The 278474-nt window shown below is 43.8% G+C and overlaps 10 protein-coding genes across 17 annotated transcripts; 5 read left to right on the top strand and 5 right to left on the bottom strand.

The window, feature by feature from the left end:
• Positions 1 to 349: 349 nt before the first annotated feature.
• ADAP1 (ArfGAP with dual PH domains 1) lies at positions 350 to 58368 on the bottom strand. Of its 2 annotated transcripts, none has more exons than XM_035548764.2 (11): positions 58069 to 58368; positions 47936 to 48066; positions 46088 to 46179; positions 36509 to 36591; positions 11607 to 11719; positions 8854 to 9000; positions 4231 to 4314; positions 3703 to 3765; positions 3233 to 3304; positions 2700 to 2928; positions 350 to 2335 (listed from the first exon to the last, which is right to left on the bottom strand). In XM_035548764.2, the coding sequence occupies exons 1-11, from the start codon at positions 58151 to 58153 to the stop codon at positions 2307 to 2309; spliced, it is 1128 nt and encodes a 375-aa protein (XP_035404657.1). In that variant the 5' UTR covers positions 58154 to 58368; the 3' UTR covers positions 350 to 2306. The 2 variants fall into 2 exon arrangements, with proteins under 2 accessions (XP_035404657.1, XP_035404658.1); XM_035548765.2 differs by lacking the exon at positions 58069 to 58368 and adding an exon at positions 57846 to 57960.
• A 12891-nt stretch (positions 58369 to 71259) lies between these two features.
• LOC118249106 (cytochrome c oxidase assembly protein COX19) lies at positions 71260 to 72914 on the bottom strand. The gene is made up of 3 exons (XM_035548763.2): positions 72715 to 72914; positions 72469 to 72580; positions 71260 to 71798 (listed from the first exon to the last, which is right to left on the bottom strand). The coding sequence occupies exons 1-3, from the start codon at positions 72881 to 72883 to the stop codon at positions 71711 to 71713; spliced, it is 369 nt and encodes a 122-aa protein (XP_035404656.1). The 5' UTR covers positions 72884 to 72914; the 3' UTR covers positions 71260 to 71710.
• Positions 72915 to 79033: 6119 nt separating this feature from the next.
• On the top strand, positions 79034 to 85774 carry LOC118249122 (cytochrome P450 2K4-like). Its single transcript, XM_035548798.1, has 9 exons — positions 79034 to 79231; positions 81091 to 81253; positions 81451 to 81600; positions 82004 to 82164; positions 82970 to 83143; positions 83679 to 83820; positions 84389 to 84576; positions 85057 to 85198; positions 85587 to 85774. Exons 1-9 carry the CDS (start codon positions 79034 to 79036, stop codon positions 85772 to 85774), a joined length of 1506 nt encoding a protein of 501 aa, XP_035404691.1.
• Positions 85775 to 91282: 5508 nt separating this feature from the next.
• Positions 91283 to 100888, top strand: LOC118249358 (cytochrome P450 2W1-like). The gene is made up of 9 exons (XM_035549219.1): positions 91283 to 91480; positions 93527 to 93689; positions 95557 to 95706; positions 95806 to 95963; positions 96753 to 96926; positions 97927 to 98068; positions 98400 to 98584; positions 99112 to 99253; positions 100698 to 100888. Exons 1-9 carry the CDS (start codon positions 91283 to 91285, stop codon positions 100886 to 100888), a joined length of 1503 nt encoding a protein of 500 aa, XP_035405112.1.
• Positions 100889 to 104367: 3479 nt separating this feature from the next.
• On the bottom strand, positions 104368 to 113754 carry LOC118249357 (cytochrome P450 2W1). Its single transcript, XM_035549218.2, has 9 exons — positions 113572 to 113754; positions 111336 to 111498; positions 109912 to 110061; positions 109649 to 109806; positions 107972 to 108142; positions 106651 to 106789; positions 106114 to 106298; positions 105371 to 105512; positions 104368 to 104863 (listed from the first exon to the last, which is right to left on the bottom strand). The coding sequence occupies exons 1-9, from the start codon at positions 113752 to 113754 to the stop codon at positions 104676 to 104678; spliced, it is 1479 nt and encodes a 492-aa protein (XP_035405111.1). The 3' UTR covers positions 104368 to 104675.
• A 16454-nt stretch (positions 113755 to 130208) lies between these two features.
• On the bottom strand, positions 130209 to 255828 carry C15H7orf50 (chromosome 15 C7orf50 homolog). Its single transcript, XM_035549217.2, has 5 exons — positions 255730 to 255828; positions 255068 to 255197; positions 157314 to 157486; positions 135753 to 135834; positions 130209 to 131285 (listed from the first exon to the last, which is right to left on the bottom strand). Exons 1-5 carry the CDS (start codon positions 255771 to 255773, stop codon positions 131103 to 131105), a joined length of 612 nt encoding a protein of 203 aa, XP_035405110.2. The 5' UTR covers positions 255774 to 255828; the 3' UTR covers positions 130209 to 131102.
• On the top strand, positions 165301 to 214560 carry GPR146 (G protein-coupled receptor 146). The gene is made up of 3 exons (XM_035549215.2): positions 165301 to 165828; positions 188174 to 188215; positions 212614 to 214560. Exon 3 carries the CDS (start codon positions 212658 to 212660, stop codon positions 213657 to 213659), a length of 1002 nt encoding a protein of 333 aa, XP_035405108.1. The 5' UTR covers positions 165301 to 165828; positions 188174 to 188215; positions 212614 to 212657; the 3' UTR covers positions 213660 to 214560.
• LOC126913493 (uncharacterized) lies at positions 224938 to 235547 on the top strand. 3 transcript variants are annotated; one of them, XR_007708892.1, is made up of 3 exons: positions 224938 to 225198; positions 230211 to 233471; positions 233993 to 235547. XR_007708892.1 is itself a non-coding variant. In XM_050713925.1 (2 exons), the coding sequence occupies exon 2, from the start codon at positions 230256 to 230258 to the stop codon at positions 231273 to 231275; it is 1020 nt and encodes a 339-aa protein (XP_050569882.1). In that variant the 5' UTR covers positions 224938 to 225198; positions 230211 to 230255; the 3' UTR covers positions 231276 to 235547. The 3 variants fall into 3 exon arrangements, 1 of the variants encoding a protein (XP_050569882.1); XR_007708893.1 differs by having other exon boundaries at positions 235167 to 235434; XM_050713925.1 differs by having other exon boundaries at positions 230211 to 235547.
• GPER1 (G protein-coupled estrogen receptor 1) lies at positions 240688 to 242230 on the top strand. The gene has a single exon (XM_035549214.2). It carries the CDS (start codon positions 240688 to 240690, stop codon positions 241759 to 241761), a length of 1074 nt encoding a protein of 357 aa, XP_035405107.1. The 3' UTR covers positions 241762 to 242230.
• A 2717-nt stretch (positions 255829 to 258545) lies between the features above and the next one.
• ZFAND2A (zinc finger AN1-type containing 2A) lies at positions 258546 to 261616 on the bottom strand. 5 transcript variants are annotated; one of them, XM_035549210.2, is made up of 6 exons: positions 261495 to 261616; positions 260860 to 260954; positions 260098 to 260229; positions 259747 to 259898; positions 259124 to 259213; positions 258546 to 258699 (listed from the first exon to the last, which is right to left on the bottom strand). In XM_035549210.2, exons 1-6 carry the CDS (start codon positions 261547 to 261549, stop codon positions 258690 to 258692), a joined length of 534 nt encoding a protein of 177 aa, XP_035405103.1. In that variant the 5' UTR covers positions 261550 to 261616; the 3' UTR covers positions 258546 to 258689. The 5 variants fall into 5 exon arrangements, with proteins under 5 accessions (XP_035405103.1, XP_050569880.1, XP_035405102.1 ...); XM_050713923.1 differs by having other exon boundaries at positions 258546 to 259350; XM_035549209.2 differs by having other exon boundaries at positions 258546 to 259213.
• Positions 261617 to 278474: the final 16858 nt, after the last annotated feature.

Raw genomic sequence — 278474 nt, 5'->3', positions numbered from 1 at the left:
TTTTGCACACAGCATCCTATAACATGAAATGGGGTTTAGATTTGTGTGCCTGTGTGGGTTCTGTGAAATATATTTTATGTGTGTATGCATACATAAAAATGTATCATGGCTAACTATACAGTACAGCTCTGTACGCACACGGACGCTGTGTTACATAACACACTTATTTCACACATCCACCCACCCCCAGCCCACCCCTCGGGCAGCCCCAGGGGGCCGCGTGGTGCTGTGGGTGCCCAGCGCTCTACCAGCACCCTTCACACCTCGCCCCACTGGGGTTTTGGTTTGGTTTGGTTTTAAGCCCCCGTCTTACCTCTCCCGCAGAGCCAGCACGACACTGCCACCCATCTGACATCATAATTTATTGGTGCGAATGACATTTAGTACCACAGTTGTCTTACCAGTGACATAACAAACGTACACAGCCCATGAGATGGGTTCGGTTACAAACACCAACGTAAGGAACGCGTCGGACAGATCAGTGTCTCGGTCTGTTACTCAATGGATGCAGAAAAACATTTTTTCAGGTAAAAATTCAGCATGTTCTGTGCAGGTCCCAGCCCAACCGCCACAAACGCGTCGCCCCCCCGCCCGCATCAGTTACAGTGCTCAAAACATCGCTGAAATGTCACTTCAAGCAGCTTTTTTATCTTTCAGAAAAAAAAAAATTAACCAAAAAAAATATCAAGGGATGAACTGGGGGAAAAAAGTGCAACAACCAGTTTGCAGAAGCACCGTGTCAGCAGCCAGCAGGGCTGAAGGGAGGCACCTGCCCTTGCACTGGGCACAATCCAGCCTAAAGCTCAACCCCAACCAACCCGCCCCAAAAAGACAGCGACAGCCTGGCCAGGGGGCAAGAAGCCTCTGTTGGAAACTAGCACAGAGACAGCATCGCCACCACTTACGAGGCGTGACACACCCACACCCAATTTATTTATAGTTTACCTCTACGACAGCTGGAGGATCAGTCATTTAGCAACATTTACATGCCACAAGACCACGCAAGCCAAACCTGGGCTCCATTTCCACCCGAGCTGCCCAGGAGGCGCATGCCCAATGGCCCCCACAGCACCTCCAGCCTGGACCACACACAGCCATGGCCCCCGCTGCCTCTCTGCCGGGGCCAATGCCCACATGGACACCGTGAGGAAGCGGCCACGGTGATACCGGTGGTGGCTTCCAGAGGACAGGTGGGCTCAGCTGGGAAGGGCAGCACTCCCCTCTCCCTTTCGGGGAAGCAGGAGGAGTTTCACCTTGGCACAAACTGGGATGGAAGGGTGGAAGCGGCCAGGGCTCTGCACGGAAAGTACTGTCCATGGGGTGGAACGCGGGGACAAACTTACTACCAGGAGTTGATTTAAGATGCTCTGAGCTCTGGCACTTCTTTGTGTTTTAAGGGTCTGGAGGATGTGGGCGAGCAGGACACACAACGCTGCCTTCTCACACGGTTTGGTCACCTCCAAACTCCCCTGCCAATGAACGGCTGCAGCTTCCTACATTTAAAGACAATGTTTTCTCTCCTTCATGTCTTTAGGGTCATGCTTCGCATCCTCTTAGGACGTCAGCATCTCAGGGACTCACAGTCTCCCCTGGGAAATGGCTGGCAGGGAGCTGGGTCAACAGGAGGAGCGGGTGGACGCCTGTAGCAGCAGCGGGACCAAGGCTGACCCAGACGAAGCCCTCTGGTGAGGCTGGGCCTTGGCTGAGCTCTGCCACCAGAGCAGGCAGCTCGGCCCTGGGGCCGCATCTCCCGCAGAACTGAAGCAGCACTGAGCCACAGGGGAAGAAAAGCAGCTTACCACCAACCCTGCCACCCAGCAGCACCTCAGAGAGGGCGTCTGAGTGGGCAGGAGGGAAGGAGCACATCCTCTTGTCCTGCAAAAGTCACCACTTGCCACAAGGAACCCTTTCGGGTTTTTGCACTGGCCACGGACTACATTGTCCAGAGAAAGCCCCACACCCATGAGATGTGCCACCAAGACTCTTCGTCATCCCATGGTGGGGCACCCCTTCCAGCCAGTAAGGTGCTTGAGGCAGGTACCTACTGCAGGAGACACCCAAATCGGCTGCACGTGGACACGAGGTGCAAGGGGGAGCCATGGAAACAAATTTCAGGTTGAATCAGCATCTCTCACATTTCACTGCTGCCCTTCTTGGCTTCCAACATGATCAAGTGAATGATGAAGGGAAAGGGAAGTATTATTATTACTGTTATTATTATTAATAATTATTTTTAACATTTCAAATAAAACCATGTTGTGTTGTAAACAGAAGCTCATTCCTCAGGTCTGACCAGCCAGTCCCATCTAAGGTTTATGCTTGAAATGGGCTTCCACTGAAACAACAGCAAAAAAAACAAACAGAGAAAACAAAGTTAAAGCCAGGAGCACCATGAGCACAACAAGCCCAGCTCTGTGGGCAGACCTCGTGCTGCTGATGCTCTTCAGGTCTAATTATCCTCATAACTGCGTGACCAACTGTCCTTACAGTACTGTGGACATCACCACAGGGTGAGGAGGAGGGAAGCAGCAGGACACCATCCTCCTCCTCCAAAAGTGAGCCTCGCAGAGGCTGCTCAGACTACATGCAAGGGAGCCCCCACAGTCATTGCATCCCTGACCCCTCTCCATCCATCCCGTCCTCTAACAAATGGGAAATAAACAGGACGAGCCTGTTCTCCAGACCTCGTGAGCACACACCTGCGTATTCCTGAGGCAGCATCGGCCTGCTTATAACCTTCTGGAAGGTGGTGATCCACTCCAGCTGGTCGTCCTCTGTCTCACAGGCGAAGAGGAATTTCCTGTCCGGGGTGACAATGGTGATGCCGTGCTGCCAGTGATTTCCCTGCGTGGATGGCGGGAGCCCTTCCAGAACTTTGTAGCTGTTTTCCTTGCTCCCAATAAACACCTCCCCTCTTGCAAAGGCATCCTAGAAGACAGTGGAACAGTGAGGCAGGATGCAGATGAAAATCCATCTCATGGGCTTGCTCTGCACATGGCCAGAAGTGCAAAGTGCAGCAGCCAAGCACCAAAACACCGGTGGCCCCATGGAGCTTCCCACCAGCAGCACCCAGGACTTGGGACCTACGCCCCCAGCCCCCCCACCAGGAATGCATAATCCAGATGCAGAAAAATCTGCAGTTGGTGAGGGTTGCTCAAACATTTTGGTGAGTGTCAGCCTGGGCTTTACTGCAGATGATGCCCCGCAGACAGCCCAGGCTCCTTTGTCTTACCAGGGGATCTTTGAAATACATGAGCCTTCGGTCATCCATGGTGAACCACCGCTTCTTGAATCCTTCTGTTTGCTGAAGAGTCAAGAAGTGACAGATTACACACCAAAATAAGCAGCACCTTTCTCACTAGGCATGACCCAGGGCATTGGGGTTGTGTCAGGCAGCTTGGAGGACCCAGGAGGACTGGGGCAGTTTCAGGAAGGCAGTTTCTGGGGCCAGATGCACCAGGCGGGCTTGCAAAAACGGCCAGCAATCAGGGAAATGAGGTGGGTTGGTCTGTGGTACTTTTGGATTTTTTAACCTCTGCTTCCAAACCCAAAGTGTGGGGGTGAAATGTTTATTAACGTGATTACAGCGTTATGGCTTCACCTCTCCAGTGAGGGTGAGTCTGTCCCACCAGCAGACCTCTCTCCACCCGGTATAGAGAAAGCCTTGGTTTTGGGGGTATTGCAGAAACATTTATACCCTACCTTTGGCCCTGTTTTCTCCATGTATCCTTCCTTTAGGTAGTTTCTAGAAAGCTTTGGCACCAGCTGGAACAACCCAAACAGGAGAGAAAAAAGAACGTGGCATCAGCTGGGGGGGGAATCAGGCAGCCATGGGGGTTCCTGGATGGGGGCAAGCCCCCACCTAAGCCCACCCAACCTCTCTGCCACCAGATCCTACGGGAACCCAAACCTTCTCACTGACCACTAGACAAAACAGCAACTCTATTAAAGCTTCTGGAGAAGGGGGTGGGTTTATTTGTTGTTTTTTGTTGGCAATTCTATGCAAATGAGCCAGCCCCCTGTACCACAGCAGACCGGTAAGGCTCCCTCCTTTCAGTTTTTAGTATTTACCCCGTAGAACTTTTTGTCTGAAAATGGTCTGAAGTCTCTTGCACCAAAATAATGGTAATTGTACAGCACACATTGAAGGATGGAGCACTCCCAAGCTTTCCTGCTTTTTAACAAGATGATAAAAATGAGTAAGGAAAAAAAACATGCAGGAAAACTCACATCAGCATCGCTGGCTCCAGGGAACGCCACTTGTAAGTAATGAAAACGTGCTGCCCGGATGGCATTGAACCAATCCACGATTTCCTAATAACAAGAAAGGAAAAGAACAGCAAGTCATGTAGTCTGCACATAACGAAATAATGTGATCCTGCTTCATTTCAGCTCTCCCAGCACTTTGTCCCAAGTGACAAGAGTGGAGTTTAGTGGCAGCCCTCAAAAAAAAAAAAGAAAAAAAAAAGAAAAAAAACATAAAACATAAAAGAGGGGATAAAGCTGCAGTGAGAGGCTCATGGCAGCAATAACTCTGCTTCCAGCCACAGCAGCCTGGGCTCACCCAGCGGAGCAGGGGAGCTGCTTGCAGGGCAGCCTCACATAGAGGGGCTGCAGCAAACGGGCGAAGGCTGGGGAGCAGCTAGCTGCTCTCCTGGACTTCACAGCCTGCATGGGGCGCCCAGTGAGCACCCAGGGTTTTTCTGCAGAGGCTTGTGCCCCCTGACCCATGGACAGCACAGTGAGGTGCCCAGGCAGTACGCAGGATGAGCCATCACCTCTGAGCCATCACCTCTGAGCAAACTACCTCCATAACCTGCAATGGGCATCACCCTTTACGTGCCATAGCCACTGCCCAAGCATCATTTTTCTGTAAAGGATGCCTGCAGGGCTCAGAAAACTGGTAGCACTTCTCATCCTAGCTCCCCATCTGCTTAAGTAGTGCTTGTGGGAGGGGGAAGGTCAGCAGAGGAAAACCCAGCTGGCGGCTTGAAATGAGATTTCAGGTGAGTCAGGAGCCACCGCTTAGGATTAGTGGAGCCCAAAGCACCGGGGAGCTCCAGGACGAGGAGCAGGACATGCAGGGGATGCTTGGTGGCCCCAACCCCTCCTCCTGGTGCACAAAGAGCTGGTGAAGCCCATCGTGGATATGCTGAGCCCAGCAGCGAGCCTGATCCTGGGAACATGTTTTTTTACCCCCGTTGCACCCCTTTTGCTTGCAGGTCCAAAGCCAGCCTGACACCACCGCAGCCTGTTCCCCATCACTAGTCCCATCCTTCTCAATGCAGAGCATGTGAGGAAACTTTTAATGCCTGAATCCTCCCCAGATTTGGAGGCTGTAACAATATAGTTCTGTATTTTGCTAAAAGAGCGACCAAATATCTCCTTAACCTTGTACTTCAGACCACCGGTCATATCCTTGAGACCTCTATGGAAAAGCACAATGATATTGAAGTCCCAGCTCAATTCCCAGACGCTGTGGCACTTCTTCCTTTCCATGGAAAACATCTCCTTCCATTCTTTTCCCCTCCAAAATAGTTGTGGTTATGAAGGAGACGGATGCACTGGCTGTTATTAACACGCGTGAAGTGTTCTGTGAGCCAGACCTGATCCTAAGATAACCGACCTTCTAGGTGAGGTTGCTGTAGTGTAGGAAATACCGTAACCAAGTAGAAGTCAGCCTTTGGTAAGATTTAAATTTTTACATACTTTAAAATGATTGAGGGGGAAAAATAAGGCTCTTATTTGTAATTTTGAATATCTCAGTTTTAAGGAGTTGAACTTGAGGTATCTTAAAAATGATCTAATGTAGCAAATGGCTACATCCTCTAAAAGTTCTGATGTTCTGCTTTGGCTTGTTACCTATTTCAAGTTGAAAGGGGAAAAAACATAACAGGACATACACAAACAGCATTTTGGAAAACTCTGACCTACTTCTCTGAGGTTTTACTTACTTATCACTTGCTTTTCTACCTTAAGCAGCTAAGCAGACCCCAGATAGCAGCACAAAGAGGATCAGCAGAAGGAACTGGCTCCTCAAGTTAATGATGACCATAACAGGCTAGAGGTAATGAAAAATAAGCTGTAATTTTAAAACGGTGATATTTCATACAATCACCAGTTGCATGGCTACTGGATGTCCTGCCTGAGGGTCACCTCCTTGACTGGGATGTGAGGTAGGGTTTCACCCTGCAGAAAAGCAGAGGATGAAACTCTCATGGACTTCAGACAATCGATCGTTTCTTAGAGCATGAATCACCCATTGCTACACCACCTTTCTTTACACAAACCTCTACCTGTGTCTGCAAAGCCAGGAGGCTCACTTGCTAAAGGTTTTCTGCATTTATAATCATGAACAACACCACAGATTTGGTGAGGATATATCTGATGTACAAGAACAACTTTAAACTGCTCGGTGGTTTTGGACAGGAAAGTGTTGTCTCATGAGCTCATTAGTAGAGATTCCTTTAACTGATTTACGTCTCAGAGCAAGCACAGAAAACAAACTACTGGCAGTACCTTTGCAGATGGCTCTTGCAGGCTCTCAGCTTCTTCCTGATTTGCTGCCGGTGCCACCACAGACCCCACCTCACAGGCCTAATGGTGCCACCTGGGTGTCCCTCCAGTCTCTGTCCCGAACCTGAGTTACCTGCACTGCCAATGGGATCTCAGACTGGACAAAAATACAACTTCTCATTGTTCCTCCTGCTCATCAGTCACTGGAGCTCGAGCAACAAACTCCTGCTGTTGCTGACTGATCCCCCATGCTGTCTCTGCCCGTCCTGAAAGCCCCTGGTGTGGCTCAGCAGCATCGGGGAAGAGCACTCAGATGATTTGACCAGAGAAGATTCAAAGATACTGATCTGCACCCCGAAGGGTGCCCTTTCCTGGAGATCCAGCCCACCTCTGAGGATGCTAAGGATGACGACAACTTCAGGGATGTCAGCAGCACACAGCAGCTTTCTGAGCTGCTCCTGTGATGGCTTCCAGAAGTCCTGCAGAGGGAGCTTCAGCCCCAGACAGGAGCTCAGTGCGGTGGGAAATCAGCTTCTGCAGATCTCCTACGAGCCACAGTGTGCCTGGAGCCCTGCCAGCCTGCCTGCCTTCAACCATCAGAGCAGGTCCTGATGGTACGGTGTGCAAGAGCTGTAACTCAAACCCCACTGTTCTCCTCTCCTGCACCTCCCTGCCTCCAGCTCAGGCCATCGAAATGTCTAGTGGCCTTTAACAAACTAACCCTTCTCCTGGCAAAACAGGCAGAGTTCTACTAAGGCCTTGTTTGCACTGGAAAATGGTGCCAGGTAGAACCCCTGGATCATTTTTAGTTTAATGGACATGGGGTGTGATGCGTACAGCCTTCAGCTGTGGTGCTCTGGCCTAAAGCTTCAGCTGTTGTGTCCTAAAGTGAAAGAGCGAGCTCCTCAGCTCCTCCCGCTCACACACAAGGTGTGTTGCTCTTCATTTCATTTCCAGCAGACCCCGTGTCCATCTCTAGCAGGTGCCTCAGGCTCACCTCAGCTGGCTCGATCCATCTGGTGGTGGGTAGGTGCTAACGAAACCCCCAGCTGCACGGAGCTGCCCCAGCCCCTGGAGCTCTGGGGCAGCAGCAGGGTGACCCAGGCTGGCACTTCAGCCTTGATCCTCTTGGGTGCCTCACTCCAGTGAGTTTTTGGGGTTATTACCACAGGGTGTTTGACCTTCTTGCACTCCTCAATCAGCCAAAAGGGCAAAGAAATTTCAAGGAAGTCGAGAGGCATTCAGCTTAGGTGTTATCAGATGGTATCAGTGAGCTTCCTGCCCACACACCCTAATGGAGGCAGGAGCAACCGCGTTCAACCCGTGGGAGCAGAAATTCAGACCAGGCAGTCCTGCCTACAGCAATGGCCTGAACATCACAAAACGCTCCTTCCATGAGGGGCCTTGGCTGAAAAATCATCTTTTTAAATCTAAGCCAATTAACAGCAAAATCCCAACTCTGCTGAGCAGACTGCCAGCAAACCAAAGACAGCAGCACGATGGTGGGATTCAGCTTTCACAGGAAAGAGCTCCTTCCTTTTATTTCCCATGCTCGTCCTCAAATCAAGAGCACCTTGGTTTTTGGTGGCATGACTGGACTATGGTCTGGAGACAAGTGGCTCTGCTGTGAGCATGGACTGCTTATTGCTAGCAAGGCTGGCTGGCTCCCCACACCTGGGTGAACAGAGAACGGGCTGTGCATCCAGACAATTCCACAAATCCTGGGGGACCTGCCATGCTGGTCCACATGGGATTGCCCCAGAAAGCCTCACAGACAGACAGGGCCCTTAGCTAAATTGTAGCATCAAAGGATGTAAATGCAACGTGAGCATGACAGTTTTAGGTTTGGGTTTATTGGCCACTCCAGGGCTGCTATTTTATGGGGAACCCAAATATTTGGTGGAGGAAAGAGATGAAGATATGCCTGTGAGATGGCATCACTGCAGACTCAACCTGGTTCTGCTCTCTGCATGCACGCCAGTGCATGGAGACAAAACCCCAACCTGCAGCTGCTGAGTCCAATGGGGCAGTGTGATGACTCTCAGGGTTCTTTCATGGTGACCCCATGGACAGGTCCCCTCTGACACTCTCCAGGAGGACTGTGACCCTCCTCTCACTGCCCTGACCTCTGTGTCCCACTGTCCTCCTTGTGCAAAGAAATGCCCCAGGCCCCTGAGCCCTCTTCTCCACAGATTTCCATTTTAGAAAGCTCCACATCCCTCCCATATCCCCCAGCAAGTCCCAGCTGGGTTAGAGGCAGGTGTGACCCAGGCTGGCTCTGCACAGCACCAATCCCCCAGGACCTCAAACAAGCCCTTGTTACCTCCATGCTCTCACCTTGCCATCTTCGTGATAAACAAAGATGTTCCTTGTGCTATTGTCCTTCAAGTAAGTGATCTGTAGTCCGTGCGGGTTCCCAATTTTTGCAGGCTGGAAAGTTGCATTTAAATGTTCAATCTTCATAATTGCTTTGGGTTCTTTTGCCTGAAAAACACAGCTGAGTGAGCAAACACCTGAGAATTGGCTTTCAAACCAGAAAGCAGTTCACTGTGTCAGAAACAAACTCGTGATTGAGGCCATTAGCTACAACACGACGCCCAGCACACAAAACTGCCTGGTGATAATATATCTGAGGCTTTGCTCAGGCAGCGACGAGTGCTTTCTACCAGCTTGGGAAAATGCTCTGCTGTTCTGTGAAATTCAGCAAAGTTCAAGGGGAGATAGATTTCAGCCCAGAAGCAAGATATACAGGTCAGGTCTCAAGATAGGATATTGTGCTATGAAAGACAAGCAACTTCATGCCTCTTCTCCCTGCTTCTAATTCCATTGTCTCCTGACTCACAGATTTCCTCCAGCCTCTTTACATAATGATAAATGACCAGCATTTACACCTGGATGAGCACTATTAAAGAAGAAAGAAAACCAATCAGCCAGACAAAAAAAAAAAAAAAAAGCGCAGACTGCTAACTAACAGGCCAGAATGCTTTCTGCATCTCAAGCACCCACAGCCAGTTCACCCTTGCCCAAGAGGGATGGAGGATTGTCCCCTTGAAAACATCAGACCTGACTGCCAGGGACACCATGCCCATGTCCCCACCAGTCCCATCCTTCCACATGAGTCACTGGCTTCTGACTCTGCTCCTCAGTTTGCCCTCTACACTGGGTATTTGCTTTCCGGAGGAACAAATGTACACCTCACAACCACCTCTGGGGTAGATTAGCCTAGCAGTGAGTCTGGACCAGGCCCTTCCCAAGCACCAACCCCATCCTCACCCTCTGTGGCAAGTCACCTGTATTTTGCAGCACAATGTCTTCCTACAAACCAGGGCTAGAAGCTTACCGCCCTTTTAGGATGGAATGAACACAACAGAGAAATTAATCATTCTGAGAAATAAAGATTATGCTCTTTGTAACACTAGCTTTAGGCCGTGCTAAGTCTCCTGACTTACAGCTGCAATTAGCTAGAGGAGAACCCCCCCAGGGCCAATTCCCACTCCATGGGATGCGACTCAACCCAGGCATGAAGATGTGAGTGTCTCCAGACAGCAGCGCTGGGACACACAGACGAGAGAGGCTCCATCTCCCTGGAAGCTAGATGGCACTTGGCCAAGTTGGTATCGCTTTATTCTGCTGCAACGGGGACAAAACCAGAAGGATTTTTCAGAGGGAGCTGAACAGCTTTGTGGGTGGTGACTAATTTCAACCCAATGCTCCCACTGCCTGAAGCATCACGGTGTGACAGGACTTGAAATCTCAAGAAACAGAAGAAAACTCCTCAGTAGCTTTCTGCTGCTCGTTTCTGCACCCAGGATAAGAATGGTGGCTGACACGCGGCCTGGGACACAGCCAGGGGACAGTGCTTGGGGACAAAAGGCCACGCAGTGGAGCCATGGTCCCCCCCAGTGCCACAGGGAAGTCCCTGCATGGGAGGAGATGCCAGAGCTGCGTCGGGAACTTGGGGACTTAACGTGGAAGCCAACTCGCCGTGGGTGACCGCGGCGGGGAAATCCCGGCAGAGAGGATGCGCCGTGGCAGTGCAGTTCCCACCATGGCTATATGGTCACTAGTGAAGCCAAAAAAAAAAAAAAAAAAGCCTTAAGCCACACCATAGCAGTTAATAGCAACTGAATTGGGGCTGGATTTGGGACTTTCACTTCTCCCTCACTTATGACTGGCTGTCTCCTCTCAGGATGCATAATTGCACCACCCCACGCAAAGCTGAAAATGAAGACAGCACTATCTAAGCTGGTCACTGGGCATGGAGAAGAGTGGCTGGATGGTCCCCTCCTCTGCACGCATGGCCAGTGATGCCCCCATCACAACACAACGATTGCACCAGATATTTTTAGAGACTTGCTGATGGCTCTGTCTGGATGGCTGTCAGTGTTTTACTGGAGCTTGATGCACAGCTGTGATGGAAGCATTACCCTCTCTGAAGGTGATCAAGACACATTGAAGGTTTCAGGGGAGACTAAAAGATCAGAGGAGAACACCTCAGCTCCCTCCATTATGTGGTACAGAGTAGTAGAGTGTCTGTCCATTCATCACCCATCCAATTTTCATTGTAATAGCTCTGTATCTCACTTACAATAAATGAAATCTGCTCTGGGGAAAAAGACAAATGCTTCTACCGCTTGACACTGAAAGAGAAAAACCCGAGGACTTTCCCTCTGGATTGCTTGCCATGTCAGTTAAAGGAGGTTTCAGACCCCAGTGACCCCCATGAGGTGGCGTTACCTTTGCCATTAGCTAGCCACAGACACAAAATCCATCTCAACTGGATCATACACAGACAGAGCTGAGAAAAACTCCTTCATTGGTGGTTTAGGGAAAGCCTTATGGACTTTAAAACACAGCAGGAGGGCGTAAAATGGTCATTTAGGGTGTCTCACTGTGACTGTGGTGGTGGACCAAGAGCATACACTACAATGAGGCTGGCAAGCTGGTGCCTTTTCCTGAACCGATCGGTGACTCAATGCTATGAAAACTCTGTAACCCTATAAATTAAACAGTGGCCCAGAAATTACTTGTTCGCAGATGCTCTTACAGCTGTGACCCCCCATCCACACAGAGCAACCCCAGAAACTCACGTCATTTTTGTTGAAGTACTTCAGTGCACCTTCCCTCTCCGATAACACAAATTTTCGGCTTAGGAATTGCCCGTTGTCACGCCCTCTCTTCCACAGGAATCCTTCTCGGTACCCTGCAGCAGAAAGCAATTGCTGAGACCCAGGGATAAAACACTTCACTGAAAAAAGAGAGAGGGTAAAGAAAAGGAGAACTTTGACATCAACACCAAGTAGATCAAAGGTGTGGCTGGACTGCACGAGACAGAATAAACAGGCTTTTTCCTTCGGATTTGCCTTTCTCACTCTGATGCTCTTGCCCAAGCTCTCGTGCTTCAGAGATCTCCACGCTCTGATACAGCGACGTGACAGGTAAAGGGGGACTTGCACCATGCATCACATGCTGTGGTATGGGCAAAGACTTGAGCCCTTGTTCCCAAGGGACAACCCCACCACAGCTCCTGGCACCACCTCTCACAACTCATGGAAATAGCACTTCTGGAGCAAGAGGAGGGCAGGGCGGATGGGGCCTCCTGCACTGACGAAAAACAGGAACCCCCAAGAACTGTCCAATAAAAGCTTTATGAATATCAGCAGAGTGGTTGGATAGTCTTCTTCCAGCTGTTTAAGACACAATTATTAAAAAGTCCCACTGAAAAAAGTGTTCCCCTTTCTCTTAATTTCAATCCTTTCAGATTTCTGGTTTTGGCTCTCAGAAGGGAGGATTTTAAATTAAAAATTGCACGTTATAACAACTTGCAACTATTTTTCATTTGTTCTAGTAAGTGGAAGTGACTATGGAATCGTCAAGCAGCCTGTCCTTCATCTGAGCGTTATGAATGGTGGCGTACAGAAAATCCTCATTCAACCTGCTTTTCAGACAGTTGCTCATGTCACCCAGTGTCATGTAGGATTTATTTAAAACACAGATGAAAAGATGCACAAAAAACACTCAGCCGGCTCCTCAACACTCACTCTACAGGTACAAATGATATAAAATGGTTCCATGCCATAAGAAACCTAGAGAAAAAAAAATGTCCACACACACACAAGCACATTTAACAATCAGAAATGACAGAAAGAAAAGAGTGACACAGACAAGGGCTATAGATGCTAACTGAAGAGAAAGTGCCCATCTAGCTAAACGTGCCTTTGCTGATAAGCCAAGATACCAGTTTATTCTGCCTGGACTGCTGAAACCCCAAGCCAAATACTTTATCTAGCTCCTCAGAGAGACTTTTGCTGAATGCGAGGCAAAGCCGTCAACATCTGGTGTAAATAAGTGCAACGGCAAAGCCCGTGCTGTCGGTAATGCTGAATGCTAACCATAGAGCGTCATAAATCTGAGCTCACATCAACTGCTGGCGTGCAGGACTGCAAGTGGGCTGATAGCGTGATGCAGATGTAAGGGGTGGAAGTATTTAAAGCTGTCAGCGGCCTCTCCTTTGTTTCTGTATTTTATACGGGTCATGTGTTGCAGCAGGGCTTTCTTTTAAAACGTGATGTCAGGCTGCCCACCCGGTCCTTCCATCCCTGAGCCCTCCTGTCCCTCCGGCACTGGACAAATGCTCCTCATGGGCAGAGCACTGAGACCCACTCACAGCAGCACACATACGCCAGCCCGCGAACCCAAGCACCGACACCAGAGACATCAGGAGAATTAAAGGGGCAAAGCTCTTACTGTGGTCCAGCCGTCTGTCCCTCAGGCTTGGGGTGCATCTTCCCCAAAGCCACAAGTAAGGCTGGCGGATTCAGTCTAACAATTCAACCCCATTCCAACTCCAGCTGGGACTTTTCTACCAAAATGCCATGCCCAGGCCCTTGGGGGGCACTCGCAGTGTTAGAAAGAAGCACCCACTGACAGCGGAATTACCCAACGCCTAAGCAAGGCGAAGCCAGCCAAGAAAGCCACCAGAACAGCCCAGGGCAGCAGCATCCACGCAAGGCACAGGCTGAGCTGCTCTTATCACCGCCACGGCACAAATTAATTCCCAGCTTTGCAGGGAAGGCCACTACCTGCCAGGTTTGTATCAGCAAAACCGCTACGCGCCCGATAGCGCCTGAACAAGATGGAGCTCAACGGGGACAACAGCCCCCACACCGCGGGGCTGACAGGAGAGAGACAGGCAGCAGGTTCTGCCCGGCTGATAAGTTCATAAAACGTACGATTTGCTTAACACGAGGCAGAGATGCTGCCAGGGCTCTGACGGCTGGCGGCTGCCCTCCGGAATGGGAAATGGCTAAGTGGCAGGGATGGTTTCAGAGCCTCGCTGTGGCTGACACGTGGGAAACACCGCCAGCTCGTCGGGGGCTGGAGAGAGCTGGATCTGGAGGAAAGGACACCGGTGTCAAATAATAGAGAGGGAAGACAACACATGGAGGATGGTGACAAATGCAAAACACAAGTTGATGCAGGAGGAAACACAATCTTGTAGTTCAAACCCACCCGCCTGGGTTTGCCCAGCTCAGCAGCTCAGCCCTCAGCAGCACAACCTCAGAGCAGCTCCGCTCTGCAAGTTTTGGCTGCGGGTCATATTGCTTCACTCATCTGGAGTGTTCTGTTACAAATATCTGAATGGCACAGGGTGTAAGGATGCTGCAGGCATTCCCTGTTAAACTTGTTCCCCTCCACAATTTTTTTTTTTTGTGATTTCTCTTAACACTTAAGGAACAGGGAATAAAAACTTTCTGCATTCCCCCAAAGAGGATCTCAAATAATTGGAAATTTGTAAAGCCCACATAACACTTGCCCCAGCACACAGGCATCCTAATGGTTTTATACAAAGAGGTGGAAGCACACAGAGGTTTGGTGAGCTGCCCAGGATGATACTGTGAACCAGTGCCAAGGCCAGGCTGGAAGCCTAGGTTTTCATGCCCCTGTATGTATGGATATTTTCGTTGTTTTGATCTCCTTTTTCCAGACCTTTATGGCAAAACACAGTTATCTGAATTCCACTCCAAGGGAGAAAAAAAAAGTAGAAGAAATTAAATTAAAAAACAAACAATCAAACGAACAAAAAATCCCAACGCAATAGTAAATGTAATCCCTTCCCATAGTTCACATGCCAGCTCTTTCCAGAACCATCACCTCTGCAAAAGAGCTCCTGGCTGCTCTGACAAAGCCAGCTGCTAATTTTGCCGTACTTTGGCACAGATTTTCTTAAATCCTTTGTTTGCTTCTTTTCTTTCTTTCTTCCTCCAGGGCTGTGTCCTCGGGAGCTGCTCCTCTGCTCTGTCCAAACCTGCTGCTTGCACCCCTGTCAGCGCTGATTAAATGCAAAACACAACGAACTGGACGTGAACTGAACATGAACTCATCCAGCTTCCCCAGGCAAACAGTATGTCAGCAAGACGTGTCCTCAGCAGCCCGATCTAAAAGACTGCGAAAACAGCTGGAGAAAGTGTTGAGAAGCAGAACTGCAGGAGGCTGGAGAGGGGAGCAGATCTCAGAGCAGAGGTACCAGAGTCCCTCCTCGCCTCTGCACTACCTTACCAACAGCTTCCAGTGTAAAGGTATCTGGTCACATTCAGACCTTTGTGAGGGTTGTTCTGCTTATGCTGAAGCAAAACAATCACCAGCCCTGCCACACTTGCCAATTCGTAGCACCAGGGCACGCAGCACCCTGTTGTCAACACATTTATATCCTCTCCCAAAGGACGTGGCCGCCTGTTGACACCGCGCTTGATCACGAGCACCCAGCCGCGGCTGCAGGAAGAACTACCTGACGGAGACCTGCAGGCCAGCACCCTTTAGAAATAACACTCTCCCACTTTAACCACCTGCCAAGAAGAAAAACCAAACAGGCAGCTCTGCCACAAAACTGGGACACTTGTAAAAAAGCCGCCAAGCAGTTGTGACAAAGTTTGACAAAGTTGGCCAACAAACAGCATGTATATTACCTGAAATGGCATAGCCCTTGGGGTGCTCCAGCCCAACCCGGCTTTCTCACCATCCAAGGGGCCACACAGGAAGCAAGGGAGAGGATTTGCTCTCAAGACAGTCTAACACAGATACCATCTTTCCATCTGACTTCCTCCAGCAATTTGCCCAAGTTCCCTATTTTTAAGAAGAGGGATATTGCTACTTCCCCAGCGCAGAGCGCCGTTATGGTGTGTAGTTATTGATGGGGCTTTTGGTATGTCTGAGCATGCGGATTATAGGAAGTACCCAAAATGACTCTTTCAGTTTCAGCCTTTGTTCTCAGAGAACAAAAAAAAAATCATCTCAAAAGAAGGACAATCACATACACTGCCTTTGGAAAAAAAAAAAGAAAACCGCCACGCATGGACTTCGCTTTCCCTCATCCTATGTAAAGCACAATAAACTTGTACTTGAACCACATCTGCTCTTCAGTTTCTTTGGTGCTCTACTTTGCAGTTTCAGCTGGGAACAGAACCGCTTGTTTCCATGACATTTCTAGGTCAGTGGTAAAACCAGGTCTGGTGCGAGGCTTTTAGGAGAAACATGCTTATATATCCAAACCAAGCACAGTAATTTATTATTAGCCAACACCATCCCCAAGAACAAGTGCATTACTGCGTTGTTTTTTTCCTGGTCTCACTGCAAGACAAAGCATGGAAGGCTGAAAAAGAGGAAAAAATGTACTCGTGTGCAATCCAAGAACAACTGCATTTTCCTAGAGTTTGGGCAGTGCCCCTCCACCTATAGAAGTAGGTTTTCTTTTCTCTAGGCAGTCAGACAAGGTGCTCTGACCCCGATTCAGAGCTTTGCAGATGAAGAGGAAGATATAAACACAACTACATCACTTAGCTGCTAAAATTACCTGGTACACATCACCACTTCTTCTGTATGTCAGAAGCCGAGTAGCCTGCTATACTCACGCTGTAAGATGTTAATTAAACCAGAACAGTGGATGGGTACTCACTGGAGATGATGTGTCTGCGTTTTCTGCGAGGTTAAGGAATTGCACAATTACTTGGAGCAGCTGAGTGGAGAATCCCTACCATCCTTCACTACCACTGACACTGATGTCACAACCTCCTTTTAGCACAAAGAGTCTGAAGGGTATTTCTTCAAAAATAAACCATAAACAGAGAGATGGGTTGAGGTGGCGGCATATTCTAAGGTTTCCCAAGGGACTGGACTTCTAATAGTGTTGCAAAAAGAGCCGCACACCTCTTGTTTGGCTGCATCAGTGTAAACCGTTCAATTTGATTGCTGTAAGTTGTAATATTTCTTTGTTGTGTTTCAATTACTTCAATGTGAATTTTTTAAGCATTCCAATAAAAATAATTTTTTAAAAAGCCAAATTTTCTTGTGGAGTGAGAACAGCGCTCTTTGTTTGGAGACGAATTTGTCCTCCCCACACAGAAAGCAGTCCCCTGTAAGTGTTGTCAAGGGCAGTCAGCCAACTGAGAGCTTGCAGCCAAGGCTTCAACTGCTCCTCTGGTCCACCGCACAGCACCAGCAGCTTTTTTTCCCCGGCTGCAGCTGTGCTGAGTAGCTTATAACTTCCCTGAAAATAATTCTGCAGTCATCTCCAGATAAATACACTTCCTGCTGGTTACATGTTCAGCAGTGCAGATAGAGGCGTACTGGAGATGTCAGCAGCCACACGTGCAGGAGGCAGACGGGACCTCGGAGGCTGGGGAATGCGATGGCATTCCTCTCCCCCGGGCACTGCTGGCATGGGCCACGTGAGGAGCCACCCGGAGATGCCCCCATTCAAGCACAGTTCAGTACTTTGGAAATGAGAGCCTCAGCAAGGGGTGAATGCATGTTGAGTGGTCCTGCAGACCAAATAGTTTCCTCGCCCCTGGAAGGATGCCTGGGAGGTAAGCTCTGGGTGCACCTTGTGTGGGGATGGGTGCCTGGCACATCTCGTGTCATGCCAAGTGGGGCCCCTCATTTCATGGCACTAGACATGACCTCCTTCATCCCACCATCAAGACAACATCTCTTCAACCCACCCCCAGGACAACACGCCTTCACCACACCATGCTCAGACAAGCAAAGGAGCCTAGGATCTACCATCCACGACACCAGCCATTTTCTCATGCACACACATTTTAGAGGGGAGAATTTCCCAGCTCTTAATCAATCAGGCCTCTCCTAATGAACACTTAGCATGCAAATTACCTTTCCTAAAGGCCATTTTGCAGAGAAAGGTTTCCTGTTGCCATCCAGTCTGCCTCTGCTGCCTTCCAGGAGCTCATAAAACAATTATTGTCCTGCTGCATTGTAGCGCCTCAGTTATGGTTGCAAGCAGCTGATTAGATCGATTGCTTCCACAATACCCAATTAACCCACTCACTCTGCAAATGATTGACTTAATCAAAGGCAATTAGTGCTTGAATGGCTACATCACACACAAAACAAGGATTCAGTAGATGATTGAGATAAAGTGCTACAGATCTCCTTGGCCTTCTGGGGGAAAACATCATTATTAATGTTCAACTCTGCGCTGGAAGCACCCAAAACCTTAGGTTGGTGGTTTTAGGTGGCACAAAAAAAACCCCACAAGGAGCAGGAACACGTGTATTTCCCTTTACTGATAAGGGAAATAATGCCACATGCTACTCCTGAGGAGAACTTGACAAATGTCTATGTTCCCCTTTTCCCCCCTCTTCTTGTTCATGCCGGACTAAGAGCACCAACCAGCTGAAGAGACCTCAATGACCACCAGTCATGAACTGGGGACTTCTGTCCCTGACAGCTTTATACAGATTTGATCCACACGTGCCTGACATACAAGGTTGTCTCCCATTACCTTTTCTCCCAGCAAAGTCAAAAGCGTTTTACAAAACCCTCTTCAACGATGAGATCTTGCAGGGCATCTTTTCCCACAATGTAAAAAGTCACCCAGAGAAACTGGATTTGGAGGCAGTGACTGCTTTCCCTCCAGCCAAATCACCCAAAACCAGCACAGCTAGCCCACTCCCCCTAAAACAAAGGATAGAGACCGTTTTAGATCATGCCTACAAAAACTTTGAAGGTTGAAGCCAAGGATGGAAAACAAACTCTAGAGATCACTGCACAAAGAAATCGTCATCTTGCTTCATTGTGAGCAGCAAAGCCTTTGAAATGGAAAAAGTTCCTTGTTCAGCTACCCATCTGCTGGAGATCAGCACGTGAAACAGAGCCAAACACATCGTCCCTATGGAAACAACATGGGGCTGAGCTTAATAGAGCATTGAGGTCTTGAGTATGATGGAAAGAAGATGAGGTCTGTCCCCATACATGGGCACGTGGTATTTAAATGCAAGGTCAGTCCCTGGGTTTCCAGTCCCTTTTAATGTCACTCAGTACACTTACATTGCTGGCTCACAGCTGAAAATCCAAATTGCTTCTAAGCAAAGCCCCAGTAATAAAGCTGAAATCCATTAAGCTTGTGATGTTTGCCACCATTTAAAAACGATTAAAATTGCTCATGACACCACTAAGCCCAGCACTCAGAAAACGCTCTTGTTGATTCCGATGTCTCCCAGTGTAATCCAGACACCTTTCTTTCACTGGGCTGTCAGATAAAAGGTACCGTAGTAAGAGATCATGTACCTAATCCAGCTTCCTAAACTGTTTTTAACTGGCTTCTTTAATCACATATTATCATTCCCTATGAAGTAGCTCTCAGGTGACAAAGACATTAATACAGTCATTAATACTCCCAGAAGGTATCTTGGGTGGGATCTTATTGCCCCTTGTGCTGGCTGAACGTAGCAGAACTGAGACACGGGAGGTGCCTCCACGGAGCCATCCATGGGATGAAAGGTGGGGCACAAGGCAGCAGGATGTGGCAATCTCTGGGGGAGTACAACGTAAGGTGGTGCAAAGGACATTCACCAGAGGAAAACTTCAATTTTTAATAGATTCATTCCTGGAAAAGCTGATCTCCCAGCGAGCACTCACCTCCCCTGAAAATGCTATGCAAGAATGAATATCGGGAGAATACACTGAAACACAAAATTCCCAAGTCTTTACCTGACCATTATAGGCATATCAGGTTTGGTCTGCTCTGTAGAAAACACAGCCACAGCCTCCTTTTTATCAGTTTATCTTATAATTGGCCATCGATACGGTACAACTTCCATGGTAACTTAATTATTGAGCAAGTGTTTACATATTGAAGATAAGGCAATAGTTAGCTGCTGCAGTGCAATTAGATTGTATCTGCTGGGAGAGGTTAAAACCCTCTACTACAGAAAACATCTTTACTGGAAGTCTTGTGCTTGTGTTACTGAGAATTGAATGTGGAATCTAATTTTACTTGGAAATCAAATGCTTCCTCCTTGAGTGGCATCCCTGCATTGCCACCTGGGAGCTGCTGGCTGCTCGGAGAAAAATTCCAGTTACAGGTAAATAACCTTCAGGTTTTGATCTTGTGAATCTGGTCTTTCATTTTAAAAAGGCAGATGAAAGCTGAGAGGTTCGCAATGCGATGTTCATTCCCCTTACCAGCACCGAATGCATCTGAAGTCTGACCTAGCTGGGAAGCCGGGAGAGAAGACATCTAAGGACAGGCACGCAGTACTGAGTCACGGCAGTGTCTCTACAGCAGCAGCATTACCCTGCTGAAACCACTCCCAAACCAGAGACTGGGGCAAGACACGCACATCCCAAAAGTCCTCGCAGAAGCCACTTGTGCAGTTACGTGCACAGAAGCTGCACGTGAAGATGTGCTGCTGAGAAGGAAATGGGCACAGGGATTGCCGACCACCACCCTGCAGAAGGCTTTGTATGAAATTTTAAATGCTTGAAGCCCCAAGGAGCCAGCAGCACAGACGGATCCTAACCCTGCTCTGAAAGGATAAACCCCGTGCTCAAGGTTTGTGCTTGGCAGAGCTCAGTGCAAGTCTCCCACATGTTCCACCTCACCGCTCTCACCCAACACGACCATCAGCAGAGGCTTCGCGATGAAGACACGTAGGCCAAAATAGTGAGTTGTATGCAGCAGGCTCTCTTCCTGCAAAGGGGTGAGAACCTAAAAAAAAGGCTTGAAGATGAGGAGCCTTTCCGCCCTCAACATGCACCACAGATGGGCTATGCCAAGCCATGTGCTGCTGAGGCTTTGGCTCAAAATGACTGCAAAGCTCTGGGAAACACCTGAAGGTTTGGATTTCACGCAGGCATTGTGCAGCATCTCAAACCACAGCTATGGGCGCAGGCCAAAATATCCTCCAAGCCCTGAACAGTTTTAGATGGACTAACACCGCTAACAGTAAATAAAATCTCAGCCCGGGCAGCTGCTCCCATAGATCAATCCAAGCAAGGATTAAATGAACTTAACCATCGACCAGAGCTCTAGTGAAGTCAGCAGAGAAGTTCACCACTGACTTCAGACGGGTTTAGGACCCTCTCTCCAGGGCGTCTTGGAATAAAGCATTCCCCCCACGTAGGCAGCGCTGCTGTACGATCGTAAATCAGGGAAATCCATCCTCACACGCACACAACATTCCTCTTTGTTTGCTTTGAAGAGAAATCCAAATGGCTCTGAGCACATCTGCTGCGGTGCTAACGGCTCCTGATCATCTATTATTGAGGGTTCAACACATTTACAGGCGAAGCTATTGCTTTATGTGGGGAACGGAGAATTTTTTCATTTAGGACTTGTTCCTCTCCCAGCTGCCAGTTTTACAGCTGTCCCAGCAATCAGCTCGTTTCGGTGCTCCTGGAGCTGGGGGATCGAGGGAGGTGCACTCGGCGGTGCAGCCACAACCTCCCAGTTGCACGAGGATATTTGCACACGTTGGGATGTTTGCTTTTCTAAACCTATCACCCCCCCCCGTCCCTGGAGCAGGGCGATCCCACTTTATGAACTCCTGTAATTATATAAATCAGGGCTAAATCCTGGCCTAAATAAATCATTGGCCAAAACTCCCACTAACTTTACTATGCTAGAATTTCTTCTTCCAGCCTCTGCAATGCGTGCAAGTTTGAAATTCACTCCCTGCTGAGCAGCTTTCTTGCCTTTCAGATATTTTGGGGATATGCTGGTTGTTAGCCATGTGCCACATAATCACATCCCTCAAGGGCTGTTCTCACAGAGCTGGTTATGAAAATGAACCTGGCTCATCTCCGTAGCTGCTGTGTGTGCACCTCAACTGCAGTAATTTTTTTAAAAACAGTCATACTGAGACAGCTGGGGAGGCATCTTCAGTCCAATTTCTCTGCAAGCGTTCAAGAGGTAAGGGGTGGGGTGTGGACAACTCCTCTGCTGCAGGCTTATCTGCTGCATCCAAGGCATCAGGGTAAAATCTCAGGCAAGCTCACTACAGAACATGGTGTCATATTCTGCCCTTACCCCACCTGAGAGCTCAGTGGACATGGCCAGATAGCGCTCGCTGCTGGATCACTCATGTCTGCAACCGGAGCACTCGTGCAGAGCTTCCCTGCATCAGATGCCAAATCTTCCCCGTCCCTCCACAGCTTTACAGATTTGCAGCGTTTTATTTTTGGAGCACAGAATTATGAAATCAGTGATGGAGATGGGCTAGTGCCGAGCAGGAAGAGGCATCACCAAATGCTTACGCTTCTTGGTCAAGTTTGATCTAAGGCTCAGCAATGTCTTCGGCAAACTCCAGAACAAGAGACATGACCTCACTCTGGAAACATGTTCTTTACCTGGTGAGACAGAAACTGCCTGGCCCTGCACCGGTCTCCAATATAAAATGGATCGTTCTTTAATAGCAATTTAATTAAGCTAGAACAAGTTGCCATGAAATCAGCCTTTTCCATGTACTTGGTTACAGCATTACTTCCCAGTCACTCCCTCCCCATCATCAGAAGATGCTGCACCAGCCTTTTGGCCCTGTGTCACTACACCGTGAAAATACCGTAGAGATCAGGACACCAAGAACTACCTTCACAAACCATCAGAAATAGAAAGGGCTTGTTCCTTTATTCTTTCTCTAAGTGTTATCAAAAAACACGGAGAACCAGTCTGATTTCTTTCTTTAGCTCCCTTCCGTTCGAATGGATTCATTTATTGACTGCAGAAACACAAGGTTACAGGAACAAACAGCCCGAGCAATGCCAAATGCAGTATTTCGAGCTGATTGACCCTAGACGGGGAAAGCCATTGAGGACTGACTCCTGCCATTCACAATTGGGGTGTTTCAAACACCTATTGATCTTGCAGCCTACACTCACCTTGTGGACTGAGTGTCCCGGAGGCACAGCAGCTCGAGGGGCTGCCAGGAACCACCCAGAGCTCACCCCAAAACACAGGGGATGCCTTCAGCCGCTGAGTGTAAGGGCAGGAAGGTGCTGAGCGTCTCTCCCATGAGAACCCCGACTAGCTCAGCTCACGTACCTGACGCCGAGTTGACCACAAATGAAACTTTTTTTGACTTGAGTTTACAAATGTAAACATTTTCTGTTACGCACGATGCAAAATGAAACAGCGCTTCTTACTCGTTCTTTTTTGAGGGGAAAAAGCAAAAAACCTGACCAAACATTTTGCACAAAGCACTTAGATGGAGAGGAAAAAAAAAAAAAAAAGAGACCAAACCACAACTATTTAAAATTTTATCAGCCAGCCTTTTCCACTTGCAGTAAGGCTTGCTCCCTTGCCTTTCTGCTTCCCCTGCCACAAGCAACGCTGCTGCTTTAATTTTTGTGAGAAAGCTGCTGCTGCCGAGCTAATTATAGAAGCTTGGATCAGAACCGTGTTGAAGGCAGCTTGACAGAACCAGCTGTTAAAATTACAGCTGGATCCTAACCTAGCTCTGAACATCCAGCTTCAGCTGGTGGTGGTGCCACAGCCGGCAGTGCCAACACCTTGCTTGGCCGACTCCATCCCCACTCGGACCCACGCGTCCTTGCCTGCGATTCTGGCTGCCTACGTGCTTTAGGGGAGCTGAAGCCATCAGCACGTTGCTCGTTGCTCCTTGATTTTCCTTGCACACCATCTACCTGTAAGAGGAATATTGATTTCCCGCCACCCCCATGCACCAGCACTGGGTCACTGCAGCGCTCGCGGATTTCCTGGAGAGCGCAGCAGCAGTCCCTGGCATCTGACCATGACCCAGAGGGGGCTGTGTGCCTGTACAAAAGGCAGAAAAAGTAAAAATGCACTGAAGTTATTTCTAAAGGAAAAGCTTTTGCATTTGCTGCCTTGTCCACTGTTTTCTGGTGCTGGTACCGCATGCTTTCCTTTTAGCGACGGGGGGAAGCGGCACAGCACCTTTCTTGGATTGTAATGGAGCCTCATTAGGTGGCATCCCTTTCTCAGAGGGGTCACCCTGTGTGAGAATCAGCACTTAAAAACGTTACTGGAAAGCACCGAAAGGCTGCTTCAGTCCCTGGGTGCACGCCGCCACCCTGCCGAGGCCCAGCACATCCCACCTGCCACAGGGACACACAGCGTGGGCACGTCCCCGTCACCTGGGAAAAAAAACAAGATGACAACCGTGCTGTGATCTCCCCTTGCATCTTTCCTCCTGGTTTTGTTAGCTAAACAGCTCTTTGATGTGCCTTGTCTGTGCAGCAGCACAGTCCGTGCTTGATGCTTACACCACCTGTACTGCAAAGCAGGCTGCTCTCGGAGCCAGGGCCGCACGAGGCTCTCCAAAAGCACTGGGTTTGCCACTGCTGATGCCTGCAGTGGGTGTCGTTCGTCTGGCAGGGAATTACAGGGGAGGTTATTTTATTTAGTGTTTTTTTTTCCTGATGTACACCTTTCCTTACCTCTACCTCTGAGCACTGCTGTGGGGTTTTTGCTCTCGGCTCGGGATGAGGCTGCAGAGCCAGGCGAGGTGAGCTGTCCCGCAGCACGCCCCACGCCTGCCGAGGAAGAGGAAGCAGCAGCCCGTTGTTTGAAGGCGATGGCTGCATTTCCCTCAAACCACCAAGGAGATGATGGGGCAAGGTTTCCTGAACCGAGTCCTGCCGGGGAGTTGTGTAACATTAAATACGGGGTTAAACCAGGAAGACATAAAAAGGTGACTGAACATGGGCAAGTGGCGATGCAGATGCTTTTCTCCCAAACCACAAAACACTGGGTCTGGGCTGAAAAAAAAAAAAAAAAAACCCTATGGAAATCTCAGCTTGCCACCTACCAGCTCTGAGGGCTGCCAGGCCAGCAGGAGGAGCCTGGGGGGAAGGATGCTGACCAAAGCCGCTCACCAACGCTCCTTCCACCAACTTCTTGTGTGTGACCAACCTGCCTGACAGCCCGGACATGGTCCAGCCAGCCACAGAGGAGCATGAGGGCTTTGAGCGGGTGCTGTGCTTGGCGCTCAGTGCCACGTCCAGCACCTCTCTCCTGGGTGCTGCAGTGCCCGCGGAGCCTGGCTCCCGGCATGCGTCACCTCCCGGCCACCCGCGGGTGATGTCAGTGAAGAGAACAGAAGCCCTGTCTGTGCCTGCATGAGAAGGAGGTTTCACGCTGGAGGGATGCTTGTGCTTTAACCCCCTCCTGGCCACCAGACTGCAGTAACCTCGACATGCAGCTTTAAAAACTGATTACATCTCTGAAGTAGTGGCGTGTTGGCGGGCATTCAGGTTTTAGTGTCAGTACGGACACCCACACACCCGCCCCTGCTAAATGCTCTTTGATTATAATCTCGCTGGACCAGGGCTGCTTTTTGCATCTGCACACCAGGGCACATCCGTACGGCATCTGGAGCACAGACCCAACCCCTTCGTAATGCTCTCGTGTGCCCTTGAAACGCAACGAGTGGCATCATTTTGGTGAGGGCTTTGTCCCTTCACTTGCCCCCCAAGTTTGTGCATGCCACCACCCCCACTGCTCCAGACACACTTGCTACTCTTTTCCTGCCAGGCACCAGCCACAGCTCGTATGCTCAGTTCTGCCAAAGAGGTGCAGCATCGCTGCTGCCCATCTTCGGAGGGCAGCCCTCATCTCCCTCAGGGCACAAAACCAGGTTGCAAGGGTATAGCAATGCCAAACAGGAATCGCTCCTGGTTTCAGCTGGGGATGGTGAAAACGGAGCCAGAGCTAGGGACGGACTAGCCAAGATCTCACAGACAAGGGGAAGGCTGAGCACAGCTTTGTAACAACATTTTACAGAACTCAGTAAGAGCCAAACCCGGCACTTCAGTTCAGCCAGACGCCGGAAGCAGCTGCTGGGAATTTACTGGAAACCATGATTTAACAGAAGGCACCAGTGATGCAATCATGGTACACACACCGAGCACCAGCAGGCATCACACTGTCATGACTTCCTCCCACAAAGCATCTTTGCTGGTGTCTAAATCTCAGTCGTGCAGGACTCTGCATGAAGTTTCAGCAAAATATCAGGCTGCCCTTAGCTTCCCTGCTTTTTAAGCAGCACTCCTCTTTTACTTCAATCTCCAGGTCCATGAAAGCTCTGCTTGCAGGGATGGGAGAGAGAAGGGCCATACCAAAAGCACCAGACTGTGATGGATGCTCTGCAGGCCACTGAGCATGCCTCACCTTCCCGATGCACGCTGCAGCCCTGCCTCAGTCAGCACGACGAAAACAAGCGCTGCCCATCAAAGAGAGGCACCAGCGGAAAACGCCAGAGCTGCGCTCAAAGCCCAGCTCTAATTCTCAAGCCTTTCAAGCAAAAGAAGAGACTTTCATCCATTTTGCAGCTATCATCAGATAACAGTGGCATTAAAAATCACCCAGAGCAAAGCGGCACTCCTCTTTGAGGCTAGGCGGTAGAAATAAATTAACTGATTTCTTTGTATTGAAAATTCCTCTCTGTGGGCTAAGGTCAAGGCTTGCTAAAGCTTTTGACAACTCTGTTGGCCAATCAGTCATGGGTTCACTGAGGTTAAATAAAGATTTACATTCACAGAAACTGCTGAAAAAAATCAGATCTTTGGGTGGAGATTACAGATGAAACCAGTATCTTCAGCAGTTCAACTCACAAAATAGAAGAGCCCATTATAAACAGCCTTTTCCTAAATTTCTATATATGGTGTAAATCAAGAGTCAAGTCACTGGCATTATAGGAAACTTGCCAGCATAAAAACAGAAAGGGAGGAAAATAAACTCTCTATTTGCATGGTTCTATTCACTTTACAGACACAGGACGCAGGCTGCGCTTTAAAGACTACTTATAGCTCTGCATCATCCATGTGGATCTTAAGACCTTTGTGGTATTCAGAGTCTAATGTAACTCAATGTTTATAAAGTGACACTTCAGATCTCGCTGCTGTCAACAGAAATATCGCTAGGATTTGGGGAGGACTTGGGGTTTCATGAACACAAACCATTGCAACTGCTTCACAGCTATTTCTCTGCTGCTTGAAATACCAAATACCAAACAGGTAGCAGAGATTACAAACTCACTTTTACTGGTGCTTACAGCCTGATTAAGAACGGCTCCAAGTTGCAAAGCCAGTCCCGTCGATCACCAGATTAGCTGCAGAATTTAGCATCTGCGAGCTCCCTGTGCTCACGCTGCAGCCCTGCAAGAAGTGGGCAGGCAGAGCTGCCGCGGCCCCGCTCAGCCTGGCACAGCCGCCTGCTGGCACCGAGGGCTGCTTTGTCACAAGATGTTGTGAACTGGGGGGGGGCAGGAGAGAAGGAGCACTGGGAAAAAAGTGCTGAAGTATTTATATCCCTGGCCACGTCACACAGGAGAGGGGCAGCCCGCGTACAGCTGCAGCGTGGCCAGGCACACCTGCCCCGCACCAGAGCCACGCTGCTGACCAGGCAGCTCGCTGCAGACAGAGTGAAACCAAATCCTGCCCCAAAAGGATTTGCATCACAACACTCCCCTGCAGCAGGCACTGGTGTCTGCTCATCGAATTGGGTGAGCTACCGATGATAGGCTTGGAAATGCTTATCATTTTTATTATCAGTATACATAATTTTAATATAGTTATATAATTTTTGTTGTTACAAAAAATAAAAAATTTATCACGTGGCTTTTCTTATCTTTCTTGTAAGCTTGGTGTCCTAGGGAACCAAAGCTTATGCAAGCATTGCCCGCTCATCTTCCCCTCTGGCTTTTCAGTGTCTTGGACAATCCCAACCAGATGCAGCTGTGATTGCTAAATGCTCCACTTCTCCTTGCTTATAAAACAACAGGATAATTCACAAGCTTGCAAAAGAAACAATTAAACTGACTTTTTTAGAGCCACTCTTGCAGCGGGGCAATGCCTCTTTTTTCTGAGCAAATGTCGCCTGTCTGCTCTCACCTTACACCCAACTGCACTGCAGTCCTGCTCTGCACTTGTGCAGTGCTTGTCACCATATTGCCATTGTCACCTGGGGAAAGTGAGAAGAGCTTCACTAGACTTGGTGGAAACATAAACAGGAACGTCAGCCAAGGATTCGTCCACATCGCGTTGTATGTGGTTGCAAAAATACAACAATGAAATAAATAATCTTCTTGTCAGTCTGCACGAGAGAAGCTGAGATGGCATCAGGCTACCGTTCTGAGCGCATCAGCTGGCTCAAGCCTTCCCAGTGCTAAAAGCAGCTCCTCATTCAGCTGGTAACACCTTTGCAAGAACAGAGTTTCAATTAGACCCTTTTGCTTAATGTGCTCACCAGCATGTACAGGATGCTACAGGAATCACCTACGACACTGCTGCCTGCCTAGGAGGAGATGGTGTCACACGACAGATTTCCATCATCTGTTTCGGGTTGTTCCCACACTCCCATTTCGTCAGGTGTCAGGAGAGGATCTCATTACCCACGGCATCGTGATGCTCTGAACACAGACCGGGTCTGATGTCAAGGCATTCTGAGAACAGAACCCAACGCAAGCTTCAACAGAGCAACAACACACATTCACACCAGCCAAGGACGCAGCCCTCACCTGCGAGCAGATAGCCCTCAGAGAGGTAGGACAGGGCCGAGAGGCCGCACTCACCAACCCTGCTGATAAACATGACCAGCCACCAGCCTAAAACCTTGGCTGCAACCCAGGGAGCTTCACCTCGAGGCCATGAGCCCCTTTTCCGACCGGCATTGACCCCCAAAGCGAACAAGAGCAGGGGCTCCGTCCCCTGCCACGCAGCAGCATGCAGACCCCCAGGGCCCTCCATGCACCCACCTGTGAAATGGGGCTCGAAGGCAAACACCGCCCACCGATACACTTCGCTCCTTCACTGAAAGCATTTGCATCAGAAAAGCCATCTTTGCCCAAGAAGTCAACACTTCAACACACGTTGTTCAGACACAGCAGCAGCAGGAGGGTACAGAAACCAGAGTATGCATTCCCAGCAATACCTGGAGAATTCACTTTCTGCAATTTCATGCCATTCCCATAGCCCCCAGGCCATACGCTCCCCTGTCTGAAGGGGGAGTTACCAGAAATCAGAAAAGGACGGGGGGGGAAGAAAAAACAAAACAACGAAACCCAAAAAGCCACCCTTGCCTATCTCGGTGCACAACCCACTGCTGTGACCCTGACACTGCTACAGGGCCTCAACTGCGACGTTGCAGATGTCTCTTTCAGCAAGCCTTTGCAGTAGCATCAATTTCTTTTTTGCTCCAACTGCCCTTCCCTGCGAGGGAACTGCGGCCAAGCCCAGGAGGGCTCTGTTGCAGGGCAGCGAGTTACTGGTACAGCCACATACGTGGAGAAGGACGCTGGTGAAAACGCCTCTCCTTTGAGCAGCACCAGAGCACGCTGCAGCACAAACCAACCATCCCTGCCCTCCCTGGTTCCTCAGGACACAAACCTCCCCCCACAAAAGCCCTCTCCTCTCTCCAGCACTCCCAAGACCCTCAGGCTGTGCTCTGCCAACTAACCAGGAGGAGGGGGAAATACGTCAGCCTCCCAGAAGCTCTCAGCTTACCACGATTCAGAACTCATCCTATCAGACTGGATGCTTCTGGCAGCAGCGATTTGACCTTCTGAAATTGCCTGTGACCCTTTTTCTCCCGCACCCACAAGGGAAAGGTGGGCAAATGAGAAGTTTGATAATTCTCTAACTGCCTTTTGAAGCTGTGAATTCACCAAAGCTGGCCACTTCCTGCAAGCATCTGACGACGAAAGGCAAAAAGCGTTTCACAGGGAAAGTCCGACCACCTTTCCTTTGCTGCCCTTGTGAAAAGCTGCAACCCTGCCATCTCCCATCTCCTCCCTCCACTACGCACTTTCACCCTCTCTTCTCACAGTCAACCACAGCTCAGAGGGCACAGCCCTGTCCCTGACCAGCCAGTCCCGTCCCCATCACCTCCACCATCGGGTCCTACTGGGTGTGCTTGCCAAGCCAAGGGGATGGTGCTGATTCACACAGCACATCCAGCTCCCTCCTGCACAAGCATTTCCTTAAGGACTGCGCGCATTAACATCTTAACAAACGACAGCAGCAGCCCTCTAGCTGGTGCTTTATTTCTGTGCTCTGGTTGCTTCTGAGGCTGAGAAAAACACAGGGCTGAAGCACAGCATCGCTGTGTCACTGCAGGCTCACTCGCTGAAACAGGGAAGTGACAGCAGAGGATGAGGTCTGTCACTTAAAATACTTGGGTTTAAACTGCAACACTGCTCACCACTTTGTCTGATCACGCCCAAAATAAACCGCATTACATCACTGCAGGTCAGGCTGAACTAATACGGGTATCTTCCTCGCGGTGAGAAGGAACATATTCACATCCCGTGCGTTTGCTCTAGTCCTTTGCAGCCTTCCAACTGTGCAAGCGCCGGGAAAAATTAATTCAGGTTGTTTCCCAAGTTATGCAAGAGCCACATGGAATAGAAAGTGCACAGATTTTACTATTTCAGGGTGTTCTTTCATGTCTCATAATTTACTGTGCTATTATATTTGCAGACAAATACAAACTAACACATAAGCAAAGTCATCTCTGGGGTGTCGAGAGAACACAGGGCAAGTGAACGGACACCCTCAGCCAAATGCCCAGCCTTCAGAGCTACCTGGGTAGAGCTCACCCTTCTCAGACCTCCGTAATGACAATGAGATCTAGTCCACGCTACAGATACAAGGAATATAAACCAACAGAGGCTAAAGCCATCTAAGGCCGCAGCGCCACCGTATTATCTCACGCTGCGGAGCGATAGGCCGCCACCCTCAGACATACAACCACCAATCAAACAATCAAGGCCTTTTCCGACTTCCATCCCAAAGGGCAGGGTTTAAATCTTCAGCCTGTGTAAATCTCAATTCCTTCGCCGTTTTTACGGGACCTAGGACAATTTGCATCAGCTGAGGAGCTGCAGCCTCCCATGACTGAAGAACGGAAGCAATGATGCTTGCTGGCATTTACATCCTCCCTCCTTGCAAAGGATACATTCCCATCCCGAACGCCTTTGGGAAATGTCTCAACGTGAAAGACACGCAGCAGTGTGTGCTGTGAGGAAGGGAGAACTGCTGCTCCCCTGTCCTACTAAAATGGAATGGTATTGGCATGCAGATTTGGTAGCAGCACGTTTGATCTGCAAATCTTCTCCTGTTATTGACTGCTCTTCCACGACCCGATAAATTAACAGCGCTAGGACGTGCCAGCCTATTTATAGAAAATACAAGAAAGCAGCATTTGCAGCAAAGTTGCAGCAAGCTGCGTTTGGTGAAGCTGTTGCTTGCACGAAGTTCACCCCGTGCTCGCCATCTGTTCACACTGTGCTGGAAAGCACCTCCACCCTGGTCTGAGAGCCTGTAAATCACTGCTGAACCATCTCAGTGACCTTATTAAATAACAATACACGGCACAGATAATCTCTCAGCAGTACGTACGTCTTGTACGTCTGCACCTCACTGGTGAGGCTTTGCTCTCCTGGGCTTGGACTCTTTAAGAAGACCAGTGAGTCAGAATCTCTCTCTCCCCCCATAGAGATGACCCTGCCTTTGTTTTAGTGTAAATAACATCAAGTATTTGGTCAAATGATTATTCGTATGGCCTTGGCCACTACTACAGCTGGTAGCATTTAAGCCAGAACCCAATCCGCCGTTGTCCCTTGTATCCATGGTGCTCCTCTGGCTCCCTGAGAGCACCCCCATCACCGCATAGCAGTGAGTTTCACAACTGGCTTTGGAAGGAGGGAAGTGCTAACAGCATCCTTGCTGGAGACAAGGGGATCAGCTCAGGGAGCAGACCAGCAGAGAACAGTCTGCTCGGATGTGTGTGGCTTTAGCAAGGCCGGGGAAACACCACGTGTACGTTCAGAATTGCCTTGTTTGAACTTTGTACAATCAATCTGGTTTTAGGAAGCAGAATTCCTACTGCCTTCCGGTTTCCTATTAGATACCCTGCCTGAGAGACACTTGACACAAGCTGCTTGCTCTCTGCAGCTCAGTGTCTTCCACACAGCAGCACCCTGGGGAATCTGCAGCATCTCCCCCTCCCAGCAATGGTGAGGCAAAATGCACCCACCAAGCAGCAACCAGCTGGAGCTCAAAGAAAAGCTTTGGCACCGGACCAGCTCATTGCATCACGAGACAGGATTCGCCTCACCATCCAGCTGAGGGTCACTTCAAACCTTTAAATCTTCCAACAGCTACCGACTGCCAGTTCTCACATCCCCTCCAGCAGAACATCTCAGTGCTGGGTCCTGCATGGAAATCGCAGTTGGAAAGATGCCGTAGGAGGCAAAGAAAGAGGGGAAAAACATTCTGCCCAATGACAAGGAACAGTAAGGCAATGGCAGAAGGGAACTCAGTCGGTTTCACACTGATTTATTTGTAGAATACTTTTTCAGATGCATCTTATCTGCCTACCATCAATTGTGCAGATATTAGTCAAAAAAAGCCGGGACCTCTGTTCTGGTGAGCTTTGTCTGCATGGACTGCATGAGCACCCAGGGCTCACCCACAACGAGCACCCGACAACAGACCGACAGAGTCAGCGTTTCCAAGAAAAAGGTGCCAAATCCTCTTACACAGACTGACATCTCTGTTCGTCGCCCATTAGCTCTCTCTGACTGCCCTTCCCATGCTCAGCCCACGGGTAAGTGCTGTCACGACCCAAACTGTAAAGTTACGCCATTTTTTTTCCTGACAATCATTAAGAGATTTAACACCAGGTAAAGCAGTTTCATTTGCTAATGTTAAAGTGAAGATCCAAAGATCTCCCTGCACCTTGGTGGTAATGGGAAGGGTCCATCAGAAGCCAAAGGCAGGCTTACAGGAGCTGACGCCTCCCTTTTGCTTTCTTCTCTTGGCCACAGGCACATCCCCTTCTCATCTGTGGCCTGAGATACATTAAAGCAGCTGCATCTTTACCAATTTATCATAATGCTCCAGCTCTGAAAACACTGTTCTACTTCCTCCACACCTTCCTTGGTTAAAATAAATCTATTTGATAAAGAGTAATCAAAAGCAACCAAACGAACTAACTTTCAGCACAACATTTGGAAAGCATTGCTGTAACTGCTGCCAATCAACAGCAGGGGAAAACAGCCAAGCTCTTAAAGAACAATCACACAAACCTTTCAACTGCCTCGAGTTCCAGATCGGAACTTGACGGCAATTAATACCACCCTTCACTTCCAGAAGTCAGTGCCTGTGCCCCATTAAACTCCCCGAGAGGGGACAATTAGCTGGAGACTGACAGTAATTGAGTCAGTTCATTTATCAGAAGGGATAAAACCACCCTCAAACACATTAATGTGTGGGTCTTAAAATCAGTATTATTCTACGCCACTGCGCAACAAACGTATCAGTAGCATGAGGAACACAGCCACAGCATTAATCAGGATTACCGGGGTGTAAATAATGTTTTGCCTCGTGAAGTCTGTCTAGGACGATCAGATTATTTAGCTCTAATACTACAGTTGAATTAAGAGCTCAAACGTATAAAAGGGTGTATCTAAGAATCGATAGTGGATCACCGAAGCATTTAATCACTGTTTTACTAATCTTCTTGCACTACCTGAACTCAAACTGACTCCTTGCACTAAAATCAATGGTGCTAACATACTCATTAATGATGGCTCATTCAGAGGAATGAAACCATAAAAGTTTGAAAAACTAACCCACGGCACAGGAGCTGGAAGCTGCAGCTGTCAGTGGCGCATGGGCTAACACCCAAAGGCTTCCTGTGGGAGCAAGAAACTCCCTACAATTTCAGTGGAAGTTCTTATAAGGAATCTTGTACCAAGGGAAAATGGCCACGACTGCAGGTGTAACAGTGTGTCCCAGAGAGGGGACATCTGAAGCAGGGGCCGTGGATCTCCAGCCATTGCTCCTGTCTGGGGTGAGGCTTGAGAACCTGCTTGAACATTCAACATTGCCCACACCAGGGATTTCTGTTCACACAAGGTGTGTGTGTTTCCCAACTCCATTGTCTGCTGCCTTACATCACTTCCCACCACAGAGGGCAGTTTCCTGTTGGTCCAGGGGCTATACAAAGCCTTTTGGAGCTATGCATTGCCTCTGCATCCCGCACTCGTGTCTCTTGTTTATACTTCTCACCAGCAGCCAATGAGTCTGCCGCATCCCCCTGCCAGGCTCCCCTATGTGACTGTCTCAGCGCTGACCTGCACATCTGACACTCCTGTCCTGAGACTCATTTCTCCAAGGTCTGTCAGTTCGGCTGCGATAGCTTCTGCTTGGCATCTACAGGCTCCAGGCAGTCTCTCCCCAAAGGACTTTCTGAAGACGAGAACACTGAATTTCTGACTAGGGTTTCGTCAGGCTGCCTGGAAAAGGATGTTACTCAAAACTGCTCAAAGATAGCATTTTCTTATTTCTATGCAATTGTTGAGCAAATATCAGAATGCAAAACTGCCCTTGGGATTGTAAAATGGAATTAAATCTTCCAACAAACAACAGAAAATGGATACCGACATCTCTATTAGCAACAAAATGTTTCATGCTTAGAAATTGGTAATCTAACACCCCTCCAGGGAATTCAGAATGGTGAGAAAAAATGGTCTAAGGCAACACCGGAGAGAAAGCGAGATATACATAAATTTAAATGAGACACAAACTGGGTGTGGGGTGGGCAAGAGGGCATCCTTGTATCAGTCCCACCCCAGTGCATCCCCATTCAGGAGGTCATGAATGGAAAGCAATTGCCCAGATGCTCTGCAGCTCCCAGCAGCGCTGAACCCAGCACGAGCAGGCACATGAGGATCACTCCACACAGGGCGCATCCTCCAAGCTGCTAAGCTGGATCACTCCCTGCAAGCAGTGATAAGGGCAGAGCAGGGACGAGTGATGTGGCTGAGCTTCTTCTGCAAGTGCCAAACTCCAGCCTGCCTTGGATGGCATAGCTCAGACAAGCTCCTTGATAGCACTGGTTCACACCAGCTTGGCAACCTGGTGATCCGGCACCGTACACAACACAAGCCACGGCCCTGGGAAACAACTGATCTCAGTGCAAGAGCCAGAGAACTGAAAACAGTGTCCTCAACTGAGCTACGTCACGCTGTCCAGCAGAAGAAGCATGGTTTGGCACAGGCAGAAGCACGGGTATGCAAGCACACTTCAGGAGCTGTTATGGTGAACCAGAAAGGGTAAGTTGGCACTGGAAGTTTGGTCCCCACCTCCCTGCTTTGTCCAGAAGAATGAACAGATGACATCCTGGTTAGCATCGCCAAGGTAATTTACACAGCTCCCATGTTGGATTTTGATGATGATACAATTCTCAGAGAAAATACACAGAACTAAAAAAATGGTACACAACCTACAAGGTGCCCATCAGCCTGCCTTTCTTGCCTCTCCTTCTCCCGCAAGTGTTGTACATTTAAAATGGCTTGCCATGTTCTCTTTTATGTTCTGCAGTTAATGGTGTTTGAACTTCAAAGAGGAGAGAAAACCCTATCCCTTCACCATGCAGTCAAGTATTATGCAACAGCATTACTGAAAAAGCAGCTACAAAATACGATGCTAAAATAAACTCCTGTTTGAGCTCTTCCTATGGTATTTTTCAGGAAGTTCAGAACACACTGCCCTTCTGCCCAAACAACACTGAAACAAATACTTCTCTCTAACCAGGTACACCCTCTTCTTGGAGTCAAAAGGAGTAATTGTGCTTAAAACGATGCATTTGCCTGAAGTACCCAGTTGAAACTGGGCTTTTATATCTAAAAGTTGCACGGTATGAAATGGCAACGTATTCCTGGGTGAACGTTATACACATACTGGCAGATAAATTCCAAATCTGTCTAGGAAACCAACAATTTATCGTTAATACAACACGTCCGACTCCAGCAGACTGTTTGGAAAACCTAAAATGTGCAGCATACTATGCATGAATATGGATAACACACACACATGCACGCACATTATGTGCAGGTTTCATATATAGAAAAAAGCGGAGCAGAAAGACTCTAAACATAAATTGAGACTATATGAGATCAGATTTTAATTGAAGTTTTAATAGCAGCAAACTGCTGGAGCTACCTGCTTGTTATTAGTCTTGAAAAGCAGAATGAAAATAGAATTTTAACCTTTCATCTGTAACATGGTTCTTGGTAATAAAATTATCCCAGAGTCATGCATGCACATAGCTGGTGTCAACTCCTTAATATGCAGAATAAATTAAAGGCCACTTACATATAGCAAAAAAGTATCCAGTTAATTTCATGTGCTTTCGTGCCAGTCCTTATGCTGGTGCAGCTGCACAAGGAACCTGGCCAAGCCCTGCACCTCCTCCTTAAACTCTGCCCTTCTTTAAGAAAACTGACTCATTCTCTGAACCTGGCCCTCACTGACCATTACCCAGACTGTGTCATTAATCCTACTTCATCTTTCCACAGCAAAAGCCACCATGATGAGACAAACACCCTTACCTCCATTTTAATGTGCATTTACGTCTCCGGCTATCAGAAATAAAATCACTGGTACTTTACTGACTGTGGGTGAATAGCCCATTGAAGTCAACAGAAAGACTCCTGATAACTCATTTCTTTCCATCAGGCATTGACATTGCCAATATTCCCAATCAAATACATGGAACACCAGGCCAAATCTTGTCCAAAAAATCATACTGTCTCTTCCTCTTTAGTGCCGTACAAGCAATAATCAATATAAAGAAAATATAAACAGATACAAGAAAAATAGAAGGTGCTGGACATCAAAAAACTTATCTGCCAAAAGTTTCTTTCACTACCTGCAGAATAAGGCTCCTGCTTCTCACTGTGAATGAATTCTTTCCTTTCGTATTTGGCTCTGATCCACTGTTCCCGCAGCAGTCTGGAAAAAAAGAAAAAAAAGAAAAAAGTAGACACGGTCCAAGATAAACTAAGGAAGAATCCATAATCGTTAATTCTACAATCAAAATACAACTGTGATTTAAAAGTCTTCTGAAAATTAAATTGCACACTTTGGAGTCAAGGGCTTCTTCCACTGTGTTAGAGAGCAAATCAATTGTTTTATTTTATTGGAAATTTACTAAGACCTACAGATTTAGCAAAATAGCCCATTTCCTTCCACCCACCCAATCAGCCTCTGCACATAATTCCCTCAGTATAGGAACAATTTTAAACATAAGCTCCTCAGACTGGATTCTTTAGTAAATGGGATCATTGAACAACAACAAAAAACAACAACAAAAAAAAAACCAATAAACATAAAAGAGAAAAAAACTTTGCCTTAAAACTGTCAGTATGAAAACTGAAACTTGGTACATTCAAACTTAGAGCCTGGACTGCTTACCCTAAGAAAGAAATCTATGACACATGGTGGAAAACATGTCTATTATGAAGTCCTCTATTCTTCATGCTGAAAATGATACCAAGACTTCCAGAAAGGAATAAACAACCCAGACATTATAAATATATTTTTGTTATTTTATTTTAGCATGAGTACTGGAATTAATGAAGGACATAAGTAGTTTAAATCTAGAATAAGATAGCAATTGCTTCAAACAGCTCTAACTGTGCTTTGTTAATTGCACAGGAACCTTAAATAGCCCAGGCAGGCAGAAACACATGGAAATAACGGCATGTGTCATCCCAGCTTCACAGCAGACATTTAGAAGTGGCCTACACTGATGACAGTGAAAGATCCCCCAGCATCAGGCGTGTTCTGTAAAACCCATCACACTTCAACACATCAACACCCCGCTAACGAAAACTGTTGATATGCTTAAGAATCTCCGCTTTTTTTTTTTTGCTGACCGCACAGATTTAACACTAGCTTCCCAGCAAGACACATTCCAGAAATGTTCGAAGAAGATAAGCGTACTGGTATTGCTTGTGAAAATTCATCTGGGGGCTACAGCAAACAAATAGATCAAATTTGCAAGATATTATTCAAACAGAACCGTGGGTGTAATAGGTTTCCTGGAAGTAAAGAAGGAAATTATCACATGTATTTTATCCCACCCATTGTTTCATCTCCCCACCCTTCTCCCACAAGCCTCAGGGAGCAACACAGCTTCGCTGCATCCAAAACTCAACTGGGAGCTTCTGCTGTAACAGAAATAATGCACTGAATCTGCCTTTCCCACTTCTGTTCCTGTTTTCAGGACTGATCTTTAGTCGTTACACACATCTGCAAGTTTCACTGTGAACTCGGAAGGCAAACACCCATCCCTCTTCTGCTGCCACCCTGTGCCACGCTCTAGTCTGAGGATAACCCATCCTCAAACCTTCATGGGGGGGTTCAGATGGGCTTCGCAGAAGCGTGCAAGGGGGTCTTCTGGGCTAAGCAGGATCCTCTTTCTCGATCCGATACCTACAACACTGTAAATGTAGAATGTTGTTGACCCAGAAGGAAGAATTTAATGGCCTGTTTCTGTATTCTGCTGCTCATCAAGAAAGCTACAGAAACTTAACCAAACAAAATCAACATTAGTACTTAAATTTGTTTCTGTTCGTGCAATTTTCCAGCCTGGCTGCTGCAGACAGCTTGCTGTCACTGTAGCCAAACTTGGACCTTTTCAACAAGACAATTAGGAATTTAACGATAAGGAAGAGAATTCACACCACCCTCGGCTCCAGCTGACTTCAGTGGGTTCAGCAGGAGCTGCAGCTGTTCGGAGCCTCTGAAAGTCAGCCTTCCAATGCAAATGTTTAAATAAGGTTCATGCGCAGCAATGGGAAAACACTCTTGCTCTATAATGCAAATACTACAACAGATACACTCTGCTGGTCTTACGCCTTAGGGAACAGTGCTCTGCAATGACTTATTTCCCGTGACGCTGTCAGTGACAGTGGTTCAGTATCTCCACAGCTGTTGTGCAAGAGAGCACAGATTTATCAGTCGTGAGGCACCTAGCCCAAGTGTACGTCCTGAGAAGCTGCAAGAAGCTCTCGGTAACCTCTCCCAGCACTTGGGCCAGGCCACAAGTGGCTCCAGTGGCAAGTGCTATGGCAGATAAGACTATGGCCACGCTGCGTTCCCAGCTCACACAACTTCCCACCACCTCACACGTTCTTTCTTCCTTCTTCATCATCACAAACCCGGGTTCTTTCAGCAATAAATTTCCCAAAAATCAAGTTACACCAAGAGCAGCCCGCAGTTAGGACGACTCGGTGCAAGGCCGGCAGCTGCAGCTTCTGCTCCAGTTGTTATTTATAGAAAGCAGAACAGCTCTAGCAAAAGAAACTGAAACAAAGGCCCAAGGAGGACGGCGAGGAGTCCAGCATCTCCTTACAGGAGACTAAGAGGCTGAGCAGGGACTTGACCATACTCAGTACCATGGACCGGAGGCAATCCTGCCACAAAAAAAAAAAAAAAAAAAAGCTTTTGAGTCTGGAGTTAAACCCTAGTGTCACTGGCAATCCTTGCGTGAATCTAAACAGGAATTTGTCTCAGTATCTACGGGATCTGAAAGCAATCAGAGCTCAGGGCCAAGCCAAAGGTCCCTAAGCCATATAGTCCCTCTACTGTTTCCATTAGACTTCAGAACTGATCTCCATTTCATTTTAAGTATGCCTTCGGGGGGCTTTTAGACATTTGCTGCTGACAGAATTCTCTGTTTTAGTTGAAGTGTATTTTTCTTGAGGTTAATTTGTACGTAAATAACCCAGGTCAGATATCACATGCCTAATACAGGACGCTACATCCAAAGCCCCCTTTGATTTCAACGCTCGGTGAACAGAAATGATTGTAGCAGTAGCCTTATGGTATTTTATTGCATTTCTGGTGATGGGATGTGCAGCAAATAGGCAGTTTGTATTTGTTAGAAAAATATAACCATCATTCCTGAACTGCGGAGACGCACAGCTTTCAGGATCAAGTCCAAAAGCTTGAACAGCCCACCTAAAGTCTGGCAGGCTGCTGCTTACAGGGAATGTGTCATGGTTTTGGCAATTAAAACAAAGCTCTTTGTAATTACCAGGATGAAAACCTGGGAGCAAAGGAAAAAAAATAGGGAAAGATTACATTTCCAACAGAATAGTAGCTGCCCACCGAACGGAGCAGGACTGCGTGGCACCAAGGAGGCAGTGGATCCGGAGGCCAACAACACACTGCCAACACCAACACCTCCAAATCTCATCGTAGGTACTTGTTTGCTTGCCTGGCCACCCACACGAAAGTACGTGGCCCCTGCCAAAGGATCAGCAAGAAATGATTTAAAAGAAGTCAGTGGAACAGCTTTATCTTGGTCCCACATACTCAAAGCCTTTGTTGCAGAGCACAAAACAGCACAGGAAAGGCTGTTCTTGTGTTCCAACAGTTTGATATCAAACTGTAGCTGCATGGCCTCACTGTGCTCCACACAGGAGTGCTGGTCAGCCAAGTTTACAGTCTCCAATTTATTGTTAAACAAGACCTTCAGCAGGGCTGGCTTTCCTAGGATGCTCTATGGTGCACCCACCACAGGGGCTGCATAGCTGCTGCAGCTTTTTGGACACGTAGGCCAGTCAAGAAGCCCCAGCCAGAGCTGTAAGCGGCCCAAAAGCCATTGAAGAGCAACCATCAGTCTTCTGGTGATGTCCTTGTAAGCCACCAAACCAGACAAAGACTAAAGAACGTCATCCAGGAACGTCTTTTCCGAAACCCAAATCTGCAGCATCTGGAGCTTGTCAGAGGTTTGTCCAGGAAAAAATTAAAAATGCTTTTTCAAAGGCAATTCTGTGGACACGGCTATGCCAAGTTTCTGTCAAAACTCTGTTTTAATGAGATTTTAAGTCTGAGTCCAAATTTTTGCTCATACAGTGCAAGGGCAGCCATTGCAGCGTAGACTAAAAGCCCTTCCAGCTTCACATCCTGCTCCAGCACCTTTTCCTATGGGGGTAAGACAGCTTTCACTATTTCTGAGCCTTACCAGTGCAAGGGGAGTTGAGCGTGACTCAAGCCATCACAGGAGGCTCCAGCACTCGGGAACCAACGAGCAGCCAGTCTTTGAGAGGCTGTGCTGCAATACCCCGAGATCTTTATACCCAAGACATCAAGGCACTTTTGAAAGCCATGGATATAAGATCTGAAGAATCTGACCAATAAGTGGGAGCTGGAGCAAAATGCTCAACCTTAATCATTAAGCCTTACTGGGATACATCCTTTCTCTGACTGATGCCTCACCTCATTCCAGATGAGGCAACTACCCAGCACAACCCATACTGCCCCGTTTTTCCTACCAAGGCACTTAAGTGCACTGTACAGTCAGTATATTTAAGTGTTTTGCATGAAGACCAAATGTATGATGCTCTGTGTTACTGAATCAAGCAAGTAAGCAACATGAACCACTGTTAAGTATTGGGCAGGGACACGGACGTACTTCCAGCATCGCAAAAGCCCAGCAAGAGCTTGTCTCCATCTTCTAAGAGCTTTCTGTCAAGCATGTGGCTGAAGAAGGCCTTTTTCCTTCACTTTTACCCTGTGCTTGCACTGTATCCACCCCAGGAAACACTACTGGTACAGCTCTCAATCTGCTGCCAGCGCACAGAGCTGGAACAAGATCACTCATGACCATCCAAAGAGTGATTTTGTGGTTTAAGTTCCTCACCCAACACTCTTTGGGTCAGCGCTGTGCTGGTGCAGGAGCAGGGTCTGGTATTCTTTTCAGCCTCAGGGACTCCCCAGATGTACAAAACTTGGCTGCTCTGCTCACTGCTCCCGCTGCATGGGCCAAGCTGTTGGCAGATGGAAGATGAAAGGAGAGGGCAGAATGGATTTTTTTGTTGTTTGGTCTGTTTTTTGTTTTGTTTTGTTTTTTTTTTCTCCTGTGCACAGCTGGTAAAATTTCCCTGGGCAATTCTAGAGCACTCCTCCAACTTCTGTAACCACTGCCAAGTTTCTGACAGAGCCAGGAAGCCACAATGGGGTTTCTGGAGGATGCAGAAGCCAGATGCAGCAAGCAAACACCACATATTTTCCAAGGAACGAAGCAACATTACAGGCAAGTAGAAAAAAGGACAAGCTGGCTCCAGAGCACTTCTTCCCTCTCGTTCTGAACTTTGCAATTCTTCAAGCAACCAAGGCAGAGGGATTCCCAAAGAAAAGACTAAAATGAGTGAACAGCCTGTCCTTATGGCTCTTATGTCAGCATCCTGACGTGCTGAGCTTGAGAGCGGCTTCTACAAAGCATGCCCAGCCACTGCAGCCATCCAACACAGGGTGTTGTAATTAGAAGCATCAAAACCTCCAGATGCTGCAGAACGCAGGTTGGCACACAACAGCGTGGCGCTAGCGGTGGCTGGAGGTGTTAGCCATGGCCATGCTACCCAGGGCTGCGAGCTGGGAACAGCTCATGCTGCTGCAGTGATGTGGATGCAGCAAGGCAGGGAGATAGCTAAATATACACCCCTTTACAAGGCAGAGCTCCCCTGATCTTTGCTAGCATTTATCTACTGAAAGGCAGAGGGAGCCTCTGACCAGAGAAAGAAAAATACAACCTTGCACATCGCCCTCAAAACATCCCCAACACACGACATACCCACAGCTGTTTGTACAGCAGCACAGTGTGTGAACAAGACCTGCTGCTGCAAGGGATCACATCCACGTTGCTATTGCAGAGAGCACCTACACGAGCAGAACTTCAGGCTCAGCTCTGAAACTCGGGCATGCAGGCTGAAAATTGTCCCTGTGCAAAATATCCGCAAGTTACAAGCACAGAGCAGACAAACCGTCCCAGAAGCAGCAGCTTGCAGGAGGACTAGCATTGCCTCCTAATTAAGAACAAAATTAAAAGCCTTAAATAAAGAAACAACAACAACAACAACACCTTAGCCCCCCTTGTAACTTGCAGGTTATAAGCCTGGCCACGTACATCTCCACCAGGCATCCGGGAAGGGCTGCAGATTGAGCAGCCACCCCAGCAGGGTCAACGTGATCTCAGAGACTGCTTTTACGGGGCTGTGGTTGGAGCTCAGCCACTGCTCGGCAAAGCTCCCCGGAGCGCAACAGCACCACAGGATGAAAGAAAAATACAGCAGAAGCAAAGCCCATGCTGCATTATCAAAGGAAGCCAAACTAAGTGAGCTCAGAACGAGCCACAGTCATTTCTGCCAGCCCAGCAGCAGAAGGGATGAAAACGCTTGTGGTCTGAAAGCTGGCTGAGCAGCAGGGCCAGCTTCCGCGTGCTCGCAGCCTGACCGCTGCGAGGGGAGCTGGGCGCAGTTCACAGCCACCTCACAACATGCAGCACAGGTCGGATGGCCCCAAAAGGACACGACAGCAGCTAGGGCTGGCACGCCATCACCTAATTGAATTTAACCGAGACGTGAAATGGAACAAAAACCCTTCCGTATGGGTTGCATACACATTTCACTCCCATTATGCTCAATGCAATTATTTTGCAGCTTGTCAGTTGAAGGAGGTTAAAATCTGATCATACCCCTGAGTTTAGCATCAGGAGCTGCAGTCAGCGAGGATCAGTTGGGCAGGAGCCTCTGCCATTTCTGGCTCTTTTCTGTTCAGTAGCTGCCCTCCAGTGCAGGAGGGCACAGCTGCCTCAGAGGTGTGCTGACCTCCAGCACTGCCAAACGCCCACAGCGTCCAGTGAAGCCAGTGGGATGCATCTCCATCTAAATCTACAGCTTGCAGGTTGTTTTGAGACACAGGGAGACAAACTCCCCCAGTGCTGTCACTGCTAGAAGCACCACTAGGTGAAGACCATCCTTAATATCCCAAGTACAAGCAAGTCTGAAAACAGCACAACCAACTGCTGGGATTTTGGATCTCAGCGACACAAATGTGGTACTGGATCCTCTCAGGACCGCAGCAGTCCATGAGAGCTGTCTGGTTATCAAGGACAGCATCCACGTCACAGTTGCTGCTGGCATAGCTAGCAACTCCTCCTGACATTTGGGTAGCACGGCGAGCTTGCAGCACACTTTTTCTTCTTTACATCAAGGAGACGCTAAGGAGAAGACAAGGGAAACAAGCATGAGTAATGCTCTGCCAAAAGACTGTAGATTTTTGGTTTAAACCCAACTCCACGGAGAAGCAAAAGAGAAATAAGCAGCAATTTTCCTTCTGTAGATGCACCATCTTAGGAAGTGCAACCTATTTACTCAGCAGGATCCATGAAGCAGTGGATGCACAGGGATGACAAAGGATGCTAGAAGCATCTGCAAGGGGCACCACAGCCCTCATGGGGATGTTGAGACATGCATCATAAGAAACCTGAGGCCACCAGGCCCTGCAGCAATAGGATACATCTGCCCTGGGGAGACAGAGGCAGGCTTTTGTGCATGGAGCTGGGTGGGCTAATGGCATGCCAGGGCCCGTAGGAAAGCAGGCAGCCGGGTCAGGACAGGTCTTCTCATCCCTCCATCTGGGTGGGGAGGCCAGTGCTAGGCAGAAGAACAGCAATCCTGTCACCTGAGCACAGACAGGCAGAAGGCAGGTCTTGTCCTTGACTGTCACAAAGCAAGTCCCCTCCACCTCCTCCAGCTGCCCAGTTCGAGGCATCTTTTTTCCATCACGAGTCCTTACGAAGTCATAGCCCTGACCTTTCAGATCCTCACTCACACAAGCACTTCTGAGCCCCAAGAAACCCCACTTATTCTAGTGGTGAACCATCTTCCCCCACCTTCCTCTAGTCAGGACCCAGGAGCGTCCATTCAAGGTGGGAACAGAAAGGTCCCAACCTCCCCACATGGTCAAACAAACGTGGGCTCTTTCCTCTCTCCTTCTTGGGAGAGGCAGAGTTAAAAAGGAAAAAAAAGTCACTTTTGCTGAAGCTATTTTTTCCTCCAAAATAGAGAAAAAAAATAAACAATGGTGCTGCCACGTTGAGCTGAATTTGCATTGTCTGCTCCCCAGGATGAACACTACACACCACAGAGACTGCGGGACCGCTCTGGCTGGGAGCTCCTTCCTGGCAGCTCCTCCTTGGGCTCTCTCCCACAAAGCGCAGGTGTTGGAGCACGAGGAGAGGTAAGGCACTGAGACGTTTTTCTTGAGAAAAATAATCCTGGCAAGATAACCACGCCACACTCAGAGCATGCTTCTCCACAACACACAGTGGCTTGGCCAACCCTCAAATCACTCCTGCAGTTGCAGGCACTGCGGAAGTTGTTGCCAGAAGCCATTTTAAGACCAAAACCGAGATCTGCCAACTGTGCACAAATGAACGATTTCTGTTATTGTAAGGCCAGGCAGTGCTGTTCACACCTGGGCCTTCCCAGATTTAGCATTTGGGCACTGTTGAGTAGTGGGTAATGGATGCACCACCAATATACTTCACAGGGACAACGGGTGCCCTCTTCTTTCTTTTCTACAAGGGCTTTTTGCATGATATAGGAAGACAAATATAGGATTAAGAATACAAAGTCACCTTGAAAATGAGTGGAGACTCTTGTGAACCCTTTGGCTCACTTTTGGTGTGATTTCAGATTTGGGGAACACAGCAGAGCCTTCCTACTCAAAGGCTAGCATCTCACAGAGGGAGTCCTACAAATGCTTCCAATATTTCCATTTTAGGCACCTCTTAATGTCTGAATGCATTTCAGAGCCTCACATACAGACCAGGCATTTCCATAACACGGTGCTGAACAAAACCTCCTGTTCACTGGTGACAGCAGTTCAAGCAGCAATCTCAGGGCTACTACTCACCAGTTTGCTAATGCTAAAATACTGGCTCTGGAATTTATGCCCTCCAGAGAAGGTTCTGCAAAGACCGTTTCCACATACATTTAAAACTCCCTTGGTACACAGCAGGATCAGGCCCTAGAAAACAATCCTGCAGAACAAACACCACTTGTTCATCCTCTCCTTGCTCCCTGGCCAGTACAGCACGTTCTGTCTGCTCGGCTGCAGTGGTCTGTAAAGTCTGCCCCAGCTTACGATGGAGGTTTACGCTACACGGTAAGGGATACAATATCTTTTTGCTTGTCCCCATGGAGGAGATTATTTGTCATGTCAAGAGGGAAAAAAAAAAGAAGGGAAAAAAATCCACCATTTTGGCACTAAAACCCAGCATTTCTGTAAGTAACATAGCCTCTCATATATCAGATAAACGAGCTATGTTTTGATGCAGAAGGGCTATTTGAAAAGGCAGAAATCAATGGGTAGAAATTGGCATTTCTGTAGCCCTAGGAACCTGGAAGAGTCTGGGGAACAGACAAACTATTGACTTCTCTGCATCATCTCAACCGGACTTATTAAATAAGATCCCACGCGTGGTATAAACTCTACCATATGCGTTCAGAAGAACAAAGATTTTCAGGGCCTTCTATAAATGAAACTCCCCTCTGCAGCGGAAAAAAATGTATCATGCTAAAACTAAAACATTACAGAGGCTGCAGCTGCACAAACAAACAAATGTTGTTTACCAGCAAAGGTATTTACTTACTGACAGTCAAGAAATGTTGGCTTGTAATAAAACGGTGGCATTTTTGATTCATATTTTGCTTTTGCTACATTGTTTCCATTTGCAGCCATAAACTGTAAAAGAGAAGAGAAAAAAAAATAAGAAATTTTAATGCTATTTCCTCTTGTCCTCCTTTGTTTCTACAGAGTAATAAACTAAGTGGGATGGGACCTGTGTTCATTTATTAAAAGGTTTCTCTGTGTGCAGAAGGGATGCTGTAAAGGCTGTGCCTGCAAACCAAGCCTCAGAAATTAGCCCTGGAGACCCGTCAACACTCTGACTATACAGATATTACATCTCTGATCCAGCCTGGCATTTCAGAGACAGGGCACAGAGGTGAAAAAGGAGCTAAAACTGTCCGTGCTCAATATCCCACAGCAGTCTGCTTAATACTATCAGGGTGGGGTTTTTTTTGCTACAGATTTGCTGTAGGATAGGAAATCCCATCAGATCATTTCAGTCATTTGGGCTGCTGTCCCTCCTAGGAGCCAGGCCACCCTACTGGGCAGGGACTGCCCTGAAAATTATCACATCCCACTGCCTGAGAGAATCTGCTTAATGCAGTGCTGGGGATGGGTGCGCAACCCAGTCACACGTGCACAATTTCCACTGGTCCCCATGACAGCAGAAGGCAGCACACAGTGGCATGTCCCACCTGCAGGCATAGGAATGTGATGACTCCCAGACATGGCTCCAGCAAGGTAATAACCTGACAATATGACCTATGCTGTTTGCTTTGGTGGGGAACACATCGCTTGTAAAAGGATAATTTTATTTTTGCAAAGCCATGCCAACAACCTCAAAAAGGAGCTTGAAGTATATTAAAAAAATAAATAAAATTATCTGCCCTGACAGCCCTTCTTTCCTCCTGACCTCTTATAAAAATGGCTAGCTGAACACACTGCAAACAAAACCACATCTTTTCCTATTCATAGATGTTATTTTATTTAATGAAAGTCACTTTACAAGCCTAAGAAAAACATCTCCTCCCATACAGCCCATGCTAAATGTGTTTTGCCTTGTATCAAATGCCAAGCACACAAGCAGAACAAGCAGCTAAGCTTTTATTTTATTATTTCTAAGCACTTTTTTTTATTGCTTTCATGTTTTGAAGGTTCTTGAGTTTACATACAGAGTCTACTCAAAAAAAAAATCAGGGAAGGGAAAGCCCATGCAAAACAAAAGCCTATTTTCCTCATAAAACACATGACTGAGAGCTGTGGCTTTCAGAAAAACCTCAAATCTACAAAATAAGATAAAAATCAATGACTGTTAGCATTCTCAATGCCTTTAAAGATAACGACAGTCAAAGCATATAGGTTTCCTGGTTGGTTTTAGCAACATCATCCAAATCTATTCAGGTATGTTGTATAAATACAGAGAATTTACGTTGCAAGGGTTCAGTTCTTCAGGACACTAAGTTTAAAAGCTTTCAATGCTAAGTGGAAGAAAGTCAGAAATAGCTGAGCTGGGCAGGAATGGTAGACTACAGCTGGAGGTAATGTGAGAAAACGGAGACAGTCCATTTATAATTAATAATTTCTACACACTATTTTAATGATATTTTATAGGGGTAGGGGAAATCCTCCCAACTTCTTCATGAAATGGTTATTCCATTTTTCAACCAGATCTCATAAGTACAACACCACAAATCTCATTCCCGCATTGAGAAATTTAGTTTCCTGGGATCACATTTGCTGTAGTATCTTTAGAGAGGACTTGGTTTTACTGCTTTGCTGGTGAGGAAGCTGGAGGGTAGGTGGCATTTAGATCAGTGATGTAAAACAAAGACCCAAGCTCACTGGCATTTCAAGCCCGAGACGCATGTACCTCCACTTGAGCATCATCCCAGTCATCCAGACGGACAGACTTCACTTTGCTGACTTGTGGAATGTTGCGATGGATTCCTGAACAATTCAAACAGATGAAGATCCCTAGGCTATGGGACGCCCAGTCCGGATCTGAAAGAAAAACGGAAAGAAAATTGCACTTGGCTGGTCTATTAAATTCAGCATGGGAGGCAGGAGAGGTGGCCAGGACAGGGGATGGCAGGGGAGGTAAGGAGTCACCAGGGCTGAGTTCCCTGATTGTAAAGGCACCAAGTAAACATACAACAAAAAAGTTTATGTTAGTTTAAATTAACAGTTATGCCAGTTACACTAATAATTAACAGAACTGCAATCTCAGCTGCAGCAGTTATTCACAGAAACCCAATACACAGACAACTGCATGTGCCCAAGAACCCCAGAAGTCAATCCACACTCACATGAAGAACAAAATGTCTACCCTTCACCAGCAAATCCCACCCAACGAGCCCTGTTTGGAGCAAAACTTCCCTATAAATCAAGCAGCTCAGGGAAACCCTTATGCTGCTTCTCTGCTTTGACAGTTCTTACTTTATTTATTGTTTTTTACAGTGGAAATGCAGCACACAGACTTTCCTCCCACAGTCGTGGCTGCACAGCAGAAAAGGCCTCTGAGCCAGGAGGGTTTCCAGCCCTCGCCTTAATGGAAAAAGGCTGCTGGTGGCAGCTCTGTGCTTTCTCTGAGCAAAACCACACGCTGTTTACAGCCCTGAGCTGACGTCTCACACAAAGCACTTTAAACACACGTCCCTCATCTCCAAATTCCTCCTCAGGAGAGCTGCTGCCAGCCACCAGAGGCAGTGCCCAAAACACAGACACGAAGCAGCGGAGGGCAGGACGCATCCAGCGGCGTCTCTCATCACCAATAATGCCAATACAGGCCTCTTTGTTTGAACCCTGACCAGCAAATGTCAGCGCCTGCCATTCCAGCTGCACCCCAGAAGAAAGAGCTCCCTGACAAGTCGCCAAGCCAGCCACAAAACCATCACACAACTGATGGTGGCTCCTCCGCCTCCTCCCTGTGGAGAACTGCTCCCAGCATGGGCCGCTCGCCTCATCCTCCCCACACCAGCACAGGCCTGGGGGCCGCCCAGGCCTAGGCCGCCACCGAGCAATGAGGGCAGGCCTTGCTTCCTCACAAACCACCATCATTTGTTTATTTCCCCACAGTAATTTGCTGAACACTTGCTCCTCACGGAGCAGCAGTTATTTGTAACAGCAGGGGAATGCACGTTCTCCTCACACATGGGTACGGCCTGGCCGCGTCAGCGCAGCAGGGAGCAGGGTGGCGCGGGGCACCACAGCTCTTCTGGGTGGGCAGCCGAGGCCTGCTGCCAGCCCCTGCCCGTGGGGACGGCCACCAGACCCCAGCACACCACGGAGGGGACAAATCCAGTTCCCTGGTTGTGTTTAGCTATAAAATCATGAGCTAAGTGAGCAGCCCCATGGGACGCAGCTAGGTGTCCACCCTGGAGAGGAGACCGAATTCCCAAGTTGCTGCAAGTCCCACAGAGCCAGCAGCCACATCACAGGGGACTAGCGGCCAGACATAAAGGTGTTTTTTAGTATTTCATGTGGCCTCCCATCCTCACGCAGGACTCCAACCACTACAGTTCAAGCGTGGTAAATAAAAAAACGTGCAAGTCAACCTAAGCCTACTGCAGCAGGAACCAAGCGCCACCAGCATCCAGCAATACCAGTGAGGGCAGAGGGTGCTCTGTGCCATCGGCCCAGATCCCTGGATGCTCACCTGGGGCTGACTCTCCTTCACATCACAAAAGAAGCACTCAGCAGACAGGCACCCCAATTACAACAGCTGCTGCCAGGTACTGAATTATAGGCTTGCAACAAGAATCAAGAATTATATACACTGCAGCACCACTGTCCTATGGCAGTCCAGGAGCTGCTTTACAAACCCAAAAGCTGGTTCAGTTGTAAAAAGAAACAAAAAAATAGGCAAAAAGGAGCACATGGAGCTCATCACAATCCCCATCCTCATCTCTAGCTGTGAGTTATAGGTCTATCTTCAAGCATAGTTCAACACAAAGCCTGCTGAAGTCATGCTGCAGCAAGCAGAGGGTCAAAATGGCCATGGTAAAGGTCTGATGGCAGAGAGGGATCAGGCACGAGGGATGGTGAGAGGGTCTGTGGGATGGAGTGACCACAGAGCAGCAAATGACAGCAGCAGTGAGGAAGAGGAGGTGGCAGTAGCAAAGTCTGTGAGTCAGGAGCTAGTGCAGTCGGCAGCACCATGTGCTCAGCCACGCTGCTACACAATAATCACACTTCAAGCCTTCCCAGAGCACCGATATCTGATTGCAGCAGCACCTGTCTCAGGGAAACATGTATCAAAGCATGCATTGGCTTCTGTGGGATTTAATCAGGAGCTTCAACACTTGTTTTACGTTAACAGTTTTATCTTACGCACATAGGTAGATTTCTTTATACTGTCTGCAGCTTCATGTTTCCAAGTCCTTTCAAAGAAGTAAGCCCTTCACCACCTACACTGATGTGTGCTACGGGACTAGGAGACATCAGATATTCCTCAAGACAGGGGTGAAGATCTGTTTCGGTAACACCCTGTAAAAATATCCCTGGGCTCAGACAGAGGTGATGTCAGGTCTGAAGGACACTGAGCCAACTCATACCCAAGCCACATCTTTTCAACATGGGCTAACAGCACCTTAAGCAGTAAGCTTTATCCACAAAAGGGGCTTTACGACATTCTCCTAACACCAACAGTATTTTCTTTAGGCCAGAATCTTAAACTTATATCCCTCCCACTCCACACAATATCAAGCTGTGTTTAATTAAGAAAGCAAAAGTTGGGCTACACACAGGAGCCCATACGTGTGTTCAGAAAAGAGATGGAGACCGCAGGGCCAGTGGTGTCAAGACCCCTTCCCCAGAAGGGATAATCTCAGCTCATTCGATAAAACCACACCTGCCCCTTCCTCCTGGTCACCCTTCTTACAGCATTTCTTCTTTTACTCAGCTCTGAGCTCCGTTTCCACCAAACGGCAGCATCACACGCCGTGCACGTAGGGGAGCACCGCAGAAGAGCTGCACATTTAACTGCACTTACCGAACCTGACACCGGGCAGTTTGCGCTGCTACTGTACATTAATAGCAACTTCCTGTTTGTTGTTCTACGTGCTTTAACAATATATAACTCTTCAATCCAAAAATCACACAGCAAGGGGGATGTGGGGTGGGGGTGGGGAATGTAAGAGCTGTACATGCTTGGCTCTTTGTGGCCTGCTTCCCTGCGAGAGCTGCAGCCCAGAACTACACATATTTGCCAATGGTTTTTAGCGCCAAAGAGAACCTTATGGAGAAGAGATCGAAAAGCCTCAGGAGTTGAGTAAGACCCCTCCAAAAAAATCGTTAAGTAGTGAAATCCCCCAAACCAACTGACATACTGAGGGAAATCTCTCCGAAGTGTAACTGGTAAAATAATTTATTAGCAAATTTCTAATTTTGTGAACAAGCCCAGGGGTTATGGTCCATGCAAGCCCCCAGGCTGGTGCATCCCTGTGACTCTGCGTCACTGCGCTGCCCCTGGGCAGGAAGGAGGGCGGAGGATTCCCTTTTCTCCATCTTCCGGAGGTCTCTGCCAAGGCCACTTCCCCCTTGCACTCATGCCCCACAGCCTGCCCCGCGTGCTTGTGACACAGTTTTCAGAGAAATCCAGCTACAAAGCCACTGCACCCACAGATCCGCAGAAGCTGGTGGCAGATCCACAGGCAGCTGGCCAGGGGTGTGCACCCAGTTCTGCAGGGATGCTTTTTTAAAGTCCTTCATAAAGCACGCAGCAGCTACAGCCTTCCCCAAAGCACATCACTGCCCCTCTGTCTTTGTTTCTGCTCTCCAGCACAAAAGACATGAAAAATCCTCAGCTCATGGCAGATAATGACAGAGATCTTCAATTTTGGCATAATAGCAGGCTTCAACACTTCAAATGACTGCACTAACATAGACTCTGAGACAAGACAACATTTTATCAACCATCTGACTAAATCCATGTCTCTACACAACTGGGAAAGGAAGTTTGGGGAAGAACTGGTGGCACCTTTTAGGTTAAGGGAACTGACTTTCCCTACTGCACGGCCAGTGGAGAGATGCTTCTGCAGAGCAGTGATCATCAGCAGACGTAGCATGAGTAGCAGCCAACTGGAGTCTTTGCAGCCACCTGAAGATCACCTTGCTGCTAGATACCTCAATGGCTGGAGCGCCCTGGACTCCTGGGGATTTCAGTAACTTTATTTAAGCCACTTCATTTGTTTTGATCCAGCAAATGCAGTCACTGCCACGCACTCTTCACTCTTCCAGATTATGATATATTGCCATTTTGGTGCACTAGTCACCACTTGGGCCCTGCCCAAAAAAAGATGATTTTTTCTAAGCCTCCAGAGTGTCAAGCAAACAGCAGTGAAGCCTAATGAAAACTCTCTGCTGTTCCTAAGTTCCACACAAATGACTTTATTCCATTATGCCAAGCCAAAAGGAATAAAGACTAACAAGGAACAAAGGGAACATTAAACCAAATGAAGTCTTTTAAGTGCAGTAAGTCTCTTATCCTTCAGCATCACTGCTCCAGAATGCTTGCTCTAGAAAGCTTTCACTGCACAAAGCAGTAGAGATTTTTAGTCACTTGTAAATAGATTATAATGACTTTAAAAATAAAAACATGATGCAACTTCATTTAAAAACAATAAATAGATAAAGCTAAACTAAAGCCAAGATAAGGACATTGGGGTGACATTTTCATATCTTGTTCATCTGAAAGGGAAGGCACAGTCAGAGGTTAGAGAAGCATCCAAAGCAAAACTGAAACACTTGGGCAACACAGCTAAATTCAGAAATTAACTTCCCCGACCAGCCTCCTGGGGCCACCACAAGGCCCAGGAAAACCCAGCATACAGCAAATGAACTCTGCAGCTTCAACTCAACGTTACTAAGTGCAGGAATGGCCCACAGAGGAAAAAACTAGGGCTGAACCCCCAAAAATAATAAATGAGAACCAAGATAAGATAATTTATACAAACCAAAAGGAGAGTAGAGAAGATTGGAGGTGGGATGGCAGTGGCATATATTTTTTTCAACCAATCTTTCCAGTACCCTGGCTATAAAAACAAGGTTCCACTTTGAAAAGCCCTAAATGCCATCAACCTGAGTAAAACCCACATGAAGTAGAGAAGTAATAGGCTCAAAATAGCCACGAGACAAGAGCAAGAACTGAGTCACAAAATTCACCCACATGTCCCCCTCCACCTTTTGCCTTAAGCTAGTTATTGCACCAGTGCTGACCAAGACAAACATCCGCAAGAACGTGGCCAACGCATTGCAGCGCCCCAGAAACGCATCCGCCAGCTCACGCCACTGGCTCCAGCACGCGAACGATGGCCTGGGCCATAAGCTGTGGGGCTGCATCCCAGCTACACTGGCTGAGCTGGAGCCAGTCTTTTACTGGGATGGGGCTTCCACACGTATTTCTGACTTCCTTCCGCTGTTTGAGGTGATAAAGACTTATCAGAGGGGAGAAGAGAACCTCTGCAGGTAGGCAAAACCTCTTTTTACCCTGCACAAGAAAGGTAACTTGTGCCCTGTGATAGGAGATGTAATCACTGGTGTAAGTTTTAGTGCAGTCAACGCAAGCAAAGCCCGTTCTGCTTGCCACTCGGCTGCTGTTGATTTGCTAAATACCACAGTCAGGAGAAGCCCATGTTCAGCACTGAAGTTCTGTTGCTATTTACTTTGGGAAAGGATTAGGAGGTTAATAAACAGGCCCTGGCCATGCATGTTTAAAAATAACAATAAAAGACATTAAAACTGAAGCCAAACAGCCTCCCACCAACACTCCTCGTTAAGTAGGAACATTTTTCAGTGAAGGCACTAAAGTTGCCAAGGTCTTTTGATTCAGCTGTCAGGTCTCAGCAGCCCCCTCTGCTTGCTGCCTGCAACCCACAGCACTGCTGCAAGCCTGGGCATCGGGAAAGGACAGATAGCACCGTCACGTTACACATCCTTTGTCTGAAAACGTTCCCTTTCCCTGCAGAACGTGGCTAAATACAATGGCCACAGGACTTTTTTTCCCCCCTTCTTTCCCTCCACTCTGTTTATGCCAAGGGAGAAGAGCTGGCAAATTCCTGGGAAGAAAAAGAACTCTCTAAGTTGGAGGACAATGGAGGTGCGGGAACAAGTTTCCGCTTTTAGCTTGAAAATGAAAAGACCGTTTCACGCCATTAGAGCAGCAAAGCTCTGGAACAGCTTTCCAGTGGGAGGTGGTGGGGGCAAAAAGAGAGAACGAGCTCCACGGCAGAGCCCCATCGCTCCACGGAGGGGATGAGAAGATGTCACTGCGGATGACAGTACGAGACAGGACCCAATGACTCAGTCACCTGCCTTCCAAATCTGTGTTTTTAGGACTGGGGAGCGGACACGGGATGGAGAGGCTTGAGATCAGATCTTCTCAGTGCCCTCCTTAACCCAGGAGGAATCAAGCCATGCCTGGCACTTGTGTGTTTTCCTCGAATCACCGCCCTTATTTCATGAAAGCAAGGGATTGGAAAAGCTTCACCTGCTTTAGAAACAAGGTGATGCTGGGGCTGCAGGAAGGCGTTTATAACCCCCTCAGCTGAATGCCACCCACCCTCAGGCTTTTATATATACCGCTACACCAAAATACCAAATCCACTCAGTTTTGCAGCACAAAAGCCCTCTGATATAAGGCTCCCCTCTATCGCTCACCCTCTGTTCCTTCTCTGTTTCACCCCACCTGAGACCCATGCACAGGAAGGCCGATGTTTCCCTTACTCCTTCCAGGGTCCAGGTCCCCAGTAATCCAACCCAAATAAGAAAGATGAAAATAATAATTAAAAAAGAGAGAGGAAAAAAAAGCCACGTCAACTACTGTAGGGTTTAAACTGCAGGATACTTTGATGGGATTTCCACTTCTGTCATCAGAGCCTCACTGTCCCCCACAATGTAAAATGACTCTCGCTCTGCGGAAACACAACCGTAAGTTACAGAAAAATGGAGTAAAGGGAGAAATACTCAAGGTCTTGTTATGCCCTGAGATAACCATCGCTCTCCTGACGTGTGGAAAGATTGCCTGAGACAAAGAATCGTTTAGGGGGGAAAAAAAGCACTGAATTGCCACATTAGTCTTGAAGAAAAAAAGATTATTCTAATACATTGAGAGCTATTACACACCAGCAATTCAGAGCAATCGCTCAGTTTGCACTTAAGGCTGCATTTACCATGCTGTCTTCATTGTGAAAGCACATCTTTAAACCCACCAAAACAAACATGGCCCAAAATGACATCTGGGACCCTGACTTCAACACAGGTGAGCGTAAGGGCAGGGCACTCCACGTCCCATAACAACCCTACTGCTGCGGCTCCTACCCCACAGTTCAGTTTCAAAGATGTAGCTAATGCAATCTCACTATTCATTACGGATGGATGGCATTTCTGCAACTGATTTTTTTTTTTATTCAGAAACACCTTTCACTGAAAATTAAGGTTCTGCAAAGCAGCAATTAATAATAAAAAAAAAACTATGAACCTTAAAATAAAACAAGAACTGCAAGTGTGAAATGTAGCCACAGTGATTTTTTTTTTTTGGCCACGCTGTCTCTGCTTCAGCATCCTTTCTGCATTCCCAGCTGTCAGGGCCAGAGCACTGTAACCCTGTTCCCCCTACCTGAGACATGTCCTCAAAATCTCGTCTGGGACAACGCTACGGAAGCTCTGCTTTTGCGTAAGAGATTTTCCTGCCAGCCCACACGCTGGTCCTGGGGAAGATAGAGAGCATAGATCTGACCTTCCCGAGCATCAGATTCAATGCCCCTTGAGACTAACCCCGCAAGTAGCGTTGGTTCTAGGACTTGGCCACTTAAATTGTCCTCAGCTGGGCTGATCTAAGTGGCAAATGCTGGCCCAGAGCCAGGCAATCATGAGGTTTTGCCTGGAGCTCACCAGCGATCCAGCTAGGTGACGACCCTGCAGAGGACAAAGCTCCTTCCACAGCCTAGGAGAAAAGGTGCTGCCTCCCTGACGTTCCCTCTGTCCTGGGGATTGATTTTTTGCATGGTCACAGCTTAGTCACAACAGTGCCCAGCTGCAAGCAATTCTGCATCAGGAACTCGCGGTTTTGTTACGTGAGCCTGCAATGCCTGGGACAAGCCCTCACTCCAGGGCTGTGGCTACTGTTTTGGCACCTGGGTGAGGCTCAGGAACAAAAGACAAACCCTTTTTTTTAACAGCAGGGAGGGAAAAACTTCCACTGACTCGTAGATTTCTGAAACAAACATTTCCAAGAGCAAAAGAAAACCCAGCTAGTTTCCAAATACATGAATTAAACTGACTAACAAAGAATTTTCACCTGGTTTATTTCTAACCCATCCCATTCTTTGTTATCTGTATCCCTGAGCTAAATGGCTACCTCTCATCATGGCTCCTGAACCACCTCAGGATTTCAGGGAAGGAACACACCCACCTGGAAGCAATCATGATTAACCAGGGATCCTGACCTTTCGCTTCCCCGCAGGTGCACCAGATCGGCAGCATGACGACATGTAGGAGCACAGAAGTACTACGTGCTTTTGCATCTCCTGTTCGTTCTCCACCCTCCTCTTCTTTCATTCTCACTTTATTTTCTCTGCTTTGGTACTTTTCTGTCTCTAGCTGTCCACCCGGTACCAGCTCTCACCCTTCTCTCTCTGTGCGTCCCACTTCTCAGTGGAGACCACGCTTACACCCCATTCCGGAGGCTCTCCAGCCACCTGTCCCACATTACCTCCTACCCAGACTCAGAAAGGCCTGGCCTGCCTCACCTGCCCAGGACGAGCAACCGGACCCAGCCTGAATATTTCATATACTACCTACAGACACAAGTTACGCATCTTATATTAAATAACCCAGGGCACCTCATATTTATCGTCCCTTCTGAGCAGACAAGCACATTACAGCACCACTACTAGCTCTTATTTGCCAAAGGTACCGAAGCACAGCGATAATTAAAGAAATTGGGTTTCAGAACAGAGGTCCAGTCCCAGGGAAGTATTGCTGGGACAGTTCAAAGCGGCTGAATGATATTAATGTAGCACACGTCGTGTTACAAAAGACACTGGCCCACATTCGCCGCTCCAAGTTTCACCAAGATATCTCTGCATGCAAGTGTCACCAAAAGCAAAACACATCTTTGTTGTTTTACCAACCCATTTAGTCTTTAACAACAACCACACATCCCCAGCATGAGCTATTTCACTGACCTACAGCTTCACCCCTATTCTGCTGACACTGAGAAACTTCCCATTTTGCAGAGGGGCTTCATATCACACACAGGACAAGGAAGAATTATCCCATTAAGCCAAGCGTCCTCCGGGAAGGGACAATTTAGGGAGCCACTTATTTGGCGAGCCCGAGCTGTGCTCAGCACGACACCCAAGAGGGGGGCTGCTACAGCAGATGGGTGGGAGCAGAGCAGGCAGCGCGGCACGGCACAGCACTGCAAAGCAGTTCACACCATGCAGAAAGTTCTTTGTCCTCTCCAGCCACAACGCGTCTGAAAGTGTGCTGCAGCTTCCTGAGATGCAGGCTGGGGACCTGAAACCACTGGTGATGGTGGGAACTGGATGGTGGTATCCAAGAGAGCTTGGAATCCCATAGAAATCAGTATCAGTAATTTAGCTGAAGCAGGATTTATTTATTTATTTTTTGCCTATGGAGTGATGGAGGTTGAAAGGACATCCCATCCCTACACCTCTCTGAGCCACCCTGCCCAACCTAACGCACATTTAGCTGTTACCATGCAGCGACTAAAATACATAACGATTTAAAAAAAAAGAGGCCGGCAAAGGCGAATTCACCTGCTCCGCGATTTCCAAGCCCCTTCTCCCGGGCAGGTCCCGCAGCCCCCAGCTTTACCGAGCCCAGCGGAGGGGGGGGGGCACTGCGGGCAAAGGCTGCTGCTGTGCGGGAGCGGCGATGCCTCTGCTCCCCCCGCCACGGTTGCGTGTGTACGGCTGGGTGGGGGTCTGCAAGACCCCAAAGCAGGGGCTCGGAGCCCCCCCCGCCCCCCGGTGCCCTTACCGGGTGCGGTGCAGTCGGCGCACGCCGCGTTGCCCGGCCGCTGGAGCAGCTCGCCCAGCGCCTTCCTGCTCCTCTCCTTCGCCATGGGGGGGCTGCGGAGGTGGGGGGGGGGGAAGGCTCCACCGAGGCTTCTTTTAGGCGAGCTTCATGGCGAGGGGCTGCCGGGGCTGCTGCTGCTGCTGCTCCATGCGGCCCCGAGCGAGGGGCAGGCCGGCGGCTCCCAGCCCCCGGGAGGCTCCAGCCTCCGCGCCCCGCAGCCTCCTCGCCCGGGCACGGAGCCGGGTCCGCCTCCCGCCTCTCCCCCTTCGCCGAGCCGCTCGCCCGCGACCTCCAGCGGCCGCTCGCCGTCGGGGCTCCGCGCCCCAACCCCGCCCGCACCCCGCCGACCTCCCCCCCGGCTCCGCATCTCGGCCGCTCACCGGCTCCGGAGGAATTTGGGGGCGCCCCCCCCCCCCGCCACCTCCACCCCAGGGGGTTCCCGGAGTCCTGCCCTTCGCTGCTTGAGCGCAGCTGGGGTTCTCCTGGCTGTGCTGCTCTCCAAAAGGAGATCACCACCTTTTTCCTCTCCGTGTACCTCAGGACCATCCGCTGCATGTCCCCCCACACCTTCCACCCCAATCCTTGGTGCCCAGGGAGTGCTGGGGTGAGGGCATCCCAACGCCACCTGGGGCAGGGCCACCACGACTGTGCTGAGATCAAGGACTGCCACCTCTGCTGCATCTCACCTGGCCTCCGGGCTAACGCTCCTGGCCCCCATTTTGCCACTAAGGGTAACTGAAGGTGGTGATGGGGGAAATCTGCCAAGAGGAGGGGTTCAGGGCTGTGGCTGGAGAAAGACCCCTGCAGAATCCATCCTCTCAAACACAGGCAGCAGGCAGCTGTTATGCTGCTTTGACTTCTTTGTGGTAAATGCAGCTCTGGTTATAGAAAGGGTTTGGGTTTTGTGGAGCGAGCCCCCCATTCAAACTGTCCATCTCTGCTCCCTTAAGCAGAGCAGGGCACCTCCTGCACAGCCCCGCTCCTGCCATTTGTGCTGCCCGCAGGGCCGAAGGCAGCTCCTGGAACCCTTCCACCCCGAACCACCACCTCGATCCTGCCAACGTACGCGGATGTGAGCAGGGCTGCAGGTCCCAGAGAACACTTTGTGCAACGAAACCAGCATACACCCTCACATGCGGGCAAAACCACGGCCTGATACGTTTACAATGCCCCCGTTGTCTGGAATACATTTTCCTAACTGACCTTTGCATTCGTGCCATCAGGCGAGCGGCCGTAACCGAGTTAATTTCTGATTGTTCCGCGCTGACGTCAGGCTGCTCCTCGCTGGCTGTGCGGCGCTACGCGCTGCGCTGCCGCTTGCTGCCTGTACACGTGTAGGCTGATGACATCTGGAAACTCGTTCCCATGCTAACCAAAGGCGTAATCCCACACAGAGTCCTTTTGTTGAGGTTTTTCAGCCGCAGCAACCAGCTGGTGTGCCCAGAGGCGACCTTGCCTTCACCCTCCCAGCCCGTAATACTAACCTGGAGCAGCACTGCTGCTAACACCTGCCAGGGACTTACACCAGTCCAACTGGCTCCAGCACAGAATCACAGCCCTAATCCTCCAAAACCCTGTTATATTCCAATTTGTGGGACCACTGCTTGGTGTAAATGCTTACAGGAGCAGAACTCTACCTAAATCCAAGCCAGGAGGTGAGGTTTTCATTTGCACTTTAGCCCCAGTCCTCCGGCATTTCCAGCACAGGCAGTTGCTGAATCCCTCACGTGGCAGCCGGGATGCTGCAAGTCATTATGAACTTACCAGGGGCAGGGGCTGGGAGGGAGACTGGTTTTAAAGTCCCTGTTTAGCTTTCCATTAAGTCTTATTGATTCTCTTAATTTTTTGTTCTCTTGGTTGCTAGGCAATCCCTCTCTGCGTGCTGGAAACCAGGGCTGCAGACAGAAATTTATATCTTGTAATAAAATCAAATATAACAGAGCCTGTTGTCAGCGATGAGAAGGGAGCGGTTCATAAAGGACAGGCTGAGCAGTGGAGGTGCAGAGCAGGGCCGGCATGGACCAAGCCACGGCCATCTGCAGCATCCAAGGCCCCAAACAATTCCCAATTCCCCCAGCACAAACACAACGGTGTGAATCCTGTTTCGGACTTGCAGCTGGGAACCAAACAGCACAGGTGGGTAGAGGGGGCATGCAGAGGGAGAAAAGTTGGAACAGGACCAAACCAGCCAGGATGCAGGAGAAACTTTTGTTTAGTTGGAAATCAAGGGCTTGATTCAATCTCACATACCAGTGCGTTTCCAGCGGTCTGTGGTGGTGGTAGCAGGCTCCTGGGAGGCTGGTGGCATCTCAGCTCAGGCAGGTCCACGTCAGACTGCTCCCTGTAGGATCCAACAGCTCACCCGAGCTTTTCCCCATGCTCTCCCTGTGGATAGGACTTGTCAGGGAGTGCTTAATGAATTTGCTCCCAGTTCTTACACAGCCCCTGGCCATACCCTCCAGAGACCAATTGTCACTGCCAGTACATCGTCCTCGTTCAGGCGGTTTCTGGCTCTCCACTGCTGAGTGACTTCTTAAGTCTGATATCATTTTTATATCTATACACACATACACGTATATTTACACATAAATACACACACATTTGTGTGTAAAATGTCTGTTTATAAACACCCACACTTTTAGCTCGGCTTTTCTAAGTTGCAAGGTTGTTGTCTTAGAAACAGACGTTATTAATGGCATCTCTCAAGGTGCTGAGCATGGTGGCAGCCAGGGCAGCCTCTAGAAATGCTGAACTGTGAGGGCAGGGGAAAAGATGCTCAAGAATTCCCGGAAACCTTTTCATCATCTTTGTGGTGACACCCTGAAAATTCACTACCTATCCCCAAATTACCTTCTCCTTGCCCCCCTGTATCAGCTCCTTTCACCCTGGGATTGCTCTGTTTTGTTACCAGAGAGCTGTTTACACTGGCATTCCGATAATTTTGCAGCCCCAGCCCTGAAACTGTGAAATCAATGCCACAATCACGCGAACACAAGGATATTAAACTCAGTCCCTTACACGACCTGGGAGCGCATTCACAGTGCAACATGGGGAAACATTAAAAATTCTTGTGCGAACGGCAGACCCTAACAGGAATATCAATAATTCATGCCACTGCAACCGCATTCAAGCAGAACTCTGGAGCAGCAGATACACCAGCCCGTGTCCCTCACGCTTCCTCGACGCTACAGCAGAGGTTGTAGCAGTATCTGCTCTTGCAGCTGGAGGTTGTGTGAACAAGCCATAGCACTGACCACTCCCACGTTAAAGCAGCTAGTTTCAGTTGCACTATGGTTTCCTGTTCAAAAGAAAAAAGGAGAAAAAAAATCTAGATTTTTTTTAAAATAATATTGAGTTAAATCAAGAGTGGCTACACCTCGGGGGGAGGAATGCCATGCAACACTGAGCTCAGGCCAGGGCAATTAAAAATCCTTGAACTGAAAATCTGATAGCAACACCAACTTTCTCTGATTTTGACCAAATTGCTTTATGGTTCCTGTGGTCTTTTCTCCTTGTGTAAGACAGGGAAAAGCACGCTCCCTCTTTGAGATGTGTTGATCACGTGGAAGAGGAGAATGCAAAGGAAAATTACGTGAGGCTGCCCAAATACCAGACCTAAGCCCTACATCTGCAGAGCTGCTCTGCACCTGCTCCAGCCCCAAAGAGGAAAAGGCATCCCGCAGCTCTAAATGTGCCTCGCTGTGGAGTGATTTGCAGATCAGGGTTTCACCACATTTGCATAGTGGCCAACTCTGTTGCAAAGCCCAGCGGTACTGACATGAAAAGAAGCCTGCTACTCCCATCATTTACTGGCTGTGCACGCCAGACCACTGAGCTCGTCATCAAGGGAGAAAAATACGGGGAAAGAGGACAGGAAGGAGTTGCAGAGCACAATTTATCTGCTGATTTACTTAGACACCATTTTTCAGGCTTCTGTGAGAGCCACTGATCACAAACCAGCCAATTTGTTCCTGCCCTGCATCCATGACTACGCCCCAGAGCTGCGACCTGCTCTCGCAACCCTGCCGCCGCAGAAAGGAAAGTTACCCCAACCACTTTTCTCAGCCTGTCCGTCACGTGCTCGGGCCCTTTCTGTTTCTTCCCCCAGTGTGACAGTGCTCTTCGCTCTGCCTGGGCTCGCTGCAGAAATGGGCAGGTTTGCGAATCGTTATACAGAAGGGCAAGTTCCTCACCAGGGTCACACGGGCTGCTCCGTCCCGCTGACGGGTGGCTGGGAGCCAGGAGACACCCGTGAGAGCAGCTGGGTACTTGCTGCCTTCAGGACGTCAGGTGTTTGCATCTGTCTGCTGCACAGAGGGAAATCTGAACACAAGAAAAAATGCACTGCAAATATCCCTTTGCTCTTTCATACAACATAAAATAGGACACCAAGGGGCAGCTGGGGGAATGGGCTCCACAGCAGCTACCATGCACCTGACGGGAGCTGTGCTGCCTAACGATGCTCTCAGAGAAGATGAAATTAGATCAATGAAGTCAATAATTCACCTACACCCCTGTTACACCACTGCTTTTAGCGTGATTCCTGATTTACAGGAATTAGAAGACTTAGGTCTGGGGAACCAGATGGAGAAAGCCATCGCACACGTGAAGAGATTCGCACATCAGGGTACCAGCTCCTCCACGAAAAGCCCAGCGCGACCAGTCAGAGCTGGCCATCATCAATTCAATCTGTATCAGGGACAGGTTCGACGTGCAAACCGCAGGGCAAACACTCATCATGGAAATTGCTTTTGCTCAATTCCAATAACTTAATCTCTCCCTGGCTCGAATGGCTCATCCTTCCAGGAACAGCTCGGAGATGTTTAAGCAGGAGACTGCACTGCACGATGTCCCATCGCAGGGTGGAGACTGAAGCGGCCAAGGCAGCTCCTGTGTCCTCTGGGGGACTAGGAGGTGCCCCCACCAGGGACCCCGTGCAAAGAGGATGATGGAGAAGCTATCGGTAGGACTGTGGGACAGAGAGAGGAGCTGAAGCCCAGCACAGCACTTCTGGCCTGGAAGTCCCTGCAGCAGAGCCAGGGTCATCAGAAAGAAGCCAAGCCATCTCAGAAGGGCACAGAGGAAACTGGGCGCAGCTACAGCCCCCAGGAGCCCGTCTCGTATCACGGGCTGCTGCCTTCAGCTGCCCCTCCAGCTCAGACAGCTGAGACCACATCACTTTCTGTAATATTGTTCAGCTGTGATTTGAATAAAGCATTAGATGGAAACAAAGCTGTGGTTTTTCTCTAGAAAGAGATTAGAAATGATTGCCTGGAGGAAGTTGCCGAACAGCTGGAGCTGGTAATTGAGCCTCCCCCCAATTAACTTTGTCCATAGAAAGTTGAAGACCATGTCCTAACCTTCCTCTGGCTGCTGATGGGATCATTTGGATGTCACTGCATGCCTCGTAACAGCTCCCACAACATCAGGATACAGAGCATGCTGTTCACTTATTTGTTTATTTCAGCATGCTTTGCCAAGGAAAAATCAGCAAAGAATTAATTAACAGCAATTATTTCTAGCAACAACAGAGCAGCCCTGCTCCAGAAGCCATGAAAACAACATCATGAGACCCCTGTGGCTGAAAAGCCTTTATAAACAGGTGCAAAAATAAACAATTTTATAGCAGGCTATAAAAAGAGCCCAAGCCAGGTTGGGGAATGGGAGGGGAGAGAGTGACAGAACAGCCATTTCGGTGGCTGAGTCAAAGCAGCTGCCCAGGTGACTTCTGTGAAAGAGCTTTAATAACCAAGCCAGCCCTGAGCAGCAGCAGCAGCCTGATTCAAAGAACCAGCAGGGCCGGGTTATTGCTGCAGCAGAGGCTTTGCCATACCAGTCACTTCGTGCTATTAGCGCTGCTAACGTGATTTACAGTCTAAGCCAGTCCAACCCTTTAGAGCTGTGATCTCAAGTACTAGCCAGCTCCAGTTTCAGTGATAAACATCACCCCCCCCGCCCATTATTTGCTAAAGTAAGCCAAAATAAAGCCATCAATTCAGACATCTCTCTGTTCCAATGAGTCCTTCTACCTGGCACCACCACACCTGCAAGTCTCCTGGAGTGAATGCTGAAAGGGAAAGGAGGGAGATGTTCCAGACCCGCTCTCATTTTTCACCCACCTGGTTCTTTTTCAGCAGCCACTGAGCTCAGCGTTTGACCCTTTGACAGAGCTCACGCATCCTGTATCACCAAAGCTGTGCAGTGACCTGCTGCTGGTTACGTCTTTGTCCTGCACGCAGATGGCCCCACCGACCATCTCCCCACGTGAGGAGGCCAGGATGCATCTCTTCCCAGGAGTTCACCTCCAAGCAGGTGGCAGTGGACAGTCGCTTTTCCACTGGATCCTGCAACACCGTTTGGAGAGGTAGGAACCGAATGGAAACCCCAGTCTCACCTGTGCATTCACACCGCTACCTGCGCATGCAGAATATTAACGCCTGATCTACGCCATTGCTTGCACACTCTCACACAGATCCCAGTCTGGCACACAGCTACCTCTGAACTAGGCACAAATTTGAATGCACAGAGAGAAGGGGCAGACTTATGCTGCCAGGCTATGGGCACACATGGATGCTGCCTTTGCAAGCATTCTCAGTATGCACACACACGCGGGGGACACACCAAAGAGCAGGCAGAGCCCTGCCCGCCCAACAACACATGCTCTGGTACACATGGGTCACAGCACGGGTGGCAAGCACAAGGGGTTAAGGACAGCCTGCTAAATACTTGGTCAAAGTCCGCACAGCGTGAGCTCCCCATCCAAAATATGGGGCAAAAACATGGGGAGGCAACTGCAGCAACGCCAGCAGCCAACCTTATCCCCACCCTGAGATTCCCAATTTGGTACCTGGTCGCAGGGATATGAAAGCTCATTTAGCAATGTTTTGACTTTTTTTTTTTTCTCCTGCTTGGTTCAGCATCCTGTTACCAGCCAGTTTCTTGGCACTGATCTGATCTGCAGCTTCTGTGCAATTCCCGAGTAGCAGTAGCAGGACTTTTTCTCCATTTAGGTCTGTCTGCTTGAAAACAGCCTGCTTTCCTCCGTGCAGTGAAATGCTATTGACCATCTAGCAAGCCATGTTACCATGGGCTTGTCGTCAGAGCAACCCAGAGGGAAAAGCCCCCTGTAGATTGCCAGCAAATTGCTCCTCTAAGCTCACGGGAGATTTGCTGTTTCCTGCAAATGAAACCCTGGCTCTTCACCAGCAGGTTTGTGGGAGCAGGATCTCACCCCATAAACCAACAGCTCCACTACCACCTCTCTCAGAGAAGAAATGAAAGAATTTGAGAGTGCAGACTGGGCTAGAGAAGATAATCCATGCAGGAGGCTTAATTTTTGTGTGGTGTCCACAAATCTTGCCTCTCCTAAAGAAAGTCAGGGTTTGGCATTAGATTCTGCTGAGCACTCACAATATCTGAAGCAGGCTGCAGCCCACAGCATCACAACAAATCCTCAGCACAGTGCTGGTGTCCCAGATTCTGCGGGGCTACCAATCTGCTGCTTGTCTTGAGGAGAGATTCAGTGCCTCCTAAGCTTGCTGAAACCCAGAACACAGTTTGGTAACAGAGAAATGCAAATTGAGCAACCAAAACTGGGCCTGACTGCCTTGAGAGCACCTCTCCATGTGACTTGCTTCCCACGTGCCCTCCCTGATTAGCAGCTTTGCAAGCAAGATTAGAACCAGGTGCGTTAACAGGTTCTTGCTGGGCAGAGCTTGCTAGCATTGAGGACACCTGAAATCCTCCAGAAATTAGAGCTGTCAGTTCCTGGAAAATTACTAAAATAGACAAAGAGCTCACTCATCCAAAGGGGCTGCAGAAACAGCCCCCACTGCCTGCTTTTTAAAACCATTGAGATAAAGTTAAAAGTTTGAGCCGTTCTGGGCAATTCTCCTTTTCTTCACCACCCTGCTCTCTTTTTGCAAGGCTACTTTCCATCACTGCTCCTGGAAGAGTTTGTCGTAACCCATAAGGACCTGAGCAGAAGAGCATCTGCAGCAGTGGTTTAAGGCACCGCTCACTACCAGCCAGCAGAACACGCAGCCAGAAGGACCACCGCATCCCTCCCACGTCAGTGGGAACTTGCCTTACACTGCGTGGAAGCTGGGAAAGACTGCTCGTGCTGATAGCTACACATCCCACCAGAGCCAGGGAAGCGTGGAATGGCACAGGCTGGATTCAGCCCACCAAATTTTAGGCACCTGAGCTGTTTCATGCTCACAGAGGTAACTGGGAGCTTGCCTGGGCTGTATGGTGAATGCTGGGCTTGTCTGGGGTGTCTTCCATCCAGCCAAGCCCGGCAGGAATCAGCAAACATAAGAGACCGATGCACCTGCTAATGTAAATCCCAAAATCTCCTGGAATAAGGGGAATAATCTAGTGGTGAAACAGCCTGTGCAGTCCTAGAGAGTGAATACAAACATTAGAGTCTGTAGGAAGAGTCATAAAAAACCTGTATTATCATTGGTACCAGGAAATAAAAACTGCATCAAGGTCTATCAAGTCCTCTACAGACGCACACGTTGAACTTCTGGGTGACTTTCTATGAAGCTCCTATTTCTAGCAGTGATCACTTCTGTGTTTCAAGCCATACGGCACCATCATTCCAGAAGGAAAGCATTTTGTCTTGAAATCTGCTAGCTAGAAAATCTGCTGCATCCTGACAGAAGTGCAGCATTGCCAGCTATTCACAGGGAAAAAAGAAGTCATTAAAAGAAATAAAGAACCGGGTTAAGATTGATCAGACATTCAATTTTCACTGAAACACCCAGGAAGGGGAAAATGACCCTTGCATGTACCTTCCCCAAAGTGTTTTTGTTCTCTTAATCGATGAACTTCTATTTCTGTGGGAAACCTGATACAACATAGCCACATTCCCAAATTTAACAGGAGAATCTACTGCAGAAGGGATCTCCTCCAGGCAGAACAGTAACCAACACCCTTTGGGGTCACTGGTTGTGCTAGAAATTACTCTATTCCCACCTGCTGGCAGAATCATTCCATGCCCAGGAATCACCGAGAAGTCCACAGGCACACTGCTCTCCAGCGGAACTGGAACACCCAAGACACTTTTCAGAGCACACAGCATGAAGCAATGCCACAGATGCTTTTCATACAGGGAAAAAAAAATCCTTCTTTCATGGTCTGCCTACAGAATTTCCTCATCCTTAACTGCCGCCGTGCAATGCCCCAGCAGCTTAGCGCTGCCTCCCAGAGCTCTCTGGGCCTGCTTGGAGCAGAGTGAGATAACAGGGTGCAAATGTATGTGCTCCAACCTACCTCCCGCAGTTAGCACTGGTTAAGTGGAGCCTCCAAAAGCGGCAGTAAGTGAAAGGCTATTTTGATTGCTGCCACAAAAGGCGATTAGTCACCAGCAAAGGTCAGCAAATCTGTGGTCACCAAAGGAAACCAAGTGGGCAATCACTCCCTGCAAGCGTAATGCCCAGCTGCAAGGAATTTGTGGCCTTGGAGCAGGCAGCACAACCTGAGGAGAATGCTTTGGAAGGGGACTGGGGAGGACCAAAGGTGAAGGTCAGCCTGCTGCACCCACTGCCTGCCCACAGCTCCGTGCTGACAGGTGCAGCCCTTCTGCTACGCCTGGCGTCCCACTGCCAGGGGGCAGGTGCAGCAACAGCACGGTAACAACCCTTCCCTACCACAGCAGCACCGCCTCATCGTGCTTATACGCAGGACTTTGGACCATGGCTCGTTTCCAGCACAACCACAGGAGGCTCTCTTTGTATAGGCTTTTTTTTTTTTTAAAGGAACTCGCAGAGCCTTGGAAATGTTTATTAAACCCTTTCTTCCTTGTTCTGCAATTCATTGCCATTGTTTGGAGATACACGTAAAGCTCAAGGTCTCCCAGGAAGATGTAACGAGGGCTGGCTTGCAGCAATGTTCTCTTTCTGTAAATAACTGCAGCGATCAAGGTCAAACTCTGTGGTTGAATTGATTCTAATCTGAACAAAGAAAGGGGGTATGTGCTCTAAGTGCCAACACGTAAAGCTCTGCTGACCTGGAGCCCTCTGGGGATTCCCTGGGACACAATCCCAAGCAGCAGAGTGCCTCCTTATTGTGTGAGGTGGTTTGGCTGAAAAAGAGCTACAGGAAAGACTATTACAGCCCCCTCACTTATTGATTTCTATTGTTGTATTAGCAGCTCACACAGATCTTCATGGCAAGATAGTCAACGCCTCCTCCTGCTTTGGGCTCTCCCTTCCACACCTGTACAACTACAACCAGACCGGCAGTTTGTACATTCAGCCGAGCAGAATCTCGTTCTGCAGCTGTTTGCATTTCTCCAAGTCCCAGGGTCTGCCAGCAGGGGGTGCTTCACGGCAGCCTTTGGCAGGCAGCACTGGTGCAGGCAGGGACGTTCACCCACTTCTAGCGAAGACGAATGCACTTGTGTGGGCCTTACCTTGCTCCTGGTACCACACATAGCACAGCAGCTCGTTAACTCCGAACAGCTACATAAAGAAATCAGCTCCCCAACAACGCTGCCTACCCTGTACCACACATGCCTGAGCCTCAGCTCACCGTTTCCAGAACAAACTTACCCGGCCCGGTGTCAGCTTCTGGAGAGCTTCCTCCTTGGTACGGCAACAGGAAAGCTTACCTACAAACTTACAACTTTCCTTTGGCTTAAAACACTGCTGTCATTTGAAAGGAGAACAAACCTGGATCCCACAAGCAAAGCTAAAATAAACAGGTTTTAGAGAAAGGTTTTAATTAATGACCCGTGTGTTGGCAGGAATAAATTAAAGAGCATTCCGGGAACTTCTTCCAAATGACTCCGGTGTTGCAGGCACATGTCCCCAGAGCAAGTCGGAATTGTTTGACCCCAGGCTGTGCACTGATTAATGGCCTGTTTTTCCACCGCTTCTTAGTTGCATTAGATCTCAATCAAGACCAGCTGATAGCCCCCTCCTGCTTTGAACTTGTCATACAATTCCACTGAACACATTATCTTCTCCAGTTAATGCCCTACAGCTAGAAAATACGTGTCTCTGTCAGCTCCCTGAGTTTTCAGCTATCCGCTCACAGCCCTTGGTCTCGTCTTGGTGCAAAAGGGCCAGCGCCATGAAGCTGACTCACCGTGCTGGGAGGTGGGATGAAATCTACTCGTGGATCTGCACAGGGCAATGTTTTCTTCAGAGTGGTGAAAGGTGCAAGATTCCCACCCCGGCGTTCCCCGTCAGGATGGCAATTACTACTTCTGTAGTTATTTTGTGAAGGATGGAGCACGCTCTGCCCGTTTTGGTGGCTCAGCAGCAGTCAGCCCGTGCTACGTGGGGTCCTGCTGGCTACATCACCAGGACACTACGGGAAGGCTCCAGGCCTACAAGCAGCACCCAGCACTGTTTGGTTTGGCATGGCACGCAGTTTTGGGGAACTTCCTTTGTTCCCACCAGCCCTCCTGCAATGGGTCCAAAACTGAGGCCTTGGACACTATTAAAAAAAAAAAAAAGATGCTCCTCTCTCAGCACGTCATCTCAGTTCATTCAAACAGCAGCTATCACTCCAGCTCGGCAGCCGAAATTCAGTCAGACAAGACTTGAGAAACATTACCCCTCTTACTCTGCAGTAACCTGGATGACAGCATCAACTTTCCCAGGAAAAACCTGGGCTGAAATCGTGAAGTAACTGTTGGGTCACATCAGCGTGCGGAGTGACACAGAGAGATGTGACGACCACTGAGAACACCCCAAATTACTCCACCACCACTGGTGGGTTTTCAATCCCTTGTAGGTATAAACATCACTTCATAATAATTAAGGAGCATGGAAGCGTGAAGTTTGATTTCTTTCTTCTGAAGATGCAGGAGATTATTTTAATAATTCTTACTCAGTATCACCAACAGAAAGCTCTTGTTCAGTGGTTTAATATAAAGCTTTTTAATATCTGTTTCAGCAATAAAACCTCTGCTTTCTATAAATGTACTAATCTCACCAGAAGATACAATTTAAACAGTGGAATGAAGCAGAATAAAAATATGCAGCAGGGACCGAACATTCTTTTCAAATGGGGACCTGCTCTGAACTATCTGTAGTCTCTTCAATCAGATTAGACCCAAGCAACAATTTAAATCTCATCTCCACCCCTCAATATGAAGAGCAGAAAATATTCCTTCACCTTTTCCTGGATGTCTAGGAACACAGAGATGCAGAGAGAGGAGCAGAACCAAAAAGAGCAGGAACAGAGCGCAGGAACGGCAGGATGGATCAAACAGAGGACACCAAATAAAGGAGAGCGTAAAACTGCCTTGGCAAACCGTGTGCGCATCCCTATCTGCAGGCCCTGCCCCTAAACCTTGCTGTTGGAGAGCAAGATACAGAAAGAAATGATTTGATGGATTTAAAACAAACAAACAAAAAGGGCGTGGTCTGGAAAGACAGTGAAAATACATCCAGAAGATTTGTGAATCTATTGACTGCTTGAAACACATTTCCAGGGGGGCTAACAGGCCAAGTTATTTTGGCCTGAACTCAGGATCAATTAAGAAAGACTCATTTGCAATATTTGCAAAAAACAGTACTAGCTCTGATAATTTATGGTGAGTTGTACAAACACCTTCAAGGGATCTCAAAGCCATACTCAGATGTGATTTAAAATCTACCGTACAGGCTGGTGCATCACATTCTCAAAGTAAGGGCTGCACCTATGTGTTTTGGAATGAAATACTGTATTTCCTAGGTAAATAGCTTCAATCTATTTAAGACTTTTTGTTTGGTTTTGACATAACTCATGTTTTTAAAAGAAAAAATCCAGCCACGTTTATAAGTACAACTCACGTTTACTTCGAAGACTAATAAGTATCATTGCCATCTGCACTCCGATGACCGACGGATGTGAAAAAGCATACGGCAGCTCTGAGTGAAGAAATGAAGATGCACATAATGAACACCTGCTGGTTAAGCGATGAAGTAAAGTTAGGTGAACATCGTTGGCACAGCAAATAAAAGCAGAATCACTACTGGCGACCCAACTACAGACTCGTGTCTGGAATTACAAATAATCTGCCAACAGCAATGAAGGTATGAAGACTGGAAGAAAGACCCACAAAAAACAAACCCAAGTATTTTCTATAGCTGGGTGAGAAGGAGATCAGCCTAAAAGTAGGAATTAATTCCAGTATTTAATAAAAAGCAATTTGCAAGTACCACAACAGCTTTATTTCCACCTGACAAGTAATTGCTGTAAGCATACTAGTAACACCACATGTAAGACTACAGGTTCCAGATCTACACAATAAAGGTGGGGGGTTTTGTTTGTTTGCTTTTGTTTTTTAAAAACAAGAGTTTACTGTTTTTGAAGAGGCATGGAGAATACTTCAGGCAGCAGTTGTTTTCTCCCACGTAAAGTTCTCATGGATCTTCAAGAGTAGACTAGAGAATTTAAAAGAAAAAAGCTAAGAAATACTTCAGGAAAGTAAACAAAGGCAGTCCTTTCTGAAGTGAGGAAAGTGTTATTTTAGGAAAGAATATTTTGAAAGAAAGGTTCCGTCACGAAACACTTCCTACTGCAATACGCACAGGAGTACAATATGTACTACGTAAGAGTTGTGTTTTCCATACACGAAGAACAAAGTTGTCTTTCTTCATTATGACTTCTCAGGTTTTGCTTCTGATTTCTCATCTATCAGATCTTTAAATCCCAATTTTTCCAGTGGTTCGTTAGCCATAAGTTGCCTAAGTTAAAAACAACAGAACAAAAACGTTTTGCAGAACACAGTCTATAACCAAGAGAACAACAGCATTTTCTATTTCACTTCATGTTATTTCCTGTAAAGAAATCCAAGACATCTGTAGAGTGACTGTCAGTTGGCAAAGCCTCAGAAACCTCAGTCTGGGGAAAGCAACATTCACACACGCACACACACGTATATATGTATACATATACACATACACACACAATTGGAAAAGTGCTGTTAAAATGAATGTGTTGTTGTCTTCTGATATTAGATATTGAAAGAGTTTCCTCAGGAGCTGACCTTTTGGTTAACGTAATTAACAGACTGTGTAAGAGCTTACTAAGATTCTACTTGTGTCATCTACTGCATTTCTAAGTGAATGTGGTTTACAACATCGGTGGTGCTATTACACTTTACTGCTGTGCTTTTACCCCTGTTTGGGTTTGCAACCTCGCCACCCACCCATGCAATACCCGGGTATCTCAGTGCCCTTAATAACACCCCCATCCGTTTCCCGAAGGGCGCCCAGCCTCACCACCGAGCAGAACCCACTGCAAATCAAAGCCAGAACGGTGACACCCCTATAAAAACCAAAGGGCGCCACAGAGGGGCCGGGGGGAAGGGGCAGCCGCCCCCCCCCCTCCCCTCGGGAGCCCCCCGTTACTTGCCTCTCCATGCGGCACTGCAGGTAGGCCATGGAGAGCTCTCGGCAGGCGCCGCTCTGGAAGCCGCTGCGGCGGAGGCACTCCATGAAGCGCTCCTTGGAGGCGCTGCACTCCCCTGCAACACAGCCACGGCCGCGCTCACCGCGGGCCCGGGGCGGCGGGGCCAGGCTGAGGCCCGGCGCTAGGCCGCAGGGGTAGGCCTGAGGCCCGTGGCTAGGCCGCGGGGACGGCAGGCCCGCCGTAGCGCACCGAAATGGTCCAAGGGGAAGGCTCCTTTGTCCGGGGGGCGCGGCTTGAAGCTCTTGGCGCCGAAGTTCATGGCGGTGGACATGGTGCGAGCGGCACCGGACCGGGACCGGGACCGGGACCGCAACAAGGACCGGGCCGGGCCTGCGCCGCCGAGGAGCGCCGAGCGCATCGAGCGGGCCACGTGACCGCGGAGGGCGGGACCCCGCTGCTATGGAAACGGCATCGCCATGGCAACCGCGGCGCCAGCCGCGCGGGTCGTCATGGAGACCGTGCCGCCGGCCGCCATGTTGGCTGGGCCCCCCGAGGGGACGGGAAGGGAAGGCCGGTGGTGCTCCCTGCGGCCGGGGCCTGACGCGCCTCATTGAAATAAAGTGTTTTGTTCTCCGGAAGCTGTTGTTGTTGTCATAAATCGCCCCCCGATGGGTGGGAGCACTGGTCATGGGGAATCTGCCTACAGAAGGATGGGAGGAGGGTGGAGATGGTTTATTTTAAAATACGTTTGTTCATTTGTAAACAAATGGAAAAAGAACAAAACTCTGAGACCAGCATCGACAAACATGTTTATGGGAGAACCGGTACCCCTGCTCCTGCCTATGAGCCGCCTTGGCCAGGCCTGGCTGAGACAGGGCCCCAGGTGGGACGTGCCTCACACACCATGGCCATACAAAATTCACTTTTCAGGACCCCCTGTTGCTGGTGGGGTGAGCCCAGAGCCTGGGGATCCGTGCATTGGGCTGAGGCCGTGTAAACTTTTCTTCGGTTCAGCAGAATTTCAGAAGAGCCATCCCTGTCCCATTGCAGTGAGCTTATCCATCAGCCCCCCAGCAGCAATGGGCCTGCTGATCCCTCATTAATCCTCACAGTTAATGACCTGAGTGAGGGTAGCCCAGCACAAAGCACACGGACAGCACTACGTTATTTTATGCCTCCTTACAGGCAAGGGGCGAGCAGGCAGCTTACCATGACGAGGCCAGTAAAACCAGGAGGTCATTTGCAGACACAAACTTGCAGGTGTTCACAAGATAACCAAGGACAACACTGTTTTACTCACAGGTCTACAGCAAGCTCTCTGAAATCCTCAGATCTCATCCTGAAAGGAGAATGAGAAATGGTGTTAATTTAACCCACCTGAGTATTAACTGTGGATTATGCTGTTGCAATCTTTTTTCTTCTTTGCCCATAGCTGCAATTGGTTTAAGATGGTCTTTCATCATTTTAAAGTTGATTTTCTTTTAATTAAATGACTGAGATAAGTAGAAATAATGTGAAGCTGGGAAAAAAAAACAGAAACAGCTGCAATTGTAGGGGACAGGCATTATGGAAATACTACCTGCAGCACCATTTAAAGTGCTTTTTGTTTATGCTTTGATTGTTTTCTTATTACAGTATTTGAAATTGTAAATGGAAAATTACACCTTGTTCTATTACATAAGCAACTGGTTTACACAGCCTGAAATATGAGGTTTTATTTATTATCGGGTTTTCAGGCCTATGAACAATAGATGTTTTTTATTATATGGTAAATAGCACTTTTCCACTTGACTTCATTATAACAGTTAACAGTAAAAAGGAGATACTCCTCTTTCATAAAGACATGCAACAAACTCTCTCCCAGACCTCAGAGGGCTGAGCAGCAGAGAAGCACCTTTGGTTTATCTTAACAACTTCAGTGGAAGTGTCAAGGCACTCGATTTTAGCAAACTGCCCCAATTATGTTCCTGAGTTTCTGGCACAATATTTTACTGGTTGATTGCCTGTGTGATGGAGGAAGAAATCAAAGCAAAAGATATGCCGGGATCCCACAATGGAATTATTCCCTAACAGAGACAAATCTATGCAGAGGCTGTATCAGCTTGCTGTATTATATTACATCCAAATGTTTTGATCACCTATTAATTAACTCAGTGTCGTTCTTTGGAGTGTTAAGTTTTGTAGTTACCTAAATTCAGGTCACGTATAGCAGCAGGTATTTGGTTATGATTACTTAACGTTTTTACTGCAAATGTCAGTTGTATCTTCTAGAGTTTCCTTTAAAGGCACAGTGTGTCTTACAATCTAATACAAGTGTTTTAGCAGTTTAGCATGTATTTTTTTTCCCAAGGAGATCAAATAAAACCTCCATTAGATAATCCTTGTTAAGAAAAAAAAAATCTCATTTGCAGATTAAGCCAACCAGTTCCGGAAGAATTCAGTGCCAAGAAGAGCAGTGTCACTAACACAGAATTAAATGCTTTTCACACATTGTCTTTCAAAGAACTGAGAGACTTTCATGGTACTGGAGAAATCTGAAGTAGCTGGTCCAGTAAAAAGCTGCCCATTGTACAGGAGAGATCAGATAATTTGTAAAGCCTCAAGTATTTTACAGTATCTCTAGTCCTGAGCCTTTTCCAAAAAAAAATTAGAAGGTTCAGAATTTGTGACTCCCTGAACTAGGAAAAATCTTGGACTTCCCAGTTGCACAGCTTCATAGATATAAACCACATTGGTTTAAAAGCTTGATTTAAAAAAATCCTTTGCTTGAATCAGAGCTGTTAGTCATTAATTACGCACTAAAGCAACATTTAAAAAATCTTTGCTCTTTTACAATGTTGTCAGAACATACTGAAAACTTTTAGCACTATTGGTGCTTATCTGTCAGCTGTACAAATGCACCTTCAGATGGGCTTTTTACCCACTTCGCACTACTTTTGGAAGTACCACCTAGAAGTACTACGCCAGAGCAGAAACCAGAATCCCTTTTCCTTGTAGTGAGCATTGCTAAGTCTGGGTCTTCATTTGTTTTCTCCTCCTCACCTTGCTGCATCTCTTAAGAGCCTACAGAGCCAAATTAACACATAGTTAATTGGAAAATAATTTACCAACAAGCTGTGAAAGCCTCTGAGTAAAGCAGTAGGCAATTTTGTTGCTCGACTTGGGATAGCTGTAAGAAATGAATCAGTTGAACAAGACCAAGCACATTCAGGCGCTGGAATTTGTGCCCTTGAGACGGCTGTTCCCAGCCCCGGCACAGAACACACCTCAGAGAAACATCCTTCCAGGAGCACTCGCTGCTGTGCCTCACCCTCACGCCGTGAGCTCGCCGCCAGCTCTTACATAAAATCTCTTGCTACATCACTGCCACAGGCTGTTGTAAACCATTTTTCTCCCTTTTAATTCAGGTTCCTAGACAAGCAAAAATGCAGAATATTGCCAGAGTAGTCTGGGGAATGGAGATTTCTGTTATGGATGACTAATGAAACGTTATTGTTTTGCACTTAGAGGGAAATCGGTTTCATGCCAGTAAGGTCAGGGCCTTAATATGCTATGTGCTCTGCAAAGATGTACAGAATGATAGATCGTTTTCTGTAATGATTGAGCCAAAGCATAGAGGGGAACGTGGCAGAAACAGAAACATGGTGCTGAAAGCCAAAGCAAACTTCTTCTTATGTTGCTAGTTGCAATTCTGGTATATCTAAATCCACATCTCTATCTGCTTCAAGACAGAGGCCCCAAAAGTAAGACGCTGGGGCACTGGCTCTAGGAGAAATTAAAAGAAATCCAGTACAAGTGATTCGTATCAAAATAGCCACAGCAAACACGGATCACTATCCTGTTGTGATCCCACAGAAGTACTGATTTGCAGGATGGGAAGAAGCAGGTGGAATCCAATAAAATACTGCAATAATTATGAAAAAAATGAAGCAGGTCAAAGTCTATGGCTTTTGATTTTTTTTTGCACTGGCATTGTCAAGGTGAGTGAAATCCCTTGGCAAGGAGCAGCCTGAGTTTTAACACATCTGAGTCTTTAAAAATGTTAATGTTTAATAGGGTGTGCTCATGCTTTATATATCCCTGATAACAATGCACGGGCTGATAGGCATCTCTTGTGGTTGTAAATCCGTTGCAGAGACTTGCAAGGCATACAAGCCCTTGGTGTTCACTCTCATGGTTTATTATGTTATCAGAACTCATTGACTGAATTATGGCTTTATAATAGCTCTTTCTCTGCCTTTTATCCAACTGTTACTGTAGCATTGTTAACCTGTGTCCCATTAGAAGATTGTATCCAGATTGATTCCAGATGAACACACAGATGAGTGTGGCTGTTTAATGTACAGGCTACTTTTTCAGGAAGAACTGATTATTTCCCTGAGCTATGCCCACAAAGTCTGCTTACCTGAAGATTGTGCTAGTGGAAAGACAAAGACACAGGTGGTCAGGGAACAGAGTTTACTCCCCAGTCCTGCATGGGGTGCCTCACCCACAAACCAACTCAGTTGGCTGTACTCAGGATTGCATACTGGAAGCGAAGGTTTGTAAGAGAGATGGAGGTGAGGAAATGGCATTAGTGGTATTTTAAAACTGCCATGATTCCTCTCCACGGAGAACTCATCCATTATTTACCACAGTGCATGCATCAGTCCAGCAGGCTGCAAGTTCATGGGCTCATTGCTTGAGAAAGGATTTCACCGTCTCTTATCACCAGGTAAAACTTGAGCTTTAAGTGGTTTGAAAGCCCTTGAGAGGGTTCTCCTTTCAATGCCAGTAGCCACCTCTACTCCAGCAGAGCACTGGCAGCTGTATGTAAAGAGATGTATGTAAACGGGAAATGGTAAACTCCTTCCATTGGTACCCAACTGTGCCCATGAAGGATTTTTCCCTCACTCTTGTTGTATCTTACAAACTGTCAAGAGGCCCCCAGCGGTCACACCATCTGCTGAGAGGAGTCTGGCTGAACTGGAGATTCTTGGAAACACCTGGGAGAAGAGGGCATAGACCAAGACCTCTGTATTTGTGCAGCAGATTTTAGAAGGACGTGATCATCTCTTCTCCTTTCTTTGCCTGCCCTGCCAAGATCTCTTCTGCGCAGGGTAGGTCCCCCTGTGAGAAAGCCCCCCTCCACCCCGCTAACTGGCTGTGAAGAACAAGCAGACATGCAGGCACCTTTTTTCATGTAAATCTAGTTAGAGTTTACTGATTCTTCTTGCCTTCAGCTAATGTACTTTTATTATTATTAATAAATAATTACCATTTTTCCATCAGTGGAGCCTGCACCCAGGAGCCCTGGAAGATTCTAGCAAAAGTATTATTAAAACTAAAGGTTTCTAAAGGGTTGAGCAGCAGCACAGCCCAGTAATCCAACAGAATACACAACTGGGGAGCAGAATATCCCCACCAGAGAATATGTGATGGAGCATCAAATTGGCTCTTTCCCCCTGAGCCACCATTTAAAACTGTGGCCTCTTGTTCACCACCACCTCTGCTTTGCTGACATCCCCCAAGGATGCAAAGGGTGCGGGTGGCTCTCGGCGAGCTGTCTTGGCAAGCCAGGCACGCTTGCTCTTGCAGACCCTGCCCTGGCATCGAGGCTGAATGACTCAGTGCCCATGGAGTGCCAAAGCTGCTGCTTCGTGCTCCTCCCGGCTGGCACCCGCTCTGCAACAGCTGCCCAGGCAGCCTCCCTCTGCCCAGCCTGCTGCAGAGCCTCATCCTGGCTCCCCTCGGCTTAAGAAGGTTCAGGGTCTCTTTCCCAACCTAGCATTCTCTGGAGGGGATGGTCCCTCCTAAAGCATTGCATGTATCTGCTCAGAAAAAGGCAGGACAGCTGGGAAGGAGTCGTCACCAAACTAGACAAAGATGGGCATCCAAGCACACGAACTCAAAACAGTGACTGGAGTAGGTTCAGGGGCATTTTGGAATTGTCACCAGAGGACTTGCAGGACAATAACAATGTCTGCAATGAAAACATTGGGTTGTTCAAGGAGGTGATTTTACTGGAGTGGCAGAAAAGCAGAGAGAAGCAGAGCTGTCACCTGTAAGCTGGCCAAGCCTAGAATCAGTCCATCTTCATGTCAGCTTCATTCCATCTCCTCCTTGGTCAGTCTTGTCTTCTCCAGGGACTGCCTTGCCAGCAGCACCCCAAGCAATACTGAGGGATTTTCCTCCTGCGTCCTGCTTCTTCCAGTGCCTCACCAGTGCCCCAGCCAGGTCCTGTGACCTGGCACCATGGCAGCCATGGGGGAATCCAGCACAGGTCCCGTCCCTTCATTCTGCCCCAGAAGTCGCATTGACTACAACATGCCCGTAACACTGGAAACAAACACCTTGCCCTGGTGTTGTGGATGAAATAGGAGCTCCAGATTAAGATAATCCACACTTCTCAATAAAATTGGGCGCTTTTTTGGCAAGAAAAAAGTACATGTGGTCTGAATGGACGTAAACAAGACACGAGAGCCCTTTTCTCTGTGTAAAGCCACTTCCCCACGAGGTGTGTTCAGGCGATGACAGAAGGGCTATAAAGGAAGCCCCAAGATGCTCATACCTACATTTTGACCTAGACATGGCCATAATGAGTTTGCTGCAATGCGTGGGTGCTAGCTCGCTGCTCTATTTGGCAGCAGGGCTGGTCGCTCTCCTCTACTTTCTGACCAGCTTGAAGAAGACAGTTTGCAATTTGCCTCCTGGGCCGCGACCTCTTCCTCTGATTGGGAACTTGAATGTGGTGGACCTGAAAAAGCCGTTCCAGTCTCTGACAGAGGTAGGGTGTGAGCGAGCAGGCAGCAGGAAAATGTGCAATTCCCAAAGTGAGAAATGCAGCTGGGGAAATTGAGATGCGATCGTGTTTGCATTGTGTGGTGGGCAGAAATGAGATATTGGCGTGTTAGGCAGGCTGGCGGAATGACACGTTACCTACAGAAGTATACACACATGCAGGCATTTTTATACGTATATCTTAGACATGTTTCTTCCTATATGCACACACAAGAGTGGGCCTCACCCCTTGCCATCAGCTCTGTCTCGCTGTCTCTGCAGCCCTTCAGAGGCTGCAGGCAGAAGGCACGAGCTGGGCCAGCCCGCTGACAGATCAGGGCCACTTAATACCAGCACAGCTCCCCGCAGACAGACCTCTCCCTCCTCTCTTCAGGAAGGAAGGATATCATCCCTGCAGCAAAGGAAGCAGGGTCATGTGCACATTTATTTCCCAAGCCAGATACATCCCTGCAATGCAAAGCTCAGCTCTGCCTCCCAACCCCTCCCCTGCATACGCACTGGCCAGGGTTATTTAAGAGTCGATGTTTTTGTATGTCTAGGTGAACAGATTGCTTTTTCTTATACAGCTCCATGGATAATTTTATTTCTAAAGGAGAAAAAAATACCTACATATTTTAAAGCCATCTGCAGTGCTTGTTTCAGAAAGCATCTGCTGTGTTCCCACAGGGAGGCAGGGGCAATTCTGGGGCAATTCAAAAACCATAGGTGTGCTTGTGGGGGCCCCTAAGGAAAGTCAGCTATTTTTGGTGGCACTGGGGGATTTATGATACAAATGTCTCTTGAAGGCACCAGGTTCACTCCCCCTAAGCTGCCGGACAGCTTCCTTTAGGCTTCCAGGCGTGCCATATCCAATCCTTGTGCTGCTGAGAAGAACCAGGGCTGATGCCAGGAAGTACTAACGTAAAGAAATGACCAAAGGAAGGCCGGGAAGCGGCTGCGATGCCCTACCCCCGGACCTGCCGCACGCTCTGTTCGCTGCCAGGGAGGCAAGAACCAGCGCTAACGTTATCTCCCAAGCCGTCAAACGACCGCTTGATGAAAACAAATTCAATTTGTCTGGTGTAATAACAGGAGCTGCTTCTAATCTGAAATTCAATTTTCGGTAGGTATCTAATGCATAGCAAATGGTAACTCAGGCATGTCGGAAACACGAAGACATTTGGAGCGGACGGCTCTCAGTGTGTTCAAACCAAGTCTAAAATACCGAGTGAATTATTAGATTGCCAAAGCCACCCTTCTGTGTGACAGATGACTCATATTTAATTTCCTATAAAAGGCTAGTGCCTGTGACATTATCTACAAGAGTATGCTTCCTGGTTGTATTCAAGTTTCTGGTGGCCAGCAAATAATTTTGCCATGACTCCAACACTACCCACCTTGCAATAATTAGAAACAAGTGCTGTCCTGAAATAAAGACTTATTGTCTAGCTTTGTTTTTCTAGTGTTTGTGGCTTCAGCCCCAAAGCTGTGTGCATACCCTCTTGCCTCAGATCAGTGATATTAAAATAAACAGGCCTGCCTGCTGCAGCATTTGCTAACCAGCCTCTGAACAGTGGTATCACCATGCTGGCCTGTTCCTGCAGAACACCACAGGAATGCAATGGCATTTTATTGACTGCTCAACTGATAGGAGCAGCGATAGCAAACACCTTGTTGTGCAAACAGAGTGCAAGCAGAGATGCTGACAAGTGATAGTTGTTGTTCATTAGTTGCACTACGGCAGCACCTCGAGACTCGAGGCAGGGCTGGGAGGGTCTTTGCAGGCTGGAAACTAGCTAGGGTGGCTGGTGCTAGTGTTTGGGTCCAGGTCTGGTTCTGAATGAACATACTTATTCACCTTGTCAGCTCTCCAAGACATATGGCAATGTCTTCACTGTGCATTTCGGACCCAGGAAAGCTGTGGTACTGGCTGGATATGAAACCATCAAGGATGCCCTTTTAAATCATGCTGACGAATTTGGCGAGAGAGCAGAAATACCCATATTTAGGAAAATGACACAAGGAAATGGTAAGTGACCTTTCGGATGGTTAGTTTCGAAGCTTGACTATGTTCATTATATTCTCGCAGCAGAGAACATTATCTTCTGATGATTGCCTTTTGTCTATGTAACCATGTATTGAGCAGCTGTGGTACCAGCGTGTAATAAGGCCTTACAAACATTTACTAACCACAGATAGCCTAAGGATTTTACACCTTTATTTTAGGCATAGCATTTAGCCATGGAGAGCTGTGGAAAGCTATGAGAAGATTCACCTTGTCCACACTGCGAGATTTTGGGATGGGAAGGAGAACAATTGAGGTCCGAATCCTTGAGGAACTAAATTCTCTTGTTAAATACTTTGAATCATATCAAGGTGAGTGTCAAGAATTTCATCCAGAAACAGAAAACATGTCTAGCAGAACAATAAAGATTAATGAAAGTTTAACTTTGAGCAAATGGTATCTCATGGTTAAAGTTCAGCATACGCTTAAGTAGGTTATCGAACTGAGGCCTTAAAACATTGAAACTGAGTTCCCTGCCATGCATTCTGGGTGGTGAATGAGTTTTTTTGTGGAGCTTGGGACTACATTTCCGCAGAAACCCGACTGAGCCTCTGCTTCTCTTCCTATTCATTGAATGTGGTGTTTTACACTGCCATGTCCATGGACGGTCAGCTACTCCAGGGCAGAGCCTGTCCACCCCTACCCCAGCAGGATACTCCTGCCCTGCAATGGGCATAATCACATTGTCATTTGTTTGCACTACTTGAAATACAGGGAAACCATTTGACACAAAGATGATACTCAACAACGCTGTATCCAACGTCATCTGCTCTATATTGTTTGGAGAGAGGTTTGAGTATGATGATCCTGCATTTCTAACTTTGCTGAAGCTGTTAAATGAGAATACCAAGCTGTTGGGCTCCCCGATGGTGCTGGTAAGGGCTTGATTTTAAGTTTTAGCTTTTGAGGGGATATTCCATTGTGTTTGTACTCATGGCCTCCCATGTCTTGCTGATTGAGGAGAGAACAAGAACATTACCAGCCAGCCAGCCTGTACTGAACACATCTGTGGTTCTGTACCTCCAACACACGGGTTCCCAGGCTCCTGGGCTTTGTCTTTGCAGCTTATTAGTAAGAGAAATAAAAATAGTCTTTATCAAAGGAACTATTTTACCCTCTTTGAAGAGCAGAAGCACAATATGTCTCTCATATCAGAGATCGGACCTGAAATACCTTCTCAAGTCTGCCTCCAAAACTGAAACATTTGGACAAACTTCTTTCTCTTTTGTTTTGGCCACTGAAACTCAATCTTAGCAAGCTAACAGCTAATATAAGCTGCGAGTGGAGGGGATCTGTTGAATTGCTTGCTAGGTCAGCTAGTGGTCTCCTTGGAGAAGTGCACACCTCTCATGGGAGGATGGAGTTGAGACCCCCCCCTTCCTCCAGATAGCAAGTACATCCACATGGCATACTGCAATGCAGCCCCTAGGAATGGTGTAGCTGAGTTACAAGGTGCTGTGGCTAAGCTAAGTGCCAGAAGTCATGGCAAGGACTTATGCAGAGGTAGAACAGAGAGAGCACACTATTCCTGCAGCAATTTGTAGCTGCTTGGACTGTACAAGCTAAGGTGGAGGAATTATGGCATGAAATGTCAGGGCATGGGACAAGGAACCAGCAGTGCAATTTGAGATACCTGTATATGTTCAAAATGTCAATTAACAGATTTCTGTTGCTCCACAGTTATATAATTTCTACCCATCCCTTGGATTTCTCTTTGGAGCTTCCAAGACTGTGCTACAAAATATCAATGAGCTGAACGCTTTTCTCCAGAAGCTCTTCCAAGAGCACAAAGAAGAGTTTAATGAAAATAACTTAACAGGTTTTGTCGATGCCTTTCTGATGAAGCAACAACAGGTACTTTAAAGCTAAGTCTTGTTTTTTTGTGTGTGTTCTCACTTCTGACTCATTATTAGGACTGATCATTTGTCAGGGCCTGGGGGTGAGTAAAAACAACTGCAGCGAGCAGAACACATCAAAACTCATACTCACAGTGAGCAGTACTGTACTCGCTTCATTGCTCTGCTGAAACTGCTGGTTAAGGGGATCCAATTGTCAGGAGTGTCCCACGTGGTGAAGTAAGTTGCCACACAGCACACGCAAGGAGATCATCCCAAACCTTCCTGCAAGAACAGTATGGTGATAAACTGCATCGCAGTAATTGAGTCCTTACAGACCCAGTATCTGGACTTGGGGACTGTATATATATTCAGGACAGGGCAAATTCTATACAGTGTACATCCTAATGCTAAAATACTAAACATTAGTTTCCCAGAGCATACAAAATCACGGAAAGCTAAAATGCAGATAAAAATGGTGGCAAAACAGTCATGTACTGGTCTTGCTGTAGAACTTATGTAGAACTTATGGCTATTACCTGTATGTTTTGAAGGAGTCAAAGAAACCCCATACTATGTTCCACAATGAAAGCTTGTTGTTTTCAACCCTGGACCTGTTTGCTGCTGGGACTGAGACCACTTCTACAACTGTGCGCTGGGGTCTTCTTCTGATGATGAAATACCCAGAAATTCAGAGTAAGGCTGAGAAGTCCTCTTGTACAATATTCTGTTGCATGCTTAAGGCTTTGGTTATGGAAGGGAGTGGAACTCATTCAGTATTGTTTAGAGTAATTATTTATGAGTGCTCTGAGGGAGATAACAACCTCTGACTTTACAAAGGGATTTTACTCAGATGGATTGCAATAAAACAGCCCAGGCAAGTGGGAGAGGCTAAGGGCCAGCCTACAGTCACAGGAAAGCTCCCCCAGCATGACTGTCCTGCAGGCTATTGGCTTACGTCACTAAAGGTCTCCTGGCTCCTCAGGATCTGATCCTGATCTGGCTTGTGTTGAAGGCTATGGGGTAACAAAGGTATGCAATCAGAATCAGGCATGTAATGTCCTGTAGTGGCTCCATTCAAGCTCCCTTAGTTCAACAGCAAAGCTGAAAGAACCACAACATGCCCTGACTTACCTGCCCCACTTTTTGCTCTTCCTAAATGCCCCTCAAAGTTTTTCCTTTTCTTCATCTTGGCCAAACTGAAGACTATTCTAGTTGCAAGATAGGAGAAATATCAGCTTCTTACTCCTTTCCTTCCTCCAAGGAAAGATTCAGGAAGAAATGAACCGTGTCATCGAACCTGGAGAGATGCCTAAGTTGGAGGACAGGAAAAAAATGCCTTATACGGATGCAGTGATACATGAAATCCAACGATTTGCCAATATTGTCCCAATGGGTGTATCGCGAGCAACACCTACCGATGTGAATTTCCGAGGTTATGTGATTCCTAAGGTGAGCTTTGGGGCCAGCAGCTTATGCTACACAGGCTCCTTACAGTTTTGTTTAAAGCAGACAAGAAGAAGAATCTAAAGATGCCCTGATGCTTGGTTTAACCTATGAAGTAATCTTTTGCATTGGATCCAGGACAGCTGTTATAAACATGCACTGGACTGTGGTCTGTGATAGCTGTTTGAATCCAGAATAACCAGAGACTGTAATTAAGTCACACTGGTTGGAATATCTAATGCAAAATGTGGAACCTCTCTCTACTTCAGTATATTTCTTGAAAGATCTCTCTGAATCTGTAAGACAGAAATCTTTTGTGGTCCAAAAAGAGAGCAGCAACTACTGATAACAGGCAAAGCCACAGTGGGGCCAGGAAGCATCCTCTAGTTCTATTTGCCATGGCTCAGTCTTCTTCCCATGAGAAAGAAAAAAGACAGCTCACTTCTGCTTCAAACAGCTACCGAGAATCTCTTTGATCCTTTTTAGGGTACAGAGGTTATTCCGCTGCTGACCTCCGCCCTGAACGATGAGCTGCACTGGAAAACCCCGGATCAGTTCAACCCTTCCCACTTCCTGGATGCTGATGGGAACTTCATTAGGAGAGAGGCATTCATTCCATTCTCTATAGGTGAGAGGAGTAATTTGTGCCTCACCTGGGGCTAGGCACAGTTCCCACTGACCCCGGGAAAGTATGGAAGTCAGGGACATAGAACACAGGATAAGGGATTTATGGTCATTTGTTCTGTCCACCGTTTCTGTTAAGTAACCACCTCTTCCTTGAAAGATCTGGGAGACACCAATTTACCCCCAGTCACTGAGAGATCCCGTGTACCTACAGGCTTCTGTGTGGTTTGAGACCAGGTCAGTAGCACCTCAAATATACATAGAGAAGGAAGGAAAAACCTCCTACCTCAGCAGCCTGCTCTTACAGACTGTGCACCCAGTTTAGAAGGTCTCAGATGTCAACACTAGCAGTTACGGTGCTTATCATTTACTTCTCTCCTGGTTGTTTTCAGGACGAAGGGCTTGTGTTGGAGAAGGACTGGCCAAAATGGAGCTGTTCCTCTTCTTCGCAGGCTTGCTCCGCAAATTTGTCTTCCAAGCCCCTCCAGGAGTGAACAAGTCAGATCTAGATCTCACTGCTGATGTCGGCTTCACCCTGAACCCCATGCCTCACCTGGTTTGTGCTGTGCCCTCTGAATGAATGATCAAATGACAGGGAGTTAGTGTAGTGAACACTTCGAGCTTGAAAGCAAGCCTAGTTACAGGGAAAAAAAGCTGTCTGTACCTGAGTTTTAGGGAAAGGGCACTGGGCACTGCTATTGTCTCTCCTTCATATGAAAAGCTTTTCTCCTTCCAAAAGCTTTTGCGGTGTCTGCATAATGTAAACCCTTCAGACACCCCTGAGTACTGCTCTCAGAAACAGCATGATCCGTTCCTGGAACAGCACATCAGACATGCAGTTTTCAGGGCTGTTTGAAAGAATGAAATGGTTTTGAGCATCCTCTGTAGATGTAACCCATCAGAGGCTCTTGGCTGAGAGCCTCCACAGGGAATTCCTCAGCCCAAAGTCCACGCTATACAGCAGAGCTGATTATCAATGGCCCAGCTGGAGACAACAGACACTTAATGGATCTGGAAATCTCCCCGGGATGGTTATTGAGATTGGACTCAGACTGAGCTTCCATTGTGCAACGCAGCCTGCCTTATCTTTATCACAGCGTCCCAGACACTTGGGTGTAACATGGGCTGATGCCAAGGGCCAGGCATGGGACGGTTATCAGGAAACACCTAAGTGGTTTGGGAAGTGGGCTCATTCCACATCACACTAGGTGCTTTATACTGGAGAGCCTGTTTATGACGGGGTCAATCTAGCAGCTTGCTGTTTCTGCTAAGAATGGTATTTCTACCACTCCCTTGCCTCGTGCTGGCTCTGACACACGTCTGACCCCTTGCTGGGCCAGCTCAGACACCTAAATTGGCAGAAAACAAGCAGCCACAGAAAGTGAATAGTTTCTCAACCAGCACACCTAAGGCCAGACACAAGCCTGAGGCAGGGCGAGGGCTGTGCAGGGGCAGACAGGGAGCAGGACAGCCATGCTCCCATCGGAGGGCTGTCAGAGAGCCTCAGCCCTCCTCACCTGCACCTCAGGAGCTGTAGCTCCTCTCTGCATCCACGGAGAGAGAAAGGCTCCTTCAGCGGGTGGTTCAGCTGCCACAAGGTCTGAATCACTCCCTCTCCTCCGACTGCAGGGTGAAGCATCATCCCCTGGCTCCTGATTCAAACCTTGCAGTCTGATGCATCGGGTGTGGTGGGATGGATAGGGGCAAGACTGTTTTCCATCTGACTGAAAATTGGGCTTAAAATCTTTTGAAAACATTACCGTCTGTCTTCAGCTCTAGACAAGATACACATCCCCTGGCATTTCAAGCTGTCTTCCTCTCCAGACATTCCTTGTGCCAGGAATAGGCGGCCAGGTCTCCGGGCAGAGCAATGGACTCAGCCTGAAGCCTCAGCAGTGCTGAGCAAAAACCACTGCCATGGTCTTCCAGGAAGTTACCATGCTCAGTACTCAGCAAGATCAGGGCCATCACAACATGAACTGCAAGCAAAACTTTAGTGCTTGCAAAAAGTTCTAGGTAGGAACCAATGTCACAAAGAGCTGGTAAGGCTCATGCTCTGCCAGCAGAGATCCTACATCACTGACAAAGTTAATAGCATTTTGTATGTAGTCACTGAAAATTGATGTTGTAAAACTGGTAATACTGTGAAACTGGAAGGAGAAGCAGGTTAGACCTCATTACCCAGTCTCTCATCTGTACCATGAACTTGTTGTATGGGGTCTCTAGAAAGCTGGTGACATCCCGGGGGCCGCAGCCTTCCCAGAGCAGCTGCTTGATGAGCACAGTTAATGATTTATCTCATGTAGCAGCCATTATGTGTAGGAACAACAAGCTGTACCTGCAGGGAGGGAAGGTGTGAAATCTGAGTGATGGTGCACGTAAGAGAGGAGCTTCGTTTGTAAAACAGAGGCAGGAAACCAGATGTGGGCTAGGGAGCGGTGAGTCACTGGCCATGCTTTTGTGTTGCTCTGGAAGCAGGAAAGGCAAGTTAGGATGAAAAGAAAAAAGGCAGAAACTGACAGTTACAGAGACTGAGGGGGTGGTTGTGGCAAGTCTATAACAGAATGGCACTGTCATCTAAACCTGACCCATGCAGCAAATGGAAGGGAAAAAAGGAGGAACAGACTATGAAGGGATGACAAAGCAGGTGCTCTTTGTTCAGCCAAGACACTGACTCTTCACAGTAGCTTTAGTTGACAGCTAAAGACAGCACTCTAATAGTTGCACTGTGCCTTGTACCAGTACTGCACCGGTACCTGCACTGTACTTGTACTGGTGTTGCACTTGCATTGCACCTTGCAGCCAGCTCCAGCTTGCAGATACATCTCAAGTAGTCTGCTTAACAAGCTCTGTAACAAGAAAGCCTTTGCTGCTGTGCTTGCTTACATTCATTTTGCTGTTGCTTTATTTGCAGTCTAACTACTGCAAGCTTGACCTTAGCTCCTACTTAACAAATAAATATTTTGTTCTGTTGCTGTTGATTTATCTGGTGTTGCAGGATGAAGTAGATTTAGGGTCAAACTGATAAAGTTGGGCTGCAGCACCTTTAATACGCCCACGCTTGAGAGGTGAGTGCAGGGATCCCTGGGCAACACGCGGCCAGAACATGTTTAACAATGCAAAGGGTGAGCAATACTCCGAGCCACAGGCAGCTCATAGAAAATCAGGGAATTTCTAACTCTGTAAGGTCACAACAGAAAAGGTCTTTTCAATACGTTAACAATCATCCCCTTCAAAAGTATCCCCTATCAAAAACATATGCACAGTCCACATGTTGATGGAGGGTAACTACGTAAGAAGGCAGCAATTTTCAGAGCTCATTGTCAGGTGAATTAAAGAGTGAGTCGTCCCAGATTTCCAAAATGCTTAAGACGCCTTGCAAGGCTTTTTCTTGCATTGGTCTCAGGGAGACAGACAAGCAGTTGAGATGGTATTGTGTGAAGGGAAAACAATGACAGAGAAGGAAAACCCTTCACAAACACACTGCCTTGGAAGACGTGCTTGTTTGCCTTAACGAGGAGATGTAGAAGAGAGGCAGGAAGAGCAGGGCTACACAATGTCCCAGAAAGGACAAGCCATCTGCTTTCATTAGCCTTTTCTCATCTGCAGATGCAAAATGGAAAATTAAAGTAAATTGCAATAAATTTAAGCTAGTAGAAGGAAATAGTTTTTTCTGCCTGTTACAACTTCAACACTGGAGAAGGGATGCAACTCCACATTCTTCAAGGTAAAAGCCAGATCAGAAAAAAAACCTTTCTTGGCTGGGGAATACATTATCGTACAGTGCTCACTTGGAGCTCCCCCAATGCCTGGCTGCTGTCTGAGGCAGGACACTGCTCTAGATGGCTCTCTGATGTGGCCTCTTACGGTGAGTCCTGAAGCTCCTGCACTTGCTTAAAAGGAACTCATCGTGGTAAAAGCCAGCAAGGATTGTCTGAGCCTGCAGTCCTGGATGCACTGCTAGGAACAGGAAAAGTCTAGAGTGGGGCTGGCGGGGAGGGCACCGAGATCTTTGGGGATTTAAGTTAAATTAAGGGACGCAGGGCTGGTGCTTTCCTTGGCTTTACACACCATGGGCTGCCAAAATGTGATGGCTGCACACGGGGGCGATGGGCAATGCTGATCAGTGCCTGTGCTTGTGTCCTCGCCAGCGTGTTCGGCTCACATGCGGTGGCGGGGGGCCGCAGGGACCGAGGACAACCCGGCTGCGAGCACCCCGAGGGGCCCAGCTGCCCCAGGAATGCACCCAGAGCACTGTCAGAGCCTGGCAGGTGCTTTGTGCTGGGCTCTGTGTGCTCAGGCAGGGCAGCACGTAGCCCAGACGCATTATTGAGACAGGAATTTCTTGTCATCGCAAGAGCTTGACTTACCTTTGTCATTTTAATGCATTGCACTCAGAGGTTGGTTTGAAAAAAAACACAACACACTCCCCCCCTGGCTTTTCAGAGATAATTTAAGGCTGTTTCTCTGAAAGGCCTTTTTATGATTTCGGTGGCTCCAAGGGCAAGGATGAAATACCACAAGCGCGGCAGCAACATGTAGCTCTTGCACTGCTGGGTGCTCTGCTCCAGCAAAGCCCTGCAGGAGCAGACACCGTGCCCAGGGCATGGAGCTTGTGCCACTGCCAGCTGTCATCGCGGTGCCCATGTCCTGCGCCCTGTGCCAGCCCCGATCCTGCTCACCCGCCTTTACACCCCCCCACCTCTCTGCTCACTTGAGCAGGCAGGGTTGAGTCATCCCAGGCATGCTCTTCGGAAAACTGTTGCCTCCAGCCCATTTCTTGGAAACTAATAAAAAAAAATCCCAGAAATGTTGCGACACACTTACAGCTTCTGCTTCTGGGCACCACCGCGCTGTGACTTCTCCGCACCGTGCGGCAGCTCCGGCAGGCACCGAAGCAGCCGTTTGCCTCAGGACCGTGCTAACACAGCTATGTCCCCCTCACGTCAGGCCACTTCCTTCCCTACCCTCTTCGCACTCACAAGTCTGAGGACACGCTTGCTGAATAACATTCTTTATACTATCTAACCTTTGGATAAATGCACCTTTAGCCTAGTGCTTCCTTACAACGTAAGAGATCTTTCTTCCCCGAACAAACTTATTCCGTTGACTATTTATTACCAGCATCCTCCTGAAGGCCACTGTGCAGCCAGACAGATCTCAATTTCCTCTGGAGGAGATTTTAACCTTTAGGAGGAATGCAAGCTCCAGGTGTTTTGTGCCTTTGACTTAAACTAATTCCGTTCTCCATCTTGCTCACGGTCTGGAGCTGCCAGGGTAGCCACCCTCATTAACTTCATTTCCTTCCCTCTCCCCCTTAGAAGCTGCTCTCTCGAAATGAGGAATCCCCCTCAAAGTTTCAGATCTAATTTTGCCTTTCCATTTAATGTATGCTGAATCCACTCCTGATCATTTGATCCAAGCTAATTTTCTGTGGCTAGCTATTACATGTCTTCCACTTCAGACACGAAGTCTGCAATCACATCCCTTCTGGGCACCTCAGAGCCTACTTTATGAAGAAGTTTATGGGCTACAACACCGAGGCGTACAAGGGCTTTACCATCATCAACAACCTTTGATCTCTACTTGACATTGACAAAGTTAAAGCCTCCCTTAATTACACTATTTCTTTCTCTAGCAGCCCGGAGATCTCAAACCCTATCCAAACCCAAATTTGGAGGTTTCTAACAGGACTCAAAGAACCTTTTTATTTCCCTGTGTCAGCAGAGTGTTTGGAGGGTCATAGTACTGCTAGTAAAGGACTTTGAGGTCTCGGGGAGGAGGAGGCTATAGAGGAATGCCAAGCACCTTTTCCCATGTATATGTTCTTGCACACACATGCATAGGTTTGTAATTTGAAACTCTCTTTACTTCTGGACAGGCTTTGCAAACTGCTTAGACCACATTCTCTGAGGTGTTTAAAGAGGGTGGAGTAAGCAGTATTTATTTAGGTACTCTACAAACCTTAATAAGAATCGAGTGCTTGTAGCAATCGCAGAGAACAAACAGAAAGCCAGCTGGCAGAAACTGAACAGTGCCACTGCATTTTTATTGCTTCTAACACCAAAAAAAAAATTATTACAAAAAAATGTCTTTTTTAATTTCTTTTATCTCTGATCCTGTATTAGTTTGTCTGCTCTGTGCAGCAGTATTATTAGCTGTAATCTATTTTACAACCGGCTCTAAAAATTCATCTTTTAAATTGCCTCCTGGTCCAACTCCTCTTCCGATCATTGGTAACCTGCATTTGGTGGATATTAGAAGGCAAGATAAATCTCTAATGAAGGTAGGACAAAAAAACCCCAAACCCAGACCCTTGTGCATTTTAAACCTGCCTGGGCTATATCTGTGCGATTTTTTTGTCTTTTTAAATTTGAACTAAACTGTAAAGGTTTGAAAATTGCTATATAATATTTTCTCTGATCTTCTTCGAGCCAATGTCTGTGTTGATGCAATGTCATTTGTGAGCGATCAACCATTAAAAAAAGACCTCTGGGTAATATGTGATTTCTTCATGTAATTGTGATGATGTACATGAAGTATATAATGCTTGTGGGATTTTAAATATTAATTTGACAGCTCTGATGCCCAGAAAACTTGTATAGCATTAGGAAAGAACTAGCATGAAATGAATCTGCTTCCTTATCCCGCGCCCTAGAGAAGTGGTGGGGAAATTTCACGATGCAGTGACCCCCAGCACTGCTTCAGAGGGTGCCAAATCCAGACACCCTGTTGCAAAATCAACTTCCCTCTGGCTGAGTTGGATTTGCATTAAAATCTAGATAGCAGTACAATAGTGGGATGGAAAGTTTGAGCAGCCTGGAAGCTCTTCCATTAGCTTGCAATTAAAATGACTTACTTTGCTCATGCTGGTAAACCGCTCGTTGGCATCAGGTGAGGCTGGCACGGCCAGGGGGTTGCTGAGTGCTCCCTCCTTGCCCTGGCAGACGGCACCAAGGGATCGACCTGCTGGGGACACGGAGAGAATGAGCAAACAGCAGCGGCGGTGCCCAGGCTCCCTAACACCCTTGCCACACAAATGCTGGCGGCTCTCGGGGAGGATTTGTGGTGCTGGGGGGTGAGGCTGCAGCCCCTTGCTTATAGGCAACGGCAGGGTTGGGGGCAGTTTACCCAGGGGGGCTGGGCAGATGTTTGCCTCTGAACTGTGTTTTTGAATTACCTCTGCATGCTCTCATCACCCGCAAGGCTGTATTTGATATCACCTATGTTTGCCTTTAATTTGGGATGAATCCAGAGAGGTTATCCCTGCTTCTCACCCCACAGATAACAAAAATAAAGGTGACTGCATTGAGCAACATGCACCAGCATCTGCAGGCTGGGCACCCCGACAGGAGTGCTGCAGGCAGGGGGGGATGCACCCTTCTCCTCGGCAAAAGCTGCCGCTGCAGCAGCAGGGGCTGGGGCTGCACACACACAGCGTGTGCCTGCCTGGGAGGCAGAGCGGGGCTGCTGCTGCCCTTCTCTGCTGTCCCCAGGGGCTGCCAGGGAGCACGGTGCAGCTGCAGCAGCGGTGTTCAGCCTCATGGGAAGGCTGCTGGTGCAGCGATGTGGAGATACCCAGGGAAAAAAGAGGTGCTGAGGACACAGCAGGCACGTAGCACCAGGCACACATGCAATGGTCCTCACTGGGTGCACATTTCCCCACCCGCCTGCTGCTACACTCTGCAAAGAGCCTGGCTGTGCTGTGGCAAAGCTGAGTCCTTTTCGGTGCAAAACGAGCATCGCTGTGTGTACAAGCACAGGGACAGCCAGCAGTTTGGGCAGCCTCCTGCTCCTGACGCAGGTTTCCCTGCTGTGCCCAGCTAAGCTAGAGGTACCAAAGTCAGGTCTGAGCACAGGGGCACAGGATTGCAATTCGTGGGTCAAACCTGTCTCCTGATCTAGCAGCAGGGATGCGGGAGTGCTTTGGTACGAGATGGGTGTCATGAGTAAGAGCTTTCCCGAGTGACAGTGTCATTATTTGCACTGAACTGCCTGCTCCATTTTTGTCTTTCTCTGGTTTGTCAACTTGTGCTGCCATTTCAGGTCTGCTCTTTAGGTGCTTGGTTTTTGTTTTTCACTTTTTGACTTTCCCCTTAACACAGAAACCAGATTAGCAATGCCCTGACTGGGGGCGGGGGCTGCCGTGGGGCAACAAACCCCAACACCCAGCCTGGCATCCATGCAAACACCTGGTGCTTGACCACGACAAGCTTCGGCTGATGGATGCTACTCTGCAGGGGTTGTTTCTCCACCAGACATAGCAAGTCCTTTCTGAAAGAAAGGGGCATTTTCCTTCTTCGCTGACTGTCACAGCTTGCCTCTCTTTCAGCTTGCAGAAGAATATGGCCCGGTCTTCACCCTCCATTTTGGCTTCCAGAAAGTTGTGGTCCTGACTGGGTACGAAGTTGTGCGGGAGGCGCTTGTGAACTACACAGAGGAGTTTGTAGACAGACCATCCATCCCAATATTTGACCAAATTCAGAACGGAAACGGTACTAGAGAAATGAGGGGGGGCAGGCGGGAGGGATGGTACCGTCGCTCAGTGCTTCCCTACAGCCAGGCTTTTAAAAATCCCCCTTGGACCCTCCCAAAGCTAAGCCGATGGAAAAGGTTTGGTTTTTCTCACTTTCATGCATGCCTCCTTTTCACTGCCATTGTTTTTGGCAGTGCACCTGCAGACTGATCCCTATCCTAAGCATCAGAGGCCAAGGTGTGGGATTTTTAAAGGTGCAATGGTAATTCTGGGGTAATTTCCATAAATGCCCGTGAGAGCAGCTTGCTGCCACCACCATGTTTACAAAACTCCCTGGCGGGGTCATGGGTTTTTGGACTGGCTGGCTGGGCTGTTTGGAACTGAAGGGTTTGTCCTGTTCACCTGGTGCTAGGTACCTCAATTTTGGATGCAATTATTCCCCAGCATCTTGTCTCCACCAAGGCTGGAATGTGAAATGTATTCAGCAGTGGGCTGAGTCTGGAAATTCTTCCCACAAACATCCCATAGTTTTTCCAAGGTGGCTCTTCATCCCTGACTAGTTCAGAGGACATCTTGCCCTGTTCTTCCGCCCTCTGCTTCGGCTGGGGCTTTAGCTGTGAGCAGCCAAAAGGCAGCTTTATATGCTGGTCACAGGCTGGAGCTGGGATTACAATTAGAAATTAAATTACCCAGCCATAATATCAAGAGATGAATTTATCGCTACATAAGGAAAAGGAATCGATGGGGAGAAAAGCATCGTTCAGAGCTAATTTACATATAAAATATCCCTTTGGGAAACTGTCAGTATTGCACTATAAGTCCTTTCACACTTACCTTCCTAACCCAAGTCGGAGCTGCTCAGAGGTGACCCGAAGCTGTAAATTCACAGGGGCTGTTAAGTAGCAAGGGTCACAAATTCTCCAATGAAACATTTTTTCTCTCCAGCAAATGTCAATTTGTTGACTCTGAAGCTGTTTGCAGAAAATGAGTGGTCCAGATGAAATTGCCTAAATTAAAGAAAAATCAAGTTTAGAAATTTGCTTTGACATTTTTAAATTGAGAAGTTTTGCTTTCCAAATTAAAACTACCCTGCTTTAAAATTGTGTTTGTTCTAAAAAAGGCAAATACATGTAAAAACCTTGCAGCCAAGATGTGAAATACTATTATCCAGCTTTTTTAATTGACACTGTCTGAGACAGTCTCCATATTACTAACACCATTTTTTTCTTTCACTATCTCCAACCCTCTGATGGGATGAAATATGCATCCCTGCTCGTGGTGGCTGTGATCATCAAGGCACGAGCTCAGTGACAGCCACAAAATGATAGTATTTTTACCACTGCTGAAAATACATTGGGAATGTATTTTCACTGTTATTGGGAATCTCAAAAAACAGTTCAGCACTGACTAGGGTTGAGGAGACTGAATTATCCCATCCCACAGAGATAAAAGATCTTTATGATTGGAATAGAACAAAGGGAGAAGCTTCAAAGATACAACAAGGCTGTTGCTTGAGGCCCTAGACTTGCAACCAAACAGGGTCAGAATGGTTGCACGATTGACTAAGTCCAACCTCTCTCCCCAGCCCTACAGCCAAGCAGTGGTGGTCTGAAAGCCCTACCTGCTTATCTTGCAGCTGGGGCAGGCTGGGCTGGGTGGGAGCTGGTTTTTCATGAACTACAGGCTCGGTGAGACTGGGAAGACTGAGCTGAGAGGATACAGGGATGGGGCACAGAGAAATGGGAGATCCTTATTCCCCAAACCCATGAGAAACTGGGCAGCAGAAACACTTGTGGAAATCCCTCTTCATCCAGTCCTGTATCTTGTTTTGTGTGGTGGGGCTCCTCCGTGCACGGTCCCAGCGGTGATGTCTCATGCCCCCCCAGGTGTGTTCTTCTCCATCGGGGAGCTGTGGAGAACAACGCGGAGATTCACCGTGTCCAGCATGCGCAACCTCGGCATGGGCAAACAAATGATGGAAGGGAAAGTCTTCGAGGAGCTTCACTTCCTTATCGAGATGATCAAATCCTTCAAAGGTGAGCTAGGGACCATCACGGTGCTCCACAGCATCATTCATGTCACTGCTGCTGCTGCTACAACATCACACCAACATTTCCATCCTCCTCCCATTGCAGGGGAACCTTTCAGCCTGAGGTCCTTCAACATCGCTCCGATCAACATCACCTTCCTCATGCTCTTTGGGGACAGGTTTGACTACAAGGACCCAACATTTCTCACTCTCTTAAGGCTCATAGATGAAGTTATGATTCTTCTGGGATCTCCATATTTGAATGTAAGTAACCTGTCCCACAGGTTAACGTTTTTTTCCACTGGCACATTGCAGCGAGCCACACAGATCACAGGACACAGGTCAGCAGTTTCCGAATGTTCAGAACCTGCCGTTACACCTCAGATGTTCTCCACATAATACCTTGGTCACCACAGGTGTGCAGCCAGATTTCCCTGTGATATTCTGCTTTTGCACCATCCTGCATATCTGTGTAGAGCTAAAATGAGAACTGAGCTATGGTCATTTTAGCACCACAGGTATTTTTTGTCTCCTTCAACACAATCGCAATGTCTAGGCCTTCTTTGCCTTTGCTGTGTTTTCTAAAAAGACACATTCAGTGCTGATGTCCAGGTGAGGGAGACTTCACAGACTGCATTAAAAATGCTTTCTTAGAGAGTACCAGGAAAACTCTTTATATCTTCAAACTATCATAGCCAATCATTCGTAGCTGATGTTGAAAAAAACTAAGCAGCCACATAAACTGCCTGGCTGCCTGGCATGCTGGAGCCCCAGCTCTGCTGAGAGGGTGACCAGCCCATTACTGGTGGAGGGGCTGTTCCCACAGAACAGTGCAGATGCTTATAATTAGGTAGTACTGAATAAAGGCTCATAGGTTGCAAAGCCCACCCTCACGAAAATGTGCCCAGGAGCCCTCTGGGAGGTCCCCGGGATGCTAAAATTGTACTGCTAAAAGACAAAACTCACCTGATTTATCATGTCCTAGGAAGAAGCTATTTCAGCACGTTGATACTTCTACAGACCTAATGCTTCTCTTTTTTAATTCCTCGTTAGTATTTCAATTTCTACCCGTTCCTTGGATTTCTCTTCAAAACCCATAAGATTTTGCTTGAGAAAATAGAAGACGTGCGCGCCATTATAAGGCAATACATGAAGGCAAGCAGGGAAGATATCAATGAGAACAGTGTGAGGAGCTACACTGATGCACTGATATTCAAGCAACACGAGGTATTTCACTGCTTAGCTCTGTTGGCTGTTTGCAGCATCTCGTTTGGATTTTCTAGGTCAAACAGTTGCTGAGTCTTGATTTCAGTCATCTCATGTAAACCTATGGAAGGTAACTCTGTTATTCTTGTGGCATTGAAATCGGATTCCTGTCTCGTACACTTGGTGTAATTTACTGCAGGGATTTTTCTACCAAAATGAAGAAGTGAAAGTCACTCTCTCAGTCCAGTCCTCAAATAGCAGCACTAATAACGTGAGATGAACTCTTTGTTCGTAGTAGAAAATGCATGAATTCACATGAAAGCTGACTCTGCCTTTCTTTTTATGACAACAGATCAATTAATCATTGATACAGTTGCTCCAAGATGAATGATACACTTAAAGCACTTGAGTGATAAATTGTCAGTACGTTTGCTAGCCCTGCCCTGCACCTCACTTTAGCAGAGACTCTGCAATTTCACACATCAGTTGATTTCATTCCATACAAAATATTTGGGCTCTGAGTTTTTTCTTCTTTCCCACTGGAGCTGGGCCAATGTGAGGCGTTAGCTCTTCCACACACCTATATGGAGAAAGGTTCACTGCAGTCCTAAAGCCCAGGAGAAGCACTCTGAAATGTCATTTTGAACACTGGTGGGGATTCGGTCTTGCTGCTCCCTTCCTGGGCAGGAGGAGCCTGGGATTAGCTGAATCTCCCTCCGTACAGGGGAGAGACTGGGATCTTTCCAAACCTGTAAGGCTGAGACTATCAACAGCATCTGGCCCTGGGCCCCAGGCTGCTTCTGGGTGGGGACGAATGCCAAACCAACACTCCACTCCAAACCTCCCGCCTTTGGTGCTGTTTGCTGTGTGTGCAAGATGAGGCCATCCATCACCCAGCTCACAAACACAGGATCGTGCCCAGCAGTTTTGTGGGTTATGCGGTATTTCCCAAACCCGCTGAATGCTAACACTTACTATTTTAAGAGCTTTCTTACCACGCACTATGCTTGTGTCTCTCAAGGAGAAAAACAAGAAAGACAGCATCTTCCACGATGAAAACTTAATAGCATCCATACTGGACCTGGTCATGGCAGGAACAGAGACCACAGCCACGACACTCCAGTGGGCCATCCTACTGATGATGAAGTACCCAGAGATTCAGAGTGAGCTCCTTTCACCTACTCTTCTCCTGTGGTATGGGAGGGAGAGGCCTCCCACCTCTTTAATTTATGAATTCCCAATGTAATTAGATGCTGAATGAAGCAACAACAAAAGAGTCCCCGTGTCTTGCTGGGAGAAAGAGTGGAGACGAAAGCATGATGCTGGAAGATCAGCCCATGCATGTGCCTGAGCTAGAGACAGAGCTGGGGAAATCTGGGATGGTGTTTTAAGAATCCTCTCCCTCCAGACCCTGGAAAAGTATATTTTTACCAAAACTGAATCTGATGGTATTGGGTTCCTTGTGGACACATCCCCTTTCTTTGTTCCTTCCAGAAAAGGTGCAAGAGGAGATTGGAAGAACCATCAAAGTTGGAACATGGGCCACGTACGAGGACCGGAAGAACATGCCCTTTACCAACGCGGTGTTACACGAAGTGCAGAGGTTTATCACCCTCCTGCCCCACGTTCCCCGCTGCACTGCTGTTGACACCCACTTCAGGGGCTACTTCCTACCCAAGGTAGGTAACTGCTCCAACCCATTTTTGGGTTGCTCCTCCTCATTTCTGCTGGTAGCACTAGAGACCAGCTTCTTTAGAGGGAGCTACAGGACAGGAGCCCAAAGTAAGTGTCCAAAATTACCCACAAAAGGGTTTCTTTCTCTCCAGTGACTACGCTGAGTCCATGGAGAACAGTACTGTAGGACTCGATTCAGGCCCTCTCATGCTCAGCACTTCCTCACTCCAAGAGTGACCCTGGTTTACCTCTTTGATGCTATCTGCACAGTGAAGCATCTGCCAGGGAATTTACAGGATCTGCCTGAGGTTTTCACTGCACCACGTGGCATTTGGCTTCGATCCTTGGCACTGCTGGGAAAATCTCACTGACATCTCTCTCTGTTGATTGATGGGATAAAACCTTCAGGGTCAAATCTCCTGGGACAACAATGTCTGTGTCACAAAATAAAGCAAAACAGAGGAACAAATCCGTCACTCCTGCCCTACTAAGAATTTTACTGACAAAGCTACTTTCATGTATTTTCTTCCAGGGTATAATCGTAATCCCATCACTCACCTCTGTGCTGCTGGACAAGACGCAGTGGGAGACACCACACCAGTTCAACCCCAACCACTTCCTCGATGCTGAAGGGAATTTTGTGAAGAGGGAGGCTTTCCTGCCCTTCTCCACAGGTGACTAAAGCCCTGACCTGCAGAGATGAGGCTACAGCAGGATCATTTCATTGCAGTGCGCACTAATGGGGTCTTCTCAGCCAAGTGGTGCCTTTTTGGGGCTGCCAAGGATTCCAGCAAGACCATTTCTTTTAGAGGAAGAAGCCACCCTGTGGTTAGGGGGGTTATTGGGCACTTGGCATCCTGGGTTCTGTTCCTGACACTACCTTTGTCTGCCATTTTGGTCATCTCAAAATTTTTATTTTTTTTTTTAAATTTCACCTGTAATATACAATGAACATTCTCTCCCTGGCAGCTCATAAACCCAGCCCCCTTCGGACTCAAACTGAGCTAATGGCTGGAACAGTTGTTAGGTATCAGAAACTCTCCCCTGAGCCTTCCTAAAAGAAGAAATATCACTTAGTGCCTTCCTGACAGCCATAAATGCTTCCAAAGGCTGCTAATTTCCAGAAATGCCTGCCTCCCAGCCTGTGCTCTCCACGACTACAGCCGTGTGCATTACAAGAGGGCACAGCTGGATGGAGCAGTCTTGCTGGGATTTTAACAAATCTCAACACTGCAGGAGCCCATAAGTACTACAAAGGGAGACTTCCTGTAAAATCCTACAAATCCTCCTGTGTAACCTTACACTTCCCAGCTGTTCCTCTGCAACGATGGCTTGAAGGTGTTCCAGAACGTGCTACAACACCAGACCCTTCTGACATTAGGAAGCCAGTTCTTGCTGACCACCAAGTGCTTCACCCCTACAGGGACCGTCACACAAGGGCTGGGAATCTAGCACAAAGTGGGAGTAGGAAAGCAGAAACACAATCCTTTATTAAAGTGAGAAGTGAGTTTTTGACCATTCCACTTTGGGAAGAGGTGGCATTTTTCTATCAGGCTGCTTTTCAAGAGAAAGGGACTGGATAAAGATGCTGAGGGGGTTGGAAGACTCTTAAGTCCATGCATGTGATTTGGTGAAGGAAAGGATCTACTCCTTATCTAACACAAAAATTGCGACCCTAATCCACAGCCTTGCTGTGCTAAGCACCCTTATACACAGAACAGGAGCCTGTCTTTGCTCCACATATCTGAACAGGCAGTCTTGCAGGGAGGGGAACAGGGCAAAGGGAAGGGAAGGGATTTGCTTGGTCTCTTTGCATGTAAGTGACAGGCAGGATAACAATTCATTTCCTAATGAGGCAAGAGATCTTCCATTCATTAGACAAGATAACCTCCGAAGTAAGGAGAGGAGAGGGTACATCATAAATACAAAATAACCCTGCAGCTTGCCACATGGCTTCCACTTGGTGCCAGTGTGAGGGGTCAGCTACCTTTAGCAACTTGGGCTGCTCTGCTCCGAAATGCTCTGAAGCCACCTCAGAGGTTTCACTCCTGTTTCCATTATGTTTCCTGTTTCTAACTTGGTATTTCCATCAAGTAAACCCACTGCTTTCCTCTGCAGGGCGAAGGAACTGCATCGGAGAAAGCCTGGCCAAGATGGAGCTGTTTGTCTTCTTTGTAGGATTGCTGCAGACATTTACTTTCCAACCCCAGCCAGGAGTTTCAGAGTCTGACTTGGACCTCACTGTCCCCCAAACAACGTTCACGTTAAGGCCTCGGCCGCAGGCAACCTGTGCTATCCTACGTGAATAACCACTGCCTCGCTGAAGAGCCCCCCAGGCAAGTGGGGAAGCTGCTAAGGCCCAACTTAGCTAGGCTAGGACTCGCCACCCCCATCCTGACACATCACACTCGTATTTCCTTCTCGCTGTCTCCAACCACTCCCACTCCACTGCCCTCCATCTCTACATCTGCCCCACAGGTCACTGACCCGCTCGTTGGTCCCGAGCTGTGAGGGGGTGCAGACGATCGATGTCAAACCGTGATTCTGGTTCACCAACACACACTTCTCCAGAGAGGGCGGCTGTGCCTGGAGCAGCTGGAAGGACCACGGAGGATGTCTGGTGACATGCATGCAGTCCATGAGATGTAGGTGTGACACCCAGGCTCCCACAGCAAAGCAGCGAGGTTTGATAACGTTGCAGAAATCTGCCCCAAATCCCTAGGAAAGACACACTGACACTCACAGGGAGTCCCAGAAATATGCCGTGGGTCACACAGTTGAACCATCTGTAGGAACCTCCTGGACCAAGCTCTCCAACCATCCATAGCTTCTAGGCAAATAATATCGGGCTAGGCAGCCAGATCAAACACAGAGTGAAAATTAACAGACCAGTTCACGTGATTTGGGGATGAAGTTCTTTATGCCTTGGAACAGAGTCCTGAAAGACACCTCAAACTCTGCGAACCTGTTTAGAGAGCCAAGTGCTGCTACCACCAAGTTCAATACTGCTTCACAGCCTGAAAGAAAGAAGACCTACATTTCTGACAATGGTTAATATTTGTACCAGCAACTGATCGTAAAAGGCTAATGATACAGGAAAATAAACGAGACCAATTTCTAGTTTTGACTCTCTGTTTTTCCTGACCGTGTTGAATAGGAGCAAATGCTTTCCCTCTCTCAGGACCTCCTGGGGAATCAATCTGGTATTTGGGACACTTTGGCCATTGAAACCGATGGTGTAAATAGAGTCTAATTTCATGGTGCCTACATTGCATACATGTACTCAAGGAGACTTGGGATCAGGGATTAGAAGAGACCTGGTTTGGGTTATTTTCCTTTGCTCTGTAGCTTTATCTGGCTGTTGACCCTACCTGTAGCACTCTCGTCTTCCATCACACTCTGCAATCCTACTCCAGTTGATGTATAGCTCAGCCAATTTTCCATCCACATAACCACCTGTGAATTGCTACTTTTCCATATGCATTATCTATCATGTACTTTATCACACTGTTTGTCTCCCCCTTCATGGGAACGCAATAAAGTTTTAATTTTCCCATGTCTTCATTATATCTGATGTGCCTGCCACCCAACTTTGTGCTGCACAGAACATGAAGGTTAATCCTGAGCCCAAGAGTGACAATGAATATTGTCAGTTCAACTCATATCTCGGGGGTGAGAGGTTCTGCATGCCCTGGTCCTACTAACAAAGTGCTCAGTAGGAGACCCTCCATATCTGCAGAGTGGTTTCTCCAAAGCAAAGAGCTTTCCCTTTGAGCTCAGCTATGGCTACTGGTCAGTCCTGAGGATAGCCTTTGTTTTTTCCTTCTTTTTCCTTGCCTAACCTTCACATCTTGCTTGCAGGGGCAGAATGAAAGGTTCCCACCACACCTTCACTATGCTAGTGCTGTTCCTCTGCGTAGCACCTTGGACCTTGAGTCTCTCACCTCAGCTCTGGCCCTCCCAAAGCATCACTTGCAGACGCTGTTTCTCTTGGGGAGTGGTGGCAACAGGATGGGGTCTTCTTCAGGGGGGAGACAGGTACAGCAACTGAGCAACAAGCTACACATCAACTCAATGAAGGTAGTGAAGCCAAACAGACTTTTGCCTTTGGCTTCTGAGAGGCCAGGCCTGTTCCTGCTCTAGCCCCCTTCAAAAGTAATATAAACTCAGAAGAGAGATGCGGCAACCACCTAGTGCTTGGGGGAGAAAACTGGGCTGGGTTCAAATCTGCATTAACTCACTGGTGGAACCTCAGAGCTGACCCCTTGTCACTGGCTTTGGGTGTCCTGGCTTGGAAGGAGAGAGGTGGATCCCTTCCCAAAAGCACAGCAGCCTCCAGAGCCTGCTCTTCTCAGACATCACCTTCCCTGCTGGCTTTCTCTGTTAGGCAGAGCAGCAGAATTTGCAATATTCATGCCTCAAAGAGAGCCACTAGGCGCAAACATCCAAGGGAAACAGGTTCCCTTGACGCCTTCATAAGTGTATCTTACTTGTACCTGTATTAGCAGACAGATGGAAGTGATCGCTTGCTCTCCAGCACACTAAACTAGATAGCTGAATATATCTCCACAGAAGAAAGTGCTGTCTCTCATTTATTTCTTCACCCAAATGATGGCAGAACACTGATTATGACTCAGCTACAGATTTATCTAGCAGAAAACATTGGCTCCCGGGGCTCATAAGTGGGTGGAAATACCATTTCCACATTCCTTAGTGGCCCTGAGGGTCTTCCTGCTGGCTGCAAGACATGTTTGTGCCTTGCAACACACCATCCCGAACTGAAGGCAAACATCTTGGGGCAGGACAGGTAGCTGGGTATTGAAAATTAGATATGAACAACTCCACCTCACCCCGTGTCTGTGGCTCATGGCACATGCAGCAGGCTGGGCAGCGTGCCCCACATCCCTGCCTGCAATCACTGCCCACATACCTGCCTGCTGCTTGATGCTGGGACCAGGGGCTCCTGCTCTCGAAGGGGAAATGATCAGGTGTCAGGATTGCAGCAACTGTACAGATTTGTAAAATGAGGACCGCCTTCTATTTGCAGCCCCTTTATGCACTGGCCAGAGCAATAACCGCTGTGCAGAATATCATTTCTGTTTTCCTTTTGCCACGAGATGGCACCACGATTCCTCCAAGTCCCAGACAGCCCAGCCCTGCACTCCTTAATGGGCTAAAATGCTCTGCCAGCTACAAAACAGTGCTCTCTAAAGGGGGCAGAGCTAAGTTGTGAGGCTTTATGCATCCCTAGTCCAACTGTGTTCACCTGTGAGCAAGGCTGGGAGCAAAGATATACGCACTATTTATTTACTGTTATCCTGGGAGAATCAGATGGTTCACAGGGGATAGGAGTCTTCTTCTCATCCTACAGCAGACAAGGATCCCTCCCAGGGGTTAACCTGCTCAAACACTTTGTGGGACAATGACTCAATGGACCTCCCTCCAGTACTATCAAATCCTTCTGGCTTCCACTCAGCATTTCAGATCAAGGAAGAAGCGAGCTGCTGTAAATGAGAGTCCGATTGTCTTCGGTGATGAAGGGGTGGGATGAGGTCCCTCAGAGCACAGGGAACCTAAGAAGTGCAGGGTTTGCATCTGGTATTCAAACCCAGAAGAATGGAAAGTGTTGGAAGAACATGCCTCAGACAAGTGCAAGTATCGAGGACTAATTTATCACATGTACAGCAAGGAATAGGAAAACAGCAGGGATTCAAGGATGAGACAACACTGGTATCTAATGTTGCACTCCAGATGAAGAAATAACCCACAGTTGAGAAGCATTCTCTCTCAGAAGCTCAGAACAAGGATAACTTTCTTACATTGTGTATTTAATGTGTAAAGTAGTGACGGTTCTGTCATTTCCAGCCATGTATCTGGCTGGTATTTTCCAGGTAACCTTACCCACCAGCTCTCCTCTGCTTCTTAGAAAAATATTTGTTCAATAAACATTTTAAGCATTAAGCCAGTACTTGAAAGGCTCTGAGTAAGAAGACACTACTTGTATGTACTGCACAGGGATCTGGTTTCTCCTTTGTGCATCTCTTGGGCTCTGCACAAAACAATTACAAGGATTTTCCTCAGCTCCGAGCCTTGGGCTTATGGGCGTAGCACAGCGCAGGCACACTGTGGATGGGGTCTCATGGTGAATCCAGCCTCTGCAGTTGTGTCCAGCTCTGATTCTTTGACCCCAGGTGGAGGCTTAAAAGTAAATTTCTGGATCAAGCCAGTGAAGAAGACGAAGAGCTCCACCGTGGCAAGGCTTTCTCCAATGCAGTTTCTCCGCCCTGCAATGCCAAAAGCATCGTTGTCTGTAGAGCGGTGGCTCCCCAGACAACTCTTCCCTCCTGCTTGGTAGCAACAGTGTGAGGGACAGAACAGGCTGTAGGAATGCAAAACAGCATGGGGAGATATTCAGCAGCCACCACCACTGGTCTCCTACATCTATTTGAACATGGCTGTTTCCCTCTGAGCCTGCAAGAAATTGATTTGGGATAACCTAGAAACCGTCCTTCCCAAGGGAGAGGGAAGGTAGAACTCTTGCTTGAAGGTGTTGAGTCTTCTGTAGTTCCCAGTAGTGTCTTTGAACCAAAGGGCACAGTGTGCCTCCCAGTGTGAGGGACTGTTTGCAACTCATTGAGACACAGAGCAGATATTTCTACACCATTCCCACCAGTGATATCAGTGCTGTTCCTAACAGAGGCACTTTGTTAGAGGCAATCCTGACTCTTGACTGTTGTATGCTGTGGAGCACTGGGTGCTCAGAGCCCTGTGCAAGACCACACGTTTGTTACCTGTGGAGAAGGGCAGGAATGCTTTCTTCTTTACGAAGTTACCTTCTGAATCAAGGAAATGGTTTGGGTTGAATTCATCTGGAGTCTCCCACTGTGTTTTATCCAGCAGCACAGAGGTGAGCAGAGGAATCACTGTAGTTCCCTGCAGCACAATCATGTTCTGCTTAAGGGCTTTGCCCATCCAGCCACGTAACCACACCTCCCCCTCTGGGCTCTCTGCAAGCAAAATTCCAAAGAACTAGTTTCTACATTTGTGCATGACCAGATGATACGAGTTAGTGGAGATACCCTGTTCACTGGAATTACTGAGTAGTATATGATTAAGTAACAGTGGTTGTGTGCTGTTACTGAACAACGTTAGCCAGGCTTCCTTCCTGGCCAGATGACCTCTGCTTGCCTCAATTAGGCAACATGACAATGCCACCATACTCCAAAGGCAGCACTGCTTTATAGGGCACGAATGACAATGGAAAGAGTTAAGAGAATAGGGAACGGACTCGAGATTATCAAGACCGAATGAGAAAACAAACGGAGTAATGGAAAATGGGAAGTTGCATGCATAACCCTGAAGTCACACTTCCATCAGTTCGGATGCTGAGGAGATGGAGGATTAGGAAACTGTCTCTCCCCCACTGAAAGCCCTGTGCCACAAGCTCCCCTCCTTCTTGTGACATTTTGCCCTGTGGGTCACTGGTGTGGTGCATGTGAACCACCCTGCTCTTCGTCAGGAGAGCAGCAAGTACCTTGGGTATGAAGTAGCCTTTAAAATGTGTGTCAGTGGAGGTGCACCGGGGAACGTGTGGCAGGAGGGTGACAAATCTCTGCACTTCGTGAATGACCGCGGTGGTGAAGGGCATTTTTTTCCGGTCCTCAAAGGTAGGCAAGCAGCCAGGGCCAAGGACTCGCTCAATCTCTGCGTGCACCTTTTCTGCAGGGCAAAGGGAAGGCATGAAGTGAGTTTCCCTCAGTGGTAAAGCACCTTCCAAATCCCAGCCCACACTGACTGTTGACTGAACTACCCCAGGGTGATGAGAGATGCAGGGCAGGAAGTTTTCCAGCCCCTGGGAGCAGATATGAGAACAAACCCTCAGAGCCTTTGGTCCTGAATGGCAGCATGCAAAGCTTGGACAGAGGTGGACAGGTTTCAGGTACTCAGATTTGGGATGCTCTAGCACACATGGGCAGCTATAACACTTTTACAGGTGAGCAGCATTTATGAAGTCACTGCAGAGTACTTTAATACCCTAGGTAAGAAAAGCAAAACCATAAAGGTGTCTTACTTTGAATCTCAGGGTACTTCATCATTAGCAGAACAGCCCATTGCAATGTTGTGGATGTTGTTTCAGTGCCAGCCATGAGCAGGTCAAGTGCAGAGGCCAACACATTTTCATCATGAAAAGGAGTATCTTTATTTTTCTCCTGTAGCACAAAAAAAAAAGAAAAAGTCACTGCTGTTAGCATGGAAAGACAGAACTAGGATGGTGCTCTCAAATCCAGAGTCATATGATCACAGGATGTGGAAGATAGCTGGGAACCACCTCCAGGTGGTTGAGAACAACTCATGTTCTAGTCCTGAATTTGCTGATTCCCAGTCCTGTCACTAGAACTAGTCAGGATTTACATCTCTTTCCAAGCACACCAGCTCTATGGACTAGAGATTTCCTGCTTAATGTCCTCCACTAGCTTTCAAGTTTGTAGTGAAAACTCAAAGAACACATCCCTATCTAGAAAGAACACTGCTGACTCACCTTTCGTATACACAAATACTTCTGCTAACAGTCTAGGATACATCTATTCATTACTTTTTTTTTGACTTCTTCTTATTTTAATGATGAGCACCATGATATAAGATCTCATTATCTAGAAGGGACTGTCCCTGGAAGATGTTAAAGGAGATACTACCCAAATGGGTAACGTAGTCTTCAGAGACCTTACAGTGTGATGCATGTGAATCACAAGTGCCAAGATGCACCAGGATATCACTGGCACTTCAGTTCTGCTCTCCTGCTTCGTGCTTCCACCGGGAAGCACTTTGCCCATTCTTGAATGCTACAGCTGAGGCACTTGCTCAAGGGGTCAAGCCTGAGCTGCCATCCCTCCCCCTCTTGCCTCAAGTACAAACGCTTGGAGAGGAAGGGCAAAGACAGACCGAACAATCCTTGCCGTAGTCCTGCACTATCATCCCTGCCTGTAAACCCACTAAGCGGAAGCTCCTGATGTGTTTGCACAAGCACAGAAGGAACTTGTGCGTCTCTGCAACTGGGAATTCTTTGTCTTCCCATGCCCGTAGAGAGAGACACGTCTACCTGGAGTACATTGGAAAAACCATGTTACCTCCAGCAGGGAAGGAACTGTAGTTGACACCCAAGAGCAAGTCTTACACATTGGTCTAGTTAACGGCACTGTCTAATTTATTATTTCTTGCTTTTCCCACTGCATGCAGTATAAACAAGGCCTAAAAATCTCTGTTACAATAGGAGGATGTTTATCCAAAATTTAAATATTTTCATGTAGATCTTAGCAGAGCACATTCATTAATCAAGGAACGCGGAGTGTCTCCACAGAGATACCATACCAGAAATCATTGTATTGTTAAAATACCTTTTGTTTGAATACCAGTGCATCAATATAGCTTGTCAGGTTGTTTCCATTAATGTTTTTTTTGCTCTCCTTGATGTGTTTCTTTAAGATCACACACACCTCTTCTATTTTTTTCAGTATAATCTTGTGAGGTTTGAAGAGAAATCCAAGGAATGGGTAGAAATTAAATAGCTAAAAAAAAAGGAAAAAGGTACAGAAAAATATAAATTTCCCAATTACACTGTAAAACTTAAGTATCATAATGGAGAAATCATTTAAGTGAGGAACCAAATGACTTACTATTGGAGTTTCTCTTTGTTGGTAACTAAAAAAATTTAGTGCCTTAAAATGTCTCCTCTTACTAAAAATTCTTTACAGAAATGAATGGAGCTAATCAGACTTGTCTAGACATAGCCTATAAACATGAATTAAAAAAATACAATTAAGGGAAAGTGATAGTGAACTCATGAAACAATGAAATTACATTTTTAAGGAGGTAATAAAGTAAAAAGATAAAGCATTACACTTTAGCAAAGAAAACTTTGGGTGTTTAGCAAGCCAAAATCCTCGTGTTTTAAAGCTGTTAGATCATCATTTTTAACTTTCACATGAATTATAAATCAATTACACCCTCTTCTCAGCATCGTTAAATTTCACAGCACAATAAACAGTTGCATTTTATATGCAGGGGGTTACTTACGCCACTTCTTAATGTTAGAAATAAACTGGCTGCAGAATAAAATTCACAAATCTCTTGCCCTACCCTGTGCTAACTGGTTATAATTTTGCTGTTTTCTGCAAAAACTAAACCTGCTGTAGAGATTAAAAGAAAAGGGATGTTGCCCATGTCTTTATTGTAAATTGTTCTTATTCAGGTAAAAATTCATCAGCATCCCTTTTTTTAATTTTTCAGACAGCTTTCTGGATGACTGTTTCAATATTACCTTGAGTAACTAATACTCTGCTCCTTGTGATGGATTAATATTAACAAGAGCTCTTGGAGCAGATGAGAGCCCCTTAGTTGGAATACACTTCTTGTGCAGTCCTGTTTAGTAGGCATGCCCTCACTTCCCAACTGATTTAATGCCACAATAGGAGGTGTGAGTGGTCTGTATATTGAGTCGGCAACCTGTACTTTGCGACTTTGCTAGTTCATGTAGCAAGAAGCCAAAACACCAAATGCTGGTAACTCCCAAACACACGTGAAATCATCCCTAAGGCAACTCGTTACTTCTGGGATGTTCACACAGCACGGCTATTTCTCATGGTACATGCACAAAGCCAGTATTTTGATATTTCTATCACTGCTGTGTTTTTAAAGACATAAATTCTGGCCATGCCCTCCAAGAGGCACCTGATTCCCTCCAGTCTCTTCTGCCTGAGCCTTGTTTAGACCAAAAATACTAGAAGTATGGCTGGAAACCTCAGTTATTGCACTTTCAAGCTGTAGAAGTGAGCACATCCTTTCTTCTGACAAGGTCACTTCAGTGTTTCAGCCCAATGTTACCATGTGATGTTGGACCTCCTCTGCGGGACGTACGCAGTGGGATTTCACAAAGGCGGAAAACCCCCAAACAAAGAATGTTATGTTTCAGTACCACCCTAAGGCTTCTTCAAAACCATCCAGCATTAGTAAATCGCCTTGAGCTACCAACTCCAATGAGATACTGGAGCTTCTCAACACAGAGGGTGACTTACATGCAAGAACGGAGACCCAAGAAGGAGCATAACTTCATCTATGAGTCTTAGCAGAGTGACAAACGTTGGGTCTTCATAATCAAACCTTCTCCCAAAGAGTATAGCAAAGGTGATGTTGGTGGGGGCTGTATTCAAACACCGAAGTCGGAAAGGTCCACCTGGGAATGAACAAAATCATAACTGCATTTGGAATTTCCAGAGCAACCCAGAGGTCTCCGCTATGGCTTTGCCAATATAAAACAACCAACACGCCCCCAGCTCACCTTTGAAGGATTTGATCAGTCCGATGAGAAATTGAAGCTCCTCAAGGATCCTTTCTTCTGCCAGATGCTTCCCCATGCCAAGGTCCCGCATGGCTGCCATGGTGAACCGCCGTGTCTTCCTCCAGAGCTCTTGAGAAGAGAAGAACACACCTACGGAGGGAGTGCATGGCTCTTTTGCTGAGGTGGTATGGGATTTTCTCAGAACCACCACAAGCACAAGTATTTTGCAGCCCGGAGGACCCTGCTTGGGAGAGGACTGGGGTGCTTGGGGAAGGCCAGACCCAGGTAGGTTCTGTAGGGCAGGAAGCAATCGTTTAAGCAGTCAGGTGCTGTTCACACCAAATCTCTGGGTTTGGCTTCTTTATAGCTTTGTCTCCTTGCAGCCATACATGGCAAAAAGCTCTATGCATGGTAATTGTCTCAGGCTGACTTGTTTTTCCTCAGAAAAACAACGCAGCTGTTTCAGAGAGCAAGGCTGGGAGCAGATGACACTGCTCTGACCATGTCATGAACAGGACAAATGATTTCCCTGAAGAGCTTGCATTTAGAGGATGAACTTTCTTCTGTGCAGGGGGATAAGGAGGGGTGTCAGGGAGGCACCACTGCTTACAGCCAGGAAATATCCCTCAGCTGGTGTTAGGTAATCAGCCAAAAAAACTTGTATTTGACAGAGACCTTTATGACAGAGACAGTTTGGGTACAATTCAGAAGTCCTCCCTTCCCAGGTGGGCTTTGGAGGCTGAACATAGTCTACATCTTCATGCACGGGCTGGGAAAGCAGCATAGCGTGCCCTTCCTCACCCTGGGCCTCACTCTTAAAAACAAGATAAAAAAAAAACCCACACGCCGTATGCATTATATACATATTAGGTCATCAGATCTTTTCCTTTCAGCCCTGGATTATTCCCTTCATTGTTTTTCAATGTCTAGTCTTGGGCAATGTATTACTTTTTAGCATGCAATTCAGAAACATGCCAAAAATCTGTTTACAGAAGTAATTGTTTGAGGTACAAACAGCCCGTGCTATTGCACTCTTGCCAGTTCTTGCAGTCTTTATCATGAGTCATGCATGATCCAGGCTTTGTCTGAACTCCCAGTAACAGCACAGAAGAGATTGCATAAGGACCTCGGCCTTCATGTGAAAAATAATTTCCTTCCCTCCGCACTGTAAAAAATCCCTTGAAATGTGAACCCAAGTGCTGCTAAGAGCAAAGAAAAAAAAAACAAAAAACTGATAAGGCACATAAAAAGATGCCTACAACTATTCTTCTGAAGAAGACAAACAACAGCCCCCAAAACCATCAAACATAGCCCTTGAAGGTACGCGTGCAGCTCTAGACTCTTAAATACTGTTGCAATTGAAAAAAACCACACATTTATGAACCAGCAGTGAACACGTCCTTATCTTTTCAAACCTCCAGTACCATTTCCATGTTGGATGTGATGGAAGATCGGAATAACGGGTCTGTCTGCAAACACATCCGCCGTGTTCAGCAGGGCGTCTTTCACTGCCTCGTAGCCAGTCAGCACCACCGCCTTCCGAAACCCCAAGTGAACAGTGAACACTGGCCCGTATTTCTCTGAAATCTACAAGGAGAGGAAATAGAAGCCGTCAGTGGTAGCAGTGTGTTTTGCTGTGGTGGTTAAGGAATTGCCTTTGCTCCTCCTCCTGTGGTCAGAGGGGCTGAAGAGATGCCAGAGATTGAACCCTGAGACACTTCAGTGAAACAGGAATCAAAGCAAATAAACACTGGGCTGTTCAACCCACAAACCCACTCATTTTCTGAGCTGGTTGGACCCGCTTTGGCCCAGGGGGTTAAAGAGGTAGAAAGTAACAAGACCCTTCAGACACTAACAGCAGCACAAAGGCATCAGGGACATCTTGCAGGCAGCTACCGGGCAACGTCTGACCTGGTGGGCTGCAATGCCACAGCCCACCACGAGAGGATGGAAGAGCAGAGGTGACCTAATTTATGACTGAATTTAAATAAAAGTTTTGCCACAATTAATGCAAAGAGGTATGCAATATGATTCACCACGGATGGACATACAAGAAACCATTGTTCTTTCAACCCATCTTAGAAAATGACCACTGTCCCACACACTTCTTTCTATTTCTGCTACACCACAGTGTTCAAGCCACTGCACAGCAGGACAGGTCTGTACCCACCAGCGATGCTTTACAGTGAGATCTGAGATCTGGGCAGCAGCAGCTCGCTGTAAAGCTCAAGGACATGGTCCTGCCAGGCCATACGGGGATTTAAGACTTGACTGAGAGCAATGCCATTGAAACCGCACAAAGCTGTTATGAGATCGAGCCTGGTGTCCCACAAAAGGGACAGTTCAGGAAATGTAAACCAGAGGAGAAAACTTAGCAGCCCCTGCAGCTGTACCAAATCAACAGGTAGCCCAGGCAGAGTTTAATCTGCACTTCAGCAGTATAGCCAGACTCATTTTCTTTATGCAAAAAATAAAATAATATATATATATATAATATATATATATATGTTCAGAGGATTCTGATTTCAGTCATCCACTCAAAATAATATTTTGGTTGCTGCATAATCTACTAGGCAACTACCATCCCTGCCACCTGCCCACTGCTGAAGACCCAGGAACCCTCTCACTGTGCTCTCCCCTTCGCAGTTTCCAGCATGAATGCAAGTCAGGGCAGAGCAGGCGTAACTGGGTCTGCTTGGCAGCAGGCGTCTTTCTCAGTTGTTTTTTTGATGCTATAATCTAATGGGGGAAAAAAGGCATCGGTGTGACAAACGTGCTTCCCAGCTCCCAAGCCCTGGATGCCGAGCACACTGGGGGCTGGCTGGTGGGATGGGAACAGGGATGAAGATGCATCTCCATAGGCATTTTGGAGGCTCCTCACATGTCACGGTGACTGGAGAGAGATAGGGAAAGCCAATCCCTCTTACCTACACAGTGCTTAGCACTCCGGAGGGCTGCTGACAAACTGATGCTAACAGGCTTGGTGTAAGGAGCAGGATACTCACACCCTGGGTCCCGACACGTGGAATGCCCACTGAGCTGTATTTTGGCTCTAAGAGAATAAACACACGGAAATTTTCTTTTTTTTTTCTTTTTTTTCTTTTTTTTTTTTTTCTGGAAGACAGATGCAAGACAACTGTGATTCCTACAAAATCTTTGTCTTGCACAAGTCTGAGTCATTCACTGTTTCAAATGATTTCTCCTACTTCTCTTCTTTGGGCTGTGCTATCCTAACTCCCATTCAAAGAACTGCCATCGTGAACAAGAAATACGAGCTATTTTGGCAACTACAATTAAGCATCCATCTTTCAACTTGGCCACACGGACACTCAAGTATTTTAAAGTATTTCACAACACAAGGAAGATGCCAAAGTTGAGGTTCATCAGTCCTAACTGACGTGGACACTCATAGTTTTCAGTGTGTGAGTAGTCCTCATGTAAATACTGCTCATATTTAACATCAATCTCTGCAGAGCTGGGATTCAAAAGTTTCCTTGGCCATTTTGAAACTTTTACATTTAATTTATTAAACTTTTTTTTTAACTGCATTTGGCACTGAACAATTATCTCAGAACTGTCATCTGAGGGAGAATTTTAACCAGGTACCTACTGACACCCAACACCCTGAACACCCCAAAACCAAAGGATGCTTGTTCTTACCTTCATTAGGGACTTGTCTTGCCTTCTGATGTCCAGCAAGTGCAGGTTGCCAATGACTGGAAGAGGAAATGGACCGGGAGGCAATTTTAAAGCTGATTGCTTAAAACCTTGTAAAACATAGAGTGCAGTTAATAAAAGCAACAAGCACAGCCCACAGATGAAGATGGGCATGAAGGCAGCCATATTTTGGTGGAGCCTGCCTTTCCGAAAAGCTACCGAGAGATACGTTTATTGGAATGCTCACATTATATTTATTCAGAGTAACTGATACCAGGGGTTTTTCTGAGCTTTGCACAATCTTCCCTTCCACGCCCATATCTCCACAAAACTTGGAATTTATGTCTGCAAAAGGCAAAGTCCAAACACAATTTGGGGAGGTGCAGGCTCGCAGGCTTCCCACATCATGGGGTATGGCTGGTTTGCTTCATCGCCAAAGCCTAGCTTAAATTCTTCTGCCTGCAATAATTTGCCGAGCACCTGGGAGTCCCATATCTGCTTCATTATTAGGCATTGATCATTAAATCCCTCTTTACATTTCTTCTTCATCCCTCTCTTCCATCCTCTTCATCTAAACTCTTCCATTCTCCTCATTCAGCCTCTTCCTTGAACACAGGCAGATCTTCACCTTTTATCTTCTAGCTCTTTACCTTACAAATGCTGATCCCAAAATAATCCTTCACAAACATCGCCCATCCCATGGTACAGCAAAGCAGCAGCAGATTGTGCAGGCAGAGACTTGCTCCAGGCGATGCATGAAGCTGGCTGTAAGACTTCTCCAACTCCTTCCACCTCCTTGTGTCCTTGCAGTGAAGCATTTTCTCCCAGTGAAAGGAAACAGAACTGGACAATGTGAAAACCTGCAAAAAATCCAGGGCACACTTCTTGCCTCTGCAGATTTGGAGCTCTGTTGCTAATCTCTACAAGCAGCTCCTATTTACTGACACTTTGAATCTGGGCTGTCCTAAAGATCTACCTACAGACTGCAGACAGAAAGCTACACCTCTCCATCGGGGTAGCCCTACAGCCTGCTTATGTGCCACCATTGCATCGGATCGATCGGCTGTGTGCACACAGTGTTCAGCTCATTTTCTCTGCTACTGGCTTGCAATCATTTTTCCAGCCTCCCTTGGAGAACACTGGGCTGCTGCTGCTGGGCTGGGGTTTGCCCAGCACCTCTCCGATCGATCCCTCTGCTGGTGGCTTCCAGCACCGACCAGCACACAGAGTCCCCACAACTACAAGTGATTCCAAAGAAATAAACTTGAGCTACCAGGCTTGAACAATTGGCCAGTCCTGTGTACAACATCTAACAAGGCACTTCTACAGCTCTTACTCTTCCCTACTGCTGGCTGTGTTATAGAAAGCTCAATAAAATGCAGTTGCTGAGCTCCTCTTGTTTTTCTCCCATCAGAGGCTGGTGAAAAACTAATTCACTGCTAGAAACCCCAAAATTATAATTCAGTTTCGTGCCTCGAACTTTTATGAGCGGGTATTTCAGTGAGGTGACTTTCTTCCTGCTCTCCATACAGTGTTACCTTCTTTACAGGAGAAAACGAATACAAAAAAAACGCGTCTTGGAGAGCTGGGTTATCGAACCAATATGGATGTGGAAGGTGTTGTGCCAAATCTGCCGTTCCCACTGGTTTCTGTCATCTAACAGAGTGAGACCTGCCAGAGGTTTCCTCATTAGAGGAAACACACATTGCTTTTGTAAAATTACCCTAATCTAACACCTGATGCAATAGTCCCACAGGTAGGAAAAGCACATTTGATGTCTCTTTTTGGAACCCTTTCAGATCACAAGGATTTCACACTACTCCCTACTGCAATACGAGGCGGCGTCAGCCCTCAGTATGCTTTGCGGTTGCTCCAAGACCCAGCAGGTTCACACACCCTGGACCACTTCATCCCAAACCCACTCGTGTTATAAACAGCGTTTTCCTGTGGTGAGACCAGGAGACTGGGAGTCTGGATATGTGCCTTCACGTCCTCGCTGGGACAATGACTTGTCTGTGTGGCTTTGAGCAAACCACCCGAGGACTGCAGCGCGCTGCCCTGCTCCGGGCTGGCCTGGAGAGCAGCGGGGTTGTGCTGTGAATGCAGCCCTTATGGCTGCAGCTCCCATGGGCCTGACTCAACTTTGCTACCGTCATCACTGGAAGGTCTTCTGGGCTCCGTACAACAGGAGGTAAGCAGAAAGTGGTGCAGGAACTGCGTCGTCTCACACCGTAACGCTTACCAAAAGCAAGAGGCAGAGGTGGCAGCTGGGTGCTGAAAATGTCTTTGTGATTCCTGGAGAGGGAGTGAGGAAGCAACGAGACTGCATCTCCACGCAGAACCCAGCAGGGAAAAGTCAGCACTCTGCCTGCAGCCTGTGCAGCGAGGGAAGGGGGAAGGTTATTCATTACCTGCTGGGTGAAGCAACCCACAGAAGAGGTAAAGCTGGGCAAAGATAACAGCATCTTAAATGGCATGCAAAAACACTTTCCCATAAGAGATATAGGTTAAAAATTAAAATGAAAATTAATCTTTATCTAGGAGCAAATGAACCTTTTGAAAAACCAAACCTCCCCAGCTCTGGCAGGGTCACGTCACAAGTCAGAGGAGAAGTTACAGAAAGAGGCGCTTACACAGAGTGTTCCAGGTTTGAACCACCCACGGATTTGTTGTTGGGAAAGAAAGTCCTTCCTTGGCCTATGTGGTATGCATTTGGAGATCAAGGCCTTCCAAATCAGAAGTTGAACAGTGAGGACTGGAGTGCAGAAACCAAACTCTCCTGCCTGCCTCAGCCCATGGGGCCAGCCATGGGCAGGTGGGCTGTGATAATCACGATTTCTGGGTGTACTGTACTGTAATTTTGCATAGCAAGGGGCCTTGGGAACAGCATGCCACTCAGGCCCTGCACCTGGAGGAATCAGAAGAAGATAGGGCCTTCAAAATCTTCCAGTGGTATCAGAACTACATTTAGCAGGTACATGAATCTGTCCCCAAAGCAACATCTGGTAATTCTGGGTAGCATCATGTTAATCACCAGCAGGTATAGCAGTCACACACAGAGCACACTAGCATGTGCTCTCACCCTGCAGCCAAGTCCCTGCCCCAGGCTACCGCTTCCCCAGCTGCTCCCACGGGTGTGCAGCACGCACCAGTTAATGTCCCTTCTGCGCATTTGGTGGCTGTGTGCAACAGGCAGTAAAGCATTCAACTTCTGTTTAAGAGAAAAGGCCTTGGTCCCAAACCAGACTGCCCTTTCCTTGACTCTGTAATATTTTTCAAAGGAATACAATGAAATAAGCAGGCAGAGGAAGCAAATGCTCCGTCCCCTCCCCAGCACACCCAGCAGCTCCAGCTGATGCTGCGTTACTGCTCTGAAATGCTCAGGCTCCAGGGACCAGCCTGGCACAAGCTAGGCTCACAGACCTTTCGCTCCTTTCTGAGGCCTCAGGATCTGCTTTTAACCATAACACTGGGCTCTCCTTCCACACGATGCCAGCACCACTGGCGGACCCAACTTTAACACAACTTGAAGCAGGATTTGCTGCGCTTTTAAAATTCTCCTTCCCTAGCATTCTCATCCCATTTGCCTGGCCACTAATCCTCGAAGCTTCAGTCATGGGTTTTAGCAGGCGCTTAATTATGCACAAGCACAAATTTAAGATAAATACTTTTTTTGCTCTTTCTGCCAAGATTTCAGCTTTGCCCCTTCCTTTTTCTCTCTGTAAGAAAAGACCTTCACTGCCCGTCTTGATCTACTCCCTGAGGGCATCCATGGACAGTCCTGCCCTGGCTGCGCCACCTTCACCTGCACAGAAAGCTCTGCGAAGCTGAGCCTGTGACTTGGTGGAAATGCACGCTGCCATCCCCAGAGCCATGGGAACAGCCACCCCCAGCACCCACATCACCCAGTCTCACCCCAGGGGGGGAGAGAGCAGGACCCCGATGGTGGTTCCAAAGCAAACATGAAATCACGGGCAAAGTCATCTACCTACACAGCTCCCTGTTGCTACACACCAACCAGCGGCTGACCTCTCTGTGATAACAAGGTCAGCCCTCTCCAGACTGGGTTATTCAAGCTGCAACCTTGAAATCAGTGTTTGAGTGGGTTTGAAGAGGCTGGCTGAGCACACTGGCTGTGGTGAAGCACCTTGCACAGCCAGGATGTTGTTGACCGTGCAACAAGTGCCTTTAAGTCATTGATCCCTATGAAAGCTTTGTCCACGAGGTCAGAGCCGCCTGTAAAAAGCTGTCTCCCATAACAGGGCTTGGCAGCACAAGCTCTGCCTGGGTTTGGAGAGGTCTTGTATGCAGAACGGCAGCCAGGCACTTGTCACAAGGAGGTTGAAGTGCTTAAATTGAATACAAGTATCTGCAGTGCAGTGCAGATTGTCTTTGTAAAGGCCCCATTGCATCTCTTCTCTGCTGCATTCTCAGCTACTCTATCACTCTGGTGTTGCGCACTGCTCCCCAGCAGCAGCACAATACCCATCAGTGCGGCACAGAGTGAGCTCCAGCAAAAGCACTGCTTTTATGCCTGGTTTGTGGGGGGAAAATCCAGCTGTGAAAGTTCAAAAGCTTAATGAGACAGTGGCAGGGGCAAGATTGGAATTGCAGCCATTGCTAGCAGGCAGACCGAAGAGGGTGACAGGCCACTTGCCACCAGCAAGTAGTGATGCAACTCAATCTATCATGAGTAGGTTATTTCATCCCCCACAGAGCACCTGAAACCTGCAGTTTTAAAATTCAGCCTGTGGTTTTCAACCCATAGCCTCAGCGGTGGCCATACTACAAAACAAGCCCACCTTCACATGGGTTGGAGCTGCTTTAAATAAACCTGCCCCTCGCTGGGAGCAAGCTAGAGACTGGCAAACTGGAGTTTGGGAACGTTTGCCACCATATCGCTTTGCTGTGTCACTGTCTTGAATGGCCAAGATGCATGCCAAAGACTGTGCTAAACTTACCAAAGGGACACCATATTCTTCTTTAGGTTACAGATTAATATTTAGTCCAATCAGCAATTTTAAGGTAAAAGGTAGCAGTATTAGCTGACCATGTTAGCAGCATAGACAGTTATCAATATGGAGCAAGGGAGCTCGTCCCTTTTAAAGGTGGGATACAGTGCTGGCCAACCTTGTTTCCCTCTTGTGAGCTATTCTTCAGGAAGCAGGCAATAAATCCTTGGAGCTTTTCTCCATCAACCACTGGCCAGTAAAAGTCTTACTAGGTTGCAGGCATATGGTCCTGAACCACTAAAAATTCAATGTCAGTGGCCACAGTGTTGTTAACCTCACATAATGTGGACATGTTTCCGAAGCTGCTGGCTCAACACTGAAAATTTCATCAGGTTGAGTCTTCATCAGTGAAATGTTTGCTCTCCTGAGATAGCAAAAAAGGGAGAAGGCAACAGTTTTGCTAATGGGAACTGCTTTTTTCTTGCCATCCTAACACCTATGAACATGAAGATGACATGAAAGATTTTTCTGAACAGTGATTTTTCCCAAACACTAAAATAGTCTTAGAGCTCCAAGAGGAGATGATGGGAAGCAATGCCAGAAATAGACAGTATGCATTATGCATTCCAATTTTATAATTATGCAAACATAAATCTCGTTGGTGGAATACAATCTTCTAAATCACTGAAGTATTCATAAGCATTCTCCCTTTTATAAAGAAGAGCGTATCATAATCCCAAAAATATTCCCAGAAGAAATTCCTATGTGTTTACCTCAGCTCTCGACTGATTTCACAATCAAAGTTGAACAAATATATGTGGATAAGCCGGGCTGTTTCCCCAGACCTGTGGACCAGCAGGTGTCACTCCCCTGTCACCATCGTGCCACCATCCAAGCAGGTGAGTGACCTGCAGGAAGCAGCGCTTGCTCCCAGACTCGTTAGATCAAGGAGCTTCCAAACTCCAGAGAACAGGGATAGGATCAGCTTGCCATCAGGCTTTAGAAGTTCATCTCATCTCCTTTACTTGGGCTTCTGCTGAGCAGAGAGGGGAAGAGATTCAGAAGGAGCTGAGCTCTGGGATGAGACGACTTAGGGAAGATGCATCAACTTTACTGAGGCCAGCTCTTGTCCCCTGGCATCATCCCAGAGTTTCACCCTTGGATTATAAAAGGGCTTGTCATTAACCTCAGTAGGAATTAGGGACACACTGCAGGGGGCCTCAATCCCCTACCCAGCCTTCAAGAGACGCCCAGATGACGACATGTTGATGACCCCTCTGTGCTGTGCTTGCCATTTTGCTGGACACAATGGTGGATTATGTGCTGCTGTCACCAGCTCTGCGGGGAGTTTCTCAGCAAGTGCAGCTCCATCTCACACCCTGCTCATACAAAGACGTGCAAGAGTGATGCTGGCAGAATATTTAGCCCTGCTTTGCAGCACTGTGGCCCCGTAATGAACACAGAGAAGATGATTAGCTGTCCTGTCTTTAAAAGGAGACTGTTTTCTAATTGCTTCTTAAAAAAGCATTTAACATGGACTCTATTTGGCATGACTCAGTGCTGCATTTCTAAATTCAGTTTCTCCCATGAAGTTTACTCTGGCTGTTTGGTTGGGTTGCATCCACATGCTATTTTTATTTTTTGATCATCATGCCTGTTTACAGCATAGAGGAACAATATGGGAACAGAAATAAGGCTGGGACAAACCCAAAGGAATGAGACCATTAATGGTATTGCCAGCATCTCTGGGTTGAAGAGCAAGAGGTCCCACAGCTGTGCAGCTCCTCAGTGCAACTCAGTTCACTTCTCCATTCTGGTTACGTATTTCCAACCTCAGTCGTGTTTGATTTACTCATCAACTGCAAATTTAATACCTAACAGTTAAAATGCCAGCATGTTCTTAAAATGCTAGCTTCATATCTGCGGTACACTGTAAGAGAGAATATTTTCTAAAATACAAAGGCCGATTGACTGGGTATCACAACAGCATCACTTTTGTCTTCCTTAAATACAGTAATCAAAGTATTTTGAATAGTAGCCTGCAGCTACTGAATACTTTTCTGTCTCAAAATAGACTTAAGCCTCCTCCCACCTTTGGCCATGAGCTGTTTGGTCACTGAGGTTTTGGTGGTTCTGTCCAGTTTCCTCGGCTATATTCAGTATGCGCAGCCCATCTGGTTGCTGACTCTTTGATCCGAGTGCCAGGTACCAGCTTATCCTGAGAAGCACGGAGTCAAAAGGACAAAACGTTAGCAGGGAAGGTTTGAAAAAGGAAATATTTTTCTATATTTGCATTTACATTTTTAATATAGCGGTGTTGTCTAGAGGCCAGGTTTGGGGAATGGAAACCAGGAGTGAGGTTTCTATTTTCAGCACAGTCACTGATTGCTCTGTGTTGCTGGCAAATCTTTTAATCTCTTTCCCTCCGCTTTTCCCTTCTGTAATAAAGGGATGATCAGACCTCCCCAGCTATGCGTTGTGTGGCAGGATCCTCTGATGAAACATGGCAAGGACAAAGTACTAATAATCATTTTATATGGAAAGGCCAAGGGGTCACAGGTATTTCAGTACAGTCTAGCTATTCAGTGCCCCTTTATGCATGCACCATGCCTTACTGTTAATAGAAGTTATATATTAATACGTAATAGAAAAGTAGGCCCTTTAGGGCACAAAAATAACCATATCCAGAGTATCACTGAATAAATACAATATGAAGATGAACTCACTCCAAATACTGAATAAATTGAATGGCAAAGCTTTATTAAATAGGGAAAACCAAGTCACCCAGCCCTCCTTTCAGCAGGCTTCTAACCACACTCAGCACAAAAATGTGGCTGAAAAGGAGTGTTGGGTATAGGGCCGGGGAGCATGACAAGTGGTCCCATAAATGGCCAAGCATTCCCAGTTGTCCATTCCTTTAGCCCTCTGTCATCTTTCTGAGGAGATGCTAAGGAGCTAGGTGAAGGACTGGGATCCCTAATCGCAATACCACATGGAATCAACCTGTAAATTACACATCAGTCCATGCCCATGTCCCAGAGATCTGCCTGCTTGCCACTTGCCCTTTGGCCTCCAGAACTACCCCAGGGCTCCTTCCATGCCACCATCCTGCACTGCCAGTTACCAAACACTATTTCTGGGCTGCTCTGCAAAGATACTGCTTGACAGTCAAGCTGCTTATTCTTTACAAGGCGTCTTGGACCATTCTGAAATAACATGCATATGCTTTTGGGGCAGAGACCAGCATTTATTTTAAGAGGTGGTTTAGGATCAAAACAGTCACCACTCACTCTTCACATTTACTATTCAGGATTACTGGACCACAAGTGACCTTTCAGATTCTTAAGACTTGGATTACGAGGGGCTTTATATACTAAGCCTAATGACCTGAATTATAGCCTGAGCAACAGGACAATCAGAACAGGACTACAGGCATTTTACATTCTTCTATCCACAAAATGGCTTGGGCAGGATTTTGAATCCATTTCAAGAGAATGTCAAGTTGGTGCCCATTATAATGATCTAGTTGAGTTGCAAGAAAGATAAGATGACCTGGGTAAAGGTCGTGCCTAAGAGAAATGGTAGTGTTTTCTAGATAAGCCAGCTGAGACATCTGTTTTCCTTCCTCTGAGACAACTATTTTATCATTTTCAAATATGAAAAAAAACCAAACAAACTGAAAAGTTACAGCGCATTTTAATCTGTATGGCTGCAGCAGCACAACATGGTACCTTGTCATTTTCAAATCTCTGCAGCAAAATGTTCCACAGGACTGATGATAATCTTCCTGACACTGGCTGAACTGCAAATATCTTTCATCTCTCTAAAAAATACAACGAACCAGGCATCAGCAATTTCTATAGCATCAAGGCATGCATGCTGCAGTTGCCATTTTCAATCATCATTCACACAGTTTAATGTTACAGTGAAGTTTGCTTCCTGTTTAATGTGTTTGAAGCACAAGGTTGTGTTCTCCATTACCTGAGCTCAGCTGCCCACACCAGGACTGCTGCTGGGGTCCGCAGAGCATCCTCTGAAGCATTCCTGCGCAGAGCTCCAAATACCGGTGGCTTGTAGCTGTATAGCAGGTCAAAAGTTTAATTTGACTATTAAAGCAGTTTTACAAGGTATACAAGCTCCACTGCCAGAGCAGTGATGCAAATAAAGGTTGACTGATCCACTCTGCTGAGTGAAACGCCGTTCTGTTAACAGAAAGGGGAGCATCAGCACAGGCGGAGCAGAAAAGTGCACACACAAGCTGTGCTGTTTGCAGAAGGACTGCATTGGTCACATTCCCTTCATTCTTCTCTTGGAGAAGCAACCATCTATACCACTTGTGTTGGGAACAACACAAACCCACACTCACCTGCCATGTTTTCATCTTCCACTGGGACACACACACACAAAAAGCCAACAAAGACTGAGACTGCCTGCTCCACATTAACTGAATAATCCAACAAAAGTCACTATTTTCTTATTAAACAATGTCAAAGATGTACTCCTGATCTCTCTGTGGTTATTTTTTTTTCCTTTCTTTGTCCAAAGACAGCTGAAGTAATATAAAAAGGGATTCAGAAAACAAAGGAGGAATCCCCTGATTTTATTTGAGAGCACCAATGATTATTTTCTAAGTTTGAACCAATCTCTGGAAACAATTGGCAAGTTTGCTGTGGTTTTCCTCACGCAGACTGTGCTCTGCAGTCTGCAGCTTTGGCTGTGCAAAAGAAAATATGATATAATAAAGCACAAAGAGTTATTTCATGCCAAATTGCTGCACAGGTGATCGTTTTTGAAGGAGTTTTATTTCAATATCACAGACTCAGACCCCAAATAGCTATATCATAGAATCACATAATCCTTTAGGTTGGAAAAGACCTCTAAGATCATCAAGTCCAACCGTTAACCTAGCACTACGCCATGTCCCTAGACACCACATCTACACATCTTTTGAATACCTGCAGGGACGGTGACTCAACCACGTCCCTGGGCAGCCTGATCCAATGCCTCGCAACCCGTTCTGTGAAGAAATTTTTCCTAGTATCCACCCTAAAACTCCCCTGGAGCAGCCTGAGGCCATTTCATCTTGCCCTAAAGAGGACGAGAGGAAATCCGGCCTGTTTGGAAAATATCCATCCTGTTTGGAAATAAAAGCTAACTTCTGCATTTTCTAACTTCGACAAACCATTTTCCTCCTCATTTCTTCGCTAATTAAGTCAGTTGAACATTTCCACCCACCAGTTGAAGCAAGCTGTAACCTGCTTAGGAGTTTGTACAGGAAGAAAAGGAGGGCACTTGTGCCATATCCATAATGCAACCATCTGCCCACGGCAGGTTTTCCATCTTTGAGATTAAACAGCATACTGAAACCACTGGAAATAAAAACTACTTAAAAGTTTTTCTTCTTTGTAACAATAAAAATACCCAACAACATGCTGAGGTTATTGTGACGGAGGCGTGTGCCCTGCATGAGCTGTACAAGGAGCCCACCACACCACGGGACAGGGAGGAGGCTCCATGCAGGGTCAGCCTTTTTTGTCATCCAGCAGTTTTAAAAGTGCTTGAATAACCTCTGACATCCTCCAGGACCTCTAACAGTCAGCACAGCCTGGGATGAGGATCAGACAGCATCACCTTCTACAAACAAGGATAATTCAGTTCTTATGGGATAGGATATCTTGAGACCTTTACATCTCAAATGCCTTCTGCACTCCTAACTTAAGTGAGGAGCATCAGAAAGCACTTTGTCACAAACAGATGGGTGGTGGAAGCAACCTGTTCTGGGAGGACAGAGGGTGTGGGTAGACCTGAGGGTCTAGGAGGGAAGCGTGAGGATCATCTGCTAACAACAGGCCTGGGAAGCTTCCCAAAAATGTTGGTAAGGGTTATCACGTAACAGCCGTACTGACCTGGCCTGGGGTGAAATGCGCTTATACCACTGGGGCAAGTTTCAGTTTCATCCACAATACCTTCAGCAGCTTCTTCATTATCTATTTGATGGTGATAAGGAGCAGAACACGAGCGAGGCACTGAGGCCATCCAGAGGCTTACAGGCTGCTTTGGCTATGCACACACTTCGGAGGTATTTATGCTCTAGTAACACCATCAGCACTAAAGGCACTGAAGTCTTTCCTGGGGCTGAGCTGGCACCAGGGCGGTGAACTGGGGGGATGCCGCTGATGAGCAGGCTCAGACACTGGAATTTCTCACTGATTTCATCTGCTCAACACCAGCAGTTTGTGTGCAGGTGCCTGCTTACAATCAGCCGTGGTATTTTCAGTTGTTTTGGCCCTGAGCAGTAACCACAAGTAAGAGTTCAGAGAAGCTACATGTTTATTCTTTCTCTCCTATCAAATTGCCCCATTAAACATGGACAAAAGATTTCCTTATGTAATAGGGATGCTATTTGTTATTTTTAAACTTACAGCAGCCAGGAGTCGTGCCAGGTGGCATCTTGCCTTAACCAGGGAACTTCAGGAGGTTACATTCCTGAGTGTCACTCTTGCCCTCTGGTATGCTCAATGCCCATACTTGGTTTCTTGGCTCGCTGCAGTCCTGTCTATCTGCTGGCATGCATCTGTGACAGCTCATGGAAATACCCATCTTGTTTAACAAGGTAAATCAGGGCGCTGGTCAGTCATTTCCAGGATCCTGTGAGAGCTTCTGCTTCTAATAAAGAGCATAAAGAGCACTAGCTGTAAAATCCATAAAGTCTATTTACACGTATCTATGCTACCAGAGAGAAACCATGGCTGCAGCTCAAGCTTTCAGTATGCCAAAAGAACTTGTAAACCAGTTTGTTTAGTCAAATTAAGCTCACAAAGGAGTAGACGAATACAATGGTTGCAAGTCTCAACAGCCCAAGACTGAAAATGTGTGGCTAGGCCAAGGAAGGCATTGCGCTGGGTGCTGAGACCCTGCGGCCTCATGTCTCTAAGTGCTCCACAGATAAAAGCCATGGGTCGCCTTGCAAATTCCTACACAGCATCGCTGTACCACATTTGGGCAATTTCATGGAGCTTAAGAAGGCCTGGCTGATACAAAGGATGCTGCCAAAGTCTGTTATATCTCTAGAATAGTACAGGGAAACACGCACTTTCAACATCCTTCTTTGGGTCCACAGGAGCTCAACAACAAATGATTATTTTCACAGGGCCACAGCTAGCCCTAACTATTTATAAGCAAATGAGAGTGACAGACCCTGTGTCCCAAGGCTTATGGTTTTATAAATACAATGGGACCATGAAGAAAACAGATGTCAGTTGTAACAGAGAAGCTATGTGATACTTCAATTATCAACAAACCTTCTTAAAAAATCCAAATAACTAAAATGAATAGGAAATGAAAGTCCTCCTCACTGTGCATGGAAGCATGATTGGTAACAATCTTCAACTATGCGCTCACATACTTTGGGGTTTTTTGCTTGTTTCTTTCTAACACAATCCCCTTTCATTCAGTCTCCAGGTTGAAGCCCGAGGAGGTAGAATTAGAATTCTTCTGGTCATTTATATACATGTGGCATTTCTTGACCTTCAAGTATTTGATTTCAAAACCTATTTAAATTTTTGACGTAGGTGTGTTTGTGGGTTTTGTTGGGGAATGCCAAAAATTTTCTGTGTGCAGGAAAAAAAGAAAAATCAGTAAGAGCAACTGTATGACTGCTCTTCTGTTTTTATTCTAAGGTCCCTCCCTCCGTGTCTGTAACATCAGCCAAACCTTCCTAGTAGCACAAGCTTCTTATTCAGCTTTGTTTTGACAAAGAAAGATAAACCACTCTTTTGCTTTGCCCTTCCCCCTTCACTTATTCATTAGTTTTATTTAGTTCGGTAGTTCCCGCTCACTGCAGGAAAAAAAACATAATTTAAAAAACTATTATTTTTGACCATATTAAGTTGTTGACTATGTAAGTTCTTATGAAGAAATTAAAATAGAATGTAATTACAAATCACTGCTAAAAGAAGCTTGTGCTGCAAAGGCAAGGACATTTAATTGTGTCCTTGTATGACTGGAATCACTGTAAACAACTAATATTCCTATTTGCAGAGGCAGAAATAACTAGCTCATTCAGCCATACAGAAAGGAAGACATGAAAGGAAACCAAAGACTAAACGAGAATAAGCCACTGGAAAGTTTTATGTCAACAAAAACTGGGTTTAAATTAAGTAACATCAATTCAGTATTTTGACTGTAAATGAATTAAAATATTAAAACGTGTTTTAAAGGGAATGCTTGTGATGAAAATTCTGCAACTAGCTGCTACACCTAGTGAAATGAATAAGAAAGTTCCTACTAATTCCTTCTCTGCAGGATCAAATCCACACAGCAATGTGACTTCTCTAGCTTTAATACAACTTTGTAGAACTAAATTTTGAAAATAAGAATAGCGGCAGAATTGCTAGGAAAACACTGAATAAATGATTTATCAGTTATATGTAATGGAAAATACAGTACTGGTGCACCATATTACATATGCATGAAGGAGTAAAATTAAAATTACATAGACAATTTCCATTCTTGTGTTTTCTAATTTTCTGAGTGCTGACTTTGCAACTTAAATCTCGTATTATTGCTTTTTCTGACTCTGACTCAGTGGCAAAATTAAAGACAGTGACAAAACAAACAAAAAACACCCCCCCCAGCAAAAAAAGAAAAAAAAACCACGCCAACAAACAAACGAACAACCAAACAAGAGCTATCAAGTCCGAACCAAAGAAGTGCATTTCTAAGCTACCTGCAATGGTAGGAGATGAGACAAGAGTCACATTGCTTTAAAATTAACAAAAACACAGCAGAGCTATTATCCACAGGGACAAAATATGGAAATAAACTACACATTCAACAGCTATGATCTATCCTTTCCAAATAAGAAGAGACAATTCATTTACTCAGTAATTTTATAATGGTGATAACAAATTAAAATTGTGGGCAGACAGTGGAGAGCCAAGAAGATATACAATCCATGGCAAGGATCAACCAAATTAAAGGGAACTTTTTACATTGTCAGATTTTGAGTAATTAGTACTGTCATCAGAGGCACAGTTCCAGCTTTAAGCAATTTTAAGTAATTAATGTTCCTTTATTTTGCCTAGAAGCCCTGACTTCAGCATTCTCTTAAGATAGGAATTCTTCTAGTTGGAGCTACACAATGCAGATTAGCCCAACTAGAAGACAATTAGACTAGGCAGATGAAGATGTAATTTGTCAGACTGTACACTGTTACTTTTAGCCTTGGATTCAATTTTTATTAACACGGCAGACATTTGAACGGAAACCCAGACACCATTCTGTCCTATCTGTATCCATATGATTGGCTAAGCTACAACTAATGTTAAAATTGGAAAATTCTAGTTGATTAAATGACAGAATAAAATGAATGAAGTGACAAATTGTCACTTCCTGCACAGCTTTGACCAGGTTCAGGAATTCAATAGTGATATTATACATTTAATAATTTAAAATATATAATTTAAACTACATCACGAAGGAAATCCTACTAAATTTATTCATTATACAATCCAAATTTCTAGATTCAAATCCCAAGCTGAGTAGGAAGCAGAAGCTGGCCTGGTGGCTCACATATTGAAGAGACAGAATTCGATTGCCACAGATGCTATTGAATTTGCACACCGTGTTGGGTAAGGTCCTCACAATCTCATCTTTTAAATGGGCCTAACAACACACACCTCCCAAAAATGTGTTTGTTTTTGTATTTCATGGGTGTTTGGACGGCTAATTGTTTGCCTACTAGTTTAAGATTTAAGAAAAGGGGAAAAGTAAAAAAGTGAAATACCATTTCAAGTGAAGTGTGCCTTCCTATTTACACTACAACACCAAGTATAAGAATTTATAATTATAATAATTTTATTCTTTTTATAAGAATTTACAGTATTTCCAACTGAGCTTTAAAGCCCATGTCATGTAGAGTAACAACACAAAGCAGAAGTTCCACAAGCCTTTTAACCTGTTTCCAGACACTGCTGGCCTTTGAGCAGTACCACACATGAAGAGTCATGTGGCAGATACATTGCTTTCTCTACCAAACACCACCAGAACAACAGACACCTTATTTGTTAGCTTCTGAATTTCCCGTAACTGTAAGAAGTGAAAGCCAAAGACCATGCCCTTCACCCAGTAACTGGTAGCACTGAAGTGAAAGTTGGAACTGAGATGGAGAAGAGAGCAGAGACCGCACTGCCAAGAGGCTCTAGCTGCTCTATTCCCCATGTTATTGTTCACATGGACTCCAGACTGGCAGGCCCTACATGCTTTTAATAATAATTGATGTAAAAAGAAATAGGACATTCTTAATCTTGATAGCATTTGCATATAGCCAGAACAAAGGTTCAAGGAAGGCAAATCTTGCTAGATCTATGATACTGATAAAAGGTTCACATCTTTTCACCTGGGCCTTACCTTTGCAATCCTTTTTACAAGTCTTTTCCAGAATATGCTTGCAGTGTGCTGTGCTTTTAAGCTAGAAGGTATAAGAAGTGCACAATGAGGACGCACGTTTTTGTGTAATAGAAAAATCGAAAGCGGTGATTCTCAAATATCTAAGACAGAACACACAGTCTTCTCTGACACCTAAAATGCAATCATAAAATCACAAGAAGACGCTTTGAAAACTTCATCCCTTAGAAATTCGTCTTTCTTTCTCATGGAGAGAAAAAAGCATCAGCTTCTGCTTCTACTAACAACAGGTTTTCTCAGCTGCATATTCTCAGGCATAAAACAGAAGATCCAAAGATCTTGTACCAGTTCACTTAATGTCAGTATCACTTCCCTTTATTACAGACCCTTTTCACTGACTTTTGCACTGGAAGCTCAGCTTTATATAGCCTTGGGACTCAGAAAGATCTTTCCAGCTCGTGACCTTATCAGTGGTAGAAAAAGAGAAAGCAAAGGGGACATGGGAAGAAACAAGATCATTTAAATTGACAGCTACAATATTAGGGTGGTCCTGCATGTGAGCTCACTCAACTTTGTGAAAACCTGCATTTCTGTCTTATACTTCTGCCATTTCTCCCCTCATTTGCCCAAGCTCACTCTTCACTGAGAGCATCAACTCATCTGTGATCTTCTCTCATACCTGTCTGCATGTCTTCCTTCCTCCTGCATTGTACCTGTGCCATCCTTTCTTCTAGCCCTTTGGAAATCCCTACTTTGACACTGCATGCATCCTCCAAGGGAGCTAGCTCCACAGCCCACATCCAGCTGTCGTCCTGAAATGCTTTTGAGCCATCAGCAGCTCGACAGAGGCTGGTCACTTCTGCTGCAGTCTGCTCACCGTTGTGTTAACTCCATCGCAATTATTGTGTTAAAGCAGGGCATGCTGATCTCTAGTCTTTTTCGGCTGAAAACATCATCTTTAATAAGTCAGAAAGCATAAGTTATTTGTTACTAGTAATAAATTTCATACTTTAAAGATTTGTAGTAATCCATGACTGTGAGGGCTGTCAAATCCACTCAAACGCTTATTGAAAAATTAGGCCAGCATATCCATAGATTCTCCCCTCCTTCACCCACCCAAATTAAAGCAGTAATTCCCAAAGACAGCTACTCTTCCAAAATACCATACATTTCATACTGTTGTTAATAATAAAGTAAGAACAACGTTTGCAGAAAGATTAAAGAATCGGGTCAAAAACACTGTCTGAACACAAGTGTTACTAAATAAGCCAATCATCCAACTTTTGAGTAATTAATGTCCTTGTTTTTTACTTGAAAGCCTCATTTTCAGCATATTCATAGGAGACAAATGTCCTGTGTCAAAGCAAATGAACACAAATAAACTCTTTTGGATGCCAATTACAAGAGAAAGACAAAAAATGTAACATTGGCAGGCTATACACAAAAAGTTGCAGCATGGCACTTCTCATCTTAGCATAAGTTTATGTACAATCAGATGATTTCACTACATGTGGTCGAAGGATTTGATCTGTCCCCATCTGCACATTATCTAAATATCTAAACAATTGCCATAAAGCATTTGAAACCTTTAAAATATACAAGGAAAACTAACAAAGCTGATGGTATCTCCAGATCACTGCGTTAAGTACTAATAAGCAACTGTGTTATACAACCCGTGTTCAACAGACTGAAAATGATCTTTCCCAAATCCAAATGACATACTTCTAAAGCTGAAAGTGATAGATTACAGCTGGATGAGCAGGCACTGTACTGTATGTTAATTTTAAAAGCTGCCATTGTAAAAGAACCTCCAGGCTTTTTGTTGGTTGCTTTGCTCTTCTTATTAAGAACTGCAAAGCTCCTCTTATTTAACATTAAGTACATGGGGAAGTGGAGAAAAACTAACAAGAAAGAGAGGTTTATTTTTCTAAAGATGTGCAGTAAGATTACTTTTAATCAAAACAGCATGTCTGTGGATCAAATACGGTGTTCTGTTTTGATTTCATCACCTCAAAACATGATAAATAATTGTAGTTGGAAAACACAAGTGCAAAATATGAAAATTTAGCGTAAAGATTCAGTATCAAAATATGTCTTTACAGCTGATTTGTATTATCTGTGTATTACATTCTATCCTTCTCTCCACCAGACAACCATCAAGACACAAAAGCACTCTCAGGACAGCAGTTGCAGAACTTGTCGTATTCGCTCGCTCTTCTCCACCATGCTTGGGTCTTCTGCATCCGACCCATCCAACTCCTTCATAAGAGCTTCAGCTTTCTGCACAGTTGTGTCTCGTGCACTGCCTCGAAGTCCCTGCAGATAATCCAGTAAAATGGTGAAATACTCATCTGGAACCTTTAAAGAAAAGAAAACAAACAAAGAAGGAATTAAAAAATTTTTGCTTTATTTTTTTCTCTCTCAATGTTCATTCACAGTCACATCAAACCATCACCTGAAAGATAATTAGGAGAATTGCACAGGCTTTTGCATTTGCCAATGCCCACTCCTAATGGAAGCACTTCTTGCCAGTGTTGGAATTGCCGGGAGGGATGGACCATGGTGAGAGAGCTGTCATGTGCTCAGATGGGCAAAGCATCTGAGGGGAAATGCTAAGCAGATGTGGAAATGCTGATCAGCAAATGCAAGCACTGCCTGAGAGAGAGCTCCAGCCTGTGAGGGCTGTTGGAAGGAAAAAAATGCACTAGCCAAATCCTAGCTTTGGAAACGTGCATGCAAACCTTACCAAACCCAGGGAGAACTGCATGCACATGTCTGAGGAAAGAATTTTGCTGGAAGTATCCTCATCCCCAGCCAAAATTACTTGTTTACTAAGATGAGATACCACCCACCAGCAAACAACAGATTGTGACTTTGACAGAATGCTTATACAAAGGAATAGAATTTAATTTGAAAAACAAATTGAATTCAGACATATGGAAATAATTTTTAAATCACGCTGACTGAAACTGATAGGCTCTTTTAATATGTCTAACATCAAAAGCAGTTTAGTCATCTACAGTTCCATTACCCCCATTTTACTTCCTTTCTAATTAACTAGCAATAGATTAAATTTTAGCTTATCTGGTACAACATACAACTACATTAAATAATCTTGGCAATAGCCTCGCAAAGACTTTTCAATGATTTATTCAGTATTTCAAACCAATGCATTTTCAAAAGTATTAGGTGAACAGACCTACACTGAAGCATATCTTAACTTTATGTTGTGTATCTGTGGAACAAGTTGCAGCCAATAAGAGAATATTTTAGCTGTGAATCAGATGTTAAAATGACCTAATCCCACAAATATTTTTCTTTATGTTTAACTTTACACATATAACTTTAAAAGGCACGCTCAACATGAGTAAAGTTAAACATACGTAAGTATTTAAAGGATTGGAGACTAATTGTGCAAGGGCTGTTTCAATTCTGCAAAGTATCAACATTTCACAGAAGACGGAGCTTCAACAGATACTTAATTTACAACTTATTTCTCCATCGCCATTTGGCAGCATAACTTTGATCGTTAAAACTTCTATCACGCTCAAAGAAGAGGAAGAAAATATTCCAGCGCTGCCTTAATCAATCAGAGATACTACAGAGTAGTAAATCAAAACTAAAGTCTACATCCAGCCTCATAACTTATACACTATGGAAAACCTTTAAATTCTTCACACAAACACTCCTATGTTAAAGAAACAACTCAGATACAAAAAAATATTAATTTTAGAGTGACTAACACTGAAATTGATGATATACGAAGTGTTGCTATAACATATGAATCCAAAACATTGAAAAATAATGAAAAAAGTCTACATTTTTGAAAGCATTTTTACACACAGTAAAAATGTGCTGCTAACAGACAAAAATGTTCAGATGCAAACGATTTCAGCACGACAGTGCTCCTTTAATGCAGATACTCAGCGTCAGTTTTTTAAAGCTCAGCAACATTTCTAGATTTTAAACCTTAGCCAAATTATCTACATAACTTATGCCTCTTGTTCTCAGGCCTTGTGGTACAGTCATACTTCACTGCGTGGAATTACAGTTATTATTATATCATTTAAGCAAAGTGCTTAAAGGGGGAATTAAAAGCCTACTCTAAACGTCGAAACACTAAGTGTGCCGACAGACGTGTGCCTGCCTGAGGTCCATAAAGCATTTGGCCCTAGGCATAAGCACACAAGTGCTCAAAAAGTCTAGTGTTTTTTGTTTGTTTGTTTGTTTTTCTGTAACACAGTTATTTGTTGTTTTATTTTTTCAGCACGAGATTTCAATACAGGAACATGTAGACAAGATAATATTTTTTCCTCCTAACTTATACAATAGGGTCATAGCAAGGACTGGACAACAGGAACAACAACAAAAAAAAGACAGCAAAAAGTTAGTTGAATCAACATCTTAATTCTTAAAATAGAGTAAAAAAAATATGCAATTTCAGGGACTCTCGGTGAGGTTTTACAAAAAGAAACACAGTCTGTCTCTAAGATCAGCTTTTGGGGAGGCGTGAAATTGGATACTAAGATCTCTCACTATGGCTCTGGCAAGTGGAAGTGATGGCAAGTGGGATTTTTTTATTATTATTATGGTTGTTTTACAACATTTTGCCCTTTTTCTTGCTTCTTTTTCTCAACCAACCTTGCTTCTGCTGTAATTAATATGCATTAGATCCGGCTAACATGGAAACATCTCCAAGTGAAATAATTAGTCAGCTCCTGAATGCTCAGGAACTATAAGACATCATGAAAAGAAGGGAAACACTATGAAAAAACAGCAGGAAAAGAACAGGTATTGCTTTTAAATTACCCTATGTAACTCAAGAGTTTTCAGACTTTTCAGACTTGCAGATGCCCACCTATTCTGCGAGGCAAATATGGATATCTACGCAGTGAGCGTCAGCTTGCTGACACCGAGCTGGCTTTTCTGTTACCTTCTGAGGAAACTTCAGAACCCCCCCAGGGACTTGCAGTCCAGAAGCTGAAGACAATCTGTGTAGTTACTTTCTAAAAGTGCTGTGTCAAATGACAAAGATCAACAGAGGAAGCAGTGTTTATTTTGTACAGGATCCTGAAGAAGTATGCACACCATAGGTATACAGGCTGGGCTTTGAAGCTGTCAGCCAACCAGCAGATGGATGTTAAAGGGACTTAAAAAATAAATTCACATTGTAAATGACTACAAAACCTCAACTTATTTCCTACAGAAAGAAGAGCATCAGTACAGGAAACTTAATTTACCTCTTGGCATGGCTTTTCAGTAGGCATACAAGTGACACCAAGAGATCAAAGATGTGGCTTAGGAAGGAAGGAAACTCATGTCTCCTTTTGTATTTTAGTCATGCTTGGATATCCAACAGATTTTATTCTGTAATGGACAGGAAGCTGGATTTGGGTATAAAAATATATTCAAAAGAAGCTGGTCTGCCCTCCCCAGTCTTGATGAAGAAAAAGGCTTCATCACATGTTTGATTATAAGCACTCGAGCAGTTCTGCTAACTTTACTGAATCTGAATGCAGATGTTAAGCATTATCTAAAGCTCATATTCAATGCATCTCCTATTACTAAACAGTACAAAATATGTGAATATAAATAAATCGTTATGTTTTCATCAGATTAAAAAAAAACACTAGAAAGGAAGCTTTCATTTCAATGTTGAGAAATACGGAGTAAAGCTGTATTTTGATATAGGAAAAAAATTCTACTCTTAGTTAATTATTTCTCAGTATATTTCAAAACAAATCTCAAAGTAAACAGGTAAAAAAGCAAAAACGTCATTCTGCCTATAAAACAATTTCTAGGTAGCTTTAAAGAGCACACATCGATTTCAAAAGTTTGATAAAGACTTTTAAAGGAGACACTTAAGAATAAAAGACAGTGCAAACAACCTAGATACCTACTAACAAATTTGTATTCTGCAACTAATCTTTTTAAAGTATTACACTGTGTGAATATTTTTGCTTTCATGAAATTCTGGTTTTAATTATATGGTTCTCTAAAAGTACTTTTAATCGTAAAGGTAACACCCTATGTCAGGTGGTTGGCTTAAGAGCTGCAGAGTAATCTGGGTCAGGAAGATTGTTATGCTTAAATGTCCAAGTGCACACAAAAAGTCAGCAAAACCTGAGTGAATGTCAACTAAATGAATCAATAAGTAAGCCACTTTGCAAACGGCTAGATGTTTGCTCTATTGCACAACAAAATTAATGATCTGAAATCCTCTGTTCAGTACTACAATGGTCAGATGCTTGTTGGAAATTAAATCTAGGTTGTTTTTTAAGTTATGAAATGAATGGATTTCAGTGATGATGCAAGCCTAGCTTCTGGTTATACTTTATGCTTTTTATAATCAACATAAGGTTTCACTCATATTTTAACGAGAAAGCTATTTTAACATTTTGGCAATATGTCTGTACATCTTCCGTGGAGCCGGAGATAACTGAAGCAATACAAGAACCGTAGCTTACAGCATTGGGTTCCACGTTCAGAAATTCAAATAAAGGACAGAGTTCAAATATATTCCCATTTCAGGGAATAGCTTCAGGTTTATATAAAATGTCAATCCTTTCTGTTTCACATGCATTAAGTGTAAAGGTCTGGGATACACAGAAGAATGATCACCCCCAAAACAGAAACATAAATTACAAGCAATTAAAATGGTTAAGCATTTTAGTTAAAAACATAGTAATTGATTTATTAATTATTTAAAATTATTAGAAAAGTGCATTGTTAATGCTAGTAACTTTTTATTAACAAACAATAACTACAACTAATTTATTAAACCGTATAACATTATAATTCTGAAAACCTACTGTTAATACAAACCTTCTCTTTATCATACATGTGCAAGAGAAGCCAGGTTTGTCTTGTTTTTTGAAACTTCCATTCTTCTGGATTTTTAGACCAGCTGTGGAAAATTAAAAACAAAACAAAAAAAAAGCTTGAATGAACTACTGTGTGATCAAAATATTTATTATTCATAAAGCATTTCTTATAATGCCCCCAAGTAACTTTGCATGCACCGCATGGAGTTTCACAACACTGTGTTAAACAGGTATCAGCAAATGTTTTGCTCAAGAGGCGAAAAAGAGTATGAGGGAAGGCTACATGGCTTTTGTGCAAAAAGCAAGAAGATCCTAGTAGAGATCCTGGCCAAGAATGTTAAGTATTTTCATCAGAAAGCACTGATTCCTTGACATTACGAACCGGGCCCCGCTCCTCCCCTGTGAGCAGGCAGTTACGAGAGGCCGTTGCCCTCATCTGACCCAGGAGAACTGGCAACCCCAAACCCGTACCCTGCCATCCTCGCCAGCTGCTGGCCTACCTGACCACCTGGGGAGGACTTGTGGACAAGGAGCCAAGTTTGGGCTTCAAATATTTAGCATTTCCCAATTAGCTTACATTCATGTGAAATTAAGCGGCCCCTAAAGAACTGGAAGCAGAGTCATGGCAGAAGTCACCGCGTCCCCTGGTCGCAGTGGTTGAAGCACGTTTTGGGACACAGGAAATAGCAGGAGAGCTCGGCACAGCTTCCCTCGTCCCACATGAGCTACGGACTGCTACAGAGCAGAGCAAATTCATTTTTCAGAAGCATATGTTTTAAGGCTTTGATTTGCCGAAAGGTGGGACTTCAACGTTGACGTTTACGGGACAGAAAATGCTTTACCCCTTGCTCTCCCCGGGAATTCTGATTTCAGTATTTAGCTCAAAACAGCAGGCTGCTTCGATACTGTGAAAAGGGAACGTGCAAAACAAATGACTAACATCTGTCAATGTTCTTTTGGCTGTCTAGCAATCAAATTTTAAATATTCAAGATTTTAGCTGGGTTAAAATGGCAATTTTATGTACATCTTAAACATAATTTTAAAGGTAGTATATTTTGTTTTCAATGAACAAAGAGACATGCTTAGTTCTGTAAACAAATGAGCAATCTAGCAAATCACACTATAAAATTAAAACTGCTTTTTAAATGTATAATTTTTAAATTAGCATCTTAACACTTATAAAATTTGTCAATAAACTGACGCATCATTTAAAGATAGAGCAGAAAACAAGAGGAGAAAACCCAGCAAATTTTATACTCATTTGATTTTTCTCTAAAAGGAAGACAAGTCTCCAGAGGGTAGCATGTAAGATGTCTTTAATGTTCCAGCTTGTTTTACACAGCAACAGAGAGCACAGAAATCAATTGAAAAGCCAGCTGGATATGAGAATTAGTATTGTTTAAACACTGTCAAGTCTGATAATGCAAGAGAGTCCTCATATTCGAGGAATGATGCACCAGCAAAAACGTTGCTCAGTCAATCCAATGAAACAGAAAAAAACAAGACTGCAAGTCTGGAAACCTCTGCCCTTCCAGCCCTGCAAATGTTTTATTGACTTAAGAAATTCAGGATAAAGAAAAACTGACAACAACTCATTAGGATTATCACTAGCTAAACTTAATAAAAATCTCTGTAGCCAAAGTACAAAGTAAAAATGACACAAATAACAGTAAATGAAAAATGACAGACAAAACATTAATAACCACAATATATGATATTTTACATGACTAAAATTAAATACAAAATTGAACTGATTTAGAGGTCTCTTTTGGGACACTGTCAATACACAGACAGAAGACCGCCCAAAAGCAGGTTGTCAGAAGCTATAGAATCAAATAAAAAAATACCATCCTCATACCCCCCAACCTGGAATCCAAAATACCTGCAAGCAAAGACCTTTGGCACCCCTTGACTTCACAGCAGGGTACCCAGTAGAAAACAACGTCTGTCAGAATACAGAACTTGCAGTGCAAGGAGCAGACAGAACGAAGGCAAAGGGGCCTTTCTGTGGGTACTTGGTGGGGCAGGTCACTGGCTTATTTGTGCCCGAGCTCTGTTTCCCAAATCAGTAGTTCCTAACAGAGAAGTTGGAACTTGTGCAGGAAGTGAGTTAATTTCTATCAGTCCTTAAAACAAAAGAAAAAAAGACAACGATGGTATTTGATGTTGAAAGAAACCCATTTTTTTAATAAGGTTCATCCTCCTGAGCAATAGCATGGAAGCTATTATAGGGAAACACTGTGTATTTGTACAACATGAAGAAGGCAAGCTTAAAACTCTTTTTAACATGAAATGAGCATGGAAACTGTTTACGTTACAATCCTTGCAAGGTGACAAGAACAAGGTGAATGACAGATCTGCCACTGCATCCTGTGAAAACAGCCCCTCTTCTAATGAAAACCTTTAACATATTTTTCTTTCTTTATACAAAGTATTATACATTTGTGACTTATATGCATTGGTTAGATATACTACCTAACAGCGAATATTTTATCCTCTGCTGATTTTATGTTTCTGTCACTTGTACCTTCACCTGAGTACTAACAGGTACTAACTTGAAAAATGCAGGCTGACTCCACTAACCTCCTATAAAGCTATACCATGATAAAATATCTTTATTACCTAGTTTATAAACAACTGAGACTAACAAATGAGTGCACTATGAGGTTAATTGCCCTTATGAGCCTATTACCAAAACCATATGCTCTTTTCTACATATTAAGGCAAACCATTACACTCTTGCACCCAAGATCCCACTTCCACTCTAGTGGGTTCTCTTGTGGGAACAAACAAAAGTTTCAGCTAGTCTTCTAGAAAGGTTTCTCTCTATATACACCATAATAGTTAATAAGAAAAACAAATGCTTTAAAATAATCAACCACAGAAACTACATTAGTGCCCATCACAGCACCAGAGCATCCCAAACCATTTCTTTTGGTCTGCACCTTGTCCTATGAGAAACAAAAGCTACACAAGTGTGGAAATAAAAGTTGTATTTCCCTTAGTAGACCGTGGATGTGTTCATGTTTTCTGAAAATGTCCTCAAGTTTCTAACTGGAACTCTTTCTTTAGCTGTCTCGATTCCTGTTTCTCCCCCCTCAGGAAAATGGTCCTTCTCCTGACCTGATTTCCTATCAAACTGTAGCCAAAACACTCATGATAATGGATGCACAATCTTCAAGACAAATAATGTGGTAGTTGCTCCCTGCAATCGGACCCTCCACAGTTATAAAAACAAAAGTTTTCCACTGATTCCTGTGACTATGACAGCTTTTTTCCTATTCCTATGACAGCTTTAAAACCTATTGAAAGTATCACTCGGTGCCAAAGAGAATGGGGTATCTCTTTTTATCGGAATGACATAAATAGTGCGTTTTCAGAAATGCCCAACTTTTAAACTACAAACGTTAAAGCTTTGTAATTCAAGAGAGATCTCTTTTTGCTGTTTATATGCAGATAAGCTTCCTTGACATACTGCAGCAGTAGAATAGGATTTTCCCTTGAGTGATTAAATACACAGAGTAAGACCAACTACATTATAGTAAAAATCCCAACTTTTCATAGACCATTACAATGTCTTTCACAGTCTGAATTAATATGGTAGCTTTTAGAAGCATCTATGTCCAGATCTAATATAAACTACGGAACTGGATGAAAAATATACGTTTAAAACATGTATTTTTCCAGTATGCCTAGGGCTAATTTTCAGTATATTGTACAAACACTAATTGCCTTCTTTACACAGTTAATGTTTCAATCTTTCTTATGAGCTCTAGCTCATTGAAAAAACACATTGGTTGACTTCAGTTAAAGAGAACTTTTATGTTTGTGCAAATGCTCTTCCAAAATGGCTTTGAAATTGAAGATACAGAGGACACGAATCAAATGGCCCAAAGAACTTTACATGTGGGTTTCTGTTTTGTTTTTTTTCTTGTTTTTGTTTTTTTTTTTTTTTAGCACAGGAGTCTCATGTAGAAAAGCTGCCCAAGATTCTCACTGGTCTATCACATAAATGAGCTTTAGTCTATACATTAATCTTATACAGATCTGTTCCCAAAACATGGCTGAGCTGTACCTTCCCAGCCGCTCACTGCAGATGTTATCTGCCTTTAAAATGCTTAACCACATCCCTTCTCAGCACTGTGACAGAAAAAGGACATTTTCTGAGTACTGGCAGCATAAGGAGGCAAAGAGAAGACAACCGGTCGCAGGCAGGGCAGAGCACTCTCTGGGATGTCCTAGCAGAGAAAGGGAAGTGAAAGTAGTCAAATTGGTTCCAGAAACACAGTAAGAAAAAACATTATTGTTACAAATTGGATTCAGGAAGACAACAATGCATCTGCTTAGACTACTGGCCAGGACAAAATACTATCAAGCTGTCATGATTGTTAAATAATCTCCTATGTGCAGAAAAGCACTGATGAGAACCGAGAGTTTTACTCATTTAACTGGCAAGATCATTGGGTTGGTGACAAGTCTCAAAAACCAAAAACGAAAGACATGACTGCCAATAACCCTCCAGAAGGCAGGAGAATACTGCTGGGTGGCAAATGCAAGGACACCTACACTCATCTACATCTGCTGCTCCAACTCATGCCACTGAGTGCCCAGCACGCCTTCTGCCCAGGACGTTCCCCCAAGGGAAAGCACTCCGCAAAGGGTGCATTTCTACCCTCAGTGCCCTGTCTGTAAATGTGCGTAACAGGTGCTTCCTCAATAAAGAGCAACCACACTCTAAAAAACTCCCTTAACGATATTTAAAGCCTTGCTGCAGCACTTGGCACTCAAATGGTTTGCTCTAGTATTTCACAACGCAATAGATACAATAGCGGTAACTTTTTAACGTGCCATGCACTTACATTTAAGGCAAGAAAAATGCCCTTAATACAGCAGAATGTGGAAACTGAATAGTGTTATCAGGTCATTTAGGGGTGACTGTAATGCTACGTGTGGCCAACAGGTGAGCACAGGAGCCTGGCTCCCCAAAGAGGCTCCTTGGAATTGCTGGAAGCACTGTGGAAGGAGCAGAAATTTGGCAAAACGTCATTCTCATGGGAGAAGAGCCATTTTATGGATGGAGGTTTTATATGGATATATAAAATATATATGGATGTGGGTGGAAGTTTTATATATGCCCTATAGTGCCTATAGCGAAGTAGGAATAATAATTTTTTGTCCAGTCATAACACATACAATTATTTAAAGGGAAATGTTAAGGTGTTTATTTTTATCACAGGTATTCAGAACTTCTTCTAATTCTCTCAGGACATTTGAAACAAATTTACTTTCAAAGAAGTAGGTTTTGAGTTTCTTTCACTGTCAACACCAAACCCGTATGTCTGCAATTACCAAAAGCAGCACTGTCAGAAAGTGATCGCAAGGACTTGAGATGCTCTGGAAACCCTACGCTCTGCATGCCGAGAAAGCTGGCTTGCAGTACGCGCCAACATTTTATGCAAGATAAGGGGAAACCTCATTTCAAGTGCATGTGGTGCTGATTTTCCTCATTTGGGAAAAATAACCGAAATTTAAATTCTACATAGATTTTCAAAGACTTGACTGGAATGGCAGTAATTAAAATCTTTGACACACTAATCTTTGGCAGGACTCAAGCACAGACGCGAGAAAGAGTCATAGCCTTTATTTTAAACTGTGTTTTTCTCATATTATGGATGATTCTGTTAGGTCCCAACTCCCATTCCTAGGAAAATTAATATATTTATACTGAGACTCTCGATTATAGCTTAGAAGCTAATTAACTTATGACTTAGATAAAGGTTTTTCTTATTTTGCTGGAAGAGAGGAAACACTAATAAAGCTCTTTCACCAGAAGAAACTCTCTAAAATTGTCAACAGATTTTAGAATCAGTGCCACATTTTTGGTAGAAAATCCTGGCACCCTTTCTCAATCTGTGGTTTAAAAACAATTTTTAATATATTCGTCCATCTGGTTTAGACGTAGCATAATGACTAAAGACTTGTGAAAAGGCGGGGGGGAGAGGAGAAGCTTTATTTTTAATTTTTATTTTTAGTTTAGGAATCACACATACAGGAAGAAAGAAAGAAACTTTCTTTTTAATATCTCATTTTTGTCCTTACGTCCAATATAAGCACAGATTGTATCTGTGCAGCAAATTACACAGGTCACAGAACTTCCTTAAAAAGTATTTATAAAGCAAAAGGGAAGAGCCTTTGTGCCTTAGAGCAAAACTTTGATTAAATCTACGTAAAATGTTTATCACAGCATATCTTTTATTATATGCACTTTTATCACTTGCCATTATTTGTAACATTTTATATTATGTTTGCATCCTGAAGCTTCATCCAAGATAGAAACCCCCTTCCTCCCCCACTATAGGCACTGTTCAAACACAACATGAGACATTGCCTTGAAGAGCTCAGAGCATAAACAGATGAGACAGATGATACGTGGAAAGGAAAGTTGACCCAGAAAGTTCTAACAACGCATCAAAATCATAACGCAGGTCATCTACAGAGCTCATACCTCATATATATATGTTACAATACATGCAGCACATCTCAACTGTGATGCAACTTGTCAGCTTTTCATAGACACCAACCTACCTGCAGCTGCCACCAACATCCCACTGGGAAAAAAAAATCCTTTTCTTTTTTTTTTAAATTCCTTTTCTAGTATATTATTTAGTTGCTGATATCTGTATTCATCTGTCTGGAGCAAAATTGCATTTTGAGTCAAAAATAAATATAGTATTAATGACAGGTTGACAACTTTCTGTAGCACAGTAGTAGCACAGAGGATTGAAAGCAGTGGGCTTGAAAGACCAAAGGTAATACTAATATATTATTATGCCAAATATGCTTTTTATTTTACATACTTTTCTAAAAAGATGACAAAGTAGGAATTGAATTATCACAGAAGAAGAACAAAGAATTGAAAATCCCTTCACAGCCAATCTGTTCAGCTCCTGCAAGGAATATAATATGCTACTAAATGCTATCCTACTATTGTGCTCAAGCCCCATCTCCTCTCCAGATGTCCATCTTTTCTTGCACTTAATTCTGGTCACACTGATGTCCAGATCAGAATCAAGGGAAAGGATGAATGGAAGGAACTGTTTTGCCTCCCTCCCTCCCATGACAAACATCCTGGGGGGTACAAGGAGATAGAGGGCCTCAAAGTCTGTATAAAAACCATATAAGAAGCCAGCTGCAAGTAAAATCATTTTCAAAGGTTGGCAACAATCCATTTATATAAATGCCTTCTGATGAGGGATATGCTACCAGACCCAGGAAAAAATGAATAAGGTCAGTTCTGTTCTGTCTTACCACTGTACCACACAATGTCCAGCTGTGGTACAGAATACTCCTGCCAGGGCATAGATTCAACCTTAGTTACATTGGCTTTTTTCTTTTTTCCTCTTTTTAAATCTTATGACAGATTTTAAAACTCCATCCTAGCATCTCAGAGAAGAAAACAATAATATAAGTGATTAAACAATTAATAACAAATGAAAAAAAATCTTAAAATTGAAACATTTCATCTGATTTCAGGCACTCAAATATCCAAGACCATCATTTCTGTCTTCCTGGATTTGTCCATTTCAAGATTTAAAATCTACATATCTTTATGCTTTTAAGTGCTATGCTGGGTAAGAGTATCACATAGCGTTTTTTTGAAGGAGAAATCCAAATATCTATGAATGTGATCAAAGGAGGGATTTCAAGAGCACATAGCATGAAACCAGGCTGAAATCACTATAATTCCATGTTCCTGGGAGCAGACTAAGTTCTGTGGCGGCTCTCAGCTAGAGTGAATAATCACAGGATTTTACTGCTCACAGGAATGAGCAATGCAAGTCCTTTCAAGCTAGATGTAGAAGATTTGATTTTATTGTTCAGTGCCACAATCTACAACAGTAACATGTAGTCATGTGTATACAGCTAGCAGAGCATTAATATACAATCATGCTCTCTCAATGCAAAAAAAATCTGTAGTTTCAGCAGTGCTGGGTCATAACTATAATTGTTATACTTACAATATCACAGTATTAATGAAAGAACTAGAAAAGCTATAAAAAGCTGCTAAGCAAAGTCAAATATTTAACAATATGATAATAAAAGTCTGCATAATTTTTAGGGCCTACCTCACTTAACAGAAAAGCAATCCATGACTGAAAAAAAATTACTTTCGCTTCTAAGAAGAAAACACCAGAATTATAAAGAATCATGGTTTTCCATACAGCGATTCTGAAAGAAAATATTGGAAGAGAAACCACCTTTGTGTGAAAATTTATCAGTGGAAGTTTTTGAGGAGGGATGAGGAAATGGCCGCTTGGAGAAGGATTTCAGTACTGAAGGTGTTGGCTGATGGATTTTACTTTGAAGCATCCAGGATACTACGGTGCCAATTTATTGTTCAATATATTGAGTTGAAAGTGTCTTTCCAGCAGCAAAGCACTTCTGGAAATATGTTGGTTTTTTTTAACCAGATGTCCTTACCTTGGGTGTTTCTGTGCTGTTTGTACCTCAGCAAGGACATAATGGATTTCTATAGCCAATAAAATCACAAGTGCTCTTCTGCATGGAGTTCCAAGCTTCAGAGTAACACCTGACTCTAATAGGAAAAAGCAATGTGCTCTCACTGCTATCGTGATGCCTGTGAGCCAAAGGCCTACCTGCGCTACGTCCCAGCACCGTGCAAATGCTTCCTGACTCTCAGCATCCAGGCCAGCCCAGTCGCAGGGACACAGCTGGCCTCCTTTCCCCCCCACGAGATCCAAATCCTGCCTCCGCAGACTTCCTGACAGGGCTTCCCCTCATCCTCACTCATGTCAACGAATAGCTGGCCTCAAATCAATCCCAGACGTTGTGCTGCCCAGAGGATCTAGCTTAAGCCTCTAGGGAAGGAGGAAAGTCTCCTGAAGGGGAAACCAAACCTCAAGCCTCTGTTGTAGCATGGGACCCTCACCTTTTCTACGGCACTACCCCTTGCTGGTGACAGTATTCTGTAAGCATACAGAAGAAATACTGGATTGTTGGATTCTCATCTAGCCCTCTTCAAATAACCCACCACATAGATGGCTTTTACAGTGAACCTGAGAGGCTTCCAGAGGTGGGGTTACTCTGGACCAACAGCAAGAGTATATACAGAAGCATGAAAAAAAATAATAAAAAAAAAGACCTGCCAACCATCTGTCATTTTTGCATCCAGATCAGACGTCCTACAGCTGGCAGAGGCAGAAGGAGAGCGTGCTGCAGACCCCTGGCCATTTGAACTTTACAAGATGCAACGAGCACCTTACAGAATGATTTACTTTTCTTTTTGCAGAGGAGTTCTAAAAAATAACAAGCCAACAAAAATACTGAAATCAACTCAGAAGTGTACAGTAGCTGACAGTCCACTCGGATTTCCTTGACTTAACTGAAATGCTCAGCTATCTCTCACTGCATAGCAAAATCTGCCAGTGCACTATGGTATTCAGGACAGTACGAGATTCTCCTCTTCCAGTATCCTGTGATGTGCATTGCGTTACTAAGATTTTAAGTAATCTACGCTTAGAGAAACTGATCTGCCAATTACTGCTTCCTGCAGATGGCTCTCATTTCAATTCAATTTTATTCGTATAAAAGTAATTACTGATACCTTTTTGGGCACCATCATATTAATAAATGTGTGAAGGAGGAGACAAGTTTTATTAAGGATCCAGTTTTATTATCTTAAAAATATTGCTTGTTATTCTAACTCTGGTTGGAAAGCTTTGATGGCTCCCTGGAGCTAATTGATTAATAATCATTGCCAACTGCATTTTAAATTTTAATTTTGGCTTTGGCTGACTAGCCAAATTGATTCCCTAGAGCTACAAAACTACTCTCCACTATTTTGAGTAGCTGGGCATTGGATGAATAGTTTAAATGTGTTGGAGGAAGTGAGCAGCAGTGTTAATTCTCCTAGATTTAAATTTTATGAGGCAGAGAAAACATACAACCTTCCCTTTGCCTTTCTGCCACGTCAAGAGCGCTGTCTGAATGGAAGAAGGCGGGTGAGCAGAGAAGGCCCTGAATCCAGAAGATGGGCTAAGGATGAGTGCCCTGGCTCGGAGCAAGGCGTGAGGCTGGAGGCCAGGGGAGAGCCGTCTGCAAAGGCTGGGAGGAAAGAGTTCCTTGAACGAACACACGCCGCAAAAGCATTTCTTTCACATAAAGTAAATAAGCTCTGCAATCTGCTTTTGGTTTAAAAATATCAATGGATAGCTTATTGTAATACTTACATGTGAAATGGGTCGTTTTAATTATTTTGTTTTTATCTGACCTGAAAAGCACACAAGCTTTCCTCAAGACGAATGAAAGAGGTCAAAGTGCTTGTGTGAAGTGCTGAGCTCTCAACTCCAGTGAGAAATGCAGGGATCTAGATACTTTCGGGGTTACATGCTTAAGTAGACTAGCTTGTTATTATAGACTTCTGCTTCTGAATCTCCCTAATGTATCTTACAAGGTTACAAGAAGTCATTTCAGATGAAATAATATATTAAAGCTGCTTAATTATTTAATTAGATGCATCCTCTTTTGTATAATACTATGCACAGAAGAAAGCTGGATCTCAGCGAGAAATATCTAATGACTACATTTAATAAACTGTTAAGAAAATTCATTTATACTAAATTTTATTTTACTGGAAATGAGAGTCATTAAGAAAGGATGCATTACATTTTCTTAATTAGGTTCGGAAAAAAAGAAGTTATCTTACAGGAAAGAGAATCAGGCAAAAAAAACTTAAGTATTTTACCCCAATATTTATGGGCTTAACACGCATAATCTAGTTTTCCCCATCTGAGGAAGCACTTCACAGAACGATAGCTAATTACTGCTAATACAATTTATAGCTGTTGCAACATATTTGAGAAAATTTATCAGGAGTCTTAAAAAGCCTACTGAAAAAAATGCAAATAAAAGTAAACTTAACTTTGGAAAAAATCAATTCATCCAGAATGAATGGCAAGCCTCCTCAGGCAGGTGAGAACAAGTTATCTTTAGAGCCATCATCTCGTTTGATACAAGATCTCAGGTATATGGGAGGAAAATCTTATATATGTGACTGAGAACGAAAGTGCTGCCTGTAACCTCCAGCTGGCTAACTCTGGGATTTTTGTTCCTCATTTTATCAAAAGCAATAAAGAGGAACAAAGCTGCTCTGGTCACTTGCAGCAGTACAAGAAAGGACTGTGTGGACAGCAGTACATCGTTAAGGTCAGGTTAATGTTAGAATTAGCATCCTATGAAAGGTACTGAGTGGATGCAAGTACTGCTGTCAAGCATGGATCAAAACAAAAAGCATTCCTGTCCTAATTCTCTTGCAATTTTAAGTAGACCCCAACACAGAAGACAGAAAGCTCTCTCAGAGCTGCTAGAAGGGTTTGGAATATTAATCCATATATTGCATGCCCACCCAGAAATCAGTACAGACACTAGTGGCCTTTAGAAATATCTCAAGAGAACACCATAGGAAAAAAAAAATCTACGCAAGATCTTCTTTCAAAATATGGAACTGAGAAAAATCTTACAGGTCTGTGGAGATCAGACACTGGTACAGGGCCAAAAAAAATCAGAGACTCTTCAGCTGAGAAGAAAATTATGCCTCATTTCTTTTGTGTCGCTTGAAAGGAAACCTTTGAATAGTACAAGGACTTTGGTAAGTCACAAACTTGATCACAGTTTAATTGAGCCATCTGAAAAATGAGATAATGTAACAATTTCCCAAAAGCTGTCAAAACAGGAGTGAATAAATTAGCATCAAAGTATTTTTCATTTATTTTGTCAAATTATAGTAATGATATACTATCACTAAAGGTATTGTGGAAAAGCAAATTATCATTACTGTGACCCATAAAAGACAGAAAACTTTTTTAAAACAAAAATAAAAATCTCAACAAAGATGGGTACCATTAGTTAATAACATTGTTTTCAGCTGATCCTGTAGAAGATAGATGTCAAATGAAAGGATTTCCAAATTCATGCTAATGATGCTATTAACTATATATTTTCCCCATGAGAATGTATGAACCAAATGCCCAACTGAATATTTTGACAGCTTTCTTTCACACTGAAAAAAAATGGTAGAAACACAAAGAGACAGAAGGTTTCAAAGTAAATCACTCCACAGCTTTTACTGAAATATGCTTTGAGATATGCACTTGTGACCTTCAATAAAATTAAAGATTTGGAAAGATGAGTGATTTTATTTGGAGCCATAAAGCAGGATTAGAGTTTCTTAATGTATTTTTCCCTTTTTGTAAAATTTAGTGACCATTTATGGGTATGAAATTTACAAAAAGAAATCTCTTGTCTCTGCCATAAATTAAATAGAATGATGAGCAGATTTAGCAAGATATAAGAGCCACCGATGGTCAGAATTTTAGCAAGGACATGAACTTTCTCTCTTGCTTTCTCCTCTTAAGCCATACATAAGTGCAAAGCAAATCAGTCAGAAAGCTACTCCAAATCTATTCCCTGTTTAAGATGTAGGGAAGTTTATTTGGAACAATACTAATGGCTAACACATAAGAGGTTTTGTGCAGGGAAAGTCGTGTGAGTCTGGCAGCTTTTCCAAAGCTCGGTTGAGTGTCATCATGAGCATCTACTTATTTCCTGGAGAACCACACAGTGGTTGATGTTTCTAGTATTTCCTCCTTTTGAATGAGTTGGAAATACTGCATAAACATCTTCAGTATCTAAGAACTTCTACTTATAGCTTAGAAGCCTTAAAACCTGACATTTCAGAATCTTAAATCATCTGTTTTGTCTCTAGAAAGCAGGGTTGCTAAATCAGCAAGCTAGAAACAGCAAAATACATCCAAAAATATTGGTAGGTAACGAGGTTCTTCAAAACTTGATACATCAGTATGGAGGGGACTTGCTAGAAACAACTGAAATTACAAAAAATGTAGTTCTGCCTACCTGGAACATTTCCAGGATAATATTACTGATACGCAGAATGTATTCCCATGGTTCTTTTTTTTTTTTTTCTTCTCTCTACAGAAACTCTTGGTAAGAATAGCTAAGATTGGATCTAGGTTATTTAAAGATGCCTTTTGTTCTTAGATTTGGCGCTGTTTCTAGAATTAAGTAGTAAACAATATTATTTGTCAGAATTAGCTTTAACTGACAAGTTCATCTTCAGTAACTACAGAAGCCTCAGTGCCTGCTCTGGCCTTGGAGATGGCTTAACCAGCAGCTCTGTGCAGTGCCTGGGCTCATTTCTTGAGAGGCAGGGCTTCCTAATTCAGGTTTATCTGAGTGTTAACCTGGTTATTCAGCTTCCAGACCCAAGTCAGCATTTCTGCACAGCACAGAGTCATGCAGGCACCTTCCTCTGTTCAGAGCAGGTGCAGGCATCTCTTTACTAACCTGCACTGCAAAGTTGGTCTGGCATGGCAGCGCTGCAGACCAGGTATTGCCCTCCTGCTTTGGTCTGCCCTTCTTCAGGCAAAGCCTGGATCATTCAGCCCAGAGAGCTGCAATATTTAGAGGTGGAAAAAGAGACAAGACATATATAAGAACAGAAATCCGCATGAACTCATTGAATTAAAAGGTAGATGTTAACATGCTTCTTCCAAAGCTGCAAAATTGTTGTACTGGGATCATAAAAAACAGCTAAACCACCGAGAAGTGAATAATGCTTTAAAAGCAATTCCTGTGCAGTATGACATCCTGTGGATGTCATGTGGGGGTTAGAAAAACACTGGCAGGCCTCCAGCACAGTTCTGCGTATCACTTGCCACCAAGACACAGAAAAGTGAGTTCAGAAGTCAGTAAGTGTATCAGAAGGACTGAAAATCACCGAGTCAGGCTGCCGTCAGACATCTTGATTAAACGGGCAAAAGCTGCATGCTGCTATTACTGAGAGTGTAACGTGACATTCACAGAACCCTGAATGCATGGTTTGAATAATCAGATGATGAGAACACTAATATTTGGAAGTATCATAAATCCAACTCTGAAACAGTAGTGTATCTGACTTTGCTGCAGCCAGGCTGAAGTAGGATAAAAGCACTGTCCCTCTGACAGTCGGTGAACATTTATTATGGTGATAGTCGGAGTGTTTGTGCCATGGTTGTCATTAGCACAAACTGAATAATAAACTGGGGAGAGAGGTGCAGCAAATTAAATGTGAAATCACAACGTGACACGGCTCAATGATGAATCCAATACTGTTGCCCATAACCCAAAGCCGGTGTGACATGCAGCAGAAGGAATCACACACAGACTCTTGGTTCCCTCTGCGTGAGGCTGGCACGAGGCTGCAGTGACTGCAAACAGTGTGTTAGTGTCCAGGTCTCGGATTTCCAGAAAGGTCACAGACACCAAAGTTCAAAGACCAAGAGAATGTGCTGGTGTCTGGAAGGGCCAGAGAAAGACAGAGCATTACAGACGCTTCACTGAAGAGGCTGGGAGATTTAGAAAACTGATGCAGCCACGAGAAGGATGCACACACCAGGAAGGGAAGGAGTTACTTACAAAATGTGGGAAATGCAGTGATTTAGGAAACTGTGCTCAGTAACAGGTCCAACATAACCAACATAGCAGAGTAATTTTTCTGCTTCATATACCCTACCAGCAAGCTTTGCCTTCCACAGAAGGCAGCATGCCTGAATACATTTGCAGAATAGCCCTAAGCAGCACCACAGCTGGAGAGTGAACGTGCCTTTTCCATCTGCCTCCCAGCAACAGTGTGGGCATACTGGCACCCTAAAAAAAAGCAAAGCAGTAGGCACTGCAGCAGACAGCTTTGTAGGGTTTCTGAGCAATACTGGGGCTGCTAGGGAATGGCAGATGTCATGGAATACTGAAGTTACACAAAGGACTGCAGGAATACGATAAGGTAACTCTACTCTCTTATTAAGACAAGACTGCTTTTCTCTGCCATGAACAGAGACAGAGACCCCCTTTAAAAATCCGTCCAACCATTAACATCAATTGGCCAACCCTCAGTTTTACAGGCACGCTGATTTAGGTCAAAGAGAGGAATACCACTTCGAGGTAGGTAGAAATTAAAAATCAAGCAATACAGAAAGCTGGAGCAGTGCAAGGACAAAAACATTGTTCTTTATAGTATCAGGAGAAGTGCAAGCCTTTGAAATCAGATAGTAGCAAGTGCCTGCCCAAGTTCACAAAAAACAGCCGCAGAACACCGCCAAATGCAAATTTACCCTCTATCTGACTCCCTGGATTCACGCGCTCTCTTACATAACTAATGAATGTGACAAAATGACTAAAAGCATGTATGAATACATTCATTACATCCATACTTAATGCTTGCCCCAGAACCTTTAAAAAATAACCCTTCAGTTATTAAAGCAAAACTAGCCTCCACCACAATGTCCCTTATCTTTGGGGGAAAACTGCTCTTTCAAGACACCTTAAAGCTACAGCTCTTGAAGGGAATTTGCCAACGTTGCTGTTCCTAATTACAATAGCTTCTCTCAAATTCACATCCTCCTTTTGCTCCTGGATAACTGAGATTCATAATTTGATCACTGCTCCAATAGTTTATGAATTTGAAGATAACTGATGAGCTTTACATATGCTGCATCTCCCTGCCATGAAGAAAACTCATCCTCTGTCCTGGCTGTTAAGGCACAGCGTTTGCAGTGAGACATTCCTGCCCTCTGTGCTACAGTTTGTGTCAGAAGAGCTCACCAAATTCCATCTCACAACATTACATAAGCCAGTAACGTCATCCTGGGAACAGTGGCAGTCACCATTCAATGAGAAGGAAAATCTGCCCAGAGAGATACGTTAGCAATTTGCTGATGCCTTGTGGAACATCAGGTGAAGCCTTGCAGTATCTAGAGCAGCCCAACGTTTAGGGAATCTATAGGCTGATACACTGACATTGACGCTTCCCTAAACCACTGGTGGTTTAAACTCTCCTAATCGCGTGAGTGTTTGGGTCTTTCTATTTATTCTGATATTCCAGATTCTGGAATTTCAAAATGTTTCAAATAGTTTTCTTCCCAAGATTAAAAACAGAAAATCTGCCCAAAATTTTCATTAGTATTTGCATTAGACTTAGATGCAATTTGATTTTGCATTTCATTTTCATGATACACACCATATTGGTTTTAATATCAAAAGAGACTATTATGAAAATCCAACCTCCTACACAATACAGATCATACAAAATCTACCATTTCCCATTGCAAGTCCATAGCTTCTAGCAGAGCTACAACAGTAGCGAATTGTTGGAGAGAGAAATTAGCTTTGAAATGGACCATATATTAATGTAAAATTTTAGTGTACACAGAGTTTTAATGCAGGGTAGAAATACTGTCATTCTTTCAATGGTAACAGCATTCTAACTGACCCAAAGCCTCCTATGAATTATACCAAAAATTAAGAAGCAAATTTAAATCTGCTTAAATGTGATACGATCTGAACATAACATTAAAAAAGAAGATAGAAAAGAAAGAAAAAAATCAGGTCAAAATATTTTTCTTCAGATCTGCTTCCAAACAAGAAGTGATCTCACTTACAAACAGCGGTCTTACGCATCCCCAGCGGGAGGGCCTCAAGCACACATCATTTGTGCCTTTCTGCCTTCATTCATCTGGCATTGTACAGAAGACACCCACTGATGTCTTCCCGACACTGCGCAGTTGTCTTCCCAGGAGGGTGGAGGAAGGAGAAATGACACTAGATGTTAGTGTTAGTTGCTGTCAAACCCAAGCAGCCAGTCTCTGGAGGGAGAAAAAACAATCTCTGGCTGTTTAGGTTTCCAGTGCATTGGCTACCCTTAGTATCTAAAAGCTTAAGCCATTGATGGTGAAACACCAGGGCCAAGTTTGAAATTAATAAAGATCAAGGCTGGCACCAAGGAGAATGACTTAAACAAGTTCAGAACCACGTATCAAAAATCATCACTGACCGTGGCTAAAAAAATGCTTAGACTGTGAGAGAAAAAACAGCTTAAAACATGTTATGGGTCAACGAAGCAAACTAAATCTGACACAAGCCCACTCAATTTATGTTAAACTTAGAAGCTGTTTTTCAGCACTCACGAGTGTGGCTGTATGTGCCCAGGAGCTCTCTCAAGTCACCTGCACGGTTGGATGAATGCCTCTGTGATTTCCTGAAGGGCCACCTTCATCCCAGCTGTGTGCTCGCAACTCTCAAGTGCTGCTGCCCGCTTTACACTCTGGCACAGGCCCCTGTTGGTCCTTCAAAAACCAGAAATTTCCCAGATCCTAGCACTGAGTTAATGCTAAGCTGCCTGTTCATGTCCTTCCCCAGACAGCCCCTGCTCCAGCAGGCACCTTGGAGTAAATACCAACTTTATGTAATTCATGTATGTTATATACATATGCTTGCAGCGATGCCCCTGAGATTTGTGTTCTTTAAAGGAAGGGCAAGTTTTCTGTACAAATGTCCCATGCTTGACACTGTTTTTAATAAAGTTTGGCCAAGGACTGGGATCTGCTTCCATTCTGCAACCCCAGCAGATAAAGAGCTGCCTTGGGTCGCACGCTGCTCTCAGCAGTATTACCAGTCGGCCACTGTGCTCAGCAAAATTGGGAAAAAAAATTGTGTTCTGCAGAGTCAGACTATTTTCCCACTTAGTGGGAAATTCTGTTTTACTTTTGCGTTTCTGTAATTTGCCCTTGCTTTGCATTATTCTTTTTTTTTTCTTGTTTTTATTTTCTTGTTTTCTAAAGAAGCGCCTGACATTCTGAATCGCACCTACATTTAAGTCAAGGATGAAAAAAGTAGCCTCTGCAAAGGAAACTGAAAAGACAGTGCCTTTTGGCATTGTTTGGGAAACACTCTGCTGACACACATTACTAGAAGAACATAAATTATTACAAAGAGAAAAGAAATGTACTCGAGCAGTGGATTTTTGAAATGTAAACACATAATATTCCAAGGCTTAGGTAATTCACAGCAATATCCAGATAACGATATTTTCCATTTCTGCTACTTCAGATACCAGTCTTGTAATTCCACATACTTTTGGTAACATCTACTCATATTTCTGTTACTTTAATGGGTGACGGAGAAAACCATACGTGCAGATACATATAGCAATGAACTTCCTGAGCCAAACTTAAGAATAGAAACATTTCTAGGAGAGAATGACTTGCCAAGACAAACAAGTTCTGCCAACATTTTAGCACCACAGAAGGTCAGTTGGGTTATAATTAAGTCTAATTAGCATTCTCATGAATTGCAACATCTTTTCACTTGAAGGCATGTAATGCTTAGAAAAGTAGGGATTTTTATTTCATATATTCTAAGAATCAAAGTAATGAGACATTCTAACCTTGGCTTTAAACATGATTCACCACTTACCATCATAAAAGAGAAAAGGCACATCATCATTAAAAGGAAAAGAAAGAAATGTGTGTAGTTTATGCAACCACTAATACTCACTGCTCCACTCCTGCTTTCTCCTATTCCTCTGCAGTAATTTTAATGATTTTCTTCTCTTCTGTTCAGTACCACTCCGGGTTTGGTTTTTTTTAGCATTATTCTACATTTTCTTTCCTCCTTCTCACAGTTTTATAACCCTTCTGCCTCCCTTTTTGCTTTAGCACCCTATTTTTAATTCTGTCTTCAGATCTTGCTGCCTGCTGTCCCCAGCAAGCTGGAGAATCTGATGCTGGGAGACTTTCTTCTTTCTATTTCTGCAGGCACACCGTGATCGCCATGTTGGACAAAACTGCGCTGGGAAACCACCTGAGATTCTCTCATGGAGGGAAACGGTGAAACAAAAATTGGTGAGCAGAGAGAATTTTTTTTCTCCCCTTTTCCTTTTCCTTCAGGCCAACGCAAAGAGAAAGAACCGTGAGCCATGTGGCCTCCTCCTCCTCCCCTGGAGCACTCAGGATTGAAAACCTTTTTCTCACTCATGAGAAAGCAGCTGAAAAGGCTGGGCTGGCAATGCCACCCAGCACCTGGGGGTACACAGGGATGTACCCCTGCCATGGACAGGCACACGGCTTGCTCTGGCATCGCTCTTTGTGCTAAGCATCACTGCGGGCACAACTGCGACTGCCAGCGTGCTGCGCTCCCAGGCGCCAGGCAGCGCGGTGCCAGGAATGGTCCTGTCTGTCCCCAGCACCCCCTCATCGACGCTCTCTTCGTTAACTCCTCTCAGCTAAAAGGATGAGGGATGGCTTTAGAAAGCTGTCTTAGTGCCTCAGCAGCGAGAGCATTGCTGCTGCGGGCTGCCTGCTACTTCCATGTTACTTTTCAAACAGAACACACAAAGCTGCTGCAGAAGCAGGGATTTCTAAGAACAATATCCCCCAGGAAACAATAGATGCTATTAAATGCGTTTTATTTCCTCCATGTAAAGTCATGCTCTTTCCCCCTAATGATACCACTTGAAACGGAAATTTATTTCTCTGCTGAAGAATTTCTCTTTATTTCATCCCACATACCAGAAAAGATGATTCTGTCCTCTAAGGGAAGTACTAGCTCTTCAAATATGTATGACCTACAAAGTAAGTTGAATTTCCCCTTGCATGTCAAAAGTCTACGTGTAACACAACTCTTTCACTGAACACTTTCTAGCATTTTTCTTTGCAAGTTAACAAAAAAAATTAAAATAAATATTTTCCTGTCAAAGTTGAAGCCCCATATAGTTGTGTTTTCACGATGTGAATAGTCTATTAAGAAATAAAAATGACAGTTTTAATTGCTGTATGGTACTTCGAGTTCCACCTGTCCTACAGGAGATTCACATGTCATCAGGGAATTAAGATGCCACCTCACTTAGTAACCCTTATTTAATGGAAGGTTTTTTACAATAGGTGGGGCAAAACATAAATCCACGGCACCCTTTTGTTTACTTCCAATTATACTAAGCTCTTGCATCTGTAAGATTACCTTATCCTCCCACGTATTATTCATGCCTGTAGCTCTACAAAAACACACAGACTGAAATCCTTGACCCACTGAAGTTTCTGGGGTTTTTACAATGGTCTTCCAGAGCTTGGATTTTAGTTTCCTTTCCCCAGATAATGATTTCCTATGATTTCCTTCTCTGATGACTCTAAATATAGTTGTTTCTTTTTCCAATCTTGCTTGGTAGAAAAGACTTCAGAGGCGTAAAAGGATTGAGCCAAGATGATCCAAGATAGTCGCAGGACATTTGGGGCCAGAATGCTGTCTACGGTTAGATCTGCTTGGTTGTTCAGCATTTTATGACTATCCCTGATAAGAATTCAGATCAGTTGCTGCTGAACCAATCCCAGACAACATATTGCCATACCTATAGCAGTTGAACTCTGCTATTACTGAACTATGTAGCAGGAATACTGTTTCAAAGTAACTTGGTATGGGTTAAGTGAAACTCTGGAGTCAAATTAGTTCAAATAGAGTTTCATATTCTCTCATCTAACAAGGCACGGGTCCATACAGGTAACAGCAGAATATCAACAAAAACCCACAGTTTGTTCCTTTGCTTTCCAAACCTGAAAACCATTATCTCTAGATAATCACTTACTAGCACACATACCGCAGTATAGCTTGAGCAGATGGTTCAAAGCTAACTGTCAATCTGTCTGCAGTTCAAAACAGCGGTGAACTATTCCAGCTGTTTTCCAGATCAAAAATATTATTGTCATTTTGCTATCACTGCATGCTGAGGGTTATGTAACAAAAATGCACATGTCCCTCTGCCTGGAACGCAATTAATTTCCTCCCTCCCCACTGAGAGTGGTAGGTAACAATTCAGACAGTCTGCATGCTTCAGTTTTAAGCACTGCCAGAGATGCAACACTGGTTTTATTCCTCATGGTAACCCACTATTAGTAACACGCCAGCCTTCTGCAGGTCTTAGAGACAGGGCATATTTTGTAGTTTGGGGAAAAAATAAACACTATCTTCCTGCTTATACAAGACCTCTGTCTGTAGTGTACTATAAATGCTTTGTTGTAGTTCTCTATTTTAACCATAGACATTGCTTTATGTTGGAATGTAAAGTATTCTAAATAAGTATGCTAACTAAAGTAATTGCTTCCGATTGAAATCGGCCGCTATGCTGGCTATATATTTTGGTATGCAGAAATAACGCATTGCACACTATGAACTTTATAACGGTGGCATAATCCCATCTTAATTTACAAAAATCCAAATACCATGCATTAGGTTAACTTAGGACTCCATAATGCTTAACCACTTCAGGCAATTTGCTCACAAAAAGAGAACAAGTGAAACTCCTTTGCTTAAAATGGTGCACTTAATCAAAACTCATTTCCCCAATGCAATCTTGTCTGTAATATGCCTTTCATCTTTTTAAGTGCAGCTAACCCAGTGATATTTATATATCAACTATAAGATCTTCAGGACAGGAACTTTCTTTAAAATGTTTGTACCATACTCAAAATCCTTTAGTAGTTACTGTGATATAAATAAAACATGGTGACAGGGTGTCAAATGAGATGAAACATTAACTTATTACTTAACTGCAGCAATTTCCTTTAATGTCTTATTACTTGGTTCAGCTTGTTCTGGATTTCTGGCATGGTTTACAGCTTGCTTCTGCAGGGAGCATCTGCAGTGGGGTTTTAGTAGTCTTACCTGGTTAAATAGGCCAGAGCCAGCTCAGATCCTGAAAGCTTTTTGGGCTCTTCTTTTTTAGTAGAGATTCCAGCTTCTCTCATCAGCTTCTTTTCTTCCTTCTTGCGCTCTTTTTTCAATTTTCTTTCCAGTTTCCTTCTTTCCTCTGGGGTAAGATCTTCTTCATCTGTTGCCTGAAGTAATGAACATTTAAATAAAGGGTAAATAAAGGTAAACAACATATGCATAATTGTAATTGAAGTGAACAGGTAACATTTAAAACCAGACGCTTCAATCTTCGTAATTTTATTGTACACTGTATTTCACTACGGATTTTTTTAAGCATATATAGATATGTACGGGAGTAGAGTTTCCTTAAGATCCTGAGTTTCTGGGGCTGTAATCTCATACTGCTGTGCACTGAGAAAACCTCTGTCTTCCACACAGGGACTTGATATCCACTGTGCCAGAAGGGAAGATGTGACAACCACCATCTTCATCCCAGACCTCTTGGAGACCCTTTAGCTATCTTGGGTAAACATATGCACAATCTTGCATAAACATATACACATATATCCCAAAAGGTTAAAGTTTCTCTAGGTTTTCAGACAGAACAGTTCATAATGAAAACCTAATTACTATAAATATATGCATAATTATACCCCAAATGAAAATATTTATTTCACATACAGAAGAAGAGCATTAAAGAGATACGATGAGTTTATCAGGGGAAATCCAGTGGGAGATCACGCAAGCTAAAAACAAAAAGCCGTTCCATAACAAGATGAGACTTACTCCAGTGACTCTGAGCACTGGTTCATTCATATCTTTCCAGGCAGTAGTCCTCTGAGTTGTTAAGTATCAACTGGAAGCATAAAAAAATCCAGCTGGTGTAATACTAAGAGGCTGTTACTCAACATCCCCCCACGATTTCCACATTCTAGTACATTTTGATTTCCTGTGTGAGCACTGCAGTCCAAAACTAGCAATGATTGTGCTTTCCCTCCTCTTCCCATTCACACCGTAGAAAGACTGACGACAGATCTAACAGATCTTCTCAAGAGATTTACCCTTTATAGAGCCCTATTCTGATAATCATCTTGGACAGACCTTCACAAAATCGTAGAGAACGTAGCTTCTGGATATCACAATCCCTGAGGACCTCAGGAAGCAGTAGGGGTTGGGACTCAGTGAAACCACCTCTTCTGTGCAACCTCCCAGCAATGACTGAGCAATGAAAAATATACAGAGTTTTGCAAACAGGACTCATACACTTCCTTGTGGGTATTTCCAAATCCAAGAGCGAAGGGACAGTATTAATTCTTAGCATGCTAGTTACACACCTCACACTGTCCCAAACAAAATTGTGATACCTTCACTATGGTTTGAGGACCTGCTGCTTCTCAGCCACCTCCATGGTCACTGTGAATCAATGCAGGGGTAAGACACGCACACTGTGCACCGTTTAAATATCATTATCTCTTCCAGGCTAAGAACAAAAATACTGGAAGTATTAGCTTCTGGGAGGAGCTCAGGGTTTTCAGCTGCTGTGCTGTATTATTCCCTTCTATCATTTGTAGCCAACTTAAAATTGCAGACATAGACACATTTCTAAATTATACACTCAGACTGGAATAGGTTGTCAGGCTCCTCTTTTTTTTTTTTTTTTTAATTTTTTTAAAAATTGAACCATATTTAGCACCTTATGTTGAGACAGTTCAAGCATCCTGCTCATGACATTTAACAAGAGGTGTTGGGGCCACAGGCAATGCTATGGAAACATAACGGATTGCAGTAACATGGAACATGACAGAGATGCTGCCCAAACAGTACTGATTTGCCAATGACTCCATTAATCCACTTCCTCAGCAACAGCTGTGTTGGGTTTGTTAAGACAACCTGAGCGAGGAACAGCTTCCTACGAGGCCAGGCTCTTATTTATAAGATGGGTAGGAAAACCCAGCCCCAACAGCAGTGAAAATGGCATTAATGTAAGGCAGCCCAGGAGACGTGTACCTTACCTGTTCACACGTGGACTTTAAAGAGATTCGTGTACAGCAGGGACAGAAAAAGGGGAGACAGCATGCAAGTGTTTGTTGAGTTACTTAGATCCATAAACTACACTCAAAATAAGTATTTCCTGATGATTCTGTCACGTCTGCGTGTTGCTCCAACACTCTGGCTGCAATCTGATGCAGGTGGAGCTTACAGAGAGCAAGGAAACCTGGAAGAGTCACCAATGCCTCTGGCAGCCGTGTTAGCATCTCGTCGCGGAGCTGGGACAATAAAGGAGCCCGACCACCACAGGCATTCCCAGAACAAGAACTGCATTCACAGACTGGGCTTTGAAGGAAGGGGTCATTTGATGATCAGGTTAGAGCACCTGACCACTGTGCAGTGGGGATGGGGACCCCGCTAGATGCTTAACATGCCCTTAACGTCCCTTTTGCCTTGAGACAAAGGTCTCTGAGCTGGTGCTCAGACCCAGGCATGAATGTCCCTTTTGCTCCCTCCTTCTGGGAGAGGCACCCACCACAGAAACCTGGATGCACAAGAATATTGATCACTTTAGGGAGATGGGTTAAAACCACTTTATGAAGCGACAGATCCTTGGGATTGTATCAGCTAGCGTTTGTCAAGCGCCTTAAAACAAAAATCCAAACATGGTGCTAAATAACGTTATTGTTGAAGACGTTCAAAGCAAAGGATAGGTAAACACAGCAATACCTGAATGCTAGCTGATTTGCCAAAGACACCTGCTGAGGACTAAACATTTGTTTGGTGTCAGTTCCCGCATTATCTAAGTTGACTTTGACTCATCTTTTCAGCTCTGTTTTCAAAGCCCAAAAAAGGACAAAGCAGACATCAGAACAAATGCGAGTAAGGCAGAAAAGAGGATTTGCTTTTGTTGTTGTTGTTGTTTAAAATGCTTTTTATTTACTATACAGCCAGCATCCACCCAAAAAATCTCAACAGACGTTGCATTTGTACAGCAGACATTTTATACCCCATGCTAAGAAGAAATAATATTTAGGGAGAAGGTAGGTATGTAATTGTTTTACAGGAAACACCGTTTTCGTTGGAAAAACTGTCCTGGTACTTACTGAAATAACAATCCAGCCACACAAAGCCCAGAAAAACACTGAGGGTGGTCATTTATAAAGTGTTTGTAAAAGATTACTAGAGCAGCTGTCCAACAGACGACACACTACACTTAATCTTCTTTTAAAAATAATGTAATGAATTTGTTTACTTTTCTGTGAGCCATGAAGCTTTCAAATAAAGTGACTGTGGCACATCATTAGACCAGCTCTGATAAAGAGGCCTCTGCTCCTTCATACTTACAGTAAATGCGTATCTCTGTACCTTCCCTTCCCCCACGCATTCCTCACATTATCAAAAAGCTTTTTATCCCTCTCCCGACCGCTCCATTAAAAACAAAACAAGTCTCTCCCTCCCTATAAGTGGGTCCCAACATAAATACCAGGCCCTAACAACGTGTTTCCAGCGGAACAATTTCTGCACTGTAGGCCATCTGAAACACCAGCATTGTTCTCCCTTCGGGGCTGGAGCTTTTCCAGGGTTGAAAGAGTCGGGATTTATAGCTTAAGGTACCCTTCTGATAGCACAGACCGTAATTCGGCCCAATGAAACTATGATTCAGTAGGCTTCTGTTTGGGACTCCCACCACACGTCCTGCGAATGCTTGCAGACTACCTCCCTCATTCCAGCTACACTTTTATCCATTCGTGCCAACACGATTTAGGCCAGCAGTAGGTACTACAATCGGTCCTCGACTGGTTTTGTTTTTTTTAAATTTGAAAGACTCAAGTTTTATCTGTCTCATAAAATGTGTGCATTTGGGGCAGGTTCTCCACTGAAGCTGAGGTTCACTTTATCATAATTAAAAAAAATAAAACACAAAACACAACGGAAACCAACAAACCTTCCCCAGATTCTGGGACTCAAAATAAAGCCAAACCTTTTAATGAAATTTAAAGCCTAGCTATATTTATTTTAACTTAAATGACCCCTGTTATGATATTCTACTGCTGCATTTCTCCTTGGAATCAACAGCATTATTTTTTAATCTTTTTTTCCCTGTACCATTAGCGTGACTATTTTTCTGAGAGATGCGTCCAAAGTTTGTGAGCCATTCAGAGTTTTAGCATTACCTCATTATTTAAATAATTTTTTTAAAGCACAAATCAACAGGGGACTTCATTGTTTTGAGGTCATAAATATTCCACATTGTCTCCTTTTATATTTATAATGTGACATCACAATTTGTAGTGGCACAATTTATTCTTAACTACAACGCTGTAAAGTCCGTACTCGAGCCTGTGATACACTTGTTTATTGACGTGATAAATTTAAAACACATGCATACAGAAAAACACAACACTTGCTTATTTGCAAAGCCTGCTGTGAGCTCCCACACCACCTTGGACCGCGTGCTCATTAGATCTCAATCTAAACAAGGTCAGGGCAGGTCAGTACACTTGAATGAATGACATTCAGAGGAGAGGCAGGCTTTTTTCATGATTAAGGAGGTGGGAGTCTTCCACTTGGAAACTTTCCAGAAGGCCTGAAAAGGTGCTGGAAGGGGTACTGCCACCGGTTGCTGTACTTTGGAAAAGAGATGGACCCCCAGATCTCTAACATTTACGGTCATAAAAATCCATGTCATCCTCACAAGGGAAAAGAGATGCAAAGCTCATATTTTTTCAAGCAAATTCCCAAAGTTTGTACTATACTATGTCAATCTGCATGCAAAGGACATAGACTGCCAATAGAGCCTTTCATCAATGCCAGCCTTGAATTTCTGATTTCTAGGTAAGCTTAGTAATATTGTATAAATAAATAGGCTAAGACATCTGACTCAAAACATCTACAGGCTTCAGCTGTGGCAGTTTTATCAATCATTTAAGTTTTCAATTATTATCTGTAATCTTGAAATATTGCACAAATTTAAAACATTTTACAGGTTGTCTTTAGAAATGAGTTTACCTGTCATAATGGGGAAGCCATCTCAAACAGAAGCGAGTACAGGATTTAAGTGTCCAGCAGTCCTGCTAAGCAATTCAGAACAGAGAAAAACAACCCTGACTGCAAGAGAAACTGGAAAAGGCAGAAAGATTTACCCGAGAGAGGACTTGCTGAAGACATCAGGCCCTTTTTTGCAGCAAGAGTGGCAAAAACAAACAGGTGCAGTTTTTCAGAGCCTGAATTTGTATAACAGTGTCAACTGCCAGAGTATTATGAACCGTGACAACTGGACAACCAGTACCAAGATGGTATTAATGGCACATTAATTTTGTTGTGTTTCAACAGAGCAACAAGTACATTTTAAAATTTGTTTCCAGATTTATAGTTAACCAAAGGGCCTTTACTGTCTCATACTTCAGTATGACTGAAGATGTCTTCTAAAGGCTTCTGCTCCTCCTTCTCCTGCTGTTTTAAAGACTCCTACATTTGCATGCCCAGCTCTCTCCTGCCAGCACAGAATAAGGTTGACAAGAGTCAGAAACTCAGAAGTGCGCCGATGAACCTGATTTTCATATATTGCAAATTTGCCTTTGGGATTTGTATGTGTAGGTCAGAATTTGCTGCGTAGTGAGTGGTCCTGCCCAACCCATGTGTGGCACAAGGTACAAATGGAGCACGGTGCAGCACAGCCGCTGCCTTTGCTGGGGCCAGGAGTGCTGCTCATCCTCCCCCAGCAGACATCCTCAGAGCTCTGGCAGCACTGCAACACCCTGGGTGCCACCTGACGGCCGTGTGCCCTGGCAAAGGAAACTAAACGTAAGGAACCGGCCGGGGCAGAGAGGTGATGGAAAAGGAAACCTGACAAAGGCAACAGGAAGAGAGCCGGAAAAAGGAAGGAAACCAAAGTTTCTGTTACCATCAGCGAGTTCAGCTGTCCCAAAAGTCAATGTGCTTTTACCTTTTTCTACTAGCACAGCAAAAGAACAGCAAAGCAAGCGGCATCAGAAATCCAGAGGAATAAATTTTAACATGACTAACAGTGACAAAGGTATAAAGTGGGCTTCAAATTTTTGAACTCTGAAGAGAAAGGAGGCAAAATGGACGATACAGCTCGCTTCATAGTAGCAGCATTGTGCCTTGTTTGTTCATTAAGCTCGTGTTATTTCATAACTTTTAATATAGAGCAATGTCAAAGGGGCTTTGTTCGCTGACCGAGAACTGACTAGGAGCTACTGACTCGTCACATAATGGATTCTGCTTACAAGCAGCCTTTTGCCCCAAGTATGCACCATGCACGATATTAGCATACAAAATGTTCTGTTTCCCTCGTACACAAAACATATGAAGCCAGATAAATAACTGGCCATCTGCCAGCTTAAAAACAAAAAGCAGAATCTATAAATACAGTTCAAAAACTACAAAGAAGAAAGGCTGGCAAATCTTTAGATGCAAGGTTCATAAAAGAAAGACTGACAAATGATTTACTATTTGAGGCTTGCCAAAGGACTATGCTACAACTACAGCTATAGAATTTACACAAAATAGTTTGCAGCCATATTGAATTTAAATAACCATTTTCTGTCATTTAGCACCTTATGAGAATAAGGAGTATGACCAGAGAGAGCACATGAAACATAATTCCCACGCAGAAAGCAAGCTTTGATTTAAAAGTAACATTTGTAGAAATATACTTCCTTATATCATGTCTGTAGAATTTCCAGAGGAACATTTTAAAATATATATATATTTTATAAAGAAATAATTAAAAAATTTCATTAAAGCTAGTTGTTTTTAAAATCTCAACTCTTGGCAACAGAAACACTGGGAATAAATTACGTTGATTTGGAAAGGTTTCTGTAGATGCAATCCAGGCAGAAAAGCCTCAAACAAGTTCTGCAGGAAGCCAGATTTAAATAAGAACAAGCTTTTTATCTTTCTGATCCAGGAACGGATTCTTTTAGTAGTCGTGCAAATGTTAAAAGAGTATGTCCTTATGTACTCAGATACAGTACCTCATAAGCACAAGCAACCAGGTGGTACACTAAACCTGCAGCTGTAATTTAGAATGGGTACAGCCCTTGTAGCTTGAAATCATGCTTTATTTACAACTGTGTGATATTTGCATGTTTCATAGATTTACATCCAGTTCTGAAGAGCACATAATGTAGTAACATTAGAATCTGCATAATAATAAGAAATCAAGCTATTTACTAAATTAAATGAAAGGATTTATAGGCACACAGAACAATACGACTTACAGAAACTAGCTTGTTGAATTCCACTTTATAGATTGTTTGCTGCTATAAAGTACATACTGTAACAGATTAAGTTCTAAAGCATAAATTAGTACCATATTTTATTTCTCATTTTTCTCCACCAGTATCACAGTCCTGAATGCAACAGAAGTATTTAAGACAACTGCACTACTGCAGGCTTGGGGAATGTAGTGTTGCTTCATTTGCACAACGACAGTGCCAGGAATTTTCACAGATTTGCAGAAGGACTCCGCTTACTCTCTTACCCTTAATTAAACCACGTTCACCAATCAGGGGAAGGGATAAATGAGAAAAAGAAGAAGAAAAAAGAACCCTCGGGAATCATTTGTATCCACATCGCTGTGGCTCACATTCAGCCCCTCTTCAGCCCTCCCCGAAAACGCAGAGAAGAATTTTAATAAAAGGAGTGCGGGGCTGTCCCAGCCCTCGGCACTTGAACCGCCACCAGCACGACCTTCCCCTTCGGGGTGCTGACAATCGCTTCCCAATTTTAAACGGCTTTGGGCTCGCAGAAGGTAGAAGCGGAGGATAAGCTGTTTTGAAATCAGTGCTGGAGGGGAGGAAAAAAAAAAAAAAAAAACAAACCACGAGCTCCATCTCCTCCAATGAAAGAGGTACCACAGGGTGTAGGCAGGTTGCCAGGCGAGCTCGGCAGCGTGACCGCACTGCATTGAGTTTCTTTAATGAAAGCCAGGAAAGAACACATTACACAGTGTTTCTTCTGCGAGCTCGCTAGCCTCCAGTGATTGAAATCAATAAAAACAGTCGGCAAGGGGCCCAGTGGGGGAAGAGAGAAATCTCCACTACAGCATTCAGTTTGCTTTCCACTTTCTCCCTCCCCCCTGAAGTTAAACTCTGAAGCTCACCATGACAAGCGGCTTCGCTTTCAGCGCTCGGCAGACTCTAGTGGGGATTTAAAGGAAGCGAGCGCTCCAGTTCCCCTCGCTGCCTTCGCTCTCGCCGCTCCACCGCGAAAATGAAAGGCTGGCTTTGAATTCGGGTCCTGCCTGGAGAAAGTTCCTGGGGCAAGTGCACCGCTCTGCATCGCAGGAGAAGGATGAGTTCTGCAGTTGGAGGATGTTAGAAGGTGAGAGGGGAAGGAGGAGGAATTTGAGTCAGCGAGAGCCCGCGGCCAGGCGAGGATGTCAACCACGGCAGAGGGGACCTCTGGATCTGCGGGACTGACCGCGAGCAAACGGCCCCAGTCGCTGTCATCCGCGTCCTAAGGCAGCCGAAACGCTTGCCTACACATGACCAACGCTCAGACCCAGGTAAGCGGGAGCCACTTTTAACAATTCCCTGCGTGGTGCCCAAAGTGGGAGTGAGACCTCCCCACCGAGCCTCCCTCGGCTGCCCCACGTCCCTCCGGTCCCCTCTCAGGCAGGTCAGCGCCGAGCTAGTCCCAGCTCAAAACTGTGGCAGGCCGCTAACCCTCACCGAGCTGTAAAAGTGCACAGAAGCCCTTTGTTTGCCACTTTGGGGCTGAATTTGCTCGCTGACAAGGTAGAGGGGCCATGGCGTAACTCCTCCCCTCACAGGAGCCGCCGGCGCTCCCGCTGTGGTGCTGCCCTTTGGCTGTTCGGGGCGACGAAACGCGCCCAGCACCACGGGCTGGAGCTGGCTGCCATCTGAACAGCTGCCAGCGAGGGACTGCTAACGCGGTCCGTGCTCATCTATCTTATTTATGTATTTTAATCACCATAGCAGCCACACACACTACTCGCGCTGAGTTCCATGTGCGGGTCCGAAGCATGAACTGTGTTGCTTGCATGCACATGGGCTACTCGGATTATTCTATCGAAAAAGGCTTGGTAATTATTTCTTAATGCAGCCGGGGGGGATTTCTGACACACAGGTCAGGAATGACAAACACAGGCTTACCCAGCACCTGTTTTACCAGCAGGCAGTTTTTATACAGATAGCCCTATAAAAATGGGAAGACACAGATCGCAGCTGTAGATCCCCAAATCCTTCACAAGGTTTGGGCCAGCTTTAAATACCATGGTTTAGCTAGATATCAGTGAGACACCGAGCATGAAATTGAAGCCTGCCTTTGTCAGGGTAAGCAAAAATGATGACAGCTACACCTCTTTCCCAGCAATGGCAGGAATTCCCTGGGACAGACATGAAATAGGTAACTGGAGCAAGACCAAGCAGGCTTTGCCTCCTGCACGCTGGCCATCGTGAGATGGTGACAGCAGCTGCCCAAAGCTGGGGAGGGCTGGATGCCCCCAGGCCCATTTAGGACACCAAGGCAGTGCTCCTGCAGCCTCTCACCTCACTGCCCCATGTCTGAGGACAAGCACGCCGTCTGACGGACGGACGGCCAGACAGACAGACGAAAGAAGAGCCTCCCCAGCGCCTCCTCCATCTCAGTACCACCAGGCAGGGGTAGGACCTGGAGTTCAGCAAGTGCGTGTGTATTTGTGCAGGTGCAGATGCTGCTTGCTCTTTGGAAACGCAGCCTTTTAAGGGTGATTGCATTATTTTCTCCTCACACGGAAATGTAAATGACCCAAAGAGTGACACAGAGAGCACCTCCATCACTAGGACTGTAGTTTTGGCACAGAAGTTTGCTTAAACATTTTTAAAGCCTGAACGGTTCTGATCAAACTATGGAAATAGCTGAGGCAATGTTTAAACACTAAGAAGTTTTTACATTGATATTATCAGTCCAGTACAAAACAGCCATAAGATTATAGCTTAAGATGTAAGAAAAATAATTAACATTAAAAAAAGCGAAGTTGTGATTCAGAAAACGGCCCCGCCTGACTTTTGGGGCACATCCATAGACCCACGATTCACCACAATTTCCCCAGTTTGCAGAATCTGTTCCACGTTTTGCCTTCCCCTGCACAGATCCTTTGCAGAAATGACAGCACCCAGTGAGGGCATCACAGCAGTCACTTCCACTCCAACCTACAGGTCTGGTTTCCACTGCTCTTGGAGCTATATTTATCCTTACACAGAGGAACTCACTGAAGGCTGTATTTCAGGGGTTTTTTTTGTTTTGTTTTGTTTTTTAAAAAAAGCTTAGGTGGGACAGACAATGCACACCACTTGCAGTGACATTCTCAAGCTCTAATGATATTCCTCCCCATAACTCTCTCAGCAGAAAATATAAATATTATCTTTAAAGCAGAGTGCAGGATATTTTTGTTCATAGCGGTGTTTTTCAGAAGCTAAGTGGTATGAGTTTCCATAACATTTACTGTTAACAGAATGTGTTATTTTCAAGAACACAACAGAGAAAAAAAAAAGTATCATGCATTTTCTTAGTCAGAAGTTTTGACCAAATACAGATACAGATATGCTAGCAATCATACCATAGGGCAAGATCTGTCAAAGTTTTCCAGTCATGCCAATGGTATTAAAGCAGACTCACTGAGCAGTGAGACCCAGCCCTTCAAACCCTTCCTTTAGAGTATGGAGATCTGGAAGAAACCCATCTTGCTTTGTTGAGCTGGAAACAACAAAATATGACGGAATCTGTTTCTCACATATCTACTGGTCTTAATGGTCTCATAACCAGAAATACTTCATCCTCAACTATCTCCTGCATAGTCAAGAGTTCCTAATAATACATGCCAGTTGTCCTTAGAGCAATACGTATCAGTAACAGAGCTTTTTGAAAACAGTATGTAGGGTTTTGTAACAACCAAAAGTAGGTGAAACACTTTTAAAGGTGGAAGGACAAGCACTTGTTTTAATCTCATTGATCTACATCCTGATGAAGGTAAAGGTCTGGAATTCTACAAAAACAATTTGAATGACTCTTTCAAATAGGGTGAAATTCAACAATGATGGCAACAACAAAGTGCGAATCTCAGGGTCTGCTAAGCACCAGGGTGGCCAGTCCTGGACAACACATAATACTTGTGTCTACACCGGGAAAAAGAACATTTCCATGCATTTCAAACGAACATGATCTGACATTTCTTGAATACTGTAAAGCTTCAAGATATCTCTTTTCTTAATTACACCACTTGTTCCTGTTGACAGCATTGCATTCATTCAGCTGAGCATATTTAGTTTGCTCAGTTTCAAACTGACAGCCTCCCTGTAATGTACCTGAAATGTACCTATTCTGATCAAAAAATAGAACATTTTTGGAATGGAATGGAACAGGTGCATTCCCCCCCATCTACGGGAAAGACTAGTGAAACAGAAGATTCATTACTAAATGAAAAATAAAGGGTTATTGATCCCTAGAAAGGCAGTTTGCCTTGTAATTCAAACAGGAATCCTTATGTTTGAGTAAGGAAGACATTTTTTGTTAAAAACAGAAAAGCCACCGACACCCTCTCTCCCCCCAAGTTGTCATTAGCTCTCTGGGTTCTCCCAGATAACTAAAAGAAAGAAAGAAAAAAAAATTAACAGATTTCTATTCATGAATTTCACATCTAACAAAACCAACACAACTGTAGTTTGATACACTAAGATCTTTTAAACAAGTATTCCAGAAATAAAAAATTAAAGTTATTTAAACAAGTATTCCAGAACGTATTTCATACATACACATGCACACAAATGCAGAACATACAATTTTAATCCATGATGAACAAGACCCAAAATGAGACACTCAAGAAAACAGAATGGGCAGGATTTTTCTTTAGCAGAATGTATTCATTTCATGACTCAACAACCCTAAAGCAGACACCCACAGCAACACCTAGAACACATGTAGCTCCTCAACTGTCCCGTACATCATAGGGTGACAACTGAGCATCAAGGTACCAGCCACCTCAACTCGCGTCTTGCCGCTTGATTTGCTTTACAATAAAATAGATGGCTTGTGGGGATAGAGAATTGGACTTTAAGTTTGGTTATGAATAAAAGACATCTTACCACACAATAAGGAATAAATGTGATGGAAATTACAGGTTTTTGCATTTGACTATGTTCAGTGATAACCAGACATGGGTGACTTAGATTGTGCCAGTGACGTCCCATGAAATGGTTGTTCCTGTAAAATACATTTAATTTCCATGAATACACCCTTGAACACCTGTGTGAACCTGTTTAAAGAACAAGTGCCAGAAAGTTCCACCTGTATCTCACGTACAGTTCAGCTCCCACTGAATATCCCGTTTTAAGAAGTTTTGTCTCAAGGAGAACAGGAAAGGAAGGATGTTTCTACAAGTTAGCACAAACTGCATGATGAAGCTTTCTTCCCAGTCTGCTTGCTGCTCTTCCACTTAAAATGGTCAAGCCCAAGTAGTACTGTCTGATTAAACATAACTGGTAGGAAAAAAGAATTTGAAATATTACTTGCCAGTTTGAAATGGTCTCCTGAAAGTTCCTTAAGAAAATTCCACCCCCAGTTTCTGCATTCTCAGAGTCTCTCAAATTAAAGTGCAATCTGTTCCCAAACCCTGTTTAGCAACACTTCTCTATTCTTGTGAGCTCCCTGATAAGTGCATGTCTATGATTGCAATTCATAACCCCTCCAAATTTATCACGCGGTCTTGGAGCACTGAAATGACATCTGTTTTTTATAGCATCAGGTGTGCCCTCATTATGCTTTTGTGAGGCAGAGCAGAAAATTGAAAAACAATTATGATTTAAGATCCCAAATTAAAACCTGTCGACTGGTTAGGAAAAAAAAACACTCCATAAAACCTGTTTGCATTTCCAATGACCACATTGAAGAGTGTCATTGTAAATGCAACACAAAACAAGGTGTTGGTGGTGTTTGCTTTTTTTTGAAGTTAAAGCAACTAGCAAGTTATCTTGAAATAAAATTTTATTAATTTATATTTCAATAATAAGTAGCCTACACATATTTATAAAATTAATATAAGTTATGTGGATTTAATTTATAACTCACTTTAGTTTCAAACTCAAGCTTTACATGTATAAGTTATATTTTACATATCTGATAAAACAAGCATAAACACAACAGAAAACACAACAGAGAACAGCTGTCATGCAAATAATTAAAAAATTGAGAATAAAATAGAGTGGATAATTACAGACAGAATAATGTGTGGAATAGCAGGAGGACTAAGCTTATCACGTACCTGTTTTGGTATCACACAATTCTGCAGGGATCAAAAGGACGGTTTAAAGAAGGCTTTGCAAAAGGACAGAAAGGCGCTTCTGTGCTGAGCTACAAGTGTCTTCTTCAGCACACACAGGGCAGTGCGGTAGAAAGCACCGAGGATGGTCATTAGAAAATGCAGACTGTCAAAGGCAAATGTTTGAACTGTCAGCAAAAGAGGAAAGTCAACATCTCCATAGCACATGCAGGATAATGGCTAGAGTGGGAATAGAATGCAAAGCTTTGAAAGTGAAGTGGTTTATGCTCATCAGAAGAAAAGGAGAGCAAAGGAAGACAGAGTTTAATAGCAAATCCTGGGAAGTTGTAAAGTAGAACTGGGGAGATGAAGCCCTGACAGAGAGCACGGCTCCTGAAATCTCAGGTCAAGAGGGAGCAGCGGGGAGTTAGAGAAGCCAGGGAAGTCAACACATGGTTTTCTCTCAAGATACAAAGACAAAAACATTTTACTTCCTACACATCATTCTTCCAGATTCCCTGAATGAACTCTGCTTTTATTCAAGGCTTCCATAAAATGTCATTGACTGTTAAGAACTGCTGTTAATTGACTCACACAACTCCAAATCAGCTCGGAAGCACTGACCTCCCTTCCACTGTACGTGAGCAACCAGGTTGCACAGCAAGAGGTGCAAATTCATGATAATTTCCATCTTTCAAGTTATACACAGCAGCATGATTCATACTTTTCCTGGCTTTGAAAATGTTTACACCGTGGCATTTTTTTTTGTACCTATACACCCAGATCTTACTATGATTAGACTTGGGATACAACTGGAAATAAAAGATAAAAATTTAATTCATCAAATGCTCTTGACAACTTTCATGACAGGAAGCCTGGTTCATGTTGGCAGTTTTAAGCCAAACACTGCAACCTGCCCAAAGTAACAAATTTAAGCCAACAGTGGAACTTCTCAGCTTAAAAATTTCTTAATTTTCAGGCATATCTTCAGCCCAAAAAACATATTACAGAATTGTATTTTCTCCCTTCATACAGCACATATCCATTTTTATACCTAAAAATCAAACATTACCAGACTACTACTTTATTTATTTACTGTTGCAAATCAGCTCCTTTGTACGTTTGTGTGTCTGCCCCACTTAGCTGCAATCAGCACGGCCCAATGCTTCCTGCACCCGCCTCCCTGACAGGGCGCCCACAGCACAGCAAACACTGCAACAAAGACCAAAGACCAGCTGTGCTTAGCAAAACGTACAGGTCAGGGCTCCAGCAAGGTGGAAATGCTGCTGAGAGAGACCAGCAACAACAAAATAAGTGGAGGACCTCACAGTGTTAGCCAGGATGCTGTTTGGTCTCCACATGCGATACCGCTCTGCTTCTAGTTCTGTGACATCAGCATTTCTATAATTTCATCAAGTACTTAATAGCTAACATCCACGGTACATTATGAACAATAGGAAGAGAAAACCTAAGTACACAAAACCTGACATACGTTAGAGTTTTCTACACCTCCTGCAGACCGACGGCTTCCAGGCACTGCAGCCTCCATGCAACCCCAAGGTGAGCCTGGTCACCTGCAAAATTCTGCCAGAGAGGAACATAGCAAGCAAAACAAGCAGTACGCAATATTTCAACTCCCTGCTGGTTGTTATTTTAGGGAATCTGAGAGTTCTGTAATTAATATAATTAACGGTTCTGGTCTATGCTTTCTAACGTTTAGATGGTGATTCGATCCTAGTCACGGTCAGTCCTAAATTCCATGTGTTTGTAAGCAACAGCAGAGCTTTCCATCACTTTTAGGCTTGGCCAAGGGTGAGATACTGTGGTTAACAGATCTTCTACATTCTTTCACCTAATGACTAATCTGAGGTGCAATTTCATAACTGAAGATTCCTCCTCTCTAAAGAAGGCCATGGGTCTTGCAGGAATTTTATATTCTAATGACCAGTGCAAAGAAGAATGGTAATATATACTGGAGAATTCAAATGGCACACAAAATGGAGAGGAAAATATAAACTCTGCTTACATGAGGCCCTGGCAAAACATATAGACTGTTCCTAAGCTGACAGTTTTATAACTCTAAATGGTTGTGCAAATGAAATCCAAACAAAGGAGCAGAGATGTTCTCTAAATCACTCAGCAATTGCTGCTTAGCAAAACCAGCAGCCACCAACTCCTGCAAACAAGAAGAGGTACTTGAAGTGAGCTTACTGAATGGAAAAATGTCAAGATCTTTTTTTCCTAGCTTTATTTTTCTATATTCTCGAATCTATATATATAATGATTCAGTTCACCCTGACAAATATTGTATAACCAACAATCAATCACATCAACTTTTTATATGTTGAGAGAAGTCAGATACCAAGTGATAAAACGAGTTCAGGCAGAGGGCATATGTTAAGCAGCTGTGAGTCCATTTAAGCTGTCTATGTGCCTAAAAGCTTAATGTCATTACACAGAGCTCTGATTTCTTCCTTTCCCGCCTTACACTAAAATATCCACATTATATTATAATAGAAATGATAAACTTACTGCAGGAAACTTAGTCACACAGTGACTGCAGCAGTACAAACAATATGCCTATAAATTAGATGTAATATATTTTGCTTACAGTGAAAGATTACACAACGGAACGCTTCTGTTCAGGCTCTAAACAAAGCTTTATTTGTGAATAAAAGAATTTCAGGTAGCAGATTCAGGAACAACTTAAACCACCATAAGTTAGTACTGCTGCCAAGAGACACACACTCCGTATTCTCCCACCTCTTCCTCTGGTTGGCACAAGTGTTTGTACTGTCTTGTAAACTCATCCGGGTTAAAATTACCTCTCTATTCCACCCCGCAAAGGTTACTTCAAAACCATATCTGTTCCCTGATACCATTCACTGTGAATGTTTGTGCCAGCAAAACGAGGAGGTGATGCAAAGGCGGAGACACGCGGCTGTACAGCTCATGAGATCACATTTTTCACACCCTCTGGCTTAATACGCCATTCCTCAGAAGAAAAATAAGTGTAAAATATTTAAGCAAAAGTTAAGACATGAGAAGAGTGGAGGAGAAAAAGCCCTTGAGCACATGCATAATGACTGGAACACTTGCTCTTCCTCCATACCTAGAGAGATAGGAGTACCTAGAGAACAGGAGTAAAAATGGCATCTCCCCAGATGGAGCCCAGAGAGAGCAGGCAACCAGAAACACCTCTGCATGCAGCACTTGCAGCTCTGCACCTTCACTGCTCAGACACCGATGTTGTAGATTGAGTAGAGAACCTGAGCTACATGAGCAGCTACCCAGAAGGCAGCTATTACTACTTAAAGTTAAGCAAACCAGAAAGCAAATGAAAATGTCATGGTATTTTTAAATGTATCATTTGGAACGCAACTTTTTATTTAACCCAAGACTGGCAATATTGTATGCTTCACATTTTTATTATTCAAAATGTGTCAGGCAAGAATCAGTCTATCATGAATCCAACTAAACTCTTTTCTTTTTACATTTGCTATTGCATTTGTAATAGGACTGTAACAAGGATCAAATGCCTTCACTATAACACCATTTTGAAAACGCTATTTTTCTGGCAGACGCAAGCAAGTCAATTCAAAAAACATCAACAGATAACCAATAAAGCAATCTATAGATTTTCATGGTGCATGGAACTTCCCTTTAAACAATTCCAAAAATATCAGCATGAAGGCTGAGTCCCTCTCTGTTCTCAGTCCTCCTAGGTGAGCTTTTTGTTCCCTTACTTCCTCCCTTTAGATGGTGTGCTCTGGCTGCTATAGCCATTACTCCTCGAGTCGCAGTGTTTAACTGTTCAGCATACACACTGACTTCCTGCCCACCGAAAACTCCAAAGCACATCCAGGAAACAAACAGCTCAGGAAGCAGACAGGCTCCGAGTGGAGTTGTCAGGTCTTCTAGCCACTTGCATTTACAGCTGCAGTGAGCAGACACGGTTTAGTTTCCTGCATTTTAGGATGCGTGAGAAAATCCCCCTCAATTTCTACCTACTGATCTGCAGTCAACAGACACATCAGAAGCAATTTTTTGTTTTAGTTTCAAAAATTCATTTTCTACTTGCTCATTCTGGGATGGGAAATACTACCAGTCAATTGTTAAACCGCTCCAGAAGTCTCAATAATTCCAAAATAAAATTTTGGTTTTATTACTACACTAATAAAATAGAAGAATGCCACCATCTAGTAACAACCGATGCCCTTTACTTTATTAAAGTATCTAATCGAATAAAGATTAGTAACTTCACATGCTATATAAATGCATATGTGCATGATGTGGTAAGGAAGTTAAAGATGGAGAAGATGTTGCCATGCTCTGTCCCTCCCTTTGCACTTCCTCCCGTGTCTGCATCATGGCTGAGGTCAGCAATTACTCAAAGCTAGTGGCAGTACCCTGTTCAAGGTTAAACTCCAGCCACCTTCCAAAAAGGCTCATATTTAGGTAAACAGAACATAACAATTCTCACTGAACTCTGGAACCTCACAACGGACACAGCGGGCTATGCTGTGCAACCAGCAGCAGAGGAATCACAAGAATCAAGTGAGAATTTGCAGTGTTATTGCAAAAACATCTACTCACAACTCTTAGTGATAGGAAGTGTGCAAAAATCTGTTATCATATACTAAGGAAAACGAGTTTCCTTCTTCTACTTCAGGATTAGGCAGCAGGATGGTAACCAACCCAGTTTAGACACCACCAGGCTCTCGAGGCATGGCCATGGAGACCACAGACAATCCCAACCAAGCGCCCCTCTGAACAAGGGGCGAATTTCCACCCAGGACTGTTTTTTAGTTGCAGCCACAACAGAAGAATGCTCTGGCTTGTGAACTGACACATTTAATCACCAAATGAAATGGATGTTCAGTTACCAAGTTATTTTTTTGTCAAAAATATATAGGTAATATAAAAGTAAGCCAGCAACTGGTATACCTACAGTAGAAGTAATAAATTTTGCACATTGATGTGCCTTACTCATAAGCAAAAGGGTAAAAAAAATGAGTAAGAACTTACATAGTTCACTTATTTTATGCAGAACCTTAAAAAAAAATCAGTAAACAAGCTAGCCTGTAAGAGATTTCATTTACCTTTGCTCTAAAATTGCTCCATTCTACAACTTTCCTTTCTCATTTAAATATTAAATATAGGCAAATGAAACTGATTTCACCTAGTACTGACAGACTAACAAAACACTCAAACTGTTCTTTATATTTTTCAGTTCCTTCAGAAAAAACATCCACATTAGCAGCATGAAAGAGCACTGTAATTTGACTAGCTTCCCCCAATGAAACTACTAAAATTTAAACATACATCTGCACTATTTTAACTTGTATGCACACAGCAAAGAGAATCATCCAAGTTGCAAAAATATTTGTCTGATTTTCATCAGAAGGCTCTTTTATTTTGACCTAAGTATTTAGGGTCATCGCTACAGAACCAATGACACAGAAAAGCGTCCGGGTACAAAATGTCTAATTCTTCGAACATTAGGTTAATTTGTTTTCTAAACCTAAACCAATATTTGAATGGTAGAACAAATATTTGAGATGCATTTGGCTAGTTATCTATTTAGAAAGAGAACAAATTCATTCAAAAGGACTTTTCCCCCCTCAGGCAGCACAGAACAAAATACAGGTTGAGCTCACCAGATCTTAAAGATTTGGACCTGGTCTAGGGTTAGACCCTTCTCAGCACATTACTGATGTAAGGATGCCTGATAGGATGCTGTAAAGGAAAAGTTTTAGGAACAGAACTGCTTTAATAGCAAGGAACAGATCCGCTATAAGAACAAAACACCCCTCACCTACCAGGACTACTGCTTAAATAACCAGAGCCAGCTTTAGGTACTGCTTTTCCCTTAAACTGGGCATTATTAGGAATGAGCTGCTATTTCAGGAGGATTTCTACTGTAATTGTCACAATGTTTAGAGGAATCACACCCCTGGCACTGGGCTGTGTGATGCGGGCTTCGCCTGGTGGGGTGCTGGATGCCTGCAGGGACAGAGAGTCCTCAACTGCCCCGGGCAGCGCGTCCCAGACCTTAATTACAGTGAAAAGTGTTCTCCTGGAATTGAGCTGGAATGCCCCGTTTCACCTGATGACCATTCCTCACGTTCTTCTGCTGCTTGGAGCTTCTTGGTGACCTCTCAGGTTCCTGCAAGCCAAATGCTGAAAAGCAGAGAACATCTACCCGTACGGCAATACATCACTGTACCATTTAGGTGAAAGGAATAAACATTTGGCAGTAGCAATACTCATTAAAATCTGTGCAAAATTCATCACAGGCTGAAAAATTAAGTAAAGGCAAAAAATGTAATCTTCAGGCTGATCTCCAGTGCAACACTGGAAGTATGGTTACAACACTGAAGAAGTGTTGTTAATTGCAAATAAATCATTAACCTACAATACCTCCTTAACTACTCAGCTTATAAATTTAGTAGAAATTAAAGCAGAAAAATAGCTAATGCAGTTCACAGATTCCTCTTAAAAGCCATTGTCAAGTTTTTTTACAGCATTTTTATCTATTCAAAGAAGAGTAGATCAACTGCCAACAAACTGCTTAATCACATTTGTTTATCTTGTAAATAGAAGAGCTGCTTTAAATCCCACAAGGAGAGGTGTCAGAAACATAACCCATTTTGAAGTGCACACGGACCTCTGAAGGCTTCTGAAATCCTTCACCCATAACTAAAGCCTAAAAAGCTAAAAAGGAAACTGTGAAAATATTGAGACTAAGGTTTGTATTTGGATGACATTCAAATTAGGAGTAATGTTTCTTGTACCGCAAAAGGGTCAAATATTAATCATTTTCATAATCTTGTCCAAAAGCTTTTACAGTCTGTCTTCCTCACAAAGCTGCGTGGTTACAACAGGACACAAGATGTAGGTTCTCAGATTTAAGAAATACTTTAAAAGTTAAATCGAGGGAGATGCCATTTATGAATTCTGCCTTAGCATATGTTCAGTACATAAAGTTATTTAAGTGCTGTACAATAAATGGTATTATGGCAACATATGCTTTCAACACATTTAGAAGTAAAGTCATAAAAACACTCTTATTTTTGGCCAAAGTGCAAAAATCTATGTGCAACAAGTGTTGCAGACAGGAAGCCTCAAAATCCACTACAAAGATCCGCTACAAAGTTTTGTAGCATTTCTGTAGCTCTTTCTCCAGACTAATAATCAGAATTAAAAATAAATAAATAAATGAAGACTGTAAAATACCTCACTTGCTTGGTTAGCAGGGTCTTCGGAGCTGTCTCCATCATACATGCTCACCTGGCCACAACAGCCAGCAGTATGAGAACAGACCAGAGCAGCACATCAGTACCTTTGTTATCAGAGAATCCAGAATACAAGGGGCTCCAGGAGCAAGTGGGGGAGGAAAGTGGATTTATGGTATCTGTACAGACAATACACTTTCAAAAGCTGTAGTTGTTGCACATTAATTAACAACTTCTTGGGATAATTGCTCACAGAATGTTTGTCTTGTGGTGACTCTCAAGCAGTGATCTTGTAGAAACATCTAATTAGAACTATTACAGTAAAGCTCAGATGGCTTTGCCAGAACAAGTGTTGGACACAGCATCATCCTGCAGGAAGAAATGATGGGTGAAGGTATAAGCTGAACTCCAACAAGTTGTTCTGCAAACTCCTAGATGGAGACAACTTTGACAAAGCTACAAATCAGTTCAGTGCTCTCGGGTCTACCCACACGCACCTGGTTGGTTCTGAAGGTGATTGCTCCATGCCCATCAGGGCAGGTACCACTGAGGGAGGGAAGTTCTCCAGGGTTAGCACTGGGAACACTGGTATGTGACGTGGCATAGGGCCTCTTGGTGTCTTTTGCTAAGAGCAGTACTGCTGAGAATCTTGTGATAGGCTGGATTCATGCTAGCATTTTGTATGATGCCTGGATCATTTGAGAAGCTTTTGGTAAGAGATGTCAATAGGATCACTGGGATAGGCTTTCTGGTTTTGTCTCATGAAGGAAGAAATATCTTGCCAGGAACTAAAGAGCAGGGCTCCTTTCTTCTCAGCTTTTGAGAGAAGTGAATTGAGAAGAGAGAAGAAGAAATAAAAATAAATGTCGGGAAAGCTTGTCATGATAATTCAGTTTCAAATGCTTATACAACTCACATGACTGACATAAAATCACTCACAGTTGTGAGTAATTAAAAACAAAGTCAACAGATTAAAAACGTTTGCAGGCAAAACCACAATCAGATCCTCCCTTGCAGTCTGTAAAACTGTCTACTAAGGTCTGAGCTTCTATATTTGCTCATGCTATTTCCAAAAGCTTCTCAGTTCAAATGCTTTCCTCCTTACTTCCTGATTAAAGATAACATATGGGACTAGAAAGAAATGAGCCTCTCTAGAGCTGTAGAATCATCTGCATGCTCAGCGCTGAATCACTACATAAGCCTTTGTTTAACAGGAACGTTACTGAAATGGTATGTCTAATGCAGATACCGGAACTAACCTTGCTGCGCTGTGCCTATAAATTGCAACAAACGAAACCAAAGACCAGGTATGCTCTACAGCGAGCATCTCTGAAGGGCACTTTCACCCTGGGAGTCAGCTTATCAAACACTATTCCAGTCTGGAAGCACAGAAAATAAAGGAAACATTAGCATTTGTCTACTGTAAGAGAGGGGAAAAATCTTTGACTACAATTCTCCTTCTTAGCTAGGGATTCATTATACCAAGTCTCCATAAACTCATATATTCCCAGTGACTGAAACACTGGTAGGTTAATGCAGGGGAAAAAAAGTGCTAAGAAAGTCAAGAGTTTATCTGTACCATTCTTACAAATGGATGAGATAACAATTTTATTTTTTCATTTCCAAAATTATCTCTGATATAGCTTGTTCCTTCTGCTCTAATTTACAGTATAAAAGTCATTAAAAAACATAAAAATACATCTGGGGGGTCTTTTTTGGCTTTGCTAATATAGTTTTTCAAGACTTTCTCAAAAAGATCCTAGGAATCTAGGATCCTAAATCCTAGGATTTTCCCTGCTCTGTCTGAAAGAAGAAAACTAAAATGCTGTTAATACACGCATATGAAAAGGACATTTAATATTCAATCCTTTCAGATGCAAAATCAAATGCACCTAATAGAACACAAAAAGGAATCAACATCAGACGCGCATTTCAAAAAACGTTACACAAGTAATCAAAGAAAAAAGGGAAAAAATATAAAGTAAAGCTATTTGCATAACAGATTGTACATAAACCGCTGAGTCTTTTGAGTGGGATAAATATGTTTCAGACTGTCCCTACTGTGATGTTTTAATGGGTTGAGAACTGCAAACAGAAATCCTTAAAGAAAGATAAAAAACTATAAAATTTAAAGGAATAAGCAAACAATATACATCTCTCTTTTTCTGCCAAAAGTGGACATGACATGAATCATATTGATGGATGCCACAGAGCTGAGAATGTTGTCACTTTTTCTGGACAATGAAACAAAACCACAGAAACCAGCAGGAGAAGCAGCCAAGTTTCACCACCGTATTTGGGCATTATGGTCCTATAAATACACATGCAGCATCTAAACAAGGGCACGATTTTCATTCCCCGTGTATGAAAATGATTAGTTGTACCACGCTAATAATACACTCCAAAATACTGAGGGATCAGAATCGCTTTTCATGTGATAACACCAGAATGGGATTCTGCACTCTGGTAAGAGCATCCTGCCATAAATGTGCAACAAGCATGTGCAGCGTGGGCTGAGTACCACAGATCCAGAGAAGCACGAAGCACCCAGCCCAGTCCAGGGAGCAAGGCACGGACACTGGCTCATACCTGCTCTGATGGCTCATGCTGCTAACGGCGCTGCCTGCACCTGCTCCTTGGCGAGCTCGCTAGATGCTGCCAGCGCGGCGCTGTCGCTGCAGTGCATGTGACGAAACCGCACAACACAGATTCCTGGTACTTTGTTTGACTCTGAAAAATCATTTGCAACACTGAAAGCTTTGTTTGTGTCACAAAGAGTGGAACATGCAGTAAGTTAGTCACAAGAAAAGCATTTCACAAGAAAAGCCTCTTGATTTCATTTAATTTAAACAGACAGAATTGGGCCAACTAGATATACCATCATGACTTCGCTTTGTTTATCAACAAAACCATGTAGTACTGCCTATAATTCAATTTTAGGAGTATATTATCTAGCGGTTGTATAATCAAGATGATATTTACTACTGGAAATGAGGTAAACTAGCATGAGGATTACATTCAACATTATCAAATGGGAGGCACCAGAGTTATGATTTCTAGGCACAAGCAGTAATTGAATAGGAAGGCAAAGTTCAAGAAAACAGTAATACTCTTGTGTATTAACAGAAGGCCTCTTCTGCTCTGTAGTGCACTACCCAAGACCATTTCCTTCCTTAGTATTAAAATTCTAATCAGCTTTCATTTCATCTACAGAAGTTTATGGCCTAGGCTGAGTTCTGTGCACAGCTTTAGAAACAAACAGACCTGGAATATGAGACCCAGCATATTATAAATTCTTAATTCAACTATAAAAATCTGTACATGCACAAGCGGAGAATATTTAAAACGTGCTAAATGCCGCACTGTGTAACACAATGAGCTGCTGCTTTAAACACTGCAAATGTCGTAGTTTCTAAATGTAGCTGTATTAATTACAGATTTGAAGTTAAGATCCTAGATATCAACACTGAGGAAACTGGGCTCACTGTAGATGAAACGAAAATGGATAACTCTGAGAGGTATAAAGACAAAAAAATTCTTTATAAACTGGTCCGCAGCAGTGCTTTCCAAGCTATGGAGCGCTTGCCACAAGTGATATGCGTGTTTTTTCTAAGTGGCTTGTGAGCATTGCCAGAAACCCCGAGCACACTCTCCTAAGTGCTGCTGCTGTTAAAGTTGGTGCCTTTGGCAGGACCTGTGCCAGCGGACTTGCAGCATACTGAAAAATAAGCTGTTGCTTCTGAACTCCTTAGCTGTTTTTTATTTCTCTCTCAAAGAGGCACTTACCTCTAACTGTGGTTTGAATTTCATATCTCAAAATTAAGCCAAAAGCAAAGAAAGGAAAGAAGTCTGGAAAACCAAATGAAAGCATATTTACTCTGCAAGGTAAATCAGGGAAATGGCTAGAAGGGCAGAATTAAAAAACCTAAATGTTTAAGTCTCCAAACAAAATACTAAAACATCAAGCTCAACCTTCAAAGAGCAATAATGAAACCTAAATACCACAGGTCTGAAGGTATGTGTCTAGCCTACATAGCTTTAGCATAGGTATTTATGTCAAAACAAATGGGTGGGCCACTGGAAACTGATGTAGCAATGCCACGGCACTCCACTTCCTTCTCATTGCGAAATCCCATTCTTTTCTATCGTAACAACAACATTCAGCCCACCTCCAGCTTCCCCATTCAGGAGCACTACAGCACTCACCACCCTTTCTTCTGCCTCCCTCCGGCCATCCTTACTTCTAGCAATGCTAACTACCAGTAAAAGGCCCAAAGACATCTCTCTCCTGTTGTTGTGTTGCTGTGTGACCCAGTAACAGGTCAGCTGAGCACCAACTGCACCACCTGGCATGCTCTGGGAGGGGAGGCAGTGCAGACGTCCCAGCTGCAGCTTGTTGGGAGATGGTTGCGTTCACATGGGCCAGCTGCTAGGCAAGAAAACGCAGGCGTTCCTGTCAGAGAGCAAGCCAGGAGGCACATGTGCTCCTTTTTGGGGAGCTGCTTGGCCAGCAAGGATGCTGTGCCATTCCGCCCACCAGCACAGGCTGCCGCAGCGCTAGGGGCTAGAGCAAGCACGCTCCTAGCTGCCCGTGCAGGTCTGACTTATGGGGACGTGCTAAGTGGAAGCTTTGTGGGCGCGTCTGTGAATATAAATGAAATCAGAGCAGCCTACGAGGTTGGGACATTACATAAAATATAAAATGGGATGGGCTACGTCTTCTGGTGTATAAGTAATTTGGAATAACCACAGTCAGAAGGGAATTGACGGTAAAGCGCAAGAAACTGCTCCAGCTGGCCATGTTACTGCTGCTATGCACTCTGCAAACGTCCCTGCTCTGTAGCACTACCATCAGACACCAAAAACAGTTTTAAAACCTGGAATAGTTCCACTGTCTTACACCAAACTCAGAACCTGTATAGTGCGTTACCCTGGGAGAGAGGGGAAAAAGAAGGGAAGAAAAACCTCACTCAGTCTGTGCAGGTGGGCAGCAAGCAGAATTGTCTAAATCAAGCAAGTAAAATTGCATCTTAATTGTAAGGTCATCTTCAGTATCTGAATGCAATTCCCTCAATACTCTTCCATCCTGTAAGATACACGTAACAGTTAGAAGCAACTCTGCAGACACCCTATGAGCGACCTGCCTGCATGCTATCGAACAGAAATCCCGATCAGCCAAACTTAGCACCCTGTACATGCTGTCCTGGCAGGTGCTGCTGGGGCCACTTCTATTTCAGACAGCAGGAGCAGCCCAGTGATTGACCGACACCTCTGAACTATATTTGGGAAAGCATCCCAGCCCTCAAGTTTCTGTATAGTCTCTCTGAGCATTTATGAGTAAATAAAAAAGGAAATTCAAAAAACACCACTACAAACCAGCAGCGATAAAAAGTTAAAGAATGTAATTAGATTATGAAGTTTATAAGCTTAATTATAAAATATTTCTACCAATTAAAGCCTGTGAAGAAATCTTCATTTATATAACAAGTGATTACAAAATCCTAGTAGGAAATTGTGGCAATTTAGATTGACCTTTGGTCATGTGGTACATATGTAAACCTTCATGGGCAATTAGGTGATTTTCCATTTTCTCTGCTATATAATAATTTTTAATAAAAGGCCCGTGTTTTGTTGTTTTTTTTTTTTCATTTTTCTTTTTAAACAGGCTGCAGCTGTGGTAGAGACTTTCCTTTTTTCTATGTATACTGTAATCTAGCATAAAAATATTGAGACGCATATCAAGTTAGGCTTGTCAGCCTTAATATTTTCTGGTGATTTGAACAGGGCCAGGGAATACGATAAGCATCTTTACAAATCCAGTTGGCTTTACTTCAAATCCAAGAGCTTGTATCTAAGCTTCACAAGAACAGGAGCCTACATAAAATCAAATTTTGAATGCAAAGCTAACCCAGTTCTGCTCATCAGCCTTCATTCTGAAACCTGTCTGCAGCACCATTTTTGTGAGCTCGCTGCATAGCATGTAATTGCTCTTGGAAGAAGTATTTTTTTGCATCAGAGCTATAGCTACTTTTGGGACTACCTATCATTTTTAATGTTAAAAACTTTTTTTTTATAAGTTTATGCTAACAATGTATTTTCATTGGCACTGATGAGTTAAAAATTGCTTCAGCTTTTCTTACCTTTTTTTTTTTTTTTTTTTCAAATCAAGCTGGTAAGTATTCCCCACTTACCAGTGCAAATCAGCTTAATTTGCTTAGGAGCTAAAACCTGGACCGAACAATGGTATTTTCAAAACAAATACATCAAGTTAAAGAGAGGGCAGTCATGGTTCATCTGAATCATATGGCTCCAGATTTCAAATCTAAGCTAAGGAAATAGAGGTTATGATACCCTGCAGCTGGGACAAGCAGTATTCGTACAGCAGTGCTAAATCAAGACCACTCAGCCAGTTCAAGCAGTTGCTTGTGTGGAAGTGAAAGATCCCATGAGAGCATTAAAAAAAGAAAGGTTCTGGTGTCCTAGCCAAACCCCTCTTCCTTTGCTTAATGCTACCATGGACTAAGTTTCTTCAGAGCAACTGATTGCAGAAAGTTGCTGCCAAGTAATTGCTACTGATTTATTTACATCCGATCACACAGAACAGGAATTAAGCACTGTGCAAAACACACAGGCAAGTTAATTACAAAAGGTCCTCTCATGCCACACAAACGCCCAGTGACTGAGGCTGCCGGCTGGTAGGTTAGTTTGCAGACAGATCAGTTCGGTAATTTGTTCACCATCAGGCTACAGAAACGCGTATCGACACAAAGACACAGTGACAGGGAGAAGTAGCTGGGAGCTTCAGAAAGCCCTAAGTGCTCGTCCTCGTAGCAGTGGCATACACAGATAAAAGCTGTCATTCAGCCTGGGAAACTCAGGACAGAAAAAAAGGAACAAGTCTGGAAAAGTTATTTTCCGGTCTCCCATTCAATAGCATTTTGAGATTGATAAAATAAGTGCTGATAAAATACCTGAGAGTTGACATTTTCATATATAGCAGATCAAAAAAAGGTTTGTTTTCTAAATTTTGGGAGCAATATTGGTGGCTGAAGTAAAAGCACTGTTCACTGCTTCCAGAGTACCAGATTAACTGTAACTGTAGCTTCTTTTTCTCTTTTCTTTTTTTTTTTTTCTTTTTTTTTTTTTTTAAAGAGAAGGGAGGAAGCATGAGACAGTAGTACAGCCTGGAGACTTTGACAGCACTATCTGGATGCCAATGTCATGCTGTGTAAACATGTGGATCCATTAGACAATTGTTGGAAGCAGTGAATTCTAAATTTGATCTAGTGATAGGACTCATGCTGTTTGGAAAAAAAAAAAAGGGGGTTGCGAAACCACACAAGGAAAACGTTTCAGACTTGTTAAAAAGAAGTACAATGTGAACAATGATGTATTGGATGGCCTGCAGATTTCAGCCTCTGGAGAGTCTTGACAGACAGAACAAAGACCTGAACTAAACTGTTAAATCAGTTTATAAAATATACTCCAACCTGAAAGGAGAGAAACATTTTTATAGAAAAAACTGATATTCACATAGGCAGAATAAGAAAGAAATTTTTCCTTGGGATAAGACAAACAGTAGCAATGATTTATATATTCTTCCACATTTCTTCTGCATGCTACTGCCTTAGCTAATGAATCAGTTTTAGCAAAGCCTAAGCCGTACGGCATCCCCAGCTCTGCTGGCCTGGCGAGGGGAGCGGTGGTTAACTGCCTTCCTTCACTTCGTGCTGGCAACACAAGGCTTTTTGCTTTATAGTACTTAATGGTCTAAAATACACATTGAAATTAACTCCTCCATTAGCTATACAGCTGCTGCTCCTTATCTTTCATTACTGTTAATTACAGCACTGCAAAATTTTATGTTGTGACTCAGAATTAAATAGGATTAATATGATATATGATTTTTCTTGGAATACACAACTCAGGCCTCATGAATAAAATTATACGCTGCATGACATATGACATTTGAAAAGGTATTACATTCTTTAAGCTATGTAGAAGAACTGTGCATTCAGTCACGCTGCAAGTTCTCTGCAAACTGACTAACCAGCTGTTTATTCCCTTGAGCTGCTTACATCAAAAGACACATAAAGCAGTGGGTTCACCTCCCAGCAGAACTGCAAACCCGCTGTAAGTCTGTCGCTACAAAACTTGTTATTCATCCCTGCTGGCTTATAGATGTGAAGAGCAGTATGCATAGCTCAGCATTTCAGTTATGATTCATGTTGCGATTTAATCATTCCTGAAACTTAGTTTACTACTTAAAAGAAAATGTACTTCAGCAACAAGGATCAGAATGCAAGAAAAACAGATCAATCCAGGAAGAGCTACTGAGTCACCATGGAGGGAGGCAATGAAACACACGTTACCCTTGTGAATCCAATTAGGTCAGCAGAAGCAAAGCTTCTCCTTGGTGACTGCTACGGACAAAACCTTTCTCCAACCCACCCCTACGAACCCGCATGAGCACACGACAGTGGTCCTCTGAATGCCGATCTCAGCATTGCAGCTCACAATGGATATAAATAAGTTTGTTTGTGCAGCTTAGCCGGCTGAATTCAATGACAATTCACGTGTCTAATTCCATCACATCCATAAATACCTGGATGTGAGGCCACAGCAAAGGCACTGAAGGGCTGTGTTAGTCAGGAGGCGCCAGCCCCAGTGGCCCGGCCCGGCGGGCTGGAGGCCGCTGCGGGACACTGAGGGGCTCCAGAGCGTGCGGCAGCTGTGCCACGCTTCAGCAGTGAGGCCTATCAGCCGGGACTGCTCACATCCTCCTGCCCTGCTAACAAACAGAGAAAAAGAGCTTCCTAAATGTCTTCTGTGCTGTAAAGCTCGGGGCAGCTGTCTTAAAAGCACCTGCAACGCAACTTCAATCTGTATGAATTTATAAACAGCAAATTTGTTGTTTCTTCACATGAATTAGCAGACATTTGTTTCTGTGGTGGGATGAGAGGCCAGCCAGAGCTGCAGACCAAACAGCCAGCCACTCCAGCATGTCTTAGGACTGCTCGAGCCAGGGAGGTGATTTCCAGCTGCGTGACACATCACACACACAAGCCATGGCACACACACGGAAATCGCTCTCTCAAGTTCAAGGCCACGTAATAATAGCAATTAGTGCTTCTATTTACTATTCTTCATCAGATTGTGAAACTAAAATTGCAACCAAATATTGATTGCACCACATACTTTTCTTGGGCCCTCCAACGCTTGCCACGAGATGTGAGGAACAGGACAGAGGCCAGGCCAGGCCGGGCCGCTGGCGGCTCCCATCGCGCCACCCATCACAGAGACCAGCGGCACTAGTGGGAAGTGCAAACCAGTAGGAGATGAGATCTTTCACAGACCTTTACTGACCTTTCAATAAAACTTTAATATAAAAAGAATAAACTGGCACAGGCTGCTATCTTAAACAATTTTTTTTTTCACAAATGATGTACTCTGTTTCCCTCAAAATTCAGTCATAATCGAGTAACCTCCAAGTTAATCTTTCTTTTTAGGGGAAAACACACCTTTTTTACTATAGTGACAATCTGTTCTTAAAGTTATCTTGCTCTCCAAGTATTACTGTTCAATCACTTATCCAAGCAAAAGGACTTAAAACTCTTTAATTTTAACTGCAAGAAATATGGAAATTAGTGCTTTACTTCATTCCTCTCCTTTAGATAACTTAGATCTGAAGTACTGGTTACAAGTTCTTAGTGGTCACACATACTATACCTTTGTTTTTATAATTTACTAAAATATTCATCTTTTCCATATTTTCTCCCACAGTGTGCAAAGGAGCAGATATACCCTCAGTAACCAAAGTGAATTAGCGTAACACAGTATGCCAAAACCACTGTGTTTTACAATAACAAACCAAACTGACATTTGTCATAGTATCTTATTACATGCCAAATATTTCACATCGGGACTGTTCCATTTCAGTTTTAACCCAGCACGCGTGACATTTTCAATGAGGAGAAGGAAGCTGTGAGTTTCTATTTTTAATTCAATCCACAGCTTTTATTCAAGAACCTCAATTCACCTCAAAAATGTAAATAAAGCCATCAACACCAACATCACTATGATACAGTAACTCTCCTATCAACCTTTCAGCTACAGTCATTAAGTCAGTAATCAATCATGAAGCAATTCAATACCAAACATTGTAAACAATTACATTCTGGATTTTCTAATCACTGCATGAAAATATTGCATGTTGTAAATTATATATAAGGCATACTACAGTGAAACAACACACAAAATGAAATGTATTTAACAGAATTGATGAAATTTACTTTTCATTTCTTTGAACCAACTATGAGCAATTGGTTTACCTTTTCTTTCTTCTTTTTTTCTTCCAGTGGCTCAATCTTCGACTGACGTTCTTCTGTGCTGCACATCACGTAAGTACAGCTATAGCAATACAGTGCGACTGTTATTGTCATATGTTTCTTTTATCAATGTACAACAGTGAAAATATTTACCAACATTGGGATTTCTGGACCTGGTATTTATTTCTGTGAAAATGTACTAGAAAACTTACTAAGTGCTCATGGAAGAGTTAACAAAGGCAGTCTGTATTGACTCCCAGATCAACCTCTTCCCCAAAGCTCACAAACTGGCAATTTACGTAGGCTCAGATGAAGGTGCCTCCAGTTTACAACTTCTTTATAGCCTTGTGAAATTTGGACTTCATGGATGCATCCCATGATCCTAAGGCACTTGAGGACTCCTTGCCAAGCAGGAGAACCTCTGTGATCTACACGAACTGCAGAAACAGATTGGAGGAACGCTTGCAGGATTTAATTGACATCATCTCTGCACACTGCTTGCCAACCCCTGCGAGGAAGGAATCGGGGCTGAAATGCTCTCCTCACAACCTCTACCAGCAGGCCATCATGTCAGCTAGAACTGCCTGAAACCCCACAGTCAGTGGTAAAGATTTTCATGCACTGACAAAGGCTGGCCAGGGAGGAGAAAGGCAAAGCTAACACCTAGTGAATCAGTGTGGGCTAACTGCAGGAGAAACGTACCTTTAAGAAAGCCAAACAGATTAAAAGAAAAGAGGCACCAAATCCAGCCTTCTCTAAGGGACGAACACCATTCCTCTGAGGGCACGTGGGTGTGCTCGCACACAGCCTGAAGAACGTGCTTGAGCACAGGCTGGTGACCTGCTCGCAGCAGCGTGTTGTAGGTGTGCTGTCCGCCCTGCTCTAGTTAACGAGCAAAGGACAAGAGTCAGGAATTATTTAATGCTAACACCAGCTCTTCCAGTGCTGACTGCTGCTCTTGCTCTTGGCAAATCACTTCATCTTTTTCGTTTTCTCCTCTGTACAATGAGCATAACATTTTTGTGCCTAATACCCATCTCCCCAGTGTTACATTCCCAATTTGACATTCTAGTCATAAACGCACTGCCTTCCTTCCTTTTACTTTGATAAAGTGTAGTCAGTATCAGTTGGGAACACTTCTTTAAAACTTATTTCCAACTATTGTGAAACAGGAGCTGAATGTTTATGGAGTAGTTATTTTTTATGTCAGTTTACCATAGGGCCTCTTTAGCCACAAGCTTACAGCCGGAGGCCCCAAGGCATTTTTGGGAATGGAAACTTTTGGAGTTCAGCTCTTAACAAATTTCCAGCCTGCAGTATGTTTTTCATTAGTCTACATGGTGTTATAATAAATGATGCACTTCCTCTTTCATTTTATGATTTTTTTTAAAACATGCAACAATTTTTCTGTGTCTGTTTTCTATTACTTCCAATATACTCAACCACAGTAATCTTAGAGTCTACTTCATGTGTAAAGACAGAAAGGATGTACTGAGTAAGATATCAGCTATAGCAAGACAAGCTTCTAGTCTAAATTCTTCACTGAAGGACAATCATAAACTCATTGAATGTATGTATCCCATCTTTTTAGGGGCCATTATTGTTGTTATTGTTATTATAATGTCTATTACCCCAATACCTAGAGTTGGCCCAGAAAATGCTCCTCTAAGTTACATACCCACAAGCCACAGCTAAAAAAGTTTGAGCTCATTGGTCAGATTTTTTTTTTCTGCTACCTATTATAATCACAGACATACTGCTATGACAATACTGTGGTGCAACAAATTTTTAAAATAATCACAGAAACATGAAAACCTCCCAAAGCCTCCACATAACAGATTTACACAAAGACCTTTTTTGCATAAAGACCAAATGATATTTCTTTGTATAGATTTGCGCACCCATCCTCCCAAAAGCTTTTGATAAACTGAAAGCAGTTGAACAGAGGGCCACGAGGACAGCTGTGGGCAGAACACTTGCAGCCCTGTGGTCAGAGGCTGAGGGAACTGGGCTTGCTCCACCTGAAAAAGAGAAAGTTTTGGGTAGACCTAAGCCACAACCACTGTGCACCTGCAGGAGGCTTACTGTGCACACAGATTCGGGCTCTTTACTGCAGTGCATAGTGGGATGAAAAAAGACAATGGGCAAAATTTGAAGAAGAGAGAGATTCCAATATATGAGGGAATTTATTGTATTTCTTTAACCATTATGACAATCAAGGACTGGAAGAGGTTGCCCAGTCATCACACTGTCTTTGTCCTCAGAGGTTTTGAAGATCTAGTTTGATCTCCTGTCTGCCCTGCTTTGTGCAGCATTTTGGACAGATGACTTTCTCAAGTCCCTTCCAACCTGAATTATTCTATGAGCGATTCAGTCCCATCAAAAATTAGTTAATATTTTAAATACCACAAAAAGAATACATCCTGGATTTATTCAGACCATATATATTATTTTTTTCTGCTACCTATTATACTCATAGACATACTACTTTGACAGTACTGTGGTGCAACAAATTTTTAAAACAATCATAGATAAATGCTGTGGATAGCATTTAACCTCTGACTCCCTGTTTTATGATTGAAATCATCCAATGATGACTGTAGCTTTTTGAAGTAAAGCTGAGACAACAAAAAAAAGGGCAAATAAAGTTGTACTTTATGAGTTTTGGATGTGCAATGGCAACAGCCATCAGTAAACTTCATAGTGAAATACCTGTGTGTCACAGTTTTAACACTTTTTTTTTTAAATCCCAGCACCTTTCCCAGAGTGCAGTTCGTATAGATGCTAGTCAATACTGTAAAGGTAGCAATATAAACAAACCATAGTACAAGGGAAGGAGAGAGTTTCTAAAAGAAAAAAAAAAAAGGAAAGAAAAGAAGCCAAACACCTAGCTTTTCAGTATTTAAATCTCCATCCTAACAGCACGACTACCCACATTTAAATGAAGCCAAAGCTCCTTGCGCAGTCTTGTTCCTCTCACCCAAAACTAGTTTGGTGAGCTCTGCAGGTGGTCAAAGGAAAATCAAAAGCAAATGTCTTGAGCGTGTCTTGATGTTTGAGAACACAATGTTATCGAGAAACGTTCACCTCCCTTCTGGGTTGATCTGCACACATCTTCGTTAGTAATTTACCTCCACACATCCGTAACATGGACAAGGCGAGCGTGCCAGCAGGGTTACATGCAAAGTTGTGCAAGCTGGGCTCCCCCCACACGCCCCCACTCCCCAGCCACCCCAGAACCCCTTCCAGCATCTGCATCTTCTTCGTAATTTACTGCTTTGCATTTATCGGCACAGAGCTTTACGCCTCCAGCTTGCCCCAAACTCCTCCCTGCTGCCGGCCGAGATCTGCCCCCTCATTTCGGCATTGTTACAGTGCTCGTGCTCTCTCCCTACCAGTTTCCTTCCTCTCACAAATTAAGGGCTTTGTTCATCTTTCCCTTATGAAGTTTCAGTCACCCTTCCTGACAGAGGAGACGGTGTTCGTTTTGCAAAGAAAAATCGTGACTAGGAGACTTCTGCCAGGCAGTGAGGTTACGGTTCCCAAACATCAAATTCCATCATGAGGACAGCAGCGGTGTGGTCAGACATAGGATTACACTGGAAATCACCACGGGTGTCACCGGTAGTTAGGGATAACAAACTATGGATTTGCAAAAACTGAACAGCCTGTGCTTCTTTTTCCTTCTGCCATTCCAAATCAACGTTCACTATCACTTAATGCCATTTAACATGACTAGCTGCCAAAAGAGGACTGTGTGTACATTTGTTTCAAGAATATCAGGGGGCTTTTGTAGGTGAAAAGCTGAGAGAAAGAGAATATGAACGTTAAAGAATATCAACTAAACTAAGATCAGTCATTAAGACATATTAACCCAGCAAAACTCACACAGTTGGGAAAAATACGGAAAACAGATCCCTTTCTGTAGGGCACACAAACAGTATTCCTTCTGCAGAGCCTTCCAACAGAGTCAGCAGCAAGGAAAAGATCAGAGTCCTGTTAGAGGAAATGACACCTCCCACGACTTCCACAAAAAGGAGCTGGAGCTTTCCCCTGCCTTTTTAGCAGGGAAAGGAAAGTGAAGGCCAAGTGCTGCCACTGCCAATACGGAGAGATGACTGAGTTAAGCAGAGCCTGTTAATGACCCTACCCAATGAAGAGCAAGGATTACCATTAAACAGCATTCAGTTACCTGACCTACTCTGCCAGAGACTTGAAATTTAGAAAATGGTAAAAAGAAATACATGACTGTTCTTATAGTCACATTTCAAAATAGTAGCTCATTAGACAGTGCAATTGTTTAATGGCAGAACACTGCTCACAAAAGGCAGGAGCAATTCTCCATTATACGCACAACTATATATATTCGCATATTTAAAAATGTTCTATATATGGGTGATGCACTTATTTATTTTTTAAGATAAACTTCTTTTCCTGTTTGCTTCTATACATAATTTTAATGAGAATGTATTCCCAGGGGCTGGCAGCATCAGAAAAAATAGGCTATGCCAACAAGAAGGGATTCCAGTCCAATATCATCATGTCTAGCATACCGTGTTTCATTTACAAATCTTTGATTTCTAAATGAATGGCAGTTCAAAGTACGCATTAAACACAGCTACTTTCTGCCTATGTATGTAGAGATCGCTAGAGATTAAGTCACTTTAATTAAAAACTTAAGCAGGTGTCACTTCATGATACTCTGAATTTGGTTTAAACAGATGAATGTTCTATGATTACCTAGCAGTGCACTTTAAATACAAGCATAATCAGAGAGATCTCCCTAAACAAAACAAAGGAAAACCACTTTGTCTGATGGTTTGAAGTTTGGTACTCCTCGCCTGTCATATACAGAACAGCATATATTTAGTTGGACACGACATTCTAAAACACTTCAACAATAAAGAAAAGCACTGTGAACAGCTCTGCGAGAGAGAACTCCAGGTTCCAGAATTAATGGAATTATTTCTGACTTCTTTTTCTCTCAATGCCATACATTGCCATGAGTGATAAATAGCAATATGAAGAATGCCCTGTTACCCGCTACTCGAAGGCTCTTTTCTCTCTTTTTTTTAAGGCAATCGTAAGATTAATTTAAAGTCATCCGGTGAAAATACCTTTGTATTAACCTTAATATTTTTTTGTTAATATATACTTTTTTGTTAATATATACTGAACTCAAGCGAAGTGAAGTGATTTCAGGGGTTATCCTGGATGCTTCTCATTTTAAGACATTAAATATTAGCTCTTACAAATTTCCATTATACATTATCTGACAATATTTGCTGCTGTGGACTACATGAGCTGACTTTTAATTCTTACAGTGGCAATCAGTGATGATAAGGTTTTGTAGAAGCTGGACACAGATGACATTTTAGAATTTCATACCTATTGCAAGTCCCTCCTTTCCAGGTCTAATTTCATGTAATGTTAAGTGTAAAAAATGGTTAGAAATGACAAATTCACACACTTGATCCTTTTTACTTACTGTATCATCAGGAATAGGTATCCTCAGAATTGCCTCCTAACCCTGTTTTAAATGATAACCCTGATCATTTACCGCTGACACCTGAAGACAATGAAAGTGCACGTGCACTTCCAGAATTTGGGACACTTGGAATTAGTAAATCACAAACTGAATTCCCAAAGCCAAGACAAAGCCATTGGTAGAGCTGTGGGAAGTAAAGAGCGATGCGGACAGACAGCAATCGGGCAGATGACTGGGTCAGTGCAGGGTGTACAGCGCAGCGGGTGGCTAAGAAGGACAGGGGCAGAGCACAATTACCAGAATGAATGAAGGTAACCGGCTGGAGCTGACATCTGCAGCAACGAAGTACATGCTGCATGCAGCTGGAATGCTGGTTAAAGGAACCTAGGGCATGGCTGCAAAGGCAAGGCTCAAAAAGCGTAGGACGATTAGCGTGAAAGCACAACTGTGGGAGCTTCAACTTATCCTAGAGAAATCACTGAGCACTCTTGTAAAAATCGGATTTCCATTTTCACGTGCTTTGCTCTACTTCTTTAGTATCAACTACAGCAATGCTGTATATAGAGAAATCCAAAAAATAAAAAGGGGTTAGAAGCCAGGATCCATCCTGCTGCTTCAGCTGTACGGCACAAATCTGGATTAACTGCAAAGGCTTCAATCTCAAGTATGTGCCAGTGCAACTGAGAGCTACAACTGGCTCCAGAATTGTATCTGTTTCTTGTCTAGAGATGGGGTGAGGAACCTCCCTTAGCCAGGAAGGGAAAACCATGAAAGTTAGGTAAGACTCTTTCGGCATCTATGTCAGGCACAGGTTATTAAAAGGAACCTCATATGGCTGCTCCACCTCCAGGTTTATCTGCTGGGAGCTGGCTGTGTAACTAACAGAACAGAAAAGAACCATTTCATGCTTCTTTTGCTTTGTAAGCTTGGGGCTGCCAGGAGGAACTGAGGGAATTCAAAAGCAGCTTCCCTTCTGTTGCTCTTTTGGACGTTTCTGTTTGAAGTGGCTGCTCATTCACCAGTTTTGTAGGTAGTCTTTAAAGCAATACCTTCCACCCTTCACACTTAAGTACAGAAACATGCAATTAATGGTAACAAGTTAGTAGTATGTTCTGTTAGCCTTTTATTCCTACTGGGTGTCAGACTAAGGTGCAAGTACTCTTTGTAGTAGGACTTCAGACACTCTAGAGAAAATGCTAAGCTTTATTAGTAGGATTTCAGACACTCTAGAGAAAATGCTAAGCTTTATAGACAGATCTGATATGGTTTGTGTAACACAAACAATCTGTGTCAGAGAAAACCATTTAGCTATCACTTAAAACAAAAATTCATTTTCAATCTAGAAATAGTCAAGCTCCACAATGGCCCTAAATAGCTTGTGGTGCTGTTGTGCCGTATGTAACTGATGGTTTAACCCTTTGTTTTAACACGTTTTTTTATCACCTTTTTTTTTTTCCAAAAGAAGAATAAGCCTTCAAGTAAATTTTATGTGGAATGGCTCCAAGTTAGACTTTCTAAAAAGTCTTCACTTGTCAGCAGACAAACAGAGCCCTTACCTGCCAGATGGCTGTAATGCAGCAGTAAGAAATGCATCTAATGTGCCTCGTAGTAGTAGTGTCCAAACACCACATTACTGGCTCCCAAATATGTTCCTGGGCGGGAATGTTTGTAAGCCAGGCCTTTTCATCTTGCAAAGCTGCCAAACTCCAGGAACATTCTCAACAGTTTTAGTCCTTAACTAAAAAAACATCCCCACATTATTAAGAATTACCATGGAGAAAAGATTACAGGGAATCTGTCCTAATGCAATGGATCTCTCCTGTTTCCACATAGCGTGTATTTGTTTATTTTCATTCTTTGAGCAAAGGAATTTATAGCCATAATTATCTCATTTTCTCATGGTACAAACAGTCCAATTTTTATTCATTGAGGTCAACATTTTTGTTGCATTCTTCCTCTGTTTTTTTTTTCTTCCCTTTAAAGTTTGCTATTAACAGCAAATACAATAGATTTATACTATCAAAATACCTGTTGGGGGAGAGATTTATTAATAAATTGTATTTTCAAATCCACACAGATCAAAGTGCCAATATTAAAATGAATAACTAGAGGAAATGATTTTCAACTCAATTTCTTATGTTTGAGGCATATTACTTTTTTTTTTCTTTTTTAATATCCTTTAAAAGAAAGAGTTCCTTGACCCCTGGAGCCTCACCTTAAAAGACTTCTGTGAAAGACTTTCCCCCCAAATCTGCAAAGCTTCAAGAGGTAATGTTCAACCAAGTAGATTTTAGAAGTGTGGAGGGAGTACTTCATGGTCAACGGGCTATGAAATCCTGCTAGCTGACCACAGTCTCAAGCATGCAAACTTGCTGCATTAAATCTAAGACCTTTAAAAGGGTTAAAGGGTGGGGAGACTTCACCCTAGCATTTGTCAAGGAAGACAGTAAGGCCCTTGACTTCTTTGTTTAATCATCTCTCCCTTTTCTCCTGTGCCGGGAAGTGATCTGGGGTACCTGCAGCCTGTCCTGTGGTCTTCACAAAATACCCAGAGGGTGGAAGCCCTTTCCCCTTCCCAAGCACCTGAGGTCTGCAGAAGAAAGAACATCTGAAAGCCTGCAGGCAGGGAGAAGTCAGGAGCACGTTTGGATTAGCCTATGATAGCTAAATAAACTGACTTAATGTCTAATGACATTTTCAAACAATAGCTAATAAAATTATCCAAAGTATGCAGAAACAAAAGATGCATGGAAATGCCATTATGGTCTCTAACACATCCACATAACAGTGAATTTCAGTGCTTTGGACATTCAGATTAGAGGTCAAATATAAATGAACCCAAGTGAAAAAATCTGCTAAATAGAAAAGACAGAAATACTCCTGCCTTGCCCACTATTATCATTCCCACTTGTACGTAACTATTGGTTTCTGTCCTATTTTTAGCAGAGAACCATGTTTTTGGAAACAGAAACGTGGTCTTTTGAAAATACTTAAATAAAAAGCATTTTCTGAAAGGAATCACAAGCTCTGAATACTTCCGGAAAGCCGCTCAGAATTAGCTGGGTTAGCAGGTCTGAGGGATTTTTGCTAAAACCACATCAGCACCTTGAGTCACGTCAGCAGGGGAAGGCACTGTGATGGCTGCAGATGCTATCGCTCCTCTCCCAGCCTGTTTGTCACTGACCCACTGCAGGTTGACCCTCCTGTACCAATGCAGCTGGGGCAAGGGAAATAAAACTCATGCACCTGTCTCGGCAGGTTGAGCTCACTGTAAGGCACCATACCAGAGTGCACCTTTGTGGTCCTTTTTTGAAATCGAGCTGCGGGAGCACAGACACGCTTCCCTCCACTGACACTGCTGCAGGGCTGGCAGCCCTGTCAACAGGAAGGCTGCACCGCCATGCGGGGGGGAAGCTGCCTGCATGTTTCTCAAAACAGGGATGCCAGTTCTGAAGAATGAACTGGGAGTAAGTATCTGGGTTGCAGCGTGGGCACAACTGCAGTCTCATTTTTAAAATTTTCCATCGAAGTTCGTGCAACCTGAAATGTCATAGCAGATTACAAAACAAGAGGGACTAAAAGTTGTCCTCATACAAAAGACAGCTCTAAAGCAACTGATCTAAAATTCACAAGTCTTCCTTACTTCAGCTGATTTGCAAATTCGGTTTCTTTTTTCTTTTTTTTTTAATTGATCACCAAAGCATTTTCAGGCATGTTAGGACCAACTATAAACTTGCTGAATTCTCATGCTAAGATAAAACTCAAATAAACAGTCCTAAATGAATCCCCCTTAATATTACTTTTTAGTTCTACACTTAAAACAACAGTACTGAAAAACAGGAAAAAGTGTCAGTCAGGGACTGGAAACATCTGCGCAATGGAATGAGATCTTTACCCACAACACAATCTCTCTATCGTGCACTAACTGATTTGCTGTTTGAGCTCCTCTGAAGGTACTGTCATTTCAGCTTGGAATAAAAGCATATCGAGGAATAGTTCTGGTAACCCTTTTATTTAAATAACTATTCCTTACTGACAGCTTACACATGGGTAACAAGGGCCCAGATGCACAGCCACTAATTCACTAATGTCATAATGATGCTTCAACAAAACCACTTCAGGTCATAAAAATAATATTCAAGAAACCACAGTCCTAAATAACTACTTTTATTTTAGCCTTGCGATTTGTTTAATCCATCTGAAGTAACTCTACCTAAGTCTAAGTTACTGCATTAAGCACTCCTAAAAGATTAGCTTTGGAAAGTCATGATGTTGCTGAACAAAACTGAACAGAACTTATTAATCTTCATCTTATTTAGCTTCCGTAAGTACAAAATATTACCAGAATTGTCTACCAGTTTGTATCAGCTGCAGCAGCGTGTCAGAAATATCAGCATCTCAAGCACGTGGTGACTTCATCCCTTGAACCACCACAAAGTATGATGGACACAAAAACCTGATCTGCTCTAGTAGGCCTTTCATGCTAACACTGCTACTGCTTACTACGAGCTTTATGACTGCACAGTAACTTCAGGGAACCACCAGCAACAGCAACTGTATTCGGGGTGGTATGTAAGTCAGCACAGTCATCAAGCCACTATCAGCAACATGAGGTAGCTGAAAACTACTAAGTCTGGGAGGAGACCCCCAGGGCTTCTGTGATCAGGCTCTTCTCCTTCACAGGGAGGCAGAGCAGAAGTGCGTGTGGTTTTGTTGATGCCTCACGCTTACACTGTGCTCCTGTCTAGTTGAATCTCCACCATGTACACAGAAAAAATATCTGCCTTGTGTTTAAAGGTGTTGGAAGTATGGGCTAAATTTCTTGACAGGGCAGGCCACAGAAAGGGGTACACCTTCACCTAGGCAGGCACTTGCTTACTTTGTGATGAGGCAGATTAAAAAATAAGTCAGTAAAGGAAAACCTCAGGCATCCCTGTTTGCCTGTTGGCCAGCAGCGAGCCCGAGCACAAACCGCACGGGTGGGCCCCAACCAACACCAGGGCGAGCACAACACCGAGGGCATCGGCAAAGGGATGGACCCGCACCATCTAAGCACCACAGCCTCCGCCGCCCTGCTCAGAGCCACCGCTAACTGCATGGCATCAGCACGTAGGGATCACACACCTTTACCTTCCAACAAGCCTCAGGGAAACAATGCGAGACAGACACGATCAGGATAAGGTACAAACTGTTGGGCTGTCTGCACTGGAAGGGACACGTGGTACGGCCTGTCAGCGCCAGCGGTCGCCACCACAAAGCCAGGAGAGCAGCAGACACGCAGGAGCCGTGTTATTACCCGCTGGTCTCCCCAGGGACCGAAGGAGTATTAATTCCACCTCCCAATCGCTGCATTTTTCTCCTGCACAAAGCCTGTACACTCAAGTTTATGAGGTCTGAATTCAAAGTGAAAGCCCACTTTGCCTTAAACTCTACAGGCAGCTGTCACCAGTATTTTATCAAATGTATATCAGCACAGTTTGGGGGTTTTACTCTGTTTCAAAACAAACCACACATCATGGCTTAACCAAAAGAGCGATAAATATAAAATATTACAAACCATTAAATAAAAGAGAAAAAAAGAAAAAAAAAAGAAAAAGCGTAATTCTGGACTGCCCCACACTGCCTCCTCATAAAAATATGAGATTACAAAGTGCTTATTTATCTATCAATTTGACAAATCCCCCAAAATACCCAAAATAGAGCATGTCACAGAAAATTGTATGCACAGCAAAATTAATAGTTGAATCTACAGACAGTGCTACTACCTTTATAAAGACAGCAAATGGAAATCTGAGCTTTTTTACTTTAGTATGAACAAAAAAGCTTATCCAAACTGAAAATATAATTGAACTAGGCAACTACATTGATCATAAACACTAGCAGTCAAAAAAGTTCGCAAGTGCTACCTTTAAGTCCACAGAATGTTTGTCCTGTTGTGAAGTTTAAGCTTACAAGGTACTTTAAGAGCAAAAATAAACAACTAGTGGCATAAAATAACAAAACACGTACATTTTACATACACCAAAGAGAATGTTACATACATTCTTCATACATTTTAGGGGTCAACTGCTTTTTGGTTAATAAGTAAAAGCATCCATTACACTTCCTGCTTTGGGCAGGGAGGAAAACACATAAATTAATTCTTCGTTACAGTTTTAAAAGGCAAATTATTTAAGGACTATTTGTATTCAAGCTATGTACATAGAATCCTGATATTATACACTTTTTATTCAAATGGAAGTAATTTACATTTACTTATCATCTCATTAAAGTAAGAATGATATAGCAGTGGCATTTTCCTTTTTTTTTGTTTTTTTTTTTTTTGTTTTAATTAAAATGTTCTTTCTGCATGCTTAAAATAATTCCGAGGTTTACATTGAAGTATTTTTTAAAGTATACACTGGCTCTTTTTCAGTTCTAATGCTGGTTTCTGTCTAAACTACAGAGGCCAGGTGGATGCTACAGGCTTTTGCTACGTAGCTTTGGTGTCTGAAGGTGGGAAGGGTTTGGCTCCTGACAAATGGAGCCATGAGGAGAAGCTCCAAGGAAAATCAAATTTTACAAACACAGTATTTTTGCCAGTTTGGCTCACTTTGCTCAGGGTTTGTTATACTGTTAGCATGCGCAGCTTTACCGAACAGCTACTTCTCCGGTAAAAATTCTCTTAAGTAAGCAGCTCCCCCCAGCACTATCAGTCCCCTGCTATGCAGCTACACCGGGGGTTGGACTGTTCTCAAACCACAGTAATGTCCTTTCAGAAAACAAAACAAAACAAAACAAAATCCTTTGACAGTTGTGAATACAGTACACAAAATAGGCCTTATGGCAGGATCAGGCCCTACGATTAACACCCCTTCACCCTTCGGACTTAATCACTTTGAGATATTGGTGTGGATGCCTTGTTTTTGCAACTGCCCTCTCTGCCAATAGCAGCGTGCAGCTGAAGCTTAAAAGATTATGTGTATGTATGTGCAGGGGAAGTCACATGTAAATACAGATTTGGTGCCACGAACGGGGCTGGTGCAGCCGTCAGCGGGCTTTTTCTAAGCCTCCCTATTGTTTACTCTTGCTAGAGAAATGAGAGACTGGAATTTCTGCTGAGCTTACTTTCTAAAGGTTCTGCCTCGATAGGCAAAATGCTTCTGCCAGCCATCAAGAAGCTGCAAGGGGGTGCCTACCAGGTGAGATTTTCTTAAGATGTTCACCTTTTAGATTACTTTTGTTTTTCTGAGTCTGGAAACAACTGGTATTAATGCAGATGAACCTTATATCAATGAAAATGAGTAGCTCCATCCTTACAAATCAGCGTTCAGTTTTTAGATGTCAGTTCTTCAGGAAAACCATCATTACTTAAACTTTTCATGATACTGTTTTCTATTTTTATCTACTTGTCTAAAAGTTATTAAAAGGCTTTCTTATGCATATCAATTTTCATTCTCTTGTACATTAGGTTGGACTTCTCACTTACTGTTTCTTGTATGTACTGAGTATGTGCTTGTAAGGTTTTATTATTAAATGCTCTGAATATATCTTCATTTTTAGTTTACATTAAATCCTGAACAGTATGACAGACATGAAGCAGAGGAATTGATCAAAAATTCATCTTTAATTAGCCTTTAATAAAGCAGAATAGTTATCAGTGAAAGTGAGATACTTACGAATCTTCTATTTATAACACAATAATAGAACACACAGCAAGCCATACTGTGAAATATTACTGCAAAGCAGCTAGAAGACACTGCAATAGCCAATTAACTAATTAATTACAATTAAGCTGCATTTTCATTTATATTACAAAAGAAGGTAAGCCAAAGGCAAACTTCAAAGCACTAAAAATTTCCTGCTTTCAGCAGAAGCTTTAAATAAGCAGAATGACTGCTGTCTTTAGCCTCCACAAGCATTTTTAACTATGCTAATCACCATGATATTTGCAAATCTATTTTCTACTGTACTTAGCACAAGACCTACTTCGCTTAGGGCTCTGTCAACTGAACTTTATGTCCTTTTTATATAAATGTTAAAGCAGCATAAAAAGGCAGCATACAACTTCTTACACCAGCATCACATTCTTCATGTATTTGATTGGCCCAATCATTTAAGTCAAAGCAGGATTTGCTTTGGATTTGCAGGGATTTTAATCGAATTTGAACTGATTCTGAAATGATGTAAAAAAAATTAATTGAATGTCTGGACAAAGTGATTCATGTGAGCGTATATGATCATGAGCTGCAGGTCAGAATGACTCACTTTAACTGCTGTGTTCAGGATCTGAACAGTAGGTACGGCTTTATCAGAGTATACTGTAAATTTTCCACAACAGCTAAAACATGCAATGCTCATTTAAGTGAAGATAGGCTAGTCGGCTCCAGTGACCTCCTTACAGACTGTGGTTTAATGTTGGTATGCACCCTGTATCTGTGGGCTATGTAAAAACAACCATTTATCAATCATTACTAAGAAACTGGCTCTGTGACAAACTAATTACTCCTCATGCTTCCAACCATTAGCACAGAAGGAAGCAGATATACAAAGTAAATTCATAATCGAGGGTCTATGCAGCTTCCGCAGTAAAAAATCTGCTACAGGAGTTGTGCTTGCTTACTGTGGTGTGAAAGATTTCTAATAAGGTGTATACCTATCGGGAACTGGAAGAAAATAATAATAATAATAATAATAATAATAATAATAAACCTGTTCAAAGAAAAAAAAACAGTAATTGCTTAATAACGTGTGAATTGATAACGTTCAATTAGTAAGCTGTAGAATTTATTTCAATGTCATTTATTGGGCTGTAGTCCCAGGAATGTGTAAAAATCCTAAGCAATGCTTCCCAAAATACCACGGGTTGGACAGAATGCAGGGTAACAGGTAGTTACAGGTAGTATACTCGAGATAAAACTCCACAGATATCTTTGTAATGGGAGACTTGATTCAGAGAGCCCTGGTTTACAGAGGTCCAAGACTCCTTTACGCATTGCTCGCCCTCACAAAGTACGTGTGGTTTCTGCCATTGGAAACACTTGTGTGGCCTCATACTGACGCACAGAAGAACTGAGCTCCATTAAAAATAACCAAGGAAGCATTCCCACCCACACACCTGTGAAAGCACAGCCAAGGAGTCAAATGACAGAACATCAAACACATCATTACACTTGTCCAAGGCTTGGCAAGCATACTAGAACAGAAGGTGGTAAAGGTCATTATGGGCTTTTTGGAGTTTGATGGATCATCCCATACATGTAGGTGCTACAGGGAGCCCTACAAGACATCAAGACTATCAACAGAAAATTTTGATGATCAACAGGTAAAAATCCCTGTCACTGATGAAGCGGAATGGGAAGCTGCACAAGACAAGCAGTAGATGGACAAATCACAACCTGTTTGTGGCAGTGAGATGCCTCGGTTAATTTCAAGCCCCTCATAAATGAAAGCTCCTACTCCAGATCTTACAGCGTAATAATAGCCATCCTTACATCAGCATTAATATTATACCAACCCTCCTAAAACCTTCAGTTAAAATACTATCTCCAGACACTATAAATGGAATAAGATGAAATCAGCAAATAGGCAAGCCCATCTCACAGAGGCAGCTAGGAACCGGTATTTCCTTCAGCAAGCAAGAGAAATGAAAAGCCGTAGGAGCATCCAGAACAAGCTGTCTCAGACTTTTGCTGACAATTATCAGGAAGATATCTGCTTATCTTCAATAGATGTGACCCATTTTGGAGTCATTTCAGCCATAGTGCAACTGCTGAGGGCAGATTATTCCCTTCAAACTCTATACTCAATCCTGTTTCATACTGACTCTTGTAAGCGTTATCTGGGAAAGAACTATGTCAATATTTTTTGAATTTACTGGAAACCTGGTCCTGGCAATCCGAGTGTTTCACAAGAGTTTCCTACACAGCCAATGCGATCTCTTGTTGATAAGTCACCGAGTCAGCTTTCACTTATGCTTCTAATAGGAAACGACATTATATTATAGTTTCCAGGAAAACTACCATCTGTGCCTCCTGTCAGTCTGCAACTGGCAGTAAAATATCTGCGAGGAATGTTTCCATGCTGACAGCTCCGAGCAGTGCTCCGTCGCAAACCCCAAGCACGGGTGAAGCCAGCAAGCAGAGGGCTGAGATAAGAGCTGCTGGTTCCACCCTGCCAGCCCACCGGGCTGGCTCAAGGACAGGGCAGTCCCAGCAGGGCTGGTGCCTCTGACACTCCGTCACTGGGACGAGCTCAGTCCATGATACCTAGAATAGGGATAATCCACACTGATTTTGACTGCTGAGAATTGGTCTTTAATGGAGTGATGTTGATTTAAATCATAATGTTCAGTTCATGAACAATCCCTACTCCTGGAATCCTGAGCAACTCCCAAAATGCTGGAAATTCAGAGATCTAGCCACTTGCCATCTCTAAGAGGTGCAAATGATCTATACAAAGAAATTTAGCATAAAGCTGTCCTGCAACTTCCTCTTTTCTGAAATGTTAAAAAGGTCTCAATAGAAAATTTTAAATTTGTCTCCATGATCGGATCTTTACACACACACAAAAGAAGATGTTTCATAAATGCATTTTTCCCCCATAACCAGTCTTTTTCCCCCAAACTGACATGTTATTCTACAGTTTAAGGTGTCTGTAGATACTGGGGGGTAAAAGTTAAATTTTCATGATTATCCTGTAATAAAGTTCCTTTAATGAATCACCCACCCATCACCTGTTCATTAAGTCAGAAAAAAAAGAAATAATAGTTTCACTAAAAACAGTGGGGCAAATTGCAGCTTCTACATAAATCTATTGAGTCCCTGCTACTTTCTGAACATTGACATCATGCTGGTAAGAACGCTTTCTGAAGGTGCACATAATCCTCATCTGACCCACTGACTTAAGTATTTCACATTAAAAGAAACTGCAACTTACATTCAGTTTTAAATTGAATGTAAATATTTGCTACAGCTAAAGGTCTAGTGCGCTCTCCAAGAAACTGAACTTGTACATTTCAATTAAGTCTTCTGGTTTCTGTGGCTCACCAGTTGTAAGCACAGTGGAAATTGTGCCACAGGTTAAATCTTCTTTTTCTTAAAGGCTTTCACTGAACCAATTAAGAAACCCAACACCACGCAGACCAATTTTCATTCATCAGAATTGACACTGAACTTTATTTACTTTAGATTTGTTGCTACTTAGTTTTAAAGCAGGATAGCTGTATCAAAACTGGCTTCCATGTGCCCCAACAGCGTTGAGCGAGGAGCTGGAGGAGCAGCACTAGCTGGCTGATCATACTGAATGTGGGGTGGAGCAGTCTGCTCTGCTGACATTTAAAAGCTGTCATTTCTCATAGTCCAATTAGCTTTATAAAATCCAGAATTCAGAACACCTTATGAAGCTTATTTTCTGTTACTATGCTCATTCTAATTATTATTGTTATTTAATACATTGTAAGTTACTGGAAGTGAGTATGAGTACTAGCAAAATAGCTTCTTTTAATTTTGTAAATAACTCAATTTTTAAAGAAAAATATTACCAAGTAGATATCTGGGCATCTCAAAACTGTAACTTATTTCAGAAACCCAGGCAGCTAAGGCTTGTAGACAAGTACAGGTAATGACTGCATATGTACTGATTCACTTGCACGTAAATTTATTTTGCCTGGTGGAAAAGCCTTCCTTTACAAGTGCACAAAAGTAAGAGATCCCACTTTTGCTGTAATAAAACCTTGAGCCACAACCCTTCCACAATGTGTTAGAACTGGCACTGTCCACTCTATGGCAAATCCCTTCTTGCTATAACACCCACTAAAGAAAAGGTATGTCATGTTTTCCATGCAGAGGCTCTTTGGGAATTCAGTGATAAAGCGAAGTCGGGAAGAGGTGGAGCAGGAGACCAGTCATACTCACTCATCTGATACTTGGGCACTGAGATAAGGGAACAACACAACCAAGTGTACAGAGTTAACCCCTGCAGAGCCCCGGGCAGCCGTTGCTGCGCAGCTGCGAGGAGGGCACAGCCGCTGCAACCCAGCTCCTGCTGAGGCTGCCATACAGGGGCATAAGCAGCGGGAAAGGGACAGATTTAGCTGGGATGGCAGATGTGCCTGGCAGACAGCTTCTGTCTCTGAGTGCGGGACTCAGTCCAGCGCTAAGGCCGCTCCAGATTTGTGTGGAAGATCTCCTCTCCACGAGACTTAGTCTCCCCCTTTTGCAGGAATTTCATTTCTCTCCTCTACCCCATGGTACTCGGTTACTACAACTTTCCAGACCACTACCATGCTGCCACTCACTGACAGATATAATGGGTTTTGGCAGCTTCTATCATGGTTTCCAGAGTAATTGATCTTTTATTCTTCCTATACTGGAGTATTTCATCTGTTCTCATAAGCTTTAAGCTACTTAAAAAATGAGGGAGAAAATGAGAAAAGAAAGCAAATGCAGTTATCCACAACTAATGGACACACGTTTTTTGAGCAATCTTCTATGAACTTTAAAGACAGAAGAAATTTCTTCAGTTCTAATCTTACTGACAGAAGATGTAGTTCTGAACCTGAAGACACGGTGTTGAAAAAACAGTTGCCATTACCTAAAAATAAGTTTTCCTCTTTCTTCCAAAGGAGCATCTGAACTCACTTGATGCTTACTGATTTGTTGACAGCAATTTGCAGAGAATTTAGTTCTGGCATGGCCTTAAACGCACTCAGATTCCCAAAGAAATGAACAATCTAAACAAAATGTGCAGCTGAAAAATTGTTAATATTTTATATTAGAGGGAATGATATATATTTATATAGCAATAATAAAATAATATAAACAAACCGTTGAAACAGAAGCAAAAAATTGCATTTATTTAGTGGGCTGCTACCAGGCCAGCAGCAGTAAGCAGTTTATCACAGAAGTGGGAGCTGAATGACACCGCAGCTATAATGCAGGGTGATTTACCACAATGCTGGTGCTTATAGAATGAGAGAATAAACAACTGACGGTGGCTGCGAACATCTGCTGAACAATAAAAAGGGTCACAAAGCAAGTGAGAGGGGCCCATGGGAAGGAGCTGAATTTTGAAGTGTTCTCAAGCAGATGTGTATTCAGAGTTTCTGGAAAAGCAGCAGGACGAATGAACAATCTCAAAGAATAACTTCAGAAGCATGAGCAACTCTGTCCTCACTCCACGTGTGACAGAAATACACCGTGGCTGCTGAGATGCAAGTCTTGTTGCTGGCTTGACATGCCTAAGAATGTATCCGAGGCAGCCTGGGATGTCTCTTAAGAAAGTGATAGAGAAGAAAAGAAGTGACTAGTGTAATACTAAGAACCCCTGTGAGGGGTACGATGCCGTATGTGTGTCCTATGAGCAAACGGTGATGGGGGGTGCAGTGCTAACTGGAACGCAGCCATCAGGGTGGGAGAGAGAGGAAAACAGGGGCCAGACAGATGTGAAACACAAGATTTTTGAAAAACAGAGGAAAACATATGTAAGCATTTACACCTGGACAGAAGGAACTCTGAAGGACTAAGACTGGACTGAAGGGAGGCAATAAGCTGCAAGGCTGGAAACGGGCTCACAGCACTCCAGTTGAGCATAGCAAAGTGGGGGTAGGCAACAGTTGGATGGACTGAATCAAAGGTTAGGTTTTGTTTGTTTGTTCAAATTACTGTGCTAAAAAAAGAGCCAAAGATGAAGGTGCAGTCAGTGGGAGGGGGTGTCCAGAAGGCCTGCTGTGCCCGTGAATTCACTTGTCAGGGCTGGCAACCCTGTGCTCCCTCTGGCAGGACCGTGTTAGAAAGCACTCGGACTGAAGGAGGAGGAAAACCACCCCTGTTCCCACCGACCTCCTCTTGCTTTTTTATTAGTATTTTTTGAACATCCAAGACAGAATGATAGATTTAATGCTACTTTATACATCAGTTATTCTTGTAATTTAGTCATGGCTTCTTTCACGTTATACTGCAGGGAATTAACTATATTATAAAATGAAACCGGTATCAATTATAAGTATACTACCTGTCAAACTGGTCAATGATTGCACCACGAAGACATAAATGATAGGGTTGGAAGAGGCCTGTTTTTCAGCCCAGCACCCAGCATCAAGCAGGATTTTCTTCTACACTAAGGTTAAAAGCATTTTATCTGAGCTGTATCATTATATTATAAACAATAGCAACTCAGCGACTGCACAAGGAAGGTGTATTTGGACCTTACTTGCCTGCACTGCTGCATTTTTTCTCCTCTCGTCTAACCTGGGCAATCTAGTTTTACTTTTCTGTATATCCAGCTAACAACTCTTCTGTTAATCCCTATGGCATGTATGTAAACTAGTAAGCCGAAAAAAATGTCACGTTATCCAGACTTTGAGGTAACAGCAGCATGACATGGCTTTCTCTTGCGCTTGAGAGTTCAGAGGGTGCTCCTCTTGAGGCACAAATAATTGCAGGTATGCTACTTTTCAGAAATACCAATCATCCATTATTTAAATTGTTAAGGAATAATCCATAAATAATATTTAGCGCGTCGCTTTCTAAAAGCCCCTTACAAACCCTGATGAGTAGCTGACAATCTACTAAGTCATGGCTCATGCATATATGCACAGGTCTGGCAAAGCCTTTCAGTTCTCTCATCCTCCACCCGAACAAGCCTGTGCAGTGGAGCAAAGCTCTGCTTGGCCTTCCCTGTGCAGTACTCCTTGTTTTCAGTCTCTGCAGAAATTAAGAGATCCTTTGGAACTCTAGAAGAGAAAGTATGAATCTTAGGCCTCTTTAGAGACTTTGTTTGTTGGCAACAGCTTTATTAGCTACATATGGCTTGTAATGATATTACAGCTTGTCAAAATGCATATTCAGAGGTTAGATTATCTAGGTAAGAGCTATTTCACGTATTGATGATAAATCAACAGGGTCAGTAGACTAAAGCATTTATTTTTCTAAACTGCACAGTATGAGATAGCGCTACACTAGGATAAAGGCGTATGTGTGTTTTGTTTGTTTTTAAATCAAATAAAATAATCAGTGCAGAATGGTCGTGCTTGAAACTGTTAACCAACCTGCTCTGCAACTTGGTGCTGCCCTATGTATTTCTGAAGAAAACAACTGATTACAGCTATGGACTCTATAGTAGAACAAAGCAGCACTTCATTTTTTCTTACTCATTAACTGAAGTTTACTTTATGCATTTTTTCTAAAATAAGTTTTGCCACCAAGTGCTCTTAACTTTTTGCATGTTGTAAGAAATTTTCCTCAAGTGTGATGTGTAGATTTTTATCTAAATAAAATCACCATTAATTTTTATGACATGTAAAAAATTGGCTTCCATCCAATTATCCGAGCTTTAGAAGCACTTCTATGCTAATACCTTGCCTACTTTGCTGTTTCCCCAGCAAACTTAGGATGATTAAAGTCCTTCTGAAGTTTTGACGCAGCCAAGACTGGATGGCACAGTTTGTAACACAGTTATTCATGGCATGTTTAATTTTGTCTGTGGACTACATATCAAAAAGAAATATGTGAATTCTCTGCTATTTAGGAGCTACAGTGGCTTTACAATATTCATAGCGAATTGTTAGGTATGAAACAAGAAGCACTGACCTTGCCTATAAAAAAAAAATGCACTGAAAAGGGCAACTCAACTCAAGCATGGACATGCTTCATTTTAAGGATGGAGAGAACATACATCATTAATTGTGTGTGACGTGAATACTGGGCACAACCCTCTGTCCAACTTCTCAAAAAAAGGAGACAGTGCGGAATCCCTAACACCATCACAAAGTGAGGACCGGTCTTATTTTAATCCTTCTTCTCAACACCAAAGCAATCTTAAAAATTCAAACACCCAGAAACTCGTCTCCCTACCTTCTACAAGTCACCTTTGTAAGCAGGACAAGCACTTGGGCGATTCTTAGCGCAATACTCTGCCTGTTCAGGATGTATCACCTGAAAAACTGAAACCTCAAAGCTGTATATTCTTACCACAGGTTAAAAATAAAGCACATGCTCTTGACCAAGAGCTGTCGGTGGCAGGGAAGGGGCCCTCAAACGTCCCCATCCGACAGTCCCCTACCAGCTCTGCTCGCTGCCGCAGCCCCAGCATCGCCTGCCGTGAATGCGAAGCCCCGAGGCTGAGCGCACCCCAGCAGCTCGCTCGGCTGCCAGCCCGGCCTCTCACTTCTGGAAAAAAAGGGCTGTAAACAGCGAAAGGGAGGGGCCTGGCGGCGCACAAACTTGTGAGTAAGTCACCGGGGGAAAAACAAGTGCAGCGTGCGGCGCGCCGTGGGGCGGGAGGCAATGTGCCCCAGGAGAAGAAGGCCGAGGCGTTTTGTCCAGCTCCCCTCATCGCAGACGGGGCGCCCGCAGGTCCCGCGGCACAGAGGAACGTGAGATGGAGCGGGAGGTAAGAGGGCCGTGAGCAGCAGGCAGGAGGACTCGCCTTCCTCTTAGTTCCACGTTTCAAGTCCTGACCTTGATTCGCAGTATGATAAAAGTGTAAACCCAGACAAAACGAGGGGGGAAGCGTTTGGGGCTGGCTGAGTCAGAAGGCAGCACAAACACGAGCACCGCAGCACTGGCTTCCGCAACACAGCCACGCCGGTGCTGAGAAGGTGCCTGGCGCTGCAGAAGCGCTCGGTTGGGGTTTCTGGAGAGCTCCTGCCCCTGAAGCATGGCGAGGCCTTGGCCAGGCTGGGGCTGGAGGCTGGGGCTGCCTCTGTGGCAGGAGCTGCAGAGCCATGGGCTGAGCGCCCGCGCAGGTGAACATGATGTTAGAGGGACGTTAGCGGTAGGTACTTCGCCTGGCATCATCCAGAAGTCTCTAACAAGGTCTCCTCATTAAGTACTTTTAACAGGGATTTTATTTTTGCCCGTTTCTGAGTTAAGATCTGCCATTTCGTAACATTACTGTTGGACAAGTCTCCTACTGCTGCTGTCATTAAAATTGAACTTACCTGCAGTTAGAGGACTGGGGTAAAAAGGGGTAATTACTACAAACAACTGGGACACAAGACATCCCACCACTCTGTAAAATATAAAGCTTAGTAGCAAAGAGTGCTGATCTCCTTCGGAGACAATACACAGGCAGGTATTCTGCAGCTGATGTAATTCAGTCTGGAGTAATCGAAGTTACGTGCTTAAGGATAAACCTGCATAATGGAATTACGTGATTGTATCCGTGCCTGTGCTTAGTCACCCTTGCACTCACTGTAATGCATATATTTGCAATACCTCGTTTCAGTCTGCTGCTTTGGTTGAATCGAGCCATAGCAGTTCAATGAGACGTAATTTCGGTCACCTTCAACTGGGCAAGGCAGCTTGTCTTTTCCTTTTTTAAAGATTTAAAAACAACAGATTCTTCCTGAAAATAAACTGGGTTGCTTTCAGTGATCAAAAAGAGTATGAGGATTGAAGGACACCATGATGACAGTTTGTACACCTATGCAATACTACAGCTAGAGAATTGATTTGAGAAAACAAACAAAAAAGTAAGTTTTTCCACAGAGGTGAAGTAAAGCTTTGAATACAATGGAACTGCATCTTGCGCTACTGCCACAAAAGTCCCTTACCAGCAGCATATGACAGTAGAATAAAAATGTGTTTGCCCAGCTAAAATTACTGCATTTTAGCCTGATATCTGGCAGGGACTGTGGTATTTAGAAAAAAAATACGCACCAAGTAATTGCAGCGGGAAATAAAAATGGAACCTGACATGATTCTGGAACAAATCCTGTACTTCAGCTGAAGTGTCAAAGTATTAGCGCTAGAGAGATGGAACCGTGGAAGATCTTATGTTTACAAAACCCATACTGTATCATTTAGGCATATGGTTCACTGAGTGTAGCATGTTGTCTAGTAACATTCATTGTAATTGCACAACGTTTATTGTGGATTTGATTAAATCTTGTTCTCTCTCTGGAAAGAATGCATTTATGTGTACTTACGCTTTTCTATACGTGCTGAAAGGAAAGAGCAAACAATGCTGCATATCTGACAATCTGAGACTACGCTTGACATGGGAAATCACCTGCCACATAAATTCCACATTGTCCCAGAAATGTCCTGGCAGGAATAATACCCATGATTTTAAGGCTTTGAATGTTTTCAGTTTTATTTTAGAGATTACTTATTTTTGCGCTTTGGAAAGAGACTTTTCATGATTGCTTTGAGAAGTCTACTGATTTCAGTTAAAATGTTATCTCTTTTCTGATGATAAAGCAAAGATAGCTGGACAATGACTACTGACATTAGCATACTTTTTAAAGAATTCAAGCTATTTTGAGAGGAAATGATAACTAATTCTTGCCTTTTTGGAAAGGCAGGCTGCCCCGATATTAGGTTCCCTAAACTACAGAGGTCCATTGTTTTTTTCAGAACTAAATGGTTACAGAAGTCTGAATACAAACAGACCTGCTAAAAAAAAAATATCTCCACCTCAATTCCAAGTTTCCTCTAGTCTTTGTTAGCTTTATCAGTGACACAAAATATATTCATCATACTGCCTTGGATGTGCCTCTTAGGAAGCTCTCTAAGAGAGAGGTTATTTGTATTTACCACATAACACCATAGAGAACTCTGTTCTCCATCTTATTGCTGAGATTTATAGTTCCTCTTGTATTTTTCAGCAAATACTTTTACATAGTATTAGATACATTAAAGGCACTGTTTCATAGCTTTTTTAAAAGTACTTATGCTCATACATTACATCAGTATTTATTTTAAAGCTGTACAGTTTATGGTTTACTTTTGTTGAATATCCTGTATCGACTCATTCGCCGCTAATTTCATTTTAAAAAATTAAAACTTTTGTACATCTATTTACTAGTCACCTGACACTTCACAGATGACTTTCTTACAGACTAACAAGATGGAAAGGCATTTCAGTCACTGAACTTAAACTGATCAGTTATGTGAACTGTGTGATCTTCATCTTTAAAATGTTTTCTTCATATTACATTCCATTTCACTTACAATGTAATATTTCAATGCTACTTTTACTATTTCTCTCTCTACAGGAAAGCTGGTAACCAACAGAGAAGATACAAAAGCTAAAATCACTATGTGGAGCTGTGAAACCTTAAACAGTACCAAGAACAGTGAGGACCAGCATCTCTGCCATGACTTCCACCTTGTGCTTTCCATCTTTTCCCTACTCTACCTCCTTATATGTTTCCCCATCAGCCTTTGCTACAATGGCTTGCTGGTCCTGGTTAATCTGTATAACAAAGCAACTATGACAATGCCAGATGTTTACTTTGTCAACATAGCCATTGCCGGTCTCATCATCAACGCTCTGGCACCAATGTACCTTCTAGGTCTTGCCAATACAAAATGGGCCATCTGGAATTCTAACAACGAAGTTTATATTACCTTGCTTATTTTATTCAACGTCTCATCTTTAGTTACCATGTACTCTACAACGTTACTCAGTCTGGACTACTACATCGAACGCGCCCTACCTAGAACTTACATGTCAAGTGTGTACAACACCAAGCACGTCTGTGGATTCATATGGGGTGGAGCCATGCTGACAAGTTTCTCATCTCTTCTATTCTACGTCTGCAATCATGTATCCACTAAAATAATCGAATGTTCCAAGATGCAGAACAAAGAGGCAGCAGATGCCATTATGGTTTTTATCGGGTATGTTGTACCAGCTGTCGCAGTACTGTATGCACTTATATTGATCTTGCGAATACGCAAAGAGGCTACACCACTGGATCAAGACACTGGACGATTAGATCCATCAGTGCACAGGCTTTTGATTGCCACAGTCTGTACACAGTTCACATTATGGACACCCTATTATGTTACCCTTTTGGTAAGCACATTTACTTATGCACAAGGAAGACTTGCAGATGAAAATTACAGTCGAATATTACATTTTACCAAGATTTTATCCAAATTCTTGGCTTTCTCAAGCAGCTTTGTAATGCCTCTGCTGTACAGATACATTAACAAAAACTTTCCTAACAAACTACGACGTTTGCTTAAAAAGATACACTGTGGGAATCAAGGGTGTTCTCACGAACGCACAGTGGTACAGCAAGTTATGACATAGGTATAAAAAAACACCGGTGCTGTTACTGCAGGACGTAGTATACCAGTATACTAGTACTCAGACTGCTACTGCTGTGTGGGCACCCAAAGTCACTGATGTGACAGTCCCAACCAGGAGACTTGGAGGAGCCTTCGATTAATGAAACAGTCTTAATTTTCAAATAGTTAATTATTTGCTGAGATCTTGTAAGACTCTGGCCTATGTGCTGTAATACCTGTGACATCTAATATTTTCAGTGCACTGAACTTGTTACAAAGCGTAAGCTCTGTCTTCATCGTTCTAATATTCCTGTCTGAAGAAATCGCTAAGCAGTTTATTGAAGTACTGACTGAATACACAGCACCTTGTATCTTGTAGAGGAAAAGGTATTACCTTATTTTCTGTACAAAGAAGTAACAGTGCTATTCTTGATGAAGTAAATAGTATTTTTCAATGAAGATGATATAATGATCTTTACTAAAGATCATACTATCCAATTATACATGTCCAAATAGTAAATGTTAATTATAAATTAAATTATTTAATTTCTTTCTCCATCACTGAATTCCCTCTAAAAGATGTCTAATTTACTATTTTCAGAAATTATATTCTCACACAAACTAACCTAAGTTTTTAACATGTGCAGTAAATCAGTTTTTTTCTAGATATAACAATTAACAAAACCTTGTTTATTCTTCCAGTGCTTTGTTGGCATCCTAAGACATTTCACGAATTAAGAAATATTTATTAACTAATTCAAGGGGAACTGAGAGATGTTTATCCCACATATTAAAATGAAGGACACGGTGGTTTACAAAGTTAAATCAAAATTCAAGTAGTAAAGAATGTCTGGCTAAGTGTTATGGTCCACATATGTTCATGTAACAAGAGTAATTGTCTTAAAAATAAATATGTTTATGATTAACATTTTGTATTTTCAAGGGATATGTTTGCAACAAATCAATTGAAATCTCTTTAATCTAGGGCATCACTGGAAGTTTGGAAATCATACAAAATCCTTCAATACTTACAAGATTTTAAAATGGGAGTAATAGGTATGAATTCCAGTCAAGATTAGCTTTTTGCTGACCTGTGAAAAATGGACTGCCTCCCAATGTGATTCTTGAATACACAGCAAAAGTATAGTTTCTGTATTTCACAATGGGGATGAAGAAATCCAATCCAGATTGCCAAATTCTACAGTTCAGAGTGTATGAAATACATGAGAAATACAAACGTTGCTGAAGGAAAAAAAACCTGAAGTTACTCACAATAGCAAACTGAATTGCTGCCCCTGTAGCTGTTGCTGCGTTGTTAATAATGCACGGGGTAGAAGTTAAATTGATATTCTCCCACCAGCCTGGGGACAGCGAGGCATCTTTGTCACTGGCCCTGCAATAAATCATTTCATTACTTTATCTGTCACAACACAGCTTACTCCACATGACTTCAATCAACAACTGTGGCATGTTGAGCCTCTGGTATGGAAAAACCATGGAGTAGAAACAGAATTAAACCTTTTCCATTGCACAATCTTATCTCATAATTGGCCCTAATTTATCAGCATGGAGACATGCTTAAGTTTTACGTGGGAGGGAGGTGAGGAACAGTCTTTTCAGATCTTCTCCCTTCTTTTCAACATTACTCAAGCCATTTCTTCACATAGCCATCTTTGCTTATCTGATTCATATACAATCATCCCTTAAGTTATCAACATCGTGGTGGAAGACTCTCCATTACTCTTAAGTTTTCAAGAGCATTTCATATCTTAGTGAATGTTTAACCCTTAGAACCCTATACAGTAAGTCATTTATTTCGGTGGTGGTGTCTCCCCGTGAAAGCTAGCCAGCACAATTACACCACTTTACTTCATAGCTTTAGCCTGCTGATTAAAACCACGTCAAGGAAGGAAGCCTTTCCTTATCGCTGTGACCAATTCACACACTGATTTATGACTATGTGCCAACACAATACTGGCTTTTTTTTGGAAACCACTGGGTTTTTGTTTTGTTTCTTCCCTTAACTTGAGAGTTTCTAAGTATTGTGAGCTACACTCACTTTAAGCATTCAAGCACTCACTTCCACCTAAGTTCCTCGGAAACCTTTTCTTGGAACCGTTGAACAAATCGTCTCATCCTCCCACCCGAGGGACCCCTAAAGCACCACGTTAAATCTCTCACGTAAAAGCTGTTAAAGAATTTCTGACCCATTACGCAGGAAGACGAATTCCAGCCGGGAGGAACTGGCTTATCTGGTGTGAGTGGAGGCTCCCGGAACTGGGACCCTGCCAGAACGGTGGGGCTGAGCAGGCAGCACTAGGGGCACATTTAACTCGTATGCTGTTTACTTGCTTCCATTTCCCCCTTTTCCTACGACACCTTCCTTTCTGTGCCTAACAGACTGTTGCATTTATTTCTGTTCCTTTCTCTGTGCGTTAAATTCCTAGTTTCAGATCATGTCTCTCATCATCTTTCTTCATTTTTTTTCCTCATCTTTTTCAGTTCTCTATCTGAATGTGCTATTCTGTTTAATTTTCATTTTGCTCCTCTGTTGCCTTTCATGCTTGGTCCTTTACACTTGGGACTGTGCACCACTCGCATTTACCTACTAGACAAATTCTGTCACTGCAACTCAAATTCCACTCAGTGATTTGACATTACAAACGGAACTGATCAGAAAAATGGAAGCTGCTACTTAAGAGATGGAGAAAGAACAAGTTTTATATAATTTACCCTTGAAACCTCAATTTTGATTTTTTCTAATGATCCTTCTTATTGCAGCAGAGCTGAGAATGTTTGTGTGTATCCTTGATAACATATTAAATGTGATGGCAATCATATAGGCAAACAGGTTTTATAATTCAATGAACAAAACTGATACAAACTCAGATTTTTAAGAGTTAATTTGATATATTAGTTGCCTCAAAGAAACTGTGCCATGGAACTAACTGCTATTGTAAGGAAATGCGGAACTTAATTTCAATGCCCTCACATGGTATCTCTTCAAAAGCAATATCCCACAAAGCAAAAACTTTGCAATATTTATATAAAAACAGTACATGTGCAAGTACATTAAAATTCTTAAGGAAATGCACAGTAACATAACAATAGAAGAACTTTTATGGGCAATTCTTTAACATATAAAGTTCTCAAAAATGGGTCCTTTTCCATTTCAATACCCCACGGTTTCTGGTAACTTTGTAAATATGGGCTTGTCTATTTTGCATTTAATTAAATATGAATAAAATACTGTATATATGCAAGATAAAAATCAGCCTACTGATGTAAAAAGAATTTGCAAAGAATTTATTAAATTATTTCTTAAAGTGTATCGTTTAAATGTAAACCTCTGAACAGTAAGGTGTACTGTATGTTTCCATGTGTATATACTGTACATTAGAAAAAAGCACTACTTAAGTGCCATTATTAACAGTGTTATTTTCTCACAAAATTAAACTTAATATTTGAGATGATCTATGGCTTATAGCCCTCTTCCTGACTATCCAATTAAGTCAAATCAGTGAACTAACAAAGATGTTCATCTCTGCTTCTGCTGAAAGTATTAACACAGCCAGTTTAAAACAGGTCCATGTTGCTTGACCTAGCAGGGGCCCTGCCTTCCAAAGTTTCCATCTGAGAATCAAACTGAGGTGGTCTCTGAAGGCACAATGTTCAGTTAAGGAAAGAAAGTGACCAACCACTAGAAAATTTCTAGTTCTACTTAAAACAAAGAGCTGTGGTCTTCCGTATTACATCAAAAAACTACAGGAATGGACTTTAGACAAAGCTTCACAAAGAAACTACTGGCTCATATGACTTAATAAAAAATATTAAAGCCTATCTGGTCAGTAAGAGGTGTGATTTTGGGGGGGCCTTCTTAATAGAAAGCCTGTTGTAGACAAGGTTAAACCTGTGCTGCTTCACTGAATCACAAGATCACAAGCTGCATGGCTTGGATGTCAAACCAGGCATGTTAAATTATCAGATTTTCTAGGTCATAATTTTTACATCATTAAAAGCTAATTATGCATCAGTGTGAAGTTAGCTGTGAATGAAGGTAAAAAGGCACACACACCCCAGCTTTTTTCAATATAAAGAATTCTGCAACTAATGGGCCAGTAATCTGTGCCAGAAATACAGGGCTGGTGACTAACGCACATGTTGGCCGTGTCCTTGTTGCTTCCTCCTCTCTCTGCTGTCACAATTGAGATGTCAGAAATCAGCTCCCTGCAGAAACTGGTTCCCTGAAGAACTTAATATAACCACCGATACATCTGACATCCCAAAGAAAACTTAGCTCTAAGAGGATAATATGCTTCATTATACATTTATTACTGCACATAACCAGAGACCAGCCACCATGGATCAGTTAGTTTACCCCACATATGAAAATACTTTCTTGGGTGCAATTTCAAAGTTGTTAATTGGCTCCCTTTGAATTTTCTGTAAAGTATAGGATGATGGCAAGTAAAAGCAAACTATTTAAAATGGTTATTGGTGCATTCCTTGAAGAAAATAACTTAGGCCAAGCCACTACTTCTGGATCTTGTCTCAGTGAAAAATAAAATGCTAACTGTGAAAATGGAACGTGTAATATTTTATTGCTTAGTCAGACTAGTATCAGATAAGATGCCTTTACGTCCATACAAAGGCTTAAAGAATACTTTCTATTACTCTGATTGGAGAGCATCTCTAAACAGAGTAGTGACTTTCTAAGATGCTTCATTACTCAGACCTTTCTGATATAACCATTACACCTAACGAGACAGGCTGTATTTATCATCTTGGTTAGTAGAACTCCCTTTATAGAACATAGACGGGAAGGGTTTTGAATGAGAATGCAGCTCCATGAGAAGTTCACAAGCCTACAGTTTCAAGAAGGGTGAATGAACTACGTAAATGCAAGTAACCTCAGCTGATCGGGTACAAGCAACGAGTCAACAGGTTACGCTAGGGCCAGCCAGACCAACACGGCATCAGAATCGGCCCTTTTCTGTCAATGCAAAGAGATTTCAGTGAAGACAACTACAGTTTGGAACAGACACAGGAACTATCAGATAATAGGAAGAGAAGCCCCAAGGATACCATGCAAATATGACACCTGTATCAGAAAAAGGGGAAAGAACACACATAAAAGGTTTGATGATTTTTTTTTGTGTGTAGTGTGGATATGTACTTCACTAAAAACTCACTTACCAATGCTCATTAGAAGTAAAAGCAGGAGAGTGGCCAGGCTGGAGACCTTCTCATGAGCTTTATACTGCAATGGCACAGTTTGGGAAACAGAAAACAAAGGCAGAACCTGGCTACGTGCCACTCTCAGTTCTTCTGCTAACTCGGAACTTCAAGAAGGACTGACTTTTGCCTGTTTCTGCAGCTGTAAGGCACTCAACACACTGATGAATCTGAAACATATGCTCTAAGATTAATTTTTACAGCTTTTGGTGAGCGAAACCTTGTGTATTTCTTAACTATATCATGCAAGACTTTTTCCAAGCGAAAGCAAACTAAATGTACAAAAACAGCTGTACAGACTGCCATGGCAACAAAACTGAAGTGTGAAATGTTTCCTCTGTTGTATTTCCTTTAACTTTCCATCATACATCAAAACACTTGGACGTATTCTGAATACATTCTTTTCCCATCAGGAGAGCAGTGGATTTATTATCTCTGTTGTCATTCCACCTTCTTCCCACCACGTCTTTTCCTTACCTGGGAAGTCTGCGTGATTTCCTTATATTCCTCCCTTCTAAAGAACTGGCACTTTTAAGTACATTTACAAAAATAGTCAAAGCTACTTACTGTCTACGGTGGATAGTTCTTGTATTGTTACAAACCATGACAGGAAAAGATTTTTTAAAATACCAGATTCTTATCAGAGCATTTACGATTAAATATACAAATGTCTACCAAAAAAAAGAGAGAGAGAAGAAAAAAAGGAAAAAAAAAAACCTTACTACCAAAAGCTTTGTAAAACAAACAAATTTTTAAACTAGATGATATGGATTCTCTTTCCAGTTATTAAGTAGTTGATGACGCATTATATGAAGATATAAATAAGCAAGAGCGTATACACTTCTGTTTCAGAGGCCTGGCAAGAGGACTAACAGGAAGAGGAACAGGTTTACAATTGGAGCCATGCTGCAGAAAATGTACCTGTAAGGATACCCAGAGCCAACAGGAGGAATAATTCTGCTATCAAAATACAAATTCTCAACTCCATCTTAACTAAACCTTCAAAAACACATAATTAATCCCCTAAATTAAAGTGTTTTTACCACAGATCCCACTGATACCAGTAGGAGGTTTTCTATTTATCACTTGTATGTTAGTCTGTGCATTTCTAATTACATATATATGTATATATATAAAAAAAAACCTACTGAAAAGTCTTACTTTTGCATCTACATTTGTAAATTTAAGCTAAAATTTATCTTGAAGTTGGTAGAATTTCCAAAATTGTTTTCTAACTCATCTCCAAAAAACTTTAAAAGCTTTTTGATATTAATTCTGGGATCAGGTTCTCAAAACTGTTTTAGAAACTCCATCTGGTGGTCACTAGCAGAACACTCTTGCAGCTCACAACAGCAATAAGATGTGTAAAACCATTAAAAGGATTTAAGTTAATCATTGGAAAAAAAAATCCGTTCCAACTTCTGGTTAAACACAAATATGTACTAGCTGGTTTTGTCCGCAAGCACATATCAAAAGAAGCAAAATTAAACACAGCTTCTACAGCAAACGCTGCTGTGAGGATGAAGTACATAAGAGAAAATTCTGTTGCAAGAAACCTCAACAATGGTTAACTTTACTTTTGAAGCTAACAGAAGGCTTTTAACCAGACTATTAAGTCTGATTATTCACAAGAAAGAAATATTTATAAAAAAAAGCATATGTTTCTTGTACTTTTTGTGAAACATCTGGTACTAGTCATTGTGGTTGACAAGATGCTCGGAGATCAAAGGAAGTGCCATTCCCATTCAGCTCCAGAGCATTGTAATTCTTTCTAATTAAGTTATGGTTTCACTAGTTTGCAATGAAATAGATTTCATACATAATTAATACAGAAGTTTCTGAATTTTTTCAGGTCAACCTATGTACAATTAAATAATCATTCTAGCACCTGCAGCGTTACGCAAAGCCCAGCTCTTTTATAAAAGTTACCATTAGGAAAGAATTTTTTTCCACCCTTTATTAGGGTATTATTTGGAAATACAGCCATTTTTGAGCTCTCATAGGTGAGGTATCTAGGGGATCTACCCATACCAAGGAATAATGGAATCATTACTGTGTAGTAATAATAATAAAATACTATTTATAAAACAGCTTACATTACAAACAATGCCCAGATAAGCCAATATAAAATCACTAATGGCAAATGACGGGCGAGCAATCCTGAGGCAGCAATCACACAGCACAGAGCATGGCTTTTCTAGAATAAAAGGAAGAAATGTTGATTGACCAGCCTCTGAGGCATAGCTAATTATTAATACCACTGCTTATGTATCCACATCTCCAGCCTGTGCTTTTTTAACCCCATACAAGCAGACAGTTCAAGCAGAGCCAGTAAAAGGATCAGATTTTACAAATTCACATAGGCCAACTGATTCTAAAATTCGTCTATAAGCAAAATTACATTAACTTTTCAAACCATCAATTCCTGCTTTTGTGCACAAACTTCCTTGGTGTTTTGTTTTGATGTTTTATCTGAAAGGCCCAAAGTTCCATACTCCTTTAATCAAGGACACAAATTTGCTTGTTGTCAAGTAGCAAAAGACAAAACATCCATTCAAATGAAAAGCAAAGCATTTCACAAGTACAGTTACACAGAGTGACTGTCAATTGTGCATCACTATAACAGAAGACTTATAATAGGTGCTCAAAAAAAAAAAAAAAAGAAGTGATTTGGTGTTTTCTTTCCCTCTCCGGGAATCTTGAGTAACTGCATTGATACACGAAGCCCTAAGGTACTAAAATGCAACCAAGAGAAGCTTCTAATCTGCAACCTCAGCCTTTGAATACAGCATCAAGGCACCTCTAACCACCCAAGCTCTGCGGCTAATATCCCACACCAGTTATTTTTTTGTTAGATAATTACACTAGAGGAAAAATTCAGATGGAAATACACAGTGGTTTATGAAAAGTACCTCTGGGAATAAACGTTGACTATTTCTCAATTTGAAATTCCAGTAACACGCCAATTGCTTTTCATCACAGAGCACTGGGAGCAGGCAGTGACAGCCACTGAGTACTCCAAAACACTCCTGCACTACAGGGGACACTTGCCTTAATAACCCTACATCAAAAAGTGCCTCACATTGGCATCTCCATAGCACTTAACTGGAGGGATGTGCATTACTCCAGAGGATGCTCAGACTGAAACCTCCGTGTTTCAGTGTCTCACAAGTCAGTAGCATTGGACTGTGCCTGTTAAAGAACACAGATAAGTTTCTCATCTGGCATACATATATGAGAGAAAGCGACTCCACTTCAAATTAAACCTACCATCAGGGATCCGTACCCTGCTAAAGACATTGGTTATGCAGGACGAGTAAGAGAAACAGTGAGGTTCTGGTGAAAAGAAAAGCAGCTCGCATCTGCTTTCTTTACAAGATCATCATCCACCCAGTACCAGATACATTTATTTTGCCATAGGACCAATAAGATGGGTCAAAAAACAAATAAGACTTTTGCCAAGAGCAGCACACTACAGGTGGCTCTTGGAATTGTGGATGTTATTGGCCAATCCTTAAATACTGTCATAGCCACTTTGTTTTGCAGCTTGATGAAGTTTATACAGCTAAACACTACTTTGTTTTTCCACTGCTCTCATGACTTGCGCCCTGTGATCGTTTAAGCAAACTGAACTGTTTTATTGTTTAAGGAAGGACACAGCTGATCTCACAACAGCAGTATCTTGCTTTTCTTTTAGTAATGCATCAACTGTGAAAATAACTGCACAGTGAGCTGCTGCTAAAACACACTGTTAAGATGCCTATCAGCATGGTCTAAACAGAATAAAGAATATGGAACTGGGAAACCTTGATTTTCTGAACTCTGTTTCTCCTACAGCTTTCCTTTTATTTCATCAACTTGGAAGAATGTATTTCTCAGTAGTCCTCCACCAGTAAAACACAGGTATTTTCTGAATCTATCCACACATCCTGAAATTGTAACGTGCTACTTGCTCCCAATTCAAAGTACGATAAGATTCTTCGTTCTAAATAAACCTGAGTAATAACACTTAATACAGGTTTCAAGGTACAGAAAAATGTTTGTAAATGTGAACACAATTTTCAAGATGGAAGCTCTCCATTTTTATTTTTTTTAAGATGGGAGGTGTAAGAAATAACTTTCCTGTTTTTGTTTTTCTGATTCTATATTTTTTTTTTTTCTTGCTAGAGGACAACCTTCCTTTAAGCTTCTCTTTTACTACAGTGAGCCTTGTCAGAAAAGCAGTTACTGAAAAACAGGAAATGCAGTCTTAACACTGATGTGTTAGGGCTTATCTTCACTTGAGTTACTCCTTGTTCACTGACTGCTAATTAACTCTGAATAATTTAAACCTTTATGAAGGGTAGTTTGAATAATCCTGAAAATTTTGGTGTAGACATTGATTCTCCTGTATTTTACTAATAACCCCAAAAGGTGCAGTCAGATATCCTTGTGTACACCCACCCAGTGCAACCCTCAGAAAGTACAAACCCCAGCTGGTCACTGGTGGCCCTCAGCCAAAAATTGAGCCAAACAGAGGAGATCAATCACATGCCCATCCAGCACACTTCAGTGGAAAGCAGCAACAAAGTGATGCCAAAACTGTTCAGCATAAGCACACGATCTGTTCTGGAGCCTAAAAAGTCAATTTAGTACCCTCCAGACAAGGACCAAATACTTTCTGAAATTTTCTTGCTATTTCCAGAACAATAGGTTGGTTATTTACATAGTTCAGTGTGTTCTCCACACAGCCAAGTCCTAGAAAGAATAAGGTGACATTTCAAATTTGCATCTTTCATGGAAAATCAACAGTAAAAAAATATTTGCCTGACTTGCATGCTTAATGCATTTTTTCTTTGTCCTTGTTAACTGTATAAAACTGACAGCAACAAAAGGAACCAGGATTTGGGTGCGCCTCAAACCCAAATGCCATATACCCAACAGGTATACCATACAGCCAGCTTCAGGCTTTTCAGTAGCAATTTGGAGGAACTATTACAAATGAAAGGGAAACGACCCACTCAGTCTAACAAACAACTATGCTAAGATGATCAAAACCAAAACCAACTTGGGAGTCGGGGTATTCGGAATAACGTGTAAGCTCTTTGGAAACCGCGTTTCACAGAGCCCCACTGAACTACTGAAGAGCTGTTTTGGAAACTTGAACCTTTTATCTGAAAGCTAAAACATCTCTGTGCCGCTGCTGCAACCCACGACCAGCCATGCACTTGTTTCTCTAGTTTCCAAGAAGTGTTTGGAGCAGTAATACCTGCCTTTGGGCAGAAATGTACACCTAGTGCTGACATATTTTCTCCAGGCAACCTGCAATGCTGGAATCTGAAATCTAGACTCAAGTATATTTGTTTAATTTCATTTCATTGAAGCATTTGGGCTCTTTTCACATGTTTATCAATAAAGCTCATTAAAGTGCAACAGGTAAAACACCATGAAGACAGAAAGCACTGATTAATATTAAAAGATTACAAGAAGAAAGTGCTTTCCCATGGTTGTGCTTATACGAGAAAGCATGATGCAGCCGCTGCTTTCCAAACAAGGCTGCGTGTGCTTGTATCTGAGGTTTTAAGAACACTTTTGAAAAGTCACTAATAAGACTGATGCTGTGCCAGACCCAAAACATACTACAGACCCAAAATCCTGCCTTTTAACACCTCATGGTCATTGCAGAGCATCTGGAAAAATAATTTGTTGCATGTGTACAATACTGGGAGCATTCCAAGAGCCAGAACCCATGGTAAAATAGAAATTACCTTGATTTTAATAAGGGCTCTTAATTTTGACGTGGAGTGCTTCTGTGTTAAGTTTTTGTCTCATTTCGTAAGGGGGTTGCTTGGTATTTATTCAACTAGCTTTTCCTTTCTAGACCTCTAGTAGTTACAACAGCATAGTTAAAAAAAACACGTAATTGCAAAGGCTGGGCAGCATGCGTAGGATTCCTTCATGAACAGGCAAAAAACCACTGGATGGCCTCACGTACTTAGAAATGGCTGGGACAAACACTACTTTTCTGTTCTAAAACATCTCACTGCAGAGGATAATTTGAACTTTAGAGTCACATGATGAAGCCATACGTTTGCTAAACATGCAACGTGTATGGTTTGAATGACTTAAGCCCAGTTCCTGTTTCCTTTGCAGAACTGTGTGTTTTTGTAGTCAGCCAGCGCCTGGAGTTTTCACCGTTATTTACAGCAGCTGAAGGAGTGATTGTAATACATACACGCTGCTTTCTGCATAAAGGGCTATATCCTCCGAACAATAATTACATTTCGTCTGACTTTACACAGAGAAAATCTCAGCCAGTTGTATCCGTGGAACACTTTCTTGAAAAGGTAAGTGCTTTATATTACTTTGAATATGCAATGCTTTATTCATCACAAGAGGACCAAATTGTGATGCTACAGTTGTCATTTAAAGTTGTTAGTGTTTGTTTGTTTAGTGAGATTGGAACTACACAAAATAAAATACCGTTTCTGGGAAACAGCCTCATAAAGCTGAGCATTAAATAGAGTAAATTTAATGACTGCTTTCAAGTAAATACAGAACTCCCACTGAACTGATGGCAGCTAGATGATAAAATACTATTCAGTGGTCTGGACCAGAGACTCCGACTGCCTAACAGTAGTCACTTAAAAGACGGACAATTTTGGATTATCCTGGCCACACTGCAAGAATTCCATAGCACAGGAAACACGTCAGCAACGCTACTTTGAAGATTATGTTTGGTTATTGCTGACTCACTTATATTTTGGAAAAGTAAAAACAGCAGCTTTCAGTTTCTCAGAAACTGATCGCTTTCAGAAGCTGAGATTGGGATTTCTTAAGTCTTGAACCTCAAATACTTTCCAAAGTGTAGGAATTTTGTCATGGTGACATCACAAGAAAAATCAATATAGTATTTTAGACTTCAATCTTTCATATAGTGCAACTCCCACCCCCAGCTTGTCAGACCTAGGAAGGACAAATTTGTGAATGCATTAATCCTCCACCTACCAAATTGCTGCATTGTTTTCACAGGGTGATGCAGCACATGCCCACCAAGAGCCGAGTTTCACAAGAAGTATTATATATGTTGCTTTATTGGTGGATGAAAGAATTTTTTCCTTCTAAAGGCTGGTGGCAGAACGCAGAAGGGCTGCCCTGCCAAGCTTTTTATAGAGGAAGAGTTTGGGTTGCCAGGCAGAAACTCCCTGTTTTAGAAACACTTATTTCTAGACTTTAAATCAACAAGTTTCCTTGAAACCAAGCCCTCCATTTGCAAGAATTAACCATCAAATAGATGGGGTGGTGTGGGTGGGTGTGTGCAACAAAACAATGAAACCTCAGATGAGATCCTCTCAACCCTGAGAAGTTGACTTTTCACAACTTGCTATTTTTAAGCTGCCTTCTGAACGCTGTGCTCATTTGCTCAGCTCCATCTGTTGGAAGTGAAGGAGAATGTACAAGCTGTGGTTCAGAAAGTGAAAATCAAATGCATCCATGTCAACAACAGCTGACACAAAGGCAGATCGGACATTAGTGGGGAAACTGTGCCAGGGAGAGGCAAAACCTGAAGAGTAACCGGTGAGGCCATGTGGAGTTAGGGAAGGATTAATGATATGTAAATGATTGTCCATTAAAACAATTAAATTTAAAGTGGGGGGGAGCAGAGGTGAAGAAGGGATAATGCGCTTTTGGAGTAAGATAATACAGGGAAAGATGATGCAAACAGCGTAGTGCAGATTTCCATTAATTAACCTGAGGAGAACCAGGAAAAAAAACGAGTTCTGCCACAGTTTCCACACATGAGAGCTTTGACATGCTGGTTTGATGTCGGTCTCAGTGACCAGTGAGTGAATAAACACTGTGATAAACACTTTTTTTCACTGCAAGCAAGCATTATAGACATACTGACCGAACACTGCAAAGACGCCAGCAGCTTGGTGCTTTGGTACGACTTTGTTAATGTGGATAATCCTAAAGCGATATTCTGGAAGTTCCCTTTAAAACACTGCACCTATTATTTTTTCTTCTATCAAAATTTTACTACTTACATCATTTATAAATATACACACATCATTGCAGTGTTATTCTCCCCCAGGTGAATGTTTATTTCTAAGTTGAATGGATTACTTTGGTTTAGTTTAACCCACTCCCCAATGAGCTGCAACTCCAAGAACATGCTGTATGAAGTTTAATGCTCCTTACTTTGTCTTAAACACACAAAAAGTAGCTAAATAAAATAAAAAATACCTTGCTTCTGCCAAAAATGAAGTCAGTATCAGTACCAAGGCCAGATCCTGAACAAATTTAAACAAGAGTTGGCATCTTGTTTTTCTTGTAATTTGATGCAAGGCCTCATGATTTCCTGTGGAACCTAAAACCACTTCCTTTGCTTCCTTTGCAATTATGCCACTGTAAAAGTTGAATGGTACTACACTAGTCTCAGATCCTGTGCTGAGTGTACTGACCTGGCCCATGGGGTGAGAGCTGTTGAGAAGATACTGAAACCTCCACAGAGCCAGGACTAAATGGAAACGTTCAGTTCTGCAAAAGGGTTAACGGGCCTAGAAGGTAACCCTGGAGACTCTCTTTGAGAAGAGCTTCTCAAAATGTAAATATGCCTTAACCTTCTGAAACCACTGTGTGGGCTGCTGACTTCTGGTAACAGTGAGAAGCTTGCTGCAGGTGCTCAGGAGGTGCCACATCCTCTGCAAAGCTGAGAATGGCACTAGGCCTCAGATGTCTTCCAACAGTAGGTTAAACTTCGACTTACACTGTTTGCTTCACTCACGAGATTTCTCCTCAGCATTTAAGAGATGAATTGTAGAAGCTGGAAGTTCACGGTCTTTGGATTTCCAGGAAATCAGAAGAAATCAAAGCAGCAGGTGGAGGCCAGGAGAAGTAGGTTTGGCTGCAGCTGACCGAGTAGCACAGTCGACCACTTTTATGCAGATAGGCATAAAAAGCACAGCCACAGAGAACAAAGGGGAGTAAGACAGCATTGCAGCTACTTGATTAACAAGAAATTTTCTGGATGTTTTTCCCCAGCGCTTCAGTATTTCATGGTTCACCAAACAAAATCTTTGCATCTAACTCTACATGGACACGATCCAAATCTTTCTGAACTTCTTAAACTACCAACTAAAATTAAGTGTAATTCAGACTAGTCGGTTTTCTTTCAAAAAGAGATACTCTGGAATTAAAATTTAGAAAGGGGAATTCACCAGCACAAAGAAACACCGAGGAGCCAATCAACCGACTAGATTTGTGAGGTTTTGTGTTTTGTTTTTTTTTAGTTGTCCTCTCTCTTCAGTTTGAACATGTTAATACAAACATGATGTTTTCTTAGTGGTCCATAGTGAAAATAACCTCAACAGAAACAAAAGCTCTAACGCAAACATTTAAGAGAAATTTCCTCAACTAACAAGCCATATGTCCTCCCCAAACCTGGCATCTTTGAAAAGATTTCCACCCCATTTTTCTCAAGATTGTTTGTATATAACAATCAGTTTTTAAACTTCAAACCTATGCTGACTCTTAATTATTAGTTTGCTTCAGAGACTTGTGCTAGTTTTGCCTACTGATGCTTTCCTACGTGGCGCACCCAAGCAGAGAGCTCAGACCACTGCCAGGCTCTGCCCAGCCAACTTTTCCCTTGCTGTGAGCGGACCTGTAACAAAACTTCCCTGTGTGCATCGGTGCTTTTTCCTACAGTGGAGCCTCCCCAGAAACAGCCTCCTCTGGAAAGGAAAAACTCTGTCCTTAAAAAGGGAAAAAGAACACTGCTAAATCAAAACAACCCCGTGGTTTTATGTAAATGAAATAATTATATGAGATTATATATATATATACACTTAATCGAAGACACTTTGATAAGTCAGCTTTTCTAATTAAAACCAGTATTAGAATTCCAATTTTGAGGAGAGATTAGAAATATGAAGTAGTGTCAGAGGTAACAGCCATAAACGAACTGTCAGACAGTATTAAGACCCCGACTTATCTATAATGAACACTGCTTAAAAACTTTCATGTATCTTTATGAACTTTTACGAATTTAAAGTTGCTTCCATGTTAAGAGTTAACATCACTGGAATCCCTTTATGGAAAAGTGCATTAAGTACAACTGTACGTATATCATTCTTGTTATTAACGTGACTATATAGAAACTTCTGTAAGGAGAACTCTAGTCCTCTCTGCCAGATTTACTGTCTACACACAGTGCTTGTACAGACCAGCTTTGCATGCAACAGAACAAAGTAAAAGCACTCAACTCTAACACAAAATTGAAATCCTTCCGAATAAAGGACTTGTTTTTTATTCTCCCAGAAAACAGTATTTTACACTGCAAAAGTGCGCGTGTGTAATTTTTTTCAGCACTAAGGAACATTCTTAAGCAGATACTCAAAACTCATTAGGAATAGTCAGTTCATTACGTCATGTTTTAAAATATTTCTCCTTTATAACTGAAAAAAAAAAGCCTGTTATTTTCTGAAGCCACCAGTACAAGCTACTTGGAAATTTTCTTATAGAAAGCATGTCAATTGTGCATGTAGATGGTATAGGAAATTTCTTTACCATATTTATTACGCTCAGTTTTTGTTGAGTATACATAATGTTTTCCTACAAGGCTTTTTGGCTTAAAAAGGATCCTCCAAACATTTATGTGGTAGCAGAATTATTATATCAATGTATCTTTGAGTCATTCCAGCTAGAAGCCTATCCCTACTACTCTTAAAATTCCCTATTTTCAGGCATTTATAACTCAGCCCTAAAAAATATTCCTTGCTAAAACTTTATCAAGAGGCTTATAATGCACCAGTAATCATTTTCTTAAATCTGAGTGTGCAGAAAATATTTTTCTGCAGTTTTATGCAACAGCTACTTTTAAAATTATAGCATTATTAATGCATAGAGACATTTCTGTATGAAAGCACAGTTACTTCATCGCAGTCCTTAAACATCCACATTAATTTTACATGGGCTCCTCAGTACAACAGACTGCAGTTGTGAAAGGTTTTTTTTTTCCTGTAACAGAAAGGAAGCAAAACTAAAACTGAGTAAGGCTGTAAGGCTGGCCCTGTTTGCATGGAGCTACCCCAAGTCCTGTCTGCGCTGGGTGGGGATGAGGGAGAGGGTGGTGGTGAGGGCAGAAGCCAGATGGAAAACAAACTGCCAGATTTCTCTGGCTACAAATGCCATGCACGTTGAGATGAACCTAAGGATGTGGTTTCACCCCTCTCAAAATAAGCACTGCATTTATTCTAAATAAACCCTCCTGACCACACAAAGTATTTGACGCAACGAATCAGAGACAACACAAACTGTACTTTAAAACCTGTTTCTCCTTCCTTTTCCATTTCAGTTCCAAACTTGGTTACACGCAGACGAGCGGGGTACAGCAGGAGGGATGGCTTCTCACAACACGACATGGCTCAGCTACCCGAGCAAGAACTTTGCTTCCACCTCCCCAGAAGAAATCGAAGCGTTCATAGCATCTCAGAACATCATTTCAAGACTCATGCACTGCTACATCGCCTTTTTTGTGCCCACGGGATTAATATCTGGCATATGCATTTTGATCATTTTCATAAAGAATTATTTACAACACAAAAGCAAGGAACAATTAGACTTACTGCTTCTGCACTTCACCATCAGCAACATCATAATGATTTTTTTGTCATTTACGGTCATTCCTAGACCTGACTACTTAAAAGCAACCCACCTTGCATGTAGCGTTCTGTCATTTTTTTTCAACTTCAGTTATTTCAATTCTCAGTATGTTCTGATTTTCATACTTCTCATACTATTACTCAAGAGATTTCTGCCAAGGACTGCTCTCAGCAAAGCAACCCAAAATCCCATATCGTGTGTAGCATTCGTACTTATATACGCCTTCTGTTTGTCACTGACCGAAGCAGTACTGGTTGGCACGGATAACTACCACGTGGAAACAGAGTGCCAGTCTGACCCATTATTTGCATGGCCTGAGTACGAGATCATTAAATTCACCTTTGGATTTGGAATCCCGGCATTTCTTCAGATACTCTCTTTTACCATCCTTTTTGCTAAAAAAGCACCTGCTGAAGCTCAAGACTTACGGCAGTACATTCGTACTTACGCCGCTGTGTTCATTATTAGCATAATGATACTTATATGCCATCTATTTTATAACGTTATGATTCTCTTCAGGACAACGTTAAAATTACAGAAGAGCACTGGAACTCCAAAAAATGAGCTCATGATGAATATTGCAGAAATAGTATTGTTCTCTGAGAACTGTGCTAATTTGGTATTTATACTTTGTTTTCATAAACCATGCAAGGACAGAATACTTGAAGTCATACACAACTGCCAAAGGAGAAACACCACCCACAATCACCTTGAAATACCAGTAGTGTCTACAACCCCTGAAAGAACACCTCAGTAATACTTGCTGTTCTAAGAACTGTCAATCTACTTTTTTTCCTTCTTCTTCATGAAGGACAACTGGTCCTTCTTTAGACCCCAAACTTGGACTATCTTATAGCTAGCAGCAGCAGAGGAAAAATATCTTTAGCCTAGTATTTGCAGTTATCTCTGAGAAGGCATGTAGGGATAGCTATGGGGTTTTTTTGTCCATATAAATGTTTTTTAATCTCCTACATTCTGCGAGTGTTACTTCAAAGGTGAACAGAAGGAAAAGTACTGTTGCCATACAAGTCTGCTTTTGTAATAGCACTGATGCCTTGATAAAGATGCAACCAAAAACATAACCAAAGGCAACTTTGAACAAAGGTAAAAATCTGCAGCCAAAGCATTTTCTCAGGTGTGCTTCCTCCTTGGACTGGGATTTCTTGCCCTACAAACTACTCTTTATTTTTTAACACCGGTTAATTCCAGTAGCAACACCAGGGAAGTATGGTTTGAGTCCATTATAATCCTGAAATAGTTTGCGATACTGTAAATATCACTGCTTGCTTGGGTTATATACACATGCAGACACAAGATTGAGCATTCCTTCCTTTTTCCATTTTCCTCTTCCGTGTTTGTTGGAACCCTCAAGGTTTTTATCTGAATTATTGTGCCAAAAAAACCCACACTCAAATTAATGGAAACGCTGGTCCATAAAGAACAGCTTCGGGTCTTTTCTGAGGCACTGAACTGGAAAGATCGACAGGATGGCTAATTAAAACTTTGTGCAAGAATGAAAGCTTTTTGTTAAAGTACACTCAGCTTCAACTTTGCATAAAGACTTTAAGCAATTATTGATTTAAGCCATTCTTGATGAGTTCATTCAGAAGTGTAAGGTCGAATGCCTTGAAGAGTCACATTCAATAATATCCTAACTAAAAAATGAGAAAAGCCAGGCCCAGAACAGTAGAACTGCTTTTAAAAAGGCAAACAAAAGCAGAACCCCAGATCTAGACACAAATCAAGGCTCTGATGAAGACAAGATACGAACATTATACATTTACATTAGAATTTACAGGTCAATGGTGCAAAGTGGTGAAAAAAAATCCAAATCTGAGAATAAAACAGCTGCTGCAGTTTTGGTGTTCAGATGTAGCCCTCCAGAAGCAGTTGCCAGTGTGGGCTGAGACTTAGGTGCAAAGTTTTAAATGCTGGCTTTGAGCATGTTGTTTGTGATCCAAATTGGCCAGGGGCCATCTTAGACACTTGGCTTCAGTTTCAGCTTTTCTTTTCATGGAGGAGGAGAGAACATAAATGACAGGGAAGGCACAAAATTGTGCTAGATCTTGGATACAGATGTAGACTTGGATTGCATGTTAAAAAAAAAAAAAGCACAGTGATGTGATGAGCAAGGCTTGAGTGACCTGAAGGTGGTTTTTTGGTGATTTTTTTCCTAAAGAAAAAAAACACTGATGTTTAAAATGCATACCTTTGTATAGCATTCAAGAGGACAAGAATATACTTGATTAAGCATGTCACCTGGATGCTAAAGGAAGTGAGAGCTTTTATAGCAATTGTGTGCTTTGGAAAGCCTTCTTGATGGGGTCCAGGTTTGTGTGCAGTCAGTACGAACTGGCATGGGCTGCCTGAGATACACGTCAGTGGGCACTGGTCTACCAAGAGGAACACCTGCAAAACAGCCAGGTGGGTAAACGGAAGACTAAAGGACATTTACCCCATAATGATACGGTGTATATATGGATCTAGTTTTAGATATTTGAGTCCAGAAATTTATGGATGGTGACTATCACGCGAAAACAGAGGGCAATAGTGTAACTATGACCATAAGGACCAATGTTTCTGCAAGATGTACAAATTAACTGGTGAAATGTCTGCATTGCATTGTCAGTCTGTTTTCCCGTTCAATTTTGTTCTGCTGCCAGCACGAACAGATGGATAACTAAGGAACGCTCCATATTAGACCATTATTAGAACCTGGTCAGAAAGGAAATGCGTAGATAAGAACCATCTCTTCAAATACAAGAGTCAACTTCATAGCTGTGCAAGGACTTCTCAGCTGGCATCAGGTTTCATTTCACACCTGAGAAGAGGGAGATAAAAGAACATGGACCAAACACCAGCCCTGCAGAAAGAAGCTTGAAGAGAGGAGTTGTTAGAGCAGCACGTCAGCAAAGCAAGCCCACAGACTGAGTGACAGAGCATGTCAAAAGATGTAAGCTGATGGAAAATATCAGTTTCATGGCTAAGTAGGCTATTTTCTAGCATGTGAATTATGCACAAAGAAATCTACTTTATTTACTGCTTCCATATATTTTATATTTGAGGATGAAAGAATAAATATTGTATTGTTTCCAAGTCCTGGGTTACTGTTAAAGGTGCCTGAAAGTGAAGTTGGAAAATACGTAGGACCTCGTTAGATAACACTGGCTGGGACCTGGGAACTGGTCTAACGGTGAGCAAATCCCAACAATGCACCTGTAGGAGCCTGAAGGTTCAGCACAGGTAGCACGCGTGATGAAACTCCAGTATGGTATAGATCTAAACCAGAACCATACCCCAGGTCTTGGAGAACTAGAAGCTGTAGGGACCTACTGTCAGATCTAAGGCTTGGGAAAGATGATGTCTTGTCAAGAATGAACTACGCTGTAAATCTGTGAGTGTTCCTGGGTGTAGCTTCTGGCTGTTATCTGTGTAACATGAACCAATGCTCTCTGGTCTCTTTCCTATCAATAGCTCCTGTCATGGAGACAAACAGAGTCCTTTCTGGATGGCAGGTTATATTGTCATAAAAAAATCTCTACATACAATGAAAAGACCAACTTAACAGGAGAAAACAAAGGTAATCAGGAGAGTAGAGGTGGAAACATGTAACAATAATCCAAACTGTTATGAATATAACTGATTTTACAAAACATTTATGTATTGCTATAATTCTTGATAAAGTTGCACAATTTCCATTAAAATTCAGGACAATGAACACGTAGTCCTAGAGAAGATTGACTTTGATTCAACCAGAATATGAGGGCAAACACCTCTATGTGCAGTATGAAAGGGACAGAAGGAATCCCAAAAAAGCTTTATAAAATGGTCATATTTGAGGTAAAAGAAAAGAGCAGCTTTAAGTAAGATTAAAAGTAATTATTTTAAAATTATTAACAACTTGAAATGTATTTTCTAAGAACAAAATAAGATCTGACCGCTCATATTTTTTTCCATCTATACCAGCAACAACTTTGTTGAACACCTTCTTCCAGGCTTCACTTAGGTTTGACCAGTATGTTCTGAAGAAATAGAGCATGTGTTTTTTACAGGCATGCTATCAAAATTAACTAATGCCATATACCGGAAAAGTCAAATAAGAGTATTTTATTTCTGTACCAGTAACATTTGTATCTAAGACTGGCTCATTTGAAAAAAAAAACTTCCGTTCAGAAAAATAAGAGAAATGAGCAGACTGGTGAAATTTAAGCATTGAATTTCTGAATTGGTAATGTCTTCTGGAAAGGAACATGTAGAGACTAAAGACTCATCTTTGCTGAACCAGCTGGCTCAAATCTGATCTGATCCCATTGCAAAACAACATCTGATCTGAAGAGAGACTGGATTTGCACTTGAATCATAACTTTATCTGCTATACCCCTATGTGTATTATTAAGTCTAGCCTCAGGAGCATTCAAATTTCTAACTTACAGACCTGGAAAGGGCTGCAGCATTATTTATCTTGTTTTTGAGGTAGTTACAGATTTGGAGTAGAGTGAAAACTCAGGCAATTTAGTCAAAACAAATATGCTATACAATATTTAACCTATGTATGTTGCACAACAAATTGATTCACTAAATGATGGGTATGAAAGAATGTGTTTTGCTTCCTTGGTACTGTAATTCTTATTCTGTCATCTTGGAGCAGTGACAACTGCAACCGCAGTGACCCTTTCATCTGGGCAACTAGAGAGGTGAAGTGTCCAGCAAGGGACTGCCAGACTCGGCTACCAGAGTCAGAAAGGATTGCTGCTTTGTGAGTTTTATTTACCACATCTGGACAGAGACTAAGTCCTATGATGAATCGTCCTTCACTTTACAATGCTTTCTGGTCCAATTTCATAAAATTTGGGTGCCTCCCCCGCCCCCAAAGTGTTTTGCAGTATACGCTTTAAGAAAAATAAAAAGGTTTTACCAAAATAGCTTGAATGGGTACAGGTGGTGTCCCTGCAAAGAAAAGGCTGAAATTTTAAAAATTATTTTTAGTAAGAAAAATGCATTCTCAGAATTACTGGCAACTGAAAAGGCTAAACAAAAAAAAAATACACTCTATCCAAGGTTTTCTGCAGGCACAGAACACAATTACTTGTTCAAACTCAAGCTAAGCTTGATTATTTGCAAGACAGGGAGAGTTACTGAGAGAGGCCAGGATTAAATACCAGGGTGCTCTAGGAGAGTGCCACAGGCCCAGGCAGAAGACCTCATTCAGTAGTTGAGAAAGGTCTGAGTTAGTATCCATGCTAGCAGAAAGATGTGGTGGAGATCAATCCACTTGTACAACTTAAAGAACATTACAACAGCATTCATATGTCCTCTGGAGATAATTTCACCAGAGATACTGATACCAATCTTTTTTCTTCTGCACATAGTTGTATTACACCGTAAAGCACTCCGACATAATTTTAAATGATACTTCTTTCCTCTTTCATGCAATACAGTACCTTACTTTTCTTCCAGCTTTCTACATCCCTGCTCTGACCTAGTCTCTCCCGGAATCAACAGCTTTAGTCCAACCCATGTTCTTCTGCACTTCTGGCAGAATTTAACAGCTCTTAAATCCTACAGGCCTAATCCTACTTACTTACCATCCTGCTGGAGGGCTGCCGTGTAACCGGTGTCAAGAGGTATGATGTGCTGGACCTCTTACACTGTTCTTCCTATACTCACCTCCTTCCTTCTTCTTCCTCAGCTGTCCTGCTCTTTTTGCAACACAGCAGTTGGCACATATGTTGAAGATTGCTAAAGTACGTAGAATATCTTACATTACACCCCACTTTAAGCCTCTTGGTACACCTACGTACATCTCTGCTGATTACACTACTGTTCCTTAAACACACTATAGTGTTTATTGAGGTATATAGTGTTTGGGAAGTTGACTACTACAGATTTAAAATTAAACTGCTAGGAAAAAAAATAAATTAAATGCTGGATTATTGCATTCTGACATGATATGAAGGCTATCACACCAGTTGCTTTTGTTGCATGTTCTCAGCAACAATCAAGATAAGGTACGACAAGGCGGAACTGTAATATTTAATGCTGTCACAACTGCAGCTAAAGATGGATCATGAAGGCATTCATTATGAAGTCCCACAGAGTATCAGCAAATGACAGGAAAAAAGGGTACAATGTTCAGCAGCTGCTAAAATTTGTTTTAAGCATTTTATGACCTTTTTCAATATGGAAGTGGTGAACAGTGAGATTAAGATGGATTAATCAGTAACAATAACTTGCCTGCATAAACAAGAGCCTGGAGATGTTGTCATCTGTTTTAGGAAACAAAATTCAGAGAGTTCACATGATCATCTCATAAAATATTTAGTGAGATACAGAAATCACTAATTACCATATAATAATAGTAGTTTTGGTCTCTTCTTATGCTTCATAGTTCTATTAGCAGGAAAACCAGCTACTTCTGGGCTCTTTCAAGTGAAAATTCCCTACCCATTCTTGCAGTATAGCAAAATGACATGTTTCTTGTCATGAATTCAAACCAGAAAATTAGCACTCATAACAGAATTATACATTTTGATAGCAAACCAGCCGCTACGCACAGCTCAAAAAACAAGGACAGACAGAGAAGCTGATTACCAAATCCAGCCCCCCATAATTACAAGCAACTAACACCCAGAAGCTAATATTACACATAAAGGAAAATAAAAATCCTTCTGGCCCTTACAAGATCAGTGAAAGCTCTGAAGGGCAGAATTAAGTAGAGCAAAACCACATGATCAACAAACAACAATAAAGACTCTTTATATCCCTCTTCTTAGGACAGAAAAAAAATAGACCATCAAAGCTGGTATCACAAGATTTTCTAACGTTACAGTTATTGCAGTCCCATAACCCAATGATGTTTGTACACTTCTCAAAGCAAAACACTTGAGGCCCTCTGTCCTTGTTACCCCACTTAAAAAGACTCCAGAAAGCCACCCACTGACACTCGAAGTCTATGCAGAAAATCCTTACCAGCACTGATTTGCACAAACTTGTTTTTAAACTAATAAAATTTACTCCCAAACTATTCATGAAGCGTCATCGTGTCGGAACACCTTTGGAGGCACTTTCAGCAACACTGTCAAACTCCTGTGCACAACGCATTGCAAGAAAACCAGCAAATAAAGCATGGCTCAATGGCACCAGGAGGCAAAGCGCCCTCTCCTCCCACAGCCACTTGGGTGAGAACTTCTGCTTCGCTCTTCTATGGATGAGATCTTTTGTAACCTAAATTATCTGACCACGGTAACAGATTTAATGCATCCATTATAAGGCCACGCTAATTGTTTACTCCACACTGCTGAAACTGTAACATTGGTTTCCTGAAATCCTAAGTGCTGAAATCCAATTCATCTTTTTCCAGTAGCAGAATACTGCGTCGAAGTACAGCATTAATGGCACTTAACATTAAGTTACCAGATAAATCATAAAAAATAAATTTAGGCAAACAAAATATTGCTCTTTCATGAGAGAAATGAATTTGCTTTCCATTTTAAGAACTCTAGCCACCAGTAGGTGGTGTTTCGGGAAATGTCAAGCACTTTTTCCCCCCTACAGATGAAATGCACAACTCCACCTGCAACACTGGTGGTTTTATGCAAGACCGAGGCTCCACGTTCTCTGCAAAATAAGCTTGTTTTATCCATGTGACTTGGAGCTGAACAAGCCTAAGAAGTGTCAAGATGTATACCTGAAAATTTAAGTACAAACGGGCAAATGGGATCGACATCAAGGTAGGAAAACTGAAATTTATACTGTCGGTTCAGCAGATGACCCTTCTCAGCTGCCAGATCTCTCTTAATCTAATATTTCTCTTTAGACTGTCCAGGGGCTTTTAAAAATATCTTGTCTATCATTAATTGCTGCTTTATAAGCATGTAAAATACGCTTTGTTGTGATTTGAAAATAAATCTCTTAATTATTGATCATCTGAGCTGCAGGTTTGAATGGTCGGCGTAACTTGAAAAAATACTGAAGGCACGCAGGGAGGTAAAATGAACATCAAGCAAAATAAAATTGACAGATACGAGACAAAAGCCATTCGACTGGTTCTAGTAAAAAAGCAGCCAGCAGAAACAGGGTTAATCCCAGCCTGATGAGGCTGTTCAGCAGCACTTCGACTGAACACAAATTAGAACAACCCTGGGAATCTATAAAGCTTGTTTTATTGCCAAGGGCATGCAGCAAGATCTGCATTTTGCTGTTGTAAACTATCCTTTATTTAAGGCGTTTTAAAACAGAAGAGACTTTTATATTATTTTTTTTTACTACCAAATTGTCAACAGGTGGCATTTATTGCAGCTCTGCACACCTAAAAGCAAGTTTTCCCTGCCACAACCGGCCAAGTTGACACATGCATTAAGCGTGAAGCTGAGCAAGAACCAGCCTTCTGCTGTCTGGAGGAAAATCAGCTCTGGGAAAATGGAATTAAGGTAAATTGGAGCGTTTCATAGTGCGTGGTTACCTGTAACGTTTGCAATTGTTTGGTGGGCTTTCAGATGGAACTAAAATCTAACCACAGACCTGCCTTTTAAAATCAATTGCTTAGACTCATAATTAACCTTTGTTGTATTTAAAGCATTTTACTGCCTTCCTGAAAAATCAAAGGATGTTACGTAAAAGGCAGGGGTTCGTGTCTGACTGATCGCTGCCTGAAACACCAACCTTCAAATTCATGTAATTTCATACGGACATTTTAGCAGAAAGATTTACCTTATGAAAATGCTTCCAAACATAGGCATAAGTACTCTGTAAGTGTTGCTATTGCACTATGAAATAAAGTTTTGGGACTACACAGATTTCTTTTAAGTAGCTATTTCTGACAACTTGAACACATTTCAGCAAGCTCAGACCTGCATTTCTGACTACAAATATTCCCATACTCCTAACTCCATTGGTGGTCTGCTCCTTCTTCTCCCCCAGACTGTGCATCCGCAGTATTTTAAATTATTAAAAGGTGGAAATATGCATTGATTTTACTAATAAACAATTAAACTTATATATAGTTCAGTTCAATTAAAATGAAGGTTTTGGTAGTAAGATGAAGATTAAATCCATTCGAAAAATTTAACACAAAATAGCCTGGGTTATCATTTTCTTGCTGTTCTGTTTGAGATATTTTTTAAACAAACTTCTAGCAGTGCTTCAAGCCCAGAGCGTTCAGTGTTTATAAGTAAACAAATGGGATTACCGATGTTTTCCTTTCCTTTCCAGCAATCAGTGCAGCATAATTAATTGCAAAGAGAAGCAAATTGAGTATAATATTGTTGGTGTAAATCAATATGCTGCTTATAGTACCTTCATTTCTGAAGTTTGCCTTTGCCTTCCCATTGAAAGCAGAGGAAAGCTCTTCGTCTCCGCTGCTTTCTCAGCCACAGACTCTGCTACTCAATAAGCTTACTAGCTGCTGATGAAATGAATATACACACACACTATATATATATACACACACTATATAAACTTTAGATAGTCTTTCTTTATTAGGCCAAACTCACTCATCTGATTTTCTGTGTTTCTATATACCCCAGTACTGAATCCCTAAAGCGCACACCAAATTTACAGACCTACCTCACAATATAGTAACATCTCAAACAGATTTTAATCCTTTTAACTGAACCTTTGTATATATATTTGAACGTGTTTCCTACAACCCCAGCTACGTATGTTAAGCTAGAAAAGAGCATATGGTGCATGGTAGAATGCTGGAGTATTAGATTAATGGTTTTCCATTTACAAATTGCAGGTCCAAGGATGTTCATTGATTATTAACAGAAAACAAATGGAGCTAAAATTCTACTATCTTCCACCCTGCGTGAAGGAACACTGTTGGTGAAAAGCCTTTTTTAAAGAGATCCAAGTACCATTATGGTAAAAAGATTCCCTACATGACCTTAAGGCATATAGGAACTGCAAGTTCTCTCATTGCAATGTATATAGTGGCCTGTAAAAACAAAATTAAGAAGTTTACTTTTTGTACTGTTATATTTCAGTCAATTTCAAGTATAATTAATTTGGCTTCTAAAGAACTTTAATTTCCTATACAAAAGTGTTTCTTTTTCCATTCCAATCAAAATGCTTACAATGAACTTCTTTGAAAACATCAAAAAATCCAATTTTGGGGGCATTACTACCAAACTGTGAGTACTGTTATCTTTTGTGCAGATACTTTAACCATGGAAACTTACTCTGCCTCGCTATCACCTGTTATATGCAACAGTACAACTTTTAACGTAAATGGATCGCATTTGTGTAATGAAAGCCTATCTTCTAGATTAGCTGATAAATCAGAACACCAACAATATGTTATTGGTCTTTTCTTATCGTGTCTTTACACAATATTCCTTTTTCCTATTGGTTTTGTAGGAAACATTCTGATACTGGTTGTAAACATAAGCTTTCGTGAAAAAATGACTATTCCAGACCTTTACTTCATAAACCTTGCAGTAGCTGATCTCATTTTAGTTGCTGATTCTCTCATTGAGGTTTTTAATCTTGATGAAAAGTATTACGATATCACTATTATATGTACCTTTATGTCTTTGTTCCTTCAGATCAACATGTATAGCAGCATTTTCTTTCTGACATGGATGAGTTTTGACAGATACATAGCACTGGCAAAAGTAATGAGGTCCAACATATTTCGCACTATGCAACACGCTAGATTAAGCTGTGGTCTCATATGGATGGCGTCTATTTCAGCAGCACTAGTTCCGTTTACAGCTGTGCACTTACAACACACCGGAGAGGTCTATTTTTGTTTTGCAGATGTAAAAGAAATCCAGTGGCTAGAAATAACCTTGGGGTTTATTATCCCCTTTGTGATCATCGGTCTTTGTTACTCATTAATTGTCCGAGTTCTTATAAAAGCACACAAGCACAGGAGTCTTCGTCTGCGGCGACAAAAGGCTCTTCGGATGATTTTCGTTGTCGTCTTGGTTTTCTTTATCTGCTGGCTACCTGAAAATGTCTTCATTAGTGTTCAACTTCTCCAGAAGAAAAGCGAGCCTGTCTCTTCGAGCAGCCCATCTTTCAGACACGATTATCCCTTAACAGGACATATTGTGAACCTAGCAGCTTTTTCTAATAGCTGTTTGAACCCCTTAATTTACAGTTTTCTAGGGGAAACCTTCAGAGACAAACTGCGACTGTACATTGAACAGAAAACCAAAATGTCAACGCTGCATCGCTTTTGTCAGGCTGCCTTAACGTCTGTCATTCCTGACAGTAATGAGCAATCGGAGGTTTGATTTAGCAGCGGTTGTAGAAAACATACAACTGTGAAGTTGTGCAAATAGCGAACAAAACGCTTGCTACTAACAGAAAAAAGCGTGTCTGCGTATGTATGTATTATATTGCTCTGCTGAGTATTGAAGGTTTATATTCAAAATGTTTTTATGACAACTTTAAAGTAGAAGAATGTTTCAGGCAGATTTATATTTAATTATGAACAGGATTATTAAAAGCTGAGCACTGAAGGAGCTTTATTTTATATTAAACGTGTATGACTGATAATATAGAAGAAAATTTTATCAAGCTAGGAAGACTCTAGATTTAACTTGATTATCAGAGATGCTATTTTGCTGGTGTATATAAGGTACTTCCACTTAAATAATGGAGCTGCCATAACAGTGAGGAAAAAAATCATTGCAATGTATTGATATGGAGATGCAGAAAACAATTATTTTTCATCCAAGTATGTTAAGTTAAATGACTTTGCTTTCCAGAACTATATAGTATTATCGTCATTGTATCCCAGCACGTCTTCCACAATTAACTTTTTTTAATCTTAATATAATCTAGAATGGTGATGAGTTTTCGTCTCATAAATCATTAGATTTATTGTTTACACCAGTACTTGATCAAACCTGAAATCATCTGTAACTAGACTGTTCATCTCAAGGAGCTTAATAGAAGCAAAACATAATGCTTCATTCTTTTAAGGATTGCCCAAGACAGTCTTTCCCAGGGCAGATATTACTGGGCTTTTTGTCAAAAACGCAAGTGCACATGATTGCTCATTCACATTCAGATTTAAATCAAAGTTGCGTGAGATCTGTTTACACTTTGCAGGCCTATTTTAATGGTCAGAACAGAACGCAGTGGCTTTAAAAAAAGTTACTTTCTAAAAAAGACCTAGGGATTGCTTATGAAAGTGACAAAACCTTTTTTTTAAAAAAAAAAAAAAAAAAAACAAGAACCTTCTGTAAAGGGGAATGTGATTAGCTGTCATCAGACCTGCACTCTGTACTCTGTCCATCCCACCTCCAGAAACCACTGGTCTTTCAGGATTTTAAGGTGCATGTTGGTTGTTTTGTTCATTTGAAGACAAATTATACTAAGAAAACAAATGTTAGCACCACGCTTGAAAACAACAGCTTCTAACTTCTGTTAGGAAATAATTGGGTTTTAAATCTGGATGAGGTTTAGCACAGGTTACTACTGAACTTGTTCAGAGGAGGCCATAAAGTTCCTAGAGATTGGTGCACAAGACCATTAAAATGTCACTCGCTGCATCTCGGAAATACACGAACTAATTCACGGAGTAAAGCACCAGAACTCTGCAGAATAAGGTATTCTGCCCTATTTTCAATATATTGGTTCATATATTAACCAAGTAGTACAAAAAAAGGAATTTTAGAGGATTTTTAAAATACAGACACTTAAAGCAACTAGTAGAGCTCTAAGCAGTAAAGAAAGCAGTAAGAACAACGATTGCCCTCAGTTCCCATGAAATACTTAAGTTTCTTAGTGGAAGTTTAGCCACAAAAGACTTGACCTATAATCAAGAGGCCCCACCATGATGGCTGAATTTGAAATAGATAGCTGGATATTCCTGAAACAGAAACAGGAACTGCAGGGTGGAGTTTGCTGCAACTGCTGATTATTTCCAAGTGACTGTTAACTGTGACCTAAGGAAAAGTTTTGTTTAGTCCCATCTTTCCTGCAGAACACTAAATATAATTTCTCTCCAGAAAGATGCAAGCACTGCCATGCCTTCTCTGCATAGACCAAACTGCAAAATAAGACGTAGCAACAAATCTCACACTATCCTGTGGCATTACACGTAGCCCTTTTTCCTCATTATTTTCTTGTCTGGAATTAGCCACAATTCCCCATGTCCTATTGACTGCCGGTGTGCATCAGTTACACCTTGGAAAGATGGCTATTTCAGACAACACAGAACTAAAGGAACACGTAATTCTTTCAGCAGTGCAATTCCGTGGAGTAAGACGCACCATGTGAGCATGCAGATATATTAGGTTTGTGTGATCTCGATACCTATCATGAATAAAGCAACTTATTTGGGGTTACAGCAATACAATTTACCAATTGTAGTTGTTGCTCATTTGGGTTTTATGGGAGTAAACGTTCCCCTCCTCCCCCCTTCCGATACAGGAATATTTTTTCATCAAGCTGGAAGCCCTTTTAACACCACTGCAGGTAACAAGTCATGAAGCGTCTTTGCTCAGAAACTTTTCATAAACAGATAGTAATAATAAATGCCTGCTTGCACATTATGATTTTTTTTCTGCATGATCATATTCAGTAATGTCCTGATACCACAGAAAATCTGGGAAAGATCAGTTTATTGTAGAATGAAGAAAGCAGCATTTAGCCACTCAACCTGAAACATCCTATTACACATTTAAAAGCACATTACAAATCTGAGCTACCTGAGGAGTTTCCTATTGTTGGTATTTTGGTTCAGATTTATAAACTGAACCTGAGATGACTACATTTAAACACATTATATACTTTAAATAAATAAAAAAACTCTCTCAGGTAAAAAAAAAAAAAAAGCACACTTCTTCACAGATTTTGTTTTTCAATGGCAACTATGAACAAATTGATATTTAAAGAAATGCCATATGACTCTCATATATTTTTATATTTTTCACAGATGCTGATCAACATGTTTTCTGCAGCCCATCGTCTTGTAATAACTTCTTGCTATGGCTCATCCAGGAACCAAAAAGATCTGTGTTTTATACAGTTTTCTTTAAAATTAAAGAGCATGATAATCATTAAACAAAAGCTCTTCGGGAGTGCAGGGTAAAGCGGAAATGAGAGCAAGAATTTGGATACTTTTTCATTTAACATTTCTCTGGGGTCTCTCACAAACTGTTTAGTTTAAGGACAGGATTCCATATGCCTTTCTAAAATGCTGGACCCACAATTATGAGATTTGAAAAATCTGCTGATCACAGATGCTTACAATCCTTGCTACAATAACTTACACTAAGTTTCCAGACAAGAAAAGTATCGTTAGGAAATGCACACAGAAAAATCAAAGAATCCCTGAAACCCTTAACTGCTTTTGTAAATAGTATCTTAACACAAAAATGACTTGGAAACAGAGTATTACTGAACATCTAGAAACAAAATAAATCTAAATAGCACAAATTAGCGGCAGTCTGAATCGGATGCAAAGGGCGGCTCCAGATTCTGGGCAAGATGATCCAAATGCGAGACAAGTCACCCCTTCCTTCCCCTCTGTTCAACAAAAATACCAGAAGGCTAGCGCTCAAAATGAGTGATCCATCAACTACAAAAGAGAACGTTATAAAATAAATGTTAAAAGCAAAAACCAGAATTCTTAAAACATGGTTTTCTTCAATATCGCTTCTATCAGAAAATACTTTTTGAATTTCAGACCAAGTATCTATCTTTTAGACAAAATTCACTGGCTGTATAATGCAGGCTCTCATCTTTTTTCCAGCCATCAAGTCATGTTAGAAGCTAACAATGATGTTTCATCAGGGAAGGATTTTGCTGTAGTTTCAGCTGTTTACTACCACTGCAAAAGGGAAAAGGTTACCTGGACAATTTTGACTGGTTAGGATTGTCACAAGTATAAAAGCATAACGAATTTAACCATTTAATTCGATTTGTTTCTACATTCAACTTGCTTCTCAATAAACAGGAAAAACAAATAAGTATGAAGAAGACAGGTCTGAATTTTAATAGCAGTTCATGAAGATGAATCAATTAATTCATTTGATTTTGGCTGAAAATGAAGATACGGGTGTAGCTTTAAGGGACAGCATCCTTCCCTTCTACTCCTACCCTACACATTCAGACCAACATACAAATATTTAGGTCTCTCATAAAAGAGCACTGAGCCAAATTCATTGTTGAAGTCAGTTAATTGAATTATGTCTTTGCAACAGAACTTTACCATTACATTACCAATTACATTTACCCTCTGGTCCACAATTAGACCTAGCCATTTCTTGTTCAGAGACTGTTTATGTTAAGGAACGATTATTATTTTTACATACTGTTAAATAAACATGTCACCAATAAACATTTCCATCTCGGAATTGCATTTTATCTTTTTTTTTTTTTAATGTTTAATCTGCAATAACAGATGACAGGGAACAAGTCATTTTTAAGCCGTGTATACAGACCATCTCGCCGGATACTCTTGTGATCTATGCCATGTGCTATATTTTAAGGAGAGACACTGGATTTGAAAATCTGAACACTCTCCATTCATATTTATAATTTAGGTGTCTTTTCTTCAATGGTATTTTCCAAACTATTTATTCTTCATTGTCATATGATACACTAAAGTTTTAGCCCTTGGCTTTTAGCTTCCTTTTAGGCTTCCATTCCATCATATGGCAGCATGACACAGCCAGAAGCTAAGAATAAACAGCTGCATACTGAGCCAGCCACCCAAGATGACAACAAAAAAGCAATGCCTTCTCAAGACTTCAGACAGTGCAGGATCAGCTTGTTACTTTCAACTCAGTCTCCTTTATGCTGCTTCAGTTATTTTACACGCACACACTTAATTCCACTAAACCAGATATAGAGATGACCGCCTTATTCTCATGATGTAGCCTGTGTGTTTAGAACGGCTCTTGAAGTCATTCAGCTCCAGCGATAAAACCACGTCCATTTTTTCAACCTATTTCTCCAAATCGTTCAAACACTGTCCGCTACAAATATATGCAGAAATTTCGGTTCAAAGTTCACAAACTACTGAGCTATTTGTTATCAAGAAAGCTCCACAAACCTGTGTTTTTAAATATAACTACCCTAAAGACGCATTTAATTGTTAGTATTAATGCAGCAGGATAAGCCTTTCCGAAACAACAACTTTGTGTAGAAATCCCAACTCACCTGACCTGCAAACAAATTATTATTCTCAAGGTTTAGAACCTTTTCAAATTGCATAGAGTATGTTACTGGAAGGACTTCAGAAAACCTGGAGGAAAAAAGATATACTAGAGAAATAGGGAAAATATTAGAATGTTGTTAAATTATCCTTAAAAATGGAATTAACTGTATTTCAACAAGAAGAGCTCACTGATGGAGTTGCCCAATAGTGGTGGAGATACACGTTTTCTGCCTCAACTGCAGAAACATTTCCTTTCCCAGACATTCTCTCAATAGAAACAGAAATACAACAGCAAATAAGATTTTCTTCCATTCCTTCTCTCTCCATTAAGAGCTAAAGAGAAATAGCCTTAACCTGACTATAGAAACTATTTAACTCATTCCAGCACTCAGATACAAGTGAAGTGCGCTCAGCAACCAGAAAGAAACCAAGGAAAGAGCTCACTTAAATGATGTTCCAAGCATCCATCTGTGGGGTGGGTAGCAAGACAAAAGAAGATACAGATAGTGATACCTGTGGAAACTTAATTCAGGAGCTCTGTTGGCTTTCAAGTACATGAATTCAGAAGGATTACTTTTGATATTATTAAAAGCTTAATACTCTTAGAATACTAAGACATGTGATATGTTCTTTTCTTATTCTACTGTAAAAGTGGCTGATGATGTACGGCACTGATGACACAACATGGGTCAGAAGCACAAGTTTGCCATCCGAGGAGTTGCTAAAGCTCACATCAAATCACAAAGAACCTAACTGCATGCTCAGCCCATAACAAGGGCTGCGTGAGGATCTGGGGAAATCCTGTCCTCTGCAAGATTCCTGCTCTTCTTGACTCTCACTGTCGTAGGGTAAGACCTGTGGGCCCCTGGCCAGGTGGCTTCATTGTATTACCTACAGGTTCAGGACAGCTGGCCACTATTACTGTAAATGCAAATTGGACTGTGACTTAATCCAGGCAAATCTTTGTAAAGGCAGTAGCATGTTTTAAATGAAGAGTGATAAACTTGAACCATGAAAAAAAGAACACAAGTTTACTTTAATAAAGCCTTTAGAATATAAAACACCAATTATTCCCATTTATTATCTACTATGTAAAAATGTAAAGGTAGAATAGAGTGACAGTTAATAAAAACATGCATTTTCCCCGCATACTTGAGATTTCTTTTCCTCTTTTACATAACCTCTGTGTTCCCTTTTAAATGATGCAGCTTTAAGCATTGGGTACATTCTCCAAACAGTTTTGACGTGTTTCAAACAGTACGATTGTAGGAGCAGAGCTTTGTCGTCCCTTGTGTACATATGCTGTTTGCAAAAGCCTGCCGTACAGATGCAAATTATTGAGATAATGCTGAAAATTTAATAAAACATTGTATGATGATCTTCTGCTTGATGTCCTACAGAACTCTATTGGGATTCAATTAGAAATAGGTAAACGCATTCAAAGACAGGGTCTGGTTCTTTAAGCAAGAGGTTCCTCTGTCAAGTATCTTCATGCTCTTACCCTCATTACTTCAGGCAGCTTCTACAAGTCATAAGATTAATTTTCTCTTCTAATTACCTGTTGGATGTAACAGACAAGCATTTTACAAGTATTTATTAATCTTCTTGGCTTTGATCTAACACACAAGAGCCATTCCATCTATTCTGCAATTTATTAATTAACATATATAAATATACACTAATCTTTCTTGTAGCTTACAATATTGCCTCTAAACACAAGAGGTATTTCAGAGGAGGAAAATCCTGGTGAAGTAATTCTAGTTCGTCATTCATACCAAGGAAGTAGCCATCACCACCCCAATCTGCTCAAAATGAGTGGCTTTTTATTTTTAAATATATTCCATAAACACACTAATACATTTATTTTTTTTAAAGCCTTATAGAAGCTTCCCATTTTGTTTAAAAAAGCAGCAGCATTCTGTCAAGGACTGGGAAAGCTGCGGCTTTTTAGAATTACCACGCTTTAAATATCCAAATCTGTGTGTGTTTTTTTGTTTAAACAGATTAACATTAACAAAATTGTACCGAGAGCAATAAACAGGAAGGAGCAAACCACAAGATCCAGGTTTGCACTAATAAGTTATACTTACTGTACATGCTCCAAGTCTCAAGCCTCGTCAAGAACAATTGTCTTTGAATGCCCATTGCTCTGGTCTTTACCATACACCAGAACATAGCAAACGTTTATCCTTTCAAGCTTACACCATAATTTCTTGCCAAGTAGAACGTGTTTTGAGAATTCAAACATGTAATCGGACACATTCTTTTAACTGAGCGTCTACTTATTTTTGAGGGGTTTGTGCCAAGTTTTCTGTATTAAGCAATTTGGGCCTTTCTAGTAATTTATGATGCCTCTTTCTATGATGAGCCAGAACTTATTAATGTAAAACCAGAAAAAAAAAAAAGAGCTAACAACGGCAAGAAAGCAGTGTCCTCACTTGACTGGAGCTGGGTGACACATACTCCAGCAGACCTAGCCCTGGCTCCTCACTTCAGCGACTGCTTGAAGACCATTCCTCAACAACTTTAGCCCACAAGCAGGAATCCTGTGCTGAGTCTCAATTTTTATGAAAATATGTGCAGCTAAGTCACGAAAGCAAGAATTTGTATTGGAAAGCTAACAAGAACAGTAAAGGGAAGTTCTCACCACTAAGTAAAGAATGGGAGATGAAAGGAAACATTGGTTATGTGCTCCAAGGAGAGAAGAATTTCCCCTCTTAACAGCAAAGAAGGGACAGTTGTCTTTCACCATCAAACTCCCCATCACTTTAATATCCCGGCTTTATGAGTAAAAGTAAGGAATTATTTGAGTGTAGATAGATTAAGGCAAATACCCAGAATTAGCATGAAACTTTTGCTGTTTAATATGTAATGAAAAATGCACAATCCCTTTAAACAAAAGTAAGAAATACACCACGTATTGTTTATACCAAACACAGTCGGGGACGTGAGCCTTTCGCCTGGGAAAACCATCTTCAAAGTAGCAACTGTTTTCCCAGCTGTGAATACTCCTTCCTGGGAAATCTATTCCTACCATTACAAAAATAATTTTCAAAGGAATGTAAAATTAGTCAGCCTAATCTATGCATATCCGTATTTCAGACACTATTTTGTACCTTCTTAGACATGTCTGTTTACAAAAGGCCTGGTATTCTCTATAAACATTATATAGTGTCACAATGAATTTCACCTCTTAAATAAATAAATAAATGCATCATTAATTCAATAAAATAATTTGCAGCAACTCTATCAATATTCTGAGTAAGAAGCATTAGCAGGAAACAAACCTTTCAGTCCCATAAGCAGCTGCCCTCAAAGTTTGTTTTCTTATTCTCTTTTTCCTAATTTGAAAAATATTGCATAGATATTAAGAAAGCAGACAAACCAAGCAGGATCCCACACAGCAAGTCATAAATGCCAAGTGGGTTTATGGCTTCATACTTTTTTCAGCTATCAAGAGGCCATCCTGCAGAGAGGCAATCAGAAGCCAATGGGCCAGCAAACTAAGCTCTTTGAGGAAGAAAAAAAAATAAGAATAGAAAAATCAACTGCAAGTAGCCCAAAGAAGAGAAATAGGCCCAACATTTCAATTACAGACTGACCAAACCCAGCAGACTAACAGAAGTGATCTAATATCCATCCTGACATTTAACTTCACCATTCTGAGAAAGAAGAGACATTAATTTACCAGAGGTATCAGTTCCAGCAAAATGCTAACTGCTGATGTATCCTGAGATCAAAGGGGGAGGGGGGCAGATGAAAGACAGGGCAAGGATGAACAATTATGTCATCTTCTCTTCATAATGTGGATAAAACTCTATTTGCATGTTAGAGATGCAAGCAAAACAGTCAAAAACAGTACAAGACAAGATTCTTATTCTAGGAGATTACGCTAAACAAAATGGAAGCTTTTAGTAAATTATTTTCCTTTTCCAATATCTGATCGGTTTCATACATATTTCTAAAAAATAAATACATGGGTAATGCTAAAGCATGCAAAGCAGGATTAACTTAGTAAAGCAAAACTATACAAATGCAGAAAGAGCTGATAATCAATTCACAATGCAAACAGTTTCCAAAAAGAAATTTTAATGTATAGAAATGAAGATACAGCAAATACCAGTAGCCAGCTAATCAGAAGAACATCCTGTAACATCGTGCTAAGTGTTAGCTTCCCAACATCGTTTAGGATGGAAAATACAAGACATGTTATTTTGATGGTTACATGATCAGTTTCCTATTAAAATAAATGTAAAAAGATAGGACTTACAGAGTTTGTTTGCAAATCATCCACAACCCATTACTTCAAAAACAGACTTCAGTATCAATTAGTGGGTTGTCAAAGAAATAAATATATTTCTCAGTTATAGCCTTCCAGTATCTGTGTGATAGGTTTAGTATCATGAATGCTTGGTTTGCATTCATTAAACATTCAAATTACTATCCCAGTTACCTGATTACAAGCAGCATTAGAGATCATACCGAAGTAGCACTCAACTATTTCACCAAGCTCATGACAAAATGTTTTATCTCCACGGCAAAAACAGCATGATTTTTATGGGGCTTTCCACTACTACAAGCAAAACAATTTTAAAGAATCATTCTTTGTGGCTTGCTTTGCTCTAGTACTAGTTTAATAACTCCTTGTCTGTATAATAATCCCCAAAAGGCTGAACAGAGAAACACTTTCCCTAGTAATTTTGCCATTTCCCATTTAGTAAACACAGCTTACTGTTTGGGCACCTGCACACTAGCCCTCTGATTAAAGAAACACTATGAGCTACTTGTTTATTTGCCATTGTTTGTACTATCTGTATGGAATCTCAAAAATTAAATTCCTTTCCCACTGATTTTGCCTTTATCTGGGGAAAATGTTGATTCCTCCTCCTCCAACCATTTGCAATGCTGACAATAACAAGAAACAGGCAAGGACTCATACTCTAGGAGCATTACCTAAAATACCCGTCAACCATGAACAACGGGATTTGATTTATAAAGACTGACTGGCTCTTACTCAATTTTCCTTGAAGTTACAATGTTTGCTAGACTAAATTGGGAAGGAAGAGGAAATGAATATTGTTTTCTATGGATTAGCAATTTCGAGTCTCTCTTGCTTAATAGATGATCAACTCTGGAAGAATTTTACTGTTCTGTGGAAAGCCTGCAGCTCTGAAAACAACACTGGAGAAACAAGATCTACTGTTAAATTATGAGGTTAAAAGATCCTTTGGTACAGTAAGGTCATTCTCAGTAGAACTCAAATAGCCTTTGTGAACAAAGCAACCACAACATGTTGTTCCTTGCTGACAATGTTGTAAGCGTCAGTACACTGTTTCGATAAGCTTTTGTGGCACTAAGGCAGCTGAAACTTTGAAGGGTGAAGAAATCCATAAACAGAAGCAAGACATGAGTAATTGCAAACAAGCACTTCTAATGCTTTTGTTATTTCAACATGACAGTTAACAATATTGTAAGTATTCTTTTCAGAGAACTGAAACAAAATTAATTTGTCACAGACAAGGTCCATCAGAAAGTTCTTACTTAAAACGCCAATATTTAACTTCAGACCACCAGTCTAGACAGCACATTTTAAATCTCTTATTTTAATGCTTATCGTATGCGACAACTCAAAAGAATAATCTCCAACTGTAGTAAGGTTTAACATGTGAATACGTTAGTGAACTACAAAATCATTAAAAAACTAGCAAAACTAATGTCCAGGCATTTTAAAAAGCAAGGTTAAAAACGTGGGTTTTATTGACAAGTAGCTAAATAAAACAGTAACATTAGGGAAATCTCAGATAAAAACACAATACAAGTTTAAAAACTTGTATCATTCGGCTTTACTAGAGCTGCGTGCTTCTAAGATCATTCATGAAAACATTTTTATTGGACTTGAATTGCTCTTTGTTATTTAATGTAAACAATAGAAATCGAGTAGATGAAAATCAATAAAACATCAAGATTACTCAGAAAGGTCAAGTTGTTCCAAGGAAAAACGCTTTAATCTTAGGCTGGTGAGAATTTTTGAAATAAATTCCATAAAAGAATGATCAATGTATACTAAATTCAGTCACTTAAGACACACTTCAACGTGCCTGCCTGCAGCTCTAACAAAATCAATTAGAGATTTACGTTTTCCACTTTGGAGACTAAAAGTGCTGCAGTAAAATAGGAAGAAAGTAAACCACAGGGAAGTAAAGTGATTTAATGAACCACTGAAAACTCTCCGCCACCAAAAGCAGTGTGCTATGCTGCTATCTTTTGACGTATTTCCATCACATATGAGACTTCCACAGAAACTGGAACCTACCCATTTGTGCCTTAAGGCCAAAAAATTGGCTTTAAATCAGCACATTAAAAGTCAGTCACAGCTTATCAGAAACCAGTTGTCATCCTTCAGGAATTTCTGTAGATCTATCAAAATTTCAGCTTAAAGTAACAAAAAATATAAAGAAAATTAGATTGCAGAACAAGCACTCTCAGCAGTTGCCTGAATCTTTGTTCCATCCAAGCCAACTGAGCGCTTTTCTCTGCGGCTTCAGAGTTCCTTCTGGTCTTCCCGTACATGTAAAGGAATTTTACCTTTTTTTCTACTACATTTTCCACACTGTCCTATCATCAAAAGCATTTTAAAACCCAATGCCACTGTGACTTAACTGAGTATTTCACACAAAGCTGAGGGTACACATGCTGAGTAATAATCATAAACCAATACACAGCTGACATTCGTTAACTATTCCTGAAGTAAAATAGTTTAAAATCTGCTTAACATTTTTCATCCCCAACAGCCATTTCAAACAAAAAACGTGGTCTACTAACTTATACTTTCCTACTATCAACAGTCACAGTTTATAAAGCTGATGCCAAAAAATGGCTTCTCATAGACCTTATATGGTATTCCCTAAAACTAACACCAGATACATGTTTAAGCCACCCACTGACACCAACATTTATAGTTGTAAGTGTTGTTGTGCCTAGCGGTGTTCCCTAGTAGTATTAAGGAGCCTGCTTTCCACTTAATATTTGCTCTTCCTTTCACAGTCCTACAGTCTTAGTGATGAAGGAGAACCAATTTGGGGGTTCTAAGATCTTATCAGTTGATATTAATCGGATAGTCCAGAAAGGCCCTGCTTGCCAGGGGTTTGAAGTCCTCTTGGGATTTTTTCCACTTGTATATAAAACGCTTCAGAACGTCACAGGCAGTAAAATTTTAATTTTGACATTTTGATTTCACACCGTTTTATCCTGGAAAATTACTTCCACACAAACTGAATTACATTTCTGTGGATCTAAGTCCATAATATAGAACTAACAAAGGAAATAAGTGTTCCCTCTCACTAAGCTATAAATACAAGATTTTCCATTTTTGCTTTGATATAGACAGAGATGTACTCTTCCCTGACTTTACTTAAGCATATTTCTGCTGAGATATAAACAGCAAGAATTTAGAGTCTCCAAATAGCCACTGCCAATAGATCTGCTGTTCTTATATTGTCTCACAAACTCTAAATGTAATAGCTAGAGACACTTTTACATGAATGCAAAAGCTCTCAGAAAAAAATCAAGTATTCTTGCCAATAAGCTTCAATAAAGTGTAACAGTAAAATAAGAACTACTACTTTTTAGTTACTATCTTCACTGAACTATATATCTCACGATAAATGAGAGCAATACGTACCTTTTACATTTATTTCATGTTAGGTCAGTAAACAAGGAATGCTTTTAAGACCATGGCTTAAAGTCACTCTTACAATTCCTAAGGAAATGAATTTTGCCTGTCATTCTCCAGTTCTCTGTATTATCGAACCACTTGATTCTCTGATCCATGTTTTGCATTAACTTACTCAGAAGACCACGGTTAAGTTGCCCTGCTTTTGTATTGTTTCCTTCAGGGAAAAAAAGACTTAGACCTTTAAATTTCCACTTAAACGATATCTCAATATTACTAATTTCATTCTTATTAATTTATCAAATATTCCTTAATACAGAGACTGCTGACACCTTCTGGCCACTTGACATTCTGACCAAAAATCAACGGGATTTCCATGAAGAAATCTTTCATGTGCTCCCAACCCCTCAGAATCACATGAAGACTTAAGCTACGCCTATACTGCCATATGACAGTTGCTTAAAGGCATTTCGTTTCCCTTTTGCTCACATGCTCTCACCCAGCCTCTGCCTGTCACAGAAGCATTCAGAACAGAGACCGTGTACTCTGAATGCTACAACCACATTCAGAAATCAGACACACCTCATGATTTTGGCGGAGTTTATCTTTTCATTTTCACTCTAGGCATATCATATCCGAGGAATCACTGCACTGAATCTCGTGGTACGTTCAGGTTCGGTGCTGAACACCACAGGTAATACCACAGGTAACTGTTTTATTGAATTAAACGGTCAAAGCTGGGATAACCTACCTGCAGACTCTGTTTCATTTTCTTTGGTTCACTTTCTGATTCCAGCTCTCCCTTTGGGGCCACACGCTGCTTTAGCTTTTTCCTTTTTTCCTCCTTCATTTCTTTGCTTTGTGTATTCTTTTTTGCCATTCTGGAACAGAATGTTATGCAATTATAAGCTGCCAAAGTGCAATTAGAACCCTATTTATTTATTTAATTATTTTAGATGCCACTACGGAAGTGCAATTAAGATCCTTTTATTTATTTTAAATAATTTTAATTTATTATACATGCCAGAGAAGCATATACTGACAGGCTACCCTATAACCCCAGCATCTCAAGAGTCACATCTGACTGCCTAACCATGCCAACAGCCGTTAGCGCCGAACCTGGACCACTTCGGCTGAATTTCCCCCCTTCCCTCAGGATCACGCTCCGGTTGCTCCCCCCCGGGACCCCACAGCCTCGGTGCCGCCCGCTCCCGAAGCCGGCACAGCCACGCGGCTCCCGCTCTGCCTGACGGCGGCCGTTACCCTGCCTTTTACACCGGCACGAGGGCGCGGAGAGGCCCACGGATCCCAAAAGACCCCAACAGATCCCCACGGATCCCTCTCAGCCCGCCCCGGCCCGGCCGCCCCTCAGCGGCCACGCGAGGATCGGGTGCACGCGGCCCCCTCACGCACCTCTCACCCACGCTCCCCGCCGCAGCCCGCCCCCTCCCTGCCATTGGCTGCAGCAAAGGGAGCGGGCGCTCCCGGTTGGCGCTCGGAGCTGCCAATCCGGTAACTGGCCAATAGGAAGGCGAGGTGCCGTGTTGAACGCCCGCTCGGAGGGAGCGTGCTGAGGGCGGGCCCGGCCGGCTTTTTTGGTGTGACGTCAGCTCCGCGCGCCGAGGTGGCCCCTCGCGGAGGGCGGTCCCGATGCGGGAGGGAGGCGTGGCCTCAGCGCTCGCCCCGCCCACCGTTGCCGGGGTGACCGTTGCCAGGGTGACGGCCGCCGGGCCCGGTGCGCACCCGAGGCCTACGGGGCCCACCGCGGCCTGCGGGCCCCGCGCAGCCCCCCCGCCCCGGCCCTGCCCAAGCCTGGCCCCGGTGGGCGGCCACCGCCGGTGTCCCCCACACAGCCCCGCGCTGCCACCCCCCTCATGGGCTAGCACAGGGGCTTTCGGCTCCCCAGGGAGCGGCGTTGCCTGCTTCAGTCAGCAGATCATAACCACTCTGCGTCTGGAGCAGCCCCGTGGGGCTCTGAGAGCAGGGAACAGGGAGCCGCTGAGGTGTGGGTGGGTGAGAAACATCGCCCAGCACATGGGTTCCTGGAAACCTACCGGTTTCCATTTGCTATAAATACTTACCATGTGCACAAACATCTCCCCAGTGATTTAAGGGCAGGAATATTTACTGGAAACAAATGAGTCACTGGAGCATTTTTAAGTAACAGCCTGACACAGCGGTTTCAGCTTCCAAATGCTTTGACCCCAGTAGTTGAGGTGCCAGCAGACGCTGGCAGCAATAACTCAATAGTATTACACATACCCACGTGAAGAGGTAAACCTTTATACTTTTCTCCTGTCCAGACTGAGGTCACAACCATTGCTATGGTACGCTACGTACACTAGTACACTATGGGGAACTTATCGCACAGTTGTCAGGACCCACTGCTGCTCCCCCTGTACACCCTTCCCCACACCAGGATACACAGCAGAGTTTGGGAACACATGTCCAGTTGTATATTGTACAGAAAGATTATAAAAGTCCCATAACTAGCACTGCGTTAGGAGTGAGTTTATGGCACTAGAGCACACAAGATAATCGCTAGGTGGTGGTATCTAAAATTAGAGCCGTAATTTAGGCTTTTGTTCCAATGTGAATGGGGAAAGCATGTTTTCTGTGTTTAGAGTGCCTTGAATAACAATCGTTTTATTACACATCCTATTGTGACACCCTGTGGTTTAACACAGTATTACAAATACTGCCAAATCACTATTTAGACCACATGAATGCATAAAACAAGGCTAAATGGAACTAGCAGTGGTAATTTGTACCTGCCAACTTCAGACATAGTTTGGCTGACTATGACCTTCCATATAACTTTAATCATTCTCCAAAAAACATGTCAATGTATGAGAAGAAATCACATTGGACAAGAGGGAGTAGCACACTTTTTTTGTTCCACATTTGCTAGAAATTGTATTATCTTTGCCCTTTCTGATAAAAGATCTACAAGTCAATACGTTGGTCATTTGTGTTATTCTTGTAAGGGACCATAAATCCACATTTTTTTTAGGGAGCATTCATAATCCAAGAATTAAGCCTCTTCAAATAGAAATGAGAAGCACACAACAACCTTCGCACAACTGCAGTAGACCCCAAGGTTGTATAAACCATGTGTGTTAACTGCAATCATGCTCACATCTCTTGCGCTATTATCAAAGATTATTTTTCCCAGGTCAAGGAACACAGCATTCTCAGCTACGTAAACTGCTATTCCTCCCACCTCATGAAAATGGGGTTGGGAACTCAACTGCAGGTGATTCAATAGACTGCAATTACCCATCAGTTAGTCCTAAACCAATACTCCAGCCTACCAGCCCCAGCATGCAGAGGAATGGTTCCAATGACACATGAAATTGAGGTCTTGGCCCCCTGACATCATCAGTAAGCTTTGGCATTTTTCTCACAATTAGTTGGATGAGAGGTCTACTTAGATCACAGCTGGGGAATTAGCATTGTTCATTAACAGCACATTTCTATTTCCTCAAGCTATGGTACTTTGGGCCCCAAACTAAACAGCTGGATGTTCACCCAGTTCAAAGAGCTGAGCCTTCAGGTAAGACTGCTGATGAAGACAGACATAACAGAAAATGTATCTTCATTTAAGCCTTTCAAAAAGGGAGCAAGACTAGGCTCCTTTGACAAGGCTGTATTTTGGCCTTATTATGTGGGACAAGGAACAGTTAATAGCTTCTGTTTTCGTTTTTGCCCCAACTGCAAGAAAACACCAATACAAGTCTAGATTTCTACCTTGGGGGCAATAAATTATGAAGAATTATGCTGTGCACGCCTCTGTGAGCACTATCCCTCCTGTGAATTGCTTAGGGATGGCCTGGAAGGACAGGGTATGGCTTTATAAATCAGTACTTCCAACAACATTCAGAAACCAAGAGACACTGTAGAAAACTGATTTCACATTGATATATGTTATTGTCAAGTACAATGCTGCATTGTGCCAGATCATTTCCAGAAGGATTGAGAGCTGTGACATTAACATGTATTTCAGTCTTTCATCTTATGAGAGACTCAGTTTAGCCTTGCATGACCTAAGCAAAACTAGCAGTGTTTCACCCTAATTTTAGTTTTCTGTCTACCACCACCCCCCAGTTTCCTCCAAGTGTTTTTCATAGTAGGGTGATGGTTGGACCAGATGATCTTGAAGGTCTTTTCCAACCTTAATGATTCTATGATTGTATTAAAGCTCTCACTCTAAATACAGAAACAAAAAGTTGGCTTAGAAAGGGTGACAGTTTATTAAATCCATAAGAGATTATACACAAAAATAAGTTACTTGCATAGAGAAAGTTTAAAGAGCTTCAGACAAGATTAACTCTGAAGTAGGCAGAGGCTTGATCCAGCGTGAAGAGTTTCTATCATCTGCATCTGAACAATAGAGTAAACTGTAAGAGTCATTCAACTACAACTTGCAGTCACAAGGCAGTAAACCATGGCTGGGAAGGACTCGGGCCATTCAGTCAGATTTGCTATGCTTTCTCAGCATTACAATGAAGCACCAGTTTTCCAAAACTTGACCAAAAGCCTTATCCTGGGCAGGTGGGAGACCAACCTGCTGGTACAATAAACAACTTAATGCCCTAATGCTTGTGTCTACATAGCCATATTAATCCTCACAGTGTGGAGAAATAAAGATTCGCTTGTGCTGTCAGAAAGCTCTCTGCTATATTCTCAACACTGATCAAAGGTCAACTACAAAGCCTAGAGCAGTTAGATGTATGACAGCAGCACTACCATGCTGTGTTGACCTAAGACTATTTTAAACCATCTCATCTTGTTCCACAGCTTATACCTGTTGTGCTGACGGTTCCCATTAGATGGCACTGCAATTGCTTCTGTTGACTTGAAGGCAGTTTGAGATGCTCTCATCAGAGCTGCATACCTACAAAGAAATACAACCAGGCTCAGCACCACTTAAGCATGCTTCCAGTAGTCTCACTCTTCCATCCAGTTTAATTATCCACATCTGGCACACAAGTCTTACATTCCTACTGCACAGAGCAAGGAAGGTATGTCTGCCTGCAAGAGATGTTTTATTAAAGTTAAGTTTAAAATCAATACCTTGCCACAGTTTATTCTTGGTTAATTCAAGGCTCTGAGTAGGGTTCTAGTATTTAGATCAAGACCTTAAAAGGTACTTGAATTGGCAAGCACCTGTTCTCAGGGCTTTTTTTTTTTTTTGAAAGAACATGCTATCAAATTAAGTAAGCTTGGAAGAATTTTAGGAAAGCATTTGACAAGCAGCTTTTTTTCCCCTTGGCTCAGGCTTTCAGAAGTTAGGTCCAAGATTCAGAGAGGAAATTATGTCTATTTTATTGAAGTGACCAGTAGTATACAGAATTCCTGATTTGCCTGAGCTCCCCACCAAGCCCTGAAGCTTCAGCGTAATCTCAAAGTACCACAACTACAGCTTACCCAGCCTTGGAGATGGGGTGGCTGCTCCCTTTACAGTCATGGTCCAGAGGATGCCGATGCTTTATGCAGAAATTACCATTGCACTGTTCACAAACTACCTTCATCATCTCTTTTCTTTTGCAGCCTGGCTTTAAGCACTTGTTTGTGAAGATCTAGAAAACACAGGAAACTACATTAGCAATACCTGGTTGCTTTCTGAGATCAGCTTCCAAGCAGCGACCATGCTGAAGCATGAATGCTCAAGCACTCTTAGAACAAAAAAGAAACAGAACAAGCTTCTATACATTCTGCTGTCAGAAAATGAAGCTTCACAAGCATTAGGCAAACAGATTTCAACAGCAGTTTTCTCACCTTCTCCTTTTGCTGTGCTGGATTGTATTTGCAGTCCTTATCCATGTGGGCTCCAACCACAACATCTGGTATTTCCCCCTTCTGTACTGGGACAGGTGCATTACAGAGTGGACACACCGGAACCTGCACATTCTGAGAACACACCACACAGATTAGAAGTCTGACCCAGTTACTGTTCTGCCCTTCCCCTTTTCTTAGCCATGGGTAATGACAGTATATTTGCAAGTGCTTTATGTTCTACTCATTTACTAATGCTCTTAAAGATGTCCTTCATGAAGGTAACTGTATATTTGTATCCAAAAAGCCCAAAGTGCTATGCCAAATAAGTTTGTACCAACATATTCAATAAATTCACTTTAAATGTGATTGTAGGCTTCCTGAAACTGTAGTCTTGAACACTACACAGCCCAAGTATGAACGAGAGATTAATATTCAGCCCCATTTTTCCTATTTATTTATCCTGTAGTTTCATGCTTGCTGTCTTGCAGCTCAAAAGAATACGGGCTGCAGAAAGTTTTAGGCCACACTACATTAAAGTATAAAGCACCCCTCTTTGGGAAGGTGCAGAAAGAAACTAGAATCCAGCAGTAGTAAGCTCAGAAGTGTTGTCCCATTGCAGCTGAAGTTCAGCTGTATCATTAGCTTATCTCGTGGTTCTCCCACCTGCTTTTATTGATACCACAGGTCAAATTTCAGAGCAGCCTTTCTGCATGATTTAGCAACTCTGCAGTGTCAATTACTGACTCACGTACAGGAACTTACTTTCTTGTAGGCAGAGCCACACTTGTGGTCATCATAACGGATATGGTCTTTGCAGAAGACTTCCCCACACGCATCACATTTCAGAGGAAGGAAGTCTGGGTAAGGAATGAAGAGAGAAAACAGATTTGTATACAGCAGAGCTAACAGCTTTACAGCGCACTTACTGAAGACAAATAAATCCTAAAGCAAATCATCATTTTGGTGTAGTCACAACCCAGGTAACTGTAGGAAGAGGATGCATTTTTTCATAAACACTGAAAGACAAAAGTTAAAACTGAAAACTTTTCCCTCTTTTCCCCCCGTGCTAGACCAACACAAACCATCAATACCTCAGGAGTTCTTAGAACACTGAAACTTTTCAAGAGGCATTAGCCAGAAGCTTGGGATTGAAGTACAAAACCAAAACCCCATCTCAAAAGATATTTTCCTTCAAACACAAAAGCTCCATAGGTTTATTAACAACACACCAGCATGAAATGCTACAGCCTTCACCATTACTCTTCTACGGGATCTATTTAGGAGGTGCTACAGAAGAAGCCCGAGCATCTGGTAGTAACCAGCGCACCCCAATACAGAACCCAGCTCATCAAGAAGGGGACGGGGAACGGAGGACAACCCCCCCCCCCGGCTCTCACCCAGCCTCCTGCAGGCGCGCTCGGCGCAGTGCCGCCCCAGCTCCGGCAGCTCCATGCCCGCCCGCCCGGTGCCGGCCCCGCCGCCTTTATGCCCTCCTGCTGACTCAGCCCCCGCCCGCTGCTGAGTCACGCTCCCGCCCGCCCCGGCCCCCGCCGATGACGTCACGGCGGGGAGAGCCAATGGGACCCCCGGGCCGCCGGCGCCGGCTGCTGCGCGCGCTAAGGGGGCGGCCAATCGGAGGGCGGGGGTGGGGATGTGCTGAGTCATGGGGAGGTGTGGTGGGGCGGGGCGGGGCTGGGATTGGGGATTGGGGATTGAGATTGAGATTGAGGATTGAGATTGAGGATTGAGATTGGGGATTGGGATTGGGGATTGAGATTGGGGATTGAGATTGAGGATGGAGATTGAGATTGAGGTTGGGGATAGGGATGAGGGTTGGGATTGGCATTGAGATTGGGGATGGAGATTAAGGATAGGGATGGGGATAGAGATGAGGGTTGGGATTGAGATTGGGGATGGGGATAGGGATTAGGGATAGGGAGGGGGATTAGAGATTGGGGTTGGGGAGGGGGATTAGGAATGGGGATAGGGATGAGAGTTGGGATGGGGATTGGGGATGGGGATAGGGATGAGAGTTGGGATGGGGATTGGGGATGGGGATGGGGATTAGGAATGAGGATTGGGGATAGGGATAGGGATGGGGATGAGGGTTGTGACTGGGATGGGGGATAGGGATGAGGATTGAGATTGGGGCTGGGGTTGGGGTTGGGTTTAGTGCTGGCGGTGGGAAGGAGTGTTTTTGTCCCAGCAGGCTGATACTCGGGACCCTACTGTAGGATTTCAGCACACACTAACTGGTTTGGGTGGACGAGCATCGGCTGCAGCAGGGGTTTGCATGGGTCAGCTGATAAAAAGTCCCTCAGCTGGCCTCCGCTCCAAAGCAGTCACCTCACTTCAAGGAAAGCTGATCCAACAGGCAGCAGGAGACTGAGGCGTGGTTTAGAAACGCTGACCTTTCCCCTACCCGTTGGCTGTGTGTAATAAAGTTTACCTCATGCGATGGAGGGAGGCCTATTGACTTAATGACACTCGTGACCAGATTGAGAAATGACGGAGCGTTGTCCCACCTCTGCTCTCCCCAGAGAACACATGGCTGTCCCATGTACACGGCTCGGATGCGGAGTGGAGCTGGGAGATGGACGAGGAGCTCTAGGAAGGTGTGTGGAGACAGACTGAAACGGCCAATTTGTGCTTGGGAACAGCAGGTGCCACTCACCTGTCCTCCATGTCACCGTGCCATGTGGCATTTGTGGCGAGGTAGCGGCTCAGGTGGCAGCACTGTGAAAGGCAACGCTGGAGCAAGGGGCCGAGTCCTGTCCCTCCACCTGGTATGGCTACAGGAGCACAGACGTGGGGGACTGACAGGAGAAGAGACCTTGAGTCGTTAAAGTCAAGCATCCCTTGAACACACGAATATTTCATGTAATTCCCTTCAGGAACAAACCAAACCTAGTGTTAGCTCCTTATTCCCATCAGAAGGCTGATCTCACTGATCTCATGATAAAAACACATCTTCCAAGTTTCCATTTTAAAAGTTTCCCTGGCCATCGGCAGTGTTGTCCTTGACTTTATGTCGTTTCTTCTCTCCTCACCCCGTCTGGGTAAACAGCACTTGAAAAAATATCCAAATACAATCAACAATGGGAAGTCCAGCCGTGTAAGGAACTTCAAGACTTTTGCTCCTCTATACCTTTATACGTCAGCACCATTATACATCAGCACCATTACACTATTGTAGAATACTCCAGAACTTGGGAAGCGCAAAGAAAATCACATGCTCTGCTGAGCTTGGTGTCCGGTTTTTCTTACATGCCCAGTGCCCAAGAGGACTGGGACCCCAGTAATCTCCTAAAGCAGTGGGGTGAGCTAGGCAGGAGGAAGAGGAAGGTATCTATGCTGGCTGGTGGGCTCACGGTGCTCTGCAGCCCGGGGAACCGCTGCCAAAGGGATCACGTTTTGTGGTGGGGAAGGAGGAGTCCGTACGGATGACAACAGAAACAGCTATGCACAGATTAGATACTCTTAAGGAAGACTGCAAATCCGAGTCCAGAAACACATACAGCACAGGCAGCCATCTTAATAGAAATGAGGATTAGAAATTAGCTGAGGTCTTTAGTGATATTTTTAGAAGTTTGCTCGTGACAGGTTAGGCTGCTGAGAACCGGAGGAATGTGCCCAAGGCCGCACTGCTCAGGAAGGGATCACGCAGAGCAGTGTGTGGCGACAAGGCCGATAGCTGGGTTAGAAGTGGTTCGGGGAGAATTAGCGAGGGAAATTGCTTGAGAAGCAGAATTTGATTATGGGCAGCCAACGTGGATGTGTGAAAGGAGCACTACGTGTAACTTGCTGGCAACTGGGGGAGGTCTTGTTCCATGGCATGTGGATTTTATACAGCCTGATCCCCAAAGGGAAGGCCTGGCCTTCACCACTGCTGCGATGACACTTGGTGGGATGGATGGGGTCACCTCGCTCCTTGGCTCTGCACGGTCTCTCTCTTTTTCCCTCCATCCCTTCTACTCCTTTTCAGTGTGTGGTTTGTCTTCAGACACACACTGCATCCTAAAGGGGGAATAAAACACCTTGGAAGAGGCTCATGCTTTTCAGCTTTGTGCATGTCAGTTCCTTCAGACAGGGCCCCCAAGACTCCATTTTGAAGAAGGCCAGGAACGCTCTGCAGAAGAGCAAAAACCCTCTGGCAGCCTCAGACCTGCCCAGCACTGTCTTACAGGCCCACTGAAGACCAAGTGTGGAGGAAGAACAGCTGAGGGAGGCTCAACCCAGCTGAAGGACCACCACAGTGCCCAGAGGAGAGACAGGAGGTTTTCAAAGACCTTCCCTGTCACCCCTCTTGTGGCAGCCCCTATAATGTGGCTAATGTAATGTGTGTAATGTAATGTATGTAATGTATAATGTGGCTAACAGTAATAATATATATATAGTATAATCTTCAGCATGGAGGGAGAGCTGGAGTCATGGTGGGCTCCATCCTATCCCTCGGGCAAGGCACATCCCCTTCCCACCAAGCTGCATTAAGATGAGCCCGAGATGCCCATGACCAAGACATCCTGAACCCACCCACCTCCTCTCCCCGTTGTGTGCTCAAATTCCTCCCAACACCATCCAGCACACACACACAAGTCCCCTGTCCCTGGTGTCCCCAGGGCCACCTTGTCACCCACAGTCCTCCTGAGCAAGCCAGGAGCAGCCTGGTGACTCCGTTAACATCCAGGTTGCTCCAGCTCACATTTCCCTCTTCCAGGTCTCTGAACTCCCATCCCATCATCCTGGTTTTTGGCTCATAATTTTATACCAGGCTTTTAAAACTGAATTTTATTTTTATTGCAGTGACCCTGCAGTGCTGCCAGATCCCTCTGTGGAGGAGACGTGACATCTCCATTACATAGCTCAGATAAGTGTCTTAAAGAGACCACACACAAAGGAACCTAATGGTACCTATTTTTATTAGGTTTATTACAGGAGGGGAAGTAAAGCAGGCCCATCTCCCCACAGGATACTCCGTTAACAGCAGCAGACAGAGAGGAGAGATCTGTGGAGGCGGATCAGTTTTCCAAGAATATTAGCTACTGCTGCTCTAAAATTAGAGTCTAGGGAGAGCAGACAGGTTGACATAATTGAAAGGGCTGTCTTATGGGATGACATAGTTAAACGAGCCCATGATCAGCTTTGGAGTGACAGCTCAGCGACTTCTTCTAATCCCCAAAGGAGCACCGAGTTGCGAGGCTGTGATTTAACTAGTCCTGGATCTTATCTTGTGATGATGCCAATATTGTTAGAACCCATTTCTAAAGAGTTGTCTCCAAAATCACCGTATATGAACTGACTGCTTTCACAGGCACGTCTCCTGCAGCTCCACCTTCAAAGCCCAAAGCCCATCACTGATACAAACACTTCTCTGCTGCCCATCCTACAGACCCCAAACTGTCCCCATAGGCTGGGCTAGAAGGGCAGACCCAGAAGCAGGATTAAGAACCTCATTTCAGGATGAAGCTGAAAAATGTCCTTGAGCTGCACATTTTATTCAACATAATTTAATATCAAACACAAACTAACAAAGTTAGAGGTGAAATATAATAGCAGGAACCCCATAAAAAGTAACCTAATCTGTAAGATAAATAGACAACACTTTAGCCTGGGGAGACAGCAAATAAAAGAGAAATATGAGCAGAGCTGTTCTCAATTCATAAGTAACTTTAAAGAGAAATAATGAAGATGACTTCTCCAACTTTTAATGTCCTAAGATTCTTCTCAACAAAAACAACTGGCATTTTTAATGCTTCCTTCATACGCTCTCACAAGGAGGATGTCTTCAGACAAGTGGCCTGGACTGTTCCCACACAAGGAAACACCCACTGGCATGAGCAAGCAGAAGAGGGGCCAGAAATGGTTCAGAGGGACCAGGCTGCAATTTCTGGAGGGGCAGAAGAGGTCGGGATGGAGATATGAACCCTCATGCTGGTGGAACCTCCTGGCTGCCTGTGGTGGCCACCTCCTGCTGCTGTGTTTCAGGTGTAAAACTCAGAGCACCCACAGCTTTCGGGGCAGTGTTAGCCAGTTTTATTTTACTTTTTAGCCCGTTTTTGTTAGTGCCTACTTAAACTTCAAAGGCTGGGATTTTCCTAGCAGCCTAATGCATTTAGGCACTTGAATCCCATTGCGTTTTGGGTTTGTATCAGGCCTTAGGCTCCTTGGCAAATCCCTGCTAAGTGCCTAAAGGCTCATCTCCACAGAAAAGCACCAGATTTACAGAGATATCTTTGTATCAGCATGAGCTCGTTTCTTCCATAGAAGAGTCTCTTGTTTAAACGCCCTTCCTAAATGACAAAGCAAACTGGAAAGGGGCTTGTCTGCTGGGTAATTTTCAGCAGTAGGTACCTGTAGGGGAATGTTAAATTCTCTCCTCGGGTTATACTGAAAGTAAGCTTTGCTTTGTAGGCTGAACTTCTTCAATTAAAGAGAACAAGCACTCCTAATCCCCTGCTCTCAGCCCTCCAGGGGAAACCTCAGGCCTGCCAGGCAGAGCAGATTTGATGTTTTAGAGGTAAAACCCACCATACCCTACCTCCCACCACCTCCCTGACACCTGTTACATATCCAACCTTTTGGAGCATCTGGGCAGAGAGGAAGGAAGAAGCTTCTCCTTCTTTAGTATTGCTATGTACAATGTAGGAAGAACAAAAACCAGCAGAATCAAGCAACTTTCTAATAGCAATGGAAAAATAATCCAGTATCAGGTGATTTCTGGTCACAGATCAAACGCATCGTACAACATCAGCTGCAGAGACCTAGCAGAAAGCCAGCCAGGAGTCTCAGTGACCCTGGGATAGCAACTGCTTTTTAGTTGTGTTGGCACTACAGCAGGACCCAGCCTGACGATACAGAGCCCCTGATTTCTGACACGCTGCCACAATGCCATCGGTCACTAAAGTCAGCTCCCAAATCCTGCCTAGTCAAAAACCTGATGGTTTTGATTAGCATTTCATTGAAAACTGACACACTTTGGGTTGTACTTTTCCTTGCATCCAATATCCAGATTAGGGGATAGGACAAGTTTTAGTTACTTCCCTTGTTTTCCATCGTGCTCCCTCACCCATCGGTCCCCACCATCCATCTTCTGGTGGCCGTCCGCACGGTGCGGCCACGTCCCAGCAGCACCTGGCAGGAGGTGCAGCACCCACAGGGTGATGCTCCCCTCCAAAAGGTGTCTCCCCACGGCAGGGACACGGCTGTGTGACGCTGGGAGCCGCGTGCCACGAGGTGGCACCATGTCACTGCTAACCTGCATGGCAGGGTCACTCCTGCAGCCAAGAGGCTTCTGCAAGACCTCACTAACCTGGTCAGGCCTTGCCATGTTGAAATCCCACCCCTGAGCTTTTTTCCTTTTCCTTTTTTTTTCCCCAAATAACTGGACAGCCCCATAAGACCCAGATGATGGAGGAGGTGGTGTCACCACCCTGCCCCATGGAGCGTCCTCCCAGCAGCAGCACTCACCTGTGAGAGCCTCAGCATCTCCCGCAGGAGCCTGGCCACCCTGCAGCCGAGGAGACAAGGTCTGCAGGGCTGTGGTGCCATCTCCTGCTGATTACAGCTCTCCTGGGCTCCTGTCCCTGCCATCACAGTTGGCTGTTGGCACTGGGAGGGACAGCGGTGTCATGGTGGTGGCTGCGCCTGTTCTGGCTCTGCACCAGCCCTCCAAGGACTTGCACGCAGGGGAGCTCATTTCTGCTGTGGAGCTCAGTTGTGTCAGGGTAGGGAGAGTCCAACCAGACAAAGCATGCACCCAGACCTCTGGGGAAATTAACATTTCGTGTCTTGGCACATTGAGATCTCCTCCATCTTGGGAGCTTATGTGCATCCTAGAGGAAGGAATAACTGAGTAGTTTTTCTGAGCAAGGTTCCCACTGTACATCTCTGACCAGTTTTGGGGTGCACCCTGGCAGTCCTGCTTTCAGACTGGCCCCTCAGACACACACTGGAACAAAGAATTTTGCCAAAAAGCTTCTTACTGAAGCGCTTGTTCTGCAGTCTATCGTTTGGAGTTTGGACCCTTCAACAGCAGCACTAAAACAAATACGGACTGCAACAGCAGAAGGGACCTCAAGGATAACCATGCCTGGACCCCTCAGTGCAGGCACAAAATGCAGCAGGTGGCAGTCCCCAACCCAAAGATCTTCCCCTGCACCCAATTAATGCCTAGGCTCCTGATTGCCGAGTTTCCGCAGCCTGACCCAGGCCTTGGGGTCCGTCAGCAAAGCCCTGAACGCCCAATTCTGCTCAGGGAGCAAAGCCCCAGGACCTGAACGTCCCCACCACACTGCCCTGAGCCCTACTGACACAGACGGCTTCAGTAGGCTCAGACTGCGGTCATGGGCACTGACTGCTTGGGTGCTCCATGGAAAATAAGGTGACTGCTGCACCCCAGCCCTGCCTGGCAAAGAAAATAGAAGACAAGCAACAGGAACCTATTAGCAGAAAATCCCCCAATGGAGGAAAGTTTCTGCATGTGCCTAGGAAGCTGCAGGTAGCTCCTTCTGCGCTTGCTGCAGAGCATTGAGCAACAGGCCAAAAACCGTGCACTTGTGGCTGGAAAGGAAATGGAGGGAGCTGCTCAAAGTGAGCTCTGCTGGATGGGTCTGCTGTCCCTGACAGTGCGCCTAGCGCCGTAATGGGCTGGTAATACCGACATTATTCCCGACACAACGCTTTGCAGCTGAACAATACATTTGCCAATTCAATTTATTCAAACAAGTTCCTAGGGAAGACAGCAAAGCAAATCCAGGTGGCAATTACAGAACTCAGACTCTGCCCTGGACTTGGGAAACAAAGGGGCAAGATACAAGAGAAATAGCGAGTTCGGCTGGAAATCCCACAGCCACAAAATCCGGAGAGCTTTTGATCACATGCTTACTGGTATTCAGCTGAAAAGCCCTGTGTCATTGGGCAAGGAGACAGAGCAGTGCTGCAATCGCTCTGCCGCAAGACTCAACGCTTCGGAATATCCTTACTACAGAACTACAGAAATAAAAATATGTTTGGGGGTAGGTTTTTATTTTTTTTTATTTATTTATTTTTAAGCACACTGGTATTTTGGCTCCACAGCCCCTTGCAGTGAGCTGGAACTGAAGAATAAGCACACTCAATAGCTACCAAGACTGACAGTGTTGAAGTCCCACTGCATTGCCTGCTGTGTAACTGTACTGCAGACCAGTGGTGTGGAGGTTGCCTACAAGCTTAGATGAAACACCTACTGGGTTCAAAGCTGAATTTGACACCCTCAGCCACATGCTGAGTCTCACCAGCCCCAGCGCCTGTCCCTGTACCCAGGATGCAGCTCCAGGAGCATTGTCCCAGGAGGTTGAAAGGAGAGCAAATCCTCCTAGGATCCTCTACTCTTGCTCTGCACATACAAGAAGGGAACTTTACTTGCAGAAGCACAGCCATGGGAAATTTCCTCACTGTAGAGCCTGCAAATCCCCCAGCTTCAGCTCCACCTGCCCCATCCATGGTCAGAGGGAGCCCTCGATCCTGCTGCATCTCCCCATCCCACCCCATCCCTCAGTACCAGAGGTAGCTCCTCGCCCAGCAACACCAGGGATGAATTTGGCCCCAGACGTAGAATTAGGTTAAGCCAAAAGGTGGCAGCATCTTATTCGGTATTGATTTTGCATGAATATTTCTCCTATTAGCCATTTTTCTTTCTAATCATAAAATGTAAGTTTGTAAATTACAGAGGTGGAGAGTAAATGCATTGCAACCTCTGGCAAATTGGTATTTTTGCAACAACAGTAAACTTTTTCTGATGGCAGATAATTGAAGGGAGCAAGCGTCAGATACAATTCATAAAGATTTGGACCTGCTGGAATAAGACAAATGATATTTAATGTTCAGAGCTGTAAAGTAATTACGCTGGGCTCCAACATAATAAATACATAGACACAGCAAATGGAGTTTGGCTGACCAGGTGCCTTAGAAGTGATGCTGCTGTGGCAGCTGGAGGACGGAGTGGGGACACCTCCCTAGGTACAGGGGGACACCTGGGGTTGGTGTCAGCCCCAGAAATGCCCTTTCTTAGGGGAGAGGTGGAGCTGTCCCCACCTGCCTGCAGCAAAGCCCCCAGGAGCAATCATCACCCTCAGCCCCTCCATGTTCCCAAAGGCACAAGAAGGCTTTGGGTACCTGGCTTCACCTGCATCTCTTGGGAGTCAGCAGCTGCCGCAGGTTCTCCAGCAAACCCTCAGCCTGCTGGTCTCACAACCCAGCAGCAGACATCACCACCATCACCACGTCCTACCCACCTCTCCGCCCAGCAACCCTGAGCAGCTGGCAGCTGACAAAGAGGAGGGAGACTCACTCTGTTGGGTGGTCCCTGCTTCTTACCCAGGGCCCACTGACCACTGCGGGGATGGGCATCGCAACCAGAGCTTGGTGCATGAATGTGGAGCAGCAGCACACCTCCCATAGCTCCGTCAGCAGAGACCAGGGAGAGCCTGCAGCCTCCCCCAGTGAAATACCCCTGCTCCATCCTGTCCTCAGGGCTGGCTTTTTTCCCCCACAGAACCCAAAAGCAGAAGTCACTAACCCCTCATCCAGCTCTAACTCTGTCCCCACCAACAGGGAAAGATCAGAGACCCCCTCTGAGGAACCACCTTGTCTCCCTTTTAGTAACCCTGCCCCATCAGCCCTCCAGTGGGCAGCAGCCAGTAACCCTTCACCCACCAGGTCACCTCCGCTGCACGCGGCATCCTTCTGTGCTTCTAGGTACATCCAGATGCTGGAAAACAAGCCCAGTGGTGCCCTATTCCCACTGTGCAGACTTCCCTGGTGAGATATACGCACAGCTAAAATGCTGTTAATGCGGGTAGGCAGCACTAAATCCTAGCCACCCATGGTCAGGATGATAACATGCTCAACCGAGCTGGGGGGTCCCAACCTGGCCTTTCTTCAGGGCTCCCCCAACGTGCTCGGCTCCTCCTGCTGCCAGCCACGAGCCACCAACAGGCCCCAGCCCTGTCCCTGCTCCGCCAGCACTCCTGCCGCTGCCGCGCCTCCGTCCCTTTGAAGAAGTTGCTTAGAAATTCAGCAGCAATTATGCAAGCTTTAGTATTAAAAAATGCACGTAGATCTGAAAGCAAATATGAAGCTGCTGCTGTAACGCTAGCTTTAAGCTGTCTACAGTCCCTAGAAATTCTCAGTGGGATGTTTGAGAAGGATGTATATGTGTTGACAACATTAAATGATCCATGGCTCAAGGACAGAATTGAAACCATACATCTACTTCATACAGGCACTGATCACTGGCAGAGTGTTTTTCTTAAACTAACCACGGAAGGGCAGGCACCTTGTCCTCCCCAGAAAGGCAGGGACGGCTCGGGGAACAGAAGGTGCACACACGCTCGCACCGCGTCCCAGCGTGTAACAGAGCTCCAGTGAGAAGGGAGAGACACATGGACGCCATCAGCGGGAGAAATGTTCTCGTGGCTGCACCATCTTTGAGGGAAATTGAGCATGTCACCCCGGCGCATCACCCTCTTCTCAGCACCTCCCAGCGAGGCAGCGCCGCTCGCACACGTCCGTGCAACATCTGGTGAGAGGATGAGGAGGGGTGGGATGCTGTGATCCAGCCTGGAGATTTTCTGAGGTGAAAAAATGTGTTTATTCTGCCTTCTACGCCTCGGAGCACAGCCTCGGATGTCCATGAGGCTCGGTGCTGGCCGTGGCACCGCAGCGAGCTGCGGGAGCCGCCAGCAGCCTTGCTCTTGGAGCTGCCTCTGGAAGGCTGCAGCCTTCTCTGCACGTGAAATTCCCAAGGACAAGGAGAAGCTGGCAGACAACATGGAGGATTAGGTGGTTCCCCAAGGAACACAAGAAACACTGCAGGAGATTGTATCGCTGCCCATTTCGGTGGGGCGATTAGGCAGTAGTTGATGCTGGGAGAACGACTTCTGCTAGCAGGACATTTTGCAAACGTTAGCCCAGCTATTAGCGGTGGGAAGGCACGTTTCCCTGGATGAAACAAGGGCAGGCTCCTTGAGCCTGCAACCTCCTTACCCCCAAACCCAGCCCCGCCGTGGCCAGCACTCCTCCCCAGGGAGGCTCTCTCCCCGCTGTCCCCCCAAAGGCCGGTGGCCGAAGCCCTCTGGCTCGCAATGCTTTGCTGGTCTGCAGCACACCGCTGCCAGCTGCTTCAGGGAAACCCAGCTCTCCTGCTGCTCCAGCCTTCTCACCCTCGTCCCTGGCTTAGGTGCTGGTTTCCATCATTTCAGCCATTACCAAACTAAAGGATATTTCTTTTCTCCCTCGTTTACGCTGAATGTTTATTTAATACGCTGGCCAGCTTCAATTAGGTCTGTGATTACTCACAGGTGACAGCTCTGGCATAACAATGTTTACTCCCAAACTGTATCCCCAGTTTGTAGCTTGTGATATATTTAAGGAGAAGTTACAAAACCATTAATTGTGAACTATCTCTACCCGTGGGAGTAAAGTTTCTTTTTAAACCCAAGTGGCTAGCAACTGGGTAAAAATGTACCAGGGTTACCAACACCTCTAACCTAGAGACTGAGTTTGCCGCATGAAAGACTCGTTTGGTTGAGTTCTCCAGGCCTCTTTGCTTTTTCACTGATTTGCAGAACTCCCTTTAGTTGGCCAAGAGCTACAGCCCTTGAAAGGACAGAGAGGTGGCTCTGGGGTGGCTCAGCAGCAGGACAGCTCTCCCCATCCTACCACCCAAGGGGGCTGGACCAGCTGTGCCAAGGGTCCCAAGGAGAGCATCCTGTCCTTCTCATAGTCCCCTGTAGCGGAAACAGCTTGGAAAAGACTTGTCCAGCTCCTGCCCAGGACACAACCTGGCTCTGGGGGAAGCCTCCAGCCAGATGTCCATGAGCTGGGTCTTGCTGCTGCCCAGGAGAGGGCATTGAAAGTGAAGGTTTAGGAGGGAGAGGAAACTTCCTGGTTTAATTCACTGAACTCTTTTGTTTCAGCCACATTTAATATCCCAGAAATTACGAGTCGCGGGGACCCGGGTGAGCAGAAGGAGAAGGCGTGATCTGTGAGGCCAATTAAGAGGCCGGTGGCACATAGTGAAACGGGAGCCCCTCGGGGGAGGCCAAGGTTACATAAATAAGCGTGCGAAGGAGCTGCACTGAATCTGCAGACACTCAGCCACTGGTGATGCCCCTTTGAGTCCGGGAAAATTAAATATAAATAATAAATGTTTAACCACACAGCAAATAAATACAATGAGGCACCTTTAAAAATTATACTAATAAACAGCAAGCTGCTGTCCTTCTGCCCAGGGTGGCTGAGCATCTTCTGCCTATGAGAGACAAAGAGCACAATGGAGGAGGGTGTTTGGGGGGGGCTCTGCTCAGCTGGGTTGTTTTCACCCCCATTCCACCATCCTTGCAATGAGCCCCGGGACAGCATGCGACAAAACACCCAGAGAGGCTGGAAATAGTGCAAAGCTCAGGCAAGGGATGTCAGGTCCTTCTGGGCTCGGCTGGACCCATCTCACCTTTGTCCCCATGGTCCCAGCAGGCTTCTTCTGGGCACTGAGGAGCAGGATCAGGGCTTTCATCTGGGAGGAGAAGCTCAAAACCTGCTTGTGACAATACAAATGGCCAAGGCGAGCCACCAAGACCCCAGTATTGCTCTGTGCCAGCACTCACTTTACAATAAGAGCTCTGCCTCTTGCCTTTCCTGTTTTACTGCTTCCTCGAAGAAGGGGGAAAAAAATGAAATGGAGATATAAAACATAAAGGGGTCATTTACAGTTAAGCACATTAGGATGGGAACGAGAGAATAAAGCGGCGAGAATGGCTCAGCTGGGGGCCGGGAGGGACTCATTTCCTTGCACTGGCACAGTCCTTACCAGGTCGCTTGGACCTTTTGTGCCCTGCTGCAGCGCTCAGTGCTGGGCTGAGCACCATGAGCACGCCCCAGGGTGCTGCCTGCAAGCCCCTAGCTGTCCCTAAACCCAGGCTGCTCCCTCTTGTGCTGGGGGTTATGGTTTGTGGGTGGCTTTTACAGATGGCCAGAGCGAGCAGACCACAGCATCGGGGCAGGGAGCATCTCGACCTTTCTCACAGCACAGGCTCTGCATAGTGATACAGCAAGGGGCTCATCAGTCTCACCACGCTGCTAATTAAATGCTGATCAAGTCCCTTTCCTATGATGTAATTTCATTTCTCCCCAAATTATGCAGGGAAGGAACAGGACAAAAGGCCTTCCTTGCTGTGATTATACATTCCTGGGCAGTTTAATTATATTCTTCAGCTTCTTAAACACTGGCACAATCAGCCCACGGAGAGCTGCCGTCCCACCACAGTTACCGGTTGCTTTTCCTCCTGGCACCTGGGATTCGGCTCCACGTTTCCTGTAGTTCACTGGGGCCGAGCTCCCCGTGGGGCTCAGCTTGGCTTGTGCTGGGGCTGGATTTGTCCCTGAGGTTTGGTTGATGCTGTGGCAGCTCATGCTCGTGGTTGATTTTCTTCAGACCCGTGGTTTGGGACCACCTCCAGCTCCTGATGAGCCCTCGTGGCTTCATGGAGCCCCACATCTCACTTAGCTTGAGCTGCTTCAGATGCCCAAGTAACAGCAGCTGCACGCTGCTCTTAGCAAAACCCAGGGCCAGGACACACTGCCATGCACAGAAACACCCAGTTCTGGTGACAAATACAGCACCCAGAGCTCAGTGCAGGTTTTGACATCTGAGCACAGATACAAATATTCTCCAGCCTTTACATCTTTTCTCCATTTTAACTCAGGGCTTCATTAGGCTAATTTGTTTCCAGGCTGGAGGATGAATAATGAGCCCCAGCCTGTGGGTGCATAATTAAGTTTTGATAGCGAATGTTTTTATCTAACCTTGTGTTCATTTTTATCCTCAGCACCTGAATTACGTAGTAGAGACTTAGGGCTAAAGTTTTGCCTTCACGTTAGCCCAGAGCTGCACACCTGCACGAGATGCAGCGATGCTCCCAGGAGCAGGACAGCACCCGGGGGTGACACCAAGGAGAGAAGTGACACCAGGGGGTGGCTGCCTCATTCGGGTCTAGTCATGAGGGTAACACTAAGCGAAAGAGATATTATTATTAACAAAATGAATGTCCCCGTCATGGTGGGTATAAACCCCCTACGTGGTTGCCAGACCATGTGGGGTCTGCCCACCAACAAGTCCCAGCAGGATGGCACATCCCGGTGGCAAAGGTCATCCAGAGCATCGTGTTGGGTCCCACCATTTGCTAGTGTGGTACCCAAACTTTGGGCTTTTTTGCTCCCCTCCAATATAACCAGCTTTGCTTCTGTGATTGTGACACATTCCTAGAAATCCCTCAGGCTGTCCCATATTGCCTCGTGCCCCGTGGGTACTCCCTCGGCATTACCGGACCATCGAGGTCTCCGTGCAGGTCCCCCTGCTCGCCAGCGATCTCCTTCAGCCTTCCCCTTGTTGTTCTTTCCAGCTCTGCAGGGTTTCTGCTAGGCTTTTCCGCTGATCTTTTTGGCCTGCTCCTACCATTGTCATGAGGGTTTTTCCTTAATTCCCTTCTACGGGGGTGGGTTTAGGGCTAAGAAACCAGAGCAAACACCGATGGCCTGGAGGGAGCCCCGTGGGTAGAGGTGGGGAGCGATGCTGGGGCACAGCGGCGAGGAGCAGCACCGGGCCGGGCAGGTAGTTAGTGCAGATGTTAATGGCACCATTGTTTATACGGCGGGATCACAAGGGGTCTCCTGGGTCAGCTGGGGCATTGCCCTTCAGTAACTCAGTCCCTGCTCAAACTGTCCCGAGGGTATTTTTAGTCGATTCATGAAGCCTTTTAGGAATTCGGCCCGGCGACCTCCTTCAGCAAACGATTCTTTTGCCTAATTGCCTTCACTTTCTGCATGCCCTGTTTTAATGCTGCCTTTAAAGTTTCAGTCTTTTTCTTCCTCTCACACTGGCACCCACAGCTTGGTTTTAGTAGCTTTTTTCCCTATTCCTACTCTTTTATTAGCGCATGGCAAGAGGGACCCCACCAGGAGATGTCTGTGCAGGGGCTGGGCAAGGGGGCCAGGCAGGGAGGCGAGCCCGAGGCACAGCATCCCCTTTCCCCAAATAAACCCCCAGCAGCAGAGCTGGGGAGAGAGCTGCAGGTTACCCCTCGGCACTCCCACCACGCTGAACAGCTGTTTGGAGGGTCCCCGTTTTCCTTGAAGTCTTCAACTTTAACTAGTATTGAAATAGTGACAGACGGTGAAGAAAGAGAATTAAGCCATGATTGTTGTTACCAATTTTTTCTCAATCATTAGTTTTCTTCTATTAAAATCCACTGCTCTGTGCTGTGTCATCACCGCTTTATTATTTGCAACAGAGCCAATTTTGAGCACGTAGCAAGGAATTTTTTTAGAGACAAGGTAGTGGGTAAGGCAACAAAGACAGGAGTCAAGGGGCAGCTACCAGCATGTGTGCCCCAGCTGAAGAGGCTGCTGCGCCTGCCCTCAACCTCTCTGCCCCGTCCCTGTCCCTGCAGACCTGCCTGCAGCTGGCTCGTGTGGTTGAATTAACCAGGAGGTTAAACACAAAGCTTTTGGTAACCAGACTTGATCCCTTGGGTGTGTGGTATGGTTACAGGGAGGTAACATCCAGCGTGGGGTAGCACGGGGCAGGAGCACTTTGCTAGCATCGACCTGCTCTGCACCCATTTTCCTTTCCATCTTCTCCAGTTTGGGCAAAAGGAGAAGGTGGGCGACAGCTCGCATCTCCCTGTGCTGCATGACATTGATTCAGCTGCAAACTTAGCAGAGGATTTACCCTGGGAATGGCTTTATATGTGCAACTTCTGTGTGAAGAGACAAGGAAGGGGGAATACTGGAGCCAGGGACCTGAGCTGAAGGACCTCCATGAATCCCTGGGATCATCCAGGCAGAATTTATTTAAAGAAACTGCAGAAGCACAAGCTTCAGAAGACAATTTCTTTTTCCCAGGAATGCTATATTTTAGAGAAAAAAAATAACTGTAAAATGAAGATGGCCTGATTTGATGAAGTCAGCAGAGCTGTAGGCAGGACGAAGACCATGCTTTCCACAGCAGACTCCAATTCATCACCAGAGCCAGCTGGTAAATATTTGCTTCTTCTAGTGATCAGCTGGAAGGTTCCCCCATTCCCACAATACTATTATCTTTGCAAATTACTTTTATTCTACTGAAAAGCAAAAAGCTAGATCCTGACTCTTTTTAATTGAAAACAAAGAGAAGAAAAGGAAAAGGCTTTAAAAATAATAAAAGCACAGGCTGTACTTTAAATAAGTGCTTTCTAATTTACCCCCAAGTAGTTTTATACTTAAAAAACTCAGATAACAGGGTATTTTTGTGTAACGCTATCTATCCTCTGCTAGGCAAACTGATCCTACCAAGTGCCGAGTGGATTCTCAGGGCAGACGTGAGCAGCTCTTAGCCTTTCTTCCTTCTCCAGCAGAAACTGGAAGCTCCACGACATTCCACAGTACAGCCAGGATTTGGGGTGTTCACATAGGACTGGGAACCCATTACAAACTGGGGTGCATGGACAGACCTAAGTGGTGCAGTGGGATGCCTGGCGGCCTGAAGCCACATCACTCCAGCCTTTGCTCCAGGTTACTGAGGCACACTGGGACAAATGAGTAGCTGTGTTCTTGGCAGGTCCCAGAGGACTCAAATTTGGGAAAACCAACCAGGCTGAGTGTGGTACAGCACTGGGATGGTGCTCAGAGAAGTCCTGGTTCCTCCGTCCTCAGAGGATGCTCAGCACAAAGCCCAGCTTGCTGCTGAACTTGGCCTCTCCTGGGGCAGAGGTTTGACCATAGCCCTCCACACATGCCTGCTAGCCCCTGCTTCTGCAATGCTTGGAGCCTTTTGTCCCAGCACAGCTCCATGGGGGCCACCAGCGAGCCGTTTTCAGACGCGGGGAGACCCCAGAGCCTTTGGTCCTGGCTGCCACCAGGACAGCTCTGCCCCCAGCACTCACTAATGCCCGCTTCTCAGAGAGCCTCGAGTTTTCCTTGAGGAGGAAGGCGGTATTCAAAGCCTTTCCAAATTATACAGAGGCCTTTGTTATTTCAAGAGACTTTCACTCCCTCCTTCTCCATTTGACTTTGTTACCTGATGCTCGAGGAATGCATTTTCCTCTCTATTAAATGTTTTAACCGTGTACGAGTTCCATCTTAATGTTAGCATCTTTAATAGTAGAATATTACCATATTAATTGCTATTGTGAACCAGAAGATACTTATATCATCCCGGCTTTCATTACTGTCATGGAGGGATTTTTCCTACTGAGTCAAAAGTGACCACTTTCCTTAATCCCCTGTTGAAAAGCCCCACGGTTCCTCCTGACATGCCTCGGACGAGGGGTGGGCAGCCTTTTCCCAGGGCCCAACTTGGAATC

This window comes from Cygnus atratus, chromosome 15, assembly GCF_013377495.2.
Source record: "Cygnus atratus isolate AKBS03 ecotype Queensland, Australia chromosome 15, CAtr_DNAZoo_HiC_assembly, whole genome shotgun sequence".
Classification (NCBI taxonomy): domain Eukaryota; kingdom Metazoa; phylum Chordata; class Aves; order Anseriformes; family Anatidae; genus Cygnus; species Cygnus atratus.
This window is presented reverse-complemented; position numbering and strand designations above follow the sequence as displayed.

What these genes read in the sequence shown, in the direction of transcription:
- ADAP1 (XM_035548764.2), bottom strand. Translation starts at nt 58,153, where the DNA reads ATGGCGAAGGAGAGGAGCAGGAAGGCGCTGGGCGAGCTGCTCCAGCGG. An exon ending in TGGAGAAAACAGGGCCAAAG is followed by an intron (nt 3,305 to 3,702) that starts GTAGGGTATAAA and finishes TTGACTCTTCAG; the next exon opens with CAAACAGAAGGATTCAAGAA. An exon ending in TGTATTTCAAAGATCCCCTG is followed by an intron (nt 2,929 to 3,232) that starts GTAAGACAAAGG and finishes ACTGTCTTCTAG; the next exon opens with GATGCCTTTGCAAGAGGGGA.
- LOC118249106 (XM_035548763.2), bottom strand. Translation starts at nt 72,883, where the DNA reads ATGCGCTCGGCGCTCCTCGGCGGCGCAGGCCCGGCCCGGTCCTTGTTG. An exon ending in CTTCCCCTTGGACCATTTCG is followed by an intron (nt 72,581 to 72,714) that starts GTGCGCTACGGC and finishes GCTGTGTTGCAG; the next exon opens with GGGAGTGCAGCGCCTCCAAG. An exon ending in CTGCAGTGCCGCATGGAGAG is followed by an intron (nt 71,799 to 72,468) that starts GCAAGTAACGGG and finishes TTTTTAACTTAG; the next exon opens with GCAACTTATGGCTAACGAAC.
- LOC118249122 (XM_035548798.1), top strand. Translation starts at nt 79,034, where the DNA reads ATGGCCATAATGAGTTTGCTGCAATGCGTGGGTGCTAGCTCGCTGCTC. An exon ending in ATACTTTGAATCATATCAAG is followed by an intron (nt 81,601 to 82,003) that starts GTGAGTGTCAAG and finishes CTTGAAATACAG; the next exon opens with GGAAACCATTTGACACAAAG. An exon ending in GAGGTTATGTGATTCCTAAG is followed by an intron (nt 84,577 to 85,056) that starts GTGAGCTTTGGG and finishes GATCCTTTTTAG; the next exon opens with GGTACAGAGGTTATTCCGCT.
- LOC118249358 (XM_035549219.1), top strand. Translation starts at nt 91,283, where the DNA reads ATGTCTTTTTTAATTTCTTTTATCTCTGATCCTGTATTAGTTTGTCTG. An exon ending in GATGATCAAATCCTTCAAAG is followed by an intron (nt 95,707 to 95,805) that starts GTGAGCTAGGGA and finishes CTCCCATTGCAG; the next exon opens with GGGAACCTTTCAGCCTGAGG. An exon ending in GGGGCTACTTCCTACCCAAG is followed by an intron (nt 98,585 to 99,111) that starts GTAGGTAACTGC and finishes ATTTTCTTCCAG; the next exon opens with GGTATAATCGTAATCCCATC.
- LOC118249357 (XM_035549218.2), bottom strand. Translation starts at nt 113,754, where the DNA reads ATGGCTGCCTTCATGCCCATCTTCATCTGTGGGCTGTGCTTGTTGCTT. An exon ending in TTGGGTCTCCGTTCTTGCAT is followed by an intron (nt 108,143 to 109,648) that starts GTAAGTCACCCT and finishes CTTTTTTTTTAG; the next exon opens with CTATTTAATTTCTACCCATT. An exon ending in GAAGTACCCTGAGATTCAAA is followed by an intron (nt 106,299 to 106,650) that starts GTAAGACACCTT and finishes TTTGCCCTGCAG; the next exon opens with AAAAGGTGCACGCAGAGATT.
- GPR146 (XM_035549215.2), top strand. Translation starts at nt 212,658, where the DNA reads ATGTGGAGCTGTGAAACCTTAAACAGTACCAAGAACAGTGAGGACCAG.
- LOC126913493 (XM_050713925.1), top strand. Translation starts at nt 230,256, where the DNA reads ATGGCTTCTCACAACACGACATGGCTCAGCTACCCGAGCAAGAACTTT.
- GPER1 (XM_035549214.2), top strand. Translation starts at nt 240,688, where the DNA reads ATGGAAACTTACTCTGCCTCGCTATCACCTGTTATATGCAACAGTACA.
- C15H7orf50 (XM_035549217.2), bottom strand. Translation starts at nt 255,773, where the DNA reads ATGGCAGGGAGGGGGCGGGCTGCGGCGGGGAGCGTGGGTGAGAG. An exon ending in GCGGGGAGCGTGGGTGAGAG is followed by an intron (nt 255,198 to 255,729) that starts GTGCGTGAGGGG and finishes ATTCTGTTCCAG; the next exon opens with AATGGCAAAAAAGAATACAC. An exon ending in ACATGTATGATAAAGAGAAG is followed by an intron (nt 131,286 to 135,752) that starts GTTTGTATTAAC and finishes TTTTCTTTAAAG; the next exon opens with GTTCCAGATGAGTATTTCAC.
- ZFAND2A (XM_035549209.2), bottom strand. Translation starts at nt 261,549, where the DNA reads ATGGAGCTGCCGGAGCTGGGGCGGCACTGCGCCGAGCGCGCCTGCAGG. An exon ending in GCGCGCCTGCAGGAGGCTGG is followed by an intron (nt 260,955 to 261,494) that starts GTGAGAGCCGGG and finishes TTCCTTACCCAG; the next exon opens with ACTTCCTTCCTCTGAAATGT. An exon ending in GTGGCTCTGCCTACAAGAAA is followed by an intron (nt 260,230 to 260,859) that starts GTAAGTTCCTGT and finishes GTGTGTTCTCAG; the next exon opens with AATGTGCAGGTTCCGGTGTG.